The 256,960-nt window shown below is 37.6% G+C and overlaps 10 protein-coding genes, 2 long non-coding RNA genes, 1 pseudogene and 1 gene segment (V, D, J or C); 9 read left to right on the forward strand and 5 right to left on the reverse strand.

The window, feature by feature from the left end:
• Positions 1-53,862: 53,862 nt before the first annotated feature.
• c1d (C1D nuclear receptor corepressor) lies at positions 53,863-55,873 on the reverse strand. Its single transcript, XM_038307460.1, has 5 exons — positions 55,770-55,873; positions 55,404-55,545; positions 55,174-55,240; positions 55,027-55,082; positions 53,863-54,947 (listed from the first exon to the last, which is right to left on the reverse strand). Exons 2-5 carry the CDS (start codon positions 55,539-55,541, stop codon positions 54,744-54,746), a joined length of 465 nt encoding a protein of 154 aa, XP_038163388.1. The 5' UTR covers positions 55,542-55,545; positions 55,770-55,873; the 3' UTR covers positions 53,863-54,743.
• A 279-nt stretch (positions 55,874-56,152) lies between these two features.
• LOC119798093 lies at positions 56,153-80,498 on the forward strand. Its single transcript, XM_038307438.1, has 19 exons — positions 56,153-56,443; positions 56,535-56,742; positions 56,950-57,116; positions 57,362-57,492; positions 60,252-60,418; positions 60,950-61,035; positions 61,259-61,339; positions 62,841-62,955; positions 64,729-64,904; positions 65,751-65,972; positions 66,242-66,444; positions 70,558-70,680; positions 70,923-71,060; positions 74,156-74,405; positions 74,509-74,710; positions 74,850-75,084; positions 76,823-76,944; positions 77,439-77,596; positions 79,060-80,498. The coding sequence occupies exons 1-19, from the start codon at positions 56,285-56,287 to the stop codon at positions 79,339-79,341; spliced, it is 3,225 nt and encodes a 1,074-aa protein (XP_038163366.1). The 5' UTR covers positions 56,153-56,284; the 3' UTR covers positions 79,342-80,498.
• Positions 79,927-86,518, reverse strand: wdr92 (WD repeat domain 92). Its single transcript, XM_038307439.1, has 8 exons — positions 86,246-86,518; positions 83,749-83,849; positions 83,444-83,574; positions 83,235-83,336; positions 81,896-82,011; positions 81,252-81,386; positions 80,648-80,745; positions 79,927-80,445 (listed from the first exon to the last, which is right to left on the reverse strand). Exons 1-8 carry the CDS (start codon positions 86,429-86,431, stop codon positions 80,238-80,240), a joined length of 1,077 nt encoding a protein of 358 aa, XP_038163367.1. The 5' UTR covers positions 86,432-86,518; the 3' UTR covers positions 79,927-80,237.
• A 201-nt stretch (positions 86,519-86,719) lies between these two features.
• pno1 (partner of NOB1 homolog) lies at positions 86,720-89,015 on the forward strand. Its single transcript, XM_038307440.1, has 7 exons — positions 86,720-87,006; positions 87,705-87,851; positions 87,935-88,018; positions 88,245-88,305; positions 88,397-88,514; positions 88,604-88,674; positions 88,762-89,015. The coding sequence occupies exons 1-7, from the start codon at positions 86,809-86,811 to the stop codon at positions 88,827-88,829; spliced, it is 747 nt and encodes a 248-aa protein (XP_038163368.1). The 5' UTR covers positions 86,720-86,808; the 3' UTR covers positions 88,830-89,015.
• Positions 89,016-93,686: 4,671 nt separating this feature from the next.
• Positions 93,687-134,922, reverse strand: ppp3r1a (protein phosphatase 3, regulatory subunit B, alpha a). Its single transcript, XM_038307419.1, has 6 exons — positions 134,679-134,922; positions 122,362-122,401; positions 104,004-104,180; positions 101,380-101,439; positions 100,889-101,073; positions 93,687-95,979 (listed from the first exon to the last, which is right to left on the reverse strand). Exons 1-6 carry the CDS (start codon positions 134,679-134,681, stop codon positions 95,932-95,934), a joined length of 513 nt encoding a protein of 170 aa, XP_038163347.1. The 5' UTR covers positions 134,682-134,922; the 3' UTR covers positions 93,687-95,931.
• A 14,174-nt stretch (positions 134,923-149,096) lies between these two features.
• On the reverse strand, positions 149,097-152,288 carry LOC119798077. The gene is made up of 4 exons (XR_005282665.1): positions 152,162-152,288; positions 151,428-151,487; positions 149,300-149,337; positions 149,097-149,144 (listed from the first exon to the last, which is right to left on the reverse strand). It is a non-coding gene; the product is annotated as an uncharacterized LOC119798077 (long non-coding RNA).
• An 11,766-nt stretch (positions 152,289-164,054) lies between these two features.
• On the forward strand, positions 164,055-167,519 carry LOC119798120. Its single transcript, XM_038307463.1, has 6 exons — positions 164,055-164,098; positions 164,216-164,530; positions 165,376-165,741; positions 165,817-165,939; positions 166,080-166,132; positions 166,235-167,519. Exons 1-6 carry the CDS (start codon positions 164,056-164,058, stop codon positions 166,367-166,369), a joined length of 1,035 nt encoding a protein of 344 aa, XP_038163391.1. The 5' UTR covers position 164,055; the 3' UTR covers positions 166,370-167,519.
• Positions 167,520-178,628: 11,109 nt separating this feature from the next.
• LOC119798108 lies at positions 178,629-181,193 on the forward strand. The gene is made up of 6 exons (XM_038307454.1): positions 178,629-178,671; positions 178,789-179,112; positions 179,981-180,346; positions 180,424-180,549; positions 180,726-180,778; positions 180,878-181,193. The coding sequence occupies exons 1-6, from the start codon at positions 178,629-178,631 to the stop codon at positions 180,989-180,991; spliced, it is 1,026 nt and encodes a 341-aa protein (XP_038163382.1). The 3' UTR covers positions 180,992-181,193.
• Positions 181,194-193,358: 12,165 nt separating this feature from the next.
• LOC119798102 lies at positions 193,359-196,258 on the forward strand. The gene is made up of 6 exons (XM_038307447.1): positions 193,359-193,402; positions 193,522-193,845; positions 194,518-194,871; positions 194,949-195,074; positions 195,251-195,303; positions 195,405-196,258. The coding sequence occupies exons 1-6, from the start codon at positions 193,360-193,362 to the stop codon at positions 195,537-195,539; spliced, it is 1,035 nt and encodes a 344-aa protein (XP_038163375.1). The 5' UTR covers position 193,359; the 3' UTR covers positions 195,540-196,258.
• A 7,742-nt stretch (positions 196,259-204,000) lies between these two features.
• Positions 204,001-206,677, forward strand: LOC119798063. The segment is given in 5 exon segments: positions 204,001-204,133; positions 204,244-204,570; positions 205,746-205,883; positions 205,979-206,022; positions 206,133-206,677. Coding segments are annotated over 5 exon segments (675 nt in total).
• A 4,506-nt stretch (positions 206,678-211,183) lies between these two features.
• LOC119798118 lies at positions 211,184-213,714 on the forward strand. Its single transcript, XM_038307461.1, has 6 exons — positions 211,184-211,282; positions 211,374-211,700; positions 212,315-212,665; positions 212,864-212,995; positions 213,081-213,124; positions 213,210-213,714. The coding sequence occupies exons 1-6, from the start codon at positions 211,240-211,242 to the stop codon at positions 213,318-213,320; spliced, it is 1,008 nt and encodes a 335-aa protein (XP_038163389.1). The 5' UTR covers positions 211,184-211,239; the 3' UTR covers positions 213,321-213,714.
• Positions 213,715-218,004: 4,290 nt separating this feature from the next.
• LOC119798065 lies at positions 218,005-219,221 on the forward strand. The gene is made up of 3 exons (XR_005282658.1): positions 218,005-218,070; positions 219,026-219,057; positions 219,179-219,221. It is a non-coding gene; the product is annotated as an uncharacterized LOC119798065 (long non-coding RNA).
• An 18,323-nt stretch (positions 219,222-237,544) lies between these two features.
• Positions 237,545-247,280, forward strand: LOC119798109 (annotated as a pseudogene).
• A 3,541-nt stretch (positions 247,281-250,821) lies between these two features.
• LOC119798067 (piggyBac transposable element-derived protein 1-like) lies at positions 250,822-255,514 on the reverse strand. 8 transcript variants are annotated; one of them, XM_038307408.1, is made up of 6 exons: positions 253,186-254,005; positions 252,916-252,929; positions 252,746-252,782; positions 251,261-251,330; positions 251,065-251,122; positions 250,822-250,989 (listed from the first exon to the last, which is right to left on the reverse strand). In XM_038307408.1, exons 1-4 carry the CDS (start codon positions 253,994-253,996, stop codon positions 251,275-251,277), a joined length of 918 nt encoding a protein of 305 aa, XP_038163336.1. In that variant the 5' UTR covers positions 253,997-254,005; the 3' UTR covers positions 250,822-250,989; positions 251,065-251,122; positions 251,261-251,274. The 8 variants fall into 8 exon arrangements, 7 of the variants coding, with proteins under 7 accessions (XP_038163336.1, XP_038163335.1, XP_038163334.1 ...); XM_038307407.1 differs by having other exon boundaries at positions 250,822-250,992; XM_038307406.1 differs by having other exon boundaries at positions 251,065-251,177.
• Between the last annotated feature and the right edge of the window lie 1,446 nt (positions 255,515-256,960).

The following is a 256,960-nucleotide window of genomic DNA, read 5'->3' on the forward strand; positions in this document are numbered from 1 at the left end:
CATTCAGTTATTTGTGATGTGTATAGCGGCCAAAAAACTCAAGTGAGAGTCACTGTAAATAATAATAATAATTATTATTATTATCAAAAAGTAAAAAGGATTGTGCCATAAAAATACTCCCAAAAGTAACCCTTACAAAACAGAAGGTTATAAAAATTCCACTCGTAGTGCAGCTTTATAAAAATGCCTTTAAATTTGCAATGTCCTTGCTAATGGTTGATCAAACAACCATCATTACAGTATTTAAATTTCCACATGTTTTTTTCCTCTATATAATAATAATAATAATAATAATACATTTTATTTAACAGCGCCTTTCTTGACACTCAAGGTCACTTTACAAATAATACAAAAAATAAATAAAAAGAGATGAAAATACAAAATACAGATACAGGAACATAAAAAACAGAGAACAAAAAACAATTATGGATAGGGAAAAGAGCAGTGTATTCACAGATAAGCGAGCTGGAACAGATGGGTTTTGAGTCTGGCTTTGAATAAGGGGAGAGAGTCAATACTGCGGAGGTCGGGAGGAAGTGAGTTCCAGAGCTGGGGAGCAGAGCGGCTGAAGGCTCTGCTCCCCATGGTGACAAGTCGAGCTGGGGGTACAGTGAGGTGGATGGAGGAGGAGGATCTAAGGGAGCGGGAGGAGGTGGCAATGTGAAGGAGGTCTGACAGATATGAAGGAGCAAGGTTATAGATGGCTTTGAAAGTATAGAGAAGGATTTTGAATTGAATTCTGAATTGAACTGGGAGCCAATGGAGTTGGTGAAGAACAGGGGAAATATGATGGAAGGAGGGGGTTCTGGTGATGACACGAGCAGCTGAGTTCTGAAGAAGTTGAAGTTTATGGAGAGATTTATGAGGGAGGCCAAAAAGAAGAGAATTGCAATAATCAATACGGGAGGTGATGAGGCTGTGGATAAGGACAGAGGCAGTATGAGTGGTGAGGGAGGAACGGAGACGGTTAATGTTGCGAAGGTGGAAGTATGCAGACCTGGTCATTTTATTTATGTGTGACTGAAAGGAGAGGGAAGAGTCGAGGATGACACCCAGACTCTTGACCTGAGGGGAGGGGGAGACTAAGGAGTTGTCAATGGGTAGTGAGAAACTTTTGATTTTTGATAGGGTGGATTTAGTGGCAACGAGGAGGAGTTCTGTTTTATCACTGTTTAGTTTAAGGAAGTTTGAGGTGAACCAGTCTTTAATTTCAAGTAGGCAGTTAGTAAGGGACAAGGGGGGGAGAGAGGAAGTGGGTTTACTGGATAAATAAAGCTGGGTGTCATCCGCATAACAGTGAAAGTGAATGTTGAATTTCCGGAAAATACTGCCAAGGGGAAGAAGGTAGGTGATGAAGAGGAGAGGGCCAAGAACTGAGCCTTGAGGAACACCAGAAGTGACAGGGGAAGGGTGCGAAGTGAAAGATTTGAGCTGAATAAACTGAGTGCGGTCGGAGAGATATGAGCGGAACCATTCAAGAGGGATGTGAGAGATGCCAAGAGAGGATAATCTATTGAGGAGAATGGGATGAGAAATGGTATAAAAAGTATAAACTATATCTGTATATAATAGTCCTGACAAAGTCACACCACACAACTGAAAACTGTTTAAACAACCAGAGTCTCAAATAAGCAAAATCTTCTCTGTTTTTTAATATTCCAATAGCCACTTCCAATATTTTGCAACATATTCTGTGCACAAGTGGAGGAGATTAATTTGGCTACAGGGAAAAAATCCAGTCTTGTAATGCTGCATAACTCCATGATTTAAGAAAAATCCAATGGCTCCCCAAACTGCATAAAGCAGCTAATTATTTTGAGTGTTTCACAAGTAATAAATAGCAGAGAGTTAGGTGAGCACAGCAACTCTGAGTTCATTAGTGGCTTAATTTTAAAGCACTTCGGACACTTTCTCCACATTTGACTTTGGAATTTGGTGAGTTTCCAATAAATCAATGAGAAAAACAGAAAACCTTTATAGGTGAAGGCATTAGAGGTAAACTGAGGAGGAATTAAACCAGACAGGGAGCTTAATTATAATGAGCAGGTATCTCCTGTATAGGGTTCAGTGCTTGAATGCAGGAAAAGAAAAAAGGAATAAAACTGTAAAATCTCTTATTCTAATATAGTTGTGGTTATAGTCATGTAGGCAAAAGAAAGCATTTTTGATCCGAAAAAAAAAAAACCATAAAAGAACATTGTTTTTATGATTCTATGACTAATGCCGAGAAACCACAGTGAACCCCCCCACCTTTATTTATGGGCTGTCAAAGGATTTGATATAATAGTGAAAAGCATTATCAGTAGTTAAAGTGGGGTGGATTATTATTACAGTGTTGTTCCCTTATTGAAAAAAAGAGTTTTGCAGGATGTTTTATTGGGTGTTTTTGCACTGTTACTTTGGGATTATCTTATTAAAGTGGATTTATTCATAATTTCTTTTAATTTATACACAAAGACAAAGTTACTTTTCTTCTGAAGACTTATAGTTTTCCTAAAAGAGTGCTCTCAAACAGGTTTGAAAGTTTTAGGCACAAGTTTAGTAGAGAAATAGTGTACAGGGTTACAGCGATGGGCCTGTTCTATAAAAGTCATTGCTGTTGTCAAAAAGAATGAAGGATGAACCATGAAAAATATTTCCAGTATGTTCTTATACCTCAACTATGTAGGTAAAGATCTATGTCCACTGTGCTGGTGAGTCACATAAACTTCAGCGACAGGTGCAGAATACAGTATACAAGTAGGAAATATGTGGAAATCTGTTGAATGAAAAATGTTTTAAAAGTGATTACCTTAACCCTCAGTGTCCACGTTTGCATCTATTGCAGCCTTTGGATTACCAAGATATATTATGCCAAACATTTGAGTCACTGAAACTAATTTTTGTCCAGCCCACCTTGTTAAAATTCATCTAGCCACACAGTGAATTCAGTTCACTATGTTATTGTCACCCAAATATTCACTAGATAGAAACACCACTTACCTTGGAAAACCATTTAAAAAGTTTTAGAAAATGAAATGGACCTGCAACCGTTTACTTCATATTTTTAAAGCATGACAGAAGGAATTGCTGTATTTTGTTCTTATTCTTATTTGTTCTTATTTATATTATTTACTCAGTCGAGTTATTGTTTCTACACATGATTACTTTCCTTTGGGAAAGGCTTAACAAGTTTCTTTTGAGTTACTAGAACAAACATCTTCCAAATAGCTCAAAGTCTGTCTCATCAGTTTCCCTATTATGTTTTGAACCTATGTGAAATGGGCTTTTATGGGTCTGGCAGCATGTTCCATCTACAAACACTCACATGGAGCATTTCTTACCCAGCGTCTTGCTTATTGCTGAATAATCATGAAGTATTTTCTCAACCAAGGCAAGTTAGAACTGCGGGTACTTTCATGTTCATCTGGTTTTTATCATAACAATAATCCAATAGTTGTTATAAACACTGTCTTGGAATAAGTGATTGGCCAACCAAACCTGGAAAAGTCCACCAGTTCCTCCATTCATCTCATTCTGATTCGCAGAGTATAAAAGTCTTAGAAACTCTTTCCAAACGTATACATGCCAATAACTTGTTTCTCGCCGGTTTTAATATGTCTTTATATCAGGCTTTAATGATCTAAAACATTTAAAAATGGAAAATTAAGGAGCTATAAAGAGTTGGAGGGTAAATACTGTTTTACAACACTGGATGATTTGGTGACAGTGGTGGACTTTGCTGATAAGGTGTTTATTTGGACTAACCTACCCATACAGACCTTAAATAATCATAAAAAATATTGTCAATGGATGTACATAAATAAGGTCAATATAAGTGAAGATGGAGAAGAAGGTAAAATGTGTATGAACTGCATTTGTATAAGAGGGGAGCTGAATGCGTGAAGAAAAATATTGGATTAATGGATTAATGGATGATTCAAATGTAATAAACAGAACTAATAAAAAAAGGGCACTTAAATAAATTGAAAAGACATGATCAAATTTATTAAAACAAGAATAATCTAGTACACTGCAGTAAACCACATTTTCAGGGAACTAAAAATGTCTTCCTTCTCAGTTTTTCAGTTTGTTGGCTTCAGAGAAACTTTGAAATTATATTATAAGAAGGGCTGAAACAGTTAATGGGATTAAATGTGATTAATCAATTATTGAAATAATTAATTTACTAATTTAGTAATCGATTAACCGTTAACTGGAGTTTAGAGACCCTAAAACATGCATGTAACTAACATAGTGATCCACTTAGAGTAGTGATAAAATCAAAATGTATAAAATATATAGATGTATTTTGAGTGAAAGTTTTAGTTTCACCTGGTTTCATTTTATAAAAAATCTTCTTTAAGGACATTGGTGATTATTTATCGATTCATCGCAAAAAATAATTAACAAATTAATCGATTTCCCTTCTATTCCATCCTCTGTGGAACAATGTGAAAAAACAGAGATAGTGCAGTTATAACTACAGGTATGGCATCATTCATTTGCCTGCTGTTGGATAAAGTTTAGTGATAGAATGAGCTAATGTTGTATTTTACAAATACATTGAACGTAAAACGATTTTATCTATTTTTTTTATATGTCCTATTTGGACAGAAAACTTTTTTGTCAATGTTTTTTGGATTACAGATATTACATGGATGTTGAAATATGTGAGATTTAATAACTACCCTTAGGTCCCATGCATGCTTTATGATGTTTCTCCAACTGCTAAAACAGTACCTTCTTTCTCTGTGCATTAATTTGGTGGAAGTTTTGACTACTTGATTTATGGACAAATGGAACCAATGGCTGAATGAACTGAGAGTAGATGCTGACAAGAATAGGGCTGTGTGTCATTGGCTTAATTTCACACATAATGATCATGAATGTGGTGAATACAAGCTGACTGGGAATAGAGTCTAGGGAAACTTTACATGATGTTTGTTCATTAATGAATCCAAATAGCCAGGTAAGATCTCAACTAAGCTAACCTCTATCTATTTCACAACTTTATCAATCAGTATTTATGAGAATCTGGGTCAGCAAAGTGATAAAAACAATTATGTATCACTGTAAAGTAAGCTTTAAAAGAAAGTACCCTTCAAGATATACACAGAGTTAAAAAGACAAGGGTGAAACAGTGCAAAATATGTCCTACCTTTATATTAAATAAGGGGAATTTTTCTGGAGTTTGCTTCCAATATTAAGATAAATGTCAACCGTGTCTCACGTATTTATTTTAAGTCAGTTGTGCAGCAGGCTTACTCTCAGATGTTATGGGCTCCAGCCACGTTATTAATATTCAAGGAAAACAGTGCTCTAGATCCATCGGTAAATTAAAAAGACTTAATATTTCACCATACCTCAGAGCCAGCAAGGCCGGTATTATATGCAATGGAACAACTCTGTCTTCTCCGCCCCCACCCACCCACCACCACAATCCCACACCTCCCAGTCTCTTCAACAATGTCTAAATGGTGTGTCCCTTGGCTGTGTAAGGCACTTAAGCCTCTGACTGGCCTGATTTACAGGGATGAAAAGGAGGGAGTTAAGATGTTAGTCGATGAGCTACAGCTATGCTTTGCTTTCAGCCCTGTCCTCACTCCACTGTAATAGCATTTTACAGCCGCCCGACAAATCTGCCCCTCCATCTTGCGCAGAGTTTGACATGAACTGAAGCTGAAGCCAAAGGCGGAGCAAAGCCAACAAGGTCTTGCCGTCCCAGACAGGCACAGACAGTCAGTACAGCAATCACTCACTGCAGTGAAAAGGGAGAAAAAGATTATCTGACCTTACAAGGAACTGTAATATTTACTAGTTATTATTAAACTCCACCTGAATAGCGCTACATTAAGAATCTTGCAGATTTTCTTTACTGGGTTCAGTTACAATGTACAATCTGCGAAATTAAATGCATGTTATGCTCAGTGGCCCAGTGTTTCATGTTCCGGGTTCAATTCCCAGCCCATGAAGTTTGCATATTCTTCCTGTGCATGCATGGGTTGTCTCTGGCTACTCTGGCTTCCTCCCTAAGTCTAAAAAATGGACTGTTAGGTGAATTAGCTTCTCTAGATTCTCATTGGGTGTAAGTGTGTGCTTGAATGGTTGTCTGTCCTGTGTATCTCTGTGTTGCCCCGTGATGGAGGGTGTAGCCCATGTGTCGCCCGTTGACAGCTGGAGATAGGCACCAGCACTCCTCGCAACCTTAGAAGGGATCAAGCGTAACAGAAAATGGATGGTTGGATGCTTAAGGCCTTAACTCAGTATACTACTCACATACTAAACCAAAGTAAGATTAAACCTATTTCTGTACATTCTGCTTCTAAGGCATTCCTATTATCTTTAAAAAGTGCTCTTGAACATACTTCTCTTATCCTCCGATATTCCCTTTAAGAACTTACTTTTAACGTCATCATGATCACCATGTTGTTCTGTTTGCGCTTCAAACATTAGAAAAATGAGTAGTTGAATGACTAAAAAATGTGGTAAAACAAGGCTTCCCATTTGACTAAATGATAAATTGCTTAAAAATTAATAAATGTTTCGAATGCATTATACACACTATGAATGCTAAATAATGTGTTTGCAAAAGCTTGCTATGCTTAGTAGGTAGTTTCTTAGTCTGAACTGTTAATTATAAGCAACACTATATGAAATAAATTGTTAAACAGATTAGGCTAACTATTCAGCAAGAAATTGGCTAGTTTTGTCTCTTGTTCACCCCTAATGCAAAATAAACAAAAATGTGGAGAGTGAATTTCCACATCTTGGGACATTAAAGGGATTGATATTACATTACATTATTCATAAACTGATCACTGTTTTGCAAAGTCTTAACAAGAAAATTTGTACTAAAAAACTGTCTGTTGTAGAGTAGAAACTATTTAACTGACATGTCATAGGATGTCATAGGATATAAATCCAATCATCTACTCAGTTATAATTTATGTAAATCACTCTATTGGTGTGAAATGTTAACATACTTCAGATAACTGAAAAAATCTTAGCTCTTTTAAAAAAACTCAATCAGATATATGGCTTAAGCCTCAGCCTTAGACACAGCCATCAATCGGTTCCTAATCTAAAGTCTCAAAAACTAAAACTTTAGACTTCAGGTAGAATTGTGATCCACCTAAACTTAAGTTAGACTTGTAGGTTGGGAGAAGAGTCCTAATTTTCCAGAAGCTGCTTTCTAAAAAAATCAAGTCTGCAATCTATCCATCCATTTTCCGTCATGCTTTATCGTGAGAGTTACTGGTGCCTATCCCCAGCAGATATTGGGCAAGAGGCATGGTACACCTTAGACAGGTCACCAGTCCACCACAGGGCAACACAGAAACAAAAAACCATTCACGCAAACACTCACACCTAAGGAGAATTTAGAGAAGTCAATTAACCTTTCAGTCATTTTTTTGCTTTGTGAGAGGAAGCCGAAGTACCTGGCGGAGAACCCAGAGAGAACCCACACATGCACAGGGAGAACATGCAAACTCCATGCAGAAAGACCCTGGGCCGGGAATTAAACCCGGAACTTTCTTGGTGCAAGGCAGCAGTGCTACCCAGTGCGTCACTGAGCAGCCTGCCTGCAATATATTTACAGGTAATCTTCCAGAGAACACACTAAAGATGGTGAGCTGAGTATCAGACTCCTGTTTAACTCAAGCTGAAGTTGTGAAAATAAAGACTGGTAATTTGGACTTCTTTGAAATGCTGGTCCCATGAAAAAATATCTTATTTAATCTTTGTTGTCAGTATGCAAAACCCTAGGCACAGCTCAGAGGCTCAGTGCATTCTCCTGTCAAAAGTATGTGATTAATTTTGTGTAAGCTATTATTGGTTGATGACAACCTGTTTGTTTAAGCTGTAACTTCATATTAAAGGAGAAGTTCGGTTTTTTACACTTTAAGCCCATTTTCTATAGTGTCCAGGATGAAATCGAATGATCGACACCAAAAGTTTGACAATTGCTCCTGTCTCTGCTTTTTGGCTCATTTAGAATCACCCCCTGGCTGCTTTAGAATGGCTTGCATAGAGCATGTCCGATAATGTCCTTAAAACAACCTTAAACGTTCTTTTTTTAAAATATGCTACTCACCGTGTCGTCAGCGCTGTTCAATGACGTTCCAAAAAAAGTTTCGTGAAGAAAAACCGTTCCTGTAGTGTTTTATTTAGCATTTTGTAAATCCCATTGAGTTCTGTTGGAATAGTCAATATTCCGCTGCCACCGGAAACGGAAATGGGGCCTGTTTACACAGTTGTAGTCTTTTCGCTTCACTCTGTGTACTCCGACGTCGAGGTGCTAATGTCTCTGTTAAACACTTTAAAAAACTCTGAAAATGGAATACGAAAGGTGGATTCTTGATTCTCGACGTCGGAGTACACAGAGTGAAGCGAAAAGACTACAACTGTGTAAACAGGCCCCATTTCCGTTTCCGGTGGCAGCGGAGTATTGACTATTCCAACAGAACTCAATGGGATTTACAAAATGCTAAATAAAACACTAGGAACGTTTTTTCTTCACGAAACTTTTTTTGGAACGTCATTGAACAGCGCTGACGACCCGGTGAGTAGCATATTTTAAAGAAAGAACGTTTAAGGTTGTTTTAAGGACATTATCGGACATGCTCTATGGAAGCCATTCTAAAGCAGCCAGGGGGGGATTCTAAATGAGCCAAAAAGCAGAGACAGGAGCAATTGTCAAACTTTTGGTGTCGATCATTCGATTTCATCCTGGACACTACAGAAAATGGGCTTAAAGTGTAAAAAACCGAACTTCTCCTTTAATAACATCAAAGCTGTCTTAAGAATATATTTAATAACATTTAGAAAAAAAAAACTTATCATACATCCAAAGTTAAAAATTTACATTTAATTTTAGAAGAAAGCAGAACGAATTTGGACCTGTATGCCAAAATGTGTAACACATCTTTTTTTTTTTCCTGGCTTTCCTAACAGACCCATTCCCTTTTGTACGCCAACCCCACTCCTTAATAAATGTGCAGCTCAATAAAAGGGCCCACTCTAGCTTGAGCTAAAAACACGGTAACCCAATATGTGGAGTTTCCTCCTAGTTTGATGAAGTTCCCACGATCTCCTGAAGTTCAGCCTTGACTTCATCCCTATTTACGCTCGGGACAGAAAGGTCTGAGTGGAGAAATATATTCCATTACTGGAGGCGAGCGGCAAGGACGTAAGAGAGGAAGAGGAGGAAAAGAAGGTATGTGGGGGTGGAAAAGGAGTTTAGGGAGAACTAGAGATGGCGGGTGATAAATGGGGGATGGTTAACGGGAGGAGTGGAAGGGATTCTGCTGGTTTCCAACACTTCATAACAAGATTTCAAGAGCCAAAAAGAGTCATCTTTATTGTTTTGAGGGGCTTTAGCTCACAAAGAGGTATACTCTGTGTTCAGTCAATTTAAAATAGCTATGCTCAGAATGTGAAGGATTTTCATCATAACTTTTAGATATACAATCATTAGAATGTGCCTTTTAATGTAGCGTTTTGCCAGTTTAAAAGAAAATATTCACCTTTTCATACTTTTCATTGAGCTTACTTGTTAATAAAAATTGAGGTATTTTTTATTTTTTATTTATTTATTTTTTTCATTTTTTCCTGCTCACCTGAATAATAGGCCGGGGGCTGATCAACGCCCATCGTTTCCACCTGGTTCCCTCAGCTATTTATGTTGCTTGCTTGCCTACCATCAGCGCCAGATTATTCCAGGTGTTTGTGAGAGTAACTCTAGTGTTCAAGTGTCAAGTTTTTTTCTATTATTCTGACTCTGACCTGTTTTCTGCTTCTGGTTATTCGAGTTTTTGCCTTTCCCTTGTCTGCTCTGTCAGTTTTTGTTTTTTGAACTGTCTTCATGGATTCTGCTGGTTTACTGAACTTTGACCGTTACTGACCTTGGCTTGGATTCCCAGCGCTCTGATCTCTGGATATTCCCCCACGGCGCTCTGATCTCTGGATATTCCCCCACGGACACTGTTGCTTCGTCTGTGTTCTGCTGGCGTCAGCTAACCATCACCTAGAGTACAGGAAGCGGCTTCGGCTGCAAACGGTGGACAATCTCCCTCCCGGATTCCTCCCTTCCTCTGGGATTGGACTAGACTAAGAACCAGTTCCAAGACATTAGCTTCTAGTCACAATCAGCCTAAAATTCTAGTCACTAAGCTGAGTTTTCAATGTCTGCAGAAAATGTAGTTATCAGCTCAGCTGACAACCCGTCACTCGCTGTGTTTGTTTGTTTGTTTGTTTGAATAAAGTCTGTTGGAAATCGCCCTGATCTGTCTGTCTGAATATTGGGTCCAAGGTTCTGTGGTGATTACATGGGGTGCTTTTTGCAGCTAACTTCTTCAGTTAAAAGACAGATGATTATTAAATTTCCCCTCATATACTCATATTGTATTTAGCAATATTCTGTAAAGCTATCACTGGGATTGATGCTATAGCTGTAGTAGAAAGATCTTATATAAAAATGAACCTGTTCTAAAACTAAATGCATCCTAAGAGTGTTGGATTGTTAATGTATAATAGAGAATTTTGGTGAATACTATCGCAGGCGTACTATTTTTTAAACTAGAAAAAAAACAGTTGAAGGAAACTACTCACTCCAAAGCTATGCCTAGCATCTTATCACAGTTATTTAAAGGGTAGGCTAACTACTAGTGTTGCGTTAATGCAATTTTTTGGCCCCGATACTCGATACCTGGCTGTGCAGTATTGGCCAATACAGATAACATACCGATACTATCTGATTTAAATTGATGTATATGTGTGTATATATGAAGAACTGTATACTACTTGGATGTAAAATACTTGCCATCATGGCTTTGTCAACCTGCTGCCTACCTTTGTGAAGCCGGAAAAAGACTAATACAAAGTGAATCCAGTAGGACTTTTTATAGCCTACCTGGAATGGGTGACAATAGATGAATAAACTTTTGGCTGTCCAAATGGTATCGGTGCCCTATTTGTTGGTACTCGCCTCCACCACTACCACTATTTTAGTGCTGGTATCGGTTCAAACACTACTAACTACATCCCCTTTTTCTAAAGATAAACTTTATAAATCAGGCCTCAAAGAAGCCATATTTAGTTAACTATGCAAATTTTGAAATTGTTGTGTAACTTTAATTCTGCTTTGTTTGGTTAAAACTCCCTAAGTGCTGCCCTCTACAGGTTGAAACGTGACTATGACTATGACTGTGGAATGTTCCTATTTGTTATAATGGTACAGCTTGAAAGATATCAACATCACTGCCCCATTTTTAGGTTGGACCTCAGAAATGTGGAGTGGAAGTGATGCAATCTACAAAGGGATATCCAGTTTCCCACTTGTTGACACTTATACTCGGCAGTGTTTGTATGTAGACTGCTTTAACCATAATGATGAGAAAAACACTGTTCCACGTGGGCGAAAGGCCACTTTAGACAGGTCGCCAGTCCATCAAAGGGAAATACAAAGGCATACAGAGACACACACAGTCATGCACACACCCTCACACCTAAATACAAGTTAGAGATGCTAATTAAAATTCCTTGCAGGAAGTCCCTGTGCCGGGATCCGAAACCAGGACCTTCTTGCTGCAAGGCAAACGTCCAACAAACTGTGCCACTGAAAGCTTTTAATCATTTGACACCAAGTGTATGACACGTGATTTTTTGAAACCTCTAAATCATCAATGTGAGATTTTGGTATTTGAAAAACTCAACTTATTAAATCAGACACATGTTGTAAATTGAATATCTATAATAAATTTCACAGAACACTCAATGTTTCGCATATGATATTTATTTAATTTAACTTACCCAGAAAGGCCTTTTTTTTATTTGAATAGAATGTAATTGACAAATGAACAAATTTGACAAATTCATTAATGTTTGAAAACTATGTAATTGCTGCAAAATGGTTAAAAACCTCCTTTTAAAATCAAAATACTTATTGAAACCGGCAAGCAGCCCATGTCTAGTGCATCGCAGTGTATGTGCCCACATCAAGGTGGAACTCTGTTTTGCATAATAGAAAGCGTAAATTGTATTTGCATGGTATAGCAATGAAATGATAGAAACAAATGAGATGTTACTATAATAGAACATATGTGACTTCAGGTTGTTAAAGGTATACAGCAATTTGACAGGGAAGTTAATCCTTAATGAATCAGTCCTCTGACCAAACCGTGTAACCTTAAAGCTGGGGTGTTGCATCCCATAGGGTTGTTACAGTAGATGAGAAGAAACATTAAAACTACAGCTCTATCAGCACAAAGCCATGACCATGATGCACCAATTTATTGCTGCATAGATAAAAGCTTACATGACATTTATGAGTATATTAATCTCGCATCTGTTTAAGCAAAAGGAATTGGTGACAACTGATGATGTAATGATTTCTTGAGTGTCCGATTTCATGGTGCAATGTTTTAAACTCTGCTCTTTGAAACCTTATGTTTGTAGTGGCGTTTAGTACTAGAAAATGGGATTGGGCTTCAGGCAGACACATTTTTGGAGATGTTTAAATCAAGAACATTTGGAGTTTTTTATTTCTTTTTCAAATTGGAGGATGTTTATAACATTATGCTAACTGTGAGGATTAAAAGTAAATTAAATATAAACAGGTGAACCACGTAAGATGGATTTTCATGTTTTGTGGTTGAACGAGAGAGTATGTCCAAGTGATTTCTACAGAGCAGCTCACCCAAAAACATGCTCTCTTTTTCAATCCCCTGCTGCTGTGTTTATATTTATATCCACAGAAAGGAGAGGTGGAGAAAGCTGAGATGATGAGGGAGAATGATACCTCTCACCCAACCACCCACCCAGCACATACCAGGACACCACACACCAGAGATGTCCAGCACCTGCTGCAGGCCCTGACATGCAAGGCTCATCTCCAGAAGCACCTCATATATTCTTAACCAACACATAAAGCTACGCTCAGTGGAACCTCCAGCTGTATCTATATTACTGTCTTGGCATAAGTTGAATAAGACTATTAGAGCTGGATTTTAATGTTTTCTACCTGTCTGTTTTATGTCTAAATAAATTGCATTTACCTAAATGCTGCTTGCTCTTAAGTGAGTGACCCTTCTTGAAATGTATTTATAAGAGAAAGTCTATAAACTGTAGGTAAACGTGTCAAGTTAAAAACCTGTACTGTTGTCCACAGACAGTGGTTTAGTCCTAACATGTCAACCAACAAATTACCCCAAAACAAGAACGATTCTGTCCCAAAAAATAAGGCCCCGTCCACACGAAGCCAACCCCTGGCCTAAACGCACAAATTTTTCACCAAACCAGCCTCTCATCCATACGAAGCCGGCGTTTCGGGGTCTGTAAACGATCTTTTTTTTATTCAGCCTTCAGAGTGGGAAGATTTTGAAACGCCGTTTTCGCGTTTCCATCTTTAAGCTCTAACCGCATTTTTTTTTTTACACGCATGCGTCATAGCGTCGCCTCTAAACACGCATGCGCGACACAGTATCACAACAACAATGGCGCCGTACTGTGTTGAATGGTTGCTGCTCATGCTACTCTCCCTGCTGTCGAGCTTACAACAGAATCTTCTTCTTCTGGAATATCTCCAGGAAGAACAGAGCAATATCGACGACATAGTTCAGCACCTGAATTTGACTAAACCACGAAAATGGACCCGCAGGGCAACCATGTATAAATATTAGTGCGCATGCCTAACATTACGTCGCCAATTTTTGCTTTGGCACCACAGCGCCACTTATAGGCCTGGTATACATTTTGCAGCGTTTTCATGCATTCGTGTGGACGATCACATTTATTTTACGTCTCCGTCTTTACGACAAACGTTCTGGAAAATATTAGCGTTTCGTGTTCGTTTTGACTTCGTGTGGACGGGGCCTAAATAAAACCTTTTTTTCCCATTTTATTGGCATTTGTTTTTATCCAGTGTTTAAATTGGTCACATAAAAAAAAAAAAAAACTAAATAACAACTTGCACTATTTTAGAAAATTGCTTCAAACAATGGGACTAAAGCATAATTTTTCTACTTTTTATTAACTTTGTTTGAGCTCGCGCCACACTTGAACTTCAACCTCACGCATCCTGAGGTGGATAATCCAGGTCCAGAAAGTAAAAGATCTGTACAGAGATCCGTTCCATTTGTATTTCCAGCCTCACAATGCAGACTAATCACCAGAGGGGCTGATTGCCTACTTCCGTGAACATGATAGAGGAAAACAAGGCTCCTTTAGTACACCAACTGTTAACCACACAGAACATCCAATTCAATCGACTTGTCCCCAAACATGGGCTGCTATAGCTATTCAACTACTGTGAAAGACTAAGCCAAGTCATGGCGTCAAAGTCAGCCAGTGTCCAAGTTAACCAGCTGTAGATGCAAAATCTCGGCTAGTTAAATTCATTTGGTCGACTATGCCAACTGATGGAAATGGACAGAGTTGATCCTCAGGGTTCTGCAGCAAGTACCCTCTAAAAGAATGTTATGATCACTGATAATATGTTGGAGGATCTGTGATGCTGTGGGCCTTTTGCTCCCTAAAAGTCCCTGGGAAACCTGTTAGTGTCCAGGACATAATAAACTAAAGATCTGAGGATTTGAGGGGTTAACAAGACAAAAATAAGTACAAACCCTGAAGCAAAATGCAATCTCTTTACAGTAAGATTTAAAACTTAATCAAACATATTTTTTCAAAATATTGAAAAATATATTTTAGATCCCTTTTTTATCCAAATTTTTGAAGATAACTAAAGCAAAACTCTAAACAGTCAGTAGAAAATAACCAGAATCAAGCATCTCTTGCAAAGACCCTCCTTTTTCCCCTCTCAGTTGTCATTCAAATATTTTGTGGTGCGATGCAAAATCGACTGTTTGGAAAGAAGTTAATTACCTGTCAGAAAGCTTCCCTTGCTCTGCAGGCTTGAGCCAATTCCCTGGGATGGAGGATGAAGACTGTTTATTTGTAAAGTTGGGTTATTAACTCTGTCAGGCTTCCTTTAGGAAAAGCGGAGCTTTTAAAGCAAAGATTGAGACTTTTTAACCTGGTTTTGGCTTCAGAAAACTCAAACAGCCTGCTCAGAAAGTGGATATTTTCTGGATCAGGTATTTATTTAAAGGAGAGAGCTTGACATTTGTGCGATCAAAAAGGGGTTTTCACAGTCCAGTTCTGAAACCCTTTCAAGTTTGGCCACATTCAAATAAACACGGCAAGCAGCCTGAAGTATTAAAATTACACTCAGATGATTAGGTCTGATGTGGGCAGTCACCCTCTGTGGGAGCCCATGTGTTCAATGCACACGTATAAATGGATTTTTTAATTGTTCTTGACTCAAGTCAGTGGGCTGGGTTTGGCTAAAGCCAATTAGCAGACTGGAGGAAACAGTGAAGGATTGTCTGTGGAAAAGGGCTTCGACGTTTTAGCAGACAGGAAAACACTGAATTTAGTGTGATATTGCCCTTATATGTAACGTAAAATTGCACATGTATGAGTCTGAGTGCTTTTCTGTCTCAGAAAGAATGCACACTTTGATTTTGGAGGAACAAAATGTCATATGGTGTATCAAATACCATCTTTTTCTGTGGGTTTTTTTTGCACTTATAGTTTTTTTTCCCTCAGTGACAATGAAAGCCCTGGCTGGAGCAAATGTATCTGGAGATTGAAATCAGATCCACTTGCTCTGGTCATACTTGGAACCAAAACAGAGACAACAGCAATGCAAGGAAACCAGCTTTTTGGATTTTTATGATTTATGTGGTGCTTGAATTTCACTCATTGTTTTGCATCGTCAAAACAGTGTATCCGGATGAAAAGAAAAATGGTCAATAGAATTTATGGAGCAGTTTACCGATCTGAAACTTCATACAGCGTGTGAGGTTGGTTTTCACTGTATCATGTGTGTCACAGAGTGCTGAAGGATTCGGGCAGATCATATGTTTTGATTATATTTGGCACTTAAAGTAATTCTAAAGTTACAGCACAACATTAAAAGAAAAAAACAGACAAAAGCCTGACTGAAATTTATTCTACTGACTTTTGGTGAACTGATAGGTAATTATGACTACTGCTGCATTTTAAGAAATGAAAATGTCATGAAAGCTGTACAAAATGAAATTCGTTTGTATACACTCTGGGCCAGATCTATCAAAGGTTTGCGTGTATAAAAACGTGAGCTATTTCACTGCGCACGCTAAAAAATGTACAAACTGATCTATCAACAGCGTGCTATAAGGATTTGGTCTTTAAAATGTGCTAAATAGCGCCTCTTATCCATTTAGTACTTTTTCTGCAATGAATATGCAATATGGGGCGTTTACGCGCAAAAGTGCGTCTTGTGGGAGGAGAACATGTAAATATATTAATTTAGCACTCGCAAAGTCATTTATCAAACCTGAAAGCAATTTTGCTAACGGTATCTGACTCTATATTTAACACGTTTCAAAAGAAGGTGCAAATGGTCTGTATGCGTAATTGCGCACACATGGCAGCGGTTATTGTCGCAAGAAGGAGACATCGAAATGAAGCAAGGAGACGCAGAGAACGCATTTTTTCACTCCGTGTGAATATTTTTGGAATGAACGAGGAAACGATCATCAAAAAATATCGTTTATCAAGCATTGCCATTTTGGACCAATGCTGGTTCAGCCCCTCGCGCAAAATTCCAGTTTGCGAGCGCATATTACTGCATGCAAAATTGGATCTTGATAAATCCGGCCCTCTGTGTATAGGTGTAAAATTAAGTGGACCAATATTCATTATGCTAATCTATACTTTTTTGTGCAATGATATTTTAGTTACAATTAAACAAACATGATATATGATCTAATCCAGGAACTAAAGTGCAAGTGGACTTTTAGAAGAACATAATTGGACTATTAGTTAATTTTCGGTGTATTATGTTTTGAAGTATATATAGTATATTAAGTATTTATATATATATATATAAATTTGTCCAGTGAGTACATCAGACATTGACAAATGGAGAACCCTTAACACTCCAAAACTGAACCTAACCTTAACAAGTCAGCTGTGGTTTTTGACCTGGGCCAAGTAGCTGTGACGTTGAAATCTAATAACTTAGGATCTCTAATGCAATGCTGCACTAACCTACAGAAGTGATGGCCAAACCCTATGGTTAACTGTAAAACCAACAGTCAAAAATGCTAGTTTAGGTTCTGTAGGTAAAAGTTGGGCAATCCCTTAAGAATAGCAGGGTTTTTTTTGCTAACCCAGTTAGTTGTATTGCTCACATCCTATGTCAGGTTTGCAGAGTAAATAAAAAGGTAGAATTATGAAAGGAATTTGGTCAGGTTTATATATAGAAACAGTTTTTCAGTGACATCTCAAACCAATAGAAGTCTCATTATCTTCGTGTGGCTTGGCATTTCTTAATTCATTGACATTTTATAATTGCATTTTTTTTTCTATGGGTACATATTTTGTGGCTATCAAACAAATGCTTTGATGTGACAGGAGATACTTGTATATCGGAAAGACAAAGGGGCTTCAGTAAAAGCTTAGTATATCATCCCCTGGACTTGAGAATGGGTCAAACAATTGAAGACAGCTGCATTATTAAAGACCTGGCAAAACATCAGAAAAAAGTAATTCCCACTCTAAAATCAAAGAATTTTTTCTCTTTGGACTATTCTAACATCGTTTGTCTGTCCAGATTGTCAGCAATTGTTAAGCTACATTTCTAGTGCAGAGAAGACTAACAAAAATTGTTTCTACTGCAGAAGTAGATATTTAAAATGCAAGGATATTAGAAATAATAAGATCCCAAAGGCTTTAATTGTTTTCTAGTAGCCCTAACCTCTTTACCTCAAGTCTTCAGACAAAAAAGGACAACAGCCCAATGAATTCTACCTAAACCGTCAATTCATGTAAAAGTATATGACTTATCACAGATGTGGAAAATGTAGCTAAATGTGTTCTTCATGGTTTTATGTGAAGACACACAAGTTAAGCACACAGTTTACTTGTGTTTGCAGGTTGTTTTATGCTCATGTATTCACACCTCAGGGTGTTAACAAGTGTGTGTGTGGTGAGGGTGGTGGTGGGGTTGAGGGGGTTATCTTTTAACCCTGTTTCATTAAACACACCAGTTTTCCTTTTAAGGAAAAAAAATAAGTAGGTCTAAATAATTACTTGCACATCTAGAGTGCATCTAAATGCTTATAAATAGGTGGTTAGGTAACTGGTCAGATAATGCCCATTCTCCAGGGTCCACGGTAGTGATGGAAACATGACTGTGCTTAGCGCATGCATTAAGGATGATGACCTGGCTGCTACTGAGGTACCAGCTGGCGTGGGAATCATGTTTCCTCTGGCATGAAGGGACTCTGCTCAGGTCATCATGTGGGTTTGTGTGAAGGGTAGTTTCTCAAATTTCTCTTCCATGAATCTTCCTGACACTTTTATTCGAAGTAGAAATGAGCAAAGATTCTTTCTAGGATCAACTTTAATGGATACACCGTCAAAGTTGCAGTCATGCAGGATGAAGAAATACGTGTCATTTATTTTAATTTTTTGGTTCTGTAACTTTAGGGTCGTTTGATTTTTGAACAAAAAAACATTAGCAAAGAATATGTAAAAATAAAGAATAAATAAAAACAGGCAAGAAACAATTTCAAATGTCATAAATTTTCCTCATTATGCAACCATAAATTAGTAAAAATTAAGCTCTAGCGAAAGTTCAATTGAAGAAACTCTGACTTACCTCACATCATCAGAAGCCGATCCATCTCCGAAGCGAGCCAATCAGCTTTGAACTACTCCACCACGAAGCCCAATCAGCGTCCTGCTTCCACTTCATAAACTCCCTCAAATCTCACCACAGCCGCTATCCTGCAATCACAATGTCGGATTTCGATCCAGACGACAATTCAATTTTCCCCGCTCGGAGAAACTCCCGTCTAGCCGCTCTCATCTCCTTCTTCCGCGTTACACTCCAAGGGTATATTGCCAGGCTCCGACCTAGACTCTGCTCAGATGTCTTAACGAGCCTCCCTCCTACCTCCTCGTGATTCATCTCCCTCGCCTTCCGCTTCAATCCGCTCCGATTCCTGGCCGCAAAAGTCATGCAAGTCCTCCGCTCCCCCTCGCCAGGCGCAGAAGGCCTCCCGGATCTGTCCCAGCAGCAGTCACGCTACGCCCGCTCCTTCTCATCGTTTCGATGCAGCCTTGGAGCTTCTTCAGCTTCCTGATTCATAGCAGCTCACCCGTCTAGTCCTTCTGGCGTTTAACAGCTCTCAGCCTCCCTCCGCTCCACCGGACTCTCTCACTCAATCCTTCGACGCTGTCCGCACGCTCCAAACGTGGGAATCCCTGCACTGCCACGTCATCCCTGCCGCTGTCTGCTTAGACGGACCTCCCCCTCCCCTCATTCTCATTAGGGAACGCCCGTCGGGCCAGCCTTAGGGTAAGACGTATTCAACCATGTTTTCATTCATAATTTTCTATCTATTTGAGTTTGCTCTCATGCTTCGTCTGCCTCTATCAGGCATACTTATATTAACACACATGCATATATTTTCACTAGCCTCATTCTAAATTATTTAGGGGAATATTTTATTTAGTCTCCTATTCTTCCCTCCCCTGAAGTCGATCAGCAGGTCGCATCAGCAGGTGACGTCACAGTTTTTCTTAAATCATCAGATCTCCGTCTACCAGAGATCTTTCTATTGGCCAATATTTTTTTTGGCCGCATTCAGCATCTATCGTGATTACTCAGCGCTTCTGCAGGAGGGCCATCGATCAGTCTGTCCCCGCCGTGCACGCTTCATATATATCGTACCTCAGTCTTAGCAGCCCGTCATCTTACCACCCCTTATTATTACTTCTGATTATCGTTCTGTCTTCTTCTTCTTCAAAAAAAAAAAAAAAAACACACACAAACTGATGTTCTCCATCAATCATTTCTAAATGCCAATTGCGCTCTTGCTAGGTCAGCTAATTTGCCATGCACTTATTTCTCAAGGCCGCGCTTTCATTTCCAGTTGCTTGATCCGGCAATTTCCGTCCCTCCCCTTGGTCAGATTACTGAACGTAGGCTGCCGTTCGGATCTCCTGGTCTGACTGCTTCTAATTGGAACAAATTTCTTTTCTATGTCGACATTATCTATCTCCTGCCATGCTTCAAAATTTTACGGATGCTGCATCCGTAGGTTTTGGGGGGTTCTTCAGGACAGGTGGTTCACGGGTTCATGGCCTCTTTTATTCACACCCATTATGCTCGTGTGAGGTCTAACCCTAGATAGCTTGCATCGTGGGGCTTTGGGAAGGAATCGCGTCCGCCCACTGCGATAACTTCGTAGTAGTTGAAGCCACTAATAAGTCACTCCTCCTCCCAGTCTCTCATGCCTTCATCAGAAGCATCACTGGCAGCAGTCACGAACGTTTCATCATCTCGGCGCGTTATGTTCAGGCATTCAGCACTTTTATTCGCCCAAGCGTTACCCTACGTCCACTCATGGTTCTTCACCACCTCAGGATACTCTTAGAATCACGTGGCCTTCCCTCTAGTAGGTAATCTGGGCATTCGTTCTGGACCGAGCAGCTGCATTGCAGCTACTCGCGGGGTTCTGAGGCTTCCCTCAGCTCTGGGCCGATGGCTTACCAGCCTATACCTCATTCATCCGCCCAGAACTCTCACCATTCTCTCAGCTCAGTGCTCTCTCTGCCTCTGGGTAACTCTATTACAAATACTGGTGGTGGTTCAACTCATTTTCATAATTTTCTGACCTAATCACGATTATCCTCTAACTCATTTTCTACTCCCACTCCTTATCAGTTATCTTCATTATTCCCTGCTTCATGCAGTCTTCCATGCTGTCTCCTTGCTATTCATGCTATCTTCATTCTGGCTCGCATTCATGCAATCTCACCTTTATGACAGGCATTTATATGCATTCTCCTGTGTCACGTTACGTCTGGTCTGTGTCTCGTCATGTTTGCTTGCATTTTCAATGCATCAATATGCACCATGTCTGCGTCTCGTCATGTCTGTATCCCGTCATGTTATATGTACTATATGGACTCATCCGCAAGATTCATTATCAGACTCATCCGCAAGATTCATTATCAGACTCATCCGCAAGATTCATTCCCCATGCATCACATGCTCCCTATCCGTGTCTCGTCGTGTCTCGTCATGCATCCCTTACGCCATTTTGCTTGCATTTCCAATGCATCAATATGCACCATGTCTGCGTCTCGTCATGTCTGTATCCCGTCATGTTATATGTTCTATATGGACTCATCCGCAAGATTCATTATCAGACTCATCCGCAAGATTCATTATCAGACTCATCCGCAAGATTCATTCCCCATGCATCACATGCTCCCTATCTGTGTCTCGTCGTGTCCCGTCATGCATCCCTTACGCCATTTTGCTTGCATTTTCAATGCATCAATATGCACCATGTCTGCGTCTCGTCATGTCTGTATCCCGTCATGTTATATGTTCTATATGGACTCATCCGCAAGATTCATTATCAGACTCATCCGCAAGATTCATTATCAGACTCATCCGCAAGATTCATTCCCCATGTATCACATGCTCCCTATCTGTGTCTCGTCGTGTCTCGTCATGCATCCCTACGCCATTTTGCTTGCATTTCCAATGCATCAATATGCACCATGTCTGCGTCTCGTCATGTCTGTATCCCGTCATGTTATATGTTCTATATGGACTCATCCGCAAGATTCATTATCAGACTCATCCGCAAGATTCATCATCATCGTCATCATCATCATGGGATCATCATCGTCATCATCATCATGGGATCATCATCATCACCATCATGGGATCATCATCATCATCACCATCATGGGATCATCATCTTCATCATCATCATCATGGGATCATCATCATCATCATCATGGGATCATCATCATCATCATCATGGGTTCATCATCATCATGGGTTCATCATCATCATGGGTTCATCATCATCATCATCATCATGGGTTCATCATCCTCATCATCATCATCATGGGTTCATCATCATCATCATCATGGGTTCATCATCATCATCATCATGGGTTCATCATCATCATCATCATCATGGGTTCATCATCATCATCATCATCATCATGGGTTCATCATCATCATCATCATGGGTTCATCATCATCATCATCATCATCATGGGTTCATCATCATCATCATCATCATCATCATCATCATGGGTTCATCATCATCATCATCATGGGTTCATCATCATCATGGGTTCATCATCATCATCATCATGGGATCATCATCATCATCATGGGTTCATCATCATCATCATGGGTTCATCATCATCATCATCATCATGGGTAAATCATCATCGGTAAGTTCTCGGCGTCAACCGTGGTCGCCATCCTCATCAACAACCTGGCTCGGTAAGTTGTTTGCAAACCTTCTCAGCATTTCATTACGCATTCTTTATTCTGTCCCTAGCGTATGCCCTACGAGCATACGGACTCTCCGGCCTCGACCTCGGCTTTTTGGGGGATCATCCCTATTCACATTCATCTACTCATGCATGTTAAAGCATAATTCAGCATGAATGTTCCTGCCGAGGTCTGAGCGCCAAAGACTATACTTTCTTATCAATAAATTCTTCTAATTATCTTTTCTCTCTGTGTGAGTTTTTCAGATTGAAATGAAGCTCTAGCGAAAGTTGAAATTGAAGTAACTCTGACTTACCTCACATCATCAGAAGCCGATCCATCTCCGAAGCGAGCCAATCAGCTTTGAACTACTCCACCACGAAGCCCAATCAGTGTCCTGCTTCCACTTCATAAACTCCCTCAAATCTCACCACAGCCGCTATCCTGCAATCACAATGTCGGATTTCGATCCAGACGACAATTCACCCACCTCCATCCCCTTCTCCGCCATCGCAGCCGAATCGTCCTCCATGACACGACTTCACCTCAACCTCATCAGAGAGTATTAATCCCAGTTGTCACCATCCCTCGTCTCATCGCATTGGTCCGGCAGAAGACCACCATGTTGAGCCCGGTTCTGCCAGAGGTTTCTTCCCAAAGGGGAGTTTTTCCTCTCCACTGTCGCTTCATGCTTGCTCATCATGGACACTTCACGGTACCTGCATCACCGAGCAGGACCTCTATATCCCGAGTCTGAGTGAAGCCCCGGCGTCAGCTCCCTCAGTCTTCTAGTCCCACAATTCTGCCCAGCAGATCACCTTGTCAACAAGCTCGGATTAAACCACCACCAGTTTCAGGCCCGGGGGGATCATCCCTATTCACATTCATCTACTCATGCATGTTAAAGCATAATTCAGCATGAATGTTCCTGCCGAGGTCTGAGCGCCAAAGACTATACTTTCTTATCAATAAATTCTTCTAATTATCTTTTCTCTCTGTGTGAGTTTTTCAGATTGAACTACAACCATTCACTTAGACGAGTAACTATTGGACAGATTTTGACACCTGTAAGCATAAATAAATATGGAGCATAGACCTATTTGTCCTAAATTTTCTTATCAAATGGTTTGGATTTAATATATTATTGTAAGACACAACAGGTTGACGTAGTTTTTTTTTTTTTAACAAACATGTCTATGATGGTAAACTAAGAAAATTAACTGTGCCTTTGTGAAAAGATGATGGGGAAACAAGAAAAAGCCTAAAAGACATGAAGAAGAGTGGCAACTTTGAGAAAGGAAAATAAATTCTGCAAAGATAATACAGCGGAATAGAACAGACAGCAGAAGGAAAAAAAAAACAGACAGCAAAAAATAGTAGGGCTGCAACTAACGATTATTTTGAAAATCGATGAATCGGCCGATTATTTTTTCGATTAATCGATGAATCGGACACAAAATATTTTTTTTATATTAACCTCTTCATTCCAAAATAAAAATTTTAGACAGAACAAACAAGCACGCAAGTACAGGTTGCTCATTAACTTCACTGGTGCAATATGAAAAATAAATGTTTGTGTTAAAACTACGCAAACTTACATGAGAAATGTAGCTGTACATCCACAAAATATAGGGTATTTTGTTTCATAAAGCGCAAAAAGAGACAGGCATTTTTGTTTTTTAAAGCCCCTAAGGGGTTCAAACAATAGGTCCCCCCATTTCAACAAATGAGATTTTTATAGACTAGAAGAGTTCTGCCTTTTAAGACAGGAAAGTATAGCAGTTAAAGTTGCTACTTGAGAAAATACTGAACCATAGAGATAAAAAATAGCCCTGTGATTCAAATTATAAATTGTATTTGGAATAAAAATGAGAGAACTAGGGGTGCTAAAAAACACATCCTCCAAAGACAGATATTTACATGGGAATGTGGCATATAATTAATTGACATATTACTGATCTTGCTGGATTTTATTCTGCTTTACTTCCATAAATTGCAGGATCTTCTTTACTTTATTTTTGCCAGAAGATTTAAACTTTAAAAGCCTTGCCCTCATAATTTGCAAATTAATTTATTTATAAAGAAAATATAAACGCTGCTTAAGCTAATTCAAATGAAATTAAAAGTAAAATAAGTAGCCAACCTTATCACTGTCTGTAACCTACTAACAAGCTAAGGAAAGCATCAGATGAGCTACCTGAGAAACTAACGTAACGTTTCCCCACTTTAAAATGAAACAAACATGGTTACTCATCCTGCTGATCAGCTCTCTTCACTGTCATTGAAGGCTCCAACGTGTTTTCTTTTCAGGTGCTGCATCATAACAGTGGTGGTTCCGTGCCATGTTCATTTGTTTTGACAAAAGTTGCATGTTACGACTTTTTTCGCTTTACAAAGCGCAGGCTATTTTAATTATTGTGATCAATTCGCGCCGTCAATCCCGGGGCATGCGCGCTTCATTTGCAGTCTGGACGCTGAGGGTAAACTCCTCACTAAAATCCTGCGGCTCTGACTGCCCCGCTGAGAGGGATTCCTGTGGGAGAGAGAGAAAGGGGTTGGGATGGGGGAGGCGCCCCACGGCAGCAGCTGCCGCAGGAGGAGAAGAGTAGGAACGATACATGCTTTCACGTAAGAGTCTCCAAAAGCCGCCAGTGACACCGTAAAAAGTCGCCAGATTTGTCGCTAGTAGCTTTTTAAAAAAATAGTCGCTGGAGGGGTCTGAAAAGTCGCTGAGTTGTCAACACTGCAACTGCGGCGCTGACTCGCTCCGCCATATTTTTTTTTTCTTCCCCGGGATGACGGCGGCGGCGGATGACGCATTAATCGCGCGACACAACTAATCGATGATTAAATTCGTTGCCAACGCTTTTAAAAGTCGATTTTTATCGATTTTATCGATTCGTTGTTGCAGCCCTAAAAAATAGTGAAACGTAAAATAGAGGACTTACCAGCCTTACCCTAAGACCGCACTGCAGCTGAGTTTTACAACAAAACATAAAGGCCATTTTTGCTCTGATTCATCATCTAGGCTTCTTCCTAGCAAAATCTTTGGGACTCTTTCCCAGTTATAATCTGATTTGTAGTGGTCAAGCTGCTACCCATAAACAAAGCATGCGCTCTAGATTAATGATGTGAAGACTAACCATTTCCATTTTGTGTACATACTTTTGGAAAACCCATTGTCACTTGGTTACATATTCTGTGGCTTTTTCCAAGCAGAGGAAGTTGGAGGAGTTTCATCACCCAGGCATTTTATGTAGGGCAATGAGAACTGATGAAAGGCCTTGGGAGCTGTTTACGGATGTTCTGGTGAAGGTAAATGTCAGTGCATTCAAAGGACACACATAATAATACGTAATGAAACAGCGGGATGGGAAATTCAACACCTACTGTACAGTGAACACTGAGACAAACTAATTATACAGAAAAAAAATAAATGTAGAGCTGAATAGATAAAAATCTATCCAAGATAAACATCTTATTTAGACAATACTTTTTAAATACACAAAGATGTGTATGTTTTAAGGAATTACAGAAAAATAAAAAAATATATATCTCTGAAGTATATATACTGAATACTCATCTCCAGGCTAAGTTGAAATTGAAGCATCATTTTGTTAACTTTACAACATAATATTGAATAGATAGATACATTTTCAGTTCAATAAGTTTAGAAAGCTATAAAGTGGAAAGATGTTTTGTATTGCTTTGATCTGATTACAGCACAGTCATTTTTCATAGTTAGCAGTGATTAGCATGCCATAAATCTAAAAGACGCACATTTTTCCACTTGAATGATCAACGCAAAAAACTTTTTAACAGAGCGTGCACGAGGGGAAATGGGCTCATCCATGCTCTCACACGCGTTTAATAGCTATTCCCTCTCTGGAGCGGGTACAGGGTTGAGCACGTGCAATTTTGTTTTTCTAAAGTGGAGATGGTGGGTCTTTTCAAAATTTCACAAAAATCTTCCACTATACCTTTAAGAATAAGGCTTATCTATTTTAATACAAGTAAGCTATAAAAGTCAGAGGAAGCAAGAGAACTGGACTTCATCACAAAACAATATGGCCAAGTTTATCACAGAAAAGTTGGACAGTTTTATTTTGTCGAACTATAACATCTGTCTTATAGTCAGTTACCAAAAGTGTTCTAGTTAATGTATACTAATATGGATCGCTTAAAATGTCAAGAAGAATTATAAAAATAATATAAAGGACTGGTTAAATGTACACAAATGTATACAAATGTATATATGGCTAAAAAGAACCTTTTACCTTTACCTTTTATTTTTCTTCTCAAACGAATGCAGGTGGTAAAATGCACAAGTGTATCACCTGACCTTTCCAGCAACTCAGTTGTGCATCCTCACACACATCCAAACACACACCCCCAGTAACTGGTGGCTGAGGATGGATTCTTCCTCCCCAGGGTGCCGTTTGGATGGTCATGGCTTTCTCTCTGTCCCACTGAGGCATTGCCCGTATCTGTTTCACATTTAACATGGAATCCCCCTCCTCCCCACCTCACATCAAGACACACACACACACACACGTAAATGCTTACTCCGACATTGCCTGTTTCACATTACAAACACACACATATCTGAGCGTACAACGTGTACATTTGTCTGACGTTAACTGACAAGCGTGCAGAAAGACACGCAGACACAATGGCCCTGTCTGTTTGACATTAAAGCCGAGTCCCTCGGCACCAGGAGGCAGTTGTTTGTGTGGACATAAACTATTGCTCTAATTATCCCACATGTATCCCTCCAAAAACAATGACGCTCTCTGATGAATATTTAACGACTGAACTCATAGACACACATATGTATGATAATGATATGAGCGTACAACATCAAACACTGCCTGATTAGAGTTGATTTCATATAAACAGCAGGGCTCAGACTCCTTTTTTCCTCTAGATAATAAAATCACAAATCCTCCTATATCTCATATTTTAAATTTCGGTTTATTTACATACAATAAATTCCTGCACAGAGATCTGTCATCCCCTAAGAATGACGCAGGATAAAAAGAGCATGCCAGATTTTCTGTTTGCGACAACAGTATACATTAGGATTTATTATGATTTTGTTTACTTGACTTCAACTGCTCCATGTCTGTGTTCTTATTGCCTTGAAGTTTTCTTCAACAGCTTAGATTGCCACCAATATCTTCAGAACTCACCTGTTTGCTTTAAATCTATTGACCATGGAGTTAGATTTTGGATTTTGCAACAGAACAGTATCTGGTTTTTCAGGTCTTATAATTGTTTGCTGTGTCTACAGTGTTACATAAAAATGTAAAACAATTTTGGTAAAGGAAACAGCCATAATCATTAATTGTAATTGTAGATTTTCACTGCTTTAGAACCTTTCTTTTACTTTTTTTTTTTTACAAACTCACTGTGCATAGCATCTTTCCTTTATTGGTTATGGAAAAGATACTAATACAGAACAACACTTCCAACATATTTTATACTTATTGAACTGAAACGGCCCTCTCCACTCAAAAAAAAAGAAAAAGCACTGCACAACCCTGTACCCGCTCCCATGAGAGAACATAAATTAAACGCGTGCGAGAGCGTGCACGAGCCCATTTCTCTTCATGCACGCTCTGTTTAAAAGTTGCTGTTTGCATTGTTCATCCAAACTTACTTTCCAAAAGAAGATTTGCAATTTTTCCACTATGTCAGACTCAACACCAGTAAGTGAAAATGGGGGCGAGCACGTAGGACGGCCTTACAGAAACATATCACCAGAATGATTGACTATTAGGAGGACCACGTATTGTTTGTGCACCAATACCTTTAATCAATTCATTCAATATTATTCTGTAAGTGCCAGAATTCTTTAAAGAAATTCTTAGACAAAACTGTGATAAAGTCCACCTTATATAGATCTCTTGCTTTGGACGGGCTATACTTTTTACTAGCTGTGTCTCTCAGTGCTTATTAGAAAGGTTTATGTCCATTTGCATCCATGTGTGTAGTAAGCAAAGGCAGAAAGCACTTGGAAGTGGTGTGCTTACCCATCAGAGACAAGTGCATCACTGTGAATGAGAGCAACTTAGCAAAGGTGAAACCTAAGTCACAGGGAGTGACATTTAGTGGGGTTCTGCAAAGCAGCTCGGTCCATCATTAGTTAGCATCAAAGAGTGGATGACAGCTTCCTGTGAAGAAGCAGGAGAGCAAAGAAGATAGATTTCACCCAGACATGCTGTGTGTAAAGACTCCCACGATTTACATCTGTGCGTACCCACATAGTCAGGTGCATTCTTGCATAAATGTCACATATATCACTGTGCTATTTTTACACAGAACCAGTTTCGATAGATGTGAATTCAGGGTGGACCGGGAGATTTTAGTCAAGTTCTGATGGTTGTTAAAAGAAAGAAAATAAACTTTTTTTCTTTAGCAGAAACTTTTGTTGGACAAGAAACTTGTAAGCGTCAAAAATAACTTTAATTTGAAATTTAGCTTATTGTTTCAGACATGGCAACATCTTCTGACAGGTACTTTATTTTTTGTTTATCTGTTTTTGAAAAAATGTAAACTTTAAAATCTGTACATTAGTTTGAAATAAATGTATAAACTCTACAAAATCACAATTTAATGCCTAGCTGTAACTCCACTATGGTAGACAAGCATTTGGTCTTTTTAAGCCTCTTTCTTATGAAAGTGTCACCGATTCCTGTTATAATTTTTAACTCTAGGACATATGGTCTTCTCCCCCTTGCTGGAATCTGGCTGTGGTTTAAGCTTCATAATTATTACACTCACAACAAAGCAGGGGTGGCTTGTTAACTCAGAGAGTTTAGAACTAATCGGAGCGCAGAGAAGAGAAAATAAACCCACTCCTATATGCGATGAGTGACACAGAGGGGTCAAGATAACAGTATTTAGATTGGACTTTTTTAGTACATGGGAAATGCGTTCTCACAGCTCAGACTACCACATGTAGCTCTACTAACTGGTGTAATCTAAGACGAAACCACATTTTCCCACACAAAAAAGAAGTTGGAATAAGAAGCAGGTTCATTTCAGATAGGCTTCTCTTATGTTAACTGGTTCTACAAAACCCAACTCATGGATCATTAGCAGTTTACTAACATGGTGATTTAATCAACCTTTCTGAGACTTTGTGTGTGCGCCAAACATTGCAACAACTATCTGTGTTAACTTTAAGCCAACTGAGGTCTAATTTAAATTTTAGTGTAAAGTAGTGAAAATATACCTCTCTAAAGCTCACTTCTTTGCAATTTCATGTTTATATAGATATTTTTTTAAACAAGCCCACAGTACAGTACCAAGTGTGCAGACTGGCATTCAGCTAAATACTTTACAACAAGTATTTATATATACCCATTGCTTCATATGATTTCATCTTTAAGGACAAACTTTTTATGCACATTCAATTGAAAAGTTTCAGTTCCTTGGAGATGTTTGTGGTCTTAGAGTTTTTTTGGGTTTTTTTCTAATTTTTTCTTCTCTGATGGGCCATTAGCCTTTGGTTAAAAAAAAAAGCTGTAACCTTTGTAATCAAATAATTAAAATCACAGCTTAGTCATAAAATAGATAAACAGTTATAATGTTTATATGTTTTATTTTGAAATATATTACAATTTAGCTTGTCAAAAAAAAATCTAAATATGCAGTGACTTCAATATAGATATTAACCTTTCCTCTTGGTTTGAAATTTCCCAGCATTAGGTTTTTTTTTATATTATGTGCTCTGAGTCACTGTCAACTAAGCAAATGCTGATTTATAAATTAAAAAGGGCCTCTGGGACCTTTCTGCTTTTGGTTCAAAATCCAATAATAATATGTTCTATACAGATTCATAACTATGCATAAACTTTTTAAAAAACATACCGTTTTTGTTAAATAAAAGCATTAAAGATCAGAAAGTAATTAAGAGGATTTGCATATATGTACTATCCAGATTTATTTATTTATTTATTTATTTATTTATTTATATATTTATTTATTTATTTATGTTTTTATTTATTTATTTATTCAAGTGGGAAGTATTTTATCTTAACTAATAAGGTGAAAAAGGCAAAAAATAAAGACACTAATTATGTTTATATCCCATTTCTGACTTTAAAAGAAATAAACAAAAGCCCTTAACCATGAACCTACACAAAACTTTAATATACTTGAGCAATAACTTGTAAGTATAAACCTTTCATGAATAAATGTGCATAACACATAGAAAAAAGGTGCATTAACTTATCCACATTCCATTTAAGAATTAGGTAACATCAGAGGGGTACTTGCTCAACTGGGTTTTTCTTTGAGTGCATCAGGATACATGGGGGGTATATAACTGGATACCACACATACAGATATTTCCTCATTATGTGTAAAAACATGAATCATCTTTACGTTAATTTCATTATTATACACTAACTGGTGTTTGCCTATAAAATGTCACTAAGCTTTGTGTTTATCATGTGAGATTGAAAAAAGGCTGTGTCAATGAAAACAAAAACAGTCATTATCAGGACAAGAAAATTACTTGACACAGGTATTCAAAATAATTAGAGAAATCCACAGTCACCACTCCAGCAGCTCATACACACACCTGCATAGGCACTCAGATTACTGTGGGGTGTTTTTTTAACTACTTTCCTTAAGTTCACCCCAGAAGACATCAGGGGATAAGAGGATGAGAAAGGAGCCTGAAGCTAATAAGAGTTGGTTTCAAGAAAAGAGCAGTCTGCACCGCCCGTCTCTGTCTTTTCTTTTTGGAAAAGCTAATCCCCGTCCCTTACCCTGCAGATATGATCCCTTGTCTACAGGAAACCACCGGCATGAAAAGAAGCAGGTGTACTGTCTGGGGATTCTATCACTGGAGGAGCGATTGGATTCCACCATGCAGAGATGAGCTTCTTTTTTTTCATGCTCCAGCAGAGCTATTTTATCTAAAGCAGGTCCAGCGATCAGACACCCACCTCTTGTTGTACCTCAAATGTGCATGCCAAGGTGAAATGTGAGCGTAAGCAAATCTGTGCCTATTCTCCCTTGTTAGAGGTTTTACAGATTACATGTCCACAAGGTTGTTTTTTTATCTGTTTTATCTGGCTACTTTTCTGTTTTAAACTGATAGTATTCTTTAAATCAGCATTCCACATTCTGCTTGCAAAACTTTTGAGCTAACACATTGATAAAATTGCCTCTGAAAAAAACAATGTCTTAAAGAGCCATGGTAGAATTCATCTGTTCTTCATTATAGTAATAGAGATTGTCTCTGCTCTAAATTCTACCATGTCTATGGTAGGCTGACTCAGGATATTTAACATTTTCTATTGTTAAAGGAAACATTTAGCTGACTGGTGGGGTCTTTTTAAGCCTATATTTTGTAAAGCAGGAATTCGAAAATCTTTTTAGTGCTGACTCACAACAACATCTGGAACTAAAGAATATAAATATACCTTGAATGCTTAAACATTTATTCGTTTTTTGTAAGATTATTAAATTACAAAAAATATATATGCATATTAGTGACGAAATATAATGATTCTTTTTCATTTTAAAGAGCAAAATCCATTAAAATCAACTTGGCCTTGTGTGAAAATGTATTTCCCTCCGTGATTAAAGGAAAAAAAAGTCCGGTCATATTCAGAATTCAAACTTCTGAAAGTACTTTAAATATGAAATTATTACATACTGTTTAATAAATGATAAGTGTTTTTAATTGAGAGTCATTTCATTTGAATGTGTTTTACCGGACACAATCCAAAGAACACTACTGCCACTTACCGGTCTGTGACGTCACGGTGCGGTATTGGCTGTTGAGCAAGTCCAGTACTGTATCTGGTGTTTGTCACAACGCGCTATTATCTAAGTCATCTTGAAAACATTCTTCTTCAAAATGTTGCCTACATATTACGTGTTTTTTCTCTGGCCAGAAGTTTGATGGCAAATCCTCCCTCTTCAAGTTGGCAATCCAAGGATGAACTCATCCATGGTGGATCATGAATTCGAAAACAAATTTTTTTTTTCACTTTTACCCAATATATTACAACATCCAACTGCCATGCACGTCGGCATTGTCAGTTTAACTATAGCTCTGGTGAATTTCAATGGTGAAGTCCTCTGGAAATCTTCAATAATTGTTGTTGATTTCATGTGTCTAGTAGTTCCCATTGAAGTAGTTAACCATGAAGTTACTGCTAGAAGATGTCAGAAGAGAGATGTTACTATATTTAGGGAAAAAAGGGAAAGCCCAGACTCAGTGAACATGATGAAAATTATTTTTTAATTATGTGCTGATTAACGATAAATTCATTAAATCACCGCAAACGTATTAGTTTTAGGTATTGATAATGATCCGTGTATCATTCCTTGCTGACCATACTTTTCCTTTAAATTTTTTTTTTTTTTTTTTACCTGTGATTAAATACAGTCTGTTTTGGTTACTCTAATCTTCCACAGCCAGGCCTGAAGATAACCAGACACCAAGTCAAGAAATAAGTTAAACGGAGCCTTCCTGACAACACGAAGTGTGCTAATAGATCTAAAGAAGCTACTAGCGTTGCACCGATGCCATTTTTTGGCCCTGATACTGATACCCGATACATGGCTGTGCAGTACTGGCCAATACCAATACCATCTGCTTGAAATTGATGTGTGTGTGTGTATATATAAAGAACTATAAAATAATTGCCACCATGGCTTTGTCAAGCTGCTGCCTACCTTTGTGAAGCAGGAAAAAGACTAATACAAAGTGAATCCAGTAGAACTGTTTATTGCCTACCTGGAATGGGTGACAATAGTTGAATAAACTTTTGGCTCACAAAATGGTATCGGTGCCCTATTTGTTGGTTCTCGCCGATACCAATACCACCATGTTAGTGCTGGATCGGGGCCCCGTTCGATACTGGTATCGGTGCAACACTAGACGCTTTACAGCATTTTTAATCTAAAGAAACTCATGAGCTGATGAAAAACAATCTATCATTACGCAAGGCTTTTGTCACAGTTCTGGTTCTGTTGTGTTTTCTTTTGAGTGTTCGGTTTTGCTTCGCTTAGTGTTTTCTAGTTTTAGTTTAATTCGTATTTTGTTGTGCTTTTTGGTTATTTTCAGTTTCAGGTTTTTATTTGTTGCCCTCTGCTCCCCTCGTGTGTTCTATTTTTTCCCTAGCTCCTTTCCTGTTCTGCTCTGTTCACACCTGCTCCCAATCTGCTCGTTAGTCCTCTCTTTCTTTCAGTCTCCCATAAATACACTCTCTATGCAGTTCCTTCGTGCTGGTTCCTCGTCTAACTTCCTCCAACTTCGTCTCTCTGAGTCTTCCTTCTCGTGATTGTTTTCCCCCCTGATGTCTCCATGGTTTCTGTTTTGTTTGGACTTTTTTCATGTTTGATTTTTGGATTCCTGCCTCAGTTCTTTGTTTACACTTCATTAAATCATCAAGAAAATCAACTCTACTTCCCTGCCGCTGCCTTTGGGTCCTCAAACCTCAACCCAATCATTACAGCTTTGGGGCTTCAAAGAACCACAGTAAGAGTCATTAACAATAAAACAAATAAAAAAAAGTTTTAAAAAAATATGATCTAAAGAGTGCATAAACAAATCATCCAGCAGGTCACAAAAAAAGACCTCGGATTTTAGTAGTCTTGTTATGAAGAAACCTTTGCAACAATAGTTACCATCAGGTTTCTATAGGGAAACCACTGCTGAACAAACAAACTAACAAGTTGCCTTTTGCTTAAAATGATCATGAAGAAACGTCATCTAAATTGAAGAGGTGAAGTGGTGTGCTCTATTGCATACGGCATAAAAGCAAAGCCAGCAGTTAAGAAAAAGAAACATGATACCTACAGCCAGTAGGAGTGTGGAGGTCTGATCCTGCTTCAGGTACTTGATGACTGCTCATAGTTAATAGAAGATTATATTTTGGCTAGTTTCTGCTTTATGTAAATGTCTTTATTTTTCCAAAGATATTTTGCTTTTGCTGTCTACATTTAAATATCTTAACTTTTGACTTATTTCTATACCCAATGATAATAGAAAAACATGGATAGCATTATAGATACAGACAGGGGACTAAAGAGGTGTTGTAGACATTCCTCGCTCCTTTTTTCGATTTTAAATTTACCTGTTAATTAACTTTCAAGTTTTATTTAAATTTCATTGCTGTTTGCAAATTTAATGAGTTGAATCAGAGCTCTAGAATATCTAACTGCTCGTGCAGGACTACTGCTCAGTTCAATCTTTATTATCCTCTCTGAAACTTTAATTTAGAGCAAAGCAAGACTGAGTCTGTACCTTTTATGTAGTCTCTACCAACACACGGAGCAGGAGAGGAGAAATAATACTTTCCATGCATAGAGGTGTTTCGTTTTTATTAATATAGGTTTTCAAAGGTATTATGTTTAATTTAAGACCAAAACCTAATCTCACTTCTGTAATTAAGAACAATGTAGAAACTTTACTTATGTACTTTTTTTATAGGTATATGTACTTTTCCTAAAGTAAAGAATGTGAGGACTTTTGACACCTCTGATAGTTCCACATGGGTGCTGCTGTTAGACTACATTTATACAAAAATGCTTGACCAAAATTTGTGCAGCCTTAGTTTTAAATACACATTTTCTCTGTACAGGTGTGTGCTTTTTCTTGCGTGTGTTCTCCCAAACGATTATGTTAGGCAGCTGTGAGTTCCTCCTCTTTTCTCTGGGTGGTCCCACACCATCATTCATAAATCATTAACCCACTTTGCTGGCTTTGAAGTGTGTTGGGCTTTTGCTTGACCCGCACCACCGAAGCCAGTAAGTGTCTTGTTAGACTTCAACACATTGAACATGAAAATATTGACCAGCAGATAGATATGAATCAGATGTTTTTCTAATATTTGTTTATCACAAGTTTATTTATATATCTTGTTGCTGCAAATTTAATACACAGGTTTGTGTTTCTAGCTATTATATTAGGCATTTACATAGACTGACATTCAGTTTAGTGACCAACAGCCATTACCAGTATGTTTTTAATGCTAACCTTAACCTAAGCTTAATTTACACAATACCTCTAACCCCGGTATGTCCTCGAGGACCGCTGTCCTGCATTTTTTTGAGGTTTCCTTGCTTTAACACAGCTAATTCTGATGACTACAGTTCAGCAAAAGCCCGTTAATCAGCTATCAATGAAAATCAGCGTTGCTGGAGCAGGGAAAGCTCTAAAACCTGCAGAACAGCAGCCCTCGAGGGCTGACTTTGGGCATGCCTCGTCTAACCCAATCACCTTAAATAAAAAATCACTACATTAGGACCAGTCTTTGGTCTCCATAAGGACTGTCGGTCCTTAGGAGGTTAGTAAAAATACCAGAAAAGGTCCTACTTTGACAGGTAGAATAAAAAGGAATACTATTAAATTTAGTTATTTAATGGTGTAAAATAGTTTAAAAAGCAAAAATAACAAAGCATTTTGATATTATTTACTGTAAAACTCCACTAAAATATGCTTGTTTGGTTTTTGTATTCATCTTTTGTGAGCTACTTAAACACCATGATCGGTGATCCGGTACCTCTGGCTCCCCTCGTTTCTGCTCTATATCTATCAAGCCAGCCTGTGTATTTGTCAGAAAAGTAGCTGAACCACTTTGTTATTTTCCAGCTATTTTAAGCTCAAAGTAAAACAACTGTAATTGCATTTTGTCTAACTTTATCAACTTTTCCATCCATTATAGTTGCATGAATTATTTTATTTATACATATTTTGACCTGCTTAGTTGAACTGAAATCAACCTGAACAAGGAGCTTTTTATTTATAACTGATACTTTAGATAATAAGATTAAGAGAAACACAATGCATACTGATTAAAACATGATTCACTGCATTTTCTACTAGAGCTTAATCTTAAATGTAAGTACAGGTTAGAATATTTGGCTATTAACTCTAATTTTTACCATGCATTTTGTTTTTCAACGTTCCTGAAAGTGTTTGTGTGTCCGTTGTGTTTCTGCATGTGTCCTAAAGCAGCTGAGCATGCTGCAAAGGAATGTTGGGGGTCTGGAGATTGCATGGCTTTGACAGCACAAAGCAATCATGCACTTAACATAGCTGTTAATCAGCACAAGCGTGATGAGGTCTCTTTCCAACAAACCGGCATCTCAATACACAGAGATATATAATGAACTTTGCTATATGTGAGTATATGTACTTCTTAAGTCACCTCAATTATCTGATGCATTGTTTTAGTCTGAATTAATGTCAGGTTTTTAATAAACAGTTTAACTACAATCCTGAGAGAATAAAATAAAAAAAGCCAAGAAACCACACACTTGAAAACCTCACCAGAACTAATCCTGCTCCCCCCGGCTCATCATACATTAATTCAACAGGCGGGTTCATGCAGCAAAAACAGATCTCTGCCCCGCCATCACCACCATTTCTCAGGAGCTGACATCAATTGTTTTGACTCTGTCAGAAATCTAACGGAACCACACCGTCCTGCTACAGGTTAACGCTTCAGCTCCAGAACCAATTCAAAACATGGCTCTGCACCAAGGCGCCCGCAACAGACTACGGGGTGTAGTCAAATTCCCAGAGACACTTTCCTCTGTGCTCCAAATGCAAAATGAGATTGGAAGCAATACGCTCAGCTGCGTTGGACAGAGATCATTTTCGATACTGTGTAGAGATTAGAAAAGCACAGGGGACGCACAAAAAAGCCTCTTGGATTGTATAACTTAATCATGTATGACAGAAGGCAATACAGAAACGTTCAGGGCCCATTCAAAACCATGTTTCACCTCCTGCTCACCCCAGCCAGCTCCTGAGCTTCACTGGCAGCTGTATTGCTGTTGTACAGCCAAGCCTTTATGAACTTTGCTTTTTAATGTTGATAATAAAAGAAAAAGAAATTCTTCAGCTTTAGCAAACCCCATAATAACAATCTCCCAATATGGTGTGTAGTTTTTTTTTTTTCTTCTTCTTTTAAAGCAGCAGGATATGAAAAACTGTTTTGACTAATGTCTATCAGCAGGCTGAGTGGAAAAAAGCAGAGAGAGAGTCTCTTTTTTTTTTAGATTGTTTTCAGAATCCGTCTCAGGGAACAGCTGTTCTTCATTCTGCTTGGCTGTGCTGGGGAAAGATCACCAAATCGTGCTCTTTTCAGCCCAAATAGCTTACGCACAATTACTCTGCCGGGGATCTGTGTGCGTTGGCACACTGTGTGGGTCGCTGTAGTCCTCCCTTTGTTTTCTTAATAATTAGCCTATGTTTTCACATGGGGAGGGAGTGTTGGTGAGAGGAAGCAAGCCTTTTTAAGTCTACTTCATCTACTACTAGTCTGTCTCTCTGTCTTTCTCTGGGTCTCAAGCTGTTCCTTGATCTCTTGACTTTGTCAAACTTCCTAACTTTATCTGCCCTCTTCTCCTTCATAATGTTGAGGGCCTGCAAAAGGATTTCAGGTATTATTTTCAGAGTTTGATTTCCTGATACGATCAAGTAAAATGAAACGACTGGCATAAAATCAAGTACAAACAGCATTAAAATAAAACAACAAGCCAGTCCCATCTAGGCTTAATCGGAGAAAATGACACACGAAGTGTGCTCCTGATGTCCAGTCTGCTCCGTAGCTTTCCCGCTTCACAAAGATAGAATGTTATAGATAGGATGAGTCTTGAACTGAATTAACCTGTGTCAAGAGGCACAGATGCACCGACTGATGTAATTGGGAGAGAATACCGCAATTTTTTATATTTTTCAAAATAAAACATCACTCAGACTCTGATCGACCAAATGACCCACGGACCGATACCGGTCCGCGGCCCGGTGGTTGGGGACCGCTGTTCTAATACATCCACTTATCCTTAGAAGTCCCTTAATTAATAGAGCACTTCTGTTTGTAATTAACTCTCATTATAAATGCAGTGAACTCTTTAAATCCTATCTTTATTCCAAAGGAGTGTTAGGGGAAGTCCACAACATTCACAAAAATTTTGAAGAAGAGGCTTTGGCAAAAAGAAACCAAAACTGAACTGTTTTGTTCACAAGCAAAGCAGTATGTGGGGTAGAAAACTCTGCATGAATAAACATGGTAATGACAGTATAAAGCTGTGTGCTGTATGAATATTTAAAACTAGCAGACATACCCCAAAAGATTGACAGTTGTGACTGCAGTATGGTGGTTCTAGGTCATGTTAACAAAAGTTTATTATATGCCTGACACACTTTTTAGATGTTATTTGTAAATATTTCTTAAAAAATCTCTATTCTCTTCCGCCTTAGAGTTATCTGTTGACCTACATGGAGAGAAAAAAAAAAAAGAACATTAAAGTTGAGATGTAGTGGTGGCACAGGGCAATAGACCCATTTCCACAAGCCTTAATGTTTGATATAATCATTCTAGATTTGAATCAGAACACAGAGACATTTTCTGCATGTCTTCTTTGTCTTTTTCGCACCTTATATACCGGTATGTATACATAGTTGGGTTGTTGTTTTTTTTATGGATGCAGATATGTTATATATGCAAGGTTTTAATTCTGGAAATTTTACATAAATGTCACTCAATTGCTTCTCAGTAATGCTAAAGGGTAACTTCACATATTTTGGGAAATGTAGAAAGATGTAGCAGGCATAATGTAAATCCAGTTTATGAACTGGACTTCCACTGTAAACATGTGGATCAATAGTCTCTGTGTTTGACCAGTGGTCGATATGCTCTGTGGGAGCCAATCCCATTGATTTCCACCTGCTCGGCCGCCTCAATCACCTTGACCTCGATGGTTTCTGTTGACATGGTTTGCCTTAATTAAACTGAACGTCAGACATGCATTTGATAAAGGCTTCACACACAGATAACGACTATGTGACACCTGTGGGAGCTCACAGCTGTTGTCAGCAGACTCACACATTTTCTATGTGAAAGCTGTACTGGGACTATAGGGTACACACATTTTTAACATGTATGAATAAATGCCCCAAAGCAGGTTCATGGATAAAGCTACTGAGAAAAAATAGTATTTATGAAAATACTGGAATTAATGAAGTTCAACTTTTAATCTGTTGTCATAAAGAAAATATTCAGAAAGGTGTAAATTTGTATTACAGTTATTATGGCCCAACAGCAAGTTTCTGAGCCCCAATTATGAAATATTAGTTAATTCTTGACTAACTATTTAATGGAAATGCAGTAAGGAAAAAAAAATCTTCAAGGTTTTAAATCAGTAAAAGTGCATGATGTGTTTTAAAAAAAAAAACACACACAATATTTGAAATATTGTGTATATATTTTTTTTCCTGATACCAACATTGTTATCCACCAAATCCGGAACTTTTTATGAGAAAAATGGCTTGTTAGCCCCCAGCATTGGCATTGGGGAGTGTTGGCCTAGCGGTCAGATCAGGTTGCAAATACCCGATACCCACAGCCTTCACTCTGGGTCTCTGAACAAGAGCCTTAACCCCACACTGTTTCCTGGCAATGGCAACCCATTGCTCCCTAAGGGAATGGGTTAAATGCACAGGTAAATTCCTCCAGTGTGAGATCAATACAGTTCAATTATTATTATTAGCATCAATATGTCATTTTGAGATTTTGCAAGCCGAACCAACAATTTGAAGCACTTTTAACAAATATAGTTCACATTTCATAGGAAACTTGCTCCCAGGAAAAGAACAGGTGAGGAGGCCCCTGGGGCGCAACAGCCTTTTTTCCAAGGGGACAAATCCTCCTCATTTTAACACATCAGACAGTTTTTCTTCCCACTGAGACAAAATGTTCATTCTCAAACTGTGGTTGAAGAATCACTAGCATTAGCACTGATAAACAACTAAAAGATGGATTGTTCAGCTATACTGGTTTTTCCTCAAGTAGTAATTACTTGAAAATAATTGCTTCAGATAATATTGTAAACTGAAGTACATTTAAGTGACAAAAACATGGGGTTAATAGAAACTTAATTACTTTTATAGACAGATCCTGGGTCCAATTTTACAATGATCGAGTTGTAGCTTAGAAAAACAGTAGGATCTGTCAAGCTAATGATAGTTAACTTTTTTAATGAACTGAAACAATAGCTAATATATACATCATAATTTAGTAGACTTTGTTGAGTTTTTTAACTTGTAACTTCTCTAAAATGAGCGTCAGCACAAAATAACCATTCAGGAAATTAAAACAGGTGATATTTGAAATTTGACAACCTAAATCTTCTGATTAGAAGTAATCAAAAATTTGGAGGCATTTTTTATTTTATTTTGAATCTTTCCGAAAAGCACTCTTCTCTGGTATTATAACTTTATTTTGCATTTATTTTTGCTGTTTTATACACTTTAAAACACGTAAATCTACTTGATTACATGGACTGCTAATCAAGAATTAGAAGAGCAGTTTGGTTGCATTATTTTTATGCTGTTTTTATGATGTTTTATCATCTTTCCAGGGATGCCAGTTTCACATGTTAAACATGTTTTTTTTCTTCCAGTGATGATACTTTTTTTGCCAAACATCTCTAATAGGTTTTATTTTTTGATGCTGATATGTGTCTGCGTAGCTTTATTCTAAGATCCAACCTTTCAATTATTTTGTTTTTCTTTTAGATGTGTCATTAACAGCTAATTATGAGGTTTTTAATTTTTTACTCAGGGCCATAAATTAGAATGATGACCTTTTTCTTTTTTGTCACTATTCTGTCTCCTATTCAGGAGATCGAATGCAGCTCTAACATGCTACGCTGCCTTTCTGCTTTTACTTTTTGCCTATTTAGTGTACGTCTTTAGTCTTTAAAGGAAAACCATTCAGACTTTCATAAAGCTGTCATTAGACCCATATTCTTTACAACCAGCGGGGAGTGCAACATGAAGAAAGTTATTCAGCCAGGGCACTCTGAGACACTAAATTAAATGGACTTCCAAACAGAGGAAAGCACAGAATCAGTGGAAACTGAAGTAACTGGCAAAGAATCTGGATGACTAACGACTTCATACTCCCTTTTTTCCACAACTTGGCACAGTTATTCACCAAAGCTCAAGTGCAAACCAGTGTCAAACAATATTGATGTTTAATAGTTGTTCAGCATCCAAAGAAAATGTGCATGACTCATAAATTTGGAGGACCATCTGTTGCATAAAGAAATTTAAATTAGTGGTGTCGATGTCTCTTTTAGGAGAAAGCAGGCTTGCAAAGGCTGCAAACATGTTCTGCATAAAGCATGAAAAGAAAGGAGATTGATCAGTGTTGGCCATCCATTGTGGGTTTTATATCCTGACAAGGTGTGCCACAGTTTGATTATGGCACAGTCGTTTTTTTTCTCCAAATTTCCAGTTATCCCTAATGCTAATGTACGCTATGATGTTTTCCCATCAGAGCTTTATATCCTGCATCTTTTACACCAAGCACCAATCCCCATTAGGTTGATATTAGTGGATTAAGGCTCCCTTTTTTACATTTGTTATATTAAAAAGGTTTTAGTTTGATTGACCTTTAAAATTTGTAAAACTTCTTTGCGTTTTAAGGCAGTTTATATGACTAAATGAACATAGAGTGGTTAGTCTTTCTCACTTGTCCACAGTTTGGATGGGGATGTGGGAATGGGGTCACACCTGCACAGGCTGGCAGGGTTTGATAAACGATGTTGTTTTAAACTCTGGAGACCGTCGTTTTTTGGGAGCCACTGTTTACCATCCATTGAAGTATAATGGCCGTCTTTGAAGACTGGAGAAGTTGGAGCAGAGACAGGCCTCTCTGTCTGCTGTCATGAGAGGAGGAGGAGCCGACCCTTGATTAGCTAATGACACATTCTGCTTCGATTTGCCATATGAGGATAAAGCAGGCCTCTGACATTATGTCTGGCATTTCCTACTCTGGCTGCTCTGGAAGGTTTCTCACAGTTTTTCTGTTTTTGTTTTGCTTTTGCACAAGTCAGATCAAGTAAATTAGCTTATTTCTGTTCTCCAAGACTTTTCCTTTACAACAGCGATATCATACTGTAAATAAAGCAAAAATTATCATTCTGACATGATTGCTAGGTTTCATTTTGAAAGTTGAAATTTATTGCAGAAAAACAAACAAGAACAAATCGTATTTGTGTATGTTTGGTCATCATCCGTGAAAGCCTTTGTGAGCGCTTGCTGCTTCAGACTCCAGAGTTGTCTGTACATGCTAGTTTGGGGAAGCCATGGGCAGATCCTTTTACCATCGTTCTTATCAGATGAGGCTGCACATCATGAAGCCTCTTCCCCTTATTTGTCTTTTAGGCTTGGAGCAACAACATGACATGAGAGTGACAGTCTAGACTGCAGCTATCTTAATACAGACCATTTCTGACCCAACTGAAAAAACCCACCTTCACACACACACATGAAATACATGTTCATGTAGTAGCATGCATTCAAAAGCATGTCTTCTTAAAGTTAAAGGATAGTTAAATGTTTTAATGGGAAGTTTTGTTGTAGCTTTATAAGTTATTCACATCTTACTTAAAGTATATTACTTTGTAAATCCAGACCTGTAGGTCCTATGGGGCTAAAGGTAACAGCTTGACTGAAAAATCAAAGTGGATCTCAAAGCCCATAAAAGCGTGTCTCCAAAAGGTTTATAAGGTTAAATCAAAGTCATTTTTATTAGATCTGAAATATTTTAATTGGTTGCAATGGTCTGTTAATCATCACTTCTGAGAAGGATTATTTATGCAGGAAATGCAGTGCGTCATCAATGATCTTCCTGAGTGAAATAACCATAAGGGGAGTGGCGACGTAGTGGGTAGGGCATTGAGTTTGGAATCCTGAGGTTCTGAGTTCAAGCCCCCTCCCACAGATTGCCACTCTGGATCTCTCAGCACACCCACACTGCTGCCCGGGCGCCGCACAACGGCAGCCCACTGCTTCCCAAGGGGATGGATTAAATGCAAAGAGTGAATTTTATTGCTGCGTACTTGTAACAGTGTGAAGACAATAAAAAGCTGTTGGAAAAAAAAGGAAACTTTTAACATTTTAAGAGCCCATTCAGAGCAGCTTTATCATAATAAATGAACTAAAATAGAGTTTACTTAAATGACTAAATAATGTTTTTAGGCTACTTAAAAATATGCAATAATTACTCCGTTCCATTTGTCAGTATGCTATCTCCTACTTCTGATTACAATAAAAACAGCCTCTGTAATCAATCTCCTAATGCAAACGTACCAATGGCTTCCTGATAAAAAAACAAAAACAATGTATGACTTTAGGCAAATCTAATTTCTTACTAAAAAAGATATATACTGAATATAATATATTAAAGCTTATAACAGAACTTCAGTGTCCAGAAAGGCACCTTTTAAATAAAATGTATTATTATTATTATTATTATTATTATTATTATTATTATTATTATTATTATTATTATTATTATTATTCACTTCAATAACTCTGAGCTATCCCTTTAAGTTGCAGCAGGCCTGCTGTATAAACACAGGGTTTGGGTACCCAGGCTCAAAAAAACATAACCAATCTGTCAAATTGATGTCAATCCAAGCATGAAGCGGTTGTGGATTAGCTCATGATTAGCCTGAGTCGCCTGCAGCAAGTGGAGCTTAAATCTAAATTTCATTTTTCTTTTCTTTTGTTTTCTAGGGGATTTCTGCAGATCAAAACACACAGACTTGTACTGTGAGTCTAATATAAACAGCCAGCTTTAACTCAATTCCTGTTGATTATACTTCACTCAGGTCTACAGTTGAGGTTTGAGCGTAGCTAATGAATACCAAGCATATTTTGAAATAATATAATATTGGGGTTTATCTTGTTTTTTTGGGGTGGAAATTAACCTTAACCATGAAAAGACATGTAAATGCAACAATTATGTGTTTATATATATAATCTGTTCACCTTTTGCAATCAGCATGTCTGTTTTTAAGCACAGCAAGCACCTTTGCAAAACTTTCAACGCTCCAGTTCATGGGACAGGGAGGTTATTTTGGTTTCACTGTAAATATCAGGCCTCTCCTCTTTGAAATGTTCACTCCCTCGGCTAAACAACTCCAGGGTAAAGTTGCAACTATAACAAATGGGTTTAAATAACAACATGCAGCAGCAATCTCTTCACAGCACGGTGCATTGCGGTTGTCATTCATCACTCCACCGCAGCATAACGTGGGACTTCCACAACAATTACTTCAGTCATTAAACTCCCTGCGTTGTTGTCGTTTGCTTGTGAGATAAGGGCGATTACTGGCCAGGCGAGGCCTAATCTGCTCTGATCTGCTCTGTGGTGAGGGGGAAAGCAAACCTCAGCTTGCCACTCATGGCTGAGAGGGCAAAGAGGGTTCAGCCGCAGTGTTTGACTGCACCCTTGTGGCTGATGGGGTGAACATCTAAACATACTTTAAGTAAAGGAAGGATCCCTGATATTTAACTTTGCCAAGATGTCATTTAGGGCCATATATGTATAAATATGGAGAGCAAATCAATGGCTCTTACTTATTTAGCTAGTAAATGTTCTTTTTTTAGTGCACCGATCAGATTCTTACCTTACAGTTATGCAAAATACTTATTGAGTTTATTTAGTTACAGTAAAAAAGTCAGTTGTTTTATAAAAGCAGAATGGCACAAAAATGTACAGATGAGTATAAACAAGCAAATGTTTTTTTTAAAAGGCCTCAGATTAAAGGTAAAGGTAGAAAAAAACACACGGAGAAGGAAAAGGAATCAAATGAAAAAAGGAAAAAACAAAATGTAAAAATGTATATGAATGTCACTGACATAAGGCTGCAAACAAATAATTAGACACGAAAAGCAGAACTAAAGCAATAATTATGTTTCATTTAAAACAGCTTTTCCTATCTCATAAAAAAATGTTAGAACTGTTTGATCTGGAAATGAACTAAAAGTTATAAAACAAACTGTAGACAGTTGTACTTAAAAGTTTACATACCCTTAATTTGTAGACAGCAAATAATCAGCAGCTATTAAAGTAAAGGAAATTAATGAAAGTAAAAAAAATAATATATAAAATGAAATCATGTCAATGATTTTGATAAAATATATAAGATAGATAGATAGACAGACAGACAGACAGACAGACAGACAGACAGACAGACAGACAGACAGACAGACAGACAGACAGACGTACAAAAGTGAAGAACTTTTTAACAGCTCAGGGGAACTTTTTCAATAAAAACATTTAAAAAAGAAGAAACTTATAAGCAATAGTGCCATTCAATCTTTATCCTTTTTTTTTTTTATAAAAATATTATAGTCAAGACATAAACTAATGCAGCAATGAAAAGTAGATTTATAAAGTAAATGTAATATGACGTACAACAGCTGTTGTCAAAGCTTTTGTCATTGGTTTTGATAATATTAAGATATTGTCAATCATTGATAATTATTGTAAAGCAGTTTAAGTTAGTCAAAACATTTGTGACTCACAATGTAAATACATTTTGCATTAATCTAAAAATATTCCAGAAGCAGATTCCTTATCAGACTGGATAACCTATGCCGTCCATTTGGGTTGATCAACTCTTTTCACATCATTATATTATTTAAATTCCTCTTTACTCATTATCAAACATCCGGCTTCTGCTTTTAATTCTACTTTCTTCTCTATTAATCTATTTTGCATTTTTTTCTCTGTTGGATTCATTTAATCTGGATTTATTCTTTAAATAAAGATTTTCATGTACTTTGTATATACTATACATGAGTTTTACTTTGTGCCCAGATGCTGAGTATATGATGTGTACATATAGTATGTACACTTCATTATTCATTATCCGTCATCCCTCTTAAACATAGAATTTTGCTAAATTAATTTTATCAACCAATTAAAGCAACAAATAAATCCCTGGAATATCTTTAAAACTTCTTAATTACATTTTGTACCTATAGGTTAGAGGTTATAGTTAGATTGAGGTTTTATTCTCTGACATGAGCTGGTTCCTTTTCAACATATAATTTCCCTTAGGGATTAATAAAGTATTTTTGAATTGAAAAGAAATAAAAGTCAAATTATTGTTTTTGTTTTCCAATTTATTCCCACAAACTCTTAATTTTACACAATCATGTTTCTGCACCATTTTGTTCATCAGAAAAACTCTGATACCTTCAAACTGGATGCATCCATAAAACCCTTATGAGGATAAATGTTTTATAAGTTATGATCAATTCGTAAATAACTAAAAAAGATAATCTAGTAAATGATACAAATACTGCCAGACTCATAATCCAGCCACTTCCCTGACAGTCTTGGTGCAGTATTTTATTTTCTCGTGCTACATCATTCACATCATCGTAAAAAGAAGCAGAGGCCTCCTCATCCCTTTACAGTACCCCTCGCTCCCGTTAGCCCCAGGCACTCACATCAAGCCCCTCAGCCCTTCCGGCCCCACGCTAGCCGTACACCTCGGCTCTGAATGCACTAGGCGAAAGAGATGAGAGGGGTTATTGATGTGCTATAAACCGCTATTTTATCACAGCAAAACAGGAAGCTATGTGTGTGGCGAAGAGGGGCTGTGGAGAATCTTGATTTTTGACTAAAAGCCTGCTTTATTTGCTCGTTTGCAACCGCAACAAGTAAAGGTGCTTTTAAAATTTGTTCAATATTAGTGAACATAAACTCAAGATAGAGAATGGAGGCATGATTTATTATATAAGAATCTTGTAAATCTTATAATGAATATTTCTCACTTTTACAGAAATAATCCTATAAAAATCAGTGTTTCTTTAACTTTTACACTTATTCATACAGTGTAGTTTGAACACATTAATATGTACCAAGTTCCATGCATGCTGAGGTTATACACACATATTAAAACTGGATGTTTTTAATCATCAAGGCCCAAAATTTACTAATTAAGTCATACGTGTTTTATTATTCTGCAAGCTGCATGCAAATAAATCTGTCCCAGAGAAGTTTATAAACTTGCATATGTTTGGCTTGTTTGCCAACATGACTTGAGCTACAATAAGTGAAGGTCCGACTTTTTTATGGGGGGGATGTACAGCTGCTGAATCTTCCACAAAAGTCCCCGCTGCCTGCAACACGGCTCCTCCTGCTCATGTTTCCCTCGCACACAGGTAGGAGAGCCTCTCTCTGACCTTGCATGTCTGCACACGAAGCAGTTTTTTTCTTTCTTTTACTTACAGACACACACAAGAGTCCTGAGGGAGATCATTTGTCATGTGGAGAGGAATCTTAAGTCATGCTCCTTACGCTGAGGGCTCAGACTTAAGGCATTCCTCTGGAAATTTATGTCCAAACAGCTGTGGTCTCATCCGCCTCTGTGTGGAGCGAGAGGAAAATGCCATCCCAGGAATTATGAGGGGCATCCAATCCATTACACACCTCCAATCAACTCCAAGTGTCCCCACAAGCACATGCAAGCTATTTTCTGTGTGCCTTTGTGCATCTCAGAGTGTGTGTAGCTGTAAGCATTTCCCCGCTCTTTTACTGTGTGTTTGCAGCTGCTTGACATCTCCTCTGTGTGCGCACGTGTGCTATGAGTGCAAGGGATTCCGAGGTGGTTATAGTGGATGTTCAGCTCTTTGACGGCTGGATGGTTATCCCGGGGCTTTGTGCATCGGAAGGCCATGGTTTAGAGTGGAAAAAGAGCCTGATTTCACATTGCAGCCATATGGACTGCAATGTTTTGCTAGAGAAATGTAAAAAACAGGATTACAGCAGAGGTAAGCGGTAGGTCACAGTATAAGATTAGGCCTTTAGAGAGTCAGCAAGTTGGTGATATCATCAGAAAGCTGGTCTGCTCCTGGAGAAAGGACAATCTAAAGTATATGAGGATCAATTTTGATCATTTTATTAAAGTGCTTTGGAATCTCTTAAAAAAATAAACTCATGTTTACTTTTAAGGCATTTAGCTGTGCAGAAAAAAAACAGCATATCCTTGAACAGAATCTTTCCACAACATTAAACTATTCATAGATTTTGTTTCCCTGTTAATTAAACACATAGGCATGGTAGCCTAAAGTATGCAAACTCAATGAAGCGCGATGACGACGATGATGATGATGATGATGTGATGGGTTTAGCGATGAGGGTTCAAGGCCTCTCTGTGCATGTTTTCAGCATACCATCACCGTCTTTCTGTTTATGGCCAAAACTCAGCAGGAATGTAAAGTGCTGTACAATCAGAGCTTTGTTTTCTTTTGTGTTCAAACTTGTCCAGACGCCACTGATTTTTGTTGGTTTATGATTCGGGAGGGGGGAAAAAAAGAAAAAAAAATACCTTTAAGATGTTCAGGTACAATTTTCCAATAGTCACTGTTACTGGAATGTGAAACCAAAAGGAGAAGCAATATAATCTTAATATACAAAGTTAGATTCATGTGTGAATAACATATATTGCAGATGTCTTCATAATAAAATGCATTTAAAAAAGAGGTTTTTGAGATATAAGGGTCTGATTCGGGTCAATACCTAACAAAAGTCTAGCAGGAATTACTTTCTTAAATGATTTTTCTACTTTTATCTTTGCAGTTTTAACTCAAACTTAGTCAGGTTGGATGAAAAATAAAATCTATGAACATCAACCATAATGTAATTGGAAATGTTAATTTATAGCTTCGGCTCTAAGTGTTGGAAATTATATCCCAAACTAGTCTTGATTGTCTACATCCTTTAACAGGAGTATTTAAACAGTTTATATGATGGTTCATATATTTATCTGTAACAATCTGACCATCATCCCCACAGCATGATGCTGCCAATATTGCACATGAATAAAAAATGCGACATTACTATTGAATACCCTGTGCATTAACCTGATTTTATATTTGAAACACACTGCAAAAGCTATATATATATATATATGCTGAAAACATGCACTATATATACTGTATATACCCCATGCACCTTTTCCTCCTTTTGGCAGCTTCTTCTTTTTCACTATTGAGCCAATGGAACGAGTAAATTTCTCCACTGTGAGAGTGAATAAACTCAATCAATTAATCAATACCATATTTCTTTATAGGGGTGTCGTAGAGTGCTGGCTTTTACTCATATCATTTTGTCTGCAGCTTTCATCAGAAGTGTTTTATTTGGGCTGTAAACACATATAGGACCTCTGTCCTCAAGAGGTTCTCCCACCTGAGTCTTGGATCTCTCTAGCTCCTCCAAGAGCCTCCTTAATCCTTATTAGATAAATACTTTTCATCCATGGCCTGTCAGTCTAATTCAGTGTGTGTTGGTGAAGATTATTATTAGATTATCAATTTGGGTAGAGTTTTTTTTTTTTAGTATCAGAAGTTGGACCCTATTTCCCCCTAAAAAACTATCTATAAACCTTTTGAAAAACTTTCTCCCTGTCTTGTCTGCTGAGTCCTTGGTCTCCTTGATGCTGTTTATTTACCAACTTTTCTCTAAATATCTGAATCCTTAAAAAATAACAAATGATTTATACTGACTTTTTTGGGAACACAGAATTGGATATTTCATGTTACTGAGGAAGTTTCTGGGGAAGCTGGTTTCTCTGCGTCATTTTTAAAGTTAGAGTAAAGGGCAGAAAGGCATACAGAGTTTTTAGACCCAAGCATTTCCTCCAACTCACCAGTTATTCACTGCTTTGTTTCAGTCTATCACAAAAGGTCGTTCAGTTGGACCCCAATAAATTTAACACCTCAAATGTGTCGTGACATTTGAAAAAGGACAACTTATTGTTTTAGATCAAAAATTGCAAAAAGTTCATATTAAATGAAATTTTTTTCTTTTTTTAAATGTTATTCAGAAAAAGAAAAGAGTTTTATTCTATTTCAAATTCAGTTCAAAATCATTTTATTCATTACAAAATGAAGTTAAATGTTGAAATAACTCTAACATTTTTGTATTTCGCCAGTTCTTGTAGAGTTTAATAACTAAGCAGGGAAATCTTCTGTATCCGTCTGTAGCTTTGGATCTGGAAAAACCTCTTAGTGAAGACACTGTTTTTATTAGAAAGTCTTCTGAAGATGAGTCTTACTGTTTTCCATAATGTTCTACATATAATGAAGAATTAGTCTTTGTGAAAACATCTCCAGATCAAAAGGATGTTGATGTTTGAGGGAAGTTATGATTTTTTAAAAAAGGCCATTGTGTCGAACTAAATGGAAAAAAACACTTATTCTAAAACAACAATATTGGCCATTTCAATCTCATTCCATTAAGGAAAAACAGGATAAATTCCCAAAACCTGCAGTTTTTGTTTCTGTTTTAATACTCCTTTACAATTTATTAGCTGTTATGGTGACTGAATAGAGCCCTGGTGGAATGAAACCAAACGTTCTTGGATGTGGTGTGAAAAAGTTGTAAAAAGTTCAAAGACTGTGAATAGTTAGTTTTGTGAATAACTTTTTGGGGTTTTTTTTAGTCAATAAGCTGGAAGAGAATATATGCAAAACTGCATAGTCATTGGATATAAATAATCAAAGCAGTTTTTTGTAATTTTATTTCCCTTTTTTTTTTCAAGATCTCAAACCATCAGAATATACATTGTTTGGACCATAGTTTATTACAATTAATCCGTGAAAGGTTCCATGTAATCCTAAACAGTTCAGGCAGAATAAATCCCACTTTTTCCACTGATATTTAATTTTCAGAAAAATGTTACTCTAAATGGCTTAGTTTTATATTTTCAAAGCAGAGAACAGCTTTAAGCTCATTGTTATAATAGATTTAGGTTATTTGTAGAACCTACAGCAGGTTTAATTGCTATTTATCAATTTAGTCACAAATTAGTTGAAATGAAGGCAACATTTCAAAGGTTTTAGTTTTTTAGCAGGACACTTTTTGTCCTAACACAAAAAAAACTATTTCAAAATAGGTAGAAATGTCTTAAAATAAGTGTATTTACCCTTAATTTAATTAGGTAGATAAGATTATTTTTGCTAAGTAAGATATTTAGATATCATGCACTTGAAATAGGTCCTTAAATCTTTTTTATTTGAACCATCTTATTTCATTGGTAAAGTTTCTCCTTTACCGGTAATTCAAGAAAAATGCACTTATTTTAATGCTGAAATTCAAGTTTTTTTCGTGCACAGAAACATACCCTGGATTCTTTTTCCACATGCTTTTAATGCATTAAATGGTAATGAACTACGAATGTCTGCAACTAACAAAATCAGCCTGATTAAAACAAACTCATATGATTAAAAGCTTTTAAATGTGACTTGCAGTGACATGATTGTTCAAAAATAAACACTGTATCATAGTCGTTTTCTTGAACTTAGATGAAGATCATTTCTGACTTTTTCTCTTTAAACTGAGACACAGTCATGAATGAAAAACATAAACTTACCACTGATTTGTTTGAAAATGTTATTTATTTTTTCTTACAAAGTTTCATCATGATATTTGTTACAAAAAAACAATATTCTTTAAAAGAAAATATTTACCAAAATGTATCTCCACTAAAGAAGTTTGAATTTAAAATGTTTTTGCCACATTGCGGTTTTGTTTTAAAGACCCATCTTCAAAAATGAGTCTCATTTTTTCCTCAAAGGGTCTCATAATCTAAACGCTCTCTGCTCAAATGGGCTCACAAACAGCGTAAATAAACAACCCCGGGACAGACCCAGAGGCTGGAGCTGGTTAGCCTTCACAATTTCAACATTTTAATTTGTTTGTTCCAATCTGCCTGAAAACGGTGACCTAACTCCTTCATAGTGAGCACATGTGTGGAAGAGTGCAGGGAAAGGGTAAGATTTCAAAATGGAAAAGAAAAAAAATGTCCCCATTTTTCCAACATCCAGACAGAGCAATTCATCAGGAACTTTGATGCACGTCTTTGAAAGGAGATAAAAAATAAAAAAAAGTTTGTGGAAAATGCAATACAGAACTGAGAGGGGGGCTAAACAAATGTCATTTTTGGATGGCGGGCGGATGAGAATAGGAGAGATGATGAAAAAGAAGCATTCCTGGGAATTGAACTCACTGGCTTACTGTTTCCTGGCCTTGATTAGAGAGATGCAATGATTCGTGGAACATTAAGATTAAGATCTTAGCTGTCCAGCTGAAAATTATAGAAAGGAAACTCTTGGTGTCTTTATCGGGAGTGACATTGTTTTTTATAAGAGGAAGTGCCATTACAGCTTGCACTTATGCACTCAGGCTGCAGTGAAAGCAGTTTCTAAAGGTTGCGGTTTTAACCTGTTATGGGCTTAATTCAAACTGCTTGATTTTCAGTTCCTTTTAAAAGCATTTACACTCCTTTTGCTTTTTCCGCATAAAGCAATGCATAATGTTGGAAAAAAAAATGTTTTAAAGATATTTTACAAAAGGCATCTGAAACATTTGGATTGCATTTCTGCACAGGCCCTTTAGCTTAATGCTGCTGAATAAAATATCCTTTAGAAATCATGTCCTGTTTTCTGAAGTATGTTACAGAACATCTTCATCCAATCCATAGGTTTGGGAACTTTTCATACAAAAAGCACAATACCGAGTTCTTAAAATTAACAAGTAGACTAAAAACATAGGCCGACTAGTAACACTTTAGCTTTCCCCGAAGCTTTGAAAAAAACTGATTCAGGAGCAAAAATATATGCCCTACTTTACTTTCTTACAAACCAATATTTATATGAGCTACTTCTTCAACAATATAATTCAAACTATAAATAACCAACATTTATTTAGGCTGCTAAAAGTGAAATTTCATGGTATCCTGTAGGCCTACAAAGAAAATACTTCTCTTCTCGCATCAAAATAATAAACAGTCAAAACTATTTCTAAAACTAAAGAAAAACAGACATACACGACTAAACTAGTGGATAAATCCTATTTTCTTATTAATGGTCTTATTTTTTCACCATTAAATTAAGTCTTTGTGATAAAGAAAAAAATAATATAACATATTTTTTTGTCATTTTGAATCAAAAATAGCAAGCATGAAAAAAGCAAGCAGAAATATTTATTGCCAGGTACTATTAATAGATTATAAAAAATAAAAACATAGGAGAGGTATTATTTAAGAGCGTGGTTTACTATTAAATCATGGAAAGTTTATATACCTCAAAAGTTTTTGTTCTGCTATCTGTAAAGTAGAACTACGGGTCCAGTAAAGACATCAGAAGGCTCTCTGTTCACGTGAAATAAAGAGAACTTTTTGCTTCCCATTTGAGTCTATCTAAGCGAAACCGGTTTGTTTGGCTGCTCCACTTTAAGCTTCTCTGTTCCATCTGAGTAAACTTTAACTTCACAATGAATAACCAAACTTGGCAGAATGGAACGCACAGCAGCCGAGTAAATCATAAATTATACACAATAATAATCAATTTGTGTAAGATTGCAATGAGAATGGACTACTTAGGTGCAGCACTTGGTAGGATGTTATAATCCAGTTTTACAATGGTGATCTGCACAATAATGACCCATATGGGCAGATGGATGGAGCCTTAACTAGTCCTAAAGCAAATATCTGAATTAGATCTTAAAGCATTGTGGACTTAAGGAAAACATTCAGACTTGATTAATAACCCCACATTTAAATCTCTCAGAGAGAAACAATTAATGGATTGCTAACCCTTTGATTAGTTGGGTTTTTTTATGTTAAAAGATGTGCAAAAAACAAAAAATAAGCTTCTAAGAAACCAACCAGGAAAATCTTTATTGGTAGAACAGCAACCATACTATTCTTATAATCCCCTCAGCAGCTGTTTACATTTTCTCATTTTTTGCATTTAGCTCCAAGAAGGTCAGGGGGCCTTCTTGTTGTTGCTCTAATTTTTAGCTCCCTTCACAGCTTCTTCATTAAATTCAAGCTCAGCCACAGTAAAATGTTCATATTTAGATCATCCATTTATATAAAAAAAAATTTTAATAAAATAGCTTAAAAAAAAACAAAGAGTTTGCATTGAAACTGTAAACTATAAATGTTTACGTTGCCACTGCTTGGAAACTGCTTGCCCTATATAAGGAACAAACCTTTATGCAAAACATTCTAATAGAGTTAAAAAGAAATAAAATAAACCAATAAAATTCTAGAAATTGTTAGCATTGGGGGCCAAGACAAAAAAAAACAGAGAATCTGAAACTAACAGTAACTTCATTTTGTTTTTCTCGTCAATTCATATTTAAAATATTTTTAATGGTGTGTGGGGGGGGAATGCTTGTTTTATTACCAGCTACTCCTTAATATCAAATATTGTAACACATTTCTTTTCTTTTTTTTTTTTTTTGTCAGGTTGATATCAGCTTCAAGTCACAATGATGCTGTCAGCAATAAGAGACAAAGAAATGTCCCCACAGCAGCCAAACCTGACAAGCCTACAAGACAAAGTAGCTTTTTTATCTCCAGAACATCCAGTGAACTCCTAGAGATCACCCAGGGCCACCGCTGTCCAACAACTGAACTCCTTCAAATATTTACAGTCTCTTAACCTGCAGTTTGAACAGCAGTGTTCATCAGCCCTTCTTGGAACGCACACAGTTGGACCCGACAGAGGAGCATCTTCCTCATCATCAGCTCTGTTTAGGCCGTTTCTTGTGAGGCGCTTCAGAGTCCGTATCCGCCGACTTCTTGGACGCAGCTTTCTTTTGCTCTTTTTCCTCAGGATCATACAGAGCATTTCTCAAGAAACGTGAAGCAGCTCCCTTGTCTAGACGTGCAGCTTTCTTCTTGTCTGTAATCTCCTTCACTCTGTTCATATACGTCCTTATGCGCTCCTAAGGAAAAACCGAAAAAGGGTAATCAGGAGATCATCCTGGGTACAGAGAAAGAATCAGAGCATTAAAGAGAACAAACCAGCTCCTGTTTGATTCCATGTTCTCTTGGGTTGATCCCCTTTGTCACCAAGTACACTGCAAACAACAAAGAGAGTTAACACCACTACTTCCCAATACACTTAACCATTATGCATTGGTTCAAAAAATAAATGAATCAATAACTTACTCCAGAACAAGGAATTAAGAGTATAGACAGACATCAGATCCAGCTTGGCTTGATCCAAAGGATCCAGCTGGAAAGATAGTTTATTACATGTAATAACAGTTTTTTAGACACAAACCATAAACATAAAACAGGTCAACATAGAAAAATAGATCCCGCAGAAATCTGGGGATTTAAGCTTTACTACTAGATATCCTGTGGACATTATTGGCAGTAAGATCAACAAGTCTTACCTTTTGCATCTGGTCGTTTCTGGAAATGGAGATCAGCTTCTCCAACATCGTTTTCACCGCATTCACCGAAGAATCAAAGCTCGTCAGCTGTTCGTCTATCTCCTGCGGGTATTCCTCGACTGGCGCTACCGCTGCCATGTTCCTGCAAAGTTACAAGCCAAAATATTTCAGTAATCCTATCTGTACCCCAGAGAAGCACGCGCTGGCTAGCTAGCAAGCTAGCTAATGCGCTAGCTTCCAATACAGCTAACAGCGGATACATGTCTTGATAAACATTAAAACAGATAAAATGCAATGTTAACTACACCTAAAACTAATAAGAAGAATCTATCAGTTCACCTCAGACAACTCAATGACGGCATTTACCTGCTTTAGGAAGCTTAACGTGCTGACCAACACCAAACAGGAAGTGAAATACAACAAGTAACCTTTTGAACGCTCTCTCTAGCCCCACCTGCCGGTTGGGAGAGTCACTGCGCACACCTTCACTGCTTCATTTTGTTTTTATTTTTAAGTTGTTTACATTAGTTTAAGGGTTTATTATTAAACTTATTAAATTTTATCAATATTATTGGTGTTTTAGTCATAATTCATTTTGACTGAAAAATAACTACAAAATTAAATACAAATAAATATAAAGTATAACTATGAGATTCTATCTCATAAAAAAACATAATATAATACATCAACTATGAAGTATTGAACAAAAACACAAAATAAATAAATATGTGATGCTTTAGGGGGGAAATATAGAAAGCGGAAAAGAGGTGTTGCTGTTGCCTGGGAAACCTGGGACGTCATTATGTGTAAAAGAGAAGACCAGTTCAGTTTCATCCCTGTTCAGAGCTGCAGACAGTCCTGACAGACAAAAGGCTAAAGTCATGGATAACTGTGATTTAGAGAAACTCTCAATCTCTGCTGGGAAGCTAAATCCAGCCTTCTCACCACAGGTTACAGACTATAAAGTGACAGTGGAGAGCAGGGTCAGCAAAGTCACCCTGGACCTGAGCACCAGTGATTGTGGAGCATCATACAGCATTGTAAGTGTCAGACTTCAATTTTTTTTTCTTTTCTTTTATCTTAAAGAAATTTCTTTGCATTTCAGTTAGACTCTTGTTATGTTTTTTTCAGCTGTCTGGTGACCGTTCCAGCACTGTTAAACTGAAGGATGGGTTGAACAGAGTAGATATTGAAGTGGTTGCTGAGGATGGGACGGTGAAGAAATACAGTGTGGAAATCACTAAGCTATCAGGAAAAATTGCAGAGCTCACTGATCTGTCTGTAGAAGGGGATTTTCCACTGAATCCAGCCTTTACCACTAAAGTCCATGGATACAGCAGTAAGTAAAAGCCTTAGTAATCTTACCCAAGATGTTAATGTGAAGGGTTTTCCTTTGGCGATGAGGTCTGTGATCATATTCCCAAATTAAATGCCTAAAAGGTAGCCTATTATTATAATTAGTATTAGTATTTTTTTGTTTTGTTTTGTTTTTTTATGTTGTGCAGTTTGAGGTAAACTAACATTTTGCTTGTTTATTTTAATGCAGGTTTTGTCCCATTTTACTGCAATGTTGTGACACTTGTTGTCAAGGTCCCAGACAGCCTTATTAAAGTGACAGTAAATGGAAAGAGCAGCTCTCAGCCTGTGCCACTGCATTTTGGGGACACTATGGTGGAGGTCTCTGTCTGCTCAGCAGATGGCAGTGTTTCACAGGTATACAAGCCCCAGAGAGGATTACCAAACATCATATATTTAGTCTCATTTAAACATAATCATATCATTTAATGTTATTTTTGTTGTATTTTTTTTTTTTTTTTGAGTAGCCCCTTTTGCTGGCTTCTTATTAATAAATAGGAGGACAAAATCTAAATTTCAGGAGATTTCATTTAGTAAGGTAATTTAATTTTCATGAAGCTCTGGTGCATTTATCATTAAATGCAGCTGTCTTAATGTTGCAGATGTACACTGTGCTGGTGACACGGGAGCTGCTTCCCATGGCTGTGACCTTCACTGAAGGGAAAAAGCAGCTGGATTATGAGTGCCCTGTATCCCTCAGCGCTCTGTACAGACCCATGTCTGTCCACCACAGGTGACACCTCGGAATTATGGACAAATGTTGACAGGATTTTAACCGTATAGTTATGAAAATGAGCTTTACATTTTGTTAGCCTAAAGACCAATAATTTGATTTGTAACTATTCCCTTTAATTGCATCAGGTTTACACTGGAAAAACGATCTAGAAATAGATACAAAAAAATTTAATTAAGTGTAAATACCCTTAATTTAAGTAGGTAAATTAGATAGTTTGCCAATGGAATGAGCATTTTTACTCTTAAAGTAAAATAATTGGATAATATGCACTTGAAATAAGACAATGCAATTGTGTTTTATTTACCTCCTCAATCCAAGAACAAATGTACTTATTTTAAGAAAAAATGACTTATCTTGATTTTGTTTTTTTCCAGTGTATCAAAAGGTTTTTGTTTGAAATTTTTTCTCTTTTTTTTTTTGTTTACTCCAAATCTTCATGCAGTAAAAAAACACACCATCAAAGCAGGTATCGGTTTCAGGTGATGCTGAAGTCCCTCCGCTTTTCATCTTCGAACCCTCAGAACCATATTAGCATAGACACATTGGACAGACAACAGAATTGACTTTATTATTAAGGAGTCAGTTTAATTCATCGCTTTTTTAATGTTTTTTTAGATAGAGATTTTCCAAGTCAGAAACCTGCATAAAGCATTTTTATTTGTTTACTTAACCATACAACTTATATGAATTTCATAATCTGGATTTAAATGAATTGTAGATTTCCTCAATGTCACAGAGTCAAAAGCCTGAAACATACCATGTAAAAAAGAAGGAAGCAAATATTTACACTGTTAATGAGGCATTTCCTAAATCCTCTTCCTAAATCCCAAATAGATTATTTTGCTTCTGTTTAGTATCATTGATTGGATGTAATTTGAAGAAACAACAATTGCAGACAATTGACCATTTTTCTCTTTTTTTTTAACAAATAGAAAAACAGAGAGCTCTGTACTGCCTGAAAAAGTCCCACACAACCACACCAGCCTGGCAGCTCCTCTTCATGCAGGTCTCCAGCTTAGCCACTCCCTGCTGGGATGGCATCCTGTCACAGAAACAGCAGATCTGCTGATCTCGTTGTTTTGGTCACTCTGCCATGAACGGCAAACTCAAGCTAAAGTGTTCAGGGCTGCAGGCAGCCCATGGTTTTCTATCCCCTCCCAGATTCTCTCTTATGAACCAACCCTTGATGAGCTCAGTGCAACACCCAACCAGGTAGATAGACATCCGTCTATAAGAGTGGAGACATGGGATTGTCAGTGATTGCTGAATCTTATATCTATGTCTTTTTATAGAGATTGGCTCTATAAACTTTGTTATTTTGATAAAATGTAAACCCACACACTTAACTTTCCAGAAATGAGGCATCATTTAACGGGTAAACAAATAGTGGGACACTTATTGCCAAATATAAAATGACCAAACATCAGTTTTTTTTTTATGTTTATGGAACATAACTGTTCCACACATGTTCTAATGTCCTTTAAGTGGAAGAGAAACCATCCACTTTTTCCAAATATCATATATGAAATTTGACCTTCATCCTTTTTGTGCAGTGAGCAAGTGCCAAACCCTTATGACACCACCACTATGTTTACATTTAGAAAATCTTCTGAGTCTGAGATCTTCATCCAAACTTTTCATCTGGTTTTTTTAAGGTTAAGTAACTGAGACATTCCCTCATCAGTCCATAAACGCCTATGTAGAAGACATATGGTTTGTCTCTGTTGCTGGATTAAAAAAGGTCTGCTCAACCTTATTGGAAATGTAAGGAAGGCCATGCATGGAGGCAGGGTTTGTGTGAGGAAGACAATCAGTTTAAATCAACTCCAACAACCCTAGAAAGGAGACTGACTAAATATCAGCCAGATGGAGTTAGAAGTTTGTTTATGGCTACACAAAACATGTCATGCATGCAAAGCTTTCTACAGAACATCTGTATAAATATTAGTGAGCTGTACTGTGTGTAAATGTTTACACCTATGAAGAATGGAGAAAACCTACAATAAATTCAAGCTTGTTTTAAATAAATCACAGAAATAATAAGAGCAGTTCAAATAAATATTCTACACGCAGGACGAGAGCATGGAAAGATCTGACCGTAGCTAACCTACCACGTCTCCCCCACACACTCACATATTAGCGCTTTACAATTACGTTCTTTCAGTTAGTTAACATTATAGTACTAACCTTATTCTGAAGTTAACTTACTTACACCTCTATACCCCCCTTCTAACAGTAAAAATGAGGTTCCACCACATTAAGACCAGAGTTTGATCTCCTTAAGACCTGTTGGTCCTCAGGGGATCAGTTAATATATTAGAAAAGATCCTAAATAGGTATCATAAACCGGCACACACACACACACACACATGTTCTTGTCTTGCTATATGTAGTGAGAACCACATATTGACCCCCTATTTATTTTTGTCATCCTAATAAACCCCTTCCATGTCCTATAACCCTGATGATAAACCTTAACCTGACTATTACCAGTGCATAACTCACCTTAACTTTAAGCTAAACTAAACTTAAACTTTAGTCTTCAATCTAAACGTTGGATTTAAAAATCAAGTAGCAAATGTTTTTAATTTTCTAATGGGGCTTTGGTCTCCATTAGGTGCAGGGTCTCCTCATAATGTTTTATATTCCTGTTAAAAAGTTCTTACTGTTCCAGCCAGGTAATAAATACATACCCAAAAGCACACTTTCACTGCAGCACGTTATAAGTCAATAAATTAAATTCCACTGTTTTACAGTAACCCAAAGAGCATCTTCTCCAAGCCTTACATTGAGTTGCTGGCCCGGCGATCACGGGTCGACCCACTTAGCGGCTGTCCTCTGGGAGATTGCTGGAAGGTCCCTGAGTTGGAGCTTGATAAAAAGATGTCAGCAGCTATGGTCCGGTGTTTTTTTCATTACCGAGGTAAAAATCTGGAGCCTCGGTTTACATAAAAAACTATATTTTCTAAACTGAACCTAATTTTTAGCTCAGCTGAAGTGATAATTCACATTCTGCTTAGAAATAAAGAGATATTTCACATATGGGACTTTTGAATAGTTGAAATATGTTTTTAAGTAATAAATTATAAAGAGTAATTTTGTCACTTCTTGGATCCTTAAAGATTTATGTCCTCATTTCACCCTGAAGGGTAGCTTTACCCATTAGAGGTGCTTGAATAACAACATTGTTAATATGCTAGGTGCTCTCTGTCTAACCTCTACTCTAACCCATCCTGTAATATCAAATAACATGGTGGTACTGTAGACAAAGATTATGTTTCTTTATTGAAAGGGGTATTATTTCTTAAGTAAACATGTTGTATCCGGCTGGCATACATGCCTTTCTTTCTGTTATATGTTTCCTACAGTGAGGATTTCAATACAGGTAATTTTTTCAATATGAAATAAATGATTAGCATTTTTCTTTTATGTTTTCTTTTTTTCCACTAAACAGGATGCGACAGCGTGATGCAACTATCTGAGCTCGGGCCGCACACCCTGGACTGTCCACTCCAACCCACAGGGGACCTGGATGCAAAGGTTAAAATAAAAGATGAAGCAGAGCTCAGCAGTGCCACAGTCGTTCCTATTGACCCTGAATTTGCTCATCCTTTATTTAAAACTGCTCTCACAGACTCTAAGCTACTTTAATCTCCACTTTAAAGCATGTGTTTGGTTGTGTGATGTTGATTTCTCAGCTTTATTCATTTGCTATTATAACTCCATCACTGGACTCTTTCAGAATCATTGCTTTTTTATTCAGGATGTGACAGAAACCAACTGGTATAAGCAGCACTTTCTAACATCTGGAGGTTTGGAGATGGAAACCAAGCATGTTTATAAGGTAATTACCTCCTGTTTTCTGTTTATAGTCCTCAGATTTTACACAAGCGTACATTTTGTTTTTATACAGACAATTTATAACCTGAAAAAAACACAATTTTTACCAACATATCCTTTATCAAGTTGCTGATTATTATGTTTTTTATGCCTTAATTTAAAACCTATTGCCAAAAGTAATGGACAATTTGTCTTTGTACCAACCTATCCTTAATGCATAGAGTAAGACATTAAGTTTGATGTTTTAAATTCCAAAAAATTGAAATAAAAGTAAAGAATTTTCTTTAAAACAATTTAATTATTTATTTAATTGAGCAGGTAGGTGAGACAATTTGCCAGTGGAATAAGACAATTTAGTTTCAAATAAGAAAAAACCCCAAATACAGTCTAATTTCAAGTGCATAATATCTAATTGTCTCATTTTAAAATATTAATTCCATTGATCATCTTATTTACCTACTCAAATGAAGGGCAAATACACTTACATTTTTATTTCCAGTTTTATTGTTGGATTTTCTGACCACTCTTCTATTTTAAAGTTCAGGCACTGGTGTTGGACAGCATGGCCTGTAGAGTCTGTTCTAAGTCATCCTAAAGTTGTTCTTATTAGGTTGGGGTCTGTGCAGCTCACTACGGTTTCTACGAAACAGATTTATTGGATCCACATCCTAATGGACTCTGCTTTGTTCACTGATCCTCATTTATCCCGGAGGCCAGCCGTAGAGTTTAAAAACCTAATGCACAGCAATCATGCATACTGCCCCTTCATACATCCTGATTTGCATTGAATTGACAGCAGCTTTTGCCCCTCCTCCAAATATTGATGCAAATTCTCAAGTTATTCTTAAAAGATGAGTATCCAATTGTCCAAATTCTCTTGGTGCAGGATTAAAGAAAATTAATTCCCTTAATCCTTGCATCACCAATCTTTACATCTAGCACAATGCTGTCTGGCAGGTGCCATTTTTATGCTTTACGACTCTGAATCTAATGCTTTTCAATGTGATAAAAGGCTTTTGATGCAGCTGCTTGGCTGCAAAAACAGGTAACCTCCTTCAAATACGTCTGCAGAAGAAGTCTTCATATCAGCTATAGTAGCTGAAATTTAAACTGGTTTAACCGCCTCTATTAAATTATTTTAATGAGCTTAATATATCAAATATAGCTTTTATGCAGACTTTACAACTGCAACTACAACTCAAATACGAAGAATCTGTTGGTGAAAATGAGAGGAAAGTAGCAGATAGGTTTTATTAAATTTCCCCAATAATCTGATCTTTAATACAAGGGATCGCCTCAACATCCAGACGTCCTGAAATACAAGTCCAAAACCCTCAATGAGTGTTGAATTTCCTCCTAAATTATTTAAGATTAAAATTAACTGGCTACTAAAAGTTACAGTAATTTGATTTTTTTTGCGCCATCACCATAATTACAATTCAACTTCCCCACATTCTCTATAGCCTTATGCTGGATGATATTCACCATTATGAGTTTCTTTTTAGGTGCGTAGCTGGGAGAAAAGACTCCGAATGGCAGGAGAGGATCACTGTGTGGATAAACTTTGTGCTCTGGCTGAGGAGCATCTCAGCTGCTACCGCCAACATCTACCTAAACAAGGTATATTTTCATCATTGTTTGGTAAGAAATGCAAATTAGAAACACAGCCCCCCTAAAAAATCTGGACTTTTATGTGTTTTATGTAATTTCCATAATGCTGCTATTGTTGCATTGTTTTTCAATATAAACCATATATCTCACTAAGGATTATACTGTCTTCTTCAAAGTCATTAAGGTTTTTAATGAGTTTCATGAATTTCTATGAACCCTCTATCCTGTCCCTGCAGACATTTGACCACGTCTGCTGTTTGTTCTTGTTACTGTCTTGCTTCTTCCGCAGAAAATTATGTTTAGTGTGTGCATTTAATGTTCTTGCCATATTATTTGCTTGACATGACATTTTTTCACATCCTGCCAAGAACTACGGATTAAATCCAGCCTTTTTATGCTTAATCTGGACTTTTGTTAGTCTTTGCCCATTTACAATACATATAAACTTAAATGAACATTCTGCTGCAGGACAGCATCTAACTTCTTCAATGTGAAACTCGGTTCTAAAATCTGTCAAGAATGAAATAAACCTTCAATATTTTACATTGCTAACATTTATGTTAAATCTGTTTTTCCTAAATGAATCCTTGATGTGGTTCAATGTGATTTTGATACAATAGAAAATCAGAACCGAGGCCCTTGTGTCCGTGTCTCGATTCCGACATTGCATCTTATCTCAGCTGCAGCTATTAAAAAATACATGGAAATGGGGCCGTTTGTGGTCGCCTCTGAGACGTCCTCTCGTGTCTAATGTGTCAGAGACTCCAGTTACTGCTGGGGTTCCTTCTTTTTTCAGCTATGCGTGCCTCCTTAATTGCTTGATGACTCACAGAAGTGACATTTTAGACTGATCCAAGACGACCGAATAAGAGTCACTGAAACCGAACAGAGAAAGAACACCAGATCCAGGGAGAGAGGCAGATCTCTTAAAATATAAACGGGAGCTTTAAGAGGCTGAGTGGCTTAAAGAGAGGCTCAGTTTAACCTCATGGGTCATATTGCTGCAAAACAAGAAGGCCGTGTCATGCTACTTGAACACAGATTAAGGATGCAATATTAAAATGGGTTTAATCGTTCTGTTTTTATTTCACAAGTTATGATTTCTGATACAGTGTTCCCAAATATTTCCTATCAAGAAATCACAAAAATGGGTTTAAACGATTTATTCAGTCATTGATTGAATTAGTGTCTTATGTTGACGAATAAAAACATTAAGTTTTGTTATCTGTTGTTTTTGGTCAAAACACATTGAAGCATCCAGCATTATGAAAAAGATATCATATATAAGAAAGCAGAACATAACCATGACATTAAACAAAAAGTTGTAGAAATATTTTATGACCGTTATGTCCATCTGAATTCAGGCTCCTCCAATCTATAACTCTATAACATCTATTTCAGTCAATTCCCTTCTCAGTACAAACCTACAAAAGAATGAGATGTGTGAACAGAGCAGTACTGGAAGAGAACTTGTTAGAAGTTGCAAAAATGTTCATACATGTGCAGGCTGGGGTTCATCTTCTAACATAACCCTGAACATGCAAGCAGAGCTTCAGTGGAATGACTTAAATCACAGTAAGCACTTATGTTAGAGTGGCCCAGTTCAAGTTTGAATCTAAAACCGACTGAACTGTCCATCGAACTGAGCTTGTTTCCTTCTAGATCTATATAGATGCTACTCCAATGTAAGGCCCACATGCATATCAGCTAGAATAAATCCCGTCTGTAAGTTTTTAACTAATGTGTAAACAAGCAGTGCTCTTCTCCATCCACCTTCTGCAGGGGACCAGTTAAAGCAGGAGAATATGGAGTGTCTTCTGCACAGCCTGGAGCAGGCGGCTGCTTGTTACGCATCGGCTATCCCACTAAGTCCCAGAAATGCCAAGCTCCACTTCCTGCTCGGCCTCGTTTTGGAGGAGCAGCATAACTCCTTGGAGATTTACAGCCTTCACAGAAAGGTGAAAAAAAAAAAACCAGCAGCTTGATTAGTTGCATAAAACTTTCAGTAACTGCAGCCCACACTTGAAAGGGGCGGACCCATGACTTTAGAGAGCAGTAGAGACTTTTTCCATTATTTTTATATTCCCCATTTTGTGGTCAGTCTAAACAACAGTCAGGTAAAAACCTTAGGAATATTCAGGACACACAAACTATAAATGGCATTACAATAATTGAACCTAATCTCCATATATACATGAGAGTTTTACAAATTTTCCACAATATTGCACCTTGCCCAGACATTTAACCATAAATACCATACAATACAAACCCATAAAGCACAACATGGATACACATTTTCACAATTATTTACACCACTGCAGCCATTTTCAAATCAAGGTGTACAAATCAAACAAGGACTCCTCTCAAATTACACATACTCTCTAAACACAGCGGCAGCAGTAAGATCCTATATAAAAATCAGATTTACCGTCTGTCTCTTTAGTTTTTTTAAAAAGGTCCTCAATTCTCTGCAGCTAGTTTTAAGCACAAGTCTCTAACATAACTTAAAAGAATTAGCAGCTGCCTTCCTAGGTGTCATTTATGCCTTTACCAGTGTCAGGCAAAGCAGTTCAGGTGTGTCCACACCAATAGAGCCCCACCCTGGGCTGCCACCAATTAGCAGGTCAGTGCAACAGTAGGCATTAATGCACATTTATACACAGAAATAATTTCAGTTCTGCACTGAATAGCAAGTTAAACATTTTCATGATGGACACCAGATTATAGTTGTGTTATGAAGCTTTAATGATGCTGAATTATACAACAGTAAAATTAAAAAAAAGTTGTTATTTTGTCTTCCATAGGGTTATAAGGATAGTGAGGAGTTAAGTGATGCCAAATCATCCGCCTATCAGGATGAGATTCTGGCAGTGTGTAAGCTGCATGGTTTCTTTGGCACGCCCACTGTGGAGAACCAGCTGCGGGCCTTGGATAAGGAGTACCACCTGCTGAGACAGCAAGGACAGTCCAACAAATCAGACTACATACAGACCCTTTACATCTGGCTGTCCAAGAATGCTGGGAAGGTAACTCCTCACTTTAAAAAAAATCTCTAAAAACTGGCACCCCAAAGGTTTACCTCAGGACTTCAACACACACATCAGAAATGTCTTTTGAGCTTTTACAGAATTAGCAGAACTAATTTTTTACATACAGTATTATTTACCAAGCACTTGTCCACACTCCTTTCCAAATAGCCCAACAAATTAATCCAGTAAAGATTTTCTTAGTAAAAACTTTTCTCTAGTGATGTGAACAGCTTTAAATGAAGGTTTGGGGGCATTTATTGTTTCAGAATCGCAATGCAGGGATTCAAGATGAGGAGAGTTACATATATCGAGCCTTAATGAAGCACCTGGACGCCTGGTCTCTGAGTCCCGACAGCTGGGAGTTCAGCCTCCATGTAGGAAGACTTCTGCTGCTTCAGGGGAGAAGCAGGGAAGCTCTACAGCACCTTCAGACCGGGCTGGCGCTGCACCCCCTGCACCCTGCACTTAGGTACAGAAGGACCATCTCATGCTAGAAACTACAGAATATAGTATGTTGTTTTGGGTTGTTTTTGATTTTTTTGCACAATATCACAGAGAAACAGGAAAATCTTTCCTCTCTTCATCCCCATAACCCTATTGTGATCCTTGATTCCCATCAACCCAATGTATCAGAAGAGCCTCAATTAATGGCACCTGAAAACCTTAAAACTAATGCAACAACCAGTGGCGTTTAATATATAGTGCATATCTAATGTTACTTTAGCATGAGTTTATTGCCTTATCTTCTCAAAACCCACCATTTTATAGCATTTACAACTAATAACTCAGAATGCATGAAAATTACACTGGTAGAATGTTTACCAGTATAGACATGTTAGACATCGTTGGAAAGCTTCCATTCTCCACAATTCAACCACCCAGTTAATTTTATGGACACAGCAAGCACCAAAGCATAATTAACATAGATATAGCAGCATGTCAAAATGTAAATATGACAAAGCAGCCACAACAAGCAAGAATGTCTTTATTACTGCTGTTCAAAAAAGACCTATTTTTTTTCTAGAATAAAATAAAAAACTTTGAGTGTTGTTTGAACTGATGCAGTTTGTGCTTAATGCAGCTTCTGTGTTTTACTCACCCAATTTTCATGTATATATTCAGAAACTAGAAGGTGTTAGCTTTCAAATAATGTATCACACATGTACAATTGGGCTTACAGTTACTGTTATTTGTTGTTCCATTTGAGTATGCAAAATAAGCGAGAATTTCCCAAAATGAGGTGAATGTTAAGAGGTTGATACTAGAACATAAATTAGATTTTTTTTTTTTTCACGTATGTCCTTCTTACAATATTTGTCCAAATGTGCCACTTTAAGAGCTTTCTGGATACTTTTTACATGTCAAATCATGGTGGCTTAAACATATATATAAATGTACTCTTTATCAGACTATATTGTCCCAAAAGTTACAAAATTTCTATTGAAAAAATAATCCTGTGGGGTTTTTTTCTCGTTATTGTATGCAGGCCAGTTAGTTATATGTCGATTGAAAACCTAAATTTGGCCAATCATATATCAACGGTCATCTGTAAATCGTATTATTTTGGTCACAGCTAATCTACGCAACGGTTGAAATAAATAAGAATAATTTCCTTTCCCATTGAGTTCCGTCCCAGTGTTCACGGGGATGGACGTCTGTGTCTTCAGCAGGCGTAGAGCTAACAGAACTGGCAGCGTTGCGAGGCAAAGGCTCAAACATGTACGGCTGTAAGCCTTCTACACCAAACCAAGCTTCTGCCTCAATCTAAAACTAAATCTTCCTTCACAGTCAGCACTGGATACTTGAGACATCCTATCTTGGAGAGATTAAACATATTCATTCAAATGCAACTCTTAAATGAATTATTTTTATTATTAAACTGATTTGATAGATATATTTGAAGCTGGCATTAAAGAGTAGTGAGAACATGGCTAAACATGGACCAACTATGAATCCATTAAATTGTGCTTCATGAAATGCTTAAGAATTTTTTTTTTTTTTATAATCCAATCTGGCTTTGACCTCTCATAGATTTATTCATGACCTGTTTGCTGCGTTGCATGGTGCTGTGTGTTCAGCAATGTTCAAAAGCATGGCTTAGGGACCATTTCTAGTCTATATTAAATACTGCTCGGAAGTCTTTATATTTTTTGTGCAACTTTGAAATATTTATTGCACACCTAGTATGGGCAGTATATAGATCAGTGGTCTCCAACCCTGGTCCTCAAGATCTACTGTCCTACAGATTTTAGATGCATCCCTGCTTCAACACAGCTGAATCAAATGATTGATTACCTTTTCAAGCCATTCATTTGATTCAGCTGTGTTGAAGCAGGGATGCATCTAAAATCTGTAGGACAGTAGATCTTGAGGACCAGGGTTGGAGACCACTGATATAGATTATTTAATTAGATAATATTCGGACTGTTATATATTGTTTGTAAACACACACCCTCCTGGCTGTGCATTAGAAGAACAAATGAAAGCATGAAATGAGCTCAAATCATGATCAAAAAGATAACTGCAGATATATGTGATAAATTCACCACAAATTCCTTTTAAAGCATAAGAGTTTAATATAATAAACATTCAGTTCCAAGTCAAACATATTTCAGTGGTTAACATGGTTGAAAACCATCATCAGTAAGATGATTCATAGTTTAGCATGGATTTTAAGTCTGAGAGCCAAACTTAATCCCATTAGGAGAAAAAAACAACACTGCATGTAACACAGAGGAGAAAACGGAGATACTCAAAAACATTGTAATTCTATGTGTCCAAATGGAATTCCTGAAAAACTACCAAAACCCAACATACAAACACTAACTCAGACAAAAACTGGTTCTTCCTACAGACAGAACATCCAAACCTAACTTGTGCTGCATTGTTTATGCAATGCAGTGCAGTAAGGATTGCACAGCCTCCTACAGTATATTAGAGAAACCCAACAACAATTGTACAAATGCAAGGAGCTGCACAGGAGAGCCAGTAGCTCTGGACAAGTTTGGCTGTAAACTTGCACCTCAAGAGCAAAGGATACACCTTTGAAGACCAAATTGTCCAGATTTTGGACAGAGAGAACAGATCTTTTTTTGATAGGCGTCAAGGAAGCCCTCTTTGTAAAAAGAAAAAAGCCATCACTAAACAGAGGAGGGGATGTGGTTTCAGCTTCCAAGCATTTCAAATTTAGTCATAGGACCCATTCCAAAGAGATTAGATAAGCACTCTCATTATGATCCAAAAAAACAATCACACAGCCCATGCACAGCAGAGTCCCCAACAATCCAGAAGAAGAGAGCAAGGGGCGGCATTTTGATATGCATCTGTTCAGGGGCTGCTTTAATATATCAGTGCTCCAACTAGAGATTGTTCTGGTGCGAGCCAACAGAATTGAAAAACTCTCCTGGACAATTTTTAAAACTCCTTAAAAAAAAAACAGAGTGGAAGTCTGGTTGCCTTCCAATTTAAACCTGTTTGTCGTGATCAAATTAGCTTTTAACTCATTTAGAAAAACTGGAATGTTTTCAAATCAATTCATAATGCAAATCCAAGAGGGGAATAAAACATTATTTGGCCAAGGCAAATAAGCTCCTCCTCCTGGTCAGAAAACCAGTGACAGCCAGAAAATTTCCATGGGGGTGGCCAAGCAGGAACCAAAACCAGTCTAGAGTCAGTCTAAAATGATCACGCTGCATTAACTGGAATTTGAACAAGAAAAACATCCATGTGTCCCAAATAAATCTGTTAAGACAGACTAAGTTTTCATGAAGCCCTAGCTAACACATATTTATACAAACATAGTGCTAAAAAGAGTGAGTTCCGTTTTTTTTTTTTTTTCAATGTTAGTATATTGATATTTATGATATATTAATTACTATAATTTTTTTGTAAAGTTTTATTTAGAGTTGTGAAAGAAATCAAGGTGGTAATGTATGTTTTAATGGGAAATATATATTACTTAGTAAGGGCGGCCCTGGCCACCCATGGCCCCCCTTCTAGCTTGCCCCTGCATATGACCATAATAGGAGAGAAATGTAGGATTCTGTCATAAGTGTAGGAAAGTGACCCTCTCAACTATAAAACCTGGACCATCTGGTTATATAGTTTTCCCACAAACAGACTAATGACTACAAATATTTATTTTTTTTATTTATTTATTTATTTTTTTTATTTCTCGCTTTTGTTGTTGGAAACGGACAATAAAAATGTATAGATAAACAAAACAGAAACCATTCATTCCAAAAAGTAAGAAACATTTTTTTAGAAAATTACATCCTTTCTTTCCTTTAATTTATCTCCTCAGACGTTGTTGTTTGAGTCAAACGCTAAATATTTTATTAATGGCTATGCAGGTAAAAAGGATCAAATTCAACAAAGAATTGTATTTTTTATTTTTTTAAAACAAGCAAAAGAAGAAAGAGATTCCTCCAAACACATTGAAGTTGGTGATCTTGTGAAAAAAGGGATCTAACCCTCAGCCTGCCCTTTTGAAAACCATGTAAGGGCTGTGCATACTTTTGCAACACAGTCTCACATCTTCATCTTGTCTTCAGCACTGACTGTGCTTATTGCTTTATTCCAGATTCTTCACAGGACTGGCTCTGTTGCAGCAGGAGGAGAAAGCTTGTGAGGTTACAGAGAAGGAGGCTGCTCTATTCTTACATCAGGGACTGGAGCACTTTGTCAGCCAACGCTGTAGCAAGAGGTTTGTTAAGTGTGTGTTTTGTTTGAGTGAGTGGCGGAGGTGGATGCATTCAGGGAGAGAGGGAAAGTGTGAGGTCATGACAGCATGTGTAATATATCAGGATGTTCTGTTCAGGCCTGCAGGAGGGAGAATGGGGAAGGTTTTTTATATTGATTTTTGTTTTTTGTTTTAAAAATGTAGAAGTTTGAGATTTTGTTTATAAATTCCATTTGTATTTCTTGTGTTATGATTTATTTCTGCAGTCAGAAGAAGCAGCGCATGTTAGACCCCCTCTGCAGCCTGAACGCCCAGTTTCTGCGTGGGCTGCTGGCCCTTGGGCAGCTGCAGCAGAAGAGCATGCTGTCTGAGAAGTCCATGACTCCTGAGCAGGTTTATCACACGTAGGTTACCTATGGAGACACATTATGTCACTTACAACCACAATTTTATATCAAAGCTTAACTTAAAGTAAACTCACACCCCCAAAATTCAACGGCAAAAAACAACCCTCTTTCCTCCCAATCAGTTAGATTCACAGAAGCGTTTGTAAAAACGCCTCCAGCTCTCCAGTCCTTATGTGACAACGATATCTAACACTGCAGCCAAACTTCCCTGGACGTTGAGTAGCTTTTCAGCTATGAATGAACACCATATCCTGGTTGGACACAGATTTTAGCATATGCCAAGTATATAATTTTGAATTATGTATAAAACAAAACAAAAAAAAAAGATTCAATCTAATCAGGTTGTTATTAATTAATATAAACAGTCAGGACAAACTAAATCATATGAATAAATTTACTTTTACACCTCAAAGCCACCCCCCCCCCCAAAAAAAATTTTAAAATTTCTGTCCTATTGATGAGAGGGAGGGTCCAACTGAGCATGTTCAGCACACTGCTGCCAACTGTTTAGCGAGGAAAGTTATTCCCTGTCTGAAAAATCGCTAGATGATGTCATAAACTAACTTGCTAATTTCAAAATCCAGGTTTTAGAAGAGAGGATTATCAACTTCATCCTGACAGAAAGTGGTTAAAAACACTCTAAATATGTTGAGAACTAAAAATGAAAAACAAATCTACATCAATACTCCTTAAAGGGTCATAGAATGACTCTATAGGGTATTTGGTGCAGGTCCTTAAGGTCTCTGAATAGAGTGTGTAACACTGGTTGGGCTGAAAATGGCATATTTGCTGTTCTATAAGCCCTGATGCAAGCCTGGTTTAAAGACCTAGAATGAAATGACAGGTTTTCTTCCTTTTATGCTATGATCATGAATATTTAGATGAGCTGGGCGCTGATTGGTTGGTGTACAACGAGCGAAACTGCTGAGCAAAGACACATCATAGCAACAAGCACTCACTCACTGAAAAATCAAATTGTTGATATGGTAGGGTGACCAGACGTCCTCTTTTTTTCGGACATGTCCTACTTTTCATACCTAAAAACATCTGGGGGGTATTTCAAATCGTCCGGGATTTTGTTCGACTACAGTGCAGCAGAACCGAGCCTGGGCTGGTCTGGTGCAGGGAGCCATCGGGGGACGGTGTGACACTGGGTCAGGTTCGGACCAGCCCCGGAGCTGATAATGTCCGGTCCAGTCAGCGACCCAGCAGCCCCCCCAATACCCCCACCCCCCCCAAAAAAGTGTCCTACTTTTCAGAAATCCAAATCAGGTCACCATAGATATGCTAGCATTGCTATCAACAGTTTAGAGACAGAATCATACTTCCAGCTTGCGGTTGTGATGGCCTTACAGTCGGAACAGCCCCTCATTTCAGTAAAAGAAGTTTAGCAAATCCTGCTTTGAACCGTCCAAGATTTTGAAAGCTGTCTTCGGTAAAATACTTCGAGCAAATGAACAGCTGAGCATCAAACTTTGCAGGGATCTTCTGATAGACAAAAAGAATCCATGCCTGTCGACTCTTCGGATCCTTGGGAAGACTGTGAAAATGTCCCCTTTCTCTATGCAGCCTGGAAATTTGCATTTACCCCCGTGGTTCTGGCTCATTTTCAATAGAGAAACTGCCTGCTTTGTAATTATTGTAGAAGTAAACCCAACTGTAGAATAAACAGCTAAACTGGTGTCGTACATCTAACTCTATTCATGTTCTTGGGCCAGTGAACCAGTGCGCTGGTCTGTATGTCAATTTCGGGGCGTGAAAACAGTACAGGCCAGAACCAAATAAGGCAACATCCCAGAATTTACGTCAATTCAGGGCTTCATCTGAATTCGCCCGTTTTATGTTGGAAGTTAGAATTGTGAGATTTGCAGAGAAAGGAGGTGTTGATGAGGTTTGAACTTCTCTGTACATCAATTTCACCCACTAGACTATCGTTATTCATCTATGATGATGAAAACTTGGTTTTGCATTTTTAGACCCCTTTAAATCAATCTTGCTATGTTAACGAATATGATCGGTGCTTTCATGTTGTTGCCAAAGTCTCCAACATATAAAAACGTTGCTATATTAGGAACTAGTCACTTTTTGGAAAATTAAGTTGAAAAGTGATCTGAAGAGTCTTGAATTATAGTGAGAAAATCTGTATGTTGGCAGCAGTGGTGCATTGTTAACCTCTTACACCCTAAGGGGGTATAAATAAATTTCCGCCTGACAAAAACACACAAAACTAAATAACTTATAGCCTCAAAGCTATTAGATTTAAGAAGAAACTTTTGGTACGTCTGTAAAGGTAAGATGTCATAGAATGGTTTTCTGGTGTCAGCACCATTGTAGCTTTGACCCAGCCTGAAATATTAGGGACAAAATACAAAATATTTTGCATTTTTTGAACCTCGCCAAAATTTTCTTTGAAATAAACATAGCAAAACACTACCAAAATATTATTTATAGCACAAAAAAGTAGTACAGACTTTCAAATCTAAATGTTGTGTAAAAATATACCAAATTTGGACTCAATCAGATGAATCATATTTATTTTAGAATGGTATTAGTGAGAAATTTCTTAGGCGGAGAGGCCATTTTGGCACATTTATCCATAAATGTCACCAAACTGCGCCAAATGTGTTTTTTACATCAATACTGGGGGTTTGTTAAAATTATGAGATCACGTAGCAGCTGGACCCACCGGTGGGTCCGTAGGGTTCTAGGGGTTAATGGCATCAATTTAGCCTGTTTCTGATTTGAAGGAAAAAAGACTTGATGCAGCTATTTCCAGTTTCCCTACATTCCTGCTCCAGCAAACCTGTACCAATTATTAATAATATCTTTATTTATAAAGTGCTTTATTGCAAAGTGCTGAACAGTATAGGGATTTATGCCCAGAAATTTCAGTCTCTAGATTTACAAGTTGCTGATAGACAAAAGAAAAAGGATGAATCTGTTTTTCTCTTCCTTCATAATTATTATCTACCTATGCCTTTGTCTCTTACTCCAAATATTTAATGGTCAAACAAAAGTGTATCATTTTATGCCACCACATTTAGTTTATGAACTCTAATTAAGAGAGGCCAAATGTCCTTTCCTGTTCTCAGTGTAGCAGTGCTGGCTGCCCAGAGTGTGAGTCAGTGCGTGTGTCACAGCGAGGTGAGCAAGCAGCTGGAGTGGGTGCTGCTGGATGCTCACTTTGCCCTGCTGCAGAGACTGATCCAGCTGCGTGAACGCCAAACTCAGGCAGCCATCGACCAGCCCTCCTTGGTGGCCAAGAGGTGTCAGGCCCTAACAGCTCTAATCCGTCTGACCAGCATCTCTCCCTGCCAAGAGCTGCTGGATATGCAGGAGAGGGTAGGAGTTTTTATTTTCTACATTTGAGCTGTCCTTTAAAACGATTTTTAAGGAATTCCACATATTTATGAATAATGTTCATAATGTGTGTCATCTGACACAGACTTGTCAGCTTGCAGTTGTCACCTTTCCACGTGACAGCCATGCTCTATGCCAGCTGGGTGTGGCCCAGCTGGCTCAATATGACAGCAACCTAAACTCAGAAAGGTCAAATGAAGTCCTCAGCGATGCCCGCCTCAGCTTCCAGGCTAGCATTGAGCTGGAAGACAAAGCTCAAACTGGAGACCCACCTGAGCAGCTGAGTAGTGAGTCTGCACTTTCCATCCTTTAGATCAGAGAGCCAGAGTTAGTCCAAGATTTCAGCTAGGTAGTAGTGAATATTTTTTGTTAAACTGTGTAAATTTTTATCTGCTGCTGCTTAAAGTAACTCTTCCTATTGTGCAGAACAAAAGTGGTGGCAGGAGCATCTGGAGGCGGAAAACAAGAAGGCAGCCACTCACCCCAGCACCCAGCCAAGCCAAGAGAAAGCCCAGAGTAGCAATGACATGAAAAAAAGAGCCACCAAGCAGGGTAGAGGAGGTCCAACTCAAGGACGAGCCTCTATGTCCAAACCTCACCCAGGTCCCTCCATCAGAGCAGGGAAGGCGGCTCAGCCTTCAACTAAAACTCTAACAGCCAAGTAAGTTATTGAAAAAGCTTGATAGATTTGGGATTTTTGTTCTTTATATGTTTGGTTGTGGATGTTTCTAGTGTGGAGACACTATTGGGTACCACTGCTTAAATGCCTGCATCTCTTAAAGCCTAAGCAGACCTTCTAACCTGCGTGCTAGAACCTTAAAGGCTCATGAAACGCCCATAGCAACAGAGCTACTGTCAGTTTGTTCTAAGTGCTTTCACAAAATGAATTGAACCAATACTCATACGGATTCAAAATTCAAATGCAGTACGATCATTAAACCCCAGGAGGGCGCCATACAAATGGCTTTAAAGCTTAAAACAAATTGTCAGTAAATTATCTAAAAAATAGAGAAAAAATTTATTCTCTAACTTGAATTTAACTTGACAAGTCTTAATCCAAAAATGAGAAATAAACACTTTTAGTCAGAGTCAATTTATTCTTTATGTTCACATAAGAGTGACACAGTGGATAGCACTATTGCCTTGTGGAAAAAAGGTTCCAGGTCCAAATCCCAGCCTGGGTTCTTTCTGCATGGAGTTTGCATGTTCTCCCTGTGCATGTGTTGGTTCTCTCTGGGTAAGGATTGAAATAATAATTATTATTAATTCATTGTTTTTTTGTTTTTTACTTTTTTTAAATCTCTGCTACAGATATTGGCAACCCTTCAAACGCCTGTTAAATATGTAAAGAGAATGTTTTTATGTTTTATGCATTCGTACCTCATACTTTTAAGTCGGTCAAAGTCTATAATTGTTTGTCTAGTCATGTAAAGTCATTAAAGGTACTGGGAGCAAAGTGGATCCTTGTTGGAGAACTGTAGTTTACAGAGCAACCCTATTACAGCAATATTTATATCAAAAGTAAAAAAATATATATAATTATTTTGCATTTCAGATAGAAAAATGTTTTCGTCAGTTAATATGCTCTATCCAGAACTCCTCAAGTGGAAAAGATTGTTTCACTGGTTTAATTTCGTACAAAATCTTCTTTAAGGAACCTTTTGCGATCTGATTATTAATTGAAAAAATTATCGACTGATTAATCGTTTTGCAAAATAAGCGTTAGTGACAGCCCTAAAGGCAACTTTAAAATGATTTCTACATTTCATTTAGGAGGCAACATAAATGTGTGGAGTTTGCTAAACTCTTCTGAGACTTCATCTGGAACTGTGCGCTTTGGTCAGTTGTATTTTATGTAAGTAGCGTGGAGAATCAGAGATGCTTGGGGAATATTTTTCTCCCACTTGTATTTTCCTGCCTAAACAAAGGTTGAGTGGAAATTAATCAAAACAAATTTTTGGTGTGTTGTAAAAAAAAAAAGGAAATGAGTCCTCTAATCGGTCTTTCAAAACAGTAATGATCCAAAATATATGACCACATCAAGAAGGAAATGGTTAACCAGACACAAAATCAACCTTTTTTTTTAGAAAAAGTATCAGTCAGCAGACCTCAACCTTACAAAAACCCTGCAGATCTGCAAATCAGAGCTGTGCAAATCAGTCTTTATCCTCCTATTGGTTGTCTGCCTATAAATAACACTTCAGTGTTACACAAATTCTGATTGTTTAAAAGATTTTTTTTTTTTTTTTTTTTTTTTGGCAAAAAACGTGATTTACTATTATAATGAATATGCCTGTTGTACGCAGCCTATATATATATATATACATATATCTATATTCAAAAAAAAAAAAAAAAAAAAAAAAAAAAAAAAAATTGGCATAACATTCTTTCTCCTGTAGGGGGAGACCTGGTGCAGCCGCAAAACCAGCTAAATCAGCTAAACCTCACAGCACCAAATCCAAGCTCCCTGCAAACAGGTCTGAACAGGATTGTAGTTCCAACACTTGTGTGACTGCAAAAGGTAAGCCATGTCTATTTGAACCCCTTCTGGGTCAAATCTCTAAACTGCAAAGAAGAAAAATGAGGAATAGAAGGAGTAACTGTGTATGTTGATCTCAGAAATAATATAAATCAAGTTTTTGCGTTACCTCTATAAATACATATTTTGTTTTATGTATAATACAGTCTAGAAAATTAAATAACACTATCGTTGATCACAAGCATTAACTAAGAATAGCCAGTTTTATTTTATTTATTTATTTTTTAATATGGCAATGTTATCATATCATGTCTGACTGTCACAATCCTTAAGGATAATGATAATAACAAAACATTCCTTGAAAAAAAAATAGAATAGGATCAGGAAGAACAATTCAAGACCAACATTTGACTTTAATTCTCTTTTTAAGATCAAGCAGCTCATTGAATATGTGAAAAAAGGGGAAAAAATGCTTAACTTTTTTTGGTCGTTTCTGTGTAAAACTTATCTATGATTCAGTGTGATTATATCTGTAGACTCGTCAGTAGGAAGCAGAGGCGGCGCCTTACAAACCCCATTAAACCCAAGGTCCCATGTGTCACGGCTGGGTCTGGCTAGGGCTCTCTCACGCTCTGCAGACACCAAGGATCAGGCAAAGCAGCTCTACCAAGAGGTCATCACCATGGCACCAGGGGTCAGTTGTTAACAGTAGTAGTTTGTCTTTTGAAGGGTATTCACTCATGTATTTTTACGCTCAAGATTGTAATGGTTATAAGATAAAGTTGTATCTGTAGTGATTCCTGTGTCATGATTAGAACAAACTTTGTATGTAGAACTTCCAGACTTTTCAGATTTAACTGTGCTCTCAATTCTTTAGATTAATTTAATAATATTAAATGTTAAAGTTAACAAACATGGCAGATAGTTCTACAGTGGATATTTTTGCAGGAAAAGAAAAAGTAAAGACACACACACTCACTCACATACATGACAAGTTAATCATACTATCCACATTGATAAACAGTGTCTACTTATCTGAGCAATCTTAAGCAATTGTATGAAGTACCTGCTTTTCTAGCAGCGCCCCTCCTGAAAAAGCAAAAAGATAACTGCAATGCCATCTGTTGTGATTGACTAGGGGTTTAGGAAGACACACAGGAGTAATGGTATATGATAAAGAGAATATTAAGCTCTGAACTACAAATACTAAAGGCTTAAACAGTCACACATATAAATAGCATTTGTTTTAGGAGAGTAAGCTACACACAGAAATACAGAGGCAAATATATAATCTGTAGACAGAGAACATGAAGACACAAGGGTTAAACCAAGTTTCAGTCTAGGTGTAACTTCTTGTAAGATAAAACACTGCCAGGGAGCATATGGGTGATAGTTTAAATAGCAAACATCTAACAATTGTCTAGTAGGATAAACTATCAAAGTGAGAGAAAGTGGACAATCATGTCTTCCAGCAGCCTAAACCTATAGCAGCCTAACTATAGAGGCAGCTCAGGATCTAAGACAGTCATCTAAGTCACCTTATCAAAAACCAAAGTTTTAAGCCTTGCCTTAAACATAGATGAAATGAATCTGAGACTTGTTCCACAGGAGAGGTGCCTGATAACTTAAAGAGCTAACCTCCCGTTCTACTGTTAGAACTCTAGGAATCCCTATTATCATTGCACTCTGAGAGCAACGTGCTGTTAGAAGCATGTTTACATAACCCCTTAATAATAAAGCTGTCATACATCAGAGATCTGGTGATTCCATAAGTACCATCAGATCTCTGAAGTCAGGCAGTTTTTTAAATAATGTTTTTTTTTAAATAAGTTTGAGAGGTACAAGGAAAATTGAAAATAGAGAAAGACTCATGAAGCACTCAGACTAAAGGATAGGGGACTTCATTTTCCACTAGTTATCCAGACAAAATCCTGACTGTATAGAATCCCTGCATTGTAAAAAGCTTTCTGTCAGTAATTGTCATGATTTAATATGGATGTAAATAATAACATGTTCATAAAATACATGTCAGTAGATGCCACCAAACAGTCCCATGCCTAATATCAAAAACGCATACAAAGGCTACACATTATAACAAAGAAACAATGTCATTAATAAAGGGTTATAATCAAAATATCCTTATTATTTGGATGATAGATCCATGATGCATACATTGAGCTGGTGGAGCTGCTGGAGCCCTCAGATGCTCAGGCTGCGGTGGACGTGTATCGCAGGTTCCCCCTGAAACTTGTGGCTGAGCAGAGTTTGGATGACGCCTTCATCAGTGGGGACATCGTCCGTTTGCTGATGTCACAGCAACAGTATGACCACCCACAGCTTGGCCAGAGTCTGGTGGCATATGGCAGAGTCATGGAGCTAAGTAATTACTGTCATAATGATCAAACCTGTATGCCTTTTCAACTACTGAAAGAATTCTAAAGCAATACTATTGGTATAGCAGATGATGTATGAAAAAAATAATCCTAATCCCTAACTAATTTTTCATATTTTGTCGAGCCAAAGCCACAAATCTCTGAGTATTTTATGGGCCCTACTGCATTTGTTGCACCTTTTCCGATTAAAATAACTTTGAACGCTTTTAGAACAAAAACTGCAAATGTCATAACCTTTAATGCACCATATCTGGGACTTTACCCACAGGTTGCATTGAGAAATACATCAACATTTTGGAGGAGAAATCCAAAACCGCACTGATCAAGAGCGTCTATGCAAAAATCAACGACAAACAGGAAGACGATCCAGATCTGCAGAACTTCTTCAAATTCAAAGGCTGGGTCTGACAACTGTTTATTCTCCATTTACCTGTTATGGCACTTTCTTCTGTGCTTGATTCATAAAGAACTTTGCCTTTATTGAACTGTGATGTCATATAGTATTTCAGTAATGCCTGACGTTGGAAACTGATGAATCTCTTCAAGAACACTTTTAATCTGAAAACAGGTTGCAGTGGGAAAAAAAAAAAAATCAGATCGAAACAGAAAACTAACAAACCCAACATGAAAATCCAGCCAACAGAGGTTTATTAGTGAGCCTCAAACATAAATTAATCTAGATTATAAACCTTGACATCCCTGACATGCAGGTGAATAATATTGCTTATACTAACTTGTATAACTGTGTTCTGTAGGATCATATTTTACACACACATTCCTAGACTTGTCCTTCAACAAAAAAAAATAAAAAATGTTCCCCATTTCACTTGAGGTGAACTCATCCAACTGCCAATGGTTGCAGATGGAAACAGTTTGTGGCTTTTAAAAAAAAGAGTTTCAGATGCTCCCATTTGTCCCCCACCCCCCTTTGGTCCCTGTTTGTCACACAGAGTTGAGTTTTGTGACGATGAGCACGCGGACAGACTGGTCGAAGCCAGAACACACGCAGAGTCCCTGCTTGTCGGGGCTCCAGTCCAAGCTGGCGATCGGCTGAGTGGACAGAGTTACGTTCTGTAAGAGGTTGACGGTGCCAGCGACGCCCACCTCCACTCCATCAGAGTCCTTCTTGCTCCTCTGTGCCGGATACTCACTAGAAATTTAAAAAAAGAAAACTGGATTAAAAGCTACACCAGTATTATAAAATATGTGTAAATGATTTCTTTGTGTTATACCGCAGCCTTTTCCCCCCATGTGGAAATGACGGTGGGGTATGAATACTTTTGCACAGAGAAATTAATCCATTTGAAGAACTATTGTTACAAAACTGGTCTAATTAACCTTTGATTACTTACTACTTCCAGAGATGAAGGTTGCCTGCTCCCCCTGCAGTCATAAAGACGTCTCTGTTCTGTGGCAAATGTCTCACCTGCCAGACGGTTGATTTGTGAGCCTGAAAGCGAAAAACATTTCACTTAAAAAGAAAAGATCAAATATAGATTTTTTTTTTAAACTTATCTTAACTTTGCGGATCAGTTTTATTATTTTTTTGGGTGTAAATAAAAATAGCAATGGCCCACTTTTTTTTTATATACAAGCAGATGTTTGTTTAGTTTTTTTTAACCAGAAATCCTGCTGTAACCTGATGGTTCCAGACGTTAATGCTCTATGCGGTAAACCTGGAGTAAATCTTTAAAAAGCTGTAACCACTGATGTCTCTGGTCTAACAGATGCTTGTTTAGACGGCTGAGCACCGACTGCGTTTCCCCACAAAAGGCTGCACTTTTCACCAGTCCTGTCTCTAATTTGGACTTTGGACAAACACACCCCCCCCAAAAAATGCTTCCAGGTGAGAAAACAACAGGCAGCCTTATATCCCTCCAAATCCAACAACCGGAGGATAAATATTTAGGACAATAATCTTTTGACTGTCTCTCCTGCTCCACCCTGGATAATCACCTTTTCGGAAACTGAGGCGAAGCCCTTGGTGGAGTGCTGCGTCCTCATGTCAAAAACGTGAAATTTTCCCTCCAGAGACGTGGCCACCAGCTTGTTCATGTTAATGTCCTTCCTGTCAAACTCCACACAGCATACCTGCTCAGAGTGTGAGAAAAAAAAAATCAGGCTCCACTTTGCAATCATCCGCATCTAGATTCAAGAGGGAGTGAATAAGAGCATCGGCTGAACAATCAAAGCAGTGCAGTCGTTTATATTCAGAAGCCTTCAGCTCCCTGTCCATTTATGGTCAGTTATGACTGAAAAGCAGATTTTTTTTTTAGGTCTGTTGCCTTTGAAACTGTTGAGCTTGTTCTACCTGGGAGCCACAAAGCTCACTAAGATAATGATCTCTAACCACACATATAACTGGTTTTGGGATGAATACGTCATCTCCAGCCTCTTAGGTGACATTTCTAAAGTGTTTACTTCAACCCTTTCAACAAACTGCTGCTTTTCTTGAACCTATTTTAAATGTATTCTATATATTTCTAAAAAACCTGTTAAATTAGAGGAATACAGATCAAACAAATGATTAAAATCCCTAATTTAAGTCACAGTCGCATATTCCTTATTAGGGAGTTTGATGCTGAGGTTTTCCTCCTCACCCCGTTTTTTATGTTGGTCCCCCATCGTAGAGACATGTTCCGCAGGTCAAACAGCTTGATGTCTCCATTGTCGTAGCCAGCACACACACAGCGGTCTTGATCATTGAAGGCGTGACCTGAAATTTACAGTAGACATAATCATCCAACAACGTGGCTTTATTTTCATATTTTTTTTGCAAACATTGCATACACAGAGCATATCTTTAACAATTCATAAATGGCATTTCATTATAACAAGCTGTTGTTTCCAGTTTACAACCAATAACTTTTCTATAATCGATATACAAAAAGTGGGATATTATTGTGAGTCGGTTGGCGACTTCTTAAGTCCCCAATTTTCTTTTAAGGACATCAAGGTAAAGGGGGGTGAATGTATACATGCCATGGCTTTTAAGCTTTGTATTTATAAGCAATTTTGAAAAACCACACAATCAGAATCAATCAGCCTTATACGGCTGGGGTTGTGAGATTAATCATAGAATATGACTTCACTTTAGATACATAAACAATTTTCTTTTTTTATTATTATGGAAAGAAAACGGGCAAGGGTGTGATTGTAATACATCCACATGATATAGGGGTCTGTTAGCTTTCCTTTTCCTGACCCGTTTCTACAAGTCCTGGATGGAGGGAAGGTCAGCCCAGATGATGCTCTCTGCTGACCTCATTGTTTGCTGCAGTCTGGACCAGGCCTGTTTTCTGCACAGTGATGGAGGAAGATGGTAGGGTTGAACTGACCAGACGCTGCTGTGGACTCTGCTCTCCATATAAATTCCCTTTAAAATATATTGGTTTGTAGTAGGGCTGTAACAATTTATCGGATTAATTGTGATCGATTATTGAAATGATCGTCAACTAATTCAGTAATCTATTAATCATCAACTGGAATATAGAGACTCTAAAACATTCCTTTAGCTGACTAACCAATCCAATTAAGAGCAGAAATTACATTAAAATTGTAAAAAAATATATAAATATTTAGCATTTAAGATAATGTTTTCGTCTGTCAATATGCTCTATCCAGAACTTCTCAAGGGGAAAAGTTTTAGGTTCACCTGGTTTAGTTAAGTGATAAATCTTATGTAAGGAACCTTTGGCTACACGATTATTAACTGATTTATTGAAAAACTAATCGTCAGATTAATCGTTAGTTGCACCCCTAGTTTGTAGTTGTTGTTTGTAAAATGAAAAAAAAAAGTTTAAAAAGGTGTGAATACTTTTTCTAGGCTTACCCGAAATTATGTTTACATCTTTATTTCTTTTTTTTTTTTTTTAGACCACTAAAGAGTAATGAAAAAAAAAAAAAGAAAAAATTTAAACTCAGGGATATTTTAGTTACCAAACGCTACAGTCCAGCAGTCCCTTCTGGTCTCTCCTTCCACAGGCTCCATGTTGGCCACAGGTAAATCCTTCTGCCTGGGATCCCAAACCTTTACAGTCCCTGCACAACCCGGTAGAAGAAAAATTAAAACGGATTCCCTCCTTATTAATGTTCTAACCTCCTTCATCTCTGTGCAAATTAAGACTCATCAAACTTCCCCTTCATACCATCTCTGCTCCCTGTGACTATCTCAGGAGCACCGTCACCAATCCCAAGGCCACCAACCCCATCGATGCTATTCACTATTTCTTTGTGAGCCTTTGCAGCGTAGACTGGCACATCTGGAGCTTCAAGATTCCTGTAGATGTGAGAGATATGTGTACCGCACTCTCAATTAATAAACGTCTACCTCTACCATTCATCTTTTCCATTAATAACAGAATTGATCATTTAGAGATTGAACATCTACAAAACAGAGGGTAAAAAATATGAAATTACCAAAAATAAATAAATAAATAAAGTTCACATTTACCATATGTGAAGATTTCCATCAAAATCTCCTGTTGCTAAGTGTCTTTGTTGAAGAGAGGTGGCCCCAAACGTCCCACACTTTATGGGTTTAAGTTTCTCCAGCTGCAACATGGGAAAACAAGAGATGATTCAAATCAAAGAATTAGAAAAATAAAAAATGTCAAGGAGCAATACTGATAGGAAAGGAGCTCCAGACTGCTGTGTTGAATCCAGGCAGCCCTCAGCCTTTCAGATGTCAGGGGGTGGACACACACATTCATTTCTATTCAGTTTATTTCACAACACCTTTCACCTCAAGGCATTTTGTAGAGACAAGTTAACTGGATCATACAGCCAGATAGTTTCAAAGTTTTCTTTCCAAGGGAAAACTACCTAATAGCAGTGACTCATTGACTTGACAGTAAGTGTAGTGTTGCACTTTTTGAATTTCAAAATAAAGACACATCTTAAAGCTGACGATGCAGATCAGAATTTAATGGGTTTGGTAATCATTTCATCAATACATCGATATGGATACATGTACAGTTACAGCTCTATTTAGGGCTACAGCAAACATTTGGAACAGTGTGAACTGACCAGATCATGAGACCAGATGTTAACTCTTTGCCCTGGATGCAAAATAATTTGTTTGTGACCAACATTCCCAGGCTAATGCATGGTGGTAGCAGTATCAGGAAGTGGGGAAGTTTTCTTTTTCAGCTATAGAGATAATAACAGAATGAGGGCAGTACAGAGGAAAAACAGCTGGAGGCTGTAAAAGTGATGCTGTGATGTTGACATGAAAAATAGATAAACATGAAACATGAAGAGAGGACCTGGGAGAAATGCTTCTTGCATTTGACTTCGTTACTCAGCGACGGTTTGCTTTAGACAAACCTATTTTTTTATTTTTATTTTTACAACAAATTTACATTTATCTTTTAGTAGTTTAAGTCATTTATAGCTATTTAAAAAAGATACATTTTTCACAATTCACATCTAAATTCAAATTAGCCAGATGGAGCAACTCATCCTGAAAGTTGTTCAAAATAAATAATATTTAACCATTAATAAAATGACTACTACTATTATTATTATCATCATCATTATGTTCTAAAAACACGTTTTATTAGAAAAGTATTAAAACAAGCTCTGATCAGACAACAATTCTATATTTCAGAAATTGTGTTGGAAAAAAAACACAACTCTAGGAAATGTGACAAACTGTCTTCAATACTCCATCAGTGTCTACTTTTTTCTCTGGGAGCTAACAGCTCTTGTTCGTTTCAACATGTTCCTTAAAAAAATCTCATTGTTTCACAGCAAATGTGAAAAACTAAATGTCCTCATCCCATTGAAAACTGTTGTCAACCATATACTTCTAATAAAAATTAAATAGAAAATGGAATATATACGTGTAATCATTTAAGTCTACATCCAGTAGGAAATGTATGTGAAATTTATTACTTAAATCTATATTTGTGTTCTATAATAACTTATAATTTCTCTATGTCATACTATCCTTAATAAACAGTCTTTGTTCTAACATCAGGCATTTTATTTCATCCTACATTGCCAGAATTGGTATCCCCATCAGCTCCACACATCCAGCATAGGAATATGCACATGCTTAAGATTATGATTAGACACTAGGCTTGAACTTCATCAACCATAGTGTTTGCTGTACATTTTATAGGTCTCTGTTTTAATTTGTCCCCCCTGTCTAAATCAGACAAAAGGGCCCCAGCTTTTTAATTTTTGGCTTATAAACCTATTTTATCATACAAATCACTCCTAAAACTTTGGAGGTGACAGACCTTTTATTTTGTGAAGTTACAAGAGGGAACAGATTAAAGGCTGCTTCAATCTGTTCCCTCTTGTAACTTTACAAAGCAAAGGTCTATCACCTCCAAAGATTCAGGAGAGATTTGTCATCATAAAACAGGTTTATATGCCAAAAATTAAAAAGCTGGGACCCGTTGTGTCTGATTTAGACAGGGGGGACATATATTTTCGGGACAGTTTTTGGAGCAAATATTCCTCCATGCATTTACATGATAAAAAAAATGACACAATGATAACAAATGTTTCACGGGTCTCTAGTTTAACAAACTACAGAACATTTAAACAAACAAAAAAAATTACAAATTAAGAATTTATAGCAAATGGATGGGATTGCTAATGTGTAGAGTCTCAATAATCTCTGTAATATAACTATAGCTTGTTTCTAATTGTAGAAAAACGAGATTTTGCAAACAGTGCCAAATTAGGAAGCTTATTTATTTATTATTTATTCCTGTACTACGCTGCATTCAAACCTCATCTCTTTGTTTCTGCAGTGAACCCTCCAATAGCAAATCCAGTGAAAGGAAACTTCCTGATTACAAGCTGCTTGACTGTAACCATGGATACAAGAGAGTTCTAGAAGCTTCTCTGCGACCCTCTAGGATAAGTCGTTCGCATGCTGAATGAATAACAATAGATACAAAAGAAAATAAAATCACTGACAGATAAGCTACCTCCTTTACGAGCTGCAACTCTCCGTGTTGCACTTCATAAATTTGGATCACGCCTGTTCCTCTGGCGAAGTTTCCCAGGCAGACGAACTTGGCGCTGCACGGAATCCATTTGCTGTCAAACACCGTGTAGTTCAGGCTCTTCTGGATGTGTGCGATAATCTGAGGCTTTGAAAGAGGCGATGACATCTTTTAAAACACTTGAAAGGGAAGAAAATCCTCTTCACAACAGTTGTCTCCACGCCAAAACAAAATAAAACGAGGACCCTCCCACAGTTCAGGACTTTTTGCTGTCTGCACATATGCCTGACTGTATATGTACTCGTTGAGTAAATGTAGCATATTCAGAGATACACAGTATTTGATTTATAGAGAGTACTAGACGAAAATTACTAACAGGGACACAATAACTCTTTTATTAAAATTTAAAATGGAGGTCAATAATTTCTGAACCGTTCAGGCGTTGGTGAGACAGCTGTTTAGGTCCTTTCCATCGCACCTCATGCCTCTGTAGTCGCTTGCTCCTGTTTCTGCGCCCAACCAGACTAAAAACACCATTTACAGGCATGGACATCGAAACTCATCCAGCTGTAGAGGTAGTTGGGACTGTGGAGAGTAAAGATGGAGCAGAGGAATTTACGAAGGTGAAGTCTAAAAAGAGCCAGAAGCGTAAACACGAGCAGGAGGGAGCAGATATGGACACGGGGGAGAGCGTGGCCATCAAACGGCCGCAGTTTCCAGCGATCTCCGGGGAAAAACTGAGGGTAATTACAAATTTTCTGCCACTTAGAGCGTGTTTTGTGTGTATTTTATCGGTATTATTGTAATTTGAGTTCATGAACATGATGGTTTCTACAATGTTTGTACTTTCCCTTTAATTACAGTGTTTTACGCATGCGCACAACGTTCTTGCGTCATATGAGCAGCAACTAATAGATTTACCTACGATACGATGATGACATATTTGTAGTTTTCTTTTTTGATAATTTGCTCAATATTATGCCAACTTATGTCATGTTTTGATAAACCGGGGAATTGTAACCTACCTTAGATTTTCAAACCTATTTACCCTTTTATTATTTCAATTTTATTGTGGTTATCTTTTTTCCTTTCTTTTGTTTCTTTTTTTTACTTGACTACTTCCCCCCCCTTTTTTCTTTCTTTTTTTTTTTTTTACAAATTATTGTGTCATTTTGAATCTGGATTCAACGATTAACCCTTATAATGAAATTGTATGTTAATGAAACATAAATTAATGTTTACTTACCTTTTTTTTGTTATTATATATTTTTTAGATGTGTCTAAAGTGATCATTTGAGTCTTTAATAATTTTTCTTAGATAGAATGTATTGTATTTATTAGTTTAAACATATATAATTCCCACCGGTTTTATCTTTTTATTTTCTTGACATTGTTTTAAAAGTCAATTAGCATAAAGTCAATAAAACTGTCTGTGACTTAGGGACCAGATGAGATGCGTAAAATCGCTGTACCAGCTCACAGATACACCCCACTGAAGGATAACTGGCTAAAGATTTTCACTCCCATCGTAGAGAATCTACAGCTTCAAGTGCGATTCAACCTTAAAACCAGAAATGTGGAAATTAAAGTAAGTTTCCCCTGAAAAAAACACAGATTTAAAGTATTGTTAGTCATCTTTGTAGAACTTACTTACTTTTTTTTATTGTTTAGACATGCAAAGAAACACAGGACATCAGCGCGCTCACAAAAGCAGCAGATTTTGTCAAAGCCTTCATTCTAGGATTCCAGGTTGAAGTGAGTATCTGAGTTGAAGGCTTCTTTAACTTAACACTATTTCTGCAGAGTTCAAAACAATTTTTCAGCATGTTTTTGAGTAAAGTTGGCTGTTAGTGCATAAAGTGTTGGTATAAAGCTAATTGTCCTAATTTTAAACCCTTCAAAACAAGAAAATTTGTAGGAAGACATTTAGTGTTTTTTGATCTCAAACCGGTGATGTAACGATCGGCCTTGTTCTTCCCAGGATGCCATGGCGCTCATCAGATTAGACGAGCTTTTCCTTGAAAGCTTTGATGTCACAGACGGTGAGGTTGCAGCACCAGAAGGCTCTGGCCTTTTATCACTCTTTTTCCTTTCCCCACTGTTTACTTAACGTCATGTTTCTTCTTCCTGCAGTAAAACCTCTGAAAGGAGACCACTTATCCAGGGCCATAGGAAGAATAGCAGGGAAAGGAGGGAAAACTAAATTCACCATTGAGAATGTAACAAAGACTCGGATCGTTCTCGCAGACACGTATGTTCTCCAATTTTTTATGTGCCCCTCTCTGTTAAAATAAATTTTTTTTAGATAATGATATTAAAGTTTACTAATTGTCTCAACAGGAAAATCCACATTTTAGGTTCCTTTCAGAACATCAAAATGGCCCGAACAGCAATATGTAACCTGATCTTAGGTAAGCTGCAGTTTTTCCAGTGAGTTGAATTTTAAAACAGAAGATTTTAAACTGATGTTAATGTTGGTAATGACTTGATCTCAACAGGAAGTCCACCTTCAAAGGTTTACGGTAACATCAGAGTGGTGGCCAGCAGGACTGCAGAGAGATTCTGAAGCTGATTGGATGCTTCGTGCCTTTCTTCTTTTCTGGATCTGTAATGAATTAAAATCATGAACTGCAATTTGGGACAGAAACCTCACGTGTTTCTAAACGGCAGGATTGTAATTTAAGATGAACACAGTCGTGCAGTGGGGTGCCTTGTTGTATGATTTATGTAAATAAATATGAAAAACAAGGAAGGCGGTTTGTTTCTGTCAAGGAAATGTTTACAGCATATCTATGGAAATATTTCATGGCAGCTTCAGTCGGCGCATCAGAACTAGTCAGAGGAAACAAATTAGGGAACCCATTTAATGTTTTTAGGTTGAAATAATTACAGATTAGCACCAAATATTTACTGTTCTCATTAAATATTTTTTTAATAATAATATGATTGAACTTTATTGACCTCACATTGAAGAAATTGGGTGGGGGATGTGTCTTGCTCAGAGAGCCAGAGTGGCAGTGGGCCTCAAACTCAGAACGTCAGGATTCCAAGCTCTATGCCCTAATCACTAGGCCGCCACTCCTCCCTTTTCTAGCTTGTCTTGACCTTCTCTGGCTTAGTAAACTTGTGCAACGTTTAGAGGAACATCGATGTCTCCAACTGGTACGTTTTAAACACTGATCTCTATTCACTGGATAGCTGATAGGCCGTTGGTAGTACACGATTCTGTCGCCAGCCACCATATTGGTACTTCCTAGTTAGATCAGTCATACCGATACATTTATCTCACAATAGATAACATTCACTCTCTGCATCTTAAACCATCCTTTTGGGGTGCCATCCGGGGTTAAGGGTCTTGCTCAGGGACTCAGAGTGCAGGCTGTGGGGATCGATCTGGCTACTTGCAACCTTCTCGGAGCTCAAGTGCACTGCTCAATACATGCGCTACAGCGTCAAACAACCTTTTTAAATAAAAATCAGCAGTTTGACACACATTTTCTGTCCCATAGCAAAAATTGTAAACACATTGCATAATCAGTGTGAATTCTATATATCATGTAATATGTAGTATACAAATCCATCACAATGGCTATCCAGGGAATAAATGGCAATCAGTGGTTTTAAGTCAGAATAAAGCTGCCTGTTCCAGCTTGAACAGTCTTTCCCAGATGGTTTAAAGGAATAGTACACCCAAAACATGATTAGCCTTCATTTTCTACTCACCTCCATGCTGAACAACACTCTGGAGTACTTTTTTGATATCTCAAATGCATCTGGAGATCTGGGAGGCTTCTTGCTGTCTGCTGACATTCAAATAATGGAGGTCCATGGCGCCCGAGACAGAAAGGTCCATAAAAGTCCACAAAAACGTGTCAATATTCCTCCATACTGCTCGTCCAATGTAATCCAAGTGTCCTGAGTGGGTAGCATCCAGAATTTACTCGAAACGAAGTCATTTAGAATGTTTTTAGAGCATAAACAGTAGTGTATAGGATTTCCTAATAGCGCCCCCATGCGCGCTCACGATTCTACGGAAGCCGGCAGACCAAACCGGAAGGAAGTGCGCATTCAGCGTCTGGTCTGCCGATAATGCAAGCGTAGAAGAAGAAATGTGCTGTTTACCTGTGCAAAGAAAGAAACAACGAAAGAAAAATGTCTGAGGACTTCAGTGTTGAGGAAGAGCATGAGTTCTTTGCCAAGCTGAATGCGCTGGTTTGGTCTGCCGGCTTCCGTAGAATCGTGAGCGCGCATGGGGGCGCTATTAGGAAATCCTATACACTACTGTTTAGGCTCTAAAACGTTCTAAATGACTTCGTTTCGAGTAAATTCTGGATGCTACCCACTCAGGACACTTGGATTACATTGGACGAGCAGTATGGAGGAATATTGACAAGTTTTTGTGGACTTTTCTGTCTCGGGCGCCATAGACCTCCATTATTTGAATGTCAGCAGACAGCAAGAAGTCTCCCAGATCTCCAGATGCATTTGAGATATCAAAAAAGTACTCCAGAGTGTTGTTCAGCATGGAGGTGAGTAGAAAATGAAGGCTAATCATGTTTTGGGTGTACTATTCCTTTAATGCAAACTTCAGTCAGTCATGTTTTACTTGGAGACCAAAATATTCCTCCTCACCTGTCTCTAAAAATATAGTTTTGTATAAATTGCACTTTGGGGTTCTGTAAATTTCATTTAGCGTCTTGATATCTACAGGTGCTGGTCATAAAATTAGAATATCATGAAAAAGTAGATTGATTTCAGTAATTCCATTTAAAAAGTGAAACTTGTATATTATATTCATACATTACATACAAACTCATATATTTCAGATGTTTATTTTGTTTAATTTTGATGATTACAAATGACAACAAATGAAAATCTCAAATTCATCATATCAGAAAATTAGAATATTACTGAAGACCAATAAAAACAAAGGATTTATAGAAATGTTGGCCAACTGAAAAGTATGAACATGAAAAGTATGAGCATGTACAGCACTCAGTATTTAGTTGGGCCTCCTTTGGCCTGTATTACTGCAGCAATGCGGCGTGGCATGGAGTCGATCAGTCTGTGGCACTGCTCAGGTGTTATGATAGCCCAGGTTGCTCTAATAGTGGCTTTTAGCTCTTCTGAATTGTTGGGTCTGGTGTATTGCATCTTCTTCTTCACAATACCCCATAGATTTTCTATGGGGTTAAGGTCAGGAGAGTTTGCTGGCCAATTAAGAACAGGGATACCATGGTCCTTCAACCAGGTACTGGTAGCTTTGGCACTGTGTGCAGGTGCCAAGTCCTGTTGGAAAATGAAATCTGCATCCCCAAAAAGTTGGTCAGCTGCAGGAAGCATGAAGTGCTCTAAAACTTCCTGGTATGTGGCTGCGTTGACCCTGGACCTCAGAAAACACAATGGACCAACACCAGCAGATGACATGGCACCCCAAACCATCACTGACTGTGGAAACTTTACACTGGACTTCAAGCAACGTGGATGAAGTGCCTCTCTTCTTTTCCTCCAGACTCTGGGACCTTGATTTCCAAAGGAAATGCAAAATTTACTTTCATCAGAGAACATGACTTTGGACCACTCACCAGCAGTCCAGTCCTGTTTCTCTTTAGCCCAGGCAAGACGCTTCTGACGCTGTCTGTGGTTCAAGAGTGGCTTGACACAAGGAATGCGACAGCAGAAACCCATGTCTTTCTTATGTCTGTGTGTGGTGGTTCTTGAAGCACTCACTCCAGCTGCAGTCCACTCTTTGTGAATCTCCCCCACATTTTTGAATGGGTTTTGTTTCACAATCCTCTCCAGGGTGCGGTTATCTCTCTTGCTTGTACACTTTTTTCGACCACATCTTTTCCTTCCCTTCGCCTCTCTATTAATGTGCTTGGACACTGAGCTCTGTGAACAGCCAGCCTCTTTAGCGATGACCTTTTGTGTCTTGCCCTCCTTGTGCAAGGTGTCGATGGTCGTCTTTTGGACAACTGTCAAGTCAGCAGTCTTCCCCATGATTGTGTAGCCTATAGAACTAGACTGAAAGACCATTTAAAGGCTTTTGCAGGTGGTTTGAGTTAATTAGCTGATTAGAGTGTGGCACCAGGGGCCATCAATTTTGAACCTTTTCACAATATTCTAATTTTCTGATATGATGAATTTGAGATTTTCATTTGTTGTCATTTGTAATCATCAAAATTAAACAAAATAAACATCTGAAATATATGAGTTTGTATGTAATGTATGAATATAATATACAAGTTTCACTTTTTAAATGGAATTACTGAAATCAATCTACTTTTTCATGATATTCTAATTTTATGACCAGCACCTGTACTTTCAAGTTGAGTTTAGCTGGACGGCCAGATCTAAAAATTTTGGCAGTCCATTTGATTTTGGTCTTTTCATCAGGCAGTGAAATCTGTGATTTTCAAATCTTTACCAGATTTAAAAACAACTATAGCAGTCTCTCATTTCAAAGCCTTAAAATTGATGTTAACCTTCCTACAGCAGTCAGGAGAAAACCAAACTGAGGCTAAACGAGAGCAAAGCTTTAAAATGAGGAACCTTTTACTATAACGTTAACCCATTAGATTATTATTATAATATATAATAGCTTACCCCTCACCAGATATTACCCATAAATCAGTTCTTATCAAACATAATATTGTCAAAACTGATATCCACATGTCTAAATATGCACTCCATCACAAGATGCCCTAATTGTTTAATTAAACTACTAACCAGGCATTTTAAAAATATACTTCATGGACTGAAGTTCTTTAATTTTTTAACTAAAACAGACATATGTTGTGCAAAGGAGGAGGAAAAAAATGGACAAGTTATAACCCAAATAAGTAGACATTTTGAACCGCTTTAAAAAATTGTTGAATTGTAATAGTTAATTTGAACTCTATGGTTAGTTTACTTTAATTAATGGGTATGGGATTCTGAAATACCCTTCAGTTGGTATTACATGCTGATAATTAGGTGTTTTTTTTGCGGAATTGACTGAATGCTGGAGAGTTTTAGATTAACTTGATAGAGGGGATTCAATTATTTATTGCCGTAGATGAAACACAACAGAACACACCTATAGCGCTCTGCATGTGGGATATCTACTTCCTAAAACCATATGTTGGCCTGCTTTTTTACTGATTTAACATTTGTTCTCAGTTCTCCCCCTTGTTCATTTAAGTTTGCACACCTTAATCATTTAGCTAATAAGAATGAATTTTAATTAATTTGAATTAATCTGATTCAAATATTCCTGGGTAGCTTCATGCTGATGGCAGCATCATGATTTGGGGATTTCTTTTTTTGCAGCCAAAGATGCTATATTCAAATATTACATAGGATTCATGGTTAGGTAAATCATATCAATTCTTTAACACAAGGGGTCTTAATACTCAGCATTTTAGAAATAAGCAGGAGGTTGTTATTTTCAACATTTCAAAGTTTATTTAAATTTTATTTCATTTTCATACAGTATCAAGTTTCCAACAGTCCCACAGCATAATATGCAGCATGCAGAAAAACGGTTCTCAAACTTAAACGTTTTCAGATATTCCCAAGCAAACTAAAAAGAACCCGATTCCCTCAGAGAAAAAAGTAGCACTTACAAACTAAAGCGCGGTCTGAACTATACAGAGAACAGAGAGCCAGAACTGCATTTAACAAATACTTATATACAAAAAAAAGAAAAAATGAAATCAAATTTCCCCTTTAAGCTGAGTACAGTGTGTGGCAGTTTGAGACAGGATCAGATATGCAACTTTTACTGGAATCGAAGCATCTCGCTGACCCGGGTAAAATACAAAAAAACTTACATGTAGTTCAATTCATTTGGATTACCGCTCATAATATGTGTACATTTACCAAAGTTTGGCAACATCCATATTGTATACCGTAAAATTCTTAAATATATTAACATCACCATCCATGTGTAAACAAGAGTTTTTATTTCAAAAAATTGATCTACATGCACAACAAAAAATATACTTCCATGTCATGCAAGCACAGGGGGAGGCCCAAGCCGTGCAGAGCTCAGGGGTGGGGAACTATTGAGCACTCCAGATCTGACTGAATATTCCTGTTAAAACTAGCAGTTGGCCTCCAAAGCAAAACGGACATTTATCCCAATGCTGTTTATAGTAGGAAGCATTTTTTTCCACTTGGGAAAAAAAAACAAAAAAAAATGCTGAATTTAAAGTGTATCCCCTCCCTGCTTAAAGCGACAGGTGTAGGAGAAGGTGGACAACATGGTTGTGAGACAAAAAAGAAAAAAAGAAAGTGGGATTGGAAGCCAACTTTTGAAATGTACACGCACGAGATAAAAATGAAAAAAATCCTAAAAACTAGTCTAACGCCATTTGCACACTGATCATGCTAACGTGTTAAGATTGTTTTTGCGTTGAAGGAAACTGACTCGTCCTGTGCTGCACTGAGACATTTCAGAGAAAAAAGCTTCCTCCCTCCTGCTGTTCCATAAGATGAGCACACATCGATTACCTTATATACACATATCGGTTTAAAAACAAACAAAACCGCTGCCTGCAGGTAAGTCTCTTAAATTGCTTATCTCACAATTGTTCTCTCTGCGGTGCTTTGCCAAGGTCATCCAGCATGGTCTGCTAAACGTCACAGAAAAGCTCGGAAACAAGTTCGTTAGCGATTGCTGAGCCGTTCTCTGCATTGGAGATTGTCTTACAGACACGCTCTAAACCACTTATGAGTTTGCAGCCATGATTTTTTTAAAACAATTTTTATTTATCTGGAAAGACATTTTCTTGGCATTATTTTAACCTAGCTAGAATTTCATGACAGGAAACAGCGAGGATGTCCGACAATATAAACACATTCTTACGTATAAATAAAACTAGTAATCATATTGGGGGCAGAAAAGAAAGAAAGATGAGAAGTGTTGCTAAGAGTGATTGGAAGCCTTACTGGTCGATTTAAACTGAGTGGGAAAAATAAAAAAAAATCACGGCGAAAAAGAAAAATGCTTCGAAATTTGGGTTTGTATTTACGATGCCTCGCAGTCGTGCAGTTGGAAGCGTCGCGCTCCGGTTTTCCTGGCGTGAATGAAAGCAGTGATGATAGTTAATAACTTCAACTGGTTTGGGATATGTTCTGGTTGGCACTTCATACCCTACGTTCTAGCTGTACTGCTGCAAATGTAAATACACCACACACTTCCTCTCAAAAGAAAAAAAATGCAGATATATAGTTGTATTTTTTTCTTTATAAAAGACAAAATAAATATCAAAATGACAATCAACAAAAAAAGGATGAAATATGAACAAGCCAACCAGCCTCTTCACTGCGCCCTCCTCTAATTAGCCCCTCCCTCTTCCACGACCCAGAAATGCTCCTGCAAATGACCAAATGGATGTCCTTCAGTCTCTTAAAGTGCTACGACCGGGTTATTGCGGATTTACAGTTCAATAACACTTCAAAGTTGGCTTCACGAGGCCCGCGTTTTGTTTTTTTTCCGAAATAAAAACCTTAAAGAAAAGAAAAAAGCGGCTTCACAGAGAGAGATAGACATAAAGAGAGAGAATACTTCCATTGAGTTACACACAGAGCGTTTTGCCAGACGTCTTGAGCAGATCTTCGGAGATGGTGGAGAAAGCGAGTGTCGAGGGCGAGGAGGGGGGGATTCAGCAAGCAGAGGGTGCTCACACGTCCACCACCATCTTTTTGTGTATATCGAGGCCGCCGACCACCTGGAGGGAGAAAGGAGAGGTCAAACAAAGGAATGCAAACCCTTTTCCCCTATTATTGGAAACTTATTTGATCCAGATGATAACAGCCAAACAAATAGGTGCTCATCTTTTCAATAGAACCCAGAATTAACTGGTTATCACCATTAAGGTTTACCATGGGAGTACAAATGTATAAAAATGTTCAGTCAGGCCACAGCTCCAGTTTAAATTTAGAGAAAGCCTCGCTAATCAGCCGGCTGAAGAGTGTGAAAGTAAAGGTTTACCATCTCTTCTATGGTTTCAGGTTAATCAGTTAAATAAAAAAAAATAAAAAAGATTTATATTACTTGATTAGGAGGTTATCTAAATTTAACAGTCAACCAAAGCTACAGCATGCGACTGCGGTCGCTTCACATCTGCATTACCTCACTTCACTGACCGCATACAGACATTGGACTAGCTCAAACACAGAGACCTTGGACTTTAGCTCTGGGTATTTTTTTAGCTTAAGCATCAAAACTAGAAGATAAAGCAGAACTAAAGAGGGTAAATGTTAACTGACACAGGTGGATCTTCACACTACACAGATTCTTCTATTAAAAGTGATAAAAAAAATTATGCTGAATTAAAACTAAATCATGTAAAGGGTTAGGGTTACAACTTCTGAAACATGAGGTGTTTTTATTTGATTTCACAAACCGACTTTGATAAAACCATCAACATTCAGGATGCAAGGAGCAGCAGGTAAAGTATTGCACTGGAGCAGGAGGTCATTTCACACCACATTAAAAATACGGACTCATGTGGGAAGACCTAAAAGTAGTTAAGTTTAAGTTTGTCAGGCATCGGGCTGCAGGCTAGCTTCCTCTGCAGATAGACCAACTAATCTAAAGCTAAGATCAGCGTGCTTGTAGATGGGTACACTCTCAAAGAGAAAATTGAATCAGCAGCTAAAAAGCAAATGTAGGTCGTTTATACTGGAAAAACGATCTAGAAATAAGTAAAGATTTCTTAAATTAAGTCTATTTACCCTTAATTTGAGCAGGTAAATGAGATTCTTAAAATAAGATAATTAGATATTATACACTTGAAATAAGGCAATGCAATTGTGTTTTCTTATTTTAAACCTAAATAAAAATTATCTTGTTCCATTGGCAAAATGTCTGTTTTATCTCAAACCAAGAACAAATGCACTTATTATAAGACAAAATGACTTATCTAGATTTCGATTTTCTCTACTGTAGGAAGCTGTTTGGTAACTCAGAAGGGTAGTATATGCATTTTAGTTTTTGCGTACATGGTCACCTGTCATAATGGGTAAAATGCAATGCTTAAATAATGTCACCGCCGAGCTTAAATAAGATGTAAGAAGCTTGTTCACTGATGCAGTTCCCTGCATGGATAAGGCTGGCTGTTCCAAAGGACTCTGGGATTTGTAGTTGTGATGATTAATGAGCTGCATACCAACTGATTGGTTTTAGAGCATCTAAAACAGAACTGACCCTGATAGAGCCGTTTCATATGTCTGCCCTAAGAAGACAATAGAGATTCATAGGGAAGGATAAAATGGCTCCAAAGGTGGAACTTTTTTGTTTTTTAAAATGAGGCTGTTTACTGCTTAACATTATGGTTATGGTAGTTTTGCTGCAGTTTTACAAAAACTGAACAAAATAAAGGAACAGCCAAACAATTTCTAAAACTAAAGAAAAAGATTAACCAACAGATGAATTAAAGAGTAAATAATAGTTCAAATTTCAGTTCAATATCTAAGAGGAAGAGTGAGAAATACCCTAACGTGAGATAATTTCATTTAAGACTTATTCTATGTTGACACCAAATGCAGTAAAAAAGCTTCTGCTGCTTCATCTTTGAAGCTTTGTCCACATTAAGGTCAGTAAAGTGTGTCCAGATGCATCTGATGCTTGTTCTGCTCCTGTTTTCAATGGAAGAGAGCGGCCTTGCTATATTTGCTGTGATAAGATGGTAAAAAATAATTTTTATATATTTTTAAGGGAGAAAGTCCATCTTAAAACATCATTTTTGCAGTCAGTTTACAAAGATTACGATCCTGCCTTAAAATATTTCACTGTCGGAGCTGCGCAGACCCCCACATACAGGGGGCAAGCTATCACTGGGAATGAATGGCCAGCTGGAGCTCCCTCAGCCTCTTGGGGGTTTTCCGCTATCGTTCATGGCCGCTGAAAGTAGATGTTAATGTTTTTCAGGTATATGTGACGAACTTCAGGCAACCAAATAATAAGAGCGAACATATTTTGCTGGCAGGCTTCGACATTTTAAGTTAATTTAGGTGTTGGTAAACAGTTTCAGGGGACAGATCATTGCGCTCACATTTCCCAGATCCGCTCCTCTGATTGGTTGATGTGGCAGTTCTAATTTTTCAACTCCAGCATCTTCTGTTTATGAAAGGCTTCATGCACCTCAGATGCGTCAAGACGCTCTGCAGGACCTTTTGATGCGCATCAACTGTGGACTTTTCATGAGCAGCTGCTACTCAAATCACATTTGGTGTCAACGTTGTATAAAAGTGTAATAACTGCTGTGTTAAATGTCCTTAAACAGCTACATTTCCATACATTTAGAGAAATCCAACCAGCAGCTCAAACAAGGAAGGATGCTCTTTAACAAGAACTCAAGATGTTAACAGTTAATTAAAATTGATCTATTGAAGAGATGAAACTAATCGCTTCCAATCAAAAATGTTTCCTTATTTTGTTAACTATCCAACCAAAGCTGGGAGGGATGTATGATTTGTATTTTAATCAGGATAAAGAACAGGTCATAGTTGCTATTTTAGGGCGTTCATTTCTAGATCCTGCTGTTTGGAATAGTCTGTTTCTGATCGGTCTCCTATTTGAAGACATTCATATCTTAGCAAAGTAGATTTTAAAACAAAGTAGAGCATCAGTATGAAATGTAAAGCCAGTATTTGTAATTTTACATAAAAACAGAAAGAAATGCATCTGAAAAAATGAGATTAATCACAATCAAGCTCCTGTTAGTCAATAGTAGAACCTACTTTAGAAGCAGTTACAGCTACGTCTGTCTGATTACATCATCCAGACTTATGACATTCTTAGATCCATTTTTAAATAACGATATAAATATTTGAGTACTTATAGGTTTTACCATTTCTTTTTTTTATCTCCACATCAGGAATCTGATGTTAAAAACATTCTAGACTGGATTATTCTAGATAAGCTCTCCCAAAACTCCTAAAGCAGAAGGAATTTAAAAACATTGTTTTGATCTGAACTGAAAACAGGTTATAGTTTAAGACCCAAATGAAAATGGTCCAAAGACAAAAAATTATTGTGAAATTATCCTATTTTTTTAATCAAGTCTGTGTATCTGCTTATAATCCATAAGCTGAAGAAGTTGTGATGAAGAAGCCTAAAGATCATCTCAGAAATTTAGATCTTTGTCTTGTAAAGTGGAGTTTTAAATTCTTTATCCTAGTAACCCAGAACTATGCGATTTCTTTAGGATAGAGCTTGGTGATGCAGCTTGGAAATCTATCTTTGATATTTTTCTACCAAGGTTGATGAATCTTTTTTTTACTGCCTTACGATTAAAGAAAAAAAAAGAAAAAAATGACATGCATTACTTTAAAAAGCTAGCTTTTATTTCAATCATCCCCTCTGCAAAATGACCTTGATTGAAGAAATTCAAGCTGTGAAACGAGCTTGTAAAATAACCATTTTCACAACAAACACTGAAAATATAACAAACTAAATGTTCACAGCTAGTAGTATTACAGTCAACTAGTTTAACTGTTGTGAGTAGACATCCAAGGATAAAAGGAAGTCACAAATTAAAGTCACTCTGAGATTTTTATTAAATGTTGATAAACATAAAATGTGATGAACAGATCATATTCTTTCACAGATAAGACTGAATAAAACCATATACGGCTGTATTTTTTTTTCTTCTTTTAAAAAAGGCACCGCCTCTTTTTCCATCTACTTCACAATGAGTGTTGCTGTGTGTTAGATTACCTACAATCCTAATAATAAACCTCAATGTTAGTAGCACTAATGTGACAAAACGTGAGACACTAGTGATGAATATAGTGTGGTTCCTGTACGGCAGAGGAGCAGCACATGTTTGAACAGAACCATGAAGCGATGAGATTCTACTTCCATATCCGAGTTGTAAATACTCCATCTTTGTTTTACTACCAGCACCCTTCAAACAGCATCTTTTTTCATCACATTCAGCTGATGTTTACACAGCTTCTCTGAAACAAACGCTCGGACCAAAAACGGCTACAGACTCTCTATCCTTTGAAGCACAAAATGTTTGAGCTGCAGTATTTTCTTTCATCTTGCATCAGTCTCAAAATACACACTTAAAAAAAAAATGGGTGGTGGTGGGGGGGGGGGGGGGGGGTGATTTTAGTTCAAGGCTCTGGAGATCTAGCTGTCAAAAAATGGGTCTTGCGTCTGTCGGAGCCAGATATAGAGCCTTTTATTTCAGAAACTGGCTCGGAGTGACACTAGTCCCTCTGGGGACCACCAAAAGACAAGTTATTGGATTTATTTAGGTAGGCCACCCACTGTGTTAAAGCAACTCTTTACCACTATGATCTGAAATGAGCTGGTGTAGTTTTAATTTGCATAAGAAAACTGGATTAGAATTTGGTGCCACAGCAGGGAAACTGTGCTTCTCTCTCTCCAGAGCAGATAAGTCTTATCACACCAGACCTCGGGATCGCTGGATGACACAGCTCCTCCCACATAAGCGGCGCTCACTCACTGAAACTGAAACCCAGAGCTGTTGAGCCCCAGCGAAAAACCATCGGTCTTTCCAGAGATTTCTTTCCCCTTTGACCTTTTACCGCCTCCACAACCGACAGCATCAGCAGAAATGCCACCGCCCCCAAAAATACCCCAGGAGAGCTTCGACTCACTGCACAGAACTCTTCAAAGGATATCCTGCCGTCTCCATCCTTGTCTGCGTTTATAATGGTCTTGTCCACAATCTGCTGGAGCTGCGTGTCCTTCAAGTTGTTGCCCACCATCATCTTCAGTACTTGGAAGAGCTCGCCGTTGGAGATGTAGCCGTCCTTATCCATGTCGTAAATCCTGAAGGCAACTGTGGATCCGCATGTGGCGTGAAAAGAGAAAATGAAGTTAGTTATATGCAAACCCTCAAAGAAATATCACGTATTGATTAGTAATGCCTCTTTAAGGGTTAAATAATAAGTCTGACGTACTGAGGCTGACTGCAAAGAAATTAGCATCAGGGCTAATCTTGTTTAGGAATAGAGATGGGTGGAAATAAAGAGAAGACACATTTATCCTTTTAAGCAGTAAAAACGTGTGCCTTGATAAGATGGCCTAAACAAGCAGAATAACCTCTGGCCACATATGGAAGTAATGCAGCAGCAGGTTTACTTACATCGCAGTTTCTGTTCTTTGTCGCCCTTGACGCTGAACTGTGAGACTCCTTCAATAAATTCTGAAAAAGAAAAGAAAAAAAAGAAAAGTTGAAGCTCCTCTGGAAGGTCACGCATTAAAATCTTATTCCATCACTGGATTGTTTTTCTATGAAACTTAAAGCTCAATGCAAATTCAGATCTGGAAATGATACTGCACTACAGATATGGTCCCCGGTTTATTTTTTCCCAAGGTTAACTGAAAAACTGCAATATTTCGATTCAAAAGTTTCTATTTTAATGAGACTAAATGTTGGTAGTTAATACAGTTTAAATCATTTTTATGATACAAGGTTTCATGTAAACAACTTCAGACGTTTATTAATAGTATTACTGCAGCTTCCCAGCCGTCTGTTTTGATAGGGTTCATTGATAATTTAGCTCAGGCTCTTTCTAAACTTACAGGAATAAGTTCTCCTTGTTTATAATCTGAGCCTGTTCCACTGTGTTTTAACAGAGATGACCTATTAAGGTTTTTTAAGCAGTGTGTTGTCAAGGTTTCTCTGCGTTTTAGCCCATCTTAGTCAGTCATATCAGACAGGAAGCTAAAGCCACTGATACAGACTCTTTTCCTGTGCATCTCTTTGAACATCATTGGCTACACTCAAACCAAAACAGTTTTAAAAAAAATTTCTTAAAGAGAATCCACCAGTTAGTAAAGTTCTAAAACAATGTGATTCCATGGTCACTGATTATTCTTCATGTACACATGCCCAACATGCTGGAGCAGTGACATTTACAGAGAAAAATATATAACTTAGAGTCTAAATGTACTAAGAGCTTATATAGGATAGGGTGAGAATATTTAGAGTATGGTGGCGGTCCAGCAGTGGTGCATCAGACCCATATATGGAGGCCTTAATCCACGACATACTGGATGTAAATCTCAAAACAGAGACTTTTGGTACACGTCTCTCCACTCATTTTCCACCCCCTTCCCTGTTTTAATTATAAATAATGGCCACAGACCCCTGTCTCTTTAAAAATACATATTACCTAAACCTTTAAAATAAAGTTAAAGGTGTAGTTAGATGCTGTACTGTAGGTAAAGAAACACCAAGTCAGTGTCATTTCTTTACAATCAGGTAAAATAATCTCCCAAATATCTTTACTTTCCTCTTCCTCTTTCAGTTTGTAAGAATTTGCTTCTTGTGACTATTTGCTGTTTTCAAAGTATAGGCTGAGAGCAGGGAATGTATAATAACATTGTCTGGAACCGAAGCTAACTGGATGCATAAATATTAGAAGTGTTCACAGGTAACAAAGGAAAACAGCAAATCACAAAGATCAGCATATGGGGGCTCTGGGGATCTCCTCCAGGGTCTGTGAGCCTGTTGGGGACTGGCCCCTGGACCCAGGAGGATAGTGCATGTATGAGGAGTTAAAGAATATATATAGTATAGGCCTGTATATGTCCATATGACTTAGAATTAGACAACTTTTATTGTCATTTTGTATACACAAAGTTTATACAAAAGGAATTTTGTTTAATCACCATTGGTTTTGACTTTGACTCACATGGAAAGGATACCCGTTGCTCTTGAAACTTCTCTTTAAAGTTTACTTTGGTTGTCTGTTGTCTTCTTTTTTTGTTCTGTTCTCTGTTTTCTGTCCCTCTCACCTCTTACAGGTGGGGAAGCAGACTAGGAGTTACTGTTCCTTTTGTTTTGTCTTGTTTTCTCCCTTTTCATGCACTCTCTTTTATCTCTTTCTCTCTCCGCTTATTTTTCCATTCTCTTATTTTCTAACCTTCCTTTCCATCTCGATTGTTTACGATTTTATTCTCGGAATAATTTTCCAAAAATTTTCATATACCAGTACCAAGCAGAACCTTATGGCAAAAGTCGTAATGAACTGCTTGTAAAAGCTAATCTGTTGGGCTATCATCTAGCTCTGGGACATCTATTCCCAAAGCCATCTTGGCTAAACAGGACACCAAAAAGATCAGCATGTGGGACAACCGAAAGGTAAGATGTAACCCCCCGAAGACCACCATAACGCTAAGGTTCTGATTCTTCAAAGAATATAAAAATTTTTTTTTCCAAACACGTATAATTGCTACGACTCGCTGCTTCCAGCTGCTATTATATTTTAAACAGTGTTTATATGCATGTTTTTAGTTGCACAGCTTTATTTTCCATCTTACCATAAACAGGTCTGTCTTTTTATATTTTAACCTTAACCATAAAGAAATCCCAACTGTAGTTAAATACAGTCTGAAATAAGCTGTCGATTTATGAAGCATTTCTAGACCTAATCTACTTTTAGCTGTCATTTAACACATCAACAAAGTTAGAGGATAGAGTGTTGATTTCACAGCATGTACTTGTTACAGCAGTACAAGTGGGGTGCATATAGGAAATGTGCAAAGAAAGGAGCAAGGCAATTGTGCAAAACAAGAAGTAATAACAGATTAAAGGTAACTTGTGTACAACACATCAAACCATAAAGAGAAGCAGAAATATAAACAAATCAACCCAAAAAAAGGGGAAAAAATCTACATCATGTACATCATGTGCAGAGCAAAAGCAGAAGCATAGTTGAGAAGTAGGTGTTAAAAAACACAGCAGCAGGGTTTGACGCTTACCTTTAAAGTCCACCTCTCCGTTCCCATCCGTGTCGAATATGTCGATAACCCTCTGCACCAGAGGGTTCTGTTGCAGCTCCGGCAGAGACATGAATTCCTCGACGCTGAGCGAGCCCGAGTTATCTAGGTCGAGTTTCTTAAACCTCTTCCCTAGCCTCTTAATCTCATCAGCATCGACTGAACAAAGAGAAAAAGAAAAGAAGACAGAAGATCAGGATGAGGCGTTTCCTGTTGGACTAAAGATCTAGATTATCATCTTGGTTATCAAAGCTGTTAGAAGCAGGAACCTTAATGTCAGAACACGAAGAATAAGAATTAAACAACCAAAGTTGACCTGTAAGGCAACATTTTTCAAACATGTGAAACAAAAACTGAACTACACATTTATGCAAATGTTAAGAAAATGAAATGTTTAGATATTAGTCATAAACAGGGGAAAGCCAGCAGACCTGAAACTGACAGCTTCTAAATCAAAGAACCGCACAAACCAGAGGATGCCCTGCTCTGCTCTGAGCAACCATTAAAAAAAAAAAAAAAAAGGCAGTGGTAAAATAAAAGGTGGGGGAGCCAAAGAAAAAAGTACCTGAACTCTGAAAACTTACAGCCTTTGTGGTCGACTTGTGCAGCTTTATTAGATGGAGTTTGGATCTTTTGTTTCCCTGCCATGAGGAGAAACCCTCACGTCTAAGGCAGCTGCACTAAGCACTGAGCAAGGAGTAATCCAGAAGCAATAATACCATCCGTTGATAATTACTATATAAGCTCATTCAAACACAGTCACATGACCCGGCCGGCCAACCACAAACTATTAATTTATGAGCTTTAAGGTGGGGTCCTAAACTACATCTTTAAAAGAACGTTGTGGCTAATTTATGAGGCCTTCTGGTTCTGATCAGATTTACTGAACCAAGAAAACCAGGTTCAATAGTATGACGTGCTGCTGATAAGACATTTAAAACGCAAAACAAATCGATGCAAAAAAAGGATTAAAGTTCTGGTAGGTCAGGCAAAGTTTTTCCAAGCTCATTTCATCCCCATTATAATAGATGCCAGCTTTAAAACAACAACCCTGGCTCCGTATTCCTGGTGGAAACTGCGCAGATTGCATGGTTTTGGCTGCAACTGCTCCATCCGTTGTGATTTGAACCAAACCCATGAGGCTGGAATAGTATGACTCTGCAGTTTTTTTACATGATGCAACGCAAGGCAAGGAAAAAGATGGTTGTGCATGGTGTTCTGCGTTTCAGCACTCCAGCAGCCGAGCTACATCGGCTCGATGACTAATCTGCATGTGTTGGAGGAGAAGTGGAAGAAGGAGAGAGGGTGAGAAACACAGATTGAGAGGAAGAGACTATAACCGAGGCCAATACAGGCAAAACATTTCAAAGCATCATGTTTGGTTTTAACTAGGGATGTCCCGAACCTTTGATATATGAAAACGTTCCAATATAAGCTGTCAAAGGAAAATCTAAAGATGTCTTCCTGTATCTAAAAGTATCCATTTAAGCCATTGATTAATGAGAAATGGCTCAGTTGTTCTCATTCCTTAACTGTTTTTCTCAGTTCGAAAAATATCACTTCAAAAGTTTTCTAACAACAAAATAGGTAAGTATTGAAAGTTTGTATGATTTGTTCTGATATCAGGTCAATATTGGTAAATACTCAAATCTGCAACATCAAAATCGTATCGGAAATGTTAAAAGTTGTATGGAGACGTCCCTGGTTTAACATTATCCATCTTAAAACCATCACCTGCTCTATACACTAATGTCGACATTTGGAGACAAATATAAAAGTTTGCTAAATTGATGCTAAATTGACTTTTTTATTACCAAACTGCAATGACACTTCCAGTTGATTTTTTTAATCTTTTAACCCCAAGCATTAAGTTAGGCTTAAGGGTTCCATTGTTTTTATGGCCTTTAATGTTCTATTGTCCAGAGTAGATGGTTGGGTGGACTTTAAGGTTTCTAGCTCCCAAACTGATCTTTGAACTAGCTGTAACCCTCCTTTTATTTCTGGGGTATCAAGCTCATGTAAACATAATACCACCACCTAAAGGGCGGGAGGCCTTAAATGTAAAATGGCCAAAAATCAAGGGCCTTTTTTTTTTTTAGATTTGCAGACAAAACTGCAATTATAATTATTTGTTTCACAATTTGGGGTACTGATTCAAGTCTGTTAAATTATTTTGAAGAGGTAAAAAAATGAATGTGGCTTTATGATTAATAAAGAAAGACAACATCTTTTTTATTTATGACTCAGTTTAATTCACTGGACAATGTAATGCATTGCTGGCAAAGAGAGAGAGTTTGGATCAAGCTTGCATTTTACTTTTTGTTGCCCTGTCCAATTGATTAGATTCCCAACATAAACAGACCACTCTACTATGTTTAGAACTAAGCAGAGGTCATTCTCCTCAGATGGTCCCGTATCAATCAGCCTAGGGCATTGATGGCAGCAAAAGTTTATCCAACAAGTAAATTATATCAGTTCAATCAAAATTTGTTAAAGAGGGGCACTTGAGATGTTATACTCTTTCAGGCATCACATCCAAGTAGATTTTTGTGTTTGAGGAAAATATGCTTAGCATGGCTATTGTAGCATTAATACATAGGAACCTGATTGAAACCAAATAAGACAGAAGAAATTGCTAATTTTGTATATGGTAAAATAGGCATGTACAGCACTTACTATAACATTTACTTCAGTTTTATCTAAATATTATTTTTGGCATTTATTATCTCAACCTATAAAATGTTACAAAATTACTTGACAATATCACAAATTGTGGAAATAGGATTTAATCATTTTTGTTCACTTTTACACTGTAGAAATATTTTAAAGCTTGTTTTGGCACAAAGCTGCCATCAGTGGTATCAGCGTCTTGTTAATATTAAGAAACTGTTTATGATTGGTTAATGCCGGCAATATTGTAAAATTGTAAGGTATTGCCTGGATTGACCCTTTGGTGTTTTATCGTAATATTCTGAAAATTCAAAAGCAGTTTCCTTATTTTATTTTAAATGTTCTTATTTTAGTTCTTATCTTGTTCAGACCATGACCCTAAGTTGAATCCTCACTTTGCAGCCTGCGTCTTATCGCAGTCTCCAATAAAAGGCTTTTAAAGCAACAGTTTTTACATTTATGGCCTTGAGCAGGTAAATCTGTCACAATGTCCAGTAGCAGAAAATGGTGTCACCCGTCTTTCTTCTTTGCCTTAAAAATAATGTGGTAGCCTATGTGATAATGCATTCTGTTTAATGGCTCAAGGGTATGATGAATATCACTGAGGGGCATCGGGTTCACAAAACCTGAGGAGGAGAGATTAGCCTGGTTTACTGGTCTAACAATGTAATAGCTGAAAGCTACAGCGCAGCTATAAACAAGAGCCCCTCACTTAAATTAAGGCAGATATAAAGACAAAAAAAAAAAAAAAAGGATGTTTATTAACTGGTGATAAAAGAAAAATCTTTTCATAAAATTATAGAAACTAGATCTGTCTACCTTAGATGTAGGCCTACATGTTAAATGTATTAGGTTATTTTAGCTTGGTGAAAGTATTTCCCATTTCCTTTTGTGCATTTAGTAGCAATTCAAGAAACTTTAGCTCACAATTACTACTCTGTATCCAATTTCCATTAACTTTGCAGATTTAAAACATATTTATTAATAGCAGAAAGTCAGTAAATGAATTCAATTTGAAAGAGAAACAAATCCACAAACAAACAGAGGCTTTTAAAATGTGATATTTTGTCCCCTGAGGGCGTCCGTGTCCACTAGGAACGGTTATCTGAGCTGACCAACTGACTCTTCTTTTGACACAAAACACGGTCTAATCAGCAGCCTCCTGTTTTCCTGCTCACAGCAGATGACAGCAGCCAAGCCCGTACATGGAGTATCAGTGTTACAGATTTAGTATTGCAAATCAAAGCCATGTTCAGGGGAGCCTGCTGCATAGCTAAATGCGTCCTTTTCACGGCCTGATGTGAAATCTGTAACAGCTGAGTGATGCAAGCACCCAAATAACAGAAGGTATGGGGTTAAATCACACATTGAAGTAGAGAAAGATCTGTTCTATACAATCAAAATGATTTAACCCACCATTTTAAAATGGATTTTGTTATTTTCATTTGGACAATTTAATTAGAATAAATTCTGAACTTCCTTTTGGTGCACATACACGTGTGTGTTGATTTTAAAATAAGTGCTGCCCGTCTAAACGGTATGTTAAATTTCTGAAAAACTGACTGTGAAACACGTGGAAGCAAGTTGAGGAGAGGACCGGGACAAACTGGTCATGCTCAGATTTACTCATACAGGCGTCTTGTTTATAGACAAGAACTTTTCTTTAATAAAATATCCTGCAGGGTTTGTATCACATCACCCATTACTAATGCAGATAATAATCGTCTGCCTGGCAAAGAACTTAAGAACCCAATCCTGACAGTACCTTCTGCGCTAAAGTCCTCATTCTGAGCCAAACAGAATAGAGCAGTTAAAATAAATACCTATGCGTCCTCCATTTAGAAGAATGGGATTTTTTTGAATAATCTATAAGCAGAACTCAGTTAGCTCTTTATATATAATTGATAATTATTACTAAAACGCAATTATCAATACACTACCTAAAAAAACAAAAATGTTGCCATCAAAAAAGAAAGAGAAAGCTCAAAAACTTATATTAATTGGACCACATTTGCTTTAGCATTATTTCAATAAGCATCTGCACTTTCACAAGATTCATTCAACCCGGTGTCGCAAGAACTTCTCTCCAAAATCATGTCTTTCTGAAATATATTTGATGATACAGTTATTTACTTTTCTCCATTTGACCTTCTAAAACAGAAATCTTTTCCACGACCATGGGATGTGTCGTTCGACGTGATTATTTTAAGAATATATTGGGGTTAAATAACTTGTTGCCAACTGAGACATAATGGCTCATGCAGTAATTCTCCAAAGGGAGGCTGGTACTGATTTGCTTAGTTGCCGACTTTTTTGGGGGTAATTTCATAACTGCATGTGCTGCCACTCTACTGACAACACAGGTAACTATTACAGGCAATCATTGTTAAACCTACCATCAAAATGTTTTTACTCTTTAGGTACACTCAAAGAGGAACACAAAATAAGAACTATTTCTATTTATTCCAAACTCCTACTGTATTTTCAGTAGAACAATAACAGATTTTCTAAAAGGGTAAAACAATAACTATAAATAAAATTTATTCTTAATCCATGAAGGAATCAGTTTTTACATAACTTCCACCTGCTAAATGCTACTGCGTAATGGAGGCGAGATGTCCATAAAACACCCTGATGCTGTAATGGTAGTAAGCCTGACACCGTGTCCATATTTGGAGCTCCCGTTTTGAAATAAAGGGGGAGTACTTCCTGCTGTGCTGACAGAACCTGCTCATGAACCGTTTGTGTAACTCCCAAGACATCTCTAGCTTAAATTGTTTGTCTGGTAGCATTTTGGAAGTCCTGTGAAAACAGTGACTTAAGTTAACATTTGCTTTGGAGCTTCAAACCAGTACTGAAGGTTTATTTTTGAATGAGATTGAATTTCATTTGATCACTTTCATTATAGTTTAACATCTAAAATACCTATAAAAATAACCTGAATTGGATAATTCTCTGAAGAACAAAGATTACGTATAATCCTGGTAGGAAGTGATCTAATGTGGGTTCTACCGGTGGAAACAGAGCAGGGATCAATGCTTTCTGGTAACAAGAAGCTCTCTGAGCTAAACAAGCATTAATATAGAACTGGTCAAACCTGATCCTTTAAAAAAAGTTTTGATTATTGAAACCTTTACTCTGTCAAACAAAAGAAAGAGTGACTTTGGCGTCAGATGCAGGAGTTTGCCCTGCAACTGAAGGGTTGTTGGTTCGAGCCCTGGCTGTGGGTTTCAGTGTTGTTGTGTCCTTGAGCAAGACACTTAACCCACATTGCCTACTGATGGTGGTCAGACGGACCGGTGGCGCCACTGTATGGCAGCCTTGCATTAGTCATTGAGCCTTAATGCCAAGCCTCTGCAACCATCAAATCTGTCTCTGTGCGTAACCCGCCCCCCGCGCAGAGGCTATGCAACCGTCGTCGAGCACCTAAAAAAAATCCTGACTACGAGTCAGACTGTCTCAAACCCGCGCAGACCTCAAGCAGAATTGCGCAGACAGAAAGCAGCTGTGATTGGTCCTTGGTATGCCTTCCGGCTGTCTGTGTGGTCATCCTTCTCGATTTGGTTCCGGGACGCGCTATTTTTAAAAACCGAGAATCAACTACAATGGACAACTACGACGAAAGGTTAATCGAAGAGGTTCGCTTCATTAACACAACCTGTTCCTCTTCGATGTCTAGCAACTCTAGATCTATCTCCCTGACCGTGATATCTTGCAAATGCGCCATTGTTGTTTTGAAAGATAAACACTCCCACCGGCACCGCCGAATTTCTCGCGAGTTCTCCAATAGGTTCCCCTTTGCGCTTTGGTGGGAAACTCCTGTGCGTCCCTAGAAATTCCAGACCAACAGTGCAGAAGTATACCAGCAAAACTGGTTCGCAACCAGACCCAAGCGACATTTAATGTGTGCGGTTGCAGAAGTATAATCTGCTCTTTAGGGCAGCTGTAGCTACATTGTACCTTGGCACACTCAGTTTGTGAGTATGTGTGCAAGAATGTAGTGTAAAGAGCTTTGATCAAGTCACCTGACTTGAAAAAGTGTGTACAACTCATTTACCATGTATCACTATAGCCCTGCTGCTGATTTTTGCGTAAATGATGTTATAGCTGTGAACAACTGCACAAGCCATCTTTAAACAACTTCATACTCTCGTACTCGTCGTCTCCCGCTTTATCCAGAACCGGGTCGCGGTTTCACGACTTCATATTCTTGTGAAGTCTAAAGGAATCTTTTTATTTAGCATTATTTTTTTTTTATCAGCAGCTTTTATTTGAAGCTATTCCTGGGTCTATGTTGAAAGAGCCTGACAAGTTTAAGTGTCCCATCTGAATAATTTTCAGACAGAGACGGCAACAAAAAAATAAATATACATCCTATATAAAACAAAAACTATTATGCACATTGCATCAGTAGTTCACCTTCAGAAAATTGCTTTATTAGCATGCATGGCTGCTTTTTGTAAATCAGGCTGTCCGAAGGAAACTAGTCTGATCTAAATGAATGTTAGATGGCAACAAACGTACTATCATAGCTACAGCCTTAAACTGCAACACTATCCTCACTTCCGCTTCCTAGCTTGTAGTGAAAAAGTGTTCGCAGCTGACTTTTATTAATAAAGTTGTGTTCACACATTCTTGCAAGTCTGTGAAATGCAAGTTTGATAAGTCAGACAAATTGGGGCTTCTAGAGTTCATGTTTTATCTAATTGGTTTCTAAAAAGAAAACCTTTAAAACCTTTAACCCTTTTCTTAGTCTTTAATAAGAAAATATCTTTACCAATTTAAATAAGTTAAAATTAGTAGATTGTTGCCTTTTTTCTTAAGACATTTTAGCCCAAGATAAAACTGTTAGCTATTAAGGAACTTCTGAGCCGAATGGCCAGACCCCTTGTTGATGGTAGAAGTTGCCAAGAGTATGTGTATTATTCATGGTGGTAAAGACGGCAGCTTTCTAACAGAACAGGTCTCCTTCCTACAGGTCTGATGTCTGCCAGCATCAGAGAACCACATGGAGACTCTTCATAGGGTGAATATACTACAGCTAGGAGTTTTAAATGAGGGACATGGCTCTCTCTCATACAAGTAATGGTTAGCAATAAAAATGAAGCGATTCCTTGAACGAAGCTCTAAAAACTTTTTAAAAAGGTATATTCTGATTCAAGGCTTTGTCCATCCTATATAACTAAACATTTGAACCATCATGTTTAACAGCATATGTTTATTGCTTACATTTACTGCGATGAGGAAGACAAGAGACAACAGGAGAAAAGGACAAAGACCTGGTGGGCGTTCCAACTGGGACCATAAAAAAAAGAAGCTTTATACCAAACTGCTTAGCCCAATATCAGAGCATCATGAAAAACATTTTTTATGTGCTCTTCAGAAGAAATGTAAGTAGTTGGACAAACAATCAGATGTAGTGTCCCTGATCCAAACTGGAAAACAGACAGAAGTAGAAAATGTCAAATGAGGATCTGTAATAATGAAAACCACAGAATGAGCAGCTTAAAGCTCCAACATTTAAGAGGAAAGCATTCGTACAGAGATATCAGGATTTATGATCAGGTTTCATTTACATGTATTTTAAAAGAACAGATAATGTGTTTTGGATTATCGACAGACACGCCGTATTACTCTCTATATATAAGTTTGGATAAAACTTACTGCTTTGAGTGAGTTAATTAGCAGTTTTAGTAATTTAAACAATTAGAGATAATTATTTATTTACTAGATTAATCTAATCCCCTCAGCTCTATTTCATGTTACATTATTTATTTGCATCTTCCCCCCTCCCCCCTTTTGAACCATATTTTTGTGAATATCATAAACTTCTCTGCATATTTGAATTCCTTATTGTTCCACTTGGAACTGTTTATCAGTTCATGAAGCTTCCAGTGGACAGTGCTTTATGTAGGACATCTTTGGGACGACAACTGTCCTGCTCGTTTTGAGGGACAACAGGTGAAATCAGTTACCTACAGGACTAACACTGAATCAGGCATCAATTTAGATATAAACTGAACCAATGTTCAGAAAGAACTAATTTATGGTCAAGAATTGAGATCCAAACAATTCTGGCGCAACCTCACCAACAACCATTTAATTACTCAATAGGTTACACCCAAGTCTGAGTGTATTTCCATTTTAAATCTTTCTTAAATACAATGAAGGTTTCATATATGCAAAACCACAAACAGGAAAGAGCAGTGCACAAAAAGAATAGCTAAATACCGTGCTATTCTACACATTACAGAGCAACTAATAAAGAAAAGTAGCTAGCATGGCAGAGCTGAATAATTGTGGCTGGCTAAGAGAAAACTGAGAGCATTTTTGATTTAACTAAAACCAACTAATGCATCTAGGAAAACTTCCCCTACCGTATAACAAAGACTGAGTCCTATTAGGGTTGAAACTAAGACTACATCCTCAAAGCTGAATCAAAGTATCCGGATCAAAGTGTTTAAACCTGGAGGAGCCAGAATAGGCATTGTAATACCTATGCCACACCTCTAGGAAGCGCAGCAATGCTGCAACAGAAGTAAAGGAAGTAGAAGCAAGGAAGAAAGACTAAACAATGAACCCAGAAGAAAGCACGGATCAACAGAAAGGCTAAGATGTGCCAGTGTAAAATCCACAATAAATTCAATATTCTCTGATGTATAATATTTTCTAACAATCACAACTTTGAAGTACACCATTTTTTTGTGTCAGCACATGCTTATTAAGAAAGACGGGGTCTACGATAGCATGCATGTGCAAACATGTTTGAAACCGGTTCTACAGATTCGGATATCAAGACTTCAGTAGGAGATGGCTGAAAACCCATCCACTCTAGGAACTTCAGATGTGGTTACTTTTGGAGTCACTTCCTCTGGTTGACCAATAAACTCAAAAACAAGGATTCATCTTGACTGGTCCTAAGGGTGCCAGACAAAAGCAGTGAAGGTGAAAGAATTCAGACCTTCATTTGACCCTGTACGGTTAGACCAGGCCAAACAAAATCATGTTTCTGGGGCAGTATTGCTCCAGTATTGTGCTGATTGAAAGGTTAAAATAAGCATCAAGAAGTACAATCGATTCCATCAGGCTTTTGTTGCTCTATGTTAAAATGTAGTTTTGCACCAGCCACTTATCTCTAGTCCATAAGTGTGCCCAAAAAAAAGCAGTTGTGACCATGAATCATTTAAGGGTCTTGAATGGATTCAGACCAACATATTGGGGTCCAGAAACGACACATTGGCATGGTTAAGAGCATTCCAATGGTGTGGTGTGAAAGTACTGTATGGCTGTCCTCCAGCTCAAGGCAAAGAAAATATTAAAATGTGCTTCAATAGACAATTAAAAAACACACATGCACACAAAACAACTGCTAAAGCTACAAATGACTTCAAGGAAAAAAGAAACAAAAAAGGTAGATTATCTGAATTTTTAGAAAGCTGTGTTCTTGAAGAGAAGTCTGATGAAAATATGACAGCTAGATGTGAGAGCCAAGAAAGGTAGAGGTTGTGTGATTTTTTTTTTTGTCACAATGCCTGCTAAAAAAGAAAATCACAAATCAGAGGGGACTGAGAAGGAAGGGACTGCAACACTGAATACTTTAACAGTACACACGTAGACTGCAACTCTTTCCCTTAGTTTATACTAAGAATAAAGAAAATATTAAAGAATTGATCATGTAGAACAGACCCCATCGTTAATGGCATACCTCCGACAAAGACAGAATGCGTTTTGAAGAGAGACAAGGATGATGGTGTTGGGATGCTGAAAATTAAACTGTAAAAACTGCCAATTGCAACAGTTCCATGAAAAAAACTGATATGATTTTAGTGCAAGAGCTTTGATGCAAAATCCTATCTTTTATTTAAAAAAAGTTTAATTTAAGCTTAATCTATCATAAAACATTCTAATAATGGAAGAGATTTCATTTAGTAATGCAAAAGGTTTGCACTATCGCAGGCTCCTCGTACTGCTATGCTAATGAGCAGCTCTGAGGGACACCCGATGTAACTGTGAGATGATTATGATAATCTCATATAGTCTAACACAGAGCGCACACACACACTTTCATAAATGCTGTATGCACCCACAACAGTGTTACTAGGCAACGGGAAACCATTAGCCCCCAAGGTAGCCCACATCCACACAGATTCCACGCACACACACAGTGAAAAGAAACACTTAAATAATTGTTCAGGGGGGAATGCATGAAATACATACATATGTAGATGCCATCACCGCAGCCTGAAGCTTTTTCGTTGCTTTATTGCATAAGCGACAGCAACATGGGTAAGGCCCTGGGAAGTCGTCTGTAAACCTGTGTTAGAATGGCTGATCATTTACATCGTGAATCAGCAGGATCAATGCAGGTCTTTCTCAGCTGGCACACCTCAACCTTCTGTCCATATTATCCTTGTAACAGCCAAAAGGTAAAAAGCAGAACAAACGGCTTGAAAACCGATTTCCACCCTCCATGTTTGAATAATTATAAAAACCCAATGTTCCTGAAAGTGTCATTAATGATTGAGTCCTCCTAAGCATGCTAAGCCCTTAAACAGTTCACCCTGCACATTGATGGAGACATGTGACTCCATTAACGCAGCTAACCTCGATGGAGATGAGCGCTGTGAAGAGGAAGCTGAATTCAAGTTGCCGTGTTGCTGAAAATAACAGCCTTGTTGTAGATGGCTTTCCTAGCAGCCGAGATAAGGCATGAGGATGGGTAAACATGAGAAGGTTACATGCACAGCTCAGTAATTACATGGCTTCGACACATGACACTGAGCCAAATAGCATAATGGGGTTGGGTTGAGTATACGAGGGTGTAGTAGTAATACTGAAGGGAGGCAACTCTACCGGCTTGTTAGAGCACCTGGGAAAATTTCACTGTTGCAAATTAAAACTCAGGCTATCAGATTTATGTCACCACTTGTTTTCAATTCCAAATCCCTACCTAGTGCGAGTGCATTTTAATACGTTCAAACCATGGAAAGCAAAGCTCGAAATTGTCAGTAAAATTTGCTTTCAGAACTTCATTAAATCAAGTCATGCAAACTCTATAAAACTAATTTAAAACGAACACCAAACGCAGGTATTTGTGAGCATATTACCTTTATTTTGTGTGTAGTGATTAACAAAAGTAAAAGGTTAAGCTCATGCTGATTGGCATGTACCTTAGACCCAGTTTAAAAAGCTATGAGATCACCCTTTTTACTTTTAAATAAGTCGGCATTTATCTACATTAGTAATAAGCAATGCAAAAACTTATGTTCCAAAGTTGTACTTAAAAGATCAAGTAGTTGTGTATCGGAATGCCAGTCTATGAGTGCACACAAAACTGCATTTTCTACAAAAACAAGTTTAAACAAAATCTATTTTTTTTTTTTTTGCTTTGCTAAGGTCCTAGCATGGATAAGCACACAGTGTAATTTAAAAGCTTTAATGTCTGCATATGTCCAAGCTGCTGTTGAATGGGATTCCTACTGTCAGTGCACCGCTGGTGTACGGTGGTCTGAGCGGCTCCGACAGAAATAATATTTAAAGGCAGGATGGTATTCTGGATGACATGACTGCACTGAAGATGTTTTCAGGTAGACATTCTCATTTCAAAAAGGATTTAAACTACTTTTTACCCACTGATCACAGCAAATATAGCTGCCATTGTTACAGGCAAAGAAAGGATAGGGGAGCTCAGCAAAACACGCATCATAACCACTTTTTCCACTGCGCAGCCAGAGCAGCAAAAATGCTTCAGCCGTGTGTCAGAACTAAACTTGTACAAGGATAAAAAATGAAACAGCATGCAGGTTTTTGCTGCTCTTGCCACTTTAGGTGTGAATGTAGCATTACAGTGGCTAGCTTCCAGCCATGGCGTCCTGCACGAGCATTGGGAGGTCGATTCACTCATGTGTCAGTGTACGCACACAGGGGAGAGGGACAAGCAGACGACCCTGATTGACATGTCAGGAACCAATTGTGTATAACGGACCGTCTTTTGTGATTGGTTGGGGTTATTCATTGATTTCTCACTGCAGTTGTGACCATTTATATTAGTTTCACTGCTTGCTAAGTGACTGAGGAGATCTTTAAGCCACATAGTAAAAAAAAATGCATCAGATCTCCTACTGCACTTTTAAGAGACTCTAGAGTACATTAGAATGATGATGGCTGAAAAAAAATTTTAATTAAGTATTTATATCAGTTAACATTAATAATTACTAATTGCCATTTTCTTTATCCATTTGAAATTAAGGACCTAGAAAAAAAAAACTGAATTGAAATTGCAGTCATGATCTTATTTAAACACAGACTTAAAAAATTAGATCAGCCCAACCACATCTTGCATTCGAAAAATACACCAAAGCCCATGTTTAAAGTCAATTCTGACATCTTATATGAAAGCTCTTAAAAGAAAGTCCAAATGAGTAAAAATCTTCCCCTTGAGGCTTTACAAAACAATACAGATCACTAACGGGCAATGTTTTTTTTTTTATTGCAGATCTTAGTTGATATCAAAACACACTTCTAGTGACATACATATATGAAAACCAGCCAGGCTCTACAGTTAAAATGCTCTTAAGAGTTAAAAATAAAACCATATGACCAGTTTATGTTGGTCTGAGCAGGTTTGTGCAGAACAGACCGTGGATTTCAGAATCAGGCCATTTCTGAGGCTAAATAAAGCCTCTAACACATAAGCACACACCCTGTCACACTAACTAAGTCTTATCTCATGCAGGGCAGTGGTGACACCAGGCTGTATAACCTGGATTGTATACTACAGCTCCAGCACTTTGTGCATTAGGCTGATTGTGCCGACCGCTCTGATAACATACACTTTGCTTGGATAGACCAAACTAAAGACACAGCTGGACACAACATCGATGGTGTGTATTTATAGCCTTTCCGTCATTAGAAAACCCCCAACTCACCCCTCCATCAGAGGCTCACGCCTCCCCCCCTCACCCCCCCCGCCCTCAGGGAAACCCCTAGCAACAAGGAACTCCAACAAACTGCCTGCTGTTTATTTTTATTTTGGGTGGCCGCAGCCCGAGCTGCGGTGCAAGCTTGCTGCTGCATTTCTTTCAGAGCACCGTGCATTCAGGGGCCAGTGAGTGGGCATGCTTTTAAGCAAATGTGTGCTGAAAATGTGTGGAGGTGCGTCTTTTATGCCTAAATATGCATGCTATCACTAGTGGGCCATTAAATTCTGTTAGCAGTGCACTGCCAAAAGAAGGGCTTCAAAGATTTTACCTTTTCCACTATCAGTCAAATCAAGGTGATTAACAAAGACAATATTCATGTTTATCTGGTGGATCTCGATATACAGAGCCACTGAGCGTCTCGTGCCAAGTTTAGTTGGCATGGAGCAAACATTTACTGATGCAGGTCACTTTGAGAGCAGCAAGTTGCAGAAGGGTGAATTTCTTCAAGCAGCAGGCCAGAGCTAATGTCTTCACAGTCAGTGCCTGCCTGTCCGAGCATTTGAGAAGCTGAACAGCTGTTCAGTCAGTCGGATTACAGAGCCAGTGGAAGACTGATAAAATGAAAAAGACGAGAAGGATGGAATATCCAAGAAACAGGATTGAAACACAAGTAATTATTTTCTGAATGCCAGAAAGAATGTTATCTAGTAGTTTTACAAACAATTTGATGGATTCCTTTTATATGCATGTCTTAGATTTTGTCTACCACTCAAAGGCTACCCTTAAGCATCCATGCTTGACATTCAACATTTTCCTGATCAATCCGGGAAATACCAACACTAGGAGCAATTGCACTGAAGGCATGGGAGAAAGCTGGGCTTGGGATGAACAAAGACCAAAAACTATTTTAAAATGGGGGAGAGAAGAACCAACATAAGGAATAAAACTTTAAGCATTTCAGAGCACCGTCACGAGTCGCTTGAATCCAGCTCCCCCCAATGCGGCGGCCTAATCCGGGGGGATGCCTGGAAGGCCAGGCCGGCCAAGGTCCTGTCCCCCACTAAGTATGGACAGGCTAGAGTGTCGCTCTGTTCACAGACCTGCTCACTTTACAGAGGCATATCACTTTCAAAATGTTATTGCACACACACCGTCAAAAAGTATGCCCGATTTTGAACATTGGCGGGTTCCGCCATGTTGCCACCAGAAACTTCTACGCTTTCTGTCGCATTTGATGCGAGAGTGGAAAATAAATGTAATGTTGAAGGAAAATGATGCAGGGTGTTCAAATATGTAAAGGAAATAAAGGCTTTGCATAGATAAGGATTTTAGTTCACCAATCTTTGTAGAGCCATGTTTTGATTGAGATTTTTGTATCTAATCAATTATTAGAGTTTCATTGAAGCATTTTTACACATGCCTTGATTTAAACTACTCCATTGTCGCTCTAGTTTCAAAAATTCAAAATCAAAGTCTTTTCCAGTTGCCAACAAGTTTTCTTCAAGTACAGACACATCTTTAGCTACATCCATCCTATCAACCTTCCCTGTCCATAGTAAACTAAAGCATCCCCACACCATAATGCTTCCACTACCATAGGGTTTCATAATGCGGATGGTGTGGTCAGGATTTGAGCTCAATACAGAGTTCTGTGTAGGTAAAAAAGCTGTTTTAGGCAGATACCCATACCTCCAAAATGAAATCAGGTATCACTTCCACTACCAAAAGCTCTATAAAAATCAAGCAGCTAGGTATGTGGACCTTTTCTAGGCAGTACAGAAGCCGCATAGATTCTGCAGTCAGTGCAAACCTCCAGAATTTATGCAGTGTTCAGATCAGCGGAAGAACAGTGCAGTGGGAGCTTCGTGGATTAAGGTTTCCATGGCCGAGCAGCTGCAACCAAGCCATACATCACTGAGTGCGATCCAAATTTCGATGCTGTGCTGTAAAGCACACCTCCACTGGACTGGAGAGCAGTGGAGGCGCCTTCTCTGAAGTGATGAATTGAGCCTCTCCAGCTGTCAATCTTAAGGCCCAGTCAGAGTATGGCTGTTGCCAGAAAATAGTACTTATCTGACTGTACTTTTAAAATTACTTCATTTATTTAATGAGGACAGAGCATATTAATAAACAACAAACAACTTCTACATCTGCTAGATTGCGGAAAACTTGCTAATTTACATCCAGAGTGTAAGGTTTGGTGGAGGGGGATTATATTGTGGGGTTGGGTTTTTAAGACGCTGGGCTTGGTTCCAGTGACAGGAACTCTACATACTTCATAACAGGAGATTCTAGTCCTTTGCTCCCAGCCTTTCAGGAAGTTTGAAGATGTCCCCTCCTTCCGATATGACCATGCACCAGTTAACAAAGAAGGTCTAGGACGACATAAATGAGCGGCTTTGGTGTTTTTTTTAGGCCTTTCTTCTTGCCATTCCTCCATCAATGTATTCTCCCTGCTGAGCTGTTAATCTGCAAAACTCCTGCAGAGCTAATAAGCCTTTTTGCTACTGCTTTGATTAACGTTCTTATAGTCCATCCAATCAGTATAATTGAATTGCCATGTTTCTTTCCATTTTGAGATGATGCATTTAGAATTGCTTCATACAATATTAAAACCTCAGCTTCTTTGGTGTGACCATAATAGCATCAAATCACTTTTTAAGAGAACAAAGGACATTTACCCCCACCCCCTGCCTCCTACATACCTTTTAGAACCGTGTCACCAACTATCTGTGCATCCATCTTCAAAGCCCTGATTTAAAACTGATTATATATCGACCTCATCATTCATTTATACACACTGTTATAGTCCCCAAAGACCACCTACACTACAGAGGGACCAGTCACTGTCTCAGCGCTCATTAAACACATGCAGCAGTGGTGCTTTTTTAGGCTGGTTCTCCACATCCAGCTGTAGAAAGTATATTGTGCAGTATGACTGGTTTCAATGCAGGTCAGAAACATGGTCAAGAGAAGAGCAGAGACCATGTTAAAAGGTCCCCATAAATCCCTGAAACAGTTACATGGATGTGGCAGAAAGAGGAAGAGGAAGTAGGTGTCTGAAAATATTCAACTGACTGATAAGACCTGAAAGAAGAGTTGATGCCAGTTTTCACCAGAAGCTTATCCTAGAAAGCGAATATGTTCATCAGTACTACTGGTCCAAGGAAGGTCAGCTCCACCTCAACCGAATAAACCACAGAAGTTTGCGGGATGCTGTTTATAACAGTGACGAATACTGGAACCTTTCTGGCCTATAGCATAGTTGTAGTGCAGAAGAGCGATGAAGCATACACTGAAAAAAACAAAACAAACGCTACCTACAGAGAAGTATGGGGATGGTTAAGTGATCCTGAGCTTTTTGTAACCTTTCAAATATTGCATCCTGGCAGCATTAAATTGCTGTGCTGTGATTCTGTTCATCCTGCTGCTCTAGGCATCAGGAAATTTAGCAACACACAAAATGTCTTCTTTAGAATCTGAATCCAAGGCATCACCAGACATTTAAACTGCACAATGATCCCAGGAACTTCTCCATTCATCAGGTTTATATTTAGGATACCAGAGTTATCATCAGTCAGCTGACTTGATCCGATATCTCTCGTGCGATTTGATGGCGACACCAAACAAGTTCACTATGGTCAGTGAACAGAAGGCCTGTACCACAGGAGCTAAGCTAACGGATAACTTGGTACTGAAGATGAAGGTGTTGATTTATTTCAAGACTGCAGGTCTTTTAAAGTGGTATTTTTAGTTTAAAATTTCACTTTGTCTTGCTGGTTTATCTATTGATTGCAAACAGATAAGAATTTCCAAATGATAATTTGTCTGTCCAAAAATAATTGTAGGGTGCAACTGTAATTTAATGTATGGTTAGTTGGAGAAGGTAGCAGTCAAGCTAAGAAAAGAAAGATCATTTCAATTTCCTTTACTCTTTAATTCTACAATCCTAGCATCTTGTATAGCTCTCAATATTTTTACCCCATTTTTCTTTTTGGTTAATGAGAAATCCTGTTTCAATGAATAATTAAAACAGCTTCTGTATCCTGAAAGACAAGCACAGAATGTTGAATTTCTGTGCCACATTTTTACTAAGAAGAAAAAAAACAGAATAAGGGGGTAAAAAAGAACAACCGATACAGTACATGGATTGATGAGGGTGTGATATCAAAACAGGACTGCGTGAGTGATATCCAGGGTCATGATGATCAACAAAAAGGAATATTACTTTAGTGTATGTGCTTTGCTGATGTTGAGAGTGTAACAGAGTCTGCTGTGTGAAGTTATGTAACAACTGGAGTAGGCAAACACAGGAAGGTTGGCTTCCATATCTAAACAAAGAAAATGATATAACTGGGTGCAAAATTTTAGTTTTCCTTTCACAGGAAATTATTATGTGCTATTTAGACAGCACTTATATTTTGAAATTAATAATTAATTTACAGCTGCATGCAATCTGCACATATAAAAAAGTGCAAGAAATTTTGGCTTATAACTTAAATACTCTACATCCAGGCTCTTACTACCTGTGATGTATTAGGTGCTACAGAAAGCGATAAAAATAAGGGGAAGCAGAAAAGAAACAATATTTAACCATCTACATGTGTGATATCTGCTAGCAATAAAATTTCTGATAGATTTTTTTACAATTTTTTTTAAATTACCTGATCATTTAAATCCATAAAAGCTGTAAAAGAATTGGTTTAAATAAAAATCAAGACAATTAAATATAGAGTAAAAATACTTACAATGTGAGCACATCTCCAGGGGGTAACTGGCTTCATTTCCCTAGGAAATAAAGAAGAAATAGATTCAACCTTAAAATACTAAAATGTAGAATATGGCTTCCAACAATACATTTAACCAAATGAGCTTTCAAATGATGGATTTCAGACCTTAAATCCACCATTTTAACTTTGTCAGGTAATGATGTTTAATTGAGGTTCAGATAGCAGAAACCTCTGGAGAAACCAGACGCAATGCTTTTACAGTTCTACAGTGTCCTGGGATAACTAAATAAATACACAATTAACTTATAGAAAAGTGCAAACCAAATTTTTTTGTTGACAACAGTGTTTTTAAAGCTTTAAATGATGAGAATATATTGTACATTTTTTTTCTGTTTGTTATAGCTTAACTCAGGTTCCCTCAATTGTATATAAAATCTGAAAAGTTTACTTCAACTTTACTTCAACAGTTTAAGTTCAAGCAATAATACAATTCAGACAGAAAGACCCTACTTGCCATCAATTAATAATATTGCAAGGTCACAAAAACAATTTGTTTCATTGCTCAAGTTAGATCCACAAAAACAATTAATTTAAGCAAACTCTTTAAAATGCATTAATATTTCCAATATAAAAATAATGGAACTAAAGTTAAAAGCATTGACCTATAGTCAGCCATCTGGAGTTCAGAAGTTGAGTGTTAATATAAATGTAAAGGTCTAAACATTTGAATACGCCAAATAGAAAAGTTTAATAAAATCTAGATGTGTTTCAGTTAGTAGTGTGAAACTATGGAATAATTTTAATAATGATTTGATTTTAAACTGTGTGATTTGTTGAAGTGTAAACTGGTTTTGGGTGCAAGTTAAAAAGGCTTAAAGTGATATGTATGCATGTATTCTGTAGTAATAGTTGCATAGTTTTTTTTTTGTTATATCGGTCCTCAGGGACCCACTATCCAGCGCGCTTTGGGTCACTCCTCACTGCTGCACACCTGCCTCAAGGGATGGATAATTAACAGCATCTGAAAGATGCAGGACAATAGTAATAAAGGAGCAGGGTGGGGGAACCACTGCTGTAAAGAGATAAAGTCGTTGAGTAATACTGGATCAGGTTCAACGTTCACATCAGGTTCTCACTTCATCCAAAACAGCAGCATCAAATTAGATGGTTGGATCCCTTCTTAAGCTGCTGCCCCCGCGACCCGACCCCGGATAAGCGGAGGAAGATGGATGGATGGATGGATGGATGGATGGATGGATCGCTGGCAGGGTGATGCGGAATACGTTAGCCAATGAGCAAAGTGTTTTCCAAGGTGCTGGGATTGATGGGATGTGTTCTCCAAAGCCAAATGACAGCCGATCCTTTAGATCAGCTGGCCAGGAGTCCATTGCTACTTTAAGGAATTGACTATTTTTCAACTGCCAAATGTACAGCAAAAGTTTTAGCTTTTTTCAACCAGGTAGAAAATCAAAATTAAGTTTGTTTTTTTCTATCTTTTAAATTGCCAGCTACTGAGTCCAGCTGAGCAATATTTTGGTTAAATGAAAAAAAAAAAAAGGTTTGACTGACCATAAGCAGACCGGTAACAAAAAAAGTAAATGAATCAAATATAAAAATGGTATACTGCAGAACAGATCGGATGAAAAAGTCCCAGTTATGTCATGTGGTTTCATCTTGGTGCTGCAACAAAGAGGTAGGCTTGACACAGAAGTTGCGGTATTTTAAGAGCCACGAAGAGAAAGAGGCGACACGGGATTAACCGGGAGAGCGCCTTAGCATTTGACACCCTATCGGGAGAGCAGGGTCAGCCACTGGCGCAGACATCAGTGCTTGACATGTATATGGTTTTCCTCTGTGAAAGTGCTTCACGTTCGCTGGGATCAACCAGTTCAACACTGGGAGTTTTGAAGTAGCTCGACACGTCACAAACAGCACCACTAAGCTCCCATTTTGATATCTTGTTGTTGTTAATTGTGACAACTTTATTGATCTGAAGAGGCAAAAAGTCCTGGACTAAATACATCAAAATAGTCATTTGTTTTTACTTTTAAACTTCTGTCAAATTTGAGTGCTCATTAGACATGAAAGTAGGGAAGATTTAGCATTCCTAAGACTTTAATAATAAAATAAGTTGGTGCTGAAAAAAAAAACATAAAAAAGGTATTTTTATAAGGACATATAAACACTTATAAGCATGAGAAGTTTAGCATACTTCAGATGCAATTCAATAGCACTTTCATCTTAACCTAAAAACACAGATTAAATAAGCTTCAGTCATTTTACTACACCTCAGATATTCATTCTTGTTAAAGTGCTAACCCTGGGGTCACTGCAGGTAAAGAGTCTTAAGGAAAAGGAGATTTGGTTTGAGGGATTACAGCTTTATTGGCTGAGGTGCTAGTTCTGTTATGTTGCCATCAAGAAGTAACTTTTGTAATGTCTTCCTACTACAAATCGCTTGATGCATAGAAATAATGAAGGGAAAAAACAAACAAACAGAAACTAAACAAAGGGGAATATAGAGTTGTTTCTGGCATACATAGAGGGGAACAGATGCAGAAAGAGATGGGCTGGGTTGCTCATCAATAATGCATGCTTCATTCAGAATCAATTAGACCATTGCGCACAAAACACGTTTTGCATAATGAAGAGTCTGGCAAAGTGGCCGGTTCAGTAGCAACACTGCAGCCGACCCAAAAACCCGGCTAATTATAGACCTGCAGGACTCGTAACATGAAAGGCTATTACAGTGCATGCAGAGCTGCAGAGCTAAAGTACTTTCCTCAACCTTTGTATTCTTCTTTTGATAATCAAAAATATATTAGGAAATCCAGGACAACAAATGAAATAACTGAAAAGCAGGAGGTATACTCAAATAGATAAAAATGCAATTTAAAGCAAACACTTCATTGTAAAATGAACTGTCGGTTTGATTTTGAGCTTACAGTACTTTCATTTGATTCCTCCTTACATTAACATGCTCAGCAGCATATTGCAGTTTGCACAAAATGGTCTCCATTTCATTGTTGGGTGTTGATGGATCTGATCCAATGACCTTCCGGATGGTCTGGAAGCGCTTCACCTGACCCATCATCACAATAAAGAACACATGTAATAAACTCTTTTAATCCACACAAACAGGAACGAGTCTTTCAAATACGAGGACCTAAAGCTGGTATGAAAGACACATTTGAAAGCTAGTCTTACAAAAAAAAATATATAAAGCCATTTAAGTCAGATGAATAACTTTGGTATTGTGTATTTGGATTATTTTTACATTTATTCAACAAGCATCTATGATTCAGTTGATAAAGCGCGATCTATTTTCAGAACGTTTCTCATGCAAAACAAAAACATTTGTCTTTAACTATTTGTCATTTCCTTTCCTCACAGTGTCGGAAATGGTATTGAGAACCGAAAAGTTTGCAGGGTATCGATATTGAGTTTGAGATTTTAGTATAACCTGGTATAACCATAGAATAACCTGATGCACTTTCTATGAATTTTGCATCAAAATAAATCTAACATACATAAAAATTAAGTTTATCTTAATTCAAAACATGCATAAAAAAAACAAAGAAAAATCTGAGGTTTTAATCTAAATATTTGCAAAACCAAATTTAGAAATGATAAGAATTAAGAGAGAACTTAAAAAAAATCCATATCTAATGAAAAATTATATTGAGGTTCTTCATTAAAGCGATACATTTTTAAAAACTATGATATTTCTAAACTGGTGGAGAATAAAACTATAAATTTACGGAATATATATTAAAAAAATGGTTTTATACATATTAAAGGATCTAAACAGTAGGCTAGCATCAAACAGACGATGACGGGTCCCCTAACGGTTAGCATTAGTAGATCTGACAAATGATTGGCAAACAGTGCAGAGCGGGCGAGTGTGCCATTTACCAGCCGGGAGAAATTTAACTTTTAACAATCAACTTTAAAGAAAAATAACTTTCTGTTGATGGTTTAATTGTTACATCCCTAAATGATCGGAGTAGTCCATTTGGAAAAATACAAAAAACCTGAAATCAAAATGCTGTTTCCAGGAAACTAAAGTTCTTGTCTTTATGAGCAGCTACATACTCTAGCATTATGAAATAAGATTATGCTTACATCCTGTAACCAAAGTTTTATTTTTTTTTTTCCATTTAATTATTAATTAAGAGCAAAGACTAAAGAGCAGCTGAAGATAATAGTTACTGGAATGCCTGTTTTGGTGTTTTTTTTGCCAGAGTGGGGGTGCCTTCACTTAAACCATCCCTTCTCTCTGTTACAGCATGTATGTGGGATTTTTCACTGTGCCTTGCAGAACTGCTCCAGCTTTAGGAGTCAAAGGAAAATATGAAAATAATTAGCTAAATCTGAGCTGGCTGAAGGAACTCCAGCAGAGCTAATCCTCTCAGCCATTTCCTACTCCAAGTCACGCCTTTCTACAAAAGGTTTTAAAGGCCTCTAAATACCATAAAACCAAACACTGCTAGAACCTTCTTACTAGCTAGTTTCCCTTTCAACAGTTTAGTTTTTTTTATCCAAAAGAGGGCATGGGAGCTTAAATTAAAGTATAAACGGTGGTTTCCTCATTATTTTTGATCTGAAAGTGTTTTTTTTTTCCAACAAAAGGCTGGAGATGGAGAGTTAATCCAGTCAATCTCCAGCAATCCCCCATAAATGTAATTGAGGTTTTTATATCCAGCCCCATTATTTCTTATCAACTGTGCATTTTTCATACATCTACAAGACATCGTCTGGCTGTAACCAAATATCTCAAAACCAGGTTTTTAATTGTAGTTCCTACAGTTCTAAAGGTAGAATGGCAGCGATATAGATATTTTGGTTATTAGGCTCGTTTTCTGTGAAACTAGCTCCCAGTTCATATACAATACAGGAGGAGCTGCTGCTGCAACCAGCTGGGTTTCCTCACATTTAATCACCCAATTTAAAGAAAGAAATTTAGTTTGTCCAGATTGATTGATTATCAGAATCAAAATGCAATGGGTTCGACTTATTAGATTTTTTCCTCTAGTAATGATTTCGCTCTGTTGTAAAGGTCTTTGCTAATATATTTGTTTTGAGTTGTATAATTATGCACTTTGATCTTCACTAATATAAAAAGTGAAACTAAAAAGATACTTGGACAATGGTTTCCACTAAACATCCACTTTGTTTTGGATGTCATATCTCCATACTTATTGTCTTGGTTTATAAATCTAAATTAACTGGCTTCATTTATTGAGGGCAGGTGTTACACACAAAAATAGAGAAAATAGAATATCTTAACTAGTTACCTTCATTTTTTCTAGCGTAATAACTGGAGAGATTTAAATTTATAATACAATATTTTAGATTTGGCTTAAAAACACCTAGAGTCATCCAGATTATATAGATTGGCCAAATTATTCATGTTTCAGCAAAACCTGAACTTTTTCTGTTGCAGTAAAGTAAAAACAAGCGGCTGCTCACATATCAGCCTTATTTTTTTCTCCAAAACAGCTTCATTGTAGACGACGTCAGTTTGATCCACTTCCCCTAGTTCTTTATGCAAACAGGCAATAGTTTGACTTTAAAATATATTTCAATGCCACATTTTGTATAAAATTAGGAACCAGCTTATACGGTTCTCATAATGGAGCACTGACTTTATGGAGTTTGAGTTCACAGACATCATTGTTGGCAGGAAACCATTGTTTCATTAACAATGATCTTTGCCTGGATGCAGTACGAGTTCATCCTATGATGTCATTCTGTTGTTTTTTTTATTTATGTGAGACAAAAAGAAAAAAAAATCATTGGCCTTCATGTCATCAACATCATTGATCTCTGTTAACAACAGGGCTGCTTCATACTAGCAAAACACCCAGTTACAACATTATTATTAAAGCATGAAAATGTGAGTTGAAATTAATCTGCTTTCCTGCCTTTTTTTGTTTGCCATCATCATTTCTACTTTTCTTGGGGTTATGCATATTAAACATCAACATCTATACCATCAACATATAAAATTAATGCCATGAAAGCTGGAAAAAAGTAGATATTGGACATAATGAGATAAGGACTGCAGCTAACAATTATTTTGCAAATTCATTAATCTGTCGATTATTTTTTTCGATTAATAATCAGATAGCCAAAGGTTCCTTAAAGACTTTTTATGAAATTAAACCAAGTGAAAATAAAGCTTTTCCACCTGAGGAGAGCTTGATAGAACATATTGACAGGCGAGAAAGACTTATCTTAAAAGCAAAATGTTTACACATTTTTTACAATCTTGGTATAATTGCTGCTTTAAGTGGGTTGCTCTGTCAGCTAGAGTTTCTATACGGCAGTTAACGATTAATCGATTACTAAATTAGTTGACGATTATTTCGATAATCGGTTAATCACGATTAATTGTTTCAGCCCTAAATGAGATAGCAACGACAACTGTGATTCATTATATTGAACAGCTCAAGATTCCATGAAGGTATTCTCATGTTCTCTTCCAAGTGAATCGGTGGGACTTCTACCTTCTTTAAAGGAGAAGTTCGTTTTTTTACACTTTAAGCCCATTTTCTGTAGTGTCCAGGATGAAATCGAATGATCGACACCAAAATTTTGACAATTGCACCTGTCTCTGCTTTTTGGCTCATTTAGAATCCCCCCCTGGCTGCTCCAGAATGGCTTGCATAGAGCATGTCCGATAATGTCCTTAAAACAACCTTAAACGTTCTTTTTTTTAAATATGCTACTCACCGGGTCGTCAGCGCTGTTCAATGACGTTCCAAAAAAAGTTTCGTAAAGAAAAAACGTTCCTGTAGTGTTTTATTTAGCATTTTGTAAATCCCATTGAGTTCTGTAGGAATAGTCAATATTCCGCTGCCACCGGAAACGGAAATGGGGCCTGTTTACACAGTTGTAGTCTTTTCGCTTCACTCTGTGTACTCCGACGTCGAGAATCAAGAATCCACCTTTCGTATTCCATTTTCAGAGTCTTTTAAAGTGTTTAACAGAGACGTTAGCACCACGACGTCGGAGTACACAGAGTGAAGCGAAAAGACAACAACTGTGTAAACAGGCCCCATTTCTGTTTCCGGTGGCAGCGGAATATTGACTATTCCTACAGAACTCAATGGGATCTACAAAATGCTAAATAAAACACTACAGGAACGTTTTTTCTTTACGAAACTTTTTTTAGAACGTCATTGAACAGCGCTGACGACCCGGTGAGTAGCATATTTAAAAAAAAGTACGTTTAAGGTTGTTTTAAGGACATTATCGGACATGCTCTATGCTAGCCATTCTAAAGCAGCCAGGGGGTGATTCTGCATGAGCCAAAAAGCAGAGACAGGAGCAATTGTCAAACTTTTGGTGTCGATCATTCGATTTCATCCTGGACACTACAGAAAATGGGCTAAAAGTGTAAAAAACCGAATTTCTCCTTTAAGAGAAGCCCAGTCATCACCCGTGACTTCATGAATTCCTACAACTGTAGCTCACTCTGGTTGCACACAAAGGTTTTCCAATTAAATGACGACAGTGTATCTGTGTTTTACACTTCACTTTTGTTCCATTTTTTTGGTGAACTTAAGCGTTTTTCTGTATCTACCAAAAAAGAAACAAAATGACTGGCGATACGATATCAATATTGGAAGTAATAGAGCCATGCAAGTCTGTGTTGCTACAGTGGTCTAACAAGAAGGAGGAAATAAATCAAATCAGACAAAAAGAGAGGTAAGAAGACTGACGCTCTGAATCAAATCTCAAAGTGGGTGTTCACTGAAGCAGGAGCTAAAGGCAAAGTTGAAAGGTGTGGGAGTAAGCACTGCCTGCTGATGGCAACGGCGTACAATAATGTTTATGTCTGTTGAAATGCTTTCCAGGCTCAAAAAAACCCAAGTACACCATCATGCTTGGTGTGTACGACTGTATTTAACACAAACATACGGCTTTTGGTGTTTTTTCAAAGGCAGAGTTCATGACTTGGCCCCTTTTCTGGAAAGCAATACAAGCATAACAGGTTTATATATTGGCTGTACACCTTCAGCTTGATTGGATCTAATCTGAAACTTGAGAAAGAGGACTGAAGCTTATGCTGTTTTCAAATTATGTGTATGAAAAGAGTTCCTTCAATGGTTCTTTGACAGAGCAACCAATCAGTGTTTACACACAGCAATCAAAATTCATGCTGCCAGCATAACTAGGTCACTGATTTTAGGCACATGTTCCAGGCTGCTTTCTCTCTCCTGGCCTAGTGACCGACCCTGGGACTATTTCCTAACAGTACAGGACATTTATTCTTAAACGGAAGCAAAGCAGGACAAGTTCAGAGACGGCTTATCAGAGGGATCTAAGAGCATTATGTCACCACCGCTGTCATAAAAGAGCAAAGTCGAGATATGAATCAGATCACCTGCTGACTAATCCACTGCCTGGAGTCGATCACATTCTGCAGAATCCCTTAGTTTAAGAGTTACTTACAACAATATTTTTTATCTTATCAAAAAAATAAATAAACATAAAAAGAAAATGAACTCTGCATTAGTCACACTAGCATCTGCCACTCACACCAGAGGATCTTCTCAGAGCATCCAGGGTATCCCCTGGCTGATTCACCTTTTAAAATAATGTGCTAACCACGCCTAACAGGCACATCGATTGCCTCGAAGACATTAGAGCAGCGCATTAACAAACCCAGAAAATGAAATAATTTCAATCTGCAAACGCTGATGAATGAGATAGCAAAGGAAATATGGAGGGATTAAGTTTCACCAAAGTAAAACAAAAAATAGTACAGGTATTTACTTTTATCCAATGAAGGGAAGATTTGGCAGAAGCTTTATGCCAAAGGGAGGTGGAGTCATAAACCACCAATAACACCTCAGCACAGGTAGTTCATCAACATAGTCAACGATGTCAACAAACAACCGTGGACGCAGCATCATATCTACAGACCTAATAAAATTATTTATAACTGCCATGCACTACAGGAAGTGGGTGGGACATTAACGTCTCTTTATCTGCCGGCAAGTTAAATACAATCTGAGCAAAAGGTAGTTCTCCCATGGTGCAACCTTCAGGGCAGGTATGTTTGAGAAAGAGGAAGGTGACAATTTTTTCTACACCTTATTTCTCAACATCATCACAAATGATGAGATCGCTAACCTCAACCGCGGATAGTTTCTGTAAAAGCCATGAAAATACGAACAAGGTCGACACATCAACAGTGTAAAAATCTTACTGGTTTTCTGCGGCTGCTCGGTGAAACATTTACAGTTAAACTGGGAAATATTTTAGTAGGAAGAATAAACAGATGAATGAGACAGACCTGAGGCTGACATCTAAAAAAAACTTTGGAATATTTATTCTTAAAATCCCCCAAACATAGACTCAGTTATTATACTATAAACAGATTTTATTGAAATGTTAGTTGATGTTATTTTGAAATGTGTGATAAAACCAAATGTCTTTAATTGAATATGATTCAGTCAAAATTAAATACTTTTGTAGCTCAGTATTTGACTCTCTGTTAGATGATCTAGATGCCAGATAAAAGGTGTAAAAATGAAAACTATAAACTAGGGCTGATCCAATATTGTCATTGGAAATTGATCAAATATCAGCCGAAAAATTAATAGTGGAATATATCAACATGCCTTTAAAATCTACTATATTAGAACACTCATTGAATCAATTTGCTTCTATCCACTTTTGTTTAAAGTTTGTCATTTTATGCTAATAAGAAAAGGGTCCGTTGTTTCTCATACCTAATGTTGTTGACTACTGTTCTCTGTTTGAGAAAGATTACTTGATCAAACATTTTCTATTATTATTCACTAAAATATAAGCAATAAAAATATGAATGATTCTGTTATCTTTAAATATTCAAAGCTGTAAAGCAGTACTGTATCAGAAATTAAAAGGTTGTATCAGGAACCCGCCGGTTTGACTTTGGTATTGAACCAGTGGGCAGTGGTGGCCTAGTGGTTAGAGCATAGAGCTTGGAATTCTAAGGTTCTGAGTTCAAGTCCCACTCCCATAGACTTTCACTCTGGCTCCATTAGCAAGACCATTAACCCCACACTGCTCCCTGGGGGCCCCACAATGGCAGCCCACAGAGGTAAAGTTCTCCAATGTAAGATCAATAAAGTTCAATTATATTGAGCTACTTTCCAGAAGGAGCTAAAGGAATTATTAATCTTAGAATTGTTTAACAATTATATGAAAGCTCATACTCCAAACCTGTCAGTTTTTAACCTGTGTGATTGTTTTTTATATACCAACCAAATGTTGTGTTCTTATTTTTAAGGCATTTAATGAATAGAGGAAAAAAAAAAAACATTTATGTATTTCACATGACTATGTGAGATTTGAGCCAATTAAAAAATATTTGGTACCTAACCTAAAAAAACTCCTGCAGATAAATTAATTAAAAACGAAATGTCCGGTGCCCTACCTGATCGCAATTATCAGTTAGACCATTTCTGTTGGCCTACATTCAATTCGAAACCATTTTTTTAAATAAGCAATCTCCTTATTTACACATTATTACACAGTCATTATCGTCTTCTCTTAAATATCTTGCAGCATTTTTTGGGTTGACGTCATGTTGGGAAAACAATTACACTTTTTGTTTTTTTTTAAATGACATATCTTTATTACGCTCTGGATCACGATGCATTAGATCGGAGGTCTTCAACAGAGGGTCCACGGAGGTACTGCATGGGGGTCATGAAAGTTTTGGTTGATTAGACTTTTTTTTTTATATTCCCACCTGCAATTTTTCACTAATTGAAATGTCTTTGAATACACATTAACATGAATTCAACACACTGTTATAAAAAGATAAATGGAGGCAGAAGATGTCTTTCAGTCATCAATGCCAGTGGCGGTTCTAGACCAAATGTTCAAGGGGGTCAGGAGGGGGCCAATGTGTTTTCATGGGGGAACAGAAAAGCATGATATAAAAAAATAAAAAAAAAACTGGGCAAGGGATTTAAATATATTGAGATAGCTGCATGAAGTGAAATTTATATTCAATTAGGTTTAATTAAAATTCTTTTTTCTTATTAGGTCCATAAGCATTCATAATCTTACATATTTTTGACTTAATTCAAGTTAAAATGACAAGTTTCTGTAAATTCTGAATTAAAACTCAAGAAAAACTGATAAATTCAGCCGTAAAAATTAGAGCAACTTGTTTAGAAAAAAAACATTTAGCAGATGAAAACTGGGATCCTATCTCATTAGCACTAAAACTATCACCTTATTGTTTTTAAATAATTAGTAAAACAGAATTAGTAAAGAAAAAAAATGAAATAGATCCAAAGAACTTATCAGTAACCATGTCTGTTCCAGCACATATCATCATTAAGATTTCTTTGAGTATTATGTCTTCAGTACAGGGACACTGGCCCCTGTTGGGCCCCGTCTAGAACCGCCCATGATCAATACACACACATTTGATCTTTCAAGCAGGGCACATTTCATTCACAACACCTGTCACATCAATGAGGAATCAGAATCCGAAATACCTTAACAATCCCAGGGCCAAATTACTTTCTTTACAGGATTCTATCTGTAATAGAGAGACTATAGGACCAGTTTGGTTTAACCAAATTTCAAACACCATCTACAAATAGGGGGGCCATCAGTTTGTGGGCCCTTGGCCTGGAAAACGTTTTAAGACCCCTGCCTTAGATGATGCAAATGAGCTCAGGTATGCAGATTGATCGCCTGATAGTTACTACAACAAGGCAGTGTGTGGCAGTGTAGCAATGCTATGGCCTGCTGTATCAGCTTCCCCCCTCCAAAAAAAAAAACGTAATTGATTTTAAAACGCCTTCAGCTTAACATTCGAAGCATATGCAGCGTGATTATACAATGCAGCAACTCCACACACAGAGTCGTGCTTCCTATATGTACAGAAATATTGGTCATTATTAAGGCTACAGGAGTAGTCGGTGCATTTTCCTGCTAGGTGGGTCAGAATTAACCGCTAACCCAGATCTAACAAGCGTGTATTTTTGTCACTAAAACTAATTTACGAGGCCCTGGCTGCTAATAAGAGCGTGGGCTATGTAGAGAAGGGATGAGAAATATCTGGGCCACAAGCTGCAGGCTACTGTCAGCAGAGCCCTGGGGTATTGGAGCCAAAGGTGGGGAAGAAAAGCGTTTCCTCCTCGCCAAAGCTCGACGTTTCTCGACCGTTTCACTAAAAGCGAAACACTCATGGCGGAAAAGAAGCTCTGAAAACGACACATTATTCGACACATTAGACCGCAGGCCCGCCAACTGGTGTGTTTACCAGTCGGCGGAGGCTGAAAATAGGAGCCGTTGCTTCTGCTGCTTACCATCTTGCGGGTCGGATGATGAAATCCAGGCGATGTGAACGGAAAAGCAGGAAGAGTCAGCGGGCCGCCGAGCTGAGGGGGGGAACGGTACCAAAAAAAAAAAACCAACAACACGGTAGTGGTGCCTCTTCTGAGGTCTAGTCCTGGATTTGTACCCAGCTTTCAGGCTCTCCTCGCTGTCTCTCTCCGTAACCGAGGCTTTCACTGCAGTGGCGAAGGGAGTGAGAGCCGCTGGGAGGGGACAGTAAGCGGAGGAGGAGGTTCGGTTTGACAAGCAGGCGGTGGCAGAGGGGCGGAGGGAGACAGCCAACGGGAGGGGGAGGTGCGGCAGTACTGTAGATTCGAGTTCTACGTCTGTTTTTTTAAAGTCATGCATAAAGCAGTCCAGTGCTTTAGTGCCACCTGGTGGTTGAATTCACACATCACAGAGAGAAATATAAATATTACAACTGAGGTGCCTTTTATATTTATTTTAATTGCTTCTATCTATCTATCTATCTATCTATCTATCTATCTATCTATCTATCTATCTATCTATCTATCTATCTATCTATCTATCTGAGATAGATCTATCTGAGACTGATAGAAACCCCTGGTCCCCACTCTAGGTGTATCCCTAGATAGCAGCCTGCAGGAAGATAGTCTATTCCTTTTATTTTTTTATTTTTGGAAAGTGCATTATCAAGAAAAAAAAAATTCTGAAAGGTTTTAACAAATGTTATCCAGGAAGCTTTTTCAATTCCGAATGTCTGGAGTAGCCTTGAGTTCGAGGTTTGATACAGTAGACCATCAAACCCTTGTTTTTGTTTTATGGGCTACTGAATAAAACCTCAAACTTAACGCTATTTCGGACATTTTGAATTGAAAAAGTTTCCTGGATAGGAAGCGAAACATCATCAAACTTGGAAACCAAGTCCAGTGGATTGTTTTTATTTTTTATTTTTTGAATGACTATGACTTGGATGACTGAGATTCTTCACCAGCATATTTGTATTGGTTTCTTTATTTCTTTTGCTTGATTGTCAAATTTGGAGATTAACATTTCAACTCATATTTCAAAAAGGTTTTAACTAGACTTTATAACAACGTTAGAAGATATAAATAAATATAAACAAATTTCACTTTGTGTTTCATTACTCCTCACTTTAATTCATATGGGGAAAAAAAGTAAGATATTGTTTCACCTTTAGAATCAAAACAGTTCTAGGCAGACATTCCTCAACCGTTTCAGTGTTTGTTTAACCTCTTGATGCCTGACTGACCAGTTTCTTTCTTGTATTTTTATTTATCACCTTTTTCACAGAGTGTTGTTGTATACAATCAAGACAACATGATTTAGAGCTCAGCCAGGTTTAAATATAAGGAATTTTCCTTCAGGTTTGATTCTTAAACAATTTAAACAGACAAAATAATAAAACAATGTACAAGAATGATCAATTTGAAAGCACTAATCCATCTATTTTACTTTAAATGTTAAGTAAAAATTGTCTGTCTACCCTACCCAGTCACAAGTGGAAACACTTGACACTTAAACATTAGTGTCAAACATTAGTGTTAAACATTAGTGCTTCTTAACCTGAATACCCTAACCTCTATAATGCCTGCCATTTATAAATGCCTGTTAAGGTGGAACAGGATTTAAAATGATGCAGGATTGTCTTATTTTTTACATCCTAAAAACTTGCCTACTATTATATGAATTAATACTTTTCAGGGTTACAGTATGCATCAATCATAATCTGAGCTTCAAATCAATCAACACTTTAATTCCTTCCAGCTAAAAAAAATATTGAAATATCTTTAAAGTAGATTTCATCTCATTTCTGTTTGCAGTGTTTTATATTATTTCAGTTACTCAAATGCTAATGGTAATTCTATTTAAATGACTTGCTTTAGCAATGAAAAGGCATAATTTAGCATTTAACCATGAAAAGAAAAAAAAAAACAGAATGCTTCAATAAAGAAAACAGATGCAAAAAAATGAGTTTTCATTTTATTATAATGACATAATAAACACCACTTTCACAGAAGGAAAGACTTATAAAGACCACCAGAAGAGCATATTGCACAATTCTGTCATTTTGTTCTTGATTCTTGATTGTCTGCATAGATCAATTTCACTGAGAATTGTCAGGGGGAAAAAAACACACGGGATGAAAACAATCAAGGGCTTTTTGTACAAAAATTCAGGGGGGTTTTTTGTTTGTTTTTTACAATATCACAAGAAATATAAAAAGAAAAACAGCCAATAAATAGGTTTATTTAAAGTTGGAAAATTCCAAGAACATATTTTATTTTTCTTTGTCACAGAAACAAAGCCAAGTATTTTCAGGAGAGGTAGAGAGGACAAACACGCTGTAGACAAGAACACTTCTGCACATTAAGCTAGAACACATACGTTTAGAACCTCATTTCACATTCATATAGTGACACATAACATATGTTATAACTGATTAATTAGACTTTGGTCCATAGGGCAGCAATAACAAAAACCAAACAACAAAAAATGAACACGTGTCCATATATCTGTCTATTGTCTTCCACTTATATAAGAACAGGGTGAACCTGGTTCAGCTTGAGAACCCAGACCTTGATCTCTCCAGCAATATTATTCTCCAAGCCGTGCTTTGGGAGAATCCTGGGAGAACCCTGGCCTAGCAGAGTTCTTCACAACTGGTCCTCACAACAGCTGTCTTGCATGTTTTTTCCCTTATGCCACATTCCTGAGTAAAATATTATGGATATATACTGTAATGGGTGGATAACAGGCTTCTGGAGAAGAGAGGATGTAATCCAATCCTTTAATTCAGGTTTGCAAGAGCAGTGGGCCCTGAAGACAGCAATGTAGAGGAAAAAAAGAGGAGCCATGGCCTCAACCATAGGGGAACTGACCCTATCCTATGTTCCGGATTGCTGCAGTGAATGCTAAACGTTATGTTTTAAGGACACAAGGAGAACCATATTCAGATAGAATAGATATTTCCCCCAAGTTTGCAAACCACACGTCTTTTTTATGCATGAACATTGTGTCCCTGAACTCAAGAACCAGTAGAAGGGCAGCTCTGGCTTAATCCGACCATATCTGGAAACATGATCAACTCTTGTTTTTTTTTAGTTATCCTAACCCATCATGACCCACTACATACCTTGAGTGTAGAGCTGAAACAATTCATCGCAATTAATGGATTACTTAAATAATCTTCAACTAATTCAGTAATCGGTTAATTGTTATTTGGAGTATAGAGACTCTAAAATATGCCTTTAGTTGACAGAGCAACCCACTTAGAACAGTAATTATATCAATATTGTAAAAAAAACATAAAACATTTTGCATTTAAGAATAAAAAAGTTTTTCTTTAGTCAATATGCTCTATCTAGAACTCCTTAAGTGGAACATTTTTTGTTTCACCTGGTTTAATTTAATAAAGAATCTTTTTTAAGGAAACTTTGGCTATCTGACTATTAATTGAAAAAATAATCGACTGATTAATCAATTTCCAAAATAATCTATAGTTGCAGCCCCACATGCGAGACACAATTAATCCTCCAAAGATCCTTGGTCTCTATTCCACACATTTGGATTAGCCAACCAATTTCCCATTAACCCAACAGCCAGTGCTCAAATGGATGGACAGTAGATGGGGGTGTCCTTTTGTAACCTCCTAAAGTAAGCTTTCCAGAAATAGAGGCTAAGAAATAGAGTCCCTCTATTTACTTAAAAGCACAGTAAGAAAAATGTATCTCAGCTCCACACTAAAGGTTTCCTTCCGTATATGGGGACAAAATCTCCTAATCTGTTGGTGAAATGCTACCAAGGAACTTTCTGAACACAGCAATCATTTTATGGCATTTCCTCTAAATCCCTGCAGGTTTATGTTATAGAACATTTTTTAACTCCCAGCCCTTAACGGCATTGATTCAAAGCAGCCACATTTTATTTTGTGAACTTTACAAGGGGTTTTGATAAAGTAACAATTTCCAATTATTTCTTCCTCTTTTTCTTTATCTTTTTATTTTCTTACAAAATGCTAGCACTGCATTTATACATCTTTTGGAATCACCTTGTCGGTACTTAAGTTCTATGATTTCATACTGTAATCATATATTTAATATTATGCTCAGATTTAGCTAATTAAAATATGTTAAAAAATATTTTTATTTTAATAGAATGCTAGCAACAAATGGTCTAGTTTACAAATAATTTACGCTACACTGTAGGAAAAAAAAGTTGAAATCTTAGTGTCATGGTTTTAGTTCTGTTTAAGTTTTCTCTTTGAGTTTTCATTGGTTTTATTTCCATTTTGTGTTATTCTAGTTATATTTGAGTTCTTACGTATTTCTTGTTTTCCCTCTGCTGCCTTTGGAACCTTAATTAAATCAGCAAAACTCATCTCTGCATCCTCATCTTTACATTTGGGTCCTCAACTAACTTCCACCAAACCTGACACTAAATAAATCAACTTTAAACGCATTTTTTCTTGAACTGAGCAGGGGAGACTCTTTGCCAATGGAATAAGACAATTTAAATTTAAAATATTTACATTTCAAGTGCATAATATCTAAATAACTTATTTTAAAGGGAAAATACTCAATTTATTGGCAGATCATCTTATTTACTCTCTCAAATTGAGCGTAAATACATTTATTTTAAATGTTAACTCTTTTTTTTTTAGATCCCAGATAGCAAAATTCTTTTGGTCCATATCTGGCCCACATCTGACATGTTCATCCGGTCCACATACCGCATGGAATGATGGCACTTGGGAGGTCCGCTCCTGTATGCCAGAAGTGGGCCACAACAAAGCCGACACAATGCCAAAAGTCAACCAAAAACAGGCCAAATCAGCCAGCACTAAACCAAATGTGGGCCGATGTACACTTTTATTCTGGCCCACATCCCACATGGAATGATGGCACAAGTGTGGTCCACAGTTGTTCGCCAGAAGTGGGCCACAACCAAGCCAACACATTGCCAAATGTCAACCAACATCAAGTAAAGCAGAACTCACCCAAATGTGGGCCACCACTGTACATTTTTATTCTGGCCCACATCCCACATGGGATAATGGCACAAGTGTGGTCCACAGTTGTTTGCCAGAAGTGGGCCACAACCAAGCCAACACATTGCCAAATGTCAACCAACATCAAGTAAACCAGAACTCACCCAAATGTGGGCCACCACTGTACATTTTTATTCTGGCCCACATCCCACATGGGATAATGGCACAAGTGTGTTCCACAGTTGTTTGCCAGAAGTGGGCCACAACCAAGCCAACACATTGCCAAATGTCAACCAACATCAAGTAAAGCAGAACTCACCCAAACGTGGGCCACCACTGTACATTTTTATTCTGGCCCACATCCCACATGGGATAATGGCACAAGTGTGGTCCACAGTTGTTTGCCAGAAGTGGGCCACAACCAAACCAACAGTGCCAAATGTCAGTCAAAAATAGACCAAATAAACCACCACTCACCCAAATTTGAGCCACTATGCATTCTTATTCTGACCCACCTACCAAATGGAATGACCACACTTATTTCTCACATATGACCCACAGCCTAGTCATAATGCTACATATCAAACAAGAGCAGAATACATTAGAACTCACTCAAACAGGTTTACAGTCTACAATCTTGTCTATCCTGCACACTTTGGAGTCACAAACAAACCATGACAAAATGTTAAATATAAACACATCGTATGAATAAACCAGAACTGGTCTGAATTTGTGGCTGAATGTCATTATGGTACCTTCAGATACTTTTAAATGGTGGCATGCAGTGGTCCAGCCTTGTTGGTCTCAGGATCAAAGATATAGATACCTACTGAAGAATTAACTAAATAACCACACAAGAAACAATTTGTGAACAGTAGAGATTCTTTTTTATTCTTTTTTACTCATGTCACAAAACAGGCAAAACAAAACAAGCATTTAGATGAACATGAATATTCAGTCAAAATGCAGAACACTGCTGTTGACCTCCAACGCTCACTCCAAAAAAGTCATGGCCCCAACATTGTTTCATCTTCATCTGGCCCTTTAAGAAATGCACAAAAGAACATATTTTGTTGACTCAGTAAAGCAGTACTGTGGTTATATGGTTGCAGTGAAGTAAAAAAATCTTATCAGGAGACCAAACATAAAAGGCCCTGTAAAGTGATATGCTATAAAGATGTACAATATAGTGTTTAGGGATGGGCACAATTAATCGATGATCGATAATAGATCATTAAGAATTTTTTCGATCATGTAGTTTGTTTGTTTTTTTCGATCATCTAACGGTGTTATAAAACACTGTTTATAGTTCATTCATATAGTGTACGTCTTGAATCTATGTAATACATGTCACAATGTGCCAGGTAATTAAATATCCGACCAGCGGGGGGCGATGTTGACCAAAGACAGCAGAGAAGCCTGAAGTTACAGTAATAAAACATACTGTACACTGTAACGATAAGCGACGATAAAAACTACCAGCAAAATATTTTGTATTATAAATCTGTCACTAAATTCTGTCTTGAAAGCCCTACAAAATACTAGAAACCACTAAACTATATCAATTAAGTTCAAGTACTGCACCTGTACTGCAAAACTGTAGTGATACCAATCAACTAACTTTTCTTATTAAAAAAACATAAGTGGTGCAACTGCAAACACAACCTGATAAATAGTCATCTCATGATAAAAAAAAAATAAATTCAAATTGTTATTGTGGGGAATTTCTTTGACGATATATCGCACACAATAAAATATCGCCCATCCATATAAAACGTACAGTATTGTAAGTAGGTATTGTAGCTGACTTACCTGCGAGCTGTGTGGAACGCCTTTTCTCCTCTCTCTTTCTCATTCCACCATCCCTGTCTCCGGCGAGATGAAGCCACCTTTTTATATAAGCCTCCACCTCCTGGTCTGTTGCAGTGGCTGTTAACTGATTGTTTCTGACTGTTCCTAAAAAAATAGAAAACTGTAAAGCTTTGAATACATTGCACACAATAGTGAGAAATTGGCTAACTGCATGACATGCTATATCCTGCCCATAGTTGGACAGCAATGAATGTAGTTTGAAAACAGTCTAGCCATGACCAGCTAATTACTAAACTGTAGGAGGAAAACTGATTGCAGACCAGAGCATCTTAGAACAGGGGACAGATAAACAGCTGGAGGAGATGATGAAGCACATAGTTATCTAAATTTTTATTAAGGTGCAGATCACTGATACTTTGGCGCATAGTAGCCTGTGCCTTCTCTAGAGTCTCTTTTTCAAGTCTTCAAGTCTCTGAATCGACTTGGAGCATGATAAAACAGCCCTCACTATTTGCTTGTCACTGAGAGACTTGGTTTTGCAGATGCAGCAAAAAAAACAAAAAAACAAGCAATGGCATCCTATTAGAATACAATAGAATACTGTCTGCTACCACACTGATACATAATCATCCACACATGCATTTTGATAAATTGATATGATTAATTTCAGCACCCATATCTACTCACAAGCATGAAAGAAAATGAAGAAAGGATTTATAAGACACATCACTAGGAAATATAACCCACAATTAACACTTACCAGTGATTACATCTTTTAACTGGAGGCTGTGGAATGCCGTTTTCCCATTCACGCCACGCCAGTTAAGTTGTTTGGCCAGGGAGTTGGTGAATAGATTTTTCATAATCCGCCACACTGTGTCCTTGATATCAACTCCACCGATGACACTCAAAGCAGCAGTCTCAAAAAAAAAAAAGAGAACATACATGATCAACACAAGCAGAATTAAACTTTTAACATCTTGTTCAAAAAAAGTTAAGATGTCTGTAAATAAGGAGGAATCGTCACAAAAAAGCCATTTCATGCTCAAAGGGAGGGTCTGACTAATGTTTGGTAACAAAACATTGGTGAAATGAAGGAGTTTGTGGCAGATAATGATTATTTAGAGGCTGCGCTGATCTGGAGTGGATCTATGGCTCTGTTCGAAAACCTAGGACGCATCCTTAGAAGACCGGATTCAAGGCCGATTACGTCATAGCGCGGCGCCATGGTCTGGTCGGATTCCAAGAGTCCTCGTTATGCGGCCTTAAAATGCGTCCTTCTTTTTGCCCGATTTGAAGGACGGGTCCGATGTATCCTCGGTATTCTTGGATATCCCAGGATTCATTGCGAGACCAAGCAAGCTGTGATCAGAGGAAAGGTTACTTGGCGCCAAACAGTGGTGAAAATTGGAAGTTCAGTTTAATATAATACAAGTCATTTAATAGTTCCGTCTGAAATGAATGAAAATAGTTGTTTTAATGGTTACTGAGTCAGATATGTGGCGGTAATGTTTGGTTTATCTAAAGGTTTTAATCTGTTACTGTGTAAATGGGTTTGGCTGTAATTAAAGGACAGATTCTAATATATTTGTAGGTAGGGGACTATAAATCTGATAGGAGTTTTATCTTTTTATTGCTGTTTTGCACAATATGCTTAACTTCGTATTTTTTGTTGTTGAATATTAGAGATTTTGCAGATATATTTTTTTATAAATACATTGTTTAGATTTACTTATATCTTTCTACCCCTTTTATAGAATAGAATAGAAAATCCCTTTATTTTCCCACAATGGGCAAATTTACAGCAGAAGAAAGATTATTGAAAATGGTCACACAAATGAGGACCTTAGAAAAATGTATAAGAATAACATAACAGGGAAGAGTTAAAATATAAACAATACAATGCTGTAAAGTGTTTTAACAATATAAAACTGGGGAATAAATAACCAATATGCAGCTATGGACATTTTTACAGTATTGGATATTTGAAAATAGCAGCAGCATCAGAGATGTGCAGAATGACGGCAGCAGGTTATTTAACTGACTAAGGTTTCTATCATTACATTGGATTTTTTTATTTGTTCCTGCTCCCGGTGGTTGGAACCTTTATTCCATTCTGGATTTTTGTGAGTGTAGTCTTTGTTCACTTCACAATAAAAAAGAAATAAATAAACAGTTTTGAAAACTTCTGTATTCATTCTTTTCCTGCTTTGTGTGTCAACGTTCACGGTTGCTAAGCAACAGAGCATACGGCGGTAAAACCCGCCGAAGGGTAGACCTGGTCGAATTCACAGCCAAAACTCTTCCGGTCTCCTTATTTTCAAGGACTTGGAAGGATCCAGTCTAGGTAGACCGCGTCCTTGGAGGACCCGTCCTAGGTTTTCGAACAGAGCCTATATATCCCCTGAAGGAATTTAAGTTGCACAAAAACTGTCTGGGCAAGGAAATGAAAGTATTTCATGCTAGAAAATAGTTCCAGGTTGAAAAAAAAACGAATAAGGAAATTCACCTTTAAGCCAGCTCCTCTGTTTCCTTTCTTTCATTACTGGACAAACTGACTAATCCAGGTGTGCCTGACCTCAGTAACTGGCCAGACACACCTGGATTAATCAGTTTGTCCAGTAATTAAAGACAGAAAACAAAGGTGATGGCTTAAGTTTGGGAAGTTCTGGAGTTGTGAATAGAGCCCATTTATGGTCAAAGCTAACAATTTATGTACTCACACTGTACAGTCTGATCATCAAACACGACCACAAAGCTCACACTTTATGGATGAAAAATGTCCAAAGACTGACTGCTCTGTCTATTGACAGCTGTCAGTAAATATTTATTTCAATAAATCAATACATTTTCAGTGAAGTCATTTCAGTGTGCTATGAATTATTTTTTTTTACCTGAGATATCCATGTAACCAGCTGATCTTCATTTTGGATGTGCAGGATGAATTTTGTTTCCCACAGATGTACAAAACATGTATCCAAACACTCTTTAGTTTAGAATAGTCTTCACTTAAATAAAAAAAAAATCTAGCAGAAACACTAACACTCACAAAATAGTTCTAGAGTGAGAAATGCATTGTTACCATTTTCTGTTTAAAGTCCGCCTCCTCCCTGACCCGCTTCTCCAAAGCCAGTAAAGAGCTGATATCCTTAACTGGGAGGACATCTTTTTCAAGGACCTCCTGCCCACCAACAGGTTGTCCATGGATCTTGTTCAGGGTCAGGGTAATAATTTTGATCTGCTCCATGATAAGCTCTTGGTTTGTCAGGAGCCTACAAAGAAGAGCTAAAACAACATACAATAAAATAATTAAAAAGAAAGAGGCATTGGAAGATGAAAAAAATTGTGAGACAGAGAGGGTATGTGCATTAGTGTACAAATACAATCACTTACGAGCAAGGTTTGAAGCACCTGCAGCTGACAGTTCATTGCCCCGACTGGTCCCTGGTTGTTGTGGGCTAGCATTGGGCAGTGGTCTTGCCACTGATGCAGGTCGTTGGGGGCTAGGGGCCCTTCTCTGTGTTACACTGAAGTCTGGCCGTTGAATTTTGGGGGCTGCAGGAAGTGATGATTTTGGTGCAGGTGAGTCGCTGTCGCTTTGAAAGCGCATGTTTGGTCTAGTGTGTGCGTATAGGGGATTTGGATGGGGAGAGGAAGAAATTGAAAGTATAAAACATTTGTAATTGGTAAGTTGTTGCACTGAACATGTATTGCTTTAGGTATAGCACACATCAGACTTCTTAGCCCTATTACTTTCATTAGCAAGGGCAGGAGAATACCTTCAGTAATCACTCACTACACATGAGTAAAAAACCTTATGAGAAAGAAGATAATTGCATCTGATGATACACATTAATCTAAGACCACTACACCAAACTCTACACTATAGGGAGTCCGGTGTAAGTTGAGTTCCTTCTCATATTCAGGATCACTACATTAAAACAACAGGCTCTATGCACAACTCCACCACTTCCTGAACTTCAGGAGGCTCCTTTGTTTCCTGTCTTTCATGATTGGATGCACTGATTAATCCCAGTGTGTATGACCTAAGTAACTGGCCAGACACACCTGGATTAATCAGTTCGTCCAGTAATGAAAGACTGGAAAAAAAGGAGCTACCTTAAATTCAGGAAGTAGTGGAGCTGTGCATAAAGCCCATTGTAGTCACTGCAAATAATTACTCTGTATACATTTCAGGGTGTTGTACATTCCTACAAACAAGTAAGAGTGGTACCTGGGTGTGACAGTAGATAATATACTGTAGCCTCTTCAAAAAAAGCGGTCTGGTGGCACAGCTTACCCCACGTATTGGATAAGGGTTTTTTTTTGTTTGTTTGTTGGTTTTTTAACATATGGGATACGTTGCCCATAGCAGGGTATGTTGAGCCACCCCTGTCCACTAGGGCTGGGTACCGAACTTCGGTTCTTTTATGGTACCGACCGAAATGCTTCGGTTCTACAGAGTATCGAAACATGCCTCTTCTTTCGGTACCAAGTTTCGGTGATTGGCTGTAACACTTAACGTGATTGCATCATCCAGGAAAAATACACAGGTGGTCACGCCTACAGCCAGGGTTCATGTGTATCTGTTGTGAACTAGTTGCGAGCATCGTGGAACCCCTTTAAAATGCCCCCCAGGTCAGAAGTGCGGCTTCACTTTATTAATACTGATGCTAATAGTGCGCAATGCAATACATCGTGCACGGAAACAATTTAAGAGCAGAAAGTTGCTCCGTGTTTGACTGCAAGAAGAGCGGACCGCAGCCAGCGCGACCATCCTCCTCTCAGCAGCCCGTGGGCGGAGCAAAGCCAGAGCGGAGTGAATCATGCTGCTTTCACACTGGACGCAGCAGGAGCAGCAAAATCGCGTCTGCTGCTTCCTTTTTGCTGCTTGTACCAGTTAGTTCTGACGCACAGCTGAAGCAGCTTTGCTGCTCTGGCTGCGCGGTCGAAAAGTGGCTCTGACGCGCGTTGGGCGGAGATACTCTATCCTTTATTTGCCTTGCAGCTATATTTGCTGTGATCAGTGGGAATAAAGTAGTTTTATTATGTTTTTTAGTGAGAAAATCCACCTGAAAACGTAATCAGTGCAGTCAGTTCATCCTGCCTTCCAATATTTCTGTCGGAGCCGCTCAGACCCCCCCATACCAGCGGTGCGCTGTCAGTAGGATCCCATTCAATGGGCTTGTTTTTCAGACATGGTAATTTTTCTAAAGGAAAACTGCTAAGTAAAAAGGTCCTCACAATGTAACAGTGAATATTAGACACTCATTTTTTTTTTTTTTTTTTTATGTAAGAGGAAAAATGTAAATGGAAAAATCAGAGCTTAAAATAAAACTCAAGATTTGTACTTTTTTATGTTGTGTAATTTTCTTTTTCTTCAAATTGATATTATAAAACTGGTATCGAAAAAAGTATCGTTCAGGAACCGGTATCGAAGTGAAGGTATCGGTATTGGTACCGGAACCGAAAACTTTTGAACAATACCCAGCCCTACTATCCACCCCCTTTATCCATCTCCCACCCCCACTTCTAACAATATTCCACCTGTCCAGGTTGCAGATGAACACAAAACCAGGGACCTGTTTCTGAGCTACCAACTCACTGAGATTTTATAATTTTTTGGGGGTGGGGTGGGGGGTAATTTTGACATTACTTTGCAAGAATCCATTCTCTTCCTCTCTGAAAGTAACGCTTGCCTTACAAGAAACAACACTGCCTGTTTTAAGGTACATACTGTAATCATAATCCAGAATCATGCTGTAATAACCTGAAATACATTCATTATTCAGTGTATAGGACAAGTGGCTCAACTCATCCCACAGCTACTTTATGGAATTTATTCCTCCCCGCAGCTGAAAGGGTCAATTTTCACACAGGTTTACCACCTCATAGATACCATGACTCGTGTATAAAACAAATTTATAATTCTATCTAAACACAAATCTCATAACACTTGATTATTGACTGGATTCACTCTCAACAGTGAAAATGTTTTGTTCTCATTTTTGGACATACGTATGTCAAACCACTTTTATAGTTCTTGCCTTTACATACTCCATGAAATTATACCATTATCCTAAATATTTGGTCACATGTTCATTTTTTTCCTTAAGGGTTCCTAGCAACAATTGGTGGTTAAACTTGTCCCTAGGTTCAACTTACCCAGGTCTCCCCAACTAAGTGATTTTTCTACAACATAATGTGAATGAATAAAGAGATTCAGTTTTCAAAGCTAAATGTTATACTTCAGCCTCAAAACATGGCATCCTGTGTAGTTGGTGTTTACAGCTCCAGTGGTTGTACCTTGATAGTCATCAATATCACATAAGTAATGGTATTATAATATTAGTTTATGTATAACACTTTATGAATTTATATGAATTGCATCAGCAAATGACTTACTTTCTAAAATAAACTGAATTAGAAATCACTCTAAGTGAGGTGGTTATTGACAGTGGCTAATGAAGTAATAATTCTTAATATCTCACAAATATAGTGCTGTAGTGGCTTTGAATGCTTACAGTCTTTTTCGCTTTCTCTGTGGTATGTCATCATCTTCTTCTGCTGTCTGTAGCGGTCGAGGTGTGGGTTCTGCCTGGGAAGTTTGAGGCCGGTCAGTTTTTGTGTATTTTGCTGTAAATAAAGAGATTTAGTATATATTACTCTAATAGTGTATTTTTTTTTTAATGACTGAATCAGGTATGTGGTGATGTGTATACCTGCTTTATATAAAATCCTAACTCTAACTCTTCCCCCCAAGATGATCGCTGCTGACTCTGCCATCATCTACACGCCTTTACAACAATCTTCAGGGTTGTAGTAAAGAGGGCCACTGACAAATGTCATGTACCACCCACTGCTGGCACCACCACGACTTCTTGGGTCTCTACAAATTCAACAATGTTAAAACATTGCCTAGAAGAGGAAGAGGATACAACAACACAAACGATAATATTTAGAAATAGCTAGACAAACCCATACACATTCCCAACTTACATATTTAACAAACAATTGGAAAGACCGTCAATGATTCAATTGCAATTTGAAAAGCTAGGTGACCTATCTGGAACAATGCTGTCAAGTCTCTGAAATCATTTTTAGTCTCGAAACATATTCTGATTACCCAAAATAGTGGAATGATCCACCAGCCAAGGGTCTAAACAGCTGGCAAACCTGTGTCTTAAACAATGTTCTGGCATCTTTGGTGCAAAGACAGGAAGAATGAACTTTTATAAAGAGACAAGAGGGCATTACAAAGCAATCAGGTAAATTCCCAAACTAGTGTACTCCAGACTCCTCAAGGCAACTTGCTAAACTCTCCCCCAAAATTTCGATCACTTGAAGCAGAGCGATTTCTGTCATCGTCGATCCATCACAACTGTAATCCACCATCTCCGCCTCGTCTATGTCCACGTTTGGTCTGGTGAATTCAGCGATTGCGCCTCCGAGGTTGGAAGAACTCACTTCATCCTGAAAACTGCACTCTTCGTCACTGTCAACCTCAACTCAAACCTGGTCCATATAAAGAGTCCAAGAACCTTTCAACACTCTTTTGACAGCTTTTTTCCTTAAATTACAGCGTGTGGTATTACAGGATCACTAACCTATTTGGTGTTTAGCAATTTGTGCAGCTCAGCAGCAGAATGATACTCTGAAAGAGAAAGAAATGAACAAGCATTACACATTGGTACGTCATATATCAGTACATTTGTTTATTTATCTGACAGGGACAGTGCAAAGGTAAACGGCATGAGGGCAAGGTGTGCATTTGTAAAAAAAAAACTGTGTTTCTCCAGAGATTCCTACCTTTAATGAGTTCAATCGTTTCTGCCACCACCAGATTTCTGTAACAATATTGTAAAATTCATCATAACAGTATAATACACTGTTGTTAAAATGTATAATGTATAGGGATGCACAATATAATCAGCCGCTATCGATATTGGCCTAAAGTGAGTGTCGAACATCACCCCACCGATATTTAACCGATATTCAACCGACCAGCCCACTGTTTCAGTGTATCAGTATTTTTTTCCACACTATTTTTCAAAGTGTTGGAAACGGATAACAAACTGTTTGCAATCACTACTTATTTTTTCAGCTTTAATATTGGTATCAATATCAGTTATCGGCCACAAGTTTTAAAATATCAGCATATCGGATATCAGCCAAAACTCCAATATCGTGCATCCATAATAATGTAGCACTGCGTCTTTTTCCTTCACAAAAATAAAGTCATACAAACAAAAAAGTCATTCACATTTTGCTTTAGAAAAATAGAAATTATGTATTTATTTTCCTAGGGATGTAGTTGAAGCCGAATCAAAGAAATGCAAGTTCTTTTTTTTTTTTTTAAGCAAAATATGAATGCCAAAATATGCTTACACTGGCCACTGAATTGCTCACAACACAGCATTCTTTTGGAAGAGCATGCAAGTTCAAAAAATGCATAATAGTACATAAACTGAATAATTATAACAGTTAACCATTCTAATTTTTTTCCAAGTTCAATCTAAACTATTTTCTTGTCAGTATACAACATCTAACCAAGGGTGAAAGTAGTTTTAAATTCTTGCCGGTACTGACTGACACATTAATCTATCTCTTTATAAATGAGTAGATGAAAATTATTCTTAATGCACATTTACATTTTGTATTAGGGCTGGGCGATATAGAAAAAAAGCTTATCGATAAAAAAAAAATGCATATTGATCGATATCGATATTATTGAAAAGATTTGAAACCATATTTTATGTGCAGCTCTGCCTGGACTTTTTATAATATTGCTAAATGATTTAATTTTAATAAAGAACACAAATACAGACTTCCAATTAAATATTTATTTCATTAACTTTTTTAACAATTACAGTATTGTTTTAAAGAAAAATAACTTAAGAGACCTGAGTTATGTTATTAAATACTGACAAAGAATAAACTAAAGTGACCAAAATAAATATAAACAAATAAATAAATGCTCAATTCCAATTGTTTTGTCAGATCCGAACTTTTTGTGTGGGTGTTCACATTACATTTCTAAATGTGTCCTGTCCACCGACTGCAATGACCAGCTCACGCTTAAGTGATAGGCATGCTTAGTAGGGCTGGGCGATAATTCAATAACGATATATATCAATCGATAGACCAAGCGCCGCCCTCTCAAACCACAACACAGAACACATGAAGATGTCGCAGCAAGGAGAGGCGGAGGAAATTGTTCCAAAGAAGGGTTTTTGTAGTTCGCCAGTATGGAAGTATTTCAGTCATGGCAAGTCGGAAAAAAAACAAACCACAGTCATCTGTAAAATGTGTCGGGAACCAGTGAAAATGAAGTCTGATAACGCAACCAACTTTTTTTTTTTTTTTTATCATCACAGCCGCAGGAGTACGAGCTGTGTAGGCCCCGACGCGGCTCTCCTCCGAGGAATCTTCGGGAAAAAATATATATATTAAGTTCTGGGCAGTTTCCCACGTTGTTCCAATTAGTAGTAACACTTGAGAGAAAAATGCTGAGGGGCCAGCAACTTCAAAGTACTAACTCCGGTTAAAGCAGGAAACTAAGCTGAACCAGGTTCAGCTTAGAAGAATGGGGGCAGCGGGGGGGTGGGGGGTCCATTTATTTGTTATATTTATTTTGGTCACTTTAGTTTATTCTTTGTCAGTATTTAATAACATAACTCAGGTCTCTTAAGTTATTTTTCTTTAAAACAATTCTGTTATGGATAAAAAAGTTGGTTAAATAAAGATTTAATTCGAAGTCTGTGTTTGTGTTTTTTATTAAAATTAAAACATTTAGCAAAATCATAAAATATCCAGGCAGAGCTGCACATAAAATATGGTTTCAAATCTTTTCAATAATTATCGATATCGATCAATATGCATTTTTTTTTATCGATAAGCTTTTTTTCTATATCGCCCAGCCCTACATTTCACACACCTTTTCTCTTCTGGCTTCACAGCGGCGCGCCCTCTCACTCACGTTCACACACTGCGCTGCCTGGACCACAAAAAATTTATTCCACAACACTTTCATTATTTTCGAGATTGATGTTCAATCAGAGCCAGAAAAATATGATTTAACTGTTTCTCGGATGGATGCGACATGCCGTACAGACTGCGGTCGCCTTTTTTATGTGTTGCTAAAGTAAAATTGCTGCTTTGAACTCAAACACAGCTGCTGTCCTACTGATTTTAAATAGGGCATTTTGCAATAGACATGAAGTAATTAATCTTGCAGTAAACGAACGTTCAGGGAGCTGGGGAGACCACCGGACTTCTGGAGGAGAGGAGGAAGGGCAGGACACCAGTGCCAGCATGAACTAAAACTCAGCTCAGACAGTTAAATTCCGATTGGATTAAAATGGATTTTCAAACAGACAAAGTAGTTTTAAAGAGCATGAATTGCTGGTAGATCTTTTTTTTTTGTAAACAGTGCGGTGGTGATGGTTCTAGAGGCTTTACTGCATGCCGCTGCTAATCTTTTAGTGGTAGCTACACAATACTGGACCATACCAGCTTACTTTCACCCCTGTTAACTGAAAGTTAACTAGCTAACGTTTTTTTGTACCACTGGCAGCTAAAAAAAAAAAAACATGTGAAGTTCCAACAATAAAAGCTAAACGTTTCCCACAGACAGATTAAGGCATTCATTTATTTTGTTAAGGGACTCACCTCCCCGTTGCGTCCTCTCCTGGATAGACCTCACGGCTCCCGCACTTTCTGCTCCCGAGTGCGCTTTGTAAATTCGAATATGATGCATTCAAAACACTCGTAATTTGGATAACTCCAACTTGAAACAAAAAAAAAATGTCACGGAAAGTAGAATTTGAATAAAAATACGATCCTTCACGGCATACAGACTAAAATGTTGCCTTAATTTTAAAGTACAAAAGACCACTGCCACTGTGAGGCCCCATATTTAGGTGTGCTTTTGTAAGTGCATTTACAATTTACATTGTCCAATGGTTCCACATATGAACTCTCACGTTGGTCCTTACTCAATTTAGCTTTACATCTTTAATTTAATTCTTTTGGACAAAACAAATACATGACACAATATTTAAAAATATAAATAAATAAATAAAATATATATATATATTTTTCTTTTTTCCTTTTTTATATATACATAACCCCCATATATACATATATATATATAATATATATATATTTAAATATATATTATATATATATATATATATATAATATATAATATATATATATATAATATATGTATGTATTATAATACTATATATTATATGTAATGTATACAATTATATATATATTAGGTATAATATATATGTATATATATATGTACATCTATACATATTAATCTATATATATATATAGGTATATATATATACTATTAAATATTATATATATATATATATATATAGTCTAAATATATCCATATATAAATGCTAAATAAGACCTATATTATATACATAATATAAGTACATTAATGTACAAAATATATCTATATACATTTATATATATTAATATATATCAAGTAAACATGTATATATATATTATATATATATATCATAATAAATGTATAATACATATGTATAAATATATATAGGTATATATGTACATATATATGTGCATATATACATACATATAGTCTATATATATATATATATATATATATATATATATATATATATATATTAAATAGTTAAAGGGAAGCAAATGAAGAAGAATCTTTTATATAATCTAACTCCTTCTGCACACTCGAAATATGTTATACCTATCAGACTTCACACAAAAAAAGATCTAGTAAATTTGACGTCGAGAGGCGTGATTGTTAAGCAGCGTAGATATGGGAAACCTGCTGATTGTTTCGCCTCATAAGACGAATTGAGTAAACCTGCCTCATATGGAAGACAAAGAAGTATGTGGCATTCACTGAGGAGTGTGAAGAGAGTGAGCATTAATTTAAAACATGAAATAATGAGCGAGAAAAACATTAAACCTTGTAAGATAATATATACATACATATGATATAGTATAGGTATTATATATAACATATATATATATAATATAAAAATATTATATATTAATATATATAAAGTAGAAGAAGGTTGGGAGGTATATATATATGATATATACACTATATTGCCAAAAGTATTTGCTCACCCATCCAGAATTATTGAGGAAGCAGTGTTCCAATCACTCCATGTCCACTAGGTGTATAAATACAAGCACCTATGGCAAGCGACTGTTTTTTACAAACCTCAAGTGAAAGAATGGGTCCTCTCCAGAGCTCATCTGAATTCCAGCTTGTAACGTGATAGGATCACCTGTGCAACAAATCCAGTCGTGAAATTTCCTCGCTCCTAAATATTCCACAGTCAACATCAGCTGTATTATAGAAAATGGAAGTGTTTTGGGAACCGACAGCACTCAGCCACGAAGTGTAGGCCACGTAAACCGGACGGAGCAGGGGTCAGCCGTAATGCTGACGCGCAAAGTGCGAAGAAAAGAGCGCCAACTTTCTGCAGAGGACAATCACGTACAACCTCCAAACCTTCATGAGGCCTTCAGATTAGCTCAAGAACAGTGCTCAGAGAGCTTCATGGAATGGGTTTCCCATGGTCGAGCAGCTGCATCATTGCAAGCCATACATCACACCAAGTGCAATGCAAAGCGTCGATGCGGTGGTGTAAAGCCGCCGCCACTGGACTCTAGAGCAGTGGAGACGCATTCTACGTAGTTTTTTTTCCCCCTTTCTTTCTTGTTCTCTGGAGTGACGACTCGCGCGCTTCTCCATCTGCAAGGACTTGATGTGACGGTCTGGGTTTTGGCGAGTTTGCACTAAATAAGAAACAGGTACATGTCTGACTGCATTGTCCCAAGTGTAAAGTTTGGTGAGAGGGGGAATTATGGTGTGGGGTTTGTTTTTCCAGGAGCTGGCTTGCCCCTTAGTTTCCAGTGGAAGAGAACTCTGAAATGACTTCAGCATACGCAAGACATGTTTGGAACAATTCCTCAACTTCTCCAACTTTGTGGGAACGTTTCGGAGAGCTGGCCCCTTCCCTCAATCCAACATGACTAGTGCACCAGTGCACAAAGCAAGGTCCACACATAAGACATGGATGACACAAGTCTGGTGAGGATGAACTTGAACTCGCCTGCACAGATCCTGACCTCAACCCGATAAACACCTTTGGGATGAATTATAGCGTAGACTGGAGAGCCAGCCTTCTCGGTCCAACATCAGTGTGCGACCCTCACATAATGCGCTTCTGGAAGAATGTCAAAAATTCCCATAAGACACACGCCTAAACCTTGTGGACCAGCCTTCCAGAAGATTGTCAGCTGTTCTAGCTGCAGCAAGGGTGGTGACCGACGTCTAATTGAACCCTATGGAGTTAGGAACGGGATGTCACTAAGCTCATATTGAGGTCAAGGGCAGGTGAGCGATATACTTTGGCAAATAGTGTACTATATATATAAATATATATACAAACATTCCTTAACAAACAACAATTCAGCACAGCCAGCACATAATTAATAGCTACTGAACAGATGGCTCTAAGCTAGACTAAAAGGCATAAGGAAGGAAAAATCAACTTGGCTATGCCTATGAATATCCTGCTAGTTAATGAGTGGTCAGTTGTGGCTTCCCGAACAACTCTCAGGATTCAACATCTGCTTTTAACTTTTTCTTTTATTATGAATGGTTTTATTATCTCTTGAAATCAGATGGCAAACACTTCAGGCTTGCCATGGGGTGCTGTTTGTCCATTAGATAGACATTAGCTCTGACATAAAATTCTTCTCTCACCTCTCCATAGTGGAAACACTAAAGCATGTATAAGCATAAAAGTGTATTAGTCATTCCTCACTGCTTCCCATTAGCGAATCCTCCAACAAAGCATCATTAATGGTATGCTTCTTCCAGATGATGAGGAGCAATGTGGAAAGTTGTCCTTGCAAGCAATGTTATCAATCATTCCCATCATGGAACATTTCCACTGAAAAAGGAATATGTGAAAACTTATCTTATCTTATCTTATCTTACTATCTTATCATTATCTTATGGGTTAAGTAAGTTCAGTATTTAGCACAGAAATGCAATTAAAACAGAGTGCAGAGGAGGGAACAAAGTTTATAGACAATATTTACAAATATATACAAAGTCATAGACTTGTATAAAGTTCCACTCATTTCAACTTGAAAATAAAGAAGGTAGCCCAAGAAGTAATGACAGTGGAGTTGAGATACAAAGAAATGCTATATGCACGTATCCACTACACTATCTCCAAAAAAACAAAAATCATTACAGACCATGGCACACCTTTGCTTCCTGTCTTTCATTATTGACAAACTATTAATCCCATGAGTGTTCTGATCTCAAAAACTGGCCTAACACACAAACCTGGTAAATCATTTTGTCCAATAATGAAAGACAGGAAGAACAAGTGCTGTTCTGAAATTCGAAATATGTGAACCGTGAATTCCATTTGTTTCACAGGGTAGACTGTTCCATTCCGTCAACCATCGTGGGATCTGTAAAACACTGAATCATAAAGTTGTAAGTTGCGTTCTTAACAGTGAATGTTTCTACAAAACTCAGCGTCAATGCAGTGTGACGTGGTGAACCGCATAATTCCTGGACAGCAACAGAAATTGTTTTGTATTAATTCAGACTGCTTTCGCTACGCTTTTTCTCTGGGCATTCTCCATGACTGCAAATACTGGTATGAGTATCAGTTTTTAAACCTTGATCGTATTTAAAATAATGTGACTACTCACACACATCATATCAGTGCATACCAGAACAGAATAGTTCTGCTTGGATCTGTTGACCGGCGATGTACACACCAGAATGGAATGAATAATTCCATGTAAACACTGCATTTTAAATCTCATCAGAATATTTTGTACCAAAAGAATTATCTCTATGTAAACATACCTACTACTCCCTTTGTCCTTTTAGGATTGTCTGTGTTTTATTCCCTTGTTTATCTTCCTAGTTCCAATGCATCCCATCCCTGCAAAAACCACTTTTGTGTTTTCCTTGTGAGTTTACAAGTCTTGTTAGTACTTTTGTTATCTGTTTCTATATAAAATAATAAAACGTTTGTCAAACCTTTCAGCCAGCCATTTAATGTGGGGGACCAATAACATGGCTCAAATTTTGGAAGTATATCGGGACCGCCAAGTGAGGGTTTGTCCATCGTTTCCATGGTGGCCCCATGTGTTTTTCCCGAAAGCCTACTAGCCATGTCTTGATACAGGAGCCAAATTGCAGATCTCAATAGTCTAAGTTACATAGGCCCCATATGTGGTAGCCCACAAGCATGGGGAAAAACAGTTGGACTACATGGAAACTAGGGATGAGAACTGTTTATGACAAACCGGTTACAACCGTTCGTTTGACTGTCCTCGGTTCGGTTCACGTGTGATGCATTCCGTACAAAATTCGCTGCTAAAAAATACCTTTTTCAATCGTAGGTGAAGCTGTACACTCCAAGCAGAAGGTGCGTACGTGCGAGCCAAAGCCAACACCAGTAGTAAACAAGAAGAAGAAGAAGCGAAGCAGCGTAGCCGGGTGTAGTAGAAATAAATCAGTTTGTTGGGAGAATTGTGTGGTAGGACGATGGAAAGACAGAGTTTGAAGACGCAGACATGGGCAATGTGGAGTCAACAAGTCATCTCATGCTTATGTATTTAAGCTACCCCATCCAATTAACCAGGTGAGTCCAATCTGCACAGGTTATTTACGGTGAAGATTGACTCACCAGGTCTTCAGTGGCTGGGTAAACAAATACAGAATGGAGATTAAACGTGTTGACTCCACATTGCCCTGTCTGAAGACCGCGCCAGCAGAACTTAGTCTGCTGTATGGTACCACATTGCATTTAGAGTGACCCTACATGACGGTGGAAAGAGAGTTGTGGATAAAAGTGCAACGTTGTGTCAAATTGTGCAACTGTTCTTGTTTATGCGTACAGCTACATACCTAAACATGTCAGCTAACCCCAACACATTCCCACATACTCCGTCACGCTGCCTCTTCCGCCCGCTTTGCGCTAACACATCACCGCACTGCCAACAAAGCAAATACCTATACCTCCCGCTGTGGCTGTCAGTGGATAGATATACCCACATGGCTATTGTTGGCTGGGTGGATTTCCTTGTTTTTTCCCCTGGCTCGTTGACCTACGTTTCTTTTGTGCGGACTATATTATCTGTTGTACTTAGATTCCCTTTTTATATACCGCTTATCCAAAATAATAATCTTTTCCATTTCAGACTACCTTGGGCTATTTCCCCCACACTAGTGGACTCTGCAGTTCAATAAAAACAATACTACTTGTCTTTTCTTGTCCTGGCACATTTATACATCACAAAGTATGGACCCCACTATGTTACATGTGGCCACTTTAGCCCACAAACAAGTGGTATCTATACTTACCTAGTCAATTCGGACCAGCAAGTGGGCCCCAAAGGTGTTTTTTGGGCCTTCATGATTTTTTCATATATGGAGCCACTTAGAACTCACATCCATTATAGATTAGTCGATGCTATTTTGCCGATTGTTAGCGCCCATAAAGTGGCTCCAAAAGTGTTTTTGTCCAACGCCACGTGCGAAATTTCATATAGTGGTACACTTTAAGGCTCACATCCGAGATTAATCAAATATGCTTAGTACTGCCGACTTGGAACGGCCAAAAGTGCCCAAATGTTTGTGGCTAAAGGTGGGCCATCGTCTTTTTTTGACAGTGATGGGTTTTTGTGTCGCGGACGTTAAAGCCTCATCACACATCAAATTAGTCGAATCTATATTTGGCCGACTTCGGCCAAAGAGGCCCAAATGGTTTTTGCCAAATGGACAAAACGTGCGCAATTTTTCATATTGGATCCACTTAGCGCACACCAATCAGGTTATGCTTATTTGCCGGACTTTCGGCAAAAAGTGCGCCAAATATGTTTTGGCAACAACTGGCCACCTACATTTTCATATCTGGGCATCTTTAGCTCACATCCAATGTCAGTCTAGCTTATTTGCCGACTTTGGCCAAAAGTGGCCCAAATGTGTTTTGGGCCAAGGTCGGCCACGTGCGTTATCTTCTCTTCATATGTGGCCACTTCAGCTCAGATCCAGATTAGTCATTTGCTCCATTTGCCGACTTTCGCCAAAAGTGTCCCTAATCGTGTTTTGGCCAAGGTGGCCACGGAATTTTTTCATATGGTGCCCACTTTGTAGCTCACATCCAAGATAGTTGAATGCTTAATTGCAACTCTAGGACATAATGCCCCAAAAAAAATTTTGTACTCTGGCAAAAACATGGGCCACTGTACGACACTTTTTTTTCATTCACTGGGCCACTTTAGCTCACATCCTCAGATATAGTCCTAGCTTACTTGCCGACTTTCCGGCCATATGTGGCCCCAAATGTGTTTTGCAAAAGTAGCCACACCGTCACACGTTTTTTTCATACTCACACAAGGGCCCCACATAGCTCACATCCATACATATCGATGCTCAATTGACGCCGACTTCGAACCAAAGTGGCCCAAATGTTTTTGGCCAAAGTGGCCAGCACGAGCATTGTTTCATATGTGGAGGCCACTTTAGGCTCACATCCAGATTAGATTATGCTTATTTGCCCGACTTCCGCGCAAAAGGTGGCCCAACATTGTTTTGCGGCAACGTGGCAAGTACGTTTTTTCATATGTGGGCCCACTTTAGCTCACATCCATAGTTATTGATGCTTTAGTTTGCCAACTCTTGGCCAAAAGTTGGCCCAAATGTGTTTTGGCAAACGAGGCCAAGTACGTTTTTTTCATATGGTGGGCCACTTCATGGCTACACATCCAGAATAGTCGATGCTCATTTTGCCGACTTTCGGCCAATAAGTGGCCCAAATGTAGTCTTGGCCAAGGGGGCCACACATAAGATTTCAATATGTGGTTTTGGGAAGGTGAGGACTGGAAGAAATAGTGTGTGTGGAGGGGGCGTTGGGGTGGACGTGAGAGTAAAGCACGCACTTTAGTTCCTCACATCTAGAGTAGTTGGATGCCTATATTTGCCAACTCTATCCAAAAAGAGTGGGCACCAAATAATATTTTATCAACTAATGCGATTTTCCGGCCAAAACGTGGGCCACGTACGATTTTTCATACTGGCCACTTTTAATGCCACATCCACAATTAGTCTATGCATACTTGCGACTATCCGGCCATCATGTGTCCCACACAATGTGTTTTTAGCAATAGAGGTAGGCCATGTACAAAATTTCCTTCAACCAACACAGGGCCACTTTATGAAGCCACATCCAGAATAGTCGACTGCTCATTTGCCACGTTCGGCCAAAAGTGGCCCAAATGTGTTTTGGCCAAAGTGGGCCACGTGCATTTTTCATATGTGGGCCACTTTAGGCTCACATCCAGATTAGTTGATGCTTATTTGCCGACTTCCGGCCAAAAGTGGCCCAAATATGTTTTGGCAAACGTGGGCCACGTACGTTTTTTCATATCTGGGCCACTCTAGGCTCACATCCAGATTAGTCTATGCTTACTTGCCGACTTCCGGCCAAATGTGGCCCAAATGTGGTTTGGCCAAGGTGGGCCATGCATGTTTTTCCATATATGGGCAACTTTAGGCTCACATATGTTTTGTATGTGCCAGAAGAATGCCTACAGTGCCGGATTGTTGCCTGAAGTGGCCCACATCCGTCTGCTATCTGGGATAGATAGATAGATAGATAGATAGATAGATAGATAGATATTTGGTTTTGGGGTGGGACTTGAGGGACGAGGCATACACATAGGATCCTGACTCTGGCTCGGTCGATTTATTAAGTTCCAAAACTTGCTGAAATACCTTTTGAACCATAAACATAGACTGCATTAGTTTCAATATGAAAAATATTTATATGTAAAACAACAAAAATAAAACATTGTATATGTACAGTCATTAAACCACACAGACCAGGAGCAATGGAGCGGACTGTCACTAGGAATTCCGGGAGAACTTAAACGGAACGTGTGGAGGTTATCCCCTGCTCAGTGTGACACTCAAAACAATCCTTCCAGGGGAACAAGGCGAAACATCCAGCTTGCAGGATGGCTTCCTGCCGAAAGGCAAAAACCAAAAAACAACGGCTCAGGGCTCAGTGAATCAAAGACTCAGTTAGACTCAGCTAATCTCAGCTTGGCTAGAATACCCAAAACTGGCAAACACTCTGGCATTGAGGTAGTGACATTCCACTGCTCAAATAGTCCTCAGTGATGAGCCGCAGGTGTGCAGGAGGACTTAACGAAGACAGGGCACCACCTGGTGGTGGAGGGAGAGAAAAACACAAAAGTTGAGAGACGTGAAAGGTGGGGTAAATCCGGGGAGTGTGGGGGGGACGAAGACGGATAGCGGATGCTCCAATGGTCCTCTCCACCTCATAAGGACCAATGAAGCGTAGAGACATCTTTTTGAACATGGCCTTTAATGTGATGTCCTGGGTAGTGAGCCAGACCTTCTGGAAAACGTAGGGGCGACCCTCCTCCTGTGGTCAGCCCATTTACGGTTCTGTTCAGCCGATCTTCCGAGGGCCATCATGGGTCTGTTCCAGATGGTTCTGCAACGGCGGATGTGATGCTGAACAGAGGGCACAGCAATGGCAGCCTCCTCAGCTAGAAAAAGGGGAGGCTGATAACCAAGTGAGACCTCGAAAGGGGAGAGTCCTGTGGCAGATGAGATGGGTGGGTATTGTGGCATACTGAACCCATGGGAGAAACTGGCTCCAATTGGTGGGATTGGAAGCAGACAGACAGCTGAGGCTGGCCTCCAACTCCTGGTTCATACGCTCGACTTGACCATTTGACTGGGGATGATAGCCAGAAGTGAGTGAGACTTTGGCCCCAAGGGCAGAACAAAAACCCTTCCAAACCTGTGAGATGAATTGAGGGCCTCAATCAGAGAGGATGTCTTGAGGAATCCCATGAAGGCAGAAAACGTGCTTGACCAGGAGTTGGGCTGTTTGAAGTGCTGTGGGGAGCTTCCTCAGTGGAACTAGATGGCAGGCCTTAGAGAAACGGTCAATAATGGTGAGAATGGTGGTCATACCTTTAGAAGTCCAGGGATGAAGTCTATTGCAATGTGAGACCAGGGTCTCTTGGGAATGGGCAAGGGCTGAAGCAAACCGGCAGGGGGCTGATGAGAAGACTTGTTCCGAGCGCAGGTCGGGCAGGCCAAAAAAAACTCCTTAACGTCCTTCAGTAAGGAGGACCACCAAAAACGTCGACTAAAGAGAGCCACAGTTTGACTGATACCTGGAAGGGCAGAAAACTTGGAAGTGTGGAGCCAGTTAATTACCTGAGCACGAATGGATGAAGGTACAAAAACTCTGTTGGTGGGTCCGGTACCAGGGTCAGGCTCAGACTGCTCGGCCTGCTTGACAAGGTCTTTAATCTCCCAAGTAACTGCGGTGACAGAGCAGCTGGGAGGCAGAATGGGAGCAGCAGACTCTTCAGATTCATTAGGGGCAAACTGCCTAGCGAGAGCATCCGCTTGAACGTTCCGATGGCCAGGGCAAAATGAAATGGAGAGGTTAAACCGGGAGAAAAACAGATACTAGCGGGATTGGCGAGGGTTAAGTCTATTGGAGGATTGAATTTGTGACAGGTTCTTATGGTCTGTCCATACCAGAACAGGGTGTGCAGCTCTTTCCAGCCAGTGTCTCCACTCCTCAAGAGCTAGCTTAATGGCTAAGAGCTCTCGGTCTCAAAAGTCAAGGTTTCTCTCTGCTGGGGAAAGTCTGCGAGAGAAGAAGGTACTAGGGTGTAACTTGTTATCAGTGTTAGAAATCTGGGAGAGGACGGCTCCAACACCTGAATCAGAGGCGTCAACCCTCACCAAAAACTGCTTGGTGAGATCAGGTTGAACGAGTACAGGAGCATTGGCAAAAAGATCCTTTAGAAAAACAAAGGTGCACAGAGCAGCTGCTTGGACCAGCAATGAATCACAAGATACTCCAGGCTATGTAGGATACACCGGACACAGGAGCGATCCTTCAAAACGAGCAAAAAGAAGGATGCATTTGTTGGCTGCATAACGTGTAGTCTTGCCACAAACAGACCTCAGCGGCATGCTAGGACGTAATTGCCCATGAATCTGGCCTTCGGATGATGCACCCGCTGAATTCGAACTCAGCAAGAGACTGCATCAAGATGGCAGCCTCAACAAGCATGAACAGTAAAACATTGCCATCCTGTGGCCTACTCTGGTAACTACCTTGTACAATATAGTAATGTTGTCTAAGACCGCTGATATTGTATCGGGATGACTGTGCCAGGAATTTGGCACACAGTGTAGACTTACTGATAATGCTGTTGGAATTTTTAGTCTTGGTGATGATATTGAGCTCCTTTTAGAAGTGATGGGACTTTCTCCAGTCCATCAATCTGTTGATTAATTTCCTCTTCCTTGGAGGTGGTGTCTCAGTCAGTCAGCCAGTGCCTCACCAACCATGAACCTCATCACACATCACTGACTTTGGGGCTACAATTTTCTAAATAAATAAATTAAAGTTAAAGCAGTCAAAAATGTGTTTGTAATATCCCTCTTTGTCGTGGATGTGTGCTCGTGAAGATTTTTAGTCATTCAGGTCATAGTCATTCCATCCAGGACGCTTTTTCAATTCAAAATGGAAATTCATGGATGTGATAGTTGTTGTAGTTTTGATGTAACATCAGGTTATTGACCGTTAATTCCCCCATTTATTATTATTTTAACTGTAGAAAAGCCACTAACATGATGCTGAAAAAGATCTGTACATTTAACTACTTAATATAACAAAAAAATGTGATATTAAAAATTGAGAATTTGGAATACAGATCCACAAAGATAATTTATGAATACATGCTTGGATAATTAGGCGATAAAATTTTAATAGATTGTTCAAGTTCTTACCTGTATATCTGACAGATTTATTCACCTGCAGATTGAGAGCTCTGTTAGGAACATAAGGAATAATCATATCTGTGATGTATGGTAGAACTTTGCCATTTAAGGCTTTATATGTGAGAACGAGGATTTTAAATTCTACTCTTGATTTAACAGGAAATCAATGAAGAGGAGGTAGGATAGGAGAGATATCATTTCTCTTTTAAATTTCTATCAGAACCCTGGCTGAAGCATTCTGGAGCAGCTGTAGGATTTAACTACAGTTTCTGGAATTCCTGATAATAAAGAGCCTAACATATTTATAACTTTACAAAATGTATGATCAAGGAAATCAGACCCCGCAATAGCTCAATAACAGCAGGTTGTTGATAAAATTCAATTCAGTTTATTTATATATCGCCAATTCACAACACAAGTCATCTTAAGGCACTTTACAGTTACAACCAGATCATATACAGTTCAACCAGATCATAAAAAAGAAATTGTTGTTCATTTTGAGGTTGTTTTTTTTTCTTTGTCTCATTGTGGCAGCAAGCCCTGTTTTTTGGAAAATTTCATGGGAACCAATCAGATGCTTCTTACGCTCTGGATTACCACACCTCCTTCAGTTACTTAAGTAAATGTTGTGTCCTTACAGTATAAGGACATTGTCAACATGACTCTGCTGTGGCTTATACCATTTCTTCTTCATCAAGGATGTAAGTTGATTTAAAAACTTTAGATCATCTTTTGCCTGCCTTATCTGTGCTCTGTAAACTACACTTAAAATGATCTTTGATTTATTTTTTTACCTCTTAACTTCTTATGTATTGCAGATACGTTAGTTCCTGTCATCACAGTTCAGCTTGGAGAGCCTATAACTTTGACTTGCCATTTAACTGGAAAGGTTCAGGTTCACTGGTACAAGCAGAGTGTGGGAAATACTCTACAACTAATTGCAAAGGTGTATCAAAGTGTGACTCCCATCTATGCACGGGGATTTTCAGCATCAAGATTTGAAATTACATATAATGAAAACAAAAGCAACTTGATCATTTTGTCAACAGTTCAACAAGATGAGGGGATGTATCACTGCGCTCATATGGACTGGACTCAATCTACTTGGACTGGGACTTATTTGACCTTGAGAGGTACATGTCGGGTATTTTTCATACCTAAAACTTGCTCTTAGTTAAAATTAGTAACAAATGTCTTGGTAATAACATTTCTAAAGTTTCGAAAGTCTGAATTTTTTATTTTCACATTGTTTCCTCAACATTCAGAGATAGAATATTTAAAATTCTTGTTGGAAAGTTTCTATAAAATACGGCTTATCATAATCTAATACAGCTGGTTTATGTTTGTGACAAAATCTCTGTAGAATATAATCTCTGAGTAAAAATCCTTATTTTAATAGATATCCGGGTTTATTCTATTAGTTTTGTTTACAGTCTGAAACATATTTACATCAATTAGTACCAGGCTTTTAGCTAGGAATATTTCACAGTGTGTACACCTTGGTGTATCACATCTTCAGGCTTTGCATGGCGTAGGAAGGTCCTGGAGTGTCCTCCCCTGAGAAATTTTGAAATTTAGACTCTCCCCTGCTGCTTCATTTTTTAAGCTTGTACACCTGAAGCTCAGACGGACTTCATGACCATCTTTGACACTCTGGAAGCGTTTCCAGTAAAGAATGTAAAGATGCATATGATGCTTGTACTGCTCCTGTGTTCAGTGGCAGAGAGTGGCTTTGCTATATTTACTGTGATGAGTGGGTAAAAAGGCAGGCTGTATGTAAAGGGTATGAACTTCATCATCAATTTAGGTCTAATTTTAGAAGCAGAGTTTAACATCAATATGTGTTAAAGGGTTGAATGCACATTTCAAAAGGCAGTAAAATTCTTATTTCTTTCTCAGTTTAAAAAAAATGTAAGCATTTTCAGATTATATCAAGACGGTAGACCTTTTGTCATGTTGGTTTGTTGTTTCTTCATAGGAAACTCTCAGAAGACATCAGCCTACACTGTTGTTCAGGAGAAATCCGTTTCTGGTCCCACTGGTCCAACAAACTTAGAGACTCTGCAGTGTTCAGTCCTGTCTTACTCTGAAAACAGAACCTGTTCAGGAGAACCTAGTGTGTTCTGGTTCAGAGCCAGATCCGACACATCCTATCCAGACGTCATCTACATCGATGAAAAAAGAAATCAAAATTGTGAAAAGCAATCAGATAATCAGAAGAAATGTGGTTACAACTTCTCTAAGAATGTCAGCTCCTCTGAAGCAGACACCTATTATTGTGCTGTGGCTACATGTGGAGAGATAATATTTGGAAATGGAACCAAGGTGGCGAAGAGCAATCAAGGTATTGTGCATCATGTTATTTATGTGTTATAGAAAATTATGTTTTTCTGATATGCTTTACTTTTTTTTATTTTAGAGAAAACAAGTGGTGAAAGGACTGTGTGGATGATCACTTTAATCAGCTTGGCTATTTCTGTGATCTTCAATATTATTTCTATTTTTTACTGTTCTCAAAGATCAGTCTGTACCCAATGTAAAGGTAGGTATATTTCATTTTAATTTGATTGATTCAATTAATAATTAATCTTATTATAGAAAATTACAGAATCAAACTAATGTTTTAGATAAAGTTTTAGGTGAATATTACTCTGTCTTCAGACGTTTGTTCTGTCTACACAGAAAGTTTCTCTTCTGAAGCAAATAGCAGGGACTTAAGCCAACCAATAAATGAGGTGAAAAAAACTAAATTACTATTGCAACAGTTTGACTGTAATAATAGTCAACAGTACTGGCACATTTTAAATAAGTATATTTATTTATGTTTTCTTCCACAGAGTGAAAATAGACAGGATCTAAATTATGCTGCATTGTATTTCTCTGGAGGGAAGGAGCAAAAAGGAAAGAAGAAAAGGGAAATAAAGACAGAAGAAAGGATATATTCAAAAGTGGTTTTCAATAGTGATATTTAACATAGGAATATGATTGACAAGTCAAGTGATACATGTCAGTATCATAAAATCTAGACTTATGCTGAATGCTGACATTCTAAATTATATAATCACAGATCAGTCTGTGCACAAAAATAATGTTTTGTAAATATGTAGCAAGGTTTATTGTTTTAATAGGATAGTATTGGTTGAAAGAAATATCTATCTGTCTTGGAAAATAATATCGACAAAGGTTTGATAAAAAAAACTTTTTTCTTCATCAGTAAAGCTTTTATAATGTCTTATTGAACACATAAATGCTTGAAAATACAAACCAAAAAAAAAAAAACTATTTAAAAATATGTATTTTTAATGCTGATTGATATTCACATTGATTTAATGAACACAGCTAAAGTTTTCATTTATACAAAAAATAAATAAAAAAGAGGGAAAATACTAGATTGTGGTTTTGTTTGAATGTCATATCACTGCTTCTGAATAAGTATGTTGCAATATATATTTATATCGAATTCTTTTCCAGCACCTTTTCTTATATGAAAGTTTTTACATAACACCACCAAGACTCTCAGTGCTCCCATGCTTCTCCCCCTAAAGGAGACAATTTGCTTACCAGCAGAGTGGATCTCCCTGGGATGGAATCAAGGCATTGCTTACAAAAGATACAAGTAAATTTCCCACACTTATCATCTGAATGGCTCCACTCAGGAAATGAGGCCAATATGTCATTATGATATTAACTAATGTTAACTACCAGTACAAAGACATAACAGGATACATGATATTATGTACAGTATATTACCGATTTGCATATGTGATGGATCCATCGCAAACAAAACAGCTTCTTAAGCTGGGCCTCTGAAGTAAACAATTGCAATCGGCTGTTCACTGGGAGATTTTGTTTTTTTTGTGAATGTTGCATGTGGTACAAGAAAGCTAGTTATTTCACCAAGGGGAAAGAAAAGTGCATCTTTTTTGTCTGATGAGGGAGGCGTACAGACACAGAAGCAGCACAGACCACATCAGAAGATGACAGGACTACAGCAGTTTTCTGAATCCCAAAGGAGGAGAGAAAGAGAGAGTAAGGTGGGCACATCGAGGCTATATGCCCTATTCATGAGTAAAAGAAAATATAGCAATATCTGGAAAAAATTTATATATACTTATCAAAGTATATATATATATATATATATATATATATATATATATATATATATATATACTTATTAAAGTATATCTATCTATCTATCTATCTATCTATCTATCTATCTATCTATCTATCTATCTATCTATCTATCTATCTATCTATCTATCTATCTATCTATCTATCTATCTATCTATCTATCTATCTATCTATCTATCTATCTATCTATCTATCTATCTATCTATCTATCTATCTATCTATCTATCTATCACAGTTCAAGGCCAGATATTTTATATGTTGTGCTTCTTGTAATATTTTAAGTGTTAGTAGTATGTTTCTCTGTTAATCTTTGCATATGTATAAACCACACCCACAATGTTTTATTTAACCCAGTTTATTTTAAATGGGTCATACTTTAAATTTGTATATTTTATTTTGTTGACTTTTTCTGTTGTATTTCAGAAGCTTTTGCTTAATTTTTTGACATTCCATGTCAATAAACATCTGATACAGTTGTTGGCTCTCTTGCAGCAGCTCTCTCATTTATCTCTTTGGGAGAACCTGACACTTCTCCACGATCTGCAGTGTGTTTAGACATATTTTCAGACATGCTAACTCACTCAGATTCATAAGACAAGGGAGACATTTTCTATCGTAGAACTGGTAGCCACATTGCCCCACTCCGACTCAGGGCAACACACGGGAGGCTCCGCCTTTATTATCTACTTATAGTAGAGCATAGCCTTCCGCTCTACAAAGTAGTGCCAACCCAAAAAATACAATAGTGGCATACATACTCAACAGCCCCAATCAATGGTGTCACACACTTTGGCTGTAACATTGGTTTCCAAACACAATATTAATAGAGCTTTTCAATCTTGGCCTTTGTGCCAGATTTTGTGAACACATGTGCAACCATATTCTCTGTAGGACAGTACACCATAACAATTTTACTCTGTAAAACATTTGATCTGATATCCACAAGCTTGCTCCTCTGGCGATTCACAGGGTTCTTTGAAAGGTGTATAGTCCCTTAGTTCACCTTAAACACTTTTAGCTTTTGTTAAAACTGTGGTCCATGTCCTGTAATAGTTGAGAATGATAGAGAGCTTCTTGAATAGTAGCAGCCAGTGCTACATACTCAGCCTCACACATTTACAATAAAACCATTTGCTGCTTTCTTGTTTACATGAAACAATAGCACGACTCTAACTCAGACTGAAGCAATAGCCAGTAGTACTTATTCTGTTAGTAACATCTTTGGCCCAGTCTGCATTGGAGTATACTATTAGCTCCAATATGTTGCCACTCTTTTCATAGTATAACTCACAATTTTCTGTTCCTTCTAGATAACTGTACACATGCTTTAAAGCTGTCATATGTTTCTCCCTTGGATCAGACACGCTGTGACAGTTTACATACAATCCATCTGCTATCAGGCCTAGAACAGGTCATGATGTAGATGAAGCTGCCCAAAATTTGTCTGTACTTTCTTTGATCAGCTTGTTTCCCCTCTGCAGTTAGATCACATCTGATATTACAAGGAGTGGCCCAGGGTTTACACTCAGCCTTACCAAACCTTCCCAGTATTTCCTTTATGAATGTGGACTGGTTCAATTTGATAGAACCTTGTTGTTGTCTGAAATCGATCCCAATAAAATTAGCGAGTTTACTTAAGTCTTTCATTTTAAACTTGCTTATCACTTTCTCCTTCACCTTCATTGAACATTATTTGGGGAGTCAGATCATATACAATGGACAAGGAAAGGGAGGATTAAAACATTAAAGCTCCATGTCAAAATGTAGCTCATTGAAGAGAAAATTCAAAAGATTATATTACTGGTTGAAAATAACCATGTGATGATTAATAGTAATGTTTTCACAAAGTTCAAGATCATTCTACAGTCTGGTTGTTTCAGTAAATCTGGTTGTAGTGATGGACTCAGACCTGGAACTTCAAAGGTACATAAACACAGTAACACCTAAAGAACATTTACGGGATTACCTCTTTTTTATCATGGAATAGTTTAAATACGAATATGCTGGATTACTTTTTATCTGTGGACCCTAATGGAAGAATGGCGTATAAAGTATTGAAGATTGGATTTTATAAAACTGCTTCTGGATGCCTTCAAAGGTATGTTGTTGTGGCTGCTTTGTCATGTTTACATTTTGACATGCTGCTATATCTTTGTTACTCGCTATGTCCATACAATGAACTTGGCAGTTGAATTGTGAAGATTCTAAGCTTTCCAACGATGTCTATCATGTCTATATTGGTAAACATTTTACTGTTGGAATTTTCATGCTTTTTGAGTTAGTAATTCTAAATGCTTTATATTGCCGGCGAGAGGTTAAGAAGTTCAGACTTTTTCATCCAGACAGAACTCTGGTTAGCCAGCTCATTGATAAATTGTAAGCTTATATGATTCTTTTTCTTCTTAAAGGAATCCGAATCGAGAACTAATTGGAACTGGAATCGGTACGAGGAATCAAAATCAGAACCAGAATTGTTCATATTCAAGCAATGCATTATCCTACTTCTTGTACTTAGCTTCTTGTCCATCTTTGATGTACCTAACAATCAGAATCAGAATCAGAAATACTTTAATAATCCCAGAGGGAAATTACTTTTCTTACACTCTCCAGTTACAGTTTTATATAATATATACACACATCCAACTATACAATGTAAAAAAGATAAAAAATAAGAATAAAAAGAGATAAAATATATACACATATAGCTATTCTGTATATATATCTGTAGGTATATCTATGCATATGTAAAAACTAAATCCAAATATAGTGAAAATCCAAGTAAAGTGATACATCCAAGTCCAAGTGATACGTGGCATGCAAAAATAGTTCATAAATGTCAATTAGGGGGGGGGGACCTCGTCTGCTGGACCAGTGTGTCATGGAGAGGATGTGAGTCATTGTCTAATATGGACTGAAACCTGGACAGCATCCTCCTCTCAGCCACGGTGGTCAGGGTGTCCAGCTGTTCCCCCACAACATCACCGGCCCTCTTGATCAGTTTGTTCAGTCTGTTGTTTTCAGCGACCCTCAACCTACTGCCCCAGCGTGTGATAGCAAAGAAGAGCGTGCTAGCAACAACAGACTCATAAAACATCCTCAGCATTGTCCCACAGATGTTAAAGGACTTCAGCCTCCTCAGGAAGAATAGTCGGCTTTGGCCCTTTTTGTAGACCGCCTCGGTGTTTCTAGTCCAGTCCAACTTATTGTTCAAGTACACTACTCCTCCACAGTGTCAACAGGAACCCCCTGGATGGAAACAGGGGTCACAGGTGTTTTTGTCCTCCTCAGATCCACTATTAGCTCCTTAGTCTTTGTCACGTTGAGCTGCAGGTAGTACAGCTCACTCCAAGTGACAAAGTTGCCCACCACAGTCCTGTATTCACTCTCCCCACCCTTTTCAATGCAGCCAACAATTGCTGAGTCATCAGAAAACTTCTGAAGGTGTCAGGACTCAGAGCAATAGCTGAAGTCCGAGGTGAAAAGGGTGAAGAGGAAGGGGGAGAGGACAGTCCCCTGAGGCGCCTGAGTAGTTATAGTACTGCTCCCTGAGGTGGTTCTTTGCCGCTAACTACTTAATTGGACCCTTCTGTCTCACAAAATAATTTCAATTTGTTTGTCAGGTTGTGTTTTATCCCGGTAATTTTTGATCCCTCAAGCTCCATCTAAGTCTTCTGACATTTTTAACAAATTGAGTCAAGATGAATGCTGGTAAATGCGCAGGAGAAATCAAAGAACATGATCCTCACAGTGCTTTCAACCTTGTCTAAATGACAGTTGGTTTGTTGAAGCAGGTTTACATCTTCAACTGCATTGCCATGTCAATAAGCAAACATTTTTTTGCTCAGATGCCGCTAAAGAAGTCTACTACGACTTTCATGATGTGGGGTGGTCTATAACCACTCAGGACTCTTGACAGATTTCTTTGGCACCAGAACAAGGCAGAAGGTCTTCCAGATCACTGGATGTCTCTCCTAAGTCACAGTAAGGTTGATGAAGTGCTGTAGAATCTGACAGAGCTGCTCTGCACTGGCCTTTTGGACTCATTGGTTGACACCATCAGATGATGTATATAGATAGATATTATGATGTATATAGATAGATATTTCATTTTGTTTTACATCCGTGGTTAGCTCATCAACATATGTAATAATTAAATAATGCTTCAGCTACTTCCATAAGTACCAAGTAGGTTGAAAAGGTGGTGCTGAGGATTCAGACCAGAAGCAATGGAGAGAAGCCAGAAATATAGGCTGTCTCTTCCATGAATCATTATGAGCAATGTGAAATCTTTAGAAAACAAGTTAGGAACAATCACAGGGTGGACTGGAATGCATAAGGTTAGCTTCAGAAGGAGAGATAATAAGAAATTACAAGCAGGATAGGATTGTCCCAGGTAGGCTTTTCAAATCTATCCAGAACAATCTCAGAAATCACCTAGAGAAGCACATGAAGTGGCTCAGAGTTTACAAGTGACAGTTAATCCTTAGACATCGAGTGACTGGTCTGCTCCACTTAAGCTGCATGGAAAGTGAAGTGAACAAGCTAATGAGCTGCAACTGTAGAAGATAAAGCGGGAGATGAGACACCGAACCCAGCAACCAGTCTCCAGGACACCCTCTGGTGGAGAGTCTAAAAACTAAACCAGGAGAACAAAGCTCTGTAACAATAGCCATATAGCTGCTCTGCTCTGGCAACCCACATAATGACCGACCTGTGGATAATGCTTTTAATTCAAAACAAGTAAAAAACTTTAAGACAAAACATGATGTAGACTAGGTTTAAAAGAAAAACAGCGACAACAAAGACTACAGAATAGCTTTTAACTGGGGGATGGCCAGTTACAAGTGATTTGCATATTTTTATTAAGTGTGCTAAAGTTATTTTCTATTTGGTACAAGGGGAGCGGGACTTAAAGCAACAATGTAGAGGTGAAATCACAAAAGAAGCACAGACCTAAAAAAGCCACATCTGTCCCACATTGTCCCTGATAAGCATCTTAGTTGTCCCACATTTGTTTTTGTTTTGTTTAGATCTGGTAACCCTAAACCCAGGGGGTATTTGCTGACTGAGTTAGCTTGTGCTCTGCAACTTTCTACTGTCCTTACATATGCCTGAGTTTCTCACGGGTGAGTGGGCTGTGGTGAAAGAAAGGATACAGTATGATTGCACTGCATTTCTATAGCACTTTCACCACTTCAGACAATGTTTTCAAACTGTACTTCTCAGTTAAGCTTAGAGTATGTGCAAAACATTGAGGTTTTCATACTGCCTTGTGTATTACATCAACCACATGTGCACCATTGCCTGTAACAATTGCAACAATATTATCAGAAATTCCCCATTTTTCTGCAGTGTGTTTCAATGCTAAACTGTGGTTTACTGTCCTTGGAAAGTGTGTATTTCTGAAGCAAATTCCTTTATTTCACAATTTCCAATAAAATTAGATGATACAGTCAAATAAACCTTGGTGGCCACTGAGGTCCATGTATCAGTGGTAAGTTTAACACCATTTTATAATGATCCTTTGATTTTGGCTTTATAAACATTTGTACCATATGAATTTTATTTTCTTCCTGTGAGTTTGTATTTTGCATCAAGAGTTCTCACAAATGAGAAGGTCCATTGGGAGGATTTCTAAAAGGCATTTTTGCATAAAATCATAGTGAAAAACAAATGATTGTACAATTCTGCATTAATTGCTTCATCTTATTTAGATTCAGCTACAAAAGTAGTCTTTCTTAATAGTCCATGATACCTTGATACAAACACTTGGTGTTGTTATACTGCGTCACTCAAATTGTAATTGTAACAAAAATATTTTATTAAAATTTAATGTAAATATAATTACACATCCTGCAAAGGATAAAGTGTGAAATATGATTTTTCCTCCCTCGCCTTACCCATTGGGATCCCTTTTCATTGTTTACTGTAAGGGGAGTGCCTCTAATGGCACCAAGGCCTCAGACAAAAAAATGTCTGTTTTTGTTTCTCTCTGATTTTTGTCTTCTTGGACAGGCTGTAGCGAAAATCTATTCCCCTTTGGGCTTAACAAAACCTTTATCTTAAAATATGAATTTAACAGTTATACGAAGTTGACTGCTTTGTGATAATATGGCATATATCTCATTAATGAAAAGTTTCTACTTCATCTTTTATAGAATTTTTTAAGTAACTATTGCAGCTTTAATGAAAATTTACCAGAAAAAATCTAGACTGTTTGCATATTGTCTTGCTGTTACAAATTTTACATTAGAAAAACTTTTGCAGATATGTGTTGAAACATTTCTTTACCTCTTTCCCTGAGGAAACAATGATACAGGTATTTGATATATTGCTCTAAACTTTGGTGGTGATTTGTATTTTTGTCATGTTGGTTTCAAGTCAGGAAGTCAGCTGAACTTTCTGGTTTGTACAGGGGAGGCGATTTAGACTGAGAATTGCTGCACAGAGATAAGATCTTTTCCATGAAGATCGGAGATGAAATGAGGATCACTGGTGGTCTAGAGCATAACAGGGTCCGCATTAAAAGAAATTCACAAGAAAGGGGAAATATATTCTGGGTTTAAGCCCTTTGCTTAAATACTATCAGGGGTAATAGTGTGGAGAGGAGAGATGATCCATTGTCTCCTTATATACACGCTAGTCATCCTGATTGAGAAATGTTCTCAGGTCAGTTGTGCAGAAACATGGGACGTTCCAGCTTACAGCAAATATTCTCTCTGTGACAGGAAAATCACGTAGAAATAACAGCAAAACATTTATTTATTTTTAAATTCCTCTTTATTGAGAGTCAGGGAAATTGGTTGATTGGTGGAGATATGTGCTACAAATGCTTTTTAGTTTTGTCTTATTTTTTTTTTGGAATTTTCTTTTAAATGTTTTATGATAATACTTATTAATTGTAAAAGCTCCAACAATAACAATGCTAATGTGGCCTAAAGCTCAATATTTTGCCTTCGTTTCTGGACCTTGACTTGATCAGAGACTGCTGTCTTCCGCTAGAAGCAACACTTGTCATTTGGGTTTTATGAGGTGTTTTTTTTTATGAGGTTTAATGTGTTGCTACAACTTGTCACACTTTTCCCACAAACATTTATGTGTTGTTTGTTGGTTATTTATGGTCCTAAAATAACAAACCTTCTTAGACTTTTTTTTACGATCTAACATTGTTTCTGTATTTTATTAGCTGCAGGATGCTGTGCTTGCTTGGCATTATATACTGATGCATTGAAAAAAGTATTTCCTACCAAAAATATGCATTCAGTGAGAAATGCACTTACCAAGAGGCCGAGAAGTTTGATATTTGCAGCTAAATTCTTATTTCAGGTGGCAGAATCAAAAGTGTCATTGATTGGATTAAATAACCAATTTTAACGCCTAAAGCTCTGGTATCTAAGGTGCCGTATTGTAATATTGATCCACATGTCACTAACTCTCGCTTCAGATGGCCAACTCCCATAATGTGTAAGGAAAAGGAGGCTCATTTAGCAGAACTCTCCAAGCTGACTGGGGGGAGTGACATATAGTCCCCACCTAAATTAGGAGATTTGCTAAAATCTCCTGATTTTAGCAAATCAGGAGATAAAAAGCTACCAAGATCTTAACCACCCTAAAATGAACAAAATGCTTCTTGCTCTTTTTCCTTCAAAGAATAAATCATAAAATCCGACAATACAGATGTTTTGATATTGCTGTTAAACCATAAAGAGACATTATGTAAGTTTTTATTGAAAAGTATCTTTAAAATAGCCTTTTTTACCCTTTACAACTAAATTATGGCTTGATGAGCAGATTGAAATCACAGGTTAGCCTTTATGCATCTATAAGCCTGTAGCCTATTTTCATTAATGGGTCTGAAGTAGCAAAGATTTGAAGCTTTATATTTGAGATGGACTTTTTGGATCCTCAGAAGTGACCAGCATCTAGCTCAACTTAGACACTAATTGGAACTCCAGGTAATTTGAAAAAAGGAAAACAATAAAAATATTTTTCTGGTTTTTGGCCACATGGAGCAGTATCATTGGGAAACACCATAATGCTTCTTTAAATCATAATCCTACATTGTAATTGGCCAACCTATTTTGAGTCTGTTCTTTGGAAGGCTTGAGGCAGGAGTGGAACAAGATGGATTCTGGTGTGCTTTTGAACGTACAAATAACACTAGGATTCAAATTGCAAGTAAGGTTAATTTTGAATGATACTGTAATTAACTATTAACATCAATACACTTACAATGACAATGAAAAAATCTGTAGTGGGCCATAATCGGTGTTAGCGCAGCACGTTAACATCAGACTCTTATTGGGCAATTAAAAAGAATATCACTGTTAAAAAGGTTGCAAGTACCTGGTTCAATACCGACAGCCTGCTCTCTGGGTCTCTGAGCAAGACCCTTAACGCCACACTGCTCCCCGGGTGCCATACAATGGCAGCCCAATGTTCCCCAAGGGGATGGGCTAAATGCTGAGGTTAAGTCCGCCAGTGTGAGATCAATAAAGTTCAACTGATGTTATTCTCATAGTTGGTTTGGGAGCTGGGTCTATAGATATGACTTTGCGTAGATGTATATCGGGGGGGTGAACAAATCAGTGTTGTGTGTAGGCGTACTGTTAACACATTGAACAAGACCTGCTAACATAGATGCAGCTATAAACCCGCCGGGTTTGCTTAATTTATTTTAAAGAACGCCCATCAGCGTGGTTTAAGATGGTGGGCTCGAGGTTGTTCTCCAGGCGGCCACAGGTGAGCCATCTTACAAGCTACTGTACCTCAAAGGTGAACTATCATGAGGAGAATACATGACGTGCACGCCGTGGAAAAAGCCCCAAAAGATGAGAAGTTGGTCAAAGCAACGTGTTTAGCACTGACGATCGACCACTGGACATCTGTCAATACCGTGGCGTTACTGTACACCTCATCGACGCCAGCTGGGAACCTCGCTTTAGGTAGGCTATGTTATGTAATTTTAAATTTCCTTTTAACACATCACCACAAATGATTACCACAACATTATGTTTGCTTCTTGATGATTGCTTTGGTGAATGTGGTTAAAATGGGATGCATTTTGAAAATGTTTGTTCAGTGGTATAATGTGATGCATTTTGGAAAAAGGAGATGAGCCCCTGGTCTAATGCGTCACCTAGCTTAAGAAACCTATTCAAAGACTTACTTTTACTTATTTTCAGACGTGTCAAGTAATGAAGTACAACTACTTTGTTACTGTACTTAAGTACACTTTTTAGGTATCTATACTTGACTCCATTACTTATTTTTCTTCCCACTTCTGACTTCTACGTACTCATTACATTTTCACACAAGTATCTGTACTTTCTATTCCTTACATTTAAAAAAAAACGTTACTCCTAACTCGGCTTCGGTTTAATGTTTACAAACATTTATTTCATGTCATGTGTGCCATCCAATGCAGATCATTGGTACCATCCACATCTAGTGAAAACTAGTGTAATTGGATGAGTCATATAACGCAAACACTCATTGGTTAGTCAATGGAAATCATCAGAAGCAAGCAGGTGTTCTTCAAACTGTAAACGCGAATTGTCTATGCCATGCTACAATGTTGGATTCAGAAAAAGGTTTAGAAATGTCTGAAAAGTCGGACACAGGCGAGAGCTTATCGGGAGATGGAGACGGAGTCCAACAAGACCTCCCTCATTCTTGCCCCTATCTAAAAGAATTTTTTGAAATAGTCAAAAAATTGAGCTTTCAATTCATATAGAGGCATTTGTTTTTTTGTTTTGTTTTTTAAAGATTACTTTATACTTTTAATCTGTCAGTAGTTTTTGGAGCACAAAGTTTTTCACTTTTACTTGAGTAAAGAGGTCAAATTGATACTTGTGTTGGTGTTTTCAAACTAAAGTTACAAATATTTGTACTTTTGACACCACTCCTTATTATTTAGGTAGCTCACACTTATAATCCATATCTTATTTTATTCTTTTCTATATCTTATTTAATTCATATCCTTATCTAATTTTATTCTTATGTCTTATTTGTACTTACAATCCTTTTTTTTCTCTGTTCTGTAAACAGTTGCACTGCAAGAAAGAAAATTCCCGCAAGTGACTAATAAGTAATGATTTTTGAATAGTGATTCTGATTCATGAAGCCCTTTGGCAGAATTCAAATGAGATATTTTAATCTAGATTAATGTAGATTAATTCCAAGATTACTGAGAGATTATCCAGAATGAAAAAAAGTATCTATGCCCACCTCTAGAAAAAGTACAGAATTCATGATCTTTGCAAAATACGTTTTTTCATATTATGAGAAAGAAGGGGAATCTCTGCGAGTCATCTAGCATTTTTCTATGTTATTAGAGATAAAGAACAGTTGCTCAATCCATTTAATGTGAATATTATGCAGAAACAGAAATAATTTAGACATTTGATAATATGTATGCTGATTTAGCAGTAGGGGCTCTTAGATAATCTAATATGTTTACAGATCAGGTGCCCCTTAATATTTGTGCTGGTACAGTGTGATTGGTGTAAATTGACCCTTAACTGGTATTTGGCCCTCTAAGCTTTTCTCCACCCTGCAGTCCAGGTTGGTCCCTGCCTGGCAACCCGTGTGAAAACTTTTTGATTATACCTCTGATTATACTCAATGCTTGTTGGCTCTTTGTTTTGCGAGTTTAGATGTTTGATCTGACGAAGCTTGAGCTGCGCAACATTGTTATTATGATGAAAAATAAGCCTTGCACTGGTAGTTCTCATGGATAAAAAAATAAAAAATCACACTCACCAGCTGTTGGTGCTGGGGTAAAAGTGCCATGAAAACAATATTGGAAGATCTCATTTTTTGGTCTCCATTATCTCCTATGATTCTCGTACAAAAATGTATACTGCTATATATCCATCTTTTTTAAAAATTTCAACACCTGTTCATTTGCTTTAAATTAATTATAAAATACCTAACAGTTGAAAAAAAATTCTTCCCAGCAAATTTTGGCTTTATTGTGGCAAAGAGGCCCCTTTTCACTGTAAATTTAGGATAACCAATCACATGCATTTAGTAGTCTGCATCGCCACACCTCCCTTAGTTACTTAAGCATTAGGTGTTCTTGAAGACAGTGTCAACATGACTCTGCTATGGGTTATACTGCTTCTTCTTCATCAAGGATGTAAGTAGATTTAAAAACACAAGTTAACATCTTAAAATAATATATTACGTCTTATATTTAAACTGTTTTTAAAGCTGATATTCAATGTAATGTTTTGTTGCTTTTTATGTACTGCAGATACCTTAGTTCCTGTCATCACAGTCCAGCTTGGAGAATCTGTTACTTTGACCTGTCTGACTGACAAGTTTCAGGTTGTGACATGGGTTCACTGGTACAAGCAGAGTCCAGGATATACTCTGAAATTAATTGCAAAGGTGCATGAAAGTACAGAGCCCATCTATGGGGTTGGATTCTCAGCCTCAAGATTCAGACTTACTTACAACGGCAATCAAAGCAACTTGATAATTTTGTCAACAGTTGAACAGGATGAAGGAATGTATCACTGTGCTTATATGGACTGGAATGAATATGCTTGGACTGGGACTTATTTGTCATTAAGAGGTAAATTTTGGGTATTTGTATAAAACGGAGGACTGTAAATTAAAAGTGCCTCTTTGTGACTTTTTGTCAGTTTGGTCTTACAATTCCGCAAATAAACTGCCAAAAAGATTTTTGCAAGACTTGAATCAGGTAGAGATGTTGTGAAAACAGCTAAATATTAGGGTGAAGGTATAGGACCTTCAACTTGAAAGATTTGGAGTTTAGCATTTAAGAGGAATTCTCAACTATCAGTGGAAACCTCTAAATGCTGGAAAGCAATTACAATAACAGGTCAATTGCTCAATGGAAATCAACAAAAGTAATCCTTTATTAAAAGGGTATTAAAATATTTGAGAGTATAGTTTTTAACAAATAAAAGAAATACCTTTTTTCATATGTTGGTTTAGTCTTTGCTAAGAATAAAATCCAAATTTGATCTATCAGAACTATTGACAATGTAAAGATGCAAATAACATGAATGTTGTTAGTAATGTAAGTTCATTCAAAACATTCCATAGTTTTCATTATATATATATATATATATATATATATATATATATATATATATATATATATATATATATATATATATATATATATATATATATATATATATATACATATATATATATATACATATATATATATATATATATATATATATATATATACATATATATATATATATATATATATATATATATATACATATATATATATATATATATATATATATATATCTTAATTTTAGCCGAAAATATTTCGATGACTCATTTTTTTATAAATATATATATATTTATAAAAAAATGAGTCATCGAAATATTTTCGGCTCAAATTAAGATGGCAATAACTTTATTAACCGGATTTTTGTTCTTTCCTTTTTCCAAAGGAAACTCTGAGAGGACATCAAGCTACACTTTGGTTCACAAGCCAGCAGTTTCTAATCCTACTCATCCAACAGATTCTGTGACTCTGCAGTGTTCAGTTCTGTCTGAGTCTGCAAGCACAACCTGTCCAGGAGAACCCGGTGTGTTTTGGTTCAGAGCCATATCAGATAAATCCTATCCCGATATCATCTACACTGAAGGAAAAAAACAGGAAGATTGTGAAAAGACGTCAAACAATCAGAAGAAATGTCGTTATCACTTCTCGATGAACGTCAACTCTTCTGAAGTCAACACCTATTACTGTGCTGTGGCCACATGTGGAGAGATATTATTTGAAAAAAGAGCAAATATGGTGAAGAACAATCAAGGTATTATGCATCATGTTATTTATGTTGTCATGTAAAAATTATGTTTTTCTGATATGTTTTTTTTCTTTGTTTTTCAGAAAAAACATTGAGAACTGAAAGAATTGTCTTGATGATCACGTTAATCTGCTTAGCTGTTTCTGTGACCTTGAATATTATTTGTATTTGTCACAGAACTCAAATATCATCCTGTACCCGATTCAAAGGTAGGTGTAATTTACTAAACTAAAGCTCTTAAAGCCATCATAACATGAACTCCATGTATTAAATTAGGTATTAGATCCAATCCCATAACAGAACTGAACATCAGATATTGACTGATAGATATTGATGTTTTGATGGAAAACATAATTGACTCCATATGTTGTTAATGTGTCTGCAGAAAGTTCCCCTTCTCAGGAATATCACGGAAACTTAAGCCAACCAATAGATAAGGTGAGAAACAAAACTAATGATCACATCGGTTTGACTATAATAGTAACCAACAGAGGTGGCCAATATGAAATAAATGTATATTTTTCCTTTTTTTCACAGAGTGAATATGGGCAGGATCTAAATTATGCTGCATTGCATTTCTCTAGAGGGACGGATAAAAAAGGAAAAAATAAAGTTCAGATTGGAGAAAGTGTGTATTCACAAGTTAAATAATAGAGGTCAATATGATTAGGGTAACTCTCAACTTGTGCTAAGGTCTGCCATTTTGAATTATGAAGTCACACAAAAAAAGTAAATACTGTTAGTGTCATCTCATCGTTTAGAGATGGATCATACATGAAAATAAATTATTTAAATATTTTCCAACCTTACATGATGAAATAGGATTATATCAGTATATTGAAATATGTACAGATTTGTCAGAAAAAAGTTATTTAAAAATTTTCAAATCAAACGGATGATTTTGTGAAACAATAAATAAAAAATGTACCTTAATTATCAGGCATGTGCTTTAAAATGATTTAATAAATAAATGGATATTTCAACAAAAGTATACCTATTTTTGTTAACTATACTGTACCTTGGTTTGATGAACCCGTCTAATGTTGTCATTTATAAAAAACAAAGTACCAGGGTAGGTAAAAGAGAATATGACAGGTAAGGTTTACATAGAAATGTGGTCTATTTCACATTATTTAACAGATAAGGGTAAAAGTTATTAAACTTACAACTTAAAACTCAAAAGACTAGTTTCGACTCTACAGCCTTTACAAGAAACAGACAATATGTAACACAATGTATATCTTTTTGTTGGCTTTTATTTTTGGTTTATATACTGTAATGACAACAAATTAGCAAAATACTGATCATAGTTTAGGATAGAACACATTTTAAATCAAACAACTTAGTGTTTTATTGCAAAACTAAGGAAAAAAATGAGCTAAAACATAGGGTGCTGCTTTCAAATTCAGCTATTTGAAATTCATTAATAGTATGCTGAAGAAAGTCTTGACATTCTCATAACCTTTGATGGCTGACTGGTGTCTTAACTAAGGTCGAGTGATTGGATGATTCTATACATCATCTGTAATGTTTTTTGTTTGTTTCTTTTTTTGACCTACGACAAGAAAAACAAGCAAAACAAAAAGAAAAAAATATATAAAATAAAAACAAAACAAAAAGGAAACCTAATGCTGTTTTTTATGGTGTACACATACTCCTTCCATGTGCAGCTCTTTTCCTCATAGCAACCGTGCAGCAGCAGAACCAGAACCAGGGAGAGGCAATATTTTTTCAGGTGTGTTTACGGGCTGCACCATCTTGATTTTAACACAACAAATGCAAAATTAAACAACAACAAAAATAAAAATGAACATTCTCTCCTCCAGTTAGGCTGTACTCTTTCAATAAAAAAATAAATAGATAAATCTCTATCCCTGTTTTCAGTCTGTGCGGTTTTAAGTCTGTGCCATGCAAATACACAATGAATAACGATCCAAAAACTATAATGTCTCATAACAAAGTCAGAACAACTGGAAAAGAGGAAGCAATTCCCACTGGAAGAAACTTTTAAATTTTTGACAAGACAACAGACATGTTTAACTTAGTGGGTTTCAGCCAGACATGTTCACAAGTCATTTTTTGCAAGTCCAAGTCAAGTCTCAAGTCTTGAGAGCTCAAGTCCAAGTCAAGTCTAGAGTAGGCCTGTTGCAATATTAAATTAATCGCACAATAAATTCTAATCACATGATTAATAAAAATAAGTTCAATAATTTGCGTGCTTGCTTGTTTCTCCTTGTGTTTTCATCTTCTTCACTGAGACGTTATAGCTTAAAGGTCGCTATTATATCTATGGAATGATCATTATCTTGAACTGGTAAATGAAAAATACATGCTTATATGTCACGTAGCGTTGTGACGAGTGGCGAGCGGCGATCAGTCAAGTTAGTAAAACAAAAAACACTTAAAAAATAAAATATTGTTCACAAGTCGGAAATCGCGAGTCTCGGTTGAGTCTGAAGTCCTTCAAATGCAAGTCTAAGTCGAGTCTGAAGTCATTAAATATGCGACTTAAGTGCGTCTCGAGTATGAGTCACAAACTCGAGTCCCCACCTCTGGTTTCAGCACTGTGCGCAATTGGTTAACAATATTACCAGCGGGGCCGAAGACGTGCTCATAGGGTGTGCTCGTCACCTCCACAAATGTATCGTCCATTGCCATTTGTTGGACTGACAAATATCGGTTGGAAAATTTGTACATATCGCCCATATACTCTGAACTTATCCTTTTGGATCTCATTGCTGCCTTTGATACAATTGATCACAGTATTCTCTAGGAAACATTCGATAGGGATCAAAGGAACTGCTGTGAGCTGATTGTTTTGATAGTTGTTTGAACGATACCAGCATGTTTATGTTCATTATAAGTAATCTTCACCCACCAGCAAACTGTAGGTTTGTGCAGTGACCTCTTTAGACAGCAGGTTTGTAAGAGAAGCTACATGTACACTCTACTGGATAGTGTTCCTCAACTTTCAGAAGACTGGATGACTCCAGAGGCTGATGTTTCCTTGGAAGAACTGTCTTTCACTGTAGTTGACTTCTAGAAAGATCCCAGGTTTAGATGATTATATACAATAGTATATCTAAAAAATGTATTTGGTTATTTTAGTTGGTTAAACTGGTGTGAGTGTACTCTAACAAGAAAACACTATTTAGCACATTCTGTCACAAGGGAACCTACCTACCAGGGAACGGTTCTGGTAGTTAATAGCTCATTTGCATTTAGCCCTCTGATATGAACTAATTATGTTACCACCACCATTATCACCCACATGTCTTCAAAAGAACCTAGTGGATTTGTTATGGTCATGACTACACTGGTTAATATTTAATGCCCTGTATACCATTGGAAGCAGAATGACAAGGAATTATGGACCTTATGGGTCAAGCCTTTCAGGCTTTTAAAAGACCGATATGTCAAGACTCAGAAGAGAGGACCCAGAATTCAAGGCATACACACAGGCTAATTTCTCAAAAGTGTTTATTAACAACAAAGGATCTGCAGGGACGTCTAAGGCAGGAACCTCTGGTCTTAAAGTTCGGTCTGTGCCCATGGGAAGGAGTGGATTCCAGCCGAATGGTTTCCAACACCAGACAGAGAAAACTGCTCAGAGAGTTCCAGACAATGTATCCTTGAATGCTGCAGAACTGGACGACGAACAGATCCTAGCAGACGAAGGAAGGAGGGACTATCCAAAGGGCTACGTCAAAGTCGTTGTCGAAGAGGTCCACAGGAGTCAGAGCCAGAAGATCAGAGATACGAAGAGGTACCAAAGGGAAATCCATGTCGAAGTCAGGATGCAGATCTCGGTTTAGTCCACAGGCAGAATCTATCAGAAGTCTGAAGACAGGTCAGGCAAAAATATCAGAACAGGAACAGGCAGGCTCAGAGGTCCAAAGGTAGAACGAGTCAGAATCAGGCAATCAGAACACAAATGGGTACACTAGAGAACTCTCACCAAAGGCTCGAATAATCAGGCACTGATGACTGGGAGCAGGCAGGTTAAATACAGACTTGAGCAGGCGACAAAAATGAACAGTAATGAGAAACTTGGCGGAGTTACAAAGATAAATGAAATTAAACATTAAGCCATCATTAGCTCCAAGATTATGACACGCTATATATTACGAGATGGCTGGATACCGCTTATCTATTTCTGTTGAAAACTTGACATTTCGCTTATGATGAATATCTTATTTTATTTGGTTACAGTCAGACCTAATTGGTTTCACTCCTTTTTTACCACTAAGTTTCAAAGGCTTTCCTTATCCTTCAGCAGAAAAATTACATGACACAGAGAATGTGGGTTTTTGAAGAACTCATGAAAACAGTTTTGTCTCGTCACAGCTGCTCTCATGTGCAACATGGAGATTTAAGATAAGATAAGTGGGCTGTGTGAGCTTTCAAACTGTGCCAAACCTTCTGAGTGTGTACTAACAGACTTACATTAAAGGAATAGTACACCCAAAACATGATTAGCCTTCATTTTCTACTCACCCCCATGCTGAACAAAACTCTGGAGTACTTTTTTGATATCTCAAATGTATCTGGAGATCTGGGAGGCTTCTTGCTGTCTGCTGACATTCAAATAATGGAGGTCTATGGCGCCCGAGACAGAAAGGTCCATAAAAGTCCACAAAAACGTGTCAATATTCCTCCATACTGCTCATCCAATGTAATCCAAGTGTCCTGAGTGGGTAGCATCCAGAATTTACTCGAAACGAAGTCATTTAGAACGTTTTAGAGCCTAAACAGTAGTGTATAGGATTTCCTAATAGCGCCCCCATGCGCGTTCACGATTCTACGAAAGCCGGCAGACCAAACCAGCGCATTCAGCTCGGCAAAGAACTCATGCTCTTCCTCAACACTGAAGTCCTCAGACATTTTTCTTTCGTTGTTTCTTTCTTTGCACAGGTAAACAGCACATTTCTTCTTCTACGCTTGCATTATTGGAAGAGCAGACGCTGAATGCGCACTTTCTTCCGGTTTGGTCTGCCGGCTTCCGTAGAATCGTGAGCGAGCATGGGGGCGCTATTAGGAAATCCTATACACTACTGTTTAGGCTCTAAAACGTTCTAAATGACTTCGTTTCGAGTAAATTCTGGATGCTACCCACTCAGGACACTTGGATTACATTGGACGAGCAGTATGGAGGAATATTGACACATTTTTGTGGACTTTTATGGACCTTTCTTTCTCGGTCACCATAGAACTCCATTTTTTGAATGTCAGCAGACAGCAAGAAGCCTCCCAGATCTCCAGATGCATTTGAGATATCAAAAAAGTACTCCAGAGTTTTGTTCAGCATGGGGGTGAGTAGAAAATGAAGGCTAATCATGTTTTGGGTGTACTATTCCTTTAAGGCTCAGAGAGGAATACTGTGCTTCTCTGCAAGACTCATTCAGAATATTTGCTGCAATCTGATTAATGAAATGAGTATGTTTTATCTTCTCTGACAGTCTTTCCCACTATGGATCAATGGCGAAATAAGCAGGGAAGCTGCTGTTCCTAAAAATATCACACCTATGCTACTCTCTTTCAGGTTTTTATGTATTAATTTATTTTAGTTTTTAACAGCACTAGTGGCTTGTTTTATGGACAATAGGTTGACAGGAAAGGGGGTGTGAGAGACATGCAAGAAAGGACCACAGGCCGGATTCGTACTTGGGTCGCCCGTGTCAAGGAATAAGGCCTCCATACATGGGTCATGTGCCCTAACCACTGTGCCATCAAAGCACACTCCAGATTTCCAGCTTTTTATGCCATGGTAAAATACAGCTTATCTTTAACATGATTTAAAAACCTTACAGGTCCTGTCCCATCCAAAAGAAAATATTTCCTCCTACTATTTTATGTCACTTTCTAAGTTTTTGATTTTCATGGGAAGGTGATTTGTTTGCAATAGACTCTGATCTTAGCCTTTCCTACTTCCCAATAATCAGTTATTGATGTGAAATCAGTTTTTTTAAATCTCCTTCTATAGCAGCTAAAAACTGCTTAAGCTTTAACAAGAATGTGGCGTAAATGAATGTAATCTTTTTCAAATCAAAATGCCAGTGAAATCTACATCGAGTGATAATTGTATACAGGAAGTCCACATGAACTTAATTTTAGTCAGAGAAAAATAACCTAACAAATTTAAGCAGTTAAAAAGTCTTCTTCTCTGGATTTTATGATATGCAAAATCTTCTGTTTGGTTCATTCAATATTATGTATATTTTCTATCTTAAGGATGTTTATTCCTCTAAGCATCAAATACATTTAATCATAGAGTTTTATGCTGTATATTTAATTTATGTTCTAATACTAAAGTATTTATAAAAGGGCTATAACTTTTTTTTTTTTTTTTTTGCAGCTCTTATTGTTCTTAGTAGGTAACAGGGCCGTTGTAAGCCATTGTGTTGAATAAATGAAGAGTGATTGGATAATGCCAGTGATAGAAGTGAGGAAGAAGAGGTGGGTAGGAAGGGATGGAGAAAGAGGAGAGGAACCAGATAGAACATTAATAAGGCACCAGTCAGCCATATATTCATTTTATGAATATATATTTTTCTATTTATATTATTAAAACATACACACAAGGTTTTAGTTGTTAAGAAACCACACTGTTCATACACTGTAAATAAAAAAAAAGTATTGGTGTTAAAATTACAGTTCCATTTACATCTTTTATGCAAACAGAAACAAGGCCTCTCCAAAACATGCTCCCAAACCCCACATCTTTGTAACAGGGTAAACATTTCTATATATTTCCACTCTGTATTAGTGGATGGAATAATCTGTCCGTAGACATAAATGTAATAAAAATGTAAATTCCGCACTGGGTAGGCTGGACAGCTAGATGGATGATGTTTTTAAAGTTAAGTTTTTATATGCTAAAACAATCATCTATCTATTCCTGCAACACTTTTAAAAGGCAATAAGAAACAAAGACTTTATTACCATGTACATTGCATAGCTTAATTTAAAAGGGGCTTTACATAAAACCTTATTGGAGCTCAGTACTTGATAATAAAAAGTAATATGTCATATCAGATTACCTTTAGGGACCTGTGACAGCAATGTTTTATTTATTTTTACATATTTATTAATCTCTAAAGCACAAAAATCAAGTTTAAAAGTCAGGAATACCTCCCCACACTATTACTTCTACAGCCAGATGCCGCTATATGAATCTCAAGCTCAAATTTTCGAATATTCTGAAAAATTCTTTGAGATAGGGCCAAGTATGTGGGAGGTCTTGTTGGTCTCCGTCTCCATCTCCCCATACGCTCTCGCCTGTGTCCGACCTTTCAGACATTTTGACATCTTTTTCTGAATCTAACATTGTAGCATGGCATGGACAATTAACATTTACAGTTTGAAGAACACCTGCTTGCTTCTGATGATTCCCTTTGGCATCAGCACAAATTTGATGAACAGTTAACCAATGAGTGTTTGCGTCATATGAATCATCCAGTTACACTAGTTTTCACTAGATGTGGATGGAGCCAATGATCTGCATTGGATGGCGCACATGACGTGAAATAAATATTTATAACATTAAACCGAAGCGATAAGTAACAATTAACGTTTGTTTTAAAAATGTAAGGAATAGAAAGTACAGACACTTGTGTGAAAATGTAATGAGTAGAAGTCAGAAGTAGGAAGAAAAATAAGTAATGGAGTAAAGTATAGATACTAAAACAGCGGCTGGGGCTGAGATGATAGCCGGAAGGGATTAACTTAATTGCTGCATTGTAGGTTTTTGTAAGCTGAAATCTGAGTCCACCCCCTCTGTTTAGGGTTGTTTTTTTTCTTTCTTAACATAGATGGCTTATTTCACGCCACGCTTAAACCACCTATTTTCTTTATCCAAAAAGTGAACATTCTGGCCCTCAAAAGAATGTCCTTTGTCCATGAGGTGAAGATGTACAGCAGAAGTCACTCTTCTGTGTTGGGCCTTGCGTCTGTGGAGAAGTTGTTTGGTTTCTCCAATATAAAGATCATTTCATTCCTCACTGCGTTGAACCTTAGGATCCATTAGCATCCTAATGGTCAGGTTCTGTCTAGACTACAGCAACATATGGGATGGTAAGTTTTTGCGTATAATCTTCTCACCGTTATGTTCTGCTGAATGTCTTTTGGATTTTCTTGCTGATTTGACAAACGCCTAGTTTGGGTATCCACCGGTTTGAAGAGCATCTTTGATGTGTTTCTGTTATATTTGTTTCCCTTATGTTTTTGTAGGGACATGCTCAGCACGATGTTGTAAGGATTGTGATCCATTGGGTGGTGTGAGTCACCCACTGGAATAGTAGTAAACCTGTAGACTGAGAGTCAAGTGCTCTGTTAGGGACATAAGGAACAATCAAATCTCTAATATAAGATGTAGCTTGGTCATTTATGGCTTTATATGTGACAATGAGGATTTTAAATGATATTCTAGATTTAACAGGAAGCCAATAATGAAAAACTAGGATAGTAGAGATATGATCTCTCTTTTTAATTTTCATCAGAACTCAGGCTGCAGCATTTTTGATCAGCTAAAGACTTTTAACTACAGTTTGTGGACTTCCTGATGGTAAATAATTACAATAGTCCAGCCTTGAAGTAACAAGTGCATGGACTAGATATTTTAAAATTTGGCAATATTGTGCAGATGAAAGAGGTAAAGTCTAGAAGCCTCTTTGATATGTGATCTAAATGACATGTCCTGATCAAAACTAACACCAAGATTTTTTACTTTATTATCTGAGATCAGTTTAATCCCATTCAAATGAAGTGACCGACTAACCAGCTTCTTTTTCAAACACTCTGTTTTGTCTGCATTCAGAAGCAGAAACTTAAGAGTCATCCAGGTTTTTATATCTTCAAGACATGCCTGTAACCTATGTAATGGGTTAGCCTCATCTGGATTCATAGACATATAAAGCTGAGTATTATTAGCATAACAGTGGAAAATAACCCCAGTCTGTCTAATAATTCTACCGATTGGGAGCATATATATATATATATATATATATATATATATATATATATATATATATATATATATATATATATATATATATATATATATTAAAGAGAATTGGTCCTAGCACTGATCCCTGTGGTAGCTACTCTACAGGTAACCTTTAAGCATGAGGAAGATTTGTTATTAACGTGAACAAACTGAAATCGATCAGATAGGTAAGATTTAAATCAGTCTAGTGCTGTTCCTTTAATTCCTACAACACATTCATGTCATGAAGCAGAGCAGTTGGACCCAGTATTCAAGGAGAGACAGTCAGTAGGAAACTTCAAAACGTTTATTAAATGAAAACAAACAAAACTAAAACTAAAGTGGAGCATCTTGGAACTGTGTCTCGCGGCTACTGCAATCACAGACACTCTGTAGGAGAAACACAGGTAAGTGACCACGATCATTGGACTGACGATGATGAGCTCAGTGAGTCACTTACCTGGTTTAGGAGTTCAGTCCATCATCCTTGAAGGGGGTGCGATCCAGCCGATGGGCTGACTGCTGATGCAGCGCACGTCACCCAGAGTGTCCCCGGTGCTGCAGTTCCAGAGGATTGGCAGGAAGCTGATCCTGATCAGGGATACAGATCAGGCAGGAACATACAGAACAGGATCCAGAACAGGCAGGAACAGACAGGTGGCAGGATCCAGTCCGGAAGGGTGGCCAGGGGGTCTAGCACAGAAGCAGACAGGATCGGGTGCAGACAGGCAGGCTCAGTGGAAGAGGGTAGCAGAGACAGGACGTGGAACGAGAACTTGATGCAGGACCTTTAAACTGGTTTCCTCCTTGAAGCCAGGCTTACGGGGATAGAAACTGAACATCCCTGCGTACAGAGTCAAAAACCCTGAGGACTCAGCAGGGGAGAAACAGTGGACAATCAGGAGACAAGACAGACACAAAACCCTCTTTCCATTTGCAGCCAGGATCCAAAAGATGAACCTTGAAATAAACAGAACTGAACAGAACGACTAACAGAAAACAAATAATGATCTGGCCCTGAATGCTAAGGCTGAATAGAATATAAACCAAAGGGAACAGGTGAGAGGAATAAATGATAATTGACGCAGGGAGGGAAAACAGCAGGTGAAAGAAATAACCAATTGAGGGAGAGCAAACAGGCCAGATCAAGGCTTTCTAAGGTAGTGTTAAGATCAACTGTATCAAATGCAGCACTGAGATCTAAGAGGACAAGTACAGATACGAGTCCATTACCTGAGGCCATGAGAATATCCTTAGCGACTTTCACCAGAGCTGTTTCAGTGCTGTGATGCTATGCTCTAAAGCCAGACTGAAACTCTTCCAAAGGTTCAATATGGTGTAAGTGGTCGCACACTTGTTTGGCAGCTACTTTCTCAAGAATTTTAGATAAGAAAGGAAGTTAATGATCTAATGTTCTTATTTTTAATAATCCCCCACTAACGTAACCCTGTCAAGATTTAATTCCAAACCAGATAGGTACTCTACAATTTGGATGAGGGAAACTAAGGGTTAAATGTTCAAGAGAGTTGTAATTATTAACTGCCTTTGGAGTAATCAGTAAGTCAGACTCAAAGATTGTTGCTACTCCTCCTCCTCACCCAGAATTTGTGGGTATGTGAAAATTTAAATAACTAGAAGGTGCTGCCTCATTGATGCTCACATAATCCTGGAAAAGAGTCAAGGGAGGTAGAGAGAAGCTTTACTATGCTAAGCTAGCACTAGCCTAGGCTAGCAACTATTTACTACCAGAAATAAAACCGTGTGAGAGTGACAAGTGTTCAGTAGAGTGGTGACAGGGTTATCACAGAAAAAAAAGAACTTAATTCAGACAAAGCCTGAACAGCACGCTGCTCAGCAGTCAAAACAGGAAATGAACATGATACATCTCACCAACAACAGCAGTACACACACATACACACACTATGTGTGTGTATGTGTGTGTACTGGGTACTACATCCACAGTATCTTTTGAATGGTTATTTTAAATGTCATACAAAATTTGTGTCCAAAAACAGAATCAATTCAACATAAAAAGTGTTGAAAAACTCTTATTTCTGTAAACATTGACTTTCTGCTTTGTACGTCTTTTTCGAAGTGGTTCAAGAATACCCAGTGCTCTTTCAATTTCCACAAGCACTTTTACAGTCTGTCTACTTAAGCCCATACTATTTCATTAATGTGATAGGAAAAACATACACAGCATTCCATATATTATTTGGAAGTTTACACATATGAAATGTTTTTGAAAATGTCATTATGCATGAGTAGAACAACCATAAAATAAAATTGTACTAATGAATTTTATTGATAATTTCCAATGGTCCTGAAGGCTAAAAACACTCACAACCAAGATGCTTAATGCAAGTTTGCTCTGCCTATGTAGGAATTCCAGCAAGTGAAAACAAACTGTTTTAACTTTTATAACTGTAGGAATCCCCATGAATATGATGGAGAAAGAAACACACCAAATTATATAAAGCACATAGCTGTAGAGATATTGCAATAGAAAAGTATTTGTAGTTGAAATAACTTTTCAACTACAAATACTTATCCAATTTTGTTAGGGGCACGGTTAAGGGACAGACCACTGGTGAGTTCCTATCATGCCAACTCACCCGCATCACGAGAAACACCATCACCTGCATCATAAATATCTGTCCTAAATATGATGTATGAAACAACAGGATGGTAGAAAACCAAAACAACATAAAAACAGAATATCAAAAATTGTTAAGGTTGATCAAATCTAAATCTTAAATCTTAATTTTTTCATGAATTTTATAAATTTAACAGGCTCCTGCTCCCCACTGTTAGAAAGCAAATAAAAAAAGCAATTAATTGCATACATTTTTTAACACAATAAAATGTTTTCTATTTATTAATCGAAATAATGCCTTAAAGTCTTGGACCTATTCTAAATATAGGCTATTTTATAAAATAATACTAATAATAGTATAAGTAAATACTTTTTTCTATAAGTGCATTGTCTTTTCAAATGATCAGATCTTTTTATTTACCTGTTCAAATTAAGAAAAAATATACTTATTCAAATATTTTTTAAACTTATTTCAAGATCAGTTTTTGCAATGTAATAAAAAAACTCTGAAAAAAAAAAACAATTCAGCAACTAAATCTAAAAAACAAACAAAGTTCTCAAACCCACATCCTATTAAGTAGCTGTCAGACTTTAGAGGGGCTAAGCTTCTGTAATCCGGGTCATGGCACCGATGTAACCGGATCAACCTTTGACTCTTGGTTGTGTGCTGTACTGCATAAAGAAAAACTGAGCCTGGATCTGGGTCAACTGTCTTTTACTCTTTAAAATGTCAAAATGAAACACAACGCAGTGAGTACCTAAATAATTTTGCCTCCTCTGGCAGTCTTGGCTGTCCTGTAGCTATTTGACATATTAAGCCGTGTATCTCTCCTAATTTCCTATAGACCATGTTGGAGTGCCGAGTATATGATCAGTATAATTGAAAAAAGAACTTTTGTGCTTCAGCAATTAAAATACATTGCCAGAAGTATTTGCGAAGTGTCCTAAATCTTTAGATGTAGGTATTCGATTCACTTTGGCAGCTGTGTAAAATCAACATGCCAAAGTGATTAGAATAGAGGCATTAAAGAATCGGTCCAACTATGTGTTGTAGGATGACTTTAGGGTCCTTTTGTTCTAGCCTTTAGAAATGTTTCCTTGTTCAACACAGCTCCTTTGTTCCTGATAAGAATCATTAAATGCAATAGCTCTGCACCTGTGTTTGATTGAATTGGTTTCAGTTGTGTTTGGATACAACAAAAAAATATATTAATCATATTGGCAATGGTAGGAATCTAGGAAATGAAGACCCTACATTACTAAATAGGATTGCTGAGTAAAAAAAAAAAAAATTAAGATTCATTTAGAAGCTAATTGTGGAAGAAAGTCCTATTTGACTGTTCATTCGAAGGTAACCAATCAGATACATTAAACAGTTTGGATCGCCACACCTCCCTCAGTTACTTAAACATTAAGTGTCCCAATGAGGACAGTGTCAACATGACTCAACTATGGTTTATATGGTTGCTTCTTCATCAAGCATGTAAGTAGATTTGAAATTATTAGATTGAGTTTTCAAATAACATTTTTATGTATGATCTGTGATTTATGCTTTCTGCTAATTTATTCTTTTTACATGTCATTGCTTTTTATGTACTACAGATACTTTAGTCCCCATCATCACAGTCCAGCTTGGGGAACCTGTCACTTTGACCTGTTTTCCTGAAAATCTAAAGGTCGTGACTTGGGTTTACTGGTATAAGCAGAGTGCAGGAAATACTCTGGAATTAATTGCAAAGGTGCATAAAAGTAAAAACCAAATCTATGAGCACGGATTTCAAAGGTCAAGATTCAAAATAACCTACAATGGCAACAAAGGCACCTTGACAATTTTATCATCAGCTGAACAAGATGAGGGAATGTATCATTGTGGTTTTATGGACTGGAGTGAATTCACTTGGGCTGGGACTTATTTGTCAGTAAGAGGTAACAACTAGTATTTCTTAAACCCAAAATTTGGTTTTAGTTAAAATAGATGAGAGCTGTTTTTATTACCATCATGTCTAGTGTGCTTTAGATAGGCTTATTTGGACAATTTTTCAAAAACTCTAATACATACAAGAGTAAAATCTGTTTTTAGTAGAAAAATTTGGTGCTCAACACTCAAACTTAGAGTGGAAACATGCATAAGCTGGAAGACAATATAAATGAGAATTCTGTTATGAGAATAAATACAAATTATTTAGTTAATTATATATTGAGTATGTATCAAAGTTTTGTCATACTAGTCTTTAGTGAGTTCTAAAATACTTTTTTCGATTATTAACAACAGAAAATGCATGGTTAAATCAATTATTATTAATTAGCAACTATTAAATCTTACTATTTAAATAGTAAGAACAATTTTTGGGTTAACCATAGATAATTTATTCATCTGCTTCTGTTTATCCATATATCCACATATGTGTTAAAAGTGTAACATTGCAACTTTTACAAATGGAACAAGCTCATTCAACATTTTCAAACTTTTAAATTAAAATTGAGATAAAAATGATTTTTTTTCCAAAAAAAAAAAACTATTTATGTTTATAACATTTTTAGCCAAAATGTAGATGCCAGAGCCCATATTTATAGGTATGTTGTTTTTTTTCTTAAAAGGAAACTCTCAGAGGGTGTCAAGCTACACTGTTGTTCATGAGCCAACAGTTTCTGATCGCGCTCATCCAACAAACCTAGAGACTCTGCAGTGTTCAATCCTGTCTGAGTCTGATAACACAACCTGTTCAGGAGAACCCAGTGTGTTTTGGTTCAGAGCAATATCTGATACCTCATATCCAGAAATTGTCTACAATGAAGGCATAAAACAAGAAAATTGTGAAAAGACATCAAACAATCAAAAGAAATGTAGTTTTGGGTTTTCCAAGAACATCAACTCATCAGTCTCCTATTACTGTGCTGTGGCCACATGTGGAGAAATATTATTTGGAAATGCAGCAAACATGAAGAATCAAGGTATTGTGGATCTTTTCATTTATACTATGTAGAAAAATCATACTTTTCTGATATGTTTCATTTTCTTTAATTTCTAGATAAAATGTCAATAAATTCATCGATTGTCTTAATGATCATAATAATCAGCTTGGCCATCTCTGTGACCCTGAATATTATTTATTTTTGGTACCGAACAAAAAGATCAACCTGTACACGATTAAACGGTAGGTGTCATTTATCAAACTAAACTTTTAAAGTCATCACACCATAATTTCAGAGTAAGTTATTAAGTCACATTCCAAGTAATAGCATGAAATGAAATATACTGGCAGATGTTTTTGATGGAAAATTTTACTTAGCTTAATCTCAGTGTCTTTAGATGTTTGCCCTGTCTTAACAGAAAGTTCCCCTTCTCAACCAAATCCCGGGGACTTAAGCCAAGAAATAAATGAGGTAAAAAAATAACACTTTATTGTTATAATTACAACTGTTTGTGATAGTAAATAACACAGCTGACAAATTTTAAATGTATTTCTTGATGTATTTTTCCCCAGAGTGAAAATGGGCTTGATCTGGATTATGCCGCATTGCATTTCTCTAGAGGGAAGGAACAAAAAAGCAAAAAGAAAAGAGAACAGAAGACTGAAGAAAGTGTATACTCACAAGTGATATTCAATAGTAATAAATAACTTTGACTTTAGACTTATGCTGAATACCGACATTGTGGCTTAAATACTCTGAAAAATTAAAATAATTTCAAGCTTAATGAAGTGAGAGCATGCGTAGAAGAAAAAAAAATTCTTAGAGGTAGATGACGGAATCACCCCTTCTAACAGCAAAATATGATTTAACTTTTATTAGGATTTTATAACAGTGAAAAACACCATACATTGCAGTTGCCTTCAGAATTCATCTATTAAAAACAGTTCCAGCATAGACTGGACAAAATTAAAAAAATCTGTGAAAAGTTCAAACATTCTAAACTTTTTCTGTTGGATATTTTCTGCTAGCTGGAATCCAAGGAACAGCTGTGAGCTGATTGTTAAAATATTTTCTTAAAAGATTCCTGATTTTCATTCATTTTACATCTTGGTATTGGCCACCTTTTGCGTGTCAGAATTAATGTTTTAATCTAATTAAGACAGTTCCTCTGTTTGGATATACAGTTATACTCATTCTGTACGTGGCAAAGATTTGGAAATGGAATGAGAGCGGTGTCCTTCAGCTAAGAACGAAGTGTAATATTTTAATAAGGCTGCAGCCATGAATGTATAATCATCTGCTAATGTGTATGATGTAAAATATGATGATGTGGCAGACTGGAGATTAATCGGGGCCACTTCCTGAGAGGTGAGCCCAGAGGTGAGCAGCTGCCTTTTGTATATTCTAAGCAGTTTCTCTGATCTGAGTAAGATTACAATTTCTATCAGAATCTGTTGTCATTTCTTCTGGTTAATTAATACATATAAGTTATGAAGTGTTATTTCAAGAGTTTGTCCCGAGTGATCTCTTTTCAGGGAAAAGAACCAGAGAGATAAAGGGTCAAGGTGCAGACACAGAGAGCCTATCTTTAACAATAGCATGGCCTTTTTTTCTACAAGATGGGGACCCAGCTAATTGCTGCGGCTCCAGGCTTTTGATGTTTGCTTTTAAGATTTTGTTTAAGTTTTCCTTCTACTGTGTGCTTTTAACTTGTCACTGTGCCAGAATAAACAAAAATCACAATGGGGATATAACGACAATAAACTTTCTTGATATTTTCATTGTAATCCTGAAACTACTCCGAGTAACTTAACCACACAAAATATTCCTAAAAGTTTGGAAAACTTAATTATCTGCCATTTGGTAGTTCTGGTATTTGGACCAGAGCCACTGAAAACATGCCAGTCACTAAATCTAGAAGGAATAAAAATTTCCACCAGGAAAAATATAAAAGAGCCTGAGTATTTTCTTCAACTAGCACATTATTTAAATCCAATTAGAAACTATTTTTTTCTAAATTTAGATCAAGTTTGTCCTGTCCTACAGTGGTGCAAAAACTAGCTAATGCATTTGCTACTTCAAGAGGAGACTTATGTAATTTTAAACTATCAATATGTTCTTAAAAATCTGTAAAAAAAAACAAAAAAAACAAGCGACAGGGTGCACCCTTGACATGTCATCACAGCTCAAAATAGAGACTTACAGGACAAACAATCATGCTAGCACAACTAAGAAGACCATATTAACCTATCAGTCAGAATGGAAGCTTCTGCAAGGAAAACAACTACAAGCAGAAAGAAAATAGGCAAGGATTCATAAATATAACCTTCTTCATGCAAAGCAACTTCTTTATTCTACAGCACTGGTTCTCAACCCTGTTCCTCAACTGTCGCTGCCCTGGATGAGGTAGCTCTTTGCTGCAACACATCTTGCTTAAATAAATCAGACATGTGCAATACTTGATGGCTGCTGATAAGTCTTGTGTAATAATTTCAATCATGTGTGACACAACAGAGAGATACACCTAAAACATGCAGGGCAGTGGCATTTACCCAGGATTGGGACACACTGGTCTACAGCCTTTTGTAAAGATATGATTGTATGTAAGGCTGAAAGTCCCTTAAAAAAAACAGTTATCATAAAGCAAGTATTCAAAATATTTTTTTATGCTCATATTTCTACATTAAAGATATTTTTATAGGTCTGATCTGCTACTGTAACCTTATATGCTTTATAGCTGTGGTATGAAAAAATAATTCTTTATTTCTCCATTTAATTCATGATAATAATCCTTTTTTTCTGGGCCCGGGTTTTTCAATATCTTCTTTCTCAAATTGTCTGTAACTTTTGATAACGACATTCACTGCTCTGCATAATTGTAAGATAGTTAGAAAACGTTTTCATGGCAGAACAGGGCTGAGCACTTCAGTTGCGAGGGCTCTTGTGATTGTGTTGTTCCTGTCTTTGCAAAGACCAAATAAAGTACAGACCGAGTGATTACCCCCATTCTCTCTTTATTTAAATAGTATTTCCCTACAATAAAAAAAAGAAATAAAAGATTAAAACACCAGCCTCTGTGCAGTTAATCTGAACTGGGCTACTGAAATAAATGAAACTTTCAGTAATGTTCTGATTTCTTTAACATGACTATACAGTATAAATGTTTCCTGTTGTAAATGTTAACTTCTTGTTAATGGAATTGATTCTGAATTCAGAACTTTTGAAAAGGTTAACTATACTGTAATTCCCTTTAGCTGCAATGCAACTTAAACAATGACTTGGCAGAGATGTACCCCAGGATACCCTTCCTGATGCAACTTGAAACCAGTTTCCTTTTATTAAAAATTAAAACTTAAACCCCCTACACAAGAGAGGGACATTGTGATAAAAGGCAGATGATAAAAACTTTTGGCTAACTAATAGGTTAGATAATCACTGATTTCAAACTGAAGAACACACCTTGATGATCTCTGTAGATGACCCTGTTTTAAGACCATCTTATTACCAGATCATTGGAGGTATTGTTTCTCAGATAGCGTACACAAGGGATAAACATATTTAAGCATTAACAGAATTTATTCCACCAATGTTTAACAAAATCATTGCTACAAGCACAAATTGCAGAGGAAGATCTCACTTTCTTTTAGGCCCTGACATCAGAACCATCCAATGGAAGCCCTCTGAAAGGCAGAGAGCTTATACCCACTTTCCCATTTTATCTAAAAGTCAGCCAGGAAGTGTCTCATCTAAAGGCCCCCAGTCAGCATCCTGGTGTCATCACGCAGCCTACAGCATTACCATATGAGGTGATGCTGGTCACCTAATGTAAGCATAAGAATGCCCATTTTGGCAGGCCCACACAGAAGAATGATCAGACATAGAAATGAACAGATGTAACAGTTATTTAAAACTGAAGATAACATAGCAAATTAATCTTCAACAATCCCTCAGCAAATTTCATGGTACAACAGTTTATTGCATATCCATCTTGGTATACTTAAGTGTTTCAATTTTAGCTTTTCAGACACAATGTTACTCAAGATTACCGCAGTTAAACTCAAATAGAAATATTTTACCTCTGTAACATGATCACAGATAGCTCTTTCTTTCCTGCACTTCATCAATATCTCATATTAACCAGAGAAGGCTCTAAGAAGGATATTGAAATAAAAAAATAACAAAATAACACAGTTTTACAGACAGATTACTCTGGTGACATCTATCACAAAAGCAAGGAAAATACATACCTAATTGTTTAGCAGAAGGTAATTTGTTAATTTTCCCTTCACATTTGAGTTTACTAAACCTGGTGCATTTAAGTTTTACATATAAATGATTCAGCAATTAGAAAATATGGAAAGTATATACATCACAAATGTTTAAAAAAAACATATAACCAACTGTTGGCTTTGTAACCACAGCTACAGGATGAACACAGCCTAAAATTCAGGTTATTCTTGAAATTTTATTGTATTGCTGCAACAGGGTTGTCAATTACACTCCTTGAGGACCTGCTCCTTTTAGAAGTGTCTCTGCTTCAGCACATCCAAGTCTCTAATTAGATCATTAGGGCAACTCTTGATAACTTGTCTGCATGCCGAGGATGTAATCAAGGCATTTGATACAGGATTGTGAGCAGAGACACATCTAAAAGGTTCAGGATTCAGGATCTTCAGGCGTGGAGTTTAGAAAAAAATATATCTGAGAGTCTGAATCACTGCACCATACATGTATTTAAAAAAAATAAACAACAACAACAACAACAACAAAAAAAACAGCATCAAAATGTTCCTACATTAAAGGATTGTGGTACTACTTTCTCAACCTTCTCATGCAGGAATTATGATAAACTCAGTTCAGATTTTCTACTAAGTGTTTTTAAATGTCCTTGAGGAATGTAAACAAGTAAAAAAAATCTTAAATCTTTATTCTATAAAGAAATCAGTGTGTCCACTCAAGTGTAATTTATAGATTATGTACTATTTAAATTATGTAATGCAAAAAAACAAATGGTAAAAATTTTTATTATGCATTAAACATCCAACATCTCTCCTTTTTAGTAGCTGCTCTCCCTCTATCTCTCTCCTCACTGCTCCTCTTGCTGCTTGGCTCACAGAGGTACTCTGTTTGACTGGGCCTTTTCCTCCCTATCCTGTTTTCAGTTTATCAAAAGAATATTAACACAGTCAAGAACGAAAATGATAAAATTTAAACAATGTGCATTTCAACATCATGTTTCAATGAGTTTGACTTCATTTCAAAACATTAACATGAAATGAAACTAAAATAGTTTCCCTGGTTCCAGAGTGAAAGAACAAAACAAAAATGTAGCTATTAATAAGTATAGATTATAAACAAAGTAGATAAATATGCTAATTTAATCAAGTGTAAAGAAGATAAATATGAGTCTGCAACATTACTGCAGTTTTAGATAAAATGGGGCTTTTGAGGGCTTTTGAAGGACCATTGTGAGTCTTGAATAAAGGCAAGTTTCCACAGAACATTATTATTATTTTGAAAATTAAACAGATATTCCATTTTGTTTCTGCACATGACTTCCTGTCCCACACAATCTACTCCAAGCCATCTTTCTGTGTTGAGGTCCAGCATCCGGCAGAAATGAAACAGGTTCAACATCCAACACTGAGAAACCAACATGGAATAAACGTTGCTAACATATCAATTTATTTTATTATTTTTGGTTTCTGCGTACTACTTCCTGCCCCGCGCGATCTGCTCTAACTACTGAACTACTGGTCATTGCAGCTGGAAGTACATGTTAGTGTTTTTCAGGTATGTGGTACAAACTGAAGGCACCATAATAAAAAAAGCGAACGTATTTTGCTGGCAGACTCTGATATTTTAAGTTAATTTAGGCATTAATAAACAGTTTCAGGGTAGTGATAATAGCGTTCTGCACAAGCAGTGCATTGTCCGTCTTCCTGTCAGCTCCCAGATCAGCTTCTCTGATTGGCTGATGCGGCCCATCGAGCAGCAAAAGTTGAAATTTCTCAACTCCAACATCTGCTACGTGTGAAGCGTGTCACTCACCTCATGCTCAGAAGCTCACGAAGTGCTGCTCTTGCTGCTCAGATGCATCAGGATAGGCTGCGCCTGCTGCTCCAGACACACTGCAAGACTTTTTAATAGGCCTTGATGCGCATCATCCATTGACTTGGCTGCTCCTACTTTCTGGAACAAACTTCCAGAAAAACTGTAAAAGTGCAGAAAGCCTGAGTTCCTTTAAATCATGACTAAAAACACATTTGTTTAGGATTGCCTTCGACTGTTCTAGTTAAACAGTTCAACTGAAACATCATTAGTTCAACTTTTTTATTTTCTTTAGTCAAACTGTTTTTAATGTTCTTTTTTGTTTCTGCATTTTTTTATTTAATTTTTTTCCCTACGTGCTTTGATTCTGTTGTATTTTCCTATGTTTTAATCATGTAAAGCATTTTCATTGTATTTGTACTGAATTGTGCTATACAAATAAATTTGCCCTGCCTTGCCTTGCCTTGCCTTAGCGCTCCAAACCCATTTATTTGGGTTCTTTGCAAACATACCATAATGTTTAATAGCCAGGTGTATGGGAGAATTATCCTGCCATAATGCAAGAGCACATAATTTCAATTTGAGAAAATAATTTAATCTTCTTGCACTCAAAACTTATAATGCTCCCACTCAAAACATGCGCTCTCTTTTAAATATTTTCTCTTCTCTCTCAAATCTAAAAGCTATGCATTTTCAGACGTGACGTGATGTGAACATAAAAACTACCACAGAAAAAAAAAAAAAAAAAGTTTGCTAGTCAGGGCAGATGCTAATTCTGCCTCCAGCAGAAATTAAGTGACTTTTCATCGATGATTCTTGAATCGCCCTTTATTATTTCCTTTTTTTATTTTCCTGATTGTTGTTTTTCAGCTTCTTATTTTAATAGCTTTTAAATTAAAAAGCCATTTTATTGTCGGTAAGGTTTATCACAGGCACACTCAGTAGAGTTAGACAAGCGCACCCTTTCCGAGGCTGTCGTTCTATTGGCTGGAAAGGTTGCTAGGCGACGATCCGATCCAATCTGAGAGAGAGCAAAAAAAATCCGCAAGCAGAGCCTACAGGTTTGCGAGCGTAACTGAGACTCGAGTAGAGCACGGTTTGTGCACGAAGAGAAGGAGGCAAGCGAGAGGAGAAAATATCTGTGCAAGAAGCATTAAATCTGAGAGAAGAAACAAAGATTTTAGAGAGAAGAGAAAATATTTGAGAGAGAGTGCATGTTTTGAGTGTGAGCATTATAAGTTTTGAGTGCAAGAAGATGAAATTCTTTTCTCAAATTGAAATTATGTGCTCTTGCATTACGGCAGGATAATTCTCCCATACAGGTGTCCCTTGTAGGTAATCATCATCGCACTGACTGATTGAAATTCTTCTTCTGAACCGAAGGCCACCTTGAATAAATCCAAGACCGGCCTAATTTTGATAAAGCTGTCTGCATTTTTGGATTCCGGCGAGTAGTTGCAAACATAGTGCGTATAACTAAGAACTAGCAGAAATTTATTCACTGGCATTGCATTGGCTGTCAGTTCAGGATTAAGTCCTGTGTCTGACAACCAGCACATTCTGGATCTAGGATATATGATGTATGAAATTACCATATTAATTCAAAGGAATGTTTTGAACTCCTCTGGGGACTATGTCAGCTTGTCTTTTTCTTTCTGAATAGTATTGTATTGTATATAGTCATAAATCATCTCCTGTTTGAAAAGATGCAAAAAGAATTTTATTGGATTTGCTCCTTTTCAGAAGCAGAAATACTTTAATAATCCCAGCGGGAAATTACTTTTATTATTCATCTTGCGTTTTCCAAATTCCACCACCTCCACTCCACCACCTAGTACTGTAGGTCTCCCACAAACTGGTTATCCTTAGGTTCCAGACATTTCTGAGACTGTTTTCTTTTGCTTTATTCCCCTGAGATCTCTGAGGCTTCATCTCCTTTCTCAGATTCAGCACCCAAAGCAACATTTTCCAGACTCTTCACCTTTTCTATCACTACCTAATCCTGCTGCTCTGCTTGCACATTTCTCTTTTGATAGATATGCATGAACAGGAGCTGTTTCCCCCCCAGGCCTGAAACTGGTGGTGGAGTGGAGATAGATAAAGTTGGTCAGTCTGTAGACTGCTGGTTAGCGAGATGGTATGCTGAGCTTTATGGGGAGATCCAGTGGATTGTATGGGCTGATACTAGAGCTTCCCTCAGGGACCTGGAAGATGGAAGTCCAGCTGGATAATACAGGTTCAGAGTACCTGTCCATGATGAGGAAGCATGGAGCGACAGTGTTGAGGAAAAACTCCCCGTTGGGAAGAAACCTCTGGCAGAACCAGGTTCAGCATGGCAGTCTTCTGCCGGACCGGTTAAGATGAGACAGCGAACACAGTAAGCGTCCGGGAGGAATAACACTCTGATGAAGCTTTAGCTACGAAGTTGGAGGAGGGGCTGGAGGTGGGTTGAAACGGTGTCATCTGAATGAGGTCACAGCGCATCCGCTGACTGCACAAAGGAGCAGACAAGTGTGTATCGTAGGCCTTTTAAGATTAACTTTGGAAGCCGATTGACTTTCGTGGAGGTGTGGCTCAAAACTGATTGCCCATTAACAGCAGTGTATGTAGCAGTGGCCAAATTGCAGAAATATAGCTACTCAGAAAAATACACTTTTAAACAGCTGTACACTGTAATGACCTCTATGTGTAAAACATTTAACCCTTTTTAGACTAGAGTCATATACAGTATTCATTAATGTAAGTGAATTATCTCCTTTGCACACACACACACACACACACACACACACACACACACACACACACACACACACACACACACACACACACACACACACACACACACACATATTTTTTTTGTTGGAATCCTTGATTGAATTTTTAATCTCTTACAGAAACTACTGTGGTAATGAAAGGGATACAAAAGCTAAACGGAAAAAAAAAAATTCTAGGCTAAACATCTGTTTGCAACTCCCCTGATATGTCATCTTCACAAAATAACAAACAGCAGTTCAGAGAGAAAAAGGAACCCATCAGTTACCGAAGTGACCAAAAGAAATGTACAAGAAGAACAGAACCCCATTATGACAGGAAGTGCTGTATGATCACGCCTTCCACATAAACCAGTAACACGCATCTGACAGTCTGGATCACCACAGCTCGCATTCTTACAGAAGGGTCCAGTGTCTGAATGAAAACAGCATCAAAATGGCTCTCTTATGGCTCACACTGTTACTTGTTCAACAAGGATGTAAGTTATTTTTAAATTATTTAAGATATAATAAGAAACCTGGATTTTCTTTGCTCAAATTTTGGTTTTTATCTTAATGTTTAACTTGCTGCTTTTGTTTTTATATTTAGATACTTTTGCTCCAGTGGTCACAGTTGAACTTGGTCAGTCTGTAACTCTGACATGTGCTTTTAGCAGAAAATATCAAAGCACCTCATGGGTTTACTGGTACAAGCAACGTTCTGGAGATATACTAAATTTAATTGTGATGCAGCAGAGAAGCATAACACCCAAATATGGACCACAGTTCTCTGCCTCAAGATTCAAAGTTACATACAGCGGGGACAAAGGAAGTTTGACAATTATCTCCACGGTTAAGCAAGATGAGGGAATGTATCACTGTGCTCAAATGGATGCACTTGAACATGCATGGAATGGCACAAATGTAGTAATAAAAGGTAACTACAGTAAATAATTTCTTCTTCTGGTATTTCGGGAAATTACAGGAAATTACCCAAAATAAATATAATTGTAGTCAACATTAACTACAAAAGGCGTGGTTTCTTGGGCATAGAATGACGTGAAGGTAATTTTCAGGTTCTTTTCATGAATCTTTGATTCATGTGATGTGTGTGTTTTTCAAAACTATATTATATTTCCATTAAATGCACAGCTATATTAGAAAAAAAAGCAGAGTAAAAAAAAAACCTACATGTAAAAACTTTATCCACATTTTCCATGTCAAGTTTAAATGGTATATTCGTTGATCTTTTCCATATTATTTGATGGTCAGACAGTTTTATCAACTGTTGTCTGTTTCAGTATGTAACTGATTTTTTTTTTCAACCAGTTTAAAAAAAAATGCACATTTCAAAGTTCCAATGGTTTCAATATCACAACCACATATTAGGTTTAATGGAACATGAAAATTAAGCCTGCAACATGTGATCCACCCATTGCAAGATAATTTATATGTTTAACAAAATAACATACTAACCCGATTTAAATTTCATGTGTTACTTTTTTCTGATATCTGTGGCACTATGCACTTATAATGTAGTATTTGTAAACTGAGATATAGTAACATAGTGTTTGCAAACTGAAACTCTAACAAAGCAAATAATTTTCATTGTCAATATGTATTTTATTATAATTTACATAGTGTCTTCCAGTGATGAAAAATAAATTCCTTTAATAGAAAAGTGTAATAAGATAAAATGAAAAGAAAAAGATTGAACAATTTGTGAAAAGAGATCGAGACTCCCAAAAGATTTGTTTATTATGTCCTCATAAAGGCATCAAGAAGAAATTTACATTGATTTAATAGTAGGAGTTTTGGCCTAGTGGTTAGAGTACCCGGTTTGATCAGCTTCCACTCTGGGTTCCTGAGCAAGACCCTTAACCCCACACTGCTCCCCGGGCGGCACACAATGGCAGCTCACTGCTCCCCAAGGGGATGGGACGAAATGCAGAGAGTGAATTTCCCTATTACAATAAAGGACAATAAACTTTTTTTTTTTTTACAATAATAAAGACACTTTGTATGGTATAGAATAAAGATTTAATGTTAATTATCAAGCCAGAATTTAGCTAACCCAAGTGTCATCTTATATTTCATATGTGACTTTCATAGATTTTCCTGTGACAGGATCCAAACTGTCACAGCAGGCCATCAAAGCTATTTCTCTGTCTGCTGCCTTACTTTTATGTCTGATTGGACTGGCTGTCCTTATATGCTTCATCAACAGATTTAACAATGGACATCGTCTTGGTAATTTTAAATGCTTTTCTAGTACTTTTTTATAGTCTGTATAACTGTATAACTGTTGCATCTAGATGTAATTGTCTATTTTTCTACTTAATCAGAGTCTGTCAAGATGAAGGAAAGCTGTGCTCAGAGCAGGCAACAGGTAAAGTATTAGGGCTTCCATATAAAATATTTTGATTAATTTTAAAGTAACAATTTAGTTTCATAAACTTGTGTTCGTTTTTTATTTTATTTTTAAATTGATCTTTTTAGAGAGAGGAAGAAATAAGAATGTACTCTTCTGCCATTTTTACCAAGATGAAAACCGACAATACTGACACAGAGAAAACATCTGAAAGAAAGATGATCTTCACTGCAGAAGCCTTCAGTCTTTAAAAAATGTCTCAAAAACCTTGTGCTAATTTATCAGGTTCTATTGAACAATGTATAACCTTATAGATTGAATGCATCGGTCTAACTTTGATTAAACATGATAATCTACTGCTTTTCATTAATTTACACAGAATATTAAGGTATAACGGATATCATACTATTGTGAACTTACCATTTGATCAACAAACAGAAAATGTAAAGGAACCTCAAACTGGCAGTAAAAGAAAAAATGCTTTAAGATTGGTATATTTCTAAGAGCTAACTAAAGATATTTTTTGCTTTAATTTCAAATGCTGTTTTGTCATATGTTAAATATTGTTCCTATTTTTTATTAATTCCTTGTTACTTGATCCTGGTCGTCAGTTTTTTTTCTTTTTAAAATTTGTTCTGATATGTTTTGCTGTACAGTATATTAAACTGATTTATTACACAGAGTGAACTATGTCAAATATTTATTTCTTGATCATTTGATGATTATGTGTTTTAAACAGTAATATAATTCTTAAATTCTCAGTTATATTCTCTCAGTATTTTACTAAGGTTTCTTATGCATGAACTATAGTTTGAGTTCAGTGAGATATGGAGGCAATCAGCTTGATGTAGTGCTGATGTGCAGTAAGCTGATTGCAAAAGAGTAACAGGAGTGATTACAGGAAACAGGGTTGGGAAGGCTGTCACAAATAATTGATTTAGTAATGCAAATTTAATTTGGTGGCATGTATTTACCTATTTATTAAGATGTAAAGTGACATTTGATGGAAGCCAAGAGCAGAAGGAACAACGGAAAGGAAAAAATAAAATACAAGGAGGACCTATCCGGTTAGCATCAACTTTCAATGGGAAACAGAAAAATGCAGACAATGCTTTATGAAAAAAAAAGTGCAAAAAAGCATTATAATCTTTTAATTATTGTAGCTAATGACACTGTTGGTCCCGCCTTTGAAATCAAGCTCTACCAGCTTTTTATCAGACTGATTCGCCATGTATACATTGTATAGTCTGGCAGGCCAGCCTGGTGATCAAAGGTAAGAGAGACAAGTAACAACATTAGTAAAACCAAAAATAATTAGAAATACTATATTATAATGCTCTAGATTTTACCAAAACCAAAACTACATAAAATAATTTTGTTATGTTATAGAATTAATCCTATAGACAATAGAGGCACAGACAGTGAATGAGGCAATGTAAGAATGATTCATCACTTTTAGTGTATTAATTTCAAAGAAAATAAAAACTGCATTTAATATTTTATTATAAACCAATTATAAATTCAGAGAAGCAGAGAAGACTCACTCTTATCTCAGATTGCAGGCAGTGCTACGGAGTCTTAACTGCCTGCCTGTCAATGCTTTGGACGGGCTGAGAGCAGTGCTTGCTGCAGAGAGTAAACTTAGAGTTATCAGTGTTTTTTATATTTGTGATAAAACCATTTTGGTTCAAAGGGTTAATGCTTTAACACAAACCATAAAACCTTAAATTGGGCAACAAACAGCCTCCTAGGCCAAGGATGTTGCACAGCAAAGTTCTGAAACTGTTGGCAATTGGTGTGCTGTGAAGTACGATGACCTTTTTACAAGGTCTCATCACAGATAACGATGAAACAAATGTGGAGGTTATTGCATGCACCAGATTGAGGTCAAGAAAATTTTATGGCCAATGCGTGAAGACATACTGTGGTACAACTTTGAGGACATATCAATACATCTCACAGCCCACCACATGGGAACTGAAAAAGAAAAGACGTCTGGTCTAAACTAGAACAGGCAGCACAAGTTTGTTTTCATTGAAGAGCAACATCCCACCCCCTCAAAATCTACACACGTTTGCAACTCAAGTTTTTATTTCCATCCACATTTGGACTTTACTTTGACTTATTTTTATTTTAGTTATTGAATTTATGTCTTACCCTGACATTTGCCCTAACACTAACCATTAAACTATATACTTAATCCTGACCTTAACTAAAGTTATTTCACTTCATGCCTCTAAAATTACTCTCTAACATTAAAAATAGGGGTCCATCGCATTAAAGTAATACTCAAGTAACATTCAAAATGACCCTTCCCAGTCAAACGCCAGCTGCACGGCAGCCCACTTCCTTGCAACTCCCTGGAAAATCCCCTCCAACTTAAATCTTCTGGAGAGAACCCCTCCTTCTTCTGGGCGTGCATACTTTTTTACTCTGACTCCACCATTTCACTGAATTAAAGGTGTCCAGGAGAAGGCGAATCATGACAGAATATATTGGATCAAAGATTGATGTTTAAAAAGGAATTAGGAAGGAACTATACAAAGTAAAAATAAAAATGGTCTAAGCATAATTCTAGAAGCTGTCCAGGACATTTGCATTAATTCCTCACCATTTGTGAGCTGTACAGTCTGAATTTTTTTTACTCCGGCTTTGTTCTTCCATTAATTATCATTTGCTCTCTGGACTGAAAGTCCAGTTTTTTTATTTTTTCAAACTTAGCTTTATAATCGTCTTCCACTCTGGACTGAGTAAAACACAAACATTAACAATTCACTTTAGTGCACTTGACTCTTAAGGCTGACTTATACTTAGAAACCCGGTTGTCTGCGTGTGTGTCGCAGTAGCTACATTTACATGCGCAAAATTTCCCCGATCCGATCCAAACCTTGGTTGACCGGAAATTCAAAATCTCCGTTTACATGGACACTAAATGAAATGATCCGATCATGACGTGTGTATACATGTACCAAGCGTTGGATCAGATTAAATCTTTTAAGCATGCGCAGAACTTCCTGCCAAACTTGGCAGTTCTGTCTGCGTCTGGTTTTTGGGAGGCCTGACAAACGATGCGCTCGGAGCGAGCGGAAAGAAAAACGGAGAGAGGAGGAAAAAAGCGCTTGGCAGCGAAATGTCCGAGAGAAAATGTAGAGAATGAGCGATTGAACCGGCGTGGGAGAGCGAGTGGGCTGTGGAGAGAGAAAAGAGGAAGAGGAGGAGGATAAATTCCTGCTTCCTGCAGCTTTAAATGAACTTGAGTGTATAAGTCGGCGTTCCTAGACTCCTCCTGCCATGTTGTTCACAACAAGAGCGAGAGCGACCGGTGGTTTCCTGTTGTTGACAAGGCGGAAAAACGTCACGCTGACGTCGCACACATGCGCAGTGAAGATTATTTTACTCTTAAGATCCGAATGGGTGTTTACATGGACGCCAATCAGAATGGCGATCGGCAAAAACCACCTCTCTCTTTCGGAAATTAAATTTATATCCGATCGGACCGAATCGGATTAGAATCTTCAGTCTGACATGTTTACATGAAACATTTTTGATCTGATCAGGCCTTCAATCCGATTATTTGTGTCCATGTAAACGTAGCTACTGAATGCAAATGTGCCCCCGCCCCTGCAGACACACTGCTGCACCTCTACAAAATTGTAGGTGACCCCAGACAGGAGGCATCAGACAGGAGACCTCTGTGTGGTCAAATCTACGTCCGCTCTACACTATTGTTATTTTTTTTCTTTTTACATTATGCATATTTCCTGTTTTGTACCTTACCAGCTTGTTTTGTTTGTATTACCGCCATTGTGGAAAATGACTTGTGAAGTTGGACCAGCTAGAAAAGCGAGGTGCGCAAGAACACTGGGACCCTTTTTTCACCTGGACCCTCACTCTTTTTCGCCTTCATATCCCTCAGGTGTTGCACAAACTTGCCCCCACTTCCTCACCGCCTCAGCCGTATCTAGACCCACAGCTAGTTCGATTGTCCCTCTTGTGTTGTGGTGTGAAATAACATAGCGCAGACCATGCTTCAAACCGATTTAATATTGGTGACATGCAGCGATAGGGGAACAGGCATGCGCCAATTGCACATTTTATTTTATACATCTGCAGAAAGTAAATTAAATTGTGATGTTTCTTTTCATTTTCTTAGGTTGTAAAAACTGCAAGTTTGAGAAAATAAAATTGGAATTTTTTACAATGTAACTTTTCAGCTTTAACATTACTATAGGTATGGATTTTTAACAGTTAAGCAATCAGAACAAGAGAAAAAACATTCTCCTGGGATTTCATGTAAACTTAGTGGTGTGTAACTCCTTTATTCATTCATCAACATTTTTTCATTGTTTTATGAAAGAGGAGAGATCACTGCTTGGATGCATTCAGCTCCTGGTTCAGCTTTTATGATTGTGTTGATGCACAGCTTTGACCTGCAAAAGTTTAGAATTTCAAATTCAAGTATCTGATCTGAACCTGCTTGGCTCAGTGGACACCCACACTTCAAGATATTGGGCCAAGACAAACCAACATGTTGGCTTACCCCGAATGGGTTCCAAATTCTATCAAGCAGATTGATCACTCTGAAGATTTACACCAAACATGGCAGAATTATCTCCCCAATGATTGGTCCCAAAAGTCTCTCTATTTGGACACTCTCAAAAGGGTAAGATCAGATAGAAATAAACACAATCACCTTACAATAAGAACTAGCCTTTACTGATGAATTCTGGAATTCATAGATCCTAATTAGTTTCTCGACTAAAAAGAACTACACTACAGTTACCATTGGTTTCAGTTCTGAGATTTTCTGGGTTGGTTGTTATTGTTAAGGTCTTGTCATATTGGATAATATGTCTTTAAACATCATAATATAGCAATTGTTACAAAATCTTACTATACTGTCCTGCAAATGTGCAGAAGAGTCCAGAAAAATATGGTGATTATTTTGCTTTACTGAGAATAACATCCTGCTGTCTTCAGATGAATATTTGAAATGTTATGCAATCTAGCTTGTGTTAAGCATACATTTGGACATTTGTTTCATATCACTTAGCAAATGGTTAACAGATAAGGTAAATATGCTTTTTCTTAATTAACAGTTGCTCATTGTGGATGGAAGTTCCCTCCGAATATATATCATGAAGTAACATATCAGATGAATTCACATCTGCATAGCCATGCCTCCTACTGTACCTTTACTTCAGTGTAGCATTTCCTAAAGAAGACATTGACAACATGATCCTGTTGTGGGTTATACTAATTCTACTTCCTCAAGGATGTAAGTACTACTTTTGTGAATGTAAAAAAAATCTTTTATATAAATCCTGCATTGTCTCATTTACCTTTTTTTATCCCCTAATCTAATGCAGATGCTTTGGTTCCAGTGGTCAAAGTTCACCCTGGCCAACCTGCGGCTTTGACATGTGATTTTACAGAGAGTTTTCCGAGCGTTGGTTGGCTTCACTGGTACAGGCAAACTCCGGGAGATACTCTGAAATTAGTTGCAATGCTGCGCAAAAATACAAACCCCATATATGGGCCAGGATTTACTTCCTCATACTTCAAAATCACCTATGACGAGAAAATGAGCAATCTGACAATTCTGAAAACTGCTGAAGAAGATGAGGGAATGTATCATTGTGTTCATGTCAACCTAGTTGAATCTAAGTGGATTGGGACGTATTTATCCTTAAAAGGTAACAATGTCCTATTTTTAGTGAAAATGCACACTTTTAAAAATGAAAACTAAAAGATTAAATATTACAAGGTTTGTATTTTTAAATGTGCAGTTAAGGCCATAGGTTGTAAAAATGATGACGAATCTGAAACAATGAAGATAACCAGTTAATGAAATTTATTATTTCCCTTAACATTTTTGTCTATAGTACTATTTACATACATTTTCTGCTCTTTTATTAAATAAAGTGCATAATTAAAACAATTAAATATTAATTCTTTGCAAGATATACATTTGTTAAGTTTAATTTTGACTGTAGGAAAAATAATCATATTAAAATGTGTTATAATTGTATGTTAGAACAAGAATGTAAATCATTGTTTTTGACAGCTTAAATTTATATTAGCAGGTTGCCAGATTAAACTTTTAGTGTCTTTTATTTTATGCTAAATCTCTGTCAGACTTTACAACCTTAAACTAAAATGAAATGATGTTGGTTGTTTTTTTTTTTAAACCTACCCACATTAGAATAATTTGATAAATATGTTTTAATAACGTAATGGAGTGTATTTGATTTGCTTAAACCTAGCAACACACAGAAGTGAAACATTTTTCATATTTTACTCTTCTTAGGGGAAAGGAGAACAGACTACAATGTTGTTCACCAGCCTGCAGTTTCACATTCTGCTCTTCAAGGAAACTCTGTGTCCCTGCAGTGCTCATTTCTCACTGACACTGACCAAAAGTCCTGTTCACGAGAACCCACTATATTTTGGATTCGATCTGGAGTTGATGAATCTTACCCAGATATCATCTACACTAACAAAAAAAGATCTGATCATTGTGAGAAGAGAGCCAACATGCAGAGATGCCTTTACAACTTCTCCAAGAAAGTAAGCTCCTCTGATACTGGGACTTACTACTGTGCTGTTGCCACATGTCGAAAGATATTATTTGGCAATGCAATAACACCAAATAGTGAAGGTAAGTGTGCAAATTTATTTTATTTCATGTAATAATTTAAATATATGTCATGATAACATTATGTGTCATGATAACATTAAGTCAACATTACTTAATTTGCTTTATTTACATTCTTAAGTTTGCTCCTTCCGAATTAAAATGTTATTTTTAATGAGATCCTATCATTAATGGCTTCTTCTTGTTATTTCTTTGAAAAAGCTACAGAATCAAGTTTTCAGCCATTGGCAATATTCCCAGCCATACTGACCACTGTTTTAGCCTCAAGTTTTATAGTTCTACTTGTCTTCCTCTGGTTGATCATTCATAAAAGCAAATGTCAACATTGCCAAGGTAATATCACATAGAGATAATTATTACATACTTTTCTAAAGGGAAAGTTGATTCCTTAATTCCTTTTTTTTCTTTTACTGTTCAGCTGCTGTTGAGCTGCAAACGCCATATGATCTGAGCAGCCACAAGGTAAGTGTTAATACTGCTGCTATTACAGGGTTGTTGTTTTTTACTCTATTTACCTTATCTATCATTTTATAACTTGTCTCCTCAGACAGAAGAAGACAGAATGCTGTTTTCTGCTGCAGTCTTCACCTTGATTAAAACTGTTCAGACTGAAACAAAAGCACCAGAAAGACGGATATTTGCTGCAGTAGAAGCCTAATCCCTGAGTTAAACATACCCAACCTCAATCTTATTTGTCTGTTTGGTTTTCCTACAAACATCGGTTTAAATTGAATTTAGATTAATGAGCACAAAAGTCATATATCTATATAGGTCCAGAGCCTTTGACCCTTGTGGGCTATATGGCTTTATGAAGCAGTGGGAGATCCAGGATCTAAACAACTCATGGTAAAAGTTTAAAATGTTCAAATGTGTACTGAATCTAGTTCTTTTACAGAAAAAAAAAAAAAAATAGGATTCAAAAACAGGCAGGAAAACCTTATTCAACAATGGAAGCAGATTATCCATGTACATTCTCACTGCAAAGACTATTTAGAAATAAGTAAATATTTCTTAAATTAGGTGTATCTATCCTTATTCTAAGTAGGTAAATGAGATAGTTTGCCAATGGAATGAGTATTTTTACTCTTACAATAAGATAATTAGATAAAATGCACTTGAAATAAGACACTGCAATTGTGTTTTCTTATTTTAAATCTACATTGTCTTGTTCCATTGGCAAAATGTCTCTTATACCTCCTCAATTCAAGAACAAATGCAATTATTTAAAGAAAAAATGACTTTAGATTTAGATTTTTTCCAGTGCTCAAATTAAATATAGAATAAACAAAAAAGAAATCATCTTTTTATAATGCAGTGTTGCACTATATACGTTTGTATATTCGTTTTTTTGTTGTTGCTGTTTTTGTTTGATATTTAATGCTGTTGTTATCCAGGCATGATAACAAATTAATGTAAAAACAAAATGCTCATCTGATGTATGTATTTTGTGATTGGATCTTTATCAATTGTTTACTTTTTAACAAAAGAAATATAAGTTAGTTTTTGTTTACTTTATATGATCCTAAATGTAACTTACTGTAGGAGTACATTGAGTTTGTCTTGCTCTTGTCTCTATTTTAAGTATCTTTGCAGGGACATAATAATGAAATTTGAAAAGAGTTTAAGGTAGGGGGGTGTCCATGGGGATACTGTAAAGAACTGAAATAAAAGATAAAAATGCAAAGTGCAAGATTTTTTTTTGGCTGTTTTGCAGTTGTATGTAGTAGTGCACTTAAAAAACTTAAAGCATAGCTCTTCAAAGATCATAAGAAGTGATTTGCAGTTTGGCAGATAGCGTGTGTAAACTTTATTTTTTTTTGCCATAATCAATGTGCAGATCCTTTTTTTCTAAAAATCGGGAATTGGTTCAATGCCAGGTAGAAACCATTCCTTTCACACTTCTCTGTCTCGTGGTAAGACGAATTTTTTTCGTTCCCAGTGTTTTTTATAGAACTCCACATAAGGCAAGATTGTCTTATCATAGATATTGTGTATAATAAGTTTTAAGGGCCTTCCTTGTTTTGCAGTATAAAATGTGAAGCTGTTGGTAAGAGGAGAATTTGAAGGTAAATCAAGCTGTTAGGAGTGAATATGTAAATCTAACTTTGGTTCCTTATTTGCAAGTGGGTGAGGTTAGGAGGGCTGTAAAGAGGTGACAAAAAAAAACCTCTTATATTTAACTTGACTTGTTTTCATTGCCTTTTTTTTTTAAGTTTTGTTTATAACACTTGGCGACAGACTATCAATGTGAAGTGCATTATTTAATATTATAGTAGTATAATTATTTTCTAAATTATTGCTGTAATTGTTACTTATATCTCCATGGCTTTGAACCTCATCTTTTTTACACAGCCATTTTAAAATTTGCACGATGACACGCAATCTATTGACCTATAATAGAGCAAAACTAAACCAGTTCGAACATCTTTATAGTTATGCATCAATCTTTGTAGATCAACAACAACAAGCACACTTATAGTATGAATAAAAAAAAATAAAATAAACATATTGCACCTGCAATTTAGCCTCCCTTAATTAAAATCTTTGAAGATCAGGTCCTTAGAGTAGTTTGCATCATTAGTAAAGAACATAATTTGACAGTATTGAAAAATTGTATCTCATAAATCAAGGAATTTAAAGCTTAGGCATAAATGGGTCATCAAAATGAAAATTGGCCTTAATTGGACACCATAAGTATCGTAAGAGTAGCTTTCAGATAAAGCTAGTGTTGTAGAGTGGTCATGGGAAACTCTGACTTCACCACCACAGAAACTTTTTAAACAGAGCAGATAAGTTGTGTGCAAGCGAGGCCTACTAACCTGACTCACTTAACTGCACACTGTGGTGGAGAACATGGAAAAAGAGAGTGAGACAGTGATAGTCCTAGTGGTCACAGGTGATGGCAACATAACCAAGAAGAAAAACAAGTAGCCTGAAACCCTAAAATGTTAAAGAGGAAATGATGAGATTGAGGTTGGCCTTAAAACCAGGAGTTGTTTCAGTGGCTTATAGGAAGAACTCTGAGCACCTCTTTAGAGCATAGTACCAAGATCTTTTAAGATTTTGTGAGAGCTCTTTAGCTCCCAGGCCTCAGTAAAAAAATAAATAAATAAAATGTTCTTTCAGAATTAGATTTTAAATCAAAAGTTAAGGGTTCAGACAATGAGAATATAGACCTACAATGTCTAATTTTTGCACCTGACTTGAAAACTTCATGTTTAGTTGCTATTACAACTGGCATTTAACTCAAGGCATTTCCTTTTTGACTGCTTTTCATAGATTCTATAATGTCATAATATGCAGTAATGTTCATTACCTGTTCCTTAACTGCCACAAAGAGAGTTACTGCAACTGATGATTTGAACTGCTGGTAATGCAAAACATAATGTCAGTAGAAAATAACAACTTTGGAATTTCAAAATAGGGACTTCACTGGAGGAGGGGATAGTTTGGAGAATAGGAAATATATTTTATGAATTAATACAAAACTTGAAAGTATGTAATTTTATACAAAGAAGCATGCCATATACCATTTGAAACATAGCAAAAAGTTTAAACCAAGTTGAGATTTTTTTTTTTGCTTTTTAGGTTATGTTAAAGTTATGTTTCATATAAATGAAAAGGACAGCAACACCTCACTTTATACAGTCATAACATAGTTTAATGCTAAAATAATAGTTTCACTGAGCTCAAGTAATGTGGTTAAATTTCATCGCTCTACACTGTGTACCCAGGGAAGCAGTACCCACACAAGAAAATAAATCCAAAGATACTTCACACATAGACAAATGTCGAAATCAAACTCCTCTCTGATGTCACACCCCTGCAATGGAGTTTGTTTAAGGGGCCAGATCCTATTCAACTTCATGTTGCTAGTTGCCTATTGCCACGTAAGGCTGGTCATGACGGTTCTCAGCTGAAAGCTATGCTAAATAGCAATGAAATCCCTTGGGAGAAGTCTGTGCTTGCTGGACCTTTCCAATGATTCAGAAGGAGCTGATCGTTGTGACTGTCTTTTCCTGCGATTCAAACTGAGTTAAAAGTAGTGTGACCCCGCCTGCTGCAGATGAGACAGCTGCAGCTCACAGCTTATTGCCATAGCTAACGGGAGACGCATGATTCAAGGCTACTGTAAGCTACAGTGACGTGCGGTGAGGTTCATAGCTGGTGAGGCACTGACGTCATCAGAATCAGATTTGCAAATAGATGCATAGATTGACAGCAGTTTACAGGTTATGTTTCACTTCTGCATCCTTACACATACAAACTGTAGCTCACAAAACACACATTTCCTTAAAAAACAAAACAAAATAAATGTTATTACTGTCTTACCTTTACTTATAAATGAATAGAAGTCCTCCTTATCTTCCTTCAGTTTTAAAAGTCTCTCTGTCTCAATGGAGATCACTGCCAGGGAAGAAAGCCTTCCTTGATCCGTCCTGTTCCTGCCTTATGTTTTCAGTCTCTTGAGCACCCCCTGCCATGAGGCAAGAGAACTGCCTGCCTCACCTCGAACTTGTTCTCTGCCGTTTATAATCGCTCATTACACGAAACACGTTACACAAACACAGTTGGTGACAAAAAGCTCTGTACATTATATACATAAGCCAAATTATTAGAAATAAGTTCACATATTACATTTGTTTAAACCATTTTATTGACGCCGTACAGCAACATGCTCTCTCCGCTTTGCAGCCAGCGCAGAGCCAGGGGTTGCGCAATCCAAGGTGAGGCAGAGCTCGCTGCTGCCTCACCGGCATCGCTTCCAAGCATTTGAATGGGAAAATAAGAAAATTCAGCGATTTTGAACAAATAAAAATCGAAATTGGTGAAGCTACATGAAAAATGAATATTTTTTAGTACAAACCACCGGATGAATATAACAATTTAAATTACTTTATGATTATATATTTTCTTTCTTTCCATGATGGCTGGTGAGGCACTGCCTCACCTGCCTCCCCTGACCGCACGTCACTGGTAAGCTATAAAATTAAACCCAGTAAAGTTGCCACGCTGTTTGCATCCAATTACTCCAATTACAAAAGAACAAGTTAAGACACTGTATAACATAATTGGACAACAAACATAATTTTACCCTCCAATTAAGTCCTACAGTACACCTTCATATACTGACCCAGCAGTCAACGCAGAGGTATATCCTCAATACATTTTATTTTCAAATTTGAAATACTTATACAAGTCATTAGCTGCTTCACAATAAAGCAGTAAGCTCTCTTGTCATGGTGAGTGAAAAAAATGTATTGTAGTGCAGAATTGTGGGGTGTGCATTTCCTATGTTTCAGCCAATCACTTGATTTGAACTAAAGATTGCTAACCTAAATCTTCTATCTGTGTGGAGAGATGTCAGTTGTGCAAGAGAGACGTAACTACAAACCATGATCAGAGGGGTAAGTGCTTAGCTTTTTTTAAGCACACTTGGTAAATTCAATTCCTGTGTACTGTAACACAAAAATTACTATGATGTTTTTTTTCTAAGTCTTTATTTTGTTAACATTCTTTCACCTTTGAATTGATGATTCAAACTCTTAAGGTTCCTGACAACATCCCTCTGACTCAAGCTGGACCAAATTAAACTGTTCTATCATGTAATGCATCTGGGCTTAAAAGTGGGTTGTTCTACTTATATAAGATGATTTATGGATATGTGGTCAAAACAGTTGCTTCAGGGACCTTTGGGAAATAAAATTTAAATCCTTTCCTAACTCAACAGTTAAAGTGAAATTGAAAGGGACATGCATATCCTCATCAGAAAAAAAGGATGAGGCAACATACTTATGTCAAGAAGGAGCAGTATACATAGATGCATATATAAATTGGAAAGAATTTTATTGAATTTTTTAAACAATGATCTTTTAACATTACATTAATGTTAAAACAATGAAGTGTGTTAGGTGTTCTGATGCCACATGTAGGGAGATGTTTTTTGGAAAGGCAATGCATCTCAATATTCAAGGTAAGTGTACAAATTACTGTCATTTCATTAAATATTTTAAATGTGAGTCAGAATAAGAAATCATCAGCAGTGTATTTGTTTCATGTACATTTCTTAGGTTTAATGTTTTAAGCTCCCCCCCCCCCTTATGTATGGCTTATTCTTGCCATTTCTGTGAAAATGCTGCAGAATCAAGTTTGAGGCAATTTATATCATCACAGTCACACTGCCCATTGTTATAGTGTAATAGTCATACTTGCCATCATCTGCTATATCCTATAAAAGACAGATTAGGAATGTTTAGGAATGTGAATTGTGTGTTTGCATGATGCCGCTCTGTTAGATGCATGCTGATATCTGTTTTTCTGTTTCTCTGTATGGACATGCTGTGATCTGGGGGACAAAATAAGAAACTGCAATCTTGGATTTTAGGAAGCCAAAGGTTAGTGTTAATACTGTTGTTATTGAACCTTTTTACATATTTTCAAGATAAAAACAATTTGTTTGTCTTTATATTTTCTTCTTATTTCTCTTATCTCTTATTTTATCACTCATCTCCATAGAGAGACAAAGTCACAAGGATGTACTGTGCTGCAGTTTCAAACATAAAGGGAGGCTTTATGTAAGTTTTTACTGAAAAATATCTTTAAATTAGCCTTTTTATTTGATCCTCTGCAAATAAAACATCATTTGATGAGCAGACTGACACCTCAGTATTTCAGCACTGTCTCTATAAGCCTGTAGCCTATTTTCTTTTATTTTTTTATTCAGGTCTGAAGCTCCTGCGCTGCTTCAGCGAATATGACGTTGAGCGCATTCACTTTAAATGGGTCCAATCTAGCAAAATAGCGGTTTTGTTATCGAGATAAATTTTGTGGATACCTAGAAGCAACAAGCATTCAGCTTAACTCCAACACCAATAACAACACTACATAAGGTAAAAAGAGAGAGGGAGAGAGAAAAAAAATAATCAAATTCCATTTAAAGATTGGGGGCAAGGATTGTACTCAACATCGGATATGCTTTTGACTCTCTGAAGGAACTCACAGCTTCACTCAGAGCAAAAGGGACCTTCAAATGCCAGTCTTATGAAAATGTGAGCCAAGGTACAGTAACACAAAACAGATAACATATCTCAAGTGTTGTTTTCAATTCACGATTATGTCTATACTGTATATCCTTATGTTATTAGCTATAGCATGCTCGCTTAATAAGCAAGCTAATATGCCAGAACATTTATGGTTTTGAAGTGATCATGAGTGCGTTCCTAAGAGGTGCTTCTATTGAAGTGCAGCTGACTTAGTGTGTGGGAAGGAGAAGCAGGATCCCTTGAAAATAATTACTGTGTGTAGCACCAATTAAAAGTACATTTTCGATTGCTACAGATTTTCCTGCAGACAAATTTTCTGGAATTCTCTGCAGCGTCTTGTCGGCCGACCAGGTGGAAAAATCCTCGTTCTCTGGGAACAGACTGAACTGTCAAACCAGACATTCCTGCCTGAGACGCCATAGCCACTGCAGCCGCTGTTTCTGTAGACCAGTTTGTTTTGAATAAATGATTTTCAAGTTATAGCACTGTCTGTCTTGCTGGATTCTGTGTCCCTCTGAGTCATTACAATAGCATGCTTCCACACTTCCACTGCCAATTTCTTAGACTTAGACAAACTAAGTCTAAGAAATTGTCATTTTTTATACACAGGGTGTATACAAAACAAAATTTTGTTTACATACAGCTATCTGACAGTGAATGAGCAGCAGATTTGGGAGTGACGGCCTAGTGGTTAGGGCAAAGAGCTTGGAATGTTGAGATAGATAGATAGATAGATAGATAGATAGATAGATAGATAGATAGATAGATAGATAGATAGATAGATAGATAGATAGATAGATAGATAGATAGATAGATAGATAGATTTTTTACTACCTGACTCTGTTTACCTCCTACTTTTATCATCACATTATTCTTAGTTATACTAAATTCTAAGTTATACTAAATTCTGTTTTAGTTTTCTTTCAATTTATTGTTTAATATGTAAATTGTTTTCAATTGTCTTTGCACTAAATCTTGCTATATAAATAAATGTGCCTTGCCTTGCCTAGTTTTGGCAATATTTGTAAAACATTCATGCCAATAAAGCTGATAAAAATGTTCAGATGAGTTGAAATATAACAAAATAAACCATTAACAAATTATATACAACTCTGAATACATTGTAAACTTTTCTGAATATACTGAAAACACTTCTGAATATGATAAATTAGACTCTGCATTTATGCAATACTGTGATAGTTGCAGTGGCCTCAAGGAATCATGGGTAGTTTTAAAACAAGTAAATACCTGACTAAATATACAACACATACATTTCTCTTATGTTGGAGATTAATTTCTTTTATTTTATTTTATGTTTGAAATAAGTACTTTTTCCATATGTCCTTTTGTTTTCTGTGTAAATCAGCTAAACTTATATTCCAAAGTTAAAGGCTAAGATTAACCATGATGACCTTCGGATTGTTTTTACCTGATTTGGAAATTCTCTGTTACGCAGGGAAGATTGGGAGGCACATCCTGAGAGAGTGTGTAGCTTTTTGATAAGCATATGAGCAACCCTTAGATCAGAGCTATTATGCTGTTCCCACAGCTACGGTCAAGAAGGCTGGCCTAAAGCCCCTGTCACACCTAGACGATTTAGACAGCATGTGCCTGACGTATGAAAAACACACATCAACAAGTATGCAAGTATGTAGAGAGATTTTGAGCAAGCTCAAAATTTCCCCACGAAAACCAGAGTATGCTATACGTGGGGCATTACAGCTAAGTTATTAGCTTATGAGTAAATTAAAATTACTCATAAGTTGTGGTGCATGGCTTAACCAAAACCTTAAACCCAAAACCATGAGTAAAGTGTGTATAACTTATCAAAAAACATATCTCCAACGTATATTTGACGTGTTCCAGATGACAACTGAATGTGATTCTAACTTCCATCCATCCATCCATCCATCCATCCATCCATCCATCCATCCATCCATCCATCCATCCATCCATCCATCCATCCATCCATCCATCCATCCATCCATCCATCCATCCATCCATCCATCATGCTTATCCCAGCTGGGGTCACGAGGGGTGCTGGTGTATACCCTGGACAGGACACCAGGACACCAGTCCATCGCAGGATTCTAACTTAGAGCTACTGTTTAATGGCTTATTGGCAGTGTTTTGGTATAAAAGGGGTTCACAGGAAGAAACCATCAGTACTTCATCCTCAGACAAGGAAGGTGAAGACTTCCTCAGCAATTTGCTCTTATATCGATATATTTTTACACTTTTTGAGAAACATTCCTCCCAGGATAAGAAGGGGGTGATCAAACAGAAAAACTCAGAACCTCTGGGACCCAAGCACAATGTTCTAACTACTAGGCCACCACTCCCCCAAGGCCACCACCTCCTCAGGTCCACACTCTATAAAAAAAATACAATTCAACTTTATTGCCATTACACTGTCACATGTACGAAGCAACAAAATTCACTCTCTGCATTTAACCCACCCCCTTGGGGAGCAGTGGGCTGCCATTGTGCAGTACCCAGGGAGCAGTGTGGGGTTAAGGCTCTTGCTCAGGGACCCAAAGTGGTAGTCCCTGGGATTAGGGCTTGAACTCAGAACCTCTGGGATCCAAGCGCAATGCCCTAACCCCAAGGCCACCACTCCCCTAAAAATCTACGATTCAGGTAAGGGTGCATCTGAAAGTTTCTCATTTTCTACAATATGTGCAAACCACACCAAAAGCGGGGGTTCATTTCAGCCGCAACCCGCAAAGTGTAATTAAAACCTGTAATGGCCCCACACACTTTATTACTTTATATTTGTAATTCTTGTAAACTGTGTCCCTGCTAGCATCCATGTTATGTTGTTATGCAGGCACCACGGATGTGGATTTCAGTATGATGAATGAACATGTGATAATATGGCGCCACTGGAGTTTAATTCTGCACTTGACTAGATAAGCATTGGTTTATAAAAGGAATGCAATGATGACCTAGGCCCAAAAAATATCTTCACAATGAAATCCCAAAGGGGGAAACTTTGAGTTTTCAAGTGTGTGCATCTCTTTTACAATAAAACCCTTTTCAAAACCATCAACACTTTTCATGAAGTGAGACCCTTTTTTGAGTGTGTATGTATTATTTTTATGTTTAGTTTGTTTTAGCTTGTACATATAATCTTTTAACAAAAATAAATGGTTAGAACAAATAAATTTATTATCACTGACACTATTGAAGTAAGCAGGTTAAAAAGGATGCCATTAAGTGGTTTCAGGGGTATTGTATTTTAGTGATAAACCTATTATTAATTTCAGTCTTGCTTAATTTATTTATTATAAATCATTTCAGTCTTACTTAATTAAGAAACATGTAAATTGTTTAATTTATTTGCCAACCAAGGACATCGGGTCCTTTATTATGTTATAGTACATGAAAATGTAAAATTTTCTCTATGTAAAACAATTCTCACCTGAACCTTTTCTTGATAATCAGTGGCGTATCTACCATACTATTGATATTTATGTATTTATTGTTGTATTAATAAATTACAGGGAAATTTCACTAGCACAATGAGTGTTTTATATTTGAAGAGTCAAAATTAGCGCAACTGTTTAATCATTGGCTGTGTCCGATGTCTGCCTTAACAATTATATAGTGTGCTATATAGTAGTTACGCCATTTCAGATGAGTGTCTGAATGTATATTGCACGAAAAAGTAGTGTACTCTAAATTGATCACAATTCACTTTGAAAAGTAGTGATCATCCATGGTCACTAGACAAGCGGATATATCCCGGAATGCTTTGGGCTTTTTTGTCACAGCGACCTGCAGTCGCTTACAGCTGTTGCTACCCGACAGGGTTGTCAATTAACAAAGATGGTCTATGTACCGAGCCGGGAGACAGAGTTAAGTGACAAACGGGGAGCAAAATTAGTGATCTTCTGTCAGTTAACTGAGTTCACTATAAAAGCCACTATATAGCCCCACTCTATTTAGTGATTGAGGGATTTGGGGTTTAGTGCGGACATTTGGACACAGCTATTGTAAATCATCAGCTACTTGCAGTTTATAGAAACTGCCACACACAAGATACCGCCTAGTTAGTCGGGTCCATCAGTCCCTGGAAGAGGAGCACATTGAGCTACTAATGAACATTATCGCTAGCCTGACGTAGTCCGACTCAATTCTAGTCAGAATATGAGTCTGATACTGCTCCATAGAGCTGTGATTATGGGGCGTGTTTTGAACGAACCAGGAAAAAAAATGCCTCTGCACTCAATTGGACAGACGTACAACCAATAAGAGCAACGGAGTGCATGACGTATCTTAAGCGAGGCATAGTTGTTGTCCACAAAAATCAAAGCGTGCAGTTTCACGCCTAGAATAAGAAGATGAGACTTGATCGCGTTTCTCTGTTCCTCTTTTAAAATTAATTTGCTGTCGATATCTTCTAGAACAGACCTAATAGCAGAATCTACTCACCCAAACTCTCCAGCGGCAGCCATTATTGTTGTCACCCAAGCGCGCATTGGTCACGTGGTTGATAACGTTACTCTTGATCATCTGTCCATCATCGTATAAAGCCCGCCCTGACAATTTGATTGGATCGCCTGACAGTGGGCTTTAATACTCGCGCTACTATGGAGCAGAGCCAGACCGAACTTCCCCGAACTCAAACCTTGTGGGCGGGACTAAGTTCGGACTGGCACCCAGGCTACATTATCGCTGATTTTGCACACTTTCTACCTTAGTCAGTTAAATAACATGTTGTTGTCATTTTGCACATCTCTGATGTTGCTGCTATTTTCAAATATCCATTACTGTAAAAATGTCCATTGCTGCATATTGTGTGTTTTTTTTTTCTCCAAGTGCACAGTTTTATATTGTTAAAACACTTCACAGTAAAATATTTTATTGTTTATCTTTTAACTTTTCACTATTATGTTTTTCTTATCAACTTTTCTAAGATCCACATTTGTGTGACCATTTTGTTCTTTAATCTTTTTGCTACTGTAAACACCAGAATTTCCCATTATTGGACAACAAAGGGATTTTCGATTTTATTCTATTCTATTCTATTGCAGGTGGAGAGTAGCTTAAGTTGATGATTATGTTGAGAAAAAAAATTATTTCTATTAAAAAAGATTTCAGCCCAGTATCCACCGACTTAATCAACATCCATTAAGCAATTTATATGTTAGCGATGTCTTCTGCTGAAAATAAAATGTTTATTCCGGGTTTGTGTCTTTTTTTTATGTTGAACCTGTTTTATTTCTGCTGGATGCCAGACCTCAATGCAGCAAGATGGCTTGGAGTTGATCGCGTGGGACAGGAACTCATGTGCAGAAACAAAATAAAACATTGGTTTAATTTTAGAAATAATAATAATGTTATTGCCCTTACTTGAAGAGTCACCATGATCCTTCAAAAAGCCTCAAAATGCCTCATTTTAATGGCTAGTTTTACTTTCAATAATAGTGGAATGCCTAATTAAGACACGTTTCTTAATTAGTTGTAGACAAAAGCGTCAAAAGAAAAATTACATAAAAATTAGGTTTATAATGTCTGAAATGTCTGGCAGGGGAGACAGGAGAGGAGAAATGCACAGCTGAGCCTTTTAAAAAGCCACAATAATGTTTTTGCTCCTTAAGATTCTGAAAATGGCCAGATTTGAATAAGGACATCAAAAACATCTGCCAAACCCGCCATGAAGTTCTGACTCTTGACTTCAGTTTTTTTGGGGCCCTCGATAAAGCCCTTTGCACTGGTTTATGTATGAATGCAGAACAAACAGGGAGATACAGCAGAGATAGAGGAACAGCCTAGAATGATGAAACAGAGATGGACAATAAGGTAGTAAGAAATTATAGTTCAATAGTTCTGTAACCAAGCGTTTTGGGTCCGTATTACGTACTTTATAGGCAATAACGGGACAAGAGACGGGTCGGAGTTTTCGGCGGTAACCCCGCTTCCGGTTTTTATTTTCTTCTTCTTCCTTCAACACATAACCACATACTCACAAGCTCCCCCTGCCGTACACCCGGCGAACTTTCGCTCCCCGGCAACAGGGATGGACACCACTTTAACATACAGACACAGAACAGTCTGTTACAGTTCTTATTCATTTTTTTTTTGTGTGTTTCCCGGTCATGCAACAATGGTATTGCATTAACAGCCAGACTAAGGCCTACTGCTTCTCTACTTATATCCTCTCTAAACACAAAAAAGTTTCCCTAACAGCATTGAGTTGTTAATAATGATTAAATGTGCAATAAATCTTAACAAATATGATGAGTTGTTGAGAAGTCTAGCTCTGCTCCTGATTCTATTGTTGTTTTTTGAAAAGACTGCAGTTTACACATACTCTTCAATCAGATCAACTACTGATCTGGAGGCATTCCAGAACAAAATAGTTATTTACGCCAACAACCACAATGCTTTCAATCCCTCAGTTAATTAGGCAAGAGTTCTGCCAGCTTCTCTTGACTAACACAGAACCCAGGCAACCATGTAAACAGTGGAAAGTGAAGAGATGTAAGTTTAATAATCAAAATATTCACAGTAAGTACAGCACATACTAAAACTTTTTAATATTGTTTGTGTGCAAGAGCTTGTTTAATTTTGTAATTTTAATAAAAAATTAACAACTGTTTCAGTTCAGTTCTCCTTGGGCTGCCACCTTATCGTGGTGGAGAGGTTTGAGTGTCCCAATGATCCTGGGAGCTATGCTGTCTGGGGCTTTATGCCCCTGGTAGGGTCACCCAAGGCAGACAGGTCCTAGGTGAGGAACCAGACAAAGCGCAGCCCAAAGACCCTTATGATGACTACAATATTTGGATTCAGCGTTCCCTCGCCCGGATGCGGGTCACCGGGGCCCCACTCTGGAGCCAGGCCTGGAGGGGGGGCACGATGGCGAGCGCCTGGTGGCCGGGCTTTTACCCATGGGGCCCGGCCGGGCTCAGCCCGAAGAGGAAACATGGGTCCCCCCTTACATGGGCCCACCACCCGTGAGAGGGGCCATAGGGGTCGGGTGCGATGTGTGTTGGGTGGCGGCCGGGGGAGGGGACCCTGGCGGTCCGATCTTCGGCTGCAGAAGCTGGCTCTCGGGACGTGGAATGTCACCTCGCTGGTGGGGACAGAGCCGGAGCTAGTGTGTGAGGCTGAGAGGTTCCGGCTAGAAATAGTCGGTCTCACCTCAACGCACGTTTCTGGTTCTGGAACCAGTCTCCTTGAGAGGGGCTGGACATACTTCCACTCTGGAGTTGCCCACGGTGAGAGGCGCCGGGCAGGAGTGGGCATACTTGTTGCCCCCCATCTCGGCGCCTGTACGTTGGGGTTTACCCCGGTGAATGAGAGGGTAGCCTCCCTCCGCCTACGGGTGGGGGGACGGGTTCTGACTGTTGTCTGTGCTTACGGGCCGAACAACAGTTCAGATTACCCACCCTTCTTGGAGTCCTTAGAGGGGGTACTGGAGGGTGCCCCTCCTGGGGACTCCCTTGTTCTGCTGGGAGACTTCAACGCTCACGTGGGCAATGACAGTGAGACCTGGAGGGGCGTGGTTGGGAGGAATGGCCGCCCTGATCTGAACTCGAGTGGTGTTCTGTTGTTGGACTTCTGTGCTCGTCATGGATTGTCCATAACGAACACCATGTTCAAGCATAAGGGTGTCCATATGTGCACATGGCACCAGGACACCCTAGGCCGCAGTTCGATGATCGACTTTGTCATCGTTTCCTCGGACTTGCGGCCGTATGTCTTGGACACTCAGGTGAAGAGAGGTGCTGAGCTTTCCGCTGACCACTACCTGGTGGTGACTTGGCTCCGGTGGTGGGGGAGGATGCCGGTCAGACCTGGCAGGCCCAAATGTGTTGTGAGGGTCTGCTGGGAACGTCTGGCCAAGTCCCCTGTTAGGCGGAGCTTTAATTCCCATCTCCGGCAGAACTTCGAACACATCCCGGGGGAGGTGGGGGACATTGAGTCAGAGTGGACCATGTTCCGATCCTCCATTGTCGAGGCGGCTTATCTGAGCTGCGGCCGCAAGGTTGTCGGTGCCTGTCGTGGCGGCAACCCTCAAACCCGTTGGTGGACACCTCCGGTGAGGGATGCTGTCAGGTTGAAGAAGGAGGCCTATCGGGCCTTTTTGGCCTGTGGGACTCCGGAATCAGCTGATGGGTACCGGCGGGCGAAGCGGCATGCGGCTCGGATGGTTGCTGAGGCAAAAACTCGGGTGTGGGAGGAGTTTGGAGAGGCCATGGAGAGAGACTTCCGCACGGCTCCGAAGCGATTCTGGTCCACCATCCGGCGTCTCAGGAGGGGGAAGCGGTGCAGCACCAACACTGTTTATAGTGGGGATGGTGTGCTGCTGACCTCGACTCGGGACATTGTGGGTCGGTGGGCAGAATACTTCGAAGACCTCCTCAATCCCACCAACATGTCTTCCATTGAGGAAGCTGGGCCTGGGGACTCTGGGCTGGGCTCTCCAATCTCTGTGGGCGAGGTCGCCGAGGTGGTTAAAAAGCTCCTCGGTGGCAGGGCCCCGGGGGTGGATGAGATCCGCCCGGAGTTCCTCAAGGTCCTGGATGTTGTAGGGTTGTGTTGGCTGATGCGACTCTTCAACATTGCATGGACATCGGGGGCAGTCCCCCTGGATTGGCAGACTGGGGTGGTGGTCCCCCTATTCAAAAAGGGGGACCGGAGGGTGTGCTCCAATTACAGGGGAGTCACACTCTTAAGCCTCCCAGGCAAAGTGTATACGGGGGTGCTGGAGAGGAGGGTCCGTCGGATAGTCGAACCTCGGATTCAGGAAGAGCAGTGTGGTTTCCGTCCTGGTCGTGGAATGCTAGACTAGCTCTATACCCTCAGGAGGGTCCTGGAGGGTGCATGGGAGTTCGCCCAACCAGTCTACATGTGCTTTGTGGACTTGGAGAAGGCGTTCGACCGTGTCCCTCGGGGGGCCCTGTGGGGGGTTCTCCGGGAGTACGAGGTGCAGGGCCCTTTGATACGGGCTGTCAGGTCCCTGTATGACCGGTGTCAGAGTCTGGTCCGCATTGCCGGCAGTAAGTCGGGCTTGTTTCCGGTGAGAGTTGGACTCCGCCAGGGCTGCCCTTTGTCACCGATTCTGTTCATTACCTTCATGGACAGAATTTCTAGGCGCAGCCAAGGTGTTGAGGGGATCCGTTTTGGTGGCCTTAGGATTGCGTCTCTGCTTTTCGCAGATGATGTGGTCCTGTTGGCTTCATCAGGTCGTGATCTGCAGCTCTCGCTGGATCGGTTCGCAGCCGAGTGTGAAGCGGCCGGGATGGGGATCAGTGCCTCCAAATCCGAGGCCATGGTCTTTAGCCGGAAAAGGGTAGAGTGCCTTCTCCGGGTCAGGGGGGGTGTCCTGCCCCAAGTGAAGGAGTTTAAGTATCTTGGGATCTTGTTCACGAATGAGGGATGAAGGGAGCGGGAGATCGACAGGCAGATTGGTGCAGCATCTGCCGTGAAGCGGGCGCTGTACCGGTCCGTCGTGGTGAAGAGAGAGCTGAGTCAAAAAGCGAAGCTCTCGATTTACCAGTCGATCTACGTTCCTACCCTCATCTATGGTCATGAACTCTGGTTCATGACCGAAAGAACGAGATCGCGGATACAAGCGGCCGAAATGGGTTTCGTCCGTAGGGTGGCTGGGCTCTCCCTTAGAGATAGGGTGAGAAGCTCGGTCATCCGGGAGGGAGTCGGAGTAGAGCCGCTGCTCCTCCACGTCGAGAGGAGCCAGTTGAGGTGGCTTGGGCATCTGTTTAGGATGCCTCCTGGACGCCTCCCTGGTGAGGTGTTCCGGGCACGTCCCACCGGGGGGAGGCCCCGGGGAAGACCCAGGACACGCTTGAGAGACTATGTTTCTCGGCTGGCCTGGGAACGCCTTGGGGTTCCTCCTGAAGAGCTGGAAGAAGTGGCTGGGGAGAGGGAAGTCTGGGCCTCCCTTCTTAAGCTGCTGCCCCCGCGACCCGACCCCGGATAAGCGGAGGAAGATGGATGGATGGATGGAACTGTTTCAGAAGAGTTATATTTTGTCTAATTGTAGTTTCAGAATGTTGTAAAAAAAAAAAAAAAAACAAATACCAAAAGAAACAGTGTTTTTGCCTTGAAATCAAAAACAAATCCAGTAGGCCCACAGGGTAATTATTTTTCATTTGTTGCATTGTATTTTAAACCAAACAAAGGAACCTTATTTTTAATAATTTTTGTTTTTTTACATTCTATCAATGGTTTTTTAGGACAACAGGGAATAAGCAGTTTTGATCACTGAAATTAAAACCAGAAAGCTAAATAATTAGGCAGTTACACGGTAAAGCACTTAGTATGTTATATTGCAAATCAAATTTAAGTGTGTACAACTGAATGCCACCATCTAAAGGCATAAGAAAAGTGTCCACAGCCACTGAACTTACAATTCAGGCAAATAACCGAAAATATTTTTTTACTTCACAAATTCTTTATTTGATAACAGCTTCTTCTTGTGTTCTGTTGGGTGAATTGGTTGGTTGCTTTTTGGAAAATAAATCATTTATAATCTCATTGTAAATTATCTGCATACAGTGTGTGTAAAATTGTTTTTGATAGAACATTGAACGTCCATTATAATACCACCCCAAATATGCTTGTACTGCCCAGTTTTACATTCCAAGCTCAGCCACTGCCTACAGCAAAGCTTGTAAAAGCCTCAGAAAAAGTAATTTCAGATAGCTGGTTAAGACCACTTGTGCTCGATCAACCCTATTAACTTTATGTATATATATATATATATATATATATATATATATATATATATATATATATATATATATATATATATATATATATATATATTAGATTATAATATATATTAGATTATTATTACACATGTAATTTGGGCGTACAGTTATATATATATATATGGAACTGTACACCCAAATTACATGTGTAATACATCATTTAAAAGCTAACACCTTCTACTATTTGAAAATATAAAAGTAGTGTGACTGTAACACAGCCGAAAATGCAGTAGCTAAAACCTGACTCAATTATTTTTTCTCTCCTCGAAAATAATAGCTTTTTTTTTTATAGCAATAACAAAGAAATGCTTGACAATAGGCAAGAATCATTGTATTAAATTTATTCTGCATCATGTCAACCACAACTGCATAAAATTGTAGACCTCTAGGTATAACAGTTCCAGTTGGCACTGGTGGCACATTGTCTCAGGGAAGTAGCTCCTTTATGTGCCAACCAAAAGAGCTTTGGCAGCACAGCTGTGATTTGAATTTACAAGCCCTTTACAAAAAGCTTTAAAAAAAAAATAAAATTAAGGGATCATTACACTTTTCAGTGGAATTGTAATGGCTGCATTCTGTTGTATAACTATAAAAACAGTTAAAATTGTGATGGGGATCAAACGTATGTTTGAAGAAGCTGACTACTATAACCAAGAAAGGTTTAGGATAAAAATATTTTAAAAAAAGTTTTACATCATGTTGGATTTCAAATTATTTATAGCCATCTGTAAATCGTTTTTTTTTATGTGTTCAGATTAATTCTGTTAAATTGGAGATTGGAGAATTGGAGAAAAAAAAAACACCTCCTGTCTGTTAAGGGCATTCTGTTCATCTTTTGATTGTGACTAAAGATTAAAGCTATTGGTTGCATTTAATCAGTCCTACCTGATGTATGCTGTATCAAATATGTTAACTTTGGTATTTTGTAGCGGAAGAATGAAACTGTTGTTATGCTTAAATAAGCTTAATGTGTATGCCCCTTCTTTTCTAGCACCATTTGTTGTGTCATATATCCTCAGGCCATCCACAGCTGATGGATAACATTAGCAGCAAAATGCTGCATATCTTCCAAAAGTCATTTGTGGATAGTGTGATCTCTTCTGCCATCATCTGTTGGGGTAGCAGCATCAAGACAAATGATTTTAAGAAGCTCAAAAAGGTGATGAAGAATATTGGATCTGGTCTGAGAATTCCTCTGGAATTATGAAGAAGAAAATATAAATAATATATATTAATAAAGAACATCATGGGGGAACCTGAGCATTCTCCTCAGGAGACTGCTAAATAACAACAGAGTGTCTTCAGTGAAAGGCTTCTCCCTATCCGGTGCCAGACAGACTGCTGTAGAAGATTATTTCTGTCTGTAGACACCCTTTATTAAGTGTTGAATAAAACCTATAAGAATCATAACAACATTAAATTTTCCTTTGGAATCCATATAGTATATTTAAATTATATAATTAAAGATATAGAAATATCAGATATAGAAAACCTGAGCACAAATTAAAAATATTACTTTATTTCTTAAAGATTTTGGTCATCAAGAAAAATATGACTAATCAAATCATACTAGTCCTGTATGCAAGGATAATACCTCGGTATTTTTGGTAATTTTAGTAAACACATGTATTTAAACCCTCTGGGATCTCTTTTTTGCCTAAAGGGGAATATAAAACACGAAATGCTGCTGGTGTGAGTGGTTTAATCCAGCCCCCTGCTGGGTAAAATCATACATATCCTAAAGAACCCCTGCTAATTCAGAGAACAAAAAGAATATCACCGTATGGAACAACAAAAAAGAAGAAAACTAAGTAAAGGCTCGTTGTACTGTACACACAGGAAGTGCCCTTTGATTGAGAAAACCAATGAGGTGCATTTGAGAGTTGGGATTGCCACACCTCCCCTTGTTACTTAAAGGTCCTGTAACAGAATAAGGACAGTGTCACAATGAATCTATTATGGCTCATACTCTTATTTCTTCATCAAGGATGTAAGTACTATTTATTTAGACAGAAGAAAACAAAATGCACATAACCTCGGGTATTGCTGTCTTTATTGTCTTTTTAATATTTGATATACTTTTCACATGTGCTTGTTCTCTACAATCCAGATACTTCGGTTCCAGTGGTCACAGTTGAACCTGGTCAATCTGTGACTTTGACATGTGCTTTCAGTAGGACATATCAGAGCAACACATGGCTTTACTGGTACAAACAGAGTGCTGGAAATACTCTCAATTTAATCTTATTGCAGCAGAGAACTACAAGCCCCCAATATGGACGAGATTTCTCTCCTTCAAAATTCCATTTAACACACTCTGCGGAAAGAAGCAATCTCACAATTTTCTCAACAGTTCAAGAAGATGAGGGGATGTATCACTGTGCTCAAATGGATGCGCTTGAATCTATGTGGAGTGGGACTTATTTATCAATAAAAGGTAAATAAGTTGGTTTTTTTTTACAGCTGTTTAGAAAATGTTTAGGTCACAAATTAAGTGAAATCCAGCAGATTCTTGCTGAACAATGTGTAATATGTAACATGATTCAGAGGACATAAAACATGATTCAGAGGACAAATCGTTATCCTGGTACTAAATTGTTTGTCCAATTAAATTTAAAATGCATATTTTATGTTCTTATTGCTTTATGAATTTGAGCAACATATGAAATCGATGCAAATTGAAGGACAAACTTTGTTAAGTTCACATTACACATCCTAAGTTATTCTACTTTTGACATTATTCCTCCAAGCTCAAGAAAAGTACAAATATTTATTTCAAATAGTATTTGACACTGTGTAATCAAGGTAAAAAAGGTGTCTATGTGTTAGTTCTAATGTTTTTAACATTTAAATGTCTTAGCTGGGTATGAAAATTAAATAAATCCATGTTAAACCCTGAAAAAAACCCATCAACATAAGTAAATAACAACAATAAGAAAGTACTGTTTTATAGGATAAAAAAAAATAAAAAAAAAATATATATATATATATACATACATACATACATATGTATGTATATATATGTGTATAGACATATACATATATACATATATATATACACACATATATACACACACACACATATATATATATATATATATATATATATATATATATATATATACACACATATATATATATATATATATATATATATATACATATATATATACACACATATAAATATATATATAGGTAGATTTAAAAAAAGAAATAGAATAAAACCTAAAATGCAAAATCTTTAACTATCTATTAAACATAACAATAAATTGAGTTTAATCGATTAATCTGCCTGAAAAAATGTGACTTAATAAAGGGTGTCTTTAACCATATTTGGTGTAAATAGTCTTTTTGCTCCATTTGCTACTTTAGATATAATATACGTTTATTTATATTGAACAATTATATAATTAAATTTTATTTTAATTCTCATCCCTTAGGAAGCGCTCGTAAAACATCGACATACGCTGTTCTTCAGCACTCAGCAGTCAACGATCATCCAGCAGACCCAGAGACTCTGCAGTGTTCACTTCTCTCTGACTCTGAGAACAAAACTTGTGCAGGAGAACCAACTGTGTTCTGGTTCAGATCTACATCAGAAACTTCTTTCCCTGATATTATATACAAGGATGCAAAAAGAAGTTACAATTGTGAGACTAGATCTGACACTCAGAAGAGATGTTTTTATAACTTCTCTAAGAACATTAACTCTTCTGATTCTGGGACATACCACTGTGCTGTGGCCACATGTGGACAGATACTATTTGCTAAAGAAATACATATTAAAAAAGGTATGATTTGTATATATCTTCAGAGGTGTTCTACAAAATGGACAGTATCATAAAGAAATTTGTTTGATTGAAAAAAAATGACGTACTTTTTCTTGTTTTTTTAGATAAAACAAATCCATTCAATGTGAATGTGGCTACAGTAGTCATAATAATTTGTTTGGCCATTTCTATAATCGGTAATATAGTGTTGATCTGCTTTCGAACAAAAAACTCACAAGCTGAGAAATTTAAAGGTTTGTTTAAATTTAAAGTTAAAATTCCTTTAATTTCTTGAATTCAAATGTATTAAATTGCATCCTTTTATTCCAAATTAACAGAATGCTCTTCCTCCAAGAGAAGAAACCACTTCAGCTCAAAAGTAAATAACGTAAGTAATATCTCTAAATGTATGTATTTGTTTGATAATGCCATAAACAACACATCTGAACAGATTAAAAAACTAATGCATTTCTTTAAACAGACTGAAGATGGACCTGATCTTAATTATGCTGCATTGCATTACTCAAGAGGGAGAACATCACAAGAAAATAAAAGAGAATTTATGACAGAATGTGTGTATTCACAAGTTCAAGGATCAGTTTGAGCAAATGTACTGTGGACTGAAAAAGAATGTTAATAGAAAAAGATGATGTGATGGAAAAGTACTACCAATAGAAAAGTAGTACATTTTCAGTTTTGGATGAGGAGTTTGCCTACATAATGTGGTGTTTTTAAAACATTAAACATGCTGGCTTTTTATATATGTACAAAAATTTCGAAGTTGTAGTTTGTTACTTTGAAAAGAGATTTTTTAATCTAACTGCTTTAAGTCTTGCTCTGCTACTCTTCCTGAAGGCGCTGAAAGCTGAAGTTTACCTACTGATTATTAACATAATTACCTTTTCTTTATATAATACAGTTCAGAAATACTTTATCCATCGCAAAGGGAAATTACATTTTGTTGGGTTTTCTTTCAGTCAGTTGTATTTTTCAATAGCTGTAGGCAGGAAGAATCTTGTCATGTTCTGCACTCAGTTCTCCTACCCGTAAGTTTCTCTTTTTTGAATGAAATTATTTTATTCACTGTGCTGCTTTTGAGTTCCTGTTTGTACTATCTGGCTTTGGATGGGCTTTACCGTGTCTCTCAACCTACAAGGCTGCTGCAGTGCAAGTATTATCTTTGGCAAATACAAAACAAAACTAAGTACAGAAATAGAATAGACAAGAGAAGAGAGTGTCAGATTTTAACAAGGGTAGTTTTATTTTGAACTCATTTTAATGTCAGGGAAAAAAAAAAGAAAAGTAATTTTCAAACAAATGCTGAAATTTCTTATCATAGTTTGAGTCTAAAATATCAAATTTAACACACAGCTGATGCTTACAAATAAAAATGATTGCTGGAGCAAAGTAGGTAACTACAAATGGCAGCAAGATTCTAATTGTAAAAGAGACTGAGCTTTGGGGCACTCTTATGCTGCGTTCGCACCATAATCGTTTCAAGCATCAAAAATGCTTAAACACTGAAATTTAGATGCTGGATTAAACTAGTCAAGTTGATTTGATTCTTCAACGCTTTGGATGCTCTGCACTCTGGTTGTTTATCTGCTCTGTGTTGTATCTTCTAGCTAAAGAGCAGCCTGGCTTTATTTACTTTCAAGAGTTGAAAAAATACTTTGGACATGCTTTTAAGCAACAAAGTCAACGTCAAAAAATCATCTTTGCATTCAGTTCAGTAGGATGATCCTACTACAATACATACTGTAGTTCTTGTTCGAAGCTCGCCCTACAAAAGAATGGTGACCTGTCCAGGATGTTCCCTGGCAGCATTGAAAATCCCCCTTAAAAGCTCTCCTCAGCGGCCATCGGTAGCAGCTGAAAGTGAATATTTTAAGGTTTTAAAGTAGTTTTTAAGATTTGCAGTCAAAACTGAAATTACAAGAATACACAGTTGAATATTTCTCAGCAGGTTGTAACATTGTTAGTTAATTTTGGTAGTTATGAACTGTTTTGCTATTGTTTGTTGCAGTATTAATGATCAGAGCTCGCTCTCCTTTCCGTGTACATAACAATCCATTCTTCCGGCTTTTTTTTTTTTTAACCTTTGGAGTTAAATTCCTCGATATTTATTTATTTTTCATATTCAGAAGCTACACAGAAGCGACAACAGCTAGAAGGTAGTGTATGTCTCCTCCCAAAAAACTCCTGGTTCAGCTTTTCTGATTGGTCGACGCTCCAGCTTCCAGTAGGAAACTAAATATTCTGAACTTCAGCGTTGAACGCCTGGATGCTCCAACTCCAGAACACTCAGATGTGCCTCTCCTGACATTCAGACTCAACGCTGCACCTCTCAACCCTTTGCCCCGTAGACTTTGCATGTAAATCACACGCTTTTAAACTGAAAAGGCGCCTGGTTTGGACACGCATTATGATCACAAGAGTTGTATAAATGAGACTGCTACAGAGCAGACAGCATTGCAGTATGCATCAGCTGTGCTCTTACATAAACTGTATAGTGGTGGTAACAGTTTTCTATGAGCTATAATGCATTATTATGCAAGACAATCACCACAAACTAAAAGAAACATGGGGGCTGCTTCAAGTAAACCACCTTTTGCAAAGGTTCTGTTGCGAAAGTTTACCAGAAGATTATAAATATATTAAAATAACTAGAACTGGAAGTTTTAGTTTATTAATAGGTAATACAAATCAAGGGAAAAACTTATTAATTGTTATCAGTTGAGTGATTATAACTGTAATTTGCCGACTGACCAGGGTTTTAGCCTCTTACCTAAAAGGTTGGACTCCTGAAACCGGCTCTTAAAAAGCCAGTTGTCCTTTACCAATTTAGTAATTTAGACTATGGCTATCAGCAACTTTATTAACCACCAACCAAATAAATGTGTCTCTGTTCATTCGGATGCTACTGAAAGAAGAGTAAGTCCAGCCTGAGTGATAAATCGTTTACTGTGTAAAATGAACACAAAGGACCATGGATTAAAATACAATGGTACCTTTATTAGATACAATCACACAGTATTAAGTATAAAGAAATAAAAGGGGAAGAGGGGTGTAAGAGTCCATTCAAAGTCTGAGGGATGTTCGCAGTTTAAGGCTTCATGCATTTTAAAGTGTCCTTTATAATAGCAGCAGATAAATGTAAATAAACCCTGACGAGATTTGGATCAATCGGCTGCAATAATAACAGGTGATTTTGCAAAGGGGGTTCATTTTATAACTCACAGTAACACAGGACATCTCCCTTTTAGCTATAGTGAGTTCCTTGCACCTCCTTGTTGCGGCTCCATGTCTCAATCTCAGGTAATCATGGTTTCTAACGGCTCCTTCGACGAACAGCGATTGGGGGCCCTATTGTTCGACGGTTAGGTTCAGTTTAGCAGACTTGGATCAACCCTTTTCTGTCTCTGCTGCAGTAGGCTTCAGGAAAACACTGTGTTCAACTCGGTTAGAATTGCATGAAGAATAAAAACAATGTGTTAAGCTCCTTCTGAATCATGGGAAAAGCCAGGCTGAATCGGTCCAGCGAGTGCAGACTTCTCCGGAGGGATTTGGTTGCCGCGTAGCGTAGCCTTCAGCTGGAATCACTTTGTCTGACCTCTAGCGGCAGAGAGCCATCGGCAAAATAGGACGTTGAATCGGGAAGTTACCTCTTTCCTAACCTCCGCCAGAGGGGTGTGTGTTCAGAGTGGAGTAGTTCTATTACATCAGCGACACTTGATCACAACAGTCCTCTGCATCATACAGTCTCCAGCTAATTGTTATAGCATCCGTGTAGAACAATCTGTCTGACAGTGTCATGGCCAAATGCAAAACAAGGTTGTGCACCAATACAGTCCAGCAAATCCTGCAGAATGAGCGCAAACTTAATTGAACAAAAACAAGAAATAATTGCTTATACAAGAGATTCCCAACTAGATGGAGAACAAATTTGGACATGACAAAAATCTTCCACAGAAATTAGTACTGTGGATTGAAAAATATATTGCACCAGAGTGCATTCAATTAAAAGGGATCAGTGAAATGTCGAAGGTTCATTTCTTTTTTCTTCCTGTTTTGAGTTACTGCTCATTGCCTTTTTGTGACATCTTGCAGCCAATATAATTCTGTGCTGTTCAATTTCCTATGTACATCCTGTAAAAGTCAGTTAGAGTGACATTTCAAGGCTGTTAGCTTACTGTCTACTATGATGACCTTTTAAGTTTTGTTTTTACTTTATTTTGGAACTTTGTGGTTTGTGAGAGAGCAGCGACAGCCTTTGAGAGAGTCCTGAGAGGGTGTGTAGCTTTGAAATAAATATATGAGAAAACATCTGGGCCATTTGCCAATTTCTCTTCGAAGAAGTCACAAGGCAGGCCTAAAACAAAGCAGGTAAATGTTCTCTAATTTGTGTTTATATAAATTATTTTAATAAACATAAATTGAATAAATTCAGTTAATACTTAAATATGTCTCTTCTTCGATGCAGACTCTCTGGGGAAATCTCCTATCAAATTAAAGAACTGAGCGTCAAGACAAAATTTGATCATAATTGTAAGATTTACTTCCACTGAATAGTAAATTGAATTAATTACTAACGACAGGCTGGTGCATCCCTCTAAGGCATGTGAGATCTACAATGGAAGTTGAGGAGTCATATTTTATTCTTTCTGAAAGGAGGGGATACATCAGCCTCCATGAACCTTGTCAAAGCAGCTAAAATAAACAATGAAAGACATGAAGCATTTCTTTAAAATCAGGACTGAAATAATCAGTGCTCATCAAATGGTATGACTCCTGTGAAAAATAAAGCAGCTAATAACTGGTACATTTAAGCTGATCCAGTGTAGGCTAACAAAGAGACCAACCAATAGGACACAATCGTTCTAAGATTAGAAAATGCAAAGGGTCATTTTAGCCTCCTCTGCATTTTCAACATTATGTAACTCTCCTATAAATGTAAACCTACGTATCCATCTCAGACTTCATGCAATTTTCTAGAATGACAATTCTTTTGCATATTCTAAGTTTTGAGATGTCTGTGCTATAGACTAAAAACACTGATTATTTATGCCTAGAACCACGACGGAGTAATTTTTACCTCATACAAACAATGTAAACTCCTTGCTACGAAAACAATTAAGCTTGAGGTCCAACATCTCTGATATTCTACTAGCAAACAAATCATAGAATAGATTTCATTAGTTTTAACTTTTGAACAGCAAGCACCTCCCAGACCTGTCATCCACACCGAGCAGACCAAGCATGCTAGTTAGTTAGGGGAAAAGAGCAAACTTTAGGACCAAACCCACCTACACAAACAACAAAACCACAAAAGTATGCATGGAGTACCAGCATGCAGCCTGTGGTCAGTGTACAAGCAGAATTTGCATCCTCCATGACAGATCATGTCGTGAATAACAAAGATGTCTTATTGCATGTAGTATAAGGCCGCTGCCATCTTTCATTTCCATTTAAATTAACTGAGACAGAAAAAATGAAAAAAAAAACATTCCTAATTGTTAATATTCCCCCCACTTGGTTCTATATTCTAATAGGTTAACTCTACATGTATATGCATTAAAAGTATAAACATCCCTGCCTGCCTTGGGTTTTTCTATGTAATCTACATTTGACCATTTAACACTCATGAAGAAATGCGAGATTGCCTTGGCAAATGCCTGTGTAAATTATCTTTCATCTGGGTCATGGCAACTGAAAACTATTAAATAAAAAAATCTTCCCATGAAATAAAAAAATATGTAAAAATATTCTCGTATTTTATATCAAGGTTATTTAACCAAAGATTTATAATTTCTTTATTTATTATTTATTTTTTTCATTATGGAGTGCTATTTTTGACACAAGCTACTTTACATATTCAATGACTTTTTTTAGTTTAAGCTCTGTTTTTCAGTTTAAGCTCCTTTTATTTCATGTTCTTATATTTAATTAATTCAGAATGTTGGCTCCAGAATTCAGGCGAGACAGAAAGTGGAAATGTCCAAAGGGTTTATTTAAATAAAGGTAGTGCTGCTGCTCGTCAGCTCACTGGATTCTCTGCAGCAGTAGAGGTTCAGGTCAGCGACTTCAAAACTCAAACGAGGAGCACCAGTGAGCATGAAGGCCAGCAACCTGGCAAAGTTCAGTCCTAACCAAGAAGAAGGAGTGAAGTTCAGAGGAGTGGAACTCCATTCTTTGTTGCGGAGCTCGTACCAGAGATCCAGAAGAGAAGAGGAGCAGCGTCTTTCAGTAGCCAGAGCATACAGGGGAACCAATTAGATGGGTTAATCCAACCAGGAGGGTTAATCCAAGCTTTTGTCAGAAGACAGGTCCAAGGTTTACATCAGGCGTAATCCAGGTAAATGCCCTGAAATACAGGGCAGGCAAAACAGAGCAGAACAGGAGCAGCAAAAACTCAGAATTCCATGGACAGAAACTGGTCCTGAACGGACAGAACTAAACACAGGGAATGCTAAAAGCTATAATAATCTGACACCAGAGGCTGGGATAGAGAGGCTTAAATAGCAGCAGGAACAGGTGGATCTGATGAGAGATAGTGAGCGCAGGGCAGAGCTACAGTAAGCAGATGAGAGCAAAAAGAGGAAAACCCACCCTGAAGGTGCCAAGATTAGGAAGAGCTTTATCTGAGTTTTATCCGTTAAGCAGAGTGCATCTGCCTTACACAAACAGAAGTACTTCCATCATGACGAACAATCAAACCAAAGTATTGCTGAGCTCTGTTTTTCCTGTCACTAACCGATCCGTTCGGGAAGCACGATCCGTACCATCAGCTCATAGGCCACCATAAAACATGTAATTATTATACTAAAATTACTTATTTCTATCCTTAAATCCCCAAAGAATGCTTGACTACAATGCCTTTAATGGCTTTTCTGAGCCAATTGGATACTTTTTTCATTCTTTCTGTTAAACTGTTTGTATTATTTCATCATTAGGCATGCTCAAAGCAGTCCGGCAACATATGATTACACCATTTGTGTCTGGAATGTGTGTAGTGGTTTTATGCACAAAACTATGACAAAAACCTGACTAAATCAGGAAATAAAACAGTATAATTGGATGTAAGGAGAGTGGAGACAGAGGACACTATGTAATGCGTATTACTTTGGGTATGCTGGCCTGATGGGGTATGCTGAGATGACAGTTATAGTGTCAGACTACCATACACGTTTGCAAATGCGTATGCAAATCTGATGTCTTGCCCATACTTATTGCAATGGGTATGCCGGCCTGACGTGGTATGCTGAACTGACAGAACATTATTACTCACAAGTCTGACATTGATGATGTTTTGTATTAGAGCATGTGCTACTTTCTGTTAAATTAAGCAGAGAGCTGGTCCTCCATTAAAAAAAGGTTTTATATATATATATATATATATATATATATATATATATATATATATATATATATATATAATAATAGAAATGGTTTAGGGCCGCAAATTGATCCCAGGGGCACAACACAAGCGATGTACTGTCTTCTAGATGATTTCTTGCTTTAGAGGTATTTATTTTTTTGTTTTTACGGCGCTAGTGGCTTGTTTTTATGGACAGTAGGCTGACAGTAAAGGGTGTATGAGGGAGGGGGAGAGACATGTTGGAAAAGACCACAGGCCGGATTCAAACCTGGGTCGGCCACGTCGAGGACTAAGGCATCTATACATGGGTTGTGTGCGCTAACCACTGCGCCACCAAAACACGCCCCCTTTAGAGGTATTTTACCTTAACAATACAACTAACAACAAAATAAAAATTGAGGACATTCTAATCATTCTGTTACTATAAAGACATAAATGCAGATCATTATTTTCTATATCTTTTAAATCTTGTCTTACTGTATTTTGAATTTAGAGTCTTTATTTAATATGATAGGTTGATTTTGAGCTTCTCAGAGAGAGCTATAAAATGTAAAAAGACTATTCTGTCTATTCTGGACCTTAAGTCAGAATATCCATGCCATCTTTCTCATTTTAAAGCAAGCTATTTGATTTTTCAATCTCATCTGCAATCTAATTAAAAATAATCTAATTAAGACTAGTATTTGTTAATCTATATCGTTTTGCTAAACTAAGAGTGGCAATACGCAGCACATTGAGAGCAGCTCTAAGATGGTGAATACAGACAGCAATTAACCTTGTCAACTGAAAACCAACAAAGGTGGGAATAGCCTTTCATTTAATGAAATAGAATTGCTGTTCAGGGTCCTGATTGACTGGCCTGGATACAGACCCTGCACCGACAGTTAGGGAAAACTTGCTTAAATAATACTATTGTAGCCTAACTTCTCTAAATTGAATTCCTTTCATTTACGAATTTTCCAATTATTTTCTCATTTAAAATTATCTGTTATGTGCAACTGATGTTTGCTTCCCTTGAACTAGAGACACATCATTACAATACTTTGCTTAAAAGTGCTAAATTTTATAGTTATGTGAATATCCACTCCAGTGATAAAATAATTTATCTCTTTTGTATTGCACATAAGCTGCAGCGCTTCCGAGAGTGCAAACAGTGACCAACAAACAGGAAACATGGGGTGTGATTTTGCAGATAGACCCCTGATGTCATGGCTTTTGTTAAGTGATCAAAACAAGTTTTGTAGTTATAAACATCTCAGTTTTTGCAGTGCTCACAAAACAGGATGTTGTAGTATCCTTTAAAAAATAAATAAATAAAAAAGCTTTCTGGCAGAGGGACATCATTGAGCCCCTGACTGGATTTGAAGGGTCTAACTAGAGATGCAGGACTCAGAGATTTAATAAATGCATAATTAAAAGTAGGATCTCTAAAAAAGATAGAGATGCCATTTATGAAAATATTATCTGCAAGTAAACAAGAATTCCAGAAATTATTAAACTAATTTACATGTGGGATTACTTCAGGCATGTAGCCTATTTTCAAAAAATGATAAGCTTAGGTTACAAGATTCATAAAATCAGTTACATCAAACAAATCTATATTATTTCTTGATGTATTTCTATATTTTACACAAATGTTTATGGAGCAAAGGATATCAAACAAACTAAAAAGATCATGCCACAGTAATGAATGGAGTGCTAGATTCCACATTGGTGTATTGACACGTAGGACAGTATTAGGCAGCCATATATATGTTGTCAAATTTAACAGATGACTAATAACAAAAACTAGTTAGCTGCAACCCTCGCCTGAGGACCTGGGCTCTGCCACTTCAACAAAGTAGGATGTACTTTCTTGCATTACAGCATATTCAAAGAAAATGTTTGACAAACTAGATGTATAAAATCAACATTTGTACTCACCTTAGTCAGTTACTGCCAATGCTGTTGGAGCAAAGCACTGCAGCTGTCCACAACCTCATTGCTCAACAAGCCCCAGGAAAGCCAGAAAGTACTAGGTCTCTAGTATGATTAAAATGAAGCCCCAGGAAAATGAAAATACAAAGGTATATGTGCATGGAAAAGGTCTCTCAAGAGCCCCAAGGCTTTTAAATTGCAATGTTAAAGGTTTGATGATAAAGCCATGGCAGGACCAAATAAATTTCCTGAAGAGAGCTGGTATCACAGTTTCTGAGAGGACCATTTGCATCCTGTCACAAAGGGTTAAAGTTCTGAAGTACACACAAGTTGCTCCTGCTTATTTCAGCATGTTAAGGCCCCTCTGAAGTCTATTAAAGACTATCTGGTTGTCCAGATGAAGAATATGAGAAGCTGGGTGTTCTGATGATGCATAAATTTAGCTTTTTGTTCATATATTTTGGTGCAACGCAAATAACATCATCCCTTATCTGAAGCATTGTGCATTATTTTTTGTGGATGTTTTTCTGTAAAGGGAACAGGACGACTTCACCATACTAAAGGGAGGACAAATGGGCCGATGTATCAGGAGTTCTTTGCTAACAACTTCCTTCAACAACCGGAAGCACACAGCGAAGGAAACTAAGGATTAGCTCCTTAGGAAGCATCTCAAGGTCCTGTTGTGGCCTCGCAAGTCTTCAAATATAAAACAAATTCAAAATCTGTCCAATGACAGCCCCAAAACCTAAATTATATCTGATATCTGTTATAATAAGTAAAGCTTTCTGTACCAAACTTTTGTTTTAATGATGTCATAATCTTGGCACTGATGCCTGATCTGATTTATATACTCATTTCACACACCTGCTTTACTCCACCCAGTTCTGGTTACCTGCTTATCTGATCCACCTGTACTATCTTTAACTTACTCTTTAACTAGCCTTCAGAGCCAGAATATTTTCAATCCATTGGTGAGAAGTTTTCTAGCGTAACTATATTCTGATTACCTGATCCTGACCTGTTCTGCCTCTTGCCCTCTGAGCCTGCCTGTCCCCATCTGATCTGTTTACCTGCCTCTGACTCCTGCCAGATCTCTGCCTGTCTGTGTACTGAATCTGGACCTATTAACCGACTCTGTTCTGGATTCTCTCTCAGTACCTCACTGGATCTCTGACCTCCTGGCTCTGACAACCAAGCACGTCAACAACATTCACTTCGCCCTTTGGATTTTCTTGCCAACCTTCGTTTGTTCTTTTTATCTCTTGCCTTTCCTCCGAACCATGATACATCAGCATCTGGGACTTTAATTGTGCCAAGCTCCATGCTGCGTTGGCAGATGACCACCTGTGACCAACCTCACCCTCTGGGCTTGGACTGAATTATAAGACCAGGTTAGTGACTCCCATGTATGTTATCATCCACTTCCAGAAAGACATGGTCGCTAACCTTTTTTCTCCTCTTGCAGAGGTTCCTGCCTTAAATGCCGACGCTGCTCACTTCGGTTCTGTTTTCAATAAACATTTTGAGAAATCTGTCTGTCTGCCTCGAATACTCAATCCAACTTTTCTGAGCCTTGACAGTTGAATGACACCTTTTCCAGCTCTGCTGAGGGGTGGCACTCCCAGGCCAGAAAAGAGACATAGTCCTCCCACTGTGTCCTGGCTTTTCCCTTGGGCCTTCCCACGATGGTAGGTGCCAGGAATACTTCCCAGGAAGGTGTCCAGGGAGCTTAGATGTCATCCCCACCTCGGTGTACTACACTCGATGTGAAGAGCCGATCTTTACGGGAGTGACCAGCTACCTTGCAGAGAAAATTCATATCAGCTGCTTGTTTCTGGAATCTTCATACAATGTGATTACAGATGACAGTCAGTTGAAGAAAACTTAATGATTAAAGTGAAAGCCTTCTACATACTTTGCAAATTAGGGAAACCTGCAAAACCAGCAGTTTATCAAATATGTGTTCTCTCCTCTAACCAGAATTTAATCCACCTTTTAAAGAAAATTGAAATGTGTTTATTATATATAAACAACTTTTTTATAGTTATGTTTAAAAGGAAAGTGTACACATTCTGTCTTATGTTTTAATGTAGGAAAGAGGGGTTTTATTATTTCCACTGTGGTTGTAGAGGAGTGACAGCTCATGATTAAAAAGGCCAATCAGGTTGTTCTAAAATTTGTTCACTCCCACCCTGAAAGTTTATATTAGGAGGGTTCATAGTATGATTTCGCCTGTTAGTTAGATGTAGGTTGTATAGTGGAATCAAAGAAAAATGCTCGTCCTATTTTATACGCTGCTGCTCATGCTTAATTTTGGATGTAAGTATTCTTAAATATAGATTAGTAATTGAAGCACTGTGATTTTTACATGTAAAATTAAGTTATTGCTTTTTTAATACTGAGAATATTTGTGGGTTAATTTCCAGTTTGCACTGAAGATTTTAAGTTTAAGGTAAAGACCGTCACTGCTGGAAAAAACGTCACCCTGACATGCCCTCGTCAGACCGCTACTCTCTACCAAGAAACTTTGTACTGGATCCGACTGGTTTCTGGAAACTGGCCTGAATTTCTGGGCGCAACATTTAACTTTGAGTTTGATGAAGTTTCAAAGATTCCTTACATTGAGACAAAACAGGACCAAGGAGAATTCCTTCTTCATATTAATGAAGCTCAACAAAATGATACTGGACTTTATTACTGTATTAAAGTCAGACAACTTGACTTCATATTTATGAATGGAACATTTTTAAAGATTAAAGGTAACATTTAAGTTTAAGATAATAGCTACATATTCTTATTCATATCACAGCATTTCTTTGCCTGTTGTGAGGGTGCAACTTTTTTTTTTTCAGGAGATAAATCAGACGTAACTGCTGTTCTTCAGAAGCCTCCATCTGGTCCAGTCTATCCAGAACTTCCAGAGGCTTTACAGTGTTCAGTTCTGTCCAACTCAGAGAGGTCAACATGTCCAGCAGATAACAAAGTGTACTGGGTTCAAAGCTGGGTCAGATGACTCTCATCCTAATCTACTTTATTTACAAGGAAACAGTTTAGATGAATGTGAGAAGATTTCTGAAGCTCCATCGATACAAAAATGTTTCTACAACTTCTCTGAGACTGTAGACCCTGGAACTTATTATTGTGCTGTGGCTGCATGTGGTCAGATATTATTTGGAAATGGAGAAAAACTGGAGGGTATCTAGAGAACCTTTCTAAACAAAATGATTATTAAATAGTTAATGATTCATAGAATTCCAAATTAATCATCCTTCTTTTTTTTTCTTTAAACTTTGTAGGTGCCAATGTACAGGATTTTTCCAAACTTGTCCTTCCATCATTATGCGCGGCTTTGGTGATAAGTCTGGTTGTAATTGCTGGGCTTATTTATAAAATTAAGAAGAAAACCTGTGGTTGTTGCAATGGTAAAGCAAGTTTCAATTTTTTGATTGCCTAAGTAATTATTTATAGGTTTCTGGATTCTTATAATTCAATGTTTGGTCACTCTGCAAACAGATCCTGTGCTGAAGATTGGTGAGAACGTACAGGTAAGGTGACAAAATATTTTTGTACACTATATTTAGTTATGTTTAGTAAAGATTATTCTTAAAGCTTAAATTTATTACATATTCCTTTCAGAAGGATAAAAACACTCTGGTTTATTCTGCCCCTACGTTTAAGAAGAATAAAGCTAATAAAGTGGAAAGAAGAAATGTAAGAACAGCGCAAGAGGAAACGGTCTACACGGATGTTAAAACATTTTATTAGATTTAGTTTAAAATATTGTGGATAATTAAATTTAGTTGTTTTTTTGTTTTTTTTTAATGGACCAAAAGTAAAATCCATAATGTATATATCCAAAACGCTTTTGTAAATCTTACAGTGCATCAGAGATTTTAGAAATAGTAATATAAACAATGTATAATTATTAACTTCTTAAAGGTAGAAGATGGTGTAATCCCTAACTTTTCTACTCGATTTTTGGACGTTTGTGATTCCTTTTTTTTGTTTTTATCTTAATTGTTTTTTTCTTAGTTGCTTTTGAGAAAACAAATCTAAACAAGAAAAAGGTTGGAATAATAAAACCTGCATTAAAGACTTAACTTTTCTTTAAACTACATCGTTGATGTTTTTTAAACAATTTTTATTATGGTAAGAGTTGGTCATTTTAGACTGAATTTGTTGCACAGTTTACAATATTTATGTATCATGCAGGGGTGATCGTTTTATCAAAAAAATATTTCTTTGAACTGATATAGAATTTAGAGAATAGAAATTACCTGTACTGTACCTTATTTGGAACATTTTACACAACCTAGCAGCAAAGTAATTTTTGAGTGGAATGAATGGCAACACGGATAAAAAATATGCAAACAAAAACAATTACTTTCCTGACAATGTCTCTCTCTCAGGGAAAGATGAATCAGTAAACTTTGAGGTTGCAGAGATATTCATTATAGTAATTCCTGTTGTGAGATACTTAATAAATAGTAAACTATAAAATGAGATGCAAAAACAGTATTTATTTTCTTTCAATTTAACTGAGAACGCTTTGCTGTTTATTTAAGCTGAGCCTTAGTTAGTGAAGGCAATTCTCAATCACATAAACACAGTTACAAACGGAGGAAAAGGGAAGTGTGTAAAGCACAAGCATAATTGTTATGCTGTTTTAAAAATAGTGACAGCAGTTTTTACAAAGCTTTCGACTCTTAGAATTTAATATGTGCCTCTGCATTCATTTTCTCCTCAGTATTTTCACTATTAGGCTACATATCTGATTTGAGGAGTCAAATTTCTAACAAAAACACCAAAACACCAAGTTTTCTGTTTATTTATGCTGATTTCAAACCTTTTTGAAAATATTTTTTTTTTTATTGTTTTTTTTTTATTATTGGACTTTTCTGTTGCTTTAATTATTATGCTCAAATTAGCCATCCAATATGTACTTATATTATATGTTATAAATACTTCTTCTTGATGACACTGATTGATTCAATGCTATGATGATAACATACATAATCAGCTGGTATTTCTGTCAGTTCGCTCTGTCCCAACAACACAGGAACAGCTGGAGAAGCACATCAGCAGGGCTCTATAGGTAAATTGGCTGTACAAAGATAGATTGATGTTTGTCATTCTATGTAGAATTGTATCCTGTTTTTCTTTTTTTTTTTTACAGGCAAGACATCTAAAACCTTTCTAGTGTACTTCCACCCTGACCCACACATGTTTGTTTAAAAATATGTTTCAATGTATATAAAAAAATAATACTGTGAATTGTTTTAAATAAATATCTCTAGATTTCTGGTTTGATTTTGAGTTGGTGTTCTGTTTCTGTAAGAATAAAACTAGACGTACGTTTTCATGTAATAACATCCTTTTGTGCGTGGTATCTATCTATCTATCTATATATATATATATATATATATATATATATATATATATATATATATTTTTTTTTTTTTTTTTTTTTTTTTTATTATTTATTTATTTTCTTTTTTTTTATTTCCTGTTTGGCTAATATAGTTCGGGAAATAGATGTCACCGAGCTAGATGATAGTCCAATACCTTTGTTTTCACAAGGAGAATATTATAACTGCTTCCATAAAGTGTATTAATCTTGTGTATTAATCTTCACTGAAAATTATTTAGTGAGTAAAATCATATACGACAGAGACGGAAAGGGATGTCAGAAAGAAAGAGGGGTTAGAAACAGGAAAGAGTGCATGAAAAGAGAGAAAATTAAACCAAACAGCAAAAATAGACAACACAGAAGATATACAGTAATTCCTAGAAGTCTGCTTCCACACCTGTATGAGATGAGAGAAACAGAAATCAGAGAAAATAACAGCAAAAAGAAATCAGCAGACAACCAAAGTAAAACTTAAAAAAAGCTTCAAGAGCAGCAGGTATCCTTTAGATATAAACATGTATCAAAGTCTAAACCTATGGTGATTACGCAATAGTATACAGGGTGGGAAATATATGTGGTTACAGCTTAGTATTTAGTATCAGTGTGTATCTGTGAACACTTGGAAACAAACTCCTGTGTGCATAGGCATGCTCTGCTATAGGCTCAGAATGTAGGACCCAGAATATCTGTGTAGCAGACTTGAGACGAAAGAAAACAAAAAAAACCACAGTTTGAACTCAGAACGCACCACTGTCTGTCTGCAGATTGGTTCTTATTATTGCCAGATTATCTGTCATGATAGGAGGACGTAGAACCCAGAATTCAGGCGAAACAGACAGTCAGACAATTTAAAGCATTTTATGAAAACACAGATTACTGAAGCAGCTGTGGCGGGGCACCACCTATCACTGCAAACTCTGGTTTGAGAAAGACATACTGTAGGTAAGTGACCATGATAATCTGACGGAGGATTACCCAGTTCAGTTCACCTCCATAGAATGCAGTACACTGTAAAAAAAAACGGCCTCATTTTACGGTAAAAAACTGGCAGCTGAGTTGCCAGAAGTTTACCGTCTTTATACGGTAAACTTCTGGCAACCAAAGCTGCCAGTTTCTTACCGTATTTCTAAAATACGGTAAAATTCTGGCAACCACAGCTGCCAGTTTTTTACCGTATTTGCCAAATGCAGGATTTTACCGTATTTTTAATATACGGTAAAATTCTGGCAACCACAGCTGCCAGTTTTTTACCGTATTTGCTAAATGCAGGATTTTACTGTATTTTTAAAATACGGTAAAATTCTGGCAACCACAGCTGCCAGTTTTTTACCGTATTTGCTAAATGCAGGATTTTACCGTATTTTTAACATACGGTAAAATCCTGGCAACCACAGCTGCCAGTTTTTCACCGTATTTTGTAAATGCAGGATTCTACCGTATTTTTAAAATACGGTAAAATACCGTACTTCCTAAAATATTAAAAAAAAAATAAAATGTGGTTTTGCCGTAGTAAATACGGTCATGCTGACTGAGGCATAATATCTCCATGAGTGAAAAACACATCCAGACTGGATGATATATTGACATTTTATTGTAAACCCTCCCCCCCCAAAAAAACTTATGGTAAATTACTGGTCTCTGTTCCTACCAGAATTTTACCATACAAATTATAGTACAACACACAAGGAAGTGTAACTTGTCAAGCATTTCTATACAGAAAGTTATAAAGAAAATAATTTCTAATTAAACAAAAATACAGATTACGAGTAATCCACTTAAAGAAACAATTTCTATTTAAAAAGTCAAGTTAAAAAAAGAACTGATTCTATTTTCTGTCCAGTTTCCTCACGGTATTACTGAGATCTGGAAAACAGAAACAAAACAAACAGTATGTGTCCGCATAAGAGATAACATATTGTAGAAGACAAAATGGTGATAAAAGGATTCTTGTTCTGGGTTGAGAGTCACAAGTCGCTGAGATCAGACGTTGCTCAGGATGGTTGTAGTCTTCCCAGTCACAGGTTGAAATTGAGACTCGCATGTTGTCAATCGGGTGTTTCCTCTCTGCTGGAAAACAAAAAGAAAAAGTTAGAAAGATGCACTACATGAACATCTTATTCGCTTAAATGTTTGTTTCACCTTTGTTGACTTGCATATGGACACAGGTACTTCAACCAGGTGGTGCGATCATTTCTGACTGAAAATTCAGTAGTTAAACCTTTGTTTGTTGTCAACAGGTGTGATCCTCTGGTCTGCAACCAGACAAAATACACAAACAAAAAACAAATAAAAACAAATATAACTGTTTTAGGCAATTTATGAAATAGATACTCACCATTTATCTGAGTCTCATGAAGGCCAATAGGTTGTCTTCAACCATTTATGTAAGTTACATTTCCTGCAAGCTAGCAGAAACAAAGCTGTAAATGTGAACACTTTTCATACAGGCAAACAAATTGATACAGCTGAGACAATTTATGCTAGGTTAGTTTTTCTCAGTCACTTTTGGTGCATTTCTCAAGTCATTGTTGGCATTTACAAAACAGTAAGCGCATTTCCTCAAAACAATTTGTAGAAACAGGAAAAATAGCATTTCTTTGCTTTCAAAATCCTTAGTTCAGCTCTTAAAATTCTGTCTGTTAACATATCAGTGACTCAAAATAATAAGTTATAGTCTCTCTATGTACAGATAAGACAGTCAAATTGATTAGTCATGAGAAGAGACTACAAAAGGATCATTTACGCCAGTGTTTCTCAACCCTGCTCCTCACCACCCCCTGCTCTGCATGTTTTAGATGTGCCTCTACTCCAGAACAGCTGATTCAAATGATTGGATGACAATCAAGTACTGCAGAAGCTTGTTAATCATCCAGAGATACAATTCAGGTGTGTGGCAGAAGGGAAATACCTAAGCCTGCAGGACAGGGTGACGCTGAAGACCAGGATTGAGAAACACTGATTTACGCTTTTGCTATAATTTATTCATGGACCATGCCTTGGTGATTCAGAAAGAAAAAGACAGAAATGCAGAGAACAAAAAAAGTAGAAAAGGAGCCACAGGACAATCTCCTCAAGGAAAACTGTACAGTGCTGTAGAAATTACATTACATTTTAATTTCCATAGTCACTTTGTTCCTTAACTCCACTGAGGATCTTTTTTCCTCAGTGGGGTTAAGGAATGAACAGTAGGGTGGGAGGACCTCCATCAGCGTCATGTTGTGGGTCTCAGCCATGTCCTGATGTTGGACTGATGGAAACTGGCAGATGTCCTCAGCCTCTTCTGACTCTTCTTCTGCTTTCCTCCCAACTATTTCCTCCTCAGCCTCACTCCTCTTCTTCTCTCTGGCTGTTCACTCTGTCCAGATACTTGTTCATCAGTTCTCAGACATGTAACATTGTGTTGTGTTCTGACTATATAGAGCATAATGTTGCCAACTGATGGTTCACAAGATGCACCTCCAATCTGTTTCAGAAAACTGGTTGATCGTTGGTTGAGCTAATGGTTCATACACTGACCTGTTAGAGAAACTCAGGACTCACTTGGGAGCAATTTACCAATTCAGGACAGATTTAGAAAATAATAGAATATAAATTAATTAATATATGATTCACATTATGACAACTTTAAGACTTATGCATGTTAAGACTTGCACAATGAACTGATGCTATTTTGGAAGTTGAGAATTCAACACAGACACGTTGTTGTCCTGTTGTCCTCATTTTTTGTATACACCCTTTATCCTCCGGGTCAAAATGACCCGTCTTCACTAAACCCCCAATATAAGCAGCTTAATTGAATTTTAAACACCATGTCACTCACCACAAAATGTGTGAATACTTGAGTTTTCCCTCTCCACTTTAACTCGTGCCATTGTGAAATATCAATGCAACGTTCATAAGCTGTATGTAACGCAATTTCGTTCTGTATGCACCCTGTGCATACAAAATGACAAATAAAGAAGTCTAAGTCTAAGTCTAAGTCTAAGTCACTTGAATTTCTATAGCTTAAGAAAAAAAATGTGCAGAATGAGTTTCGAATGCATTTTTATTCATCACAGTGACTAATTTTCTTTTACTTTTCTCCAGTGAACAAGAGGATGTACAATACAAAAATATGAAAAATAACATAACCCATTCAACTAATTGGCACATGTAGGGCAGTATGCAAGTGCACAGTCTTTGCAGATATATTTCTTACACCTGCAGCACACAGTATGTGTTTTACAGTCTGAGGGCAGAACTGACATCTCTTCCTCTTACTTGGCTTAGCTGGGGAAGTGGCTGTGGTAGATGGATCCTCAGGTTGATCAGGAGCTGCTGCACTCTGAATAGCTTTCACAACTGCTGCTGAGGCTTCTGTGCGGGGGACATGCTTCCTTCTTTCAATGAGTGGAGTTACAAGTGCCTTTCCTAGCTGCTCCAGGAACACCCTCCTCTTGTTGTGCTTATGAGACATCCAGGTTGGGTTGATCTCTATCCAAATCACAAAGGCATTGTAGGAGGACACATCAATGATGTTGTGGAAGATGACCAGGGGCCAGCGGGCAGTCATTCTTCTGCAGCTGTATGCTCCAATCACCTTATCTAGGTTGTCCACACCTCCTTTGTTTCGGTTGAATTCCAGGATAATGATTGGCTTCCTGTCCTCACGGTCACTAGTGTCGCCGTCTTTGTGCAGTGTGCTCAGAAGAACTACATTCTTGTTTTTCTTTGGGAGGTAGGAAACTAGAGTGGTGGTGGGTGTGAAGGCAAACTTTGAGGAGAAGACCTCTCTCTCCTTTGACCCAAGCAGTGCAGGTGGGAGCTCAGGCTTGTTCTTTCGAACTGTACCAACCATGGTGATCTTCCTCTTCAGGAGCTGCTGTCCGAGTTCATAAGAGTTGAAGAAATTGTCACATGTCACATTGTGACCCCTCAGTCCCTCTGTCACATCAAGCACAACTCGCAACCCCTGGTTCTTCTCTGGGCATCCACTGGTTGACTTCCCAGTATAGACTTGCATTTTCCAAGCATAGCTTGATTCGGAAGCCACCCATGACTTGATCCCATATTTTGCTGGCTTGCTGGGCATATACTGCTGGAAAGGAAAACAACCTTTGGACAAAAGACATTAGCATCAGTGATTAGTATCAGTGTCACAGAAAACAGTCAAAGAAATCAATAGTGAAAATCACTTTTATTACAAATATGAAAACAGATTACCTCTAAATGGAACCAGTTGCTCATCCACTGTTACATCAGGCTCTGGATTGTAGAGGTAGGGTAACCGCTCCACCCACTTGTCCCATACCTCTCTTATGGCTGCAAGTTTGTCTGTCATACATCTTGCTGGTCTTGATTCACGGTCATCAAATCGCATCAGTCTTGAGTAGGTGTGAAAGAGTTTGAGTGGCATTGTGGCTCGGAAAATTGGCCTTCCACTCTCTGCTTACTTCTGCTACTGATTGATCTGAGACACAACTAAAACTTTGTAACATTTTATGGTTTGTAAATAACTCTGTGACCTTGATTTCAACTCCATTTGCCTCACGGGTCATTTTGACCTGAAGACCATCTTTGTACCTTTTTTTGTACAGCTTACATGGAAATGAGACTAAAAGCAACACTGAACTTTTTCTATTGTCTGGGCCAATCTAGGAAAAGTCTTAAAATCTCAAGTTAAAAAAATTACATTTAGGGGATTTTGGGGGGGGGGGGGGTTAACACAGTGGCGGGTCATTTTGACCCGAGGACAACAGGAGGGTTAACATATTTTGATCAAGACGATAAAAGCAAATTACAATTATAAAAGCATAGAAGTGTACATAACCAGCTACATGATGTACAAAAGCAAAACTTGCAAAACTAATTTTTTGATGTGCAGAAGTGACACAGTAATTTGAAGATTGAACAGGTAGTTTTAGGAATTTCAATTCTGTTCTGAGAGATGCACCCAAACTGAGAAAAGCTGTAAAATATTAATATTTAAATTCTCTTATTTTAAAATCCTTCAACTGTCATGGACCCAGTGACTTTAGTGCAAGTATTTTGGGGGTGAGAGTCAAGACGTCAAAGGAAAATATTAAATAATATCTCTGATGCCAAGCTTTATACTTCTAAGTATTACCAAAGTATTGAAACAAAAGCTAACATGTTCTTCAGAGATTTAACTTGCATGCATGAACATTTCACACTCAAAGTAATTCAAATTAATTATTGAACCAAACTTGGAAAAAGTTGCTTCTGCCATTAACAATAACTTTAAGCACATGTAGTCTAAAGTAGACCAGAAATATAATCTATGCAGCCGTTCCTACAGAAACATTAATGGAAGTGTTGCATCTGTGAAGATTAAATGTTCCGTATAGTAAAAATATATAGCTGCAGTGCATATACATAAACAGCATGGCTCAGAAACTACACATTTCTTTGTCAGTTGGTTAAAGTTAGCTAACTTCAGTTAAAACCGTGAAAGGGACTCACCTGTGATGTGTTGCCCTTCTCCTCCTGAACGTGCAAAAATAGCAGAAATTTGATTTCAAAGACAGTAGCAGCATCTTGACAAGGACCAGGCCTACTGGGCTCTCAGCACCCTAGTTAGCAACCTTAGTAAGCACAGTGACTTTACTGTGTTGAGTTCAGGACACCACTACAGGAACAGAGTTAAAAGAATCTTGCTGCTGATGCTGAAGGATCAAGCAGCAATGCAAACTAGATAATTATTTGTTTACATGACAAATAACAGTCTCCATTTACTGTAAACCCTGCTATTTATCACAATAACAAAATGAAAAACTCTCTAGACAAGGGGTCCCCAAACTACAGCCTGTGTCATTTGGTCTGGCAATGCTGGATCCGGCCTGCCTCCTCATACCAGAGAGCATTCAGTGTATTTTTTTCATATATTGTATTTTCTGGTTTGTGGATTTTTCTTCAACCACCAGGGGGCTCTTGAGCAGATGTTAAACTAACTTTCCCTCAAATATATACTAGTCAGTCCCAGTCACCGTTTCACTCACGGTTTTTTCCATTTCCATTCTGGGTAAAAATCTATCTAAAAGCGACCGCGAATGTGTTGTAGTCAGCAATACCCCCCCCCCCCCCGTCGACAGTTTGAAAGACAGAACAGCACCCCCCCCCCCCCCCCCCCCCCCGTCGACAATAAGTTTCTAAGGTATCTTTCTCCAAAAACTAAGACCGGCCCCCAAGCACAGAAAGGAACAGCTATGTGGCCCTCGCAGGAAAAAGTTTGGGGACCCCTGCTCTAGACTATTCTCTACTAATAGCACAATATTTAAAACCAAGTGTGGGATTTGTGAAACTTCAATGATGGGTGACTTTACAACTTGTATGATTTTGGATAACACTAGAATTGTTCTTTATTGAAGTTTCACAAATCAGATAAAGGTTTTACAAACCCCACACTTGGTTTTAAATATTCTGATATGAGTTGAGAATAATCTAGTCCAGATTTGAAGAGTCTAGGTGTTGTAGTTTTTTAGCTAGAGTAAATTAAAGATGCTGATTGTAGTGAAAAATTAGGTGGAATTGCCCTTTAGCCATTTCCCAAATTGGAAGCAGCAATTGGAAACCAACTTCAGCTTCATTCAAGCAAGAGGGGCTAACATACAGTTCTCTTAATGTTAATGATCAAATACTCTCATAAGTGATGGTGGCGTTGGCTGTAGGAGTTTGCTTTGCAATCGGTGGATCGCCAGATCGATGCCTGGTCTACTGCTGAGATTTCAGTTTGGTGTATTAAAGGCATTATTAAAAAAGAAACCAGAATATCACACCAGCATTCTGTTCTTTGTAAAAAATTCTTTTGCAGTCTTGTTTACGCTTTTACATTGTAGATCTAAACATCAGCAAAATTTGTAATTTTGGGTGATTGCTACTGTTAAGTTTAGGGTAATTAACTGCTGGCAATATTACAATTTTTTAAGAACTTTACAATTACTTATATTTTTACACTATATTTCTGTATTTTCTACATTCGTGACTGTCACAATTATTTAGGATATATATTTATTCAGTTATGATAATGCAATGTATT

The sequence above is a fragment of the Cyprinodon tularosa genome, unplaced genomic scaffold, assembly GCF_016077235.1.
Source record: "Cyprinodon tularosa strain WSP-4 unplaced genomic scaffold, ASM1607723v1 ctg61, whole genome shotgun sequence".
In the NCBI taxonomy this organism is placed as follows: Eukaryota; Metazoa; Chordata; class Actinopteri; order Cyprinodontiformes; family Cyprinodontidae; genus Cyprinodon; species Cyprinodon tularosa.

Excerpts from the sequence above, each read along its gene's own strand:
- LOC119798118 (XM_038307461.1), top strand. The coding sequence starts at position 211,240 with ATGATCCTGTTGTGGGTTATACTAATTCTACTTCCTCAAGGAT. Across the intron at positions 211,283-211,373 it reads AATTCTACTTCCTCAAGGAT|ATGCTTTGGTTCCAGTGGTC; the intron begins GTAAGTACTACT and ends AATCTAATGCAG. Across the intron at positions 212,666-212,863 it reads AATAACACCAAATAGTGAAG|CTACAGAATCAAGTTTTCAG; the intron begins GTAAGTGTGCAA and ends TCTTTGAAAAAG.
- LOC119798120 (XM_038307463.1), top strand. The coding sequence starts at position 164,056 with ATGACTCTGCTGTGGCTTATACCATTTCTTCTTCATCAAGGAT. Across the intron at positions 164,099-164,215 it reads ATTTCTTCTTCATCAAGGAT|ATACGTTAGTTCCTGTCATC; the intron begins GTAAGTTGATTT and ends TATGTATTGCAG. Across the intron at positions 166,133-166,234 it reads TAAGCCAACCAATAAATGAG|AGTGAAAATAGACAGGATCT; the intron begins GTGAAAAAAACT and ends TTTCTTCCACAG.
- LOC119798067 (XM_038307408.1), bottom strand. The coding sequence starts at position 253,996 with ATGCCCAGCAAGCCAGCAAAATATGGGATCAAGTCATGGGTGGCTTCC. Across the intron at positions 251,331-252,745 it reads AAGTATTCACACATTTTGTG|CTTGCAGGAAATGTAACTTA; the intron begins GTGAGTGACATG and ends TGTTTCTGCTAG.
- c1d (XM_038307460.1), bottom strand. The coding sequence starts at position 55,541 with ATGGCAGCGGTAGCGCCAGTCGAGGAATACCCGCAGGAGATAGACGAA. Across the intron at positions 55,083-55,173 it reads TCTTAATTCCTTGTTCTGGA|TGTACTTGGTGACAAAGGGG; the intron begins GTAAGTTATTGA and ends TGTTGTTTGCAG. Across the intron at positions 54,948-55,026 it reads ATGGAATCAAACAGGAGCTG|GAGCGCATAAGGACGTATAT; the intron begins GTTTGTTCTCTT and ends GTTTTTCCTTAG.
- LOC119798108 (XM_038307454.1), top strand. The coding sequence starts at position 178,629 with ATGACTCTGCTATGGGTTATACTGCTTCTTCTTCATCAAGGAT. Across the intron at positions 179,113-179,980 it reads GACTTATTTGTCATTAAGAG|GAAACTCTGAGAGGACATCA; the intron begins GTAAATTTTGGG and ends CTTTTTCCAAAG. Across the intron at positions 180,550-180,725 it reads ATCCTGTACCCGATTCAAAG|AAAGTTCCCCTTCTCAGGAA; the intron begins GTAGGTGTAATT and ends ATGTGTCTGCAG.
- wdr92 (XM_038307439.1), bottom strand. The coding sequence starts at position 86,431 with ATGTCATCGCCTCTTTCAAAGCCTCAGATTATCGCACACATCCAGAAG. Across the intron at positions 81,387-81,895 it reads GGACCAACATAAAAAACGGG|GTATGCTGTGTGGAGTTTGA; the intron begins GTGAGGAGGAAA and ends CACTCTGAGCAG. Across the intron at positions 80,746-81,251 it reads TCGCCTCAGTTTCCGAAAAG|GCTCACAAATCAACCGTCTG; the intron begins GTGATTATCCAG and ends TTTCGCTTTCAG.
- LOC119798102 (XM_038307447.1), top strand. The coding sequence starts at position 193,360 with ATGACTCAACTATGGTTTATATGGTTGCTTCTTCATCAAGCAT. Across the intron at positions 193,403-193,521 it reads GTTGCTTCTTCATCAAGCAT|ATACTTTAGTCCCCATCATC; the intron begins GTAAGTAGATTT and ends TATGTACTACAG. Across the intron at positions 193,846-194,517 it reads GACTTATTTGTCAGTAAGAG|GAAACTCTCAGAGGGTGTCA; the intron begins GTAACAACTAGT and ends TTTTCTTAAAAG.
- ppp3r1a (XM_038307419.1), bottom strand. Across the intron at positions 104,181-122,361 it reads CCTGGAGATGTGCTCACATT|TCGATGCTGATGAGATTAAG; the intron begins GTAAGTATTTTT and ends CTCTTTGTTCAG. Across the intron at positions 95,980-100,888 it reads CCTTTGAAGAGTTCTGTGCA|GTGGTCGGCGGCCTCGATAT; the intron begins GTGAGTCGAAGC and ends TTCTCCCTCCAG.
- pno1 (XM_038307440.1), top strand. The coding sequence starts at position 86,809 with ATGGACATCGAAACTCATCCAGCTGTAGAGGTAGTTGGGACTGTGGAG. Across the intron at positions 88,306-88,396 it reads AAGCTTTGATGTCACAGACG|TAAAACCTCTGAAAGGAGAC; the intron begins GTGAGGTTGCAG and ends TTCTTCCTGCAG. Across the intron at positions 88,675-88,761 it reads AATATGTAACCTGATCTTAG|GAAGTCCACCTTCAAAGGTT; the intron begins GTAAGCTGCAGT and ends TGATCTCAACAG.
- LOC119798093 (XM_038307438.1), top strand. The coding sequence starts at position 56,285 with ATGGATAACTGTGATTTAGAGAAACTCTCAATCTCTGCTGGGAAGCTA. Across the intron at positions 60,419-60,949 it reads GTGTTTTTTTCATTACCGAG|GATGCGACAGCGTGATGCAA; the intron begins GTAAAAATCTGG and ends TCCACTAAACAG. Across the intron at positions 62,956-64,728 it reads CCAACATCTACCTAAACAAG|GGGACCAGTTAAAGCAGGAG; the intron begins GTATATTTTCAT and ends CACCTTCTGCAG.